This window comes from Python bivittatus, unplaced genomic scaffold, assembly GCF_059951505.1.
Source record: "Python bivittatus isolate LINGU-HERP-01145 unplaced genomic scaffold, Pbiv_v1 ctg000070_np1212, whole genome shotgun sequence".
Classification (NCBI taxonomy): Eukaryota; Metazoa; Chordata; class Lepidosauria; order Squamata; family Pythonidae; genus Python; species Python bivittatus.
The window spans coordinates 54867330-55155687 of record NW_028277034.1 but is presented as its reverse complement, the minus strand read 5'-3'; the positions used below and the strand labels follow the sequence as shown (position 1 = coordinate 55155687).

The 288358-nt window shown below is 42.9% G+C and overlaps 9 protein-coding genes across 19 annotated transcripts; 7 read left to right on the top strand and 2 right to left on the bottom strand.

Annotated features, from left to right (window-relative positions):
- The first annotated feature begins 6756 nt into the window (after positions 1-6756).
- UBOX5 (U-box domain containing 5) lies at positions 6757-28105 on the top strand. 3 transcript variants are annotated; one of them, XM_088133203.1, is made up of 6 exons: positions 6845-6878; positions 7248-7350; positions 21172-21272; positions 22609-23794; positions 26050-26208; positions 27065-28105. In XM_088133203.1, the coding sequence occupies exons 3-6, from the start codon at positions 21219-21221 to the stop codon at positions 27271-27273; spliced, it is 1608 nt and encodes a 535-aa protein (XP_087989329.1). In that variant the 5' UTR covers positions 6845-6878; positions 7248-7350; positions 21172-21218; the 3' UTR covers positions 27274-28105. The 3 variants fall into 3 exon arrangements, with proteins under 3 accessions (XP_025025259.1, XP_007432827.1, XP_087989329.1); XM_025169491.2 differs by lacking the exon at positions 7248-7350 and having other exon boundaries at positions 6757-6878; positions 26053-26208; XM_007432765.4 differs by lacking the exon at positions 7248-7350 and having other exon boundaries at positions 6757-6878.
- FASTKD5 (FASTK mitochondrial RNA regulator 5) lies at positions 6771-17246 on the top strand. Of its 2 annotated transcripts, none has more exons than XM_007432763.4 (2): positions 6771-6878; positions 13464-17245. In XM_007432763.4, the coding sequence occupies exon 2, from the start codon at positions 13499-13501 to the stop codon at positions 15938-15940; it is 2442 nt and encodes an 813-aa protein (XP_007432825.2). In that variant the 5' UTR covers positions 6771-6878; positions 13464-13498; the 3' UTR covers positions 15941-17245. The 2 variants fall into 2 exon arrangements, with proteins under 2 accessions (XP_007432825.2, XP_007432824.2); XM_007432762.4 differs by lacking the exon at positions 6771-6878 and adding an exon at positions 7249-7350 and having other exon boundaries at positions 13464-17246.
- A 14658-nt stretch (positions 28106-42763) lies between the features above and the next one.
- LOC103065657 (vasotocin-neurophysin VT-like) lies at positions 42764-47101 on the top strand. Its single transcript, XM_007432761.1, has 3 exons — positions 42764-42883; positions 45440-45641; positions 46938-47101. Exons 1-3 carry the CDS (start codon positions 42764-42766, stop codon positions 47099-47101), a joined length of 486 nt encoding a protein of 161 aa, XP_007432823.1.
- Positions 47102-60685: 13584 nt separating this feature from the next.
- LOC103065411 (neurophysin 1-like) lies at positions 60686-66149 on the top strand. The gene is made up of 3 exons (XM_007432760.4): positions 60686-60805; positions 61786-61990; positions 65986-66149. Exons 1-3 carry the CDS (start codon positions 60686-60688, stop codon positions 66021-66023), a joined length of 363 nt encoding a protein of 120 aa, XP_007432822.1. The 3' UTR covers positions 66024-66149.
- Positions 66150-67920: 1771 nt separating this feature from the next.
- Positions 67921-71792, top strand: MRPS26 (mitochondrial ribosomal protein S26). Its single transcript, XM_088133202.1, has 4 exons — positions 67921-68264; positions 70325-70471; positions 70617-70740; positions 71268-71792. The coding sequence occupies exons 1-4, from the start codon at positions 68047-68049 to the stop codon at positions 71397-71399; spliced, it is 621 nt and encodes a 206-aa protein (XP_087989328.1). The 5' UTR covers positions 67921-68046; the 3' UTR covers positions 71400-71792.
- A 2401-nt stretch (positions 71793-74193) lies between these two features.
- Positions 74194-80062, bottom strand: LOC112541182 (progonadoliberin-2). Its single transcript, XM_025169490.2, has 3 exons — positions 79733-80062; positions 79448-79531; positions 74194-77063 (listed from the first exon to the last, which is right to left on the bottom strand). The coding sequence occupies exons 1-3, from the start codon at positions 79868-79870 to the stop codon at positions 77022-77024; spliced, it is 264 nt and encodes an 87-aa protein (XP_025025258.1). The 5' UTR covers positions 79871-80062; the 3' UTR covers positions 74194-77021.
- Positions 80063-88586: 8524 nt separating this feature from the next.
- Positions 88587-231301, bottom strand: PTPRA (protein tyrosine phosphatase receptor type A). Of its 3 annotated transcripts, XM_088133200.1 has the most exons (25): positions 230866-231301; positions 185707-185774; positions 138487-138592; positions 129870-129948; positions 128728-129093; positions 125517-125537; positions 122994-123014; positions 118578-118662; positions 116037-116110; positions 114990-115126; positions 111330-111420; positions 108894-108970; positions 107427-107463; positions 106032-106129; positions 104703-104822; positions 104055-104221; positions 103444-103579; positions 101903-102052; positions 101118-101211; positions 100615-100691; positions 98421-98555; positions 96372-96497; positions 95041-95192; positions 94124-94259; positions 88588-92612 (listed from the first exon to the last, which is right to left on the bottom strand). In XM_088133200.1, the coding sequence occupies exons 4-25, from the start codon at positions 129940-129942 to the stop codon at positions 92538-92540; spliced, it is 2448 nt and encodes an 815-aa protein (XP_087989326.1). In that variant the 5' UTR covers positions 129943-129948; positions 138487-138592; positions 185707-185774; positions 230866-231301; the 3' UTR covers positions 88588-92537. The 3 variants fall into 3 exon arrangements, with proteins under 3 accessions (XP_087989327.1, XP_087989326.1, XP_087989325.1); XM_088133199.1 differs by lacking the exon at positions 138487-138592 and having other exon boundaries at positions 230866-231300; XM_088133201.1 differs by lacking the exons at positions 125517-125537; positions 138487-138592 and having other exon boundaries at positions 88587-92612.
- An 8425-nt stretch (positions 231302-239726) lies between these two features.
- MAVS (mitochondrial antiviral signaling protein) lies at positions 239727-259535 on the top strand. Of its 6 annotated transcripts, XM_088133198.1 has the most exons (8): positions 240271-240429; positions 246583-246724; positions 247773-247947; positions 250044-250294; positions 252207-252774; positions 254262-254596; positions 256625-256819; positions 256916-259535. In XM_088133198.1, the coding sequence occupies exons 2-8, from the start codon at positions 246596-246598 to the stop codon at positions 257234-257236; spliced, it is 1974 nt and encodes a 657-aa protein (XP_087989324.1). In that variant the 5' UTR covers positions 240271-240429; positions 246583-246595; the 3' UTR covers positions 257237-259535. The 6 variants fall into 6 exon arrangements, with proteins under 6 accessions (XP_087989320.1, XP_087989321.1, XP_087989324.1 ...); XM_088133194.1 differs by lacking the exon at positions 240271-240429 and adding an exon at positions 239727-239867 and having other exon boundaries at positions 256625-259535; XM_088133195.1 differs by lacking the exon at positions 240271-240429 and adding an exon at positions 239766-239882 and having other exon boundaries at positions 256625-259535.
- A 6920-nt stretch (positions 259536-266455) lies between these two features.
- On the top strand, positions 266456-281736 carry PANK2 (pantothenate kinase 2). The gene is made up of 7 exons (XM_088133187.1): positions 266456-266746; positions 274661-275013; positions 277042-277295; positions 277751-277927; positions 279311-279434; positions 280796-280921; positions 281217-281736. The coding sequence occupies exons 1-7, from the start codon at positions 266506-266508 to the stop codon at positions 281265-281267; spliced, it is 1326 nt and encodes a 441-aa protein (XP_087989313.1). The 5' UTR covers positions 266456-266505; the 3' UTR covers positions 281268-281736.
- The last annotated feature ends 6622 nt before the right edge of the window (positions 281737-288358 follow it).

The window sequence follows — 288358 nt, the reverse complement described above, 5'->3', positions numbered from 1 at the left end:
CGTTGTTTGATCAACTTTGCCTTTCTGATTGTTGTATTGAATAAAACCACGTCGTCGTCTTTTTGTATAACAAAGACAGAACCATTTTTTTAAATGGTTGCTTCAACTTGGGGCACATTTCGGCCTCCTCACCCATCTTTGGATTCTAAAGACGAGAAGGCTATGTTGCCTTCCAAGTTTTTTTGATAATGTAAATAAATATAGAGACATATATGTGTGCGTGTGTGTAAGTTTGTACATATATAAATATATATATATATAAATACATCATGTGTGTATCGATCTGTCTTAATCTCCCTCTGAGTGTGAAGAGTTTTTGTTCAAGGAAAAATTTAAAAATGGAGAAAGTCCCCCTTTAAAAATTTTAAAGCTGTGGCAGCCTTTTTATTGATAAAAATCAGAATAAGGCTTTATGTAACTGGCCCAAATCTCCACTATACATAAGCGAGTGGATGGCCCGCTTGGAGAAGATACTGTGAATGAAATGCATCTTCAGGGAGCGATAACATATTTTAATTCTCGGTAGAAGGAAAGAGATGGCAAGAACGGGAAGATCGTGGTTCTATCCAGACCTGAGGTTGTGCCTAGGCGGTGAATGCGCGTGCATAGATCGGGGTGGGGGGAGAGATTCCTATGCAGCTCCTAATAGGAGAATTTATCCCCCCCGCTCTGTTCTGCTTTCCCCACAACTATCCTCCCGAAACTGATTTTCAGCAGGGGTGGGGGGAAACAGTAGGGACAGACCCAGGGCCAGCCCACACAGCCATGCCAGGGAAAATGCCAGGGCATGAGTGTGGGAGGGCCTGCTGGGTCAAACACAGTCCCCTCCTGACTGAGCACCCCTCGAAGCAGCTGCGAGCCACACAAATGCACCACGAGAAGACCCAGAAGTAACAAAGGTGATATATGAAGAGAATAAGGATGTATGACATGCCCTATTTTACTGTAATTTTTTAATAGGGATTTATGAGGCATATTAATGAGGCCCCTCATAAAGGAACTCCCAGGTAAAAATGGAGATTGGTGTATTGTTTGCTCTCAAGGTTTGCTCTGGTCCACGCAAGAGTGGGTCTCTATTCCAGGGTTTCTCAACCTTGGCAACTTGAAGATTGCTGGCTGGGGAATTCTGGGAGTTGAAGTCCACCCATCTTCAAGTTGCCAAGGTTGAGAAACACTGCTGTATTCTGTTCAGTTTTTCCCACCACTCTGGTTAGGGAAGCCTGGATGGCTTGCAATCTGCATAGGGTGGTAAGGTGAACAGTTGTTCAGATGGTGAAAGGAGAAGAAACAGCAAACACTTATAACATCCTGGTCAAACCAACATGGCTCAGCGTTGGATCTCTTCCCCAAGCAAGCATGGTCTTCGTGGCTCACTGAAAACTTAACAGGGAGGGAGCAGAGTGGAAGCGATCCCAAAGGGTAGGGGGCAATCATTAAGTCACAAGAATGGGACCTGAAGATGGCGTTCCTTCAACCAAGGGACCATCAACTTGCTTTTTCCTCCCAATCCCACTGGATGGGCAAATTCTACTCGGAGCAGGCAGTGGTGGAGGTAACACGGGCCTTATGCCCTGAAGGTGACCACCAGCATTTTGAATTTATTTATGGTATTTCTGTACTGCCAAATACACCAGTTTGAAAGCCGGTTTGGTGTCGTGGTTAAGGCACCAGCTAGAAACCAGGAGACCATGACTTCTAGTCTTACCTTGGGCACCAAGCCAGCTGGGTGACCTTGGGCCAGTCACTTGCTCTCAGCCCTAGGAAGGAGGCAATGGCAAACCACTTCCAAAAAACCTTGCCAAGAAGACTGCAGGGGCTAGACCAGGCAGTCGCCAGGGGTCAAAAACCTGAAGGTACACACACACACACAAATATAAGGGTGGGGACACAGCGGAAAGTAAGAACTCACAACTAGGAAAATGGACTGTCTTAAGCTCTGTATAGTTCCAGCATTGTGAATTGCAAACTGGAACTGCATTTCTGGAGCTACACCAGAGCCAGGCCAGAAGAAGACAAGTATGGCTGCCCAAAGAGAATAGTGTCATGGGAACATAGAAGCAATGATGCTGGAGCAGCCCGTCCCACGCCAGTGAGCGCTTAGCCTAGGCACAGCAACACTGCAGGCGAAGGACCTTGCTGATAATAGACGTTTATATCTGCAAGAATCACAGTCACTCAAACACACAGAGGAAGCCGGCATTAATAAGGACAGATGAGGAATCAACTCTCATGGCAGTTGTTTCAGGAAACTTGTCACAGATCAATTAAGGCCTTTGCTAAACAGCAGATTTAATTAATGGACCTGTCATCAATTTCCATGGCATTTTAGTCATGGCTCTGACAGGAGGCTTTTATGAAGCTCATCTGAGTGGACAACCTGACTGCTAGTTGTAAACTCAGGGGGGTTTCTAAAGTGAAAAAGGAGTGATATACATACCTACACATACATACATATATTTGTAAATTATTGAACTAAATTCAACAGTGGTCAGACTTCATATGCTCCAGGATAGCTTTCAGCCAGTTAGATGGTAATTAGAGTTTCTAAAATGCCGTTTAAATTTTCTAAAAGGCTTTTGTCCCACCAATCCAGGTGTCTCAGTGTAAAACTGGACTGGCCATGTGGAATATTTGCTCTGGAGAACACTAAAAATTGATTTCAATGAGTTATTTATTAGCTTGGTCTGTCTTTATTATCCTCTCAGGTGATAAGAATAGAAAACTTTTTAAAAGTCCATTGAAGAACAATTTTAAAGATGTGCTTTGATTTCCAAATGGAGGTCACATACCAGGAAGTTCAACAGGAAAAACCTTCCCCTATATTTCTAACGGGTTTTACCTGGTGAATTGCTCTCCTCATCAGGTAAATACTAAAGGCAGAAACATTCAGTTAGAAGTCTGTGTCGGCTGTGGGACACATCATTATATATGCACTGGGGGGATAACGGTTGGTCTAATGACCAATAATTTAGGATTTTAACTTGTGGGTGATGCTGAAATGCCCCAAAAGGCGAGAATCCATGCCAATTGTAAAAGAACCCCACAAAAATCTCTGTAACTGCAAGGAAAGATCACAATGCTCAAGTGAATAGAAAATCCCCAAAGGAGAAAAGCATGTGGGAGTTAAGGAAAAAAGCAGTGGAGGGAGATCTCTCAATGTCTAAACCAGTGTTTTTCAACCTTGGGCACTTGAAGATGGGTGGACTTCAACTCCCAGAATTCCCCAACCTTTTTACAAAGGTTGAGAGTTTAATGACAACCATGGAAGGCAGAATTTCATTTTATTCTGTATTAAAAAAAAAAAAAAAAACTGTACCTTTGAAGACAAGCTAGTCTACCCATGGTGTAAATATTTGTGGGCCCTGAACTTTATGTTGCAGTAAACAGTATAAAAGGTTTTATCAAAAAGCATACAATGATTTATTTTCAAAAACATCAATTGATGGATTGATTATGTGCCATCAAGTCAGTGTTGACTCTTAGCAACCACACAGATAGGTTTTCTCCATGACGATCTGTCCCCAACCTGGTCCTTCAGGACTTCCAACTGTGAAGAAAGGAAATCAATGATCATTAGAGCGCATATGTGTCAAAGAAACAGCAGAACATTTGCAACCTTGCTTTTAGGCACAGGGTGGGGAGCTAAGGCCAAGTTATGATAAACTTAGCCTTAAAACATGGAAAGCGCATTTACTTGACTGTTATGTGACCCCCTTAGAAGTGTCTTAGATTTACTCTCAAGCAAACATAGATCTACAGTATGGCACCAGAAACCTGTCAGATTTATTCAAACAAAAATGCCACTGAATTCAAGAGGGCTTCAGGCTAGGTTGCAGCTTTTGTACTTCTATGGCTATAAACTTAACCATGCATAGAAGAGATTAGACCCAATATGTGACTATCTTCTGAATTAACAAGTCTATGATTATACTCTAAGCCAGTGTTTTTCGAGCTTGGCAAGTTTAAGATGGGTGGACTTCAACTCCCAGAATTCCCCAGCCAGCATGCTTGGCTGGGGAATTCTGGGAGTTGAATCCAGCCATCTTAAACTTGCCAAGCTTGAAAAACACTGTTCTAAGCTGGTTCAACCCTTGCCCGTGCTGAAAATTACTGCGTAGCTACTGCCTTGCCAGAATTTCCCAGTTCAGAGTATCTGATTTATTGCATTTCTAGTTGGCCATTTATCTGAAAGCTCGGTGGAATGTAGGTGGGAGCGTCTCTACTTTGATCCACCAAACAACCTGAGAAGGATCAGGCAGAAAGAAATAATCAGTCTGACAAGACCACCTGAGCCTCCAAGTTTGAGAATGGACTTGAACCCAGTCCAACCTTTTAAGCTTTAAAAACGGTACTGCTGTTTCCTGGTTTCATTAGAAATTTGTTGCCGAAAGCAACAAGGAGGATCTTTGTATACCTCGTAAGTATCTGCAGAACAATCACGTGCAATAAGATGAAGACATCTTTTCATTCAACTAGGAATTCCTGTGAGAATCCCCAGGACACACTTACCATCAGTACTGGGATAAGGTGCTGCATCGAATTCAGGGTTTACCCAAGATATTACAGGTAGTCCTCACTTAACAACTGTAATTGGGACCAGGAACTCCATCAGTAAGCAACGCAGTTGTAAAGGTCGATGTCACATGACCACACCAACTTACAATGGCTGTTCTGGTTGCCATCATTAGGTGAACCTGCAGAGTCATTAAGCACGATGTCACGTAGATGGCCATTTGCAACCTCCTTCCGCCTTTCCCCTCGACTTTGTTTGTTGGAAGCCAGCAGGGAAGGTCGCAAATGGTAATCATGTGACTGCAGGATGCTGCACCGTCATAATTGTGAGCTGGTCGCCAAGCGCCCAAATCACAATCATGTGACCGTGGGGATGCTGTGATGGCTGCAACGAGGACTGGTCATAAGTCTCCTTCAGCGCCGTCATAACTTTGGTCACTGAATGAGTGGTTGTTAAGCAAGGACTACCTGTACAGCCTAAAATATAGACAAATTGCCACACCCCTTCCATTCCAAGTACAGATACCAGCTGGGCCAGAAGCTGAAGCTTATTTGAAAGTTCTGTTCTTCTAGAACCCTTAACCCAGTCTGCCCCTTACCCAGTCAAACATCCTAACTAGTGTTTCTGATCGTATACCATCGCACTAATTGGGTCAAATCTCAGTTTAGGGAACACAGTCCCTACTGTCAACCCTCCTTCCTCCCCAAGACACACACATACGCTTTTTTCTGGAAGTGCCTAGTATCGTACTTGAGCCCTTGCACAAGAGTACCGGGAAGGTTGCACGACATCACAAGCCCCAGAAGCAGGCACAGCTTGGCCTCCAGAGCAAATCCTCTATTTATAGACGTGTTCTGGACTATTAGGCCTTGACAGTGAGTTCTGTAACAAGGAGGGAGGGTTGCTTTTTCAGGCGGCTTCCTCTCCAGCTCTATTTCTGGGAACACCCGATAGGCAAAATGAGGCAGCCCACCGGATTCACAATTCCAGCGGCAGGATTAGGAAACGGCTGAACTCTCCAGATCTGTTCTGGACTCAACTGAGTCCTGCTGGATGCCGACTGGGACAGCAGATCCCTTTCTGGCATTCCCACAACACCCTGGCTCCCCCCAGCCCAGTTAAACACACTTATTTAACACGTTTATGTATCTCCAGAATCAAGACTCTCAGAGGGGTACACAGAATATGGTTTTTTACAACAGATTCGGTGCCATCGCGTTGCTGTCGACTCCGAGTGACCACACGGCTTTTCTCCGGGCAGTCCGTCATGGTCCTTCAGGCCTTCCATCGGCTTCAATCCAGGATCGCCGCAGTCCGAGGACCGCACGGTCCGCCCTGCATTTCCATGAAATTGGGGAAGTGCGTTGTTGTCAGTTCTACATCACTGCCAGCCAATGTTCCTGAACATAAAGATTCGTGGGGAAAGAATTTCCATCGGAGAACCAGTCTTTCGGGGCTGGAAAGACAGATTCGTATACTTGTGAGCCAGAGTTCCTTTTTTCGCAGTAGTTTTTGTCCCTTTTTTGGTAGTCTGTATCTTTTTTTTTTGGTAGCTTTTGTCCTCCTTTGGTAGTTTTTGTCCTTTTCGGGCCAAGGCAGTTGGAGAGCTGGTGGGCCCTCCTCGGCCCGCCCGGGGGCCCCAGCTTCGCCCGGCCGTCCGCGGCGCCCCCCGGTGCCTCCTGGGCCGCCCCGGCGCCAGCAGAGCAGCGGCGATGCCCGCGTGTGTGCGGGCGGGCGTGCACACGCGCGCGTGCCAGAAGGGCACGATGCCGGCAGCCGCAAGGCGAGCGCAGGGCCGTTCAGACGCGGCCGCCCGACGGCAGAGGCGTCGCTCGCAGCCGAAGCGCGCCCGCGTGCACGTGAGGACGGTGCCGAGCAAGCGTTGGCAAAGCAGGCTTCGCCACGGCGCCAGGAACGAGGCTTACCGGCAGGCGCCCATCCAAGGGACGGGGCACCTGGCAAACCGCACCCCACGCAAACAACCCTTATTTCGCCCTGCAAAGCCGGACTCCCTAACAAGGAACATTAACGAGCAGGTTCGGGAAGCCGAAACCTCCCGGCCACCCACGCCTCCGAGCGCCCTCTGGCGCCTGCGCAATGGCGTCGCCTTCTCCTCTTCCCCGGGCATGCGCACGCAGCAGGGACGAGCCGCCGCCGCTTCCCTTCCGCCAAAGCCACCTTTTCAACGGCGCCTGCGCGAGACTCTCTTCCGGCAAGGTTACCTTCGGCCCTTAGGCTCCCGCCGGAAGTGCGCGACGCCACGTGACCGGAAGTGCCCCTGCGGAGAGAAAGAGGAGCTGCGCTGACAGCCCCGCGAGCGGGTGGCCGTGGCAGAAGGGAACGGGCGGCAGGAGGGTAGCCCGCGGTGAGTGTGGGAAGGGAAAACAGGGTGGCCTCCGCTCTCAGCCGAGGGGTGAAGGGATGAAGACTGGCTCTCCCCACGTCCCTCACAGAGGGCGAAAGGTTGACGCATTCGCGGGGGAGGGGTGGCGCGTGAGCCCCGCCCTCCGCGTCTTACGTCACAGCCCGTCCTCCTTTGGCCCCGCCCCGGGCCGAGAATGTTGGTGGTCTGGAGGGCGCCGCGTTGGGGGAGGCTGCTGTGCGTCACCGCGACGTCATCCCCGAGAATGACGCAATCTGCGGGCAGGTTCGAGCGGGGTTCCGCCGCCGCCGCCGCCTCCGGCTTCCCCTGAATGCCATCGGGGTCTCTGTCTCTCCCCGTCCCTCTCCTCAGGTGCACCTGCCGTCATCCGAGACTGCTGGGGCTTGATGATAAATAGCGCTGGGTGGAGCCTGTTTTAGGAGGAGGAGGAGGAGGGCATTTGTGTCCAGCCTGGGTAAGTGCCAAGACCCTATGAACCCTGCGCATACAGCATGCATCTCTTACCTGAGCCTGCCTGCGCCCACCTAGGCAGCCACAGGTGGCCGCCCTAGATGCTCCTGAACTCCAGCTCCTGCTAGATGTTGCTTCCTAGCGACATAAGGCTGCTGATTGCTCCAGGTCCTCCTTTCATGAAGAAGATCGAGATCGCCCCTCGGATTGACAGCAGTTTCCCAGGCCTCAGGGACCCTTTTGGGTGTGGAAAGGCCCGTAGTGTGCATGCATACCTCCGTATGTGTACAAATACAGTATGAGATCTTTGTGTCGGGAGCCTAGGATATTATGCAGTGCAGCTTTCTCGTGCTGGTTGCCAGTTAAGGACTCGTATTGGATCTAGGTCGGAAATCTCTTTTCCCAGATAAAAAGAGATGTTAATGTTTAGGTATGTATCAGTTGTTAATTGAAAACAAGCGAATATCCTAGGAATTATCCAGGAGATAATTCCTTTTTCTTCTGTTAAATTCTGCAGTGTGACTCAGTGGAAAAAAACAAACAGGTCTTGTTTCCCACATACGGCATATGCGGGTTGATGCAGCCCCTCCCATCTTGGGCAGCGCGGCCTGCCTGTGCTTGCCAACAATGCAGTCTTGGTGAGCTTTCAAACCTTTTTTTGAAACGCGCAAGATGTTTACAGTATGGGGTTGACGGGGGCTGCAACAAGGCAGTCCAGATCCCTTCTGTCAGAGCTCGTGAGGAGGCTGGGTTGGAAGGCTTTGAAACAGTTCTGTTGCTGAAGCTAAGCTAGTTGGGCATTGCAGCTGCCTGGATAGGAGACCCTGTGAGGTGACCCTTGGATGTTTAGTACCTTTTTTACTTCCAGTGTTCTTACTCCTTGTTGTAGCACCCAGTTCATGCTCTGTTTTTCAGAGAAGTGCTGGTATCATTTTACTAGCAGTTCTTCTTACTCAGCACTAGATGGCAGTAACAAATTGTAGTTTCCCCCCCCCCTTTAATCCAAACTGAAGGCACCACTGTACACTGTGTGCAATTTCATGAATCGCCTTGCCTCTTCTGTGGGTTTATTTTTCTACAAAAGACTGGCAAGGGATTGATTACAGGGGTAAAAGCAGACGGAAGGGGAAGGATAACAGAATCCCTATCCTTTGCATCAATTTTGTTACAAACTGCAGTAGCCAGTAGTCTCATTTGCTGTTTGAAAAATAAAAACAAATGTCTATTTGAAAATCTTATACCAGCTGTAAACAAGTCCTACCTTTATATTATGCTTCTTTGGGATGGGCGGGAGATGAAAGAACCATACAACTCAGTATTAGAATATGCATTCTGCATATGGAAGGCCAAAGGTTTATTTGTGGGTCTCACCACTCTCAAAATATGGGAACCTTGTCTCCTTTCTGAAAGCCTAATAGACAGCTCTAAGTTAAATGGACCATTTATCAGTCCTGATATAAGCCAGCCTCTTATGTCCCATTATTCACTTTCCTGGGCTGGAGGGCAATTGTATTACCTCACCAAGTGTTTCCAAATTCACTTGTGACAGTCCTACAATTATTTTAAGGACAGTGTTTCTCAACCGTGGCTACTTTAAGATGTGCAGACTTCACCTCTTGACACGGATAGATTTCAATATGCTGGCTGGGGAATTCTGGGAGATGAAGTCCATCCATGCTTCATGGGAGGTTCTGGGAGATGAAGTCCGCACGTCTTAAAGTTGCAATGGTTGAGAAACACTGCTCTAAATGGCCATTCTTCAACCAGGTGCCCTCCAGATGTCTTGGATTTCAACTCCCCACCCCAGCTGCAAATGGAAGTTGCATTCTTAGAGTGTGTTGGAAGTTGCAGCTGTCTGTTGCAATTAGCATTTCAAATGAAGGATGCATAAAACAGATGGCAAGGCTGGGTGAGAGTAGATAGCAAGTAATTCCAGGAGAGGAATTGTGCATGTACAGTATATATACTTCATAGAAAAATCCACGTAGAAGTTCTCTGGTTGCAAGACAGGAAAGACCACAGCAAGCCCCTCTGCCAGTCAGACCACTGTGATTGACCGACAAATGAAGTGAGTTGATCTAAAACAGCTTCATGGATTGGTTAAATCCTAAACTTCTGAAAAAGTAGGTTGATCACAAATAAGACGAGGGAGGGGATTTCTGCCTTAGTATTGGCAATGAAACTGTTTTGGATCTTGGGAAAAGATTTCATAGGTTCTTCTTTAACACTCATCCCTTGCAGTCAAGGTGATTTCGGCAATGCAGCAGCATTTAGTTGAAGAAGCCCCATCCTAGATTATTTTCTTACGAACAGTGCCAGAGTCTTTTCTCCTTTTCCTTATCCAGACAAAGGAGTATTCTCGTTCTGACTTTCAAGCAAAACCCGTATTCATGAAGAAAAGATCAGACTGGTTTTCTTCCACAGAGCAACTTTCTTCTTCATTGATGACAGGGATACTCCTGACTACTTTGATGAATGCTTGAGTGGTGGTGCTGATACGCTAACAGCGTAACAAATAATTGAGGAGAAACCTGTAGGGCCAGTTTGGACTACTTTGAGGGGAGTTTTGAGGCTGTCATGCAACAAAATGTACTACTTTGTACACTTGTTCATTTGTTAGATCTACATCCTGCCTTTCTCAGGTGACTTATATGGGGAACTCTGGTTTATTTTCCGGAACAGCAACTTTGTGGGATATGCTGGGCTGATGGAGGAGGTCTGGCACAAACTCACCCAAGAGGATGGATTTGAACCTGGGTCTCCTTGATCCTGGTCAATCAACTTCACCCCTCCGCCATGTTGGTTCTCATCTGCCTTGGCATTGTCACTAGACAGATGCCTGATTAATCGTCCTTGCTCAGCCATGACATTCTCTGGATCACTCATCAACTTAATCTAACCTAAGTCCACAAAGTAGCTGTCAGAATTAAACGTGTGCCGTCTTGAGCCCATAAAGGGGATGATCTGTACTAAAGTCTTTGATTAGGATAGGTCCAGTGAGAGCACCTATACTTATGGCACCAGAGAAGCTAAAGATCTGGGCATCTCATCAGCACATCCATGGAATCCATTTAGGGCTTTTAAAGCCCCCCTCTTTTTCAGTTTCCTAGCTATGTGTATAGAGGATCTCACCCCAAAGAGAGTTACAGGCTGTTTTCCCCAAATAGGGAGGGCTTTTCCTAAGTGCACAGTAATAAAAGGGCTTCTAAACAACAAGGGATATATAGAGAAAGACTATGGTCTGAGTAGTGTGTTAGACTTAGTGCCAGAGAGACATGGGTCCAAATTGCTGATAAATCCTGAAATTCATGGTGGCTTAGAGTAAACCACCTGATTGGGCATTCCCCATTGTTGAGCATGGTGTGTGCGGAGATGTCAGTTGTGTGTCCATCTCCATGTATTATGTCTCTGACTAATTTCTAAGCTTAATCTGTGACTGTCAGGATGGTTGTGGGGAAAAAAATTAATAGAAAGAGCAAACATTTATTTACAGTGTTAGGTTTATATTTCACCTGTTATTCAAGACCTCAAGGAGTGACAGAGTGTTCCGCCTTTGTATTTACTACACAACAAACCCTCAAGGTTGGGTTGAGAGAGTGGGATGGGCCCAAAGTTGCCCAGTGAGTTTCCATAGCTGAGGATTAATGAGAACTTGATATGAATTCATTTTATATAGCATTAATGAAATACAGCTCTGTTATCCAGCTTGAGGAAATGTGCAGTTCTCAGGGCCGTGGGGTTAAAAATTACAGGAATTTTTATAGCAAAAATTTAACAGACAAAAGTTGAACTGGATGGAATAGTGATGAGAAGTAGCAGTGCATGGGGTATTACTCCTTTCAGAGACACAGGTTAGCGTGAGAAGAATTAAAACTTACTGGGTTTGGAAAGTGAATGGTAGGTCTTTGGTGAACGTCTCTTAATCTGTTCAGATTGTGCAATTCTCATGCTGGGCAGGAAACAAAGCAAAAAGTGGTTGTAATTGGAATCCCTTTTTTAACAAATAGCTGAGTTTGAGTGTATAATTTCTACAAAATGGTTTTGTGACCCAACATCAGTAAGAACTTAGGGCACATACCATTTGTCCTCCTGGTGCTTTCTCTTGACTTTCCCTGCTTCTTATGTCCTGCTATTTTTAACATTGCCAAGCCTGATAGAATCTTTTGCTTCCTGTTTACTTTTTGGAATTCTAATTCTTCTAAATAAACAAGTAATTATGTGTGTGACATTGGAGACCTGAAAAAAAAATCTTGTTCCTGAAGAGCCGTTCGAAGTCTTTTTAAACCCAAATCATCTGTTAAGAAATTCCTTATATTATGTTGCGTTACACTATAACCATGGCAAGCATTCATTTTGTGAGCACGCTAGTGAGAGCCATTCAGAATCTCTCCCAACTCCTATTTTTCCCACAACAACAACCCTGTGAGGTGGGTTGGGCTGAGAGAGGGGCTGCCCCAAAGTCACCCATCTGGCTTTCATGCCTAAGGCAGGACTAGAACTCAGAATCTTTTGGTTTCTAGCCCAGCACTTTAACCACTATACCAAACCATCTCCCATTTATTACCAGGATTGGCGACCCAGACTTCATTCTCTCCCAGTTCTGTCCAAATGTTCTTCCCTCCCTCCCTGCTGTACTTCATGACTGTGATGGTATAATAATAATAATAATAATAATAATAATAATAATAATAATAATAATGCTGTTGCAGGAGATAAAGTGAGAAACTAACCCCATGTGTGGACCCTGCAGTATTGAAGCTAGCCCGCCTGCCCGCCCGTCTGTCTGTCTGTCTGTCTTTCTTTCTTTCTTTCTTTCTTTCTTTCTTTCTTTCTTTCTTTCTTTCTTTCTTTCTTTCTTTCTTTCTTTCTTTCCATTTATATAGCCCCCCATCTCAGAATTAAGCAACTCTAGCCAGCTTACAATAGAAAAAATTATAAAATAAAAATATTAAAACAATTAAAAGACATCAACAATATTATTAATAACAAGACGGTGGAGAAAATTGATGTTAAAAACAATGGAACCATCTCATCAAATCACCATTTCCTTGAGATCCTCAGGCCTGCTGACACAGCCATGTTTTAAGGGGCTTCTGAAAGGATGTTCAGGGTGGGGTCAATATATTTATATGCTGCACCCTTTGATTTGGCTTCTGAGCTCCCGTTTGCCTGCTTGCATCCCTCTTCATCTCATCTGGCCTCCCAAGGCGGTTTTTGGGTGGCATTTAGAATTCATCAACAGCTGAAGGAGCTGGGAAATAGAAGAGGTATTCTGTTTCTTCTCTCCCAGCACCCCCTCCACATGTGAGTTCTGGAGAAGTGATAGAAGCATTTCCAGGGACCAAGATGGAAGTGCCTGTGCTTCCTGACATTTGAGAGTGTAGAAAATAGAATTTTTCCACTTTTGATCAAGTAAGGGGCATGCATTATTCAGTTTTCGTATTGTAGGGAAGTAGCACCTTAACTGTCATGTCATGCTTTAGTCTGAGAGTTGGGTGGAGCTGGTTGCAGCAAAATCAGGAGCCTCCATCATGGATGTCAAGGGAAGGGCAGAACTGACTGAAAGAGAAATCTTGGTGGGGTGGCGTGAGAGGAGGCTTTTTGGTGGAGACAGGAGAGACCGAAGAGATGGATGGTTGGAAAAGAGATGCGTGCTTAAAGATGAATATCCACATGTGTTTTGCATACTTGTGTGAGAGAGGAGGGAAGACACTGGAATTCTCAATAAATGGGGTGCATGCTTATGTATTTTTGTAAATAAAAGGGTGGTATTTGAGACAGATAAGAAATGAGCAATCAAAGTGGGGCGGGGGAGGAATTACTTAAGAAGTAACCATACAAACTGCATTATTATGTGTCTATGTCATAATATATGTTTCTAGGCCTGAAATAATTGAGCACTTAATGCCTGGGTGCCTTAGATCCAGTCTTCATTTATGTAAGAGTGAGAGGACATGTAGAGTTGTTTCTAGCTACTGAGTTGGTTTTCTTTGAGTGTACAGTGTGCTGTGATTCTTTGAAGTTCTGGGTAAATGTAGCCTTTCAGAATATATCTTGATAAAGCATTGGTTTCAAAAGAAATGGAAGCCACTTATTCTTCATCTGCCCTTTTTTCAGTACCTGGGACCAATTCTGGCCTGATAATTGTGACCATGTCTACGGGGATAATATGCCGAAGATTTTCAGGGCGATCTTGCAGGACAACTGCATTTTCCACTGCAACCAAGGCAGAGACAACAGAGATCTTCCCAAAAGGAGAAGAAGGCCACCGCACCAAAAGAGGAGGCAGAGATTTTAAACCTGCTGTTGCACCCAAACTTTGGAAGCCTCCAGGTTACCGGTTATGTTATTATCCCTCCGCTTCCCTGGAAACTAAGTGTCTGCTTCACAAGGATGCCCCCAAAGGTTTGACAGAAGGATCACTTGAATATGTTTGCTCCAGAACTAGTATTAAATGCACCCAGAATACACACAGTGTTCCCTGTCCCCCAATGCTTCCAAGAATAAAGAGCATGCTTCTGGATTTGGAAAACAGCAAGGCTTTCTGCACTCAAGCTTCCCTGAGGGAACCACTGTTACTGTCCCCCATAAAGAATGACAGGGAGGACGTCTATTTAGAGACTTATGGTAGTAAGGAAGCGGCTAGACAATTCCAGAAGCAAAGGCCTGAATACAAATCTCTGTGTTACATCCAAGATGAGTGCCTTCAGCCCCTTTCTGTAGAGGAATGTCATCTTATCCTACAGAAAGTCTCTGTATTGAAAGAACGCATGAAACCAGAGGCCGTTGCAAACTCTTTCTTCAGGTTGAGCCACTTGCCAGCAGAAAAACACCAAACCATAAAATCTAGTGCCAAATTTGCTGTGCTGTGTCAGAATGTAGTTAACAGCATCCATCTGTTTGAGAATTCTGAGCTGATTGTGCTTTTAAAAGCCTTTGTCTCCTTAGCCATTCCGCCCATCCATCAAATGTTGAAGGTTGTTGAAACCGAGTGTTGCCGACGGGTCGGGCACCTGAGCTTGGATCAACAATTGCTAGTAGCTGATCTGTGGCGTTGCTTGAATTGCAAGGTCCCTCAGTATTTAGATGTTATGTTGAATTATATTAACATGAACTGGAATGATCTGTCTTTGACCCAGTTGGTTCAGCTAGTCTACATTGTTGGTGAAGGCCGCAAGGCCCATGAAGACTTAATGAAGAAGCTAGAGGCTTCGGTGGCAAAGCATTTGGATTCCCTCAATCTAGAGGAAGTGGGCATCATTTGCTTAGGGTTCTTCAAGACACAAAGTCCTATCTCTGAACCCATCATGCGAAAAATTGGAGATAAAATTTGTGACTGCCTGGGAGACATGAGCAGTTTTGCCATAGTGAATGTCCTCAAAATGTTTCGTGGGGTTCACATTGATCATGTAGACTTTTTAAAGCAGCTTGGGCATGTTATTCCTCCCCGGATATCAACTATCAGCATTCAAGGGGTCATGCACATCGCATTTGCTTGCTCCTCCTTGCATTATTGCAATGAAAACATCATGAATGCTGTGGCTGCTGCTGTTCCTCCCAAGGCCGCTTCTTGCCGAACCAAAGACATTGCCAAATTATTGTGGTCTTTTGGAAACATGAACTATGAGCCTCCCAATGCAGAAGAATTCTATGCCAGCCTGAGGGAGCAGTTGGAGTCGAGATTGTTTGAATATAATAAATTCCCTGAGCATTTGATCACCTCCTTAATTGGTTTGGCCTTTGTAAAGCAGTTCCCATATGACTTGCTTGATTATGCTTTGAGTCCTGAGTTTATCAAATTAAGCAGCATATCTAAATATGACCTCTGGAAGGATTTTTTCACCCTCGATGGTACAGTGGAAATTGAGTGTCCGAGCTATACTGGCAGTCGTCTTTCAACGCAAAATAAGCAGGAGATGGCAGAAAAAATGCAGAACTATTCCCTGAAGCAGGAATTTGCTGTAGCTTGGTCTCTCCTAGAGGACATGCTGGGTGGCTCCCAGTATGTCAAGCTCCATGCCATCTTGCCTCATACCAGATCTGTTGATTTAGAAATTCGTTTAGATTCCAACCAAAAGCCGTTGCCATTTAATTCAAAAGGTGCAACGGCAGGACGCTCAGAACTGAAAAAGAATGGCACGTTCCTCACAGATAACATAATTAATCAGCTTTTGAAAGGGAAATCGGTCAGCCAGCCCATCCCAAGCGATGGCAAAAGCAAGAAAGACGTGCATATTCAGAAAAGGGCAGGATCTCGTGAACTACCTATTTGGAATAATTTGGAATTTTCTGACCGGATTTTGCTTGCTGGCCCCAGTTTGAACACTTCGGTCAATGCAAAAGCTGAAGGTTTACCCTCCATGATAGACCAGGAGCAGCAGAGATGTGTGAAATTAGCTCTTCAGGTAACCAACAGAAACCAATACAGGTATCACTCAAGAGAGCTGCTGGGGCTCCACTCTATGAAAAGGAGACAACTCCGTCAAATTGGATATATACCAGTAGAACTGCCTTTCTGGGAATGGTTTCCATTACTCAGATGTAGCCATGTGGAACAACTGACCTATTTATGCCAGAAAGTGTATGAAAGGTAGCAAAACATCAAATAGAACATTAAATAGAACCCGACATCTTGTGCTAATGACTTGAGTTTTAGCCCTGTTGCTTGAGATGACCTAGCTGGATGCCCTTCTGCTGGATAATACCTGGTGTTTCTGAGCTGTTTGATTTCTGTTCTCTCTTTGCAGGGTCATAATCAGTACTCTTAGAAGGGGCAATACCTGCTTTCAGCATGTTTCTTTTGGGGGGAAGGGGGCAAAAAGATTTCATGGTGATTCTTAAGGAAATAAAATACTACTTCTAATACAGTTTTATTTTACTTTTGCTTCACAACTTTGCCCCCAGAGGAGCAGCTGTCATAACTTGAAAGACCAAGGAACCAAAACTTTGTGAATATTCATAATATACACAGAGTCCAGCAGTCAGTTTACCCATAATTTGAGTGAACATATCTCACAGTGCTGGCTGATGATCTGTGAAATGGGAATTAAATGTGCTTGTATTTGGAGATATGTAAGAAAAGTTGTAAAATGCCTTGCGCTTGTGTATATATGTGTATGAGAGAGAGAGTTGCATATGTGCATGTATTACTCTGAGTGGATGGCACCATCTGTCCCACTCTGTCTGGTCTTGGAAGCTAAATAGGGTCAGGCCTTGTTATTATTTGTATGGGCAACCACCAGAAAATCCTTGGGGTAAGTCAGAAAACATCTCAGAGGAAGTCACTGGGAAACCATTTCTGTATTGCTGACAAAAAACCTACATGGAGATGTCTTTGAAGTTACCAGAAAGTGAGTTCAACTACTTTAGTATATATTTGTGTGCGTATATGACTCCAGTAGGCAAGAACAACCTGGTGTAAGAAATGCAGTTTGGCTAATGGGGAATAGGTGTGTGATATTTTCTCACACATTTCACTTTAATTTTTTGCTAAGAATTATTGGCACGCAAAAGGAAAATCTGGATGTTCCAATAAATGGCTAGAATATATTGCAACATTTAAAATATACTTTTATTGCTCTTGTTTATTTTTTATTTATTGTACTTATTCTGCTGTATAGTGTCGATCAATAAAGGCTTATGGCAGAACACAAAAGTGTTCAGAAACAGAACAGAAGCAGATGGCTTGGTTGAAATTGTTGCTAATAATTACATCAGAGTTAAAGAGGTAGGTGAGGATGACATTTGCATAGAATAGCAGGAACAGTACATGGAAGCATAAGGAACTTGTTTTGGATAATAGGGTCATGTGACCTGGAATAATGAATTTATTTTATTTTTAATAGTGAAATACAAAAAAATACAGGATCCACAGGAAAAAAGATAAAGGGTGGTTATAGAGTGAAGGGGAAAAAACCCTAAATATATTATAGTGGTTAAAATAAAATAAACATAACCAAAAAGGGGGAAAGGCTACTTTTTAAAAAAATCATATAGGATCGATGAGTATTTACATAAAATTATTCCAGTCCTTATGCTTATCGTTAAATGTAAAACCATATAGAAACATATTTTATCTTTTCATTTTTAGAACACAGAGACTTTTCAAAAATAGATGATCCATATCCTGAATCCATTCATTAAAATCAGGAGAAGTTTCTTTCCACTTACGTAAAATTATCTTTTTTGCCATGCCCTAGGCTCAACTGAGCCAAAGCTTTTCATGAGATGACAAATTCTGCATTTTAGGATTATAATTCACCATCACATTCAGGTCCCTAGCTTACAACTTCCAAAATTGAATTGACATGTAATAATCTGAAACTAAAGTGAGACTATAGTTGAGCAAGACCAAATTATATGAGTTAAAGAACCTTCAAATTTCTTTCAAAGCCAGAACAACCACCACCACAAAAGTCTAATGTCCAAGTCTTTTAAAATATTCTTTGAGGCATCCAATAAATACAAAATAATATTTTCTGATGAATTCATTTCATTTTAAAATCATAAGTATATTTTGCATTTCCTAATAGCTGGACCCATTGATTCTGCAAAATTTGACACTCCAATTATTCATTCCACAATTCAGATGTATAATTAATGCTTTCATTTTACTTACTTATGACATTGGAATGTTGGTTTCTATTCAAGCTCTGCATCTTTTAAGGATCCTTAAGTTGCAGATGCCTCAGAGACTGCTAAAGCATCCGGGAGATACCATAAAGTTAGTACAGTACATGTTTCAGTTGTATATATTGCCAAGGAGTAAGTCATATTCAAATGGCAATCCTTCAAACTCTTTAAAACAACCATTAGAAATTGACTGATTCAAAGTATTGTTCCCTTGTTTGGCCCAAGCATTCCAATAAAACATCTTTCCTCCTATTTTCAAAATTGGGTTATTCCAGAACATCAGTTTCTCACGATTCGGGATCAAAGTGTAACCGCTTACCCTTTCTATAACCAAATGTGCCTGGCAGCTTTCAAGTGTGGAAATAAAAATCTCTGTTTGATATACTTGGACCCCAAAACATGCCAAGATTTCAGAGGTATTACACACCCTCCAGGTAGAGAGAATATTCATAGGAGATCTCATTCCAACAGAATAAAGATGCTGAAATAAAAGGCCAATGATGCATTGAAAATCTGGTAAATTAAAGCCATCATTGTCATGAGGCAACCTCAGTTTGACCATGGTTATTTGAGGAATTTTAGCTTTCCATAAAGTTTTTGTCACTACTACCTGCGTGAAATGCCTAACAGGGTATCCTTATTAAAATATGCGTTAATCTTGACGTAATATTCCTTTTAATAACGATCTTACATCAGAGATCTAATTGAAGTTTTAACCCTTGAGTTATATCTACCTAAGCTGCGTTTATGCATTTAGGCATGCTTAATTCAAAATACTCTATTTTGAGAATGATATTAAGTATTTTACAGAGTCTGTACTCTGTAAATTGTAATCTTTTACAGTGGTCTACAAATACAACAGCAAATTGCGACTTTTTCCAGTTAATAGTATAACCAGAGTATAAACTATATTTCTGTACAACTTCAGTAAGTTTTGGTAATGACACTGCATACTCTTCCAGAATAGCCATATCAAAACAATTTGTATTCATTGCCAGGTGTCACCACACCCTTAATAGCTTGAGGCTATCTAATAGAAGAAGCCAGTGGTTTGAGAACCAAATTGAAGATTAAAAGAAACAAGGGGTATCCTTGACATATGCCACATTATAACTTAATAGGTTGAGAGACAAATTCACTTGTAAGAACTCGAGCCGGTGGGAAAGATATCAAAGTGAAATTTGGTGAACATAAGTTGGTGGAAACCTGTATCTCCTAAAGAATGCACTTCATAAATTCAGTGTGAACCGTATCAAAGGCCTTTTCAGCATTCTAGTTTGTCGCCATATCCGAAAATTCACCTGGCAGATTTTATCTGATTGATTTATCAATCCAGACTGAAATGAATGGATTATAGATGATATTACGAATGAGATTAATAGAAATGGCAAGATAAAATGGCCTTATACTTTTCCACCTTCTGGGCCAGTGTTTCTCAGCCTTGGTAACTTCAAGATATATGGACTTCAACTCCCAGAATTCCCTAGCCAGCATGTTACAAGAGCATCATTCCAAATTCCAAGCCTTGTATGGCTGCTGATTGACCAGAAGTTCTGGAAGGTCTCAGGTTGGAGGTAGCCAATAGCTTTCCAAGACCTTGGATAGAAATCCTGCCATAAGAATCAGGAATACTGTTCTGTCATCCCTTCTGTAATGCTGGCCACAGTGGAGAATGTGGAAAACTAATAACTTCTCTTACTTGCAGCTTGTCAACCTTGGTTGTGAATTCACAACTCTCCTACTTTTGCACCAGGTGGCTTTCTTTAGCTGAATCTAGTTTGTTTAGGAAAGCAAGGGATGTTTTGGGGCAAGTCCATTCTCATACATGTTAATCTGAGGAAGATTTTCCACATATTTTCCATGTATTTTGGTCATTATTCTCAGGCTACTGAACTCATTCATTCATTCATTCAGTTCTACTCTTGGTGGGTTGCAATCAGTAATTTGTAATAAAATGTCCACGGTATAATCAGTCAATGCAAACAGCCCACAGTTCAAAAGATACTGTCAGATAGTCAATCACATTAGTTTTTGAAGGTTTTTTCCCTTGAAATTTCTGCTTATTACCAGTGTCAACACCATATACAAAATTTATGGATTCCTCTGTGTTAGGGTGGGCTTGATGAGTCCTCCAAACACAACCGAGAGGCTAATGTTGAACCTCAACATGTCTTGCAAAAAAGGTTCCTTCTGTTTATTCCAAGTCAAATCAAGGCAGTTTGGTCTAGTGATTAAAGGCACCAGACTAGAAACCAGGAGATGGTGAATTCTAGTCCCGCCTTAGGCATGAAAGTTGGCTGGGTGGCTTTGGGCCAGTCCCTCTCCCTCACCCCAACTCACCTCACAAGGTGGTTGTGGGGAAAAGAGGAAGAGGAAGGAGTATTAGGTATGTTTGCCACCTTGAATTATTTATAAAAATAATAAGGGGATAAAAAATCTTTTTAAAAAAGTATCAGCTGTCTTGCAGATGTAATGAATTACAGTGTCTATTATATCTTGCCTACCTTGATGATTTGCAGTAATAACCAAAAACAAGACTTTTCAAAATAAACAGTAAAATGGCATTAATTAGAATTAAGGCATAAGACTAAAATACTGCAGGCTAGTAACTATAAGAAGATTATTACAGAGTGGTTTGTAAAACTTGAAGGATTCCAGAAAAGATGTGGATCAAAACAATCAAGAGACAGAGTAATTCCCCATCAAGAATAGTTAGAATCTTTGCGGGGGGACCTTAATAAATAAAAGTTTATACATAATGAAAGACTTGGAAGGAGAGCATACAGTTAGGCATGGTATGGATTGGAAGAATGCTCTTAGGATCATCTGGGAAAGCTCTCATTCTTCGCACAGCACCCAGTTAAACCCTGGAATTTGTTTCTGCAAGAAGGAGCGGTGCCTGTCCACTTCCATGATTAGAAAGAATTCATGTCAACAAGTCACTGTAATTGTATAGAAGGGAGCAGGTCTCTTAGTGGGAGTCATTGGGAAGTAGGAATGGAAGGCAGCTGGAGGGGAAGAACTCATGCGCTCAGCCGCCTTTGGGGCATCTCACGGACTTGCGTTTGGTTGTAGTGCAGAGAGTGCTGGACTAGCCAGGACTTCAGTGTGACCCAGCACAGGTCTTGCATTTTTATTATCCTACATTACCAGTCTGCTATGGCTTAAAAACAATTGTGTGTTTTTATTTTAGAGCCAGATTAAAGTTTGGGAAGCTGATTTCCATCCACAGCCATAAATATGGTGATCAATGTCTGCCTTCCTCAGTTCAAGCCACGAATTCACTGCAACAAGGTATTTTGTCTGGGGCAGAAAAAGTACAGTACAATACAATACAATACAATACAATACAATACAATACAATACAATACAATACAATAGACAGAGGACCTGGCTTGGAGCAGGAAATCTGTATCAGCGGAGTTAAGTTAACCATCACAGGGATCAAGGGACCCGGTGACTCAGCAGCTCATTGTAGGACTAAGTCAGCTGTGCTTAGGTACAGGGGCTCCCTGCTGCTTATGCATATCCTTTCTGAGAAATGCAAATAATGGCACCTGCAGAGCAGCATCCGGGGCAACTTCTCGAACAAATTGTTTGGATGGCTCAAATTGGCCCCCAAAACGAACAGGGATGGATTTGGTAGCCTTGATTGCAAAGATGTAGCGAGGAAAACCAGTTTTGCTAGCTGGCTAATTTTGACACTGGCATGTCTGCTTTTGATCTATACATTTAATTTGGCATTTTTTCCCAGACATCCTCCGGTTGTTCTGCAGGTATTTTCATCGATGGCAGAGTTAAACAGCACTGGCGTGCAAGTGCCTCAAAAAAACTACGTGACTAGCATAACAGACCAAAGTGTTAGTATTGAAGGGAGAACCCAAACCTCCCTACACGATCAGCAATTATTCAGACATTTAGGAACTAGCAATTTTCTTCCTAACAGGAGGGCCCACCAGATGCAGGGACTTCAACTCCCAGAATCCTCAAGAATGGCCATTTCTGTGTTGGCCAAGAAATGCTGGGTGTTGAAGTCTACATATCCAGAGAGTGCCCATTTGGCAACGGCTACCTCAGCTCTACAGTAAATGGCCTTGCTATTTCTAGTGGCTTTCCCTCCATTTAAGCCCATAAGCAGCATGGAGCTAATTCCCACAAAATAAACATTTGAAACAGGATTAAAGGACTGAAAGAGGGAAGGTTTCTCAGTGGCTATTGGCCATCCTTGAACTTTCCAAGTTTGTGGTTCCCAGTTGTTGGAAAATAGTGCTACGTATGGACAGTAGACGGTTTCTCTAGCCCTGTTCAGCCTCTGTCATAGTGCCTGCATCACTCTTCTAAGGGAAACTTTTGCTCAGTTTAAAATGCACACTTACTTTCATCCGGAGAAAGTAGAGGCTAAGTCAAACCGAAGGGAACTACTTAATTCCCAGCTGTTCCTATTAGAGAGTTTTGAACATGCATTGTAACTCTTCTTTTGAAACCCATCAGAGTTTAAGTATTTTAACAGGGGCTGAGTCACGCTCCTGATTTTTTTTTTTTGGTTACAGAACTCTACTTCCTCTGTTTGTTACAATGACAAAGGTAGTTGCATACATTCTCAATCATTTACAATTATTATTAATTGTAGATTTCTGCGGATGGGTATGAAGTAGAAAACCTGATCTCAGAAGACCTTGTTAAGAGACATCGTGGGTTCCGCTGTGAATATTTCATCAAGCCCCCAGTCCATGTGACAATTTCTTTCCCCTTCAATGTGGAAATTTGTCGGATTAATATAGATACTTCTTCAGGTAGCTGTCACAACATCACTGGCCTGGATATTTATACGTCTACCTCATCCAGTAAAGCCTGTGGGAACAACCCTGAGCCTCCCTTCTCCGCTCTGTCAAGTCAGCCTGCATTAGACAAAGAGACGTTCACGCTGGTGGGCAAAGCTGTACTAAAGAATCAAAGCAAAGTGACCTTCAGCCATCGTGGCTTCAGGTCAAGGCCTCCCTTCCATCATCAAATAGACACTCTCTTCTCCTTTTCCGGCTCTGCATCTTTGGACTTATGGAATAAAGGCCCAACCTCCTTAAGCAGCGTCTCACACCTGAAAATCTGTATCACTCACGTAGCAGGGAGTGGCCTCCCTTGCATTAAGAAAGTAGAGGTCTGGGGCCAGCCTGCCAAGTCCTGCTCTCACGAAGTGGTTGATGATGTGCTCCAGATCGCCACCGAATCCTTGGTGGAAGGCTTGGGAGGACAGCTCCCTACCCTTCCTCTGCCAATGGAGAGTGATATTGTGCCCTTTGGTAACTCAGACAGCCAGGAACAGAAGCTGATGGAGGTTCTTCAGGACATCCCTGAGGAGTTCTTGGACCCCATTACCCTGGAAATAATGACTCTCCCCATGCTGCTGCCCTCCGGGAAAGTGATTGACCAAGGCACCCTGGAGAAGTGCAACCGGAGCGAAGCTACCTGGGGCCGAGTGCCTAGTGATCCTTTCACGGGGGTGGCTTTCAGCCAGCATTCTCAGCCCCTTCCCCACCCGTCCCTCAAGGCAAGAATAGACCATTTCCTCCTCCAACATAACATCCCTGGCACGAATCTGCTTGGGAGAAGCCAGGCCTCGGGGACAGTCGTCACTTCTTCCCTGGCCATGTCTTCTCTCAAACGGAAAATAGATCTTGTGGATCAGAACCGGGATGGCAACCCGGAGTCTTGCCATTTTTCTACAGCAGATTTTGCAGTTGCGTCCACCTTGGGATCCCACGCTAAGAGGATGAAAATGGAATGTGATTTGAATTCTTCCCAAATGGATTGCTCAACAGGTACCGTAACCCTTTTGGTCTCTTAACTTGCAGCAGGACCCCTCCCATGGGGTCACCACCTGAATAGCTTTGGCTGATGTTTTCAGAGGTTTTACAAACCTTCTACAAATCATGGTTACTCAGGCATGGGTGAGCAGATTTACACAACCCATTTTATTAGGACCCTGAATTAACCTGCTTTCTGGGTTCAGAAAATACACCAAATTGTAAACTAACCAATTAGTTTACAATTACTGGAAAAAAGATAATTAAGATTAAAATTAAGCAAGCTTAACATGGTGTACAAGTGCGACTATTAGGTTTGTAACTCAGATAGTTAAGCATATTTATTTATTTATTTATTTATTATATTTATATAGCCACCCATCTCACACTAAGTGAGGTGCAAAGCTAGCATTTTGGTGACTACATATACCTCTGCCAGGGGCCCTTCAAGAAGCTTTGGATATAATTTGACGAAATCTTTATTTCTTTGGGCTGAATTCTTTCCTTCTTTGTTCTTATCATTTTGTTCTGTGTTGGTTAACATACATTCGGTTCACCAACAGTATTGGTTTTAGCCAGTCATGAATCCTTAGACATGCAGAACAATCATTCTGTATGTCTGCATCAAGCATCATGGAATTTGGACATTCAGTCTGATATTGGCATTCTGAGAACTTGAAGACAGTCTTTGGACCAAACTTGGTTCCCTCTACATATATTAGGACTGCAGTTCCCATAATCCCTCAGTCAGCATAGCCTTGCTTACTGAGAATTCTGGGAGCTTCAATCTCAAACTCTCTAGAGCAGTGTTTCTCAACCTTGGCAGCTTGAAAATGTGTGGACTTCAACTCCTAGAATTCCTGGCTGGGGAATGCTGGCTGGGGAATTCTGGGAGTTGAAGTCCACACACCTTCAGGCTGCCAAGGTTGAGAAACACTGCTCTAGAGAGATGCTAGTTAGAGAAAGTAACTCTCAATCTTATGGTGGCTGAGTAAAAAAGCAGCTGATGTGGCAATTGCTGGGCCCTCAAAGAATCAGGGTGTTTATTCCACCCACGGTTTCGGTCACTACACCCCATCTCTTTCAGCTGCCATGCATCAACTCATGCATACCCTCCTTCCTTATTCTTTGCCACCTCAGCTTTAGAGAGACCAAGATGTTCTTTTTTGTTCAGATTTCCTTTTAGTTTTTTAAAATACAAACCCAGAAATGTAAAGACCCCAAACACAGCCACAGCCATGAAGCTCGTTATAAGTAAGGACTTGCCAATCCTCCATCCATTCCAAGTTACAGCTCTTGGTGGTTTTGAGTTGCAGGGAGTCTTGCAATGGAATTACTCGTGTGCTGTGGCGTTGTGCACCTCCCTGTAGTGCTTTTCCCTGCGGGAGTTATTGTTAAGCCTATTTCCATCTCCTTTTTGCCCCAACCTTTGAGAAGAGCATGAACTCCGTTGTTCTTAAAGCAAACGAAGTGCTTCAAAGCGTCCTGTTAGGATCGTGAGGGAGAATGCTGGTGCCAAAGCTGCAGAGAGGAGGGAGAAAGGTGCAAGATCTTATTTTTCCACTGTGTGGTGCTTTATCTCCAGGTGCCTTGCAGAAATTCAATCCCCCTATGAAAGTAGTTGTTGTGTACCTGTCTGTCCCATATATCTTCCCAGCGGGGCATCGTATGAACTTTTATGAACTTTATATGAACTTCGGGTACCAGCACTATCTGGATGAATACAGTGCTAAAGTGCTAAAGTGAAATGAATCATATGAGCATACAAAACTGTCTTTTTTATCACTTTTCCGGGCAACAGACAAATTGGGTCCTTCCCAAATTTCCCACCTGAGGAGTTAGCTGAAGATGCATCTTCCTGCTAAGCTCCTCCCCGCTTCTTCCTGCACGCTATGGCTTACGACTGCCCCAGGGCACAGCACTGATAAACAGCGGATAGGTAGATGTGCATTCGCAACCATGTTATTGTAAAGTTGCAATCGTTTGCTTTGTAGGGGAGCCTGGCTACTCGTTGTTGGAAGCAGAATGTTAGATACTAAGGGCCTCGTTTGGATGGAGCAAGGCTGCCTTTCTATTCATGTGGCCATCAGTGCTAAACAGAAATGCAAAGTCCAAAAGTGGTATTCATTGGGTGGGTGTTAGATCCTTTCTTAAAAGTCTGCTATTCCAATATCCTCATAAAATTGGGTAGGTTGGTTCGCCGCGTGGTGGGGGTGGTATTTGACTCTTATACACCGACTCTTCCTAGATCTTTATCCCTCTCTTCACAGAAGTGGTTACTCACGAACAGAGGCTTTCGGAAAGCTTGGACAGCGCCTTGAACTCTGCGCTTAGCACAATGCCGTTCACGACGAGTGTGGCCAAAGGCGCACAGCAAGCGCACAGTGGCAGCAGCTCCAGTGACTTCTGTGCTGCAAGTGGTGCTCATGGTAAAGCAAGGAGAAGGTTGGCCAGCCCATCCTCCTCCCCCTCCTTCCTTTTGGAGACATTCCCTGCCCACCAGGCTCCTTGGGGATTTGAGTCTTTCCCTGTGAAAGAAGGGTTGACGGGATGGTCTGGTTCCCCCAACATACCGAATCACAGAGTAGCCACCCTATTTTAGTTTAGCGTAGCCTAAACCCAGTCAGTGGTTGCTGGTTTGAATCATGTCAGTACTGTTTGTGGGATAGATCCGAAGAACAGGCCATCCAAAAGGGGATAGACGCTATTCCTCCTCTCTGCGCACTGGCTTTGCAGCTCCACATACTGGGTGGTGCGTCGGTGAGCAAAGCTTCTCTCACAGCCTGCTGGATTTAGCTGAGGAGTAGCAGTGGCCAGCCAGATGCTTCTACAGGTCTGGTCAGATGGCCTGTTGTTTCTGCCAAACTGTCCACCCAACTCCAGTTGAGTTCATTCTCAGAACTCTGATCCTGAAAGATTATTTGAAGCCTTCTTTGATGGTGACATCCCTGCATCCTGCCGGGGCAACAGAGGTCATCAATAAACCCTTCCAAACTGCCTGGCCTCCAGTATGGGAATACAAGTCCTTTAGGCCTTGCAGCATGGGGGGTGGGTTTCTGGGGATTGCATTTCAAAAGAGGCATCAGATTAAGGAAGGTGGTTGTAAATAACATTGCAAGGGTTCTGCAATGTAGGAAGCACTGGAAGAGTCACCGTACCTTTCCTCGCTGAAGGTCTAATCAAGGATCTGATTAGATGCATCTGTATATTCTTTTAGCTTAGGTGGTGGTGCCTCCACAACCACGTTTTCATTTGTGTGTGCATTTTTTTTTTGTTTTTCTACAGAGCACAACAGGAGCATCAGCACACAAGGATGTTCTTCCTGTTCCCGGGCCTTTTCTTTGTACTTCAAAACGGAGGCTGTGTATCAGCTCCCTTGCAGGCATTTAGTGTGTCGCTCTTGCTTGGCTGACAAGCAGAAGTCTCTGTCCATATTGTGTATGAATTGCAAAAGGTTGGTTGCCACCCATGACATTTCGAGGGTCCATTTTTGAGAGGGGTATGCGGTGTGCTCTCTGGAATTGGGAGTTTAAGCCAAGGCAGGCTTAACCGGGGCAGCCAAGAGCAGGAGGCACGACTGTTCCCCCACCGCCACTGCCAAGTCACACGAGGATACAATCCTACACATGCTGTGCAAGAAGGAACTTGGTGAGGTTCTATAGGATAGATGGACTGTAGCATTTTAGAGCTAAAGTGATCAAAGGATAATAAAGCCATATGCTTCTCTATTTTTTTTCCAAAAAGTTCATTTATGTACAAAAGTTGCATCTGTATAACTTAGTTCTGTTATTTTGCCACTTTTCAAACTGCCCGTGCATCAGTGGCTTCCTGTTTGTGAAAGGAAGGAATTAGGAATTCACGTTTCATATGCTCTGTTCAGTGAGAGCTTTTTTGGTTAAAGTGGAGAGAGAACATAACTGAGGAACATATAATGGCCCTCCTTTATCTGCAGGGTCCCGTTTTGGTTTTGCTAGGTGTGCAAAAAAAAATAAAAAAAAATAGACCTCCTTTGAGTCTTACAAGGATGCAGTTATACCCACACCAGGCAAAAAAAAAAAAGAATTTGGTAAGATCCTAACCTGAAGAAACAAGAGGATAGGTAGCTGTTCTGAAGGCTTCAAGAAAACAGAGACAGGAGCAGTTTGAACAGTTTTGGTGGCAGATTTAATTAATTGTGCAGTTTGTTAAAAGAAAAAAAAAGTGTGTTTTATACACACCTATTTGTTGTAACTCTTGGTTTCTATTGTGCAGCTAGGGCTGAGGGGTGGTCAAGCCATCTGGCAGATAACAGTTTAAGCCTTAATAAAATTATGGTCAGAAATCACAGATGACTTTCACCACCAGTTGTATTCCTGTTGCTTGTGTAAGCTGGTGCAACATTAAGAAACACAGCGTTTCACTAAGGGGTTCCTGGTGAAACTCTCCAGAGTGGATTCACAGTTGACATTTCATAGACGTGCCCAACTGGGGTTGGAAATATATTCACGATTATGCGATGAGCGCACACCAGCTAATGCAATGCCTTTGCATACATGTAATATATTGTCCTTAAGTTCTTACCTGTTGTCTTATTTCTTTTGCCAATAAATTATTTCATACAAGCCTAGCACCCTCCCTCTCCAACCCAGATGACTTTCAGAGAAGGTTGTGATGGAGGAAAGCAGAAGCAGAGTTTCACCAGTAGCTTCAGTCCTACTTCGGAATAGGTTCAGTCTTCAGCCATAAAAAAGAAGCTTTTCCATACTTCATATCAGGTCTTGGTTATATTGAGCAGGTAGTCTTGAATGACTAAGATAAGCAGGTAGGATATGCAGAATAATGGGGTGGCAGGGCAGAGTGAGATATGACGTACCAGAAGAGAGAATGCAGAAGAAAACTTGTGGCTCTTGATCCCAGGAGAAGCCACAGTCTAATAATTAACAGAGTCGTGACTAGAAAGACCATGATGTTGGGAGCAACCATTAACAAGGGCCCAAAAGTAGTAGAGAGAATTGTGGGGAGGTTTAATGACATGTTGGATGTGGCTTAGGGATGAGTAAACTCATGAGAGTAAAAAGCAGTTGTGTGGTCTGAATTTCACAATGGTTTGAATCAACCAGGCATACAATGCTCTCCATAGAGCCCCACAGCTCTTACTAGGTTAGTCAGCCTCTCAGTAGCCATGCCAGTGGGAACCTCGATGTGCCCCTCTCTTAATTCGAGGTCTAGAAGGTGCCCAATAATGGATCAGGCGGCGGCTGTGTTAGGTGGCGAGCAGCAGCACTGACTAAACTCAGGGTATTGGGAGAAATTAGAGCTTCACATGGCAGAGAAAGCTTTGCATGTCCAAAAACCGGGATTAAGTCCCTGGTGCTGTCAGAAGGAAGGATCAGAAACCACTGGAAAGGGGCTGGTGAGCTGGGGATCCTGGAAAACCTCTGCCAGTTAAAAGAGCCAATATTTAGTTGGGCAAATAGTTCAGACCAGTGTTTTTCAAACTTGGCAACTTTAAGATGTGTGGACTTCAATTCCCAGAATTCCTCAGCCAGCCATGGGAGTTGAAGTCCACACATCTTAAAGTTGCCAAGTTTGAAAAACACTGGTCTGAACTGATCCAAGGAAGGGTTTTTTTTGGTGTTCACTTAACTCCAGTGGAGGTTTTATAGGAGCTACTTGGAACTAAAGGTATTTTCTATGAGTAGGGCAAAAATGAGTGCTCCATTCCTCCACGTCACGCATACAACTTCAGCTTCCATCATTAAAACCACCGTGTTTTTTCCGTCACTAGGCAGTGTTGCATCTAGGCGGTAACCTCCACACCATGCCCTCTGCCATTGTAGTTCAAGTAGATGCCGGGGATGGGCTGCTGGAGCGAATCCCCCAGGTAGAAGGCGAACTGCAAAAAGATTTGCCGCTGTAGCCTCCCTGTTGTTCTTTTTTGCATCCACTCGTCAATTAGTAGGGCAGGGTTTAATGATGTTTTTGCAACTTCCCTGCCTGTGCATGGGTGCTCCTGTTCTAACAGAATTCTGCCAGACTACTGGAGGGCTTGTGCAGCAGAAGCAACTGGGGTTGAACTTGGGACATGAGTGATGCTTCCTCCTCTGCTTTTTCTACTTAACTTCAGTTCGACAGCAAAAAACAGGCACCCACCACCAGTTTGTTCCTCCAGAAGAGCTGGAACTACAACTCCCAGAATTCTGGGAAGACAATTGGTGAATGGGAATTCTGGGAGTTGTAGTCCAAGCAACATCCGGGAGGCTTCAGGTGGCATCAGTAAGGGTTCCGTTGCAATTTAAGCCTTCATTCGTTCCACGAGCACATTGGTAGGCATCTCTCTCTCTCTATAGAGACCTGTCATTGGGTGTGCATTGAGCCATGCAGCTTTCCCAGAGCTTGGGGTATCTTCTGCCTCTGTATGCATCTGGATGGATTCAAGTGGCATAAGAGGGGGTGGAGTATATCTGGGGAAAGTGAGATCTGCCAAATGAGACCGCATCTCCCATCGAACACTGGTGCTATGCATGCAGGACCTTCATCCTGAGAAAGCGAAGGCGCCCTGGAGTTGGCTGGCATAAATAGTGTGGAGGCTACAAGGGAAGGGCAGAAGCATTCCTACCTCTCAGCAAGTGCCATCTTGAACTTTGTCTCAACAGGTAAACTGGGAAGAGGGGCACCGCAAAGTAAGATTGAGATGGGCTACCTTGCATTCACACGGAAGATACCTGGCCATTAGTCTGGGGACTGGGGGAAATAAACAATTCTAATACTGGCACAGCACTCTAAGTCCTAATATGGTTTCTCTGGCTCTAGTTTAGCATCTTGTGCCAACTCAGCCAGTTATGATTTATTTTTTATTTATTAAATTTGGACACCACCAAAAAGTGCTCAAGTTGGGCCTACATAGGGATACTTCAGAAACATGCTGCAGCTGCGATCAAAACAGATCCTTCAGAGATATTGCCCTTTTCACCTTTTCTCTTGTGCTAAATTAATTTTGCCAGTCGTCCCCTGAGTTTGGTACGTTGACTGATTTCATTAACCACTTTCAGGCTGTTGATGGGGGGGGGGAGGCGGTATGCAGATTTTCTTTAGCTTGGAAAACATTTCATTAACCTTCCTTGACTTTAAATAAGTATAATTGCATTTTAATCTTTTAGTCCTGCATTATCATTCAGGGCACAGAATCATTTGAGGATAGATAATTCCTGCTAATGTAATTTTATGATACAGTAATCTGGAGTCTGGCCTGATCTCCTAATGTTGTCATTCAGTCTAGAAATGACACTTGAGAAGAATAATGAAGTTCTCTGTTTCTGTGTCATAATTCTACTGACCTGTAGAGTTGAGTCAGTTTTGGAGACTGCCGAGAAACGCAGGGGGTGGAAAATTTGAGATGAGGATCATTACAGTCTCCAGTTTTGCTTATATTAATTTTTACCTGATCTAACCGAGAGATCAAATATATTAAAAACTCATATAATGGTAAACTTCATTAAACAGCTAGAAACAAAGAACTCAAAAGAATTTTAATTGAAACTTGTCTCAGTCTAATTACAGCTGGGGGTCTGTAATTCCAGTTCAGTGGGTCCCCAAAGAGGCGAACTGCCCTTTCCTTGACATCTAAGAAAACTATACTGAATTAGAACATCTTCTGAAAAGTTGAAGCAGAAACCAAATATACGAAACATATGAACTGAAGTAAACGTCAATATGGCTGTACCTCCCCTTGGAATAATTGTAAGAGCCAAAACTTGACTGGACTGTGACATCATGTTTCAAAGATCCAAGCTGTGGGTGATTTCCTAGAGATGTGGAAATACCAAGCCATTTGATGAGGCCATGAGAAAACATACTTTGGTCCTTAGGGTGCCAAATCTGTTTAAATCTCTGGAAGATTATGCATGTAATAACCTTATGACAGGTGAGTGATCCAATAGCCAGCTGTATTACCAAACCTTTCTAAATCCTAGGTTAAAAGGCTATGTCTTCTGTTCTTTTCCAAACTATGCCTAGCATACATTTTAACTTGATCACATCTGTTGCAGATTCTGCCCCGTAGTTTCATTGCACTAGCTCGACAATCCTAAAATTTCTTTTCAGGGAAATTCAGACACATCAAATCGATTATGGACTGCAGTCACATGACCCTCTTAGCTTAAATACAGTTCCCGGGTTAAGAACGTCTGGGTTACAGATGACCCATAGTTAAGAACAGAGCCTACTGTAGTATAATTTGAGTTAAATACACAGTGATTCAAGTTAAATACACAATGGTCCGAGTTCATTACACAATACTCCTTACCCAGTGTTATACAATGATACTATTCTGATTTATGTACAAATTCAACTTAAGGACAGACCTTGGAGACGGAACTTGTTCTTAAACTAGGGACTACCTATACTGATTTAGCCCTGTTTTCTGGATTTTCAGAATACACTCAATCACGAATGAGCCAAACAGGCTGTGTTCACACAATACACCAAGCCACCCTGAATAAACAAACCTAGTCAAGGTTAAAACTCCTGCAGGTTGTGCAAATTTGGGGGGGGGGCTGTAACTGACTTATTTGTGCTCAAAAAGCCCTCGGTTACTCGCCTGTCTTTTCACCATCTGGAATAGTTTTATCTACTCCACAAACATGGTCCTGCTACTGCTCACCCCTTCTTCCCAGAGGGCTTGTTAAGAGTCAGGTAATACTAACGCCGCTGCCGTTCTCATGAAGTTTCACAGTTTACTCCGTTCCAAGTTTTTAAGCAGAGCCTGTAATGCTTGTATAGACAGACTTGGACAATGCACTTCCGTGAGCTTATTAAGAGGCGCCATGGCAATCTAGGGCAGCTATACACCGAGCTGTATTTTTCAAACACCTGTCATCCAAATTAAAAAGGGAGATACGTGATATCCCATAATATTTACTAGGGATATGCATCTGCTGCCCAACTGGAATGGAGTTACCTGTGTAGAGGCATAGCAGCCAAAAAAGTACACCTTGCCGTCACAAGTACATGATCAGGCTCCCTCTTTCGGCAGCACTGTACGGTCCCGTGTGCAGGCTGGCAGGGAGGAAGGTGTGAGACGAGGCTGAAGCAGAGAGGACAAAAGCCAGGACTCTTGTCTATGAGATCCCTTCGGGGAGGTCGATAAGAAGGAAGCAGGTCGTTAAGGAAACAAAGAAGTGTCACCTGAACCAGACAAAGGAAGTTGGGCCTGAGCACCTGGAAACCCTCACCCCAGTCCCATCCACTTGTAAATCAACCCAGCAAGGACTTTTGGGGATAAAAGGGGTCCCAAAGCTGGACCACTCTGAGTCCTCTGAGCTGAGTCATCTGAGTCACCTTTGGATCCAGACTTGGCGGCTTCCGTCCCTCTAGCTAGTGCCTGGCAGCCTAGTTGGGAAGGACCTGGGTAAGTGTGGATGAGCGTGTGTGTGTGTGTGTTTGAGAAAGAGCAAATGTACCTTGCAACCAGTAAAGTTTTGCTGGTACTTTAAATTCACTGGGTCTCCGTGTATTACAAAGAACCTCTTGTGCCTCAGTGTTCGGTTGGAAGTGATTTGCGTGTGTCCCTAATTATTTACCGGCTGTTGACCAGGGCAGTGTGTCTGTCTGCTCCAGCCGCACCTATCTGGAAAACCCAGGTAGAGAGCAAGGGGGGCTGGCAAGATCCGCGTGCCTCAACAGGCTGTGAGTGTGTGACCATAAGCCGAACCTGGGAGCCGGGTGTGTAACAAAGGATGGCGAGAGCATGCACTCAGGCCAAGTTGCAGTGGGCAGTCTCATGCGGGAGCAGCTGGATCCCTTTAGCTACAGTATTTGTTCTTAGTGGGTTGATGGCAAATGACGGGTGCTAATTCCGGGTGCAATTCCTGGCGCAAGAGTCACATCATCCGTCCACCTGCCCTGGAGCATCTCTGATTGACAGGCTGACTCTGTCGCTTCTGGCTACCCAATTCTTCAACCGCAAGGCCAGCCTTGAAATGCAGCCCTGTGCCAGGCCAGGCTTGGCTCAACCATATAATGGATCACACCAAGGTTTGCTGGGCTCTGTTGTGGAGATCACGGTGATACAGATTTTGCCTTTCTTTAGCTTAAGGAAGAATTCACGCTGGGTCACTATGACACTGATTCACCTCTCACACAATCTCCAGCTGTCCTTGTGAATGTCAAATTCCTACCTGGGTGCGTACTGTAATACGGCTGTTTGCCCATCTTGCTGAGCGTCTATGTGTCGTTTTTACATGGGCAACTTCTCATCTTTGGATATAAATGGCAAAAAGTACAGCTTAAGTACAGTTTAAGGAGTAAATGTCTATTAACTTCCCCATTTTGTTATAACTGTTTCTGACATCAGCATCTTGGATGTGGTATTACTTAGCACTACCTGCCAAATGGACATACGGAAGTATAATTTTCTATAGCTTTGGCCACAGTAGAATGGGACACATTTCTGACAGCTGATGGGGTGAGACTGTACCTGGGAATCTGCCAAATTATTATCTTCTCTTCCCTACATTACAGTACTGTAAGGGAAGAGAAGTGGTTTTTCATATCAAGAGTCCCAATTGGTGATGTTTTACAGCTGAAAATTGGCCCTAATTGGGCTCCCACATCACACTAAGTCAGTGTGTCATGACTTAAACTGGGCTGGTTCCAGATCTTTGGACCAGCTTCCAGAATTCTTAGCAATGGCCCTGCTGGTTGGGGAATTTTGGGATATAAAGTCCACACTATTGGAAGCTGTCCAGAGTGGAGAAGACTACCAAGCCATCATATATTTGGCTATGATTTGAGCTTCATGCAATGTGGCTCGTGAATCATATTTAGGGCTGAGTGTATTCTACAAACTCAACCAATTATGGCCTATTCAAAGGACAGTTGAGCAAACTACGATAGCACAGTGGGTGAACCATGTCAGTAAGCTTTTAAAGAAGGCATACAGTTGTTTAGTTGTTGGTTGGTTAGGCAACCCTGGTCAAATGTATATTTCAATAACTCCATAAGGGAACAGAAGCTGATGCAACTTTTGGTTGACAGTGGCATGATGTCCACATAATGTGCAACCGTGATTGGGGGAAATGCTAGAAGGGAGCCTTTTTTCTGACTTCATCACCAAAGTCATTGTCAAAAGTAGGAGAAATAAAAGAATGATCAGGCTGAAATGTTTTGAAACACAGTGCTTTGGAGTGATAAACCCGGAACTCTTTGGCCATCTTGAGTTGCTTATTGATTTAGAGCTCACATTTATAGGCCACCCAGCTCAAGGTGGCTCTGGGCAGCATGCCATTCAAAACCCATCCAATCTGGTTTACAAACAATAGAAGGACATAAAATGGGGATTAAAGTAACGCATGCTTAAGCAAACATTTCCAGAGACGCCTGTTCCTAACCAAAGACCTGGAGAAAGAGCCAAATGTCAGCCATTTGAGGTAGACCAGACAAGGAAACCAAAGTTATGAATGCTAATACTACTTTTATTATAAGGTTACAGTAACAGAATCTGGCAAGTCTGAACGCGTTTCCTCCCTCACTGCCTTTACATTCAAGAGAACTACAGAGAATCCATTTTGAGATGCTTTCTCCACTCCCATTCCTTCTATGGGCTGAGATTTCTCTTATCTGACTGTTGTCTTGGTTGTGGCTCTTCTTCCTGTTCCTCAAGGTTACTCTCACAGCCCATTACCCTAAGGCTTATGAGCTCACTGGGAGAATGACAGGGTCAAATATTGACTGAAAGCCTAGCCAAGCTTCTGTACTTTCACTGCATTCTTACGTTGAATCTGTAAACAATTACAGATGAAGAATAAGTCTGCATTCAAATGTATAGAAAGATGTGCTTAACTGTGTAACGTAGAGAGGCTGCCTCAGTTTCTCTTCACTTAGGGATTCATTGAAACATACAGTTTCATCATGGGTGCCTAAAATTTGCATGCAACTACAGATCTTAAGGACCCTTAAGGCCCAGTGAGTCCAATCCATTGCCACCCTTCTTCCAGGAAACACTCAAACTGTTCTTTCTGTTCAGAAGTTTTTCCTAACGTTTAATTGGATTCTGATTTTTCTTGGATCAAATCCACCAGTTCATGTGCTTCACTCTGGGATGATGGAGAATAGGCCTTGACAGCTTTTGGGGTAGTTGAAAAGCACTATCACACCCATCTCCACAGAGTCTTCTCTTTTCAAGGCCAAATGTACCCACTTTTTTCAGTCTCTCCTCATTGGGTTAGATCAAGTTTCCTGATTCTCCTCGTTGCACTTTCTCACTCTTGTGGTGTCACTGAATTTTCCTGGAAGGCGGTGTTCAGATCCATCCCTTGGTCAGGTCTTGCGGTATTCCGGGTATGGTCTGACCAGTGCTGAAGTGGGGAAAAGAAAAAGTCTTCTCCTAATTGTGGATGGCTACAGAGAAGCAGAATGAGAAAGATCTCCGCCTAGGATGTTGGACAGCTCGCTGAGAGAGGTCTAAACATCTGGATTCAGGAAATTGTTTTGCTCCATACAAAGTTCAAGATCATCCTTTCCTGGCTTGGCTCTCTCCAGGTATGTTGAGTGCAATGGATATATTAAAAAAAGAGATGTGTTCTGCAAAGCATGGTTGTCAGCCTATGCCCTTGGCATCCAACACGGTTCCTACAGACAATACCAAGAATGCAATATATCCTGGGCAGGGTTAGGGATGCACAGAATGTTGCATTCTGGAGAATGTTCCATAATTTCCCTGCATTATGACAACAGGGCCTTCCAAAACTGGCTCAGTATTTTCCAGAAGTAAATCTTCCAGAACAAACAAGCGATTTGTGGGGTTCTATGTGTACTGGGGCAGGGCTCCAATCCTGCAGTTATGTCCACCATCTTGACTTCTTTGACCCCTCCCAGGATGCCCCTCCTACTCACGCCCAAGTTTTATTTTCTAAGAATACCCCATGGGCTATCATTTTGCTTTGCAAATAAAATAAAACGATCTTTACAAAAATCAGTCTGATGACTTCAGAAGCCTGGTGGCTTTGAGGACGCTCCACACCCAGACAATATTTGCAGCCACCCCTTTGTAAATACCGTTCCCCACTTGGCACCACTTCTCTCCCATTTCTGCATCCAAATCTTAGCCCCCTTTCCCTTAACTCCCTTTTGCTCTCTCGGCAACTCCCTCCGCACAGAGTCCTTTCAGCTTTGTAGATCGGCTGGGTCTCTTCTGCCAAGTTGTCATCCGCAGTTTTGCTCCCCTCCATTTCTCATCTGTGGTTTTCCTTCTAATTCATTAAACAATCACGGCCACCTTTCATAACTGCTTCTTCAAAAGGAACAAAGTCTGTTGTGCGGATCACCCCGGGCAGCCACCAGCCCTCCAAGGATGAGTTTGCTGACGTGTTTGTGATTTGCAAGATTCCTGCCTGCATATTCATGGCACGGTCCCGGGTCACTCCCTGCTGGCGTCGGGCCTGGAATGCCTTCTCCAGGGGGAGCCGCACTGCAGTCAAAGAGAACCGGGGCGGGAGGAAGGAGGGGAGTGCAGGTGGCCCGCAAGGGAAGTTACCAGAAGACAACCGACCTGAGTCCAACGCTAAGCCAACTCTGTTATCTTCCCAGAACTCAAAGTTAGAAGCCCCCAAGCCATCAGGTCCCTTCCCTCTGATCAGGGAAGGAGTCCAGGCTGAAGCATCTTGGATAGGTGGCTACTCAACCATCATTTAAAGACATCCCCCCAAGAGAGCTTACCGTTTCTGTTTCCGACCATTCAGCTGGAATGATGAGCTGCAGACTAGTGAAGGAGAAGTGAACTTCCCTTTTAGCTTGCTCACCCTTGTCTATCAGCTGTTCCTCTGATGGCTTGAGATGATGGGAAACATAGCCCAGCATCTCCAGAGGCTGACAGGCTGGGGACGGCTGAGCTACAAATGATGGGAGCTGATGGCCCCAAATTTTTCTGCTTAAAAGAGAAAAGTGGTGGCAAAGGATCTTTAACTTGCTGGTTTTTTGTTTTCTTTCCTCCTTTTAGGAACATAAAATAACCCTGCCCAGAAATTCTGAGATTTGTGCGTCTTGAAAATGCATTTTCTCATACAGGGAGGACCACTTTTCTGTCTCCAAAATGTGTGTTAGGTTGGGTCAAGAAGGCGGGTTGGAGCCATGCACCCAAATGAATACAGGTCGTCCTCACTGAGCAATCATAATTGGGACTAGCAACTCAGCTGCTAAGCAAAGTGGTCACTAAGTGAAACTGCGACTGTGCTTACGATTTTCCTTCAGCTTTCCTTTGCTTTACAGACTTGCGAAGGTCATCAATGCAAGGATTAGTCGCAAAGTGACTTTTTCATCACTGTCGTAACTGTGAATGGTTGCTAAATGAGGTAGTGCCTAAACAAGGATTACCTGTAGTAAGAAGAAGGCAGAAAGAAGGGAGTAATTGCAGGTGGCAGCTGAAGAGATTGCATTTCTGAATATCTTCTTTGGAAGAGAAACACTCCTCGCAATTTGCTGAGATGGCTAAATTGACTTCTTTGATCAGAGAAAAGACAATATCTCTGTTTGTTGCTGACTGGAAACCCCTTATAGACTTTTTGTGTGAAACAGAAAAAAATGAACTTACAATTTATGGTTTTGATGATTAGACAGGATAGATTATAGAAAGAAGAGAGTTATGTTGTAACCAGGTAAATTTATAATTGTACTTACAAGTGCTGTAAAGAAGATCGGACATTACTTCTTTGTCTCTTTTTTCTTCCTTTTCTATTTTTCTTTTACCTTTTTTTCCTTTCCTGCACTTTTAGCTTTCTCTTTGATCTCTTTCTTTTTCTTTTTCTTACTTACTTTTCTTAGTTTTCATCTTCCTTTTTAAAAAACCTTTAATAAAAAATTATATATATAAAAAGAGGAAGAGAAACACTCTGAGCAAGCCGAAAGCAAGCACCATGGTCACACCACCGTTCCTCAGCCCCTGCTGCTCAAGCCGACCATCTCACCCTGCAAGTTGGGACCCAAACAGCCTTGTGCAGACCAGGTCTCAAGTTGGGAAAAGTGAAGCTGGGCTCTTCCGGGTCAGTTTGTTTTTTGGGAACCAGAAGTAGAAAAAAGAGGAGGTCTGTAGATGGAAACTGACGCGGGGGAAGTTTTTGGCTGGAGAAGCTGGAGCCGAAGGGAACCTCGTGATGCTGAGTCAGACGCGTTGCCATCTGTAGCCTGGCAGAGCATCTCTTCAGCTATTTGGGCTGAAGGGGGGGGGGGGCATTTCAAATTTTGCAAGGAGCCCCCAGCCCCCCTCCCCATCTTTTGGGCCTGGCCACAAAGTGGGGAGTCAGAGATGTCCCTGACTGTGTCCACACAATGGCTCAGTTGACCCATGGTTTGGGTTCACACGATGTATTGAATCAGGAGCTAATCCAATAGCCTAAAACAGCCCAGTCCAACTGAGTATGCTGGCTGGTGCACTTGCTAGGACCTTCACCGACCTGGGTGACGTGTTGTGTGAACGCTGGCCCAGGGTAATTGATTCAAGCCTGCGGAGGGAGAAAAATGCTCTGCTCTTCTCTTTTTTCCAGCATTAAAAAGTGCGCTACTAAAGAATAACTGAGGGCTGGAGATGGATGGCAATAAATATTGGTAAGGAGCAAGATTATTCTTCCTGCCCCTTTGCCTCAAGGAAAACAAAATCTCTTTGCTTGTAAAATGGCTACCCCGCGTTTTCATTTGTTTTCATTTATATTCCTTAGTAAGCCCGTTTATTTCCCCTTCGATCCATGGCCACTTGCATTTCTGTCCTGAAAGCATTTGAATGCACTGAGGTCTGTCTGAATTTGTCGGCTCAGGACAGCGTTCTCCAAACCAGAGCAGGGCTGTGACTCCTAGTAACACAGATCCAGCACCAGGGGTTCTCTGGTGATGGTGGGAATTGTAGTCCCAGCTCATCTGAGCATGCCTGGTTGGAAAGTTTAAGGAATACTGAATGGCAGGGACCTGGGCTCAATTACCACAACTGGAAATGTGAATCTTTGCATTTTATGGATGAGGGAGCAAAAACCAAGATCGAGTTTGTCACGAAAAAGTGAGAGGAAAGCTTCCAAAGTCAAAAAATTGCCTTTAGATGCAGTGAAAAACTCTTGAAGACATCCAGCGTGTGACATTTGCCTGAATCATCCATTGGCAGCCCTGGAAAATGCCACATTTTGGCGAGGGCTGTTTGACTCCGCAATTCCCCAGCTGTTTCCAAGGTTATTATTTCGAACCTTATGCTAGAATTGGAGGGGACTCAAATGTCTTCTGCAAGGAGAAAGTGGGATTGCCGTCAAAGGCGCTCAGTTAAAGAACACCGACAAAATCCAGGATAAGGTACTCTTCCTGAACGGCTTGGCTGCAAAATTCTTTCATAGCTACCTGTTGGATCACTTTAACAATAAAATATGTGTGTCTGTTTTTAAAAAATTTCTTGATTATGGATGAACTGATTCTGTCAGAGATAAACAACCTCAGTGGTCATCTGTAACAGAAGACACTGGCATTTAGTGCGACTGTATATTTTACTGCTTTAAAGTAAAAACCTTTTCTTTTGATCCTGTCTTTTCAGAGGTAATTCTGGAAATTGTCTTATTTTTCTCCTTTTGCTTTCCCACATGGTGGCATGTATATTTTCCCCTTTTTTTGGTCTGCAGCCCCTGGAAAAAGGCTGAGCCTGGCCTTTAGCCAAAAACAGAGTTACTGAAATATTTTTCCATAAATCAGCCAGTTGTTGCACCAAACGGTAGAGCAACTTGATTTTGAAATAAGCCCTTATTTTGTGAAAAGACATAGCGGTCGATCAGAGATTTTGCATCCAGAAAGGATGAGGTTCTGTTTTGGCTTTTCTAGGAATTGCTGAAAAAAGCCCCTCTGAAACTTAAGAGCTGTTAAGCATTCGATATAAATGAGACACCGTAATGGATGGATCCACAAGCTCATGCCGTTCAGCCAAAACCTTCTCTTGAAGTGAAGGAAAAGAAAAAGAAATGCTTAAACTGAAAAGTCTTCTTTAGCATATTCTTTTCCATTTCCTGTGACAATCCCACACCGGAATCATGGTGTTCTTCTCTTCCAGAATTCAGGACAGTAGACAAATTCTTTCAGCACTCAGTGAATTTTAAAGTGCAGATAGAAAGGACCTATGCTTTAAACCCAGCTCCTTTCATGGTGTTCCTCTCTTCTGGTTGATCCAACCTGGTGACCTTAGATTGGTTGCGCAACATCTGGAGAACATCAGGCTGAGAAACCAATTCACCAATATGCAATTTTTTTTTTCTTCCTAGCGTTTTTCCTGCAGGTGCAGGGTCCAATTTTCTTTTCTTTTCTTTTCTTTTTTGGATCAACTGAATGTTGATCCATTGGTTGCAACAGGAATTGACCGACCAGCTTGTCATCCAAGCCTGATGTCATGGGCTGAGAGAGAGGGACTGGCCCAAAGTCACCCAGCTGGCTTTCATGCCTAAGGTAGAACTAGAACTCGCAGCCTCCTGCTTTCTCACCTGGAGCCTTAACCACTAGACCACTGTTTTTCAAACTTGGCAAGTTAAGATGTGTGGACTTCAACTCCCAGAATTCCCCAGCCAGCATGGCTGGCTAGGGAATTCTAGGAGTTGAAGTCCACACATCTTAAAGTCCCTGACGTTGAGAAACACTGGCCTAATCTGCGATGAATTCTGGGAGTTGAAGTCCACACATCTTAACATTCCCAAGTTTGAGAAACACTGCATTAGACCAAACTGGCTCTCTTAGTGCTGAAAATTTAAGAGAAATGTTGCAAAGAACATCGCTCCCTTATGAACTTGACGTTTGTCAGTTAAACTAATAAACTCGTGTGTTTTTTAAATTGGTGGGTAAAAACTTTGTTTGGGGGCTGCCTGGGTAGCACCACCTGAACACATTTACACACCCTTATTCATGGTTGCTCTCCCTCTGTCTCTCTCACACACCCAGATATTCATTCCTGGCTCCTCTTGAACAGAGCTGGTGGAGCGATGCTGCCAAAACGATCTCTCCTTCTCATCAACCTGCTTGCAACTCTGCTTTGCAAAATTTCCAGCAGGGCTGGGGAAATAAGGAACTGAATTCTCTTGGCTCTCAGCAATTCTGCTCAGGGATGGGTCTCCTGTTGCTGGCAATGGCAGAAGTTAGAGCTCTATTTCCACTGACCAGCCAATGGGGTTCATAAGCTGGTCCGTTGGCAAACAGAAGACACATCCAACATCTGCATCGACTGGACTTTTTGGACTGAAGGAATAGAGGTGGATTGCCTACTCGCATGTTCAATAGAGAATTAGCAATCTTTACATAACAGGTGGTGTGGCTGGAGAGGAGACCACCAGAAATTTCTAGATTGGAAAGTTAAAAAAAAAAAATCTATAAGGCAGTAGCAAACTGTATGGGTACATGTGGTCCCCAGGAGTTAGTAAGTCAAGCAAGCTTTTCAAAACATAAAACATATGACCACACCTTTATTGTTCTAGGAAAGCATCGTGCCAGATGTTACTTCAAAGTGTGGCATATGCTTTTAAAAGTGGGGGAGAATGTTGATGCTTTCTACAGCCAACCTAGCGATGCTTACGTAGTTTTAACAGAAAAACATCCCCACCGGAAAAATAGGTTTTGGACATCCAGCTAGAGGAAAATCACCCTGTTCTTAGTCTCATTGCTGCAAGCCAACTCCATCCCCGCATTTTCCAGTGGGGCAGGCCGTCCGACTCGCAATTTTTATGATGCCTTTATTAAAAATAATTAGGTGACAATAAAGCAGCAGCTTGGGAAAGATGAACTGGTCTCTGCACTGAATTGCTCAATTATTGCATCCGATCGGAGGTTAGCTTGCTGGTGGGAAGCGTGTGTAGGGAGGGGGGCACCCCTCCAGCAATGATGGGGGCAGCATTACGTGGCTCCAAATAATTGATCCAAACAGTATAAATAGGCAGGGGATCCAGGCAGGAATCAGATGCAAACGGCAAGAAGGCAAGCCAGTAGGATTGCCCGTTTGCCAAGCCTTCTAAAATGCCGGCTGGGGCTCTTGCTGTTTATCTCTTCTGCCTTCTCGCCATGTCTTCAGCCTGCTACATCCAGAACTGCCCCCGGGGAGGAAAGAGAGCACTGCCCGATGCAGAAATCCGACAGGTAAGGCAGAGAGTCCCAGGACTCACCCTTCCAGCCTTCATCCTCGAGGAAGAACAATTCCAAGCGGGGTCTTCTCCTCCTTCCCATTCTCCTTCCCTTCTCCCTACATTACCAAACTTTTAGTTTCAAGCAGGGTGGTGGCTCTGTCAGTGAGCCACACCTGTGACCTGAAAGGTAACCCCCCCCAAAGGTGAAAGAGCACAGGGGAGAATATAGGAGCAAAACTGAATCTTGAAATCTTGATAGATCTGTGCTGGTTGGAGATGGTGAGTTTGCAATTCACCAGAGGACACCAAGTTGGGGGTAAGGTGGCGCACCTATATGGGAACATGGCTAAAAAGTATGCAGGTTTACCGAGAGAGGCATTTTAATACCCAAATACTTCAAGTGCATAACTTTCTTTTAAAGTGCATTGGATGGTTTTCACCCTTTTCTTTACAAAACTGTGGCTCTGTAGGCATAAGATGCTGTATCAAGTTCGTTAAACATCTAGAAGACACAGAAGCAAAACTTGAAAAGCTTAGTTTGGTGCTAAGCTTGGTTTGTGTGTGTTGGGGGTGGGTAAGGGTTGTGAGAATCCTGCCTATTCGGTTAGGTAGCTAATGGTTCAGTGGTGCAAAACACGTAGCTGCACAATTAAGTTGGGTGTACTGTGCAAACCTAGGTATCTGTAAATTCATTTTTGTTATTTCATGTAATATCCAATAATGCCAGCCTATTGATGGTGATTTAATCCATAAGCCACCATTGCTTTTCCAACACAATTCTAAGCTTGTCTACACAGATGAAATCCAATGAATTCAGTATCTTTACTCCGTCATTTAATATAATTAATAAATGAAACATATTCCGCTAAAGTTTAGAGTCTTAATTTTTTTTTACCCTTTCTGTGTTTGGTATAAAGCTGTCAACAGATTGGGAAAAAATAGCCAACTCAATTCTTGACTTTTTTACAACATTTAGGTCTTTGGAAATCAACCTCAAAATAAATACAGAGGTTTGCTAATATCTTGCACACTGTGATTCTTCAAAGAGATGTTGCTAATATCGGTACACACAGTTGTCCTTAAAAGATACCTGTGTATACAAAATAGGTATGCCTCTAAAAATAAACTAAAGCCAGATGGAAGATTATGCGTATTTGAGGCAACCTTCTCAGCGTAAAACAAGTTAATCTATTTACACCACAACCATCCCATTGTAGTAAATATTGCTATTCTGATTTAAGCAGCTTGCTTGGAAGAGATAAAGCAATATAAATACAGTATTCTTTTAGGAGAAAATGATTCCTTTTCTTCCATGAAATCACACCAGTGGAAATTGTAGCTAAACGATTCAGTGCCATCAGCTTGTTAAATCTGATCACCTTTGCAGAATGACAGATTATTGTGAGAAAAGAAGAAAAGAAAAGAAAAAAGTCCGTGAACCTTGTGGCCAAGAAAAAGGACTTGCAGAGAGTCCCACCACTTTGTTCAGTGAAAGTGGCGAGGAATACTAAAGCAAGATATAAGAGTAAAGCTACGTTAGGTAAAGATACCCTAGAATTCAAATCCTGCACGGACACGACCATGTGGTTGTGGATTTTTTTGCCAGCTGTACCATTGCTTCATTCTGAGATGTTTTTTGACTACCCAATCTAGTTTACAGCCCTGGGATTTCCTTGTGATTTCCCATCCAAGCTCTAAATTCAAGTCTCCTTGGAACTGAACTCAGTTCCTGGGGATTACCTATTGTTTTCTTGGCAACCACGTGGAAGACACGCTATTTCCTTCTCCTAGGGTTATTTTTAGATTTCCCAGGCTAAGCGATAGCCCTGGGGTTTCCTTGTGGTCTCCCATCCAAGTCTTAACCAGGTTCGACCTTGTTCGGCTTTTTGAGATCAAGTGAAGTGAGCTAGGGGCGCCCACCTAGATGAGCAATGGCAAGCTAACACCGCAGGTTAACCGGCTTTATCCAACCCGCTTCACGCAGGCTATGATTACAGCTTTCAGAGTTCCCAGGCAGAAAGCTTCTGCCTTTTAGTAAAATTGGTTAGTCCGAAAATGTGCTGCCAGACTCCTCCTGATTTTTGGCTACCATAAACTAACACGGCTCTCCTGCAAGGTCCACAGGCAGAATCCAGAGATCCCGTCTTGGGAACAGCTGCCCGAAACTTTTTATGAGGGCTGGACGCGGCTAGGGAACAACGAACTCAGCATCAGGTTAAACTAACGAGGTCTGATCTCTCCCAACTTACTCACCGTGGTATTCCTGGGAGCTGTGTGGCTTTCAAAGTTTTATACCAGTCCTGGTCCCTTACATTTTTCATTTTACCACTTTGGCTTTCTCTGGCATACTCCTGGGTAAGCGTGCCTGGGATGAGAATGTCCCATGGCTTTTGAAAGAGGCTTGAAGGATTGGCCTCCTGTGATGGCCATTTAGGGAACCTCCAGGTTTAGCAGCAGTCTACCTCAATGTTTGGGGATTTAGCGGTGGGAAGGGGCTTCCGGAGCTTAGTGTGAACTTATGCCTCCAGATGTTAATCCTCTCCTTTTCACTTCTCCCCATCCCTTGTAGTGTATCCCTTGCGGTCCTGGAAACAAAGGGAACTGCTTTGGCCCCAGCATCTGTTGCGGGGAAGAGCTGGGTTGCTATTTTGGTACTTCTGAGACTCTGCGTTGCCTGGAGGAAAATTTTCTCCCTTCTCCTTGTGAGGCCGGTGGGAAGCCCTGCAGCGCGGGCGGGCGATGTGCTACCTCTGGCATTTGCTGCAATGACGGTATTTATTGGGGGAGAGCCAGGAGCGGGGTGGGGGAGGCGGAGAGAAAAAGAAAAACCGGATGAGATGCAAAACCCTAATTCCACTAATTCAGCCAGATTTTATTATGATCAGTGGTGTGCATTTTTTTTCTTAAGCCCTAAAACATTCTGTTCTCTACCCCAGTGTTTCTCAACCTTGGCCGCTTTAAGATGTGTGGACTTCAACTCCCAGAATTCCCCAGCCAGCCTTGCTGGCTGGGGAATTCTGGGAGTTGAAGTCCACACATCTTAAAGCGGCCAAGGTTGAGAAAATTGCTATAGACAGATGCCTTCCAGATGCATTGGGCCTCAACTCCCAGGATTCCTATTAGCCCCAGGAATTCTGGGAGTTAAAGTCTGAGGTATCTGCAAAGGTTCCAGCAGTGGAGATCATCTTCTCTTTCTTTCCTGCATGAATCAAGACAATACAGGGAGTCCTCGTTTAGCAACTGCCTTGGATAGCGACTGTTTGGAAATACAATGGTAATAAACGGTAGTAAAAAAGTAGTTTTCCAATCCACGCAGCCCTTTAGGACAACAAAAGCCTTCAGGGTGAAACTGATTAAGATCCGGTCAGTTTCAGGCAGCGGTTGCCAGCTGATGGGAGGGATCTAATCAACTCATTATGTGGTAGCCCTGAGTTTGTTGATTCACCTGAGCACTGTTTAGCCACGCTGCCTGGAGGAGAAAAGCAGATCAGGAAGAGAGAGCTTGTTTAAGCAACTCTCCGCCCTGTGAGGGGGCAAAAAAAAAAAAAGGAAAAAAAAACGGGTCAGGCACAGGAGACGGTAGGAGAGAACTTTATCTAAATGAGACCGCAGCAACCAGAGATCTTTGCAGTGTCTCTCTCAGTCACATATTTCGCTTGACCGCTGAGTCGTCAGAACCAATTGCAGTCACTAAACAGGACGACCCATATCGGCATTTTCCTCTCCCTCGCGGCCGGGTTTCTCAGCTCCATAGAGAAACCCTGCAATCCTATAAAGGTGCCCCCCCCTTAAACAAACTGTGTGTGCTGGAAAGAGCAGGCATCGTGGCCTGTCCATTGGCCAGAATGAAAAGTGGTCTGGCCTATTCCCAGGCCTTTAATTTGCAGAAATCAAAAGGACAATGCTTTCCACGGCTGGGGGGCAACCCTAACCCCAGGCAGAGCGCGTGGCTGCTAAAACCCCGGAAGTGAGGGCCAGGAAACCCCTCCCTGTGTGGGGCTGACCCCGGAGGCATCGCCTGCGGTGCAGAAACTCAACCCGTTCTTCTCCTTCCCCTCCTTTCAAAGAGAGCTGCGTCTCCGATGCCTCCTGCGGTGATGAGAACAACGACCGGGGCCGAACGTCCTCGGAAAGGAATCTGACCCTGCTGGATGGCTCAGCCGGAGACCTCCTGCTCAGACTGATGCATCTGGCCAACAAGCAACAACCAGGAAAGCAGCTATTTTATTAAGGCGCAGGAGCGATGGAGCTTCGTTGGCGTAACGGCCTTAGGACCAGAAGCAGCCCGAAGGCCTCTAACCCTTTGAGAATACGATGTAAATACTCTACCCCCCCCAAATTATAAATAAATAAAAGTCTTCTTGCATTGTGTGACAAATTTGGTTTGGGGTCATTTACGAAGAGAAGCCCCTTGCAACGTCAAGCGCCTCTGGAAGGTAAGGGGAGGAAATTCTCGAAAGCAGCAAACCCCTCTTCTTTCTGTAAAGTAGGGACCGGGGGTCCTTTTGGAGTTATATATAGTTTTAAAGATCTCTAAAGGACACAAAGACTGGTAATTTTTGGTCTATAATTCCAAGGAGGTGTTGTTAGGCTTTTTCCACAGCCTAATTCAGTGTTTCTCAACCTGAGGGACTTTAAGATGTGTGGACTTCAACTCCCAGAATTCTCCAGCCAGCCATGCTGGCTGGGGAATTCTGGGAGTTGAAGTCCACACATCTTAAAATCCCTCAGGTTGAGAAACACTGGCCTAATCTGAGATTTACTGAACAATTGTTTGTTCTGTTTGCAGAGCTTGCATGACACACCAAGTTATAAGCTCCTGCAGGAGTTGGTTTCACACAACCTGCAAACAATCCCTCATTGGTCAGTATGTTGTATGAATATGGGCTTTGAGTTCGATTTTGTGTTTGAACACCATGCACCACTGCATTCTCACCATAAATGGGTGAATTGGTGCAGAGAGACTGGAAAAATCCACAATTTATCCCACCCTCCTCCATTGTAAAGTGGTGAATAACTGTCTGGAAATACAAGAAGAACAAATTAAATTCTGGCATGATCTTACAAAGATGCCCGCTCCTCCCCCAATCGTATTTTGCTCTGGGAAAGAACACCTACTACCAAAATCGTTTAGGATTCATTCCACGTATATCCACGCTTCTGACTTAAACTTATTCAATATGAAACATGGAAGGAAATGAGATAGAACGGCTTAGACAGTCTGTAGAATAATCCTCAGTGGCTCATTCCCACAACACATTAAACAAAGTTATTAATGAACTCATGTTCAAGTTTGAACAATAACTTGAAACATCTGCTTGAAACAGGTTGGATCCTCACAACATCCTAAGCCAACCGCACACACAAAACTTAACTAAGGTTAAAACTAGCTAAGTTGGATGTTGTGTGAATGCAACTGCTTGACTTAATTAGGTGTGATCGTGTGAACACAGCCAGCATCACACCAGTTAAAATTCCCAGGATTCATTGTGGGATGCCAAAATAGTTAGAGTGGAAAATTATCATATATGTTTAGAGTATAGATTGAACCCCTGGTTTCATATGAAACATTTCCCATCCACGTATCCCAAGGTGTGTCATGGAAAGTGGGGAACAGTATCTTGGCTTACAAGGTTGTCTCTAAAACAGAGATCCTAGTTTGCATAGAAAATCTGGCCTTTGGTTGGGTTTGTGACAGGGTGGTCAAAAGGTCCCAAAACTGTATTTTCAGTTAGCCAGGAATCTTCTACATGGCATAGATACAAGTCTCAATCAGCAGCTGTGATGGAATGGAATTATGAAGGCCAGGCTCAGGGAGATAAGCATTTTCTTAGCTCGCCGGAGGAGCATGGGAACTACAAGAGGATGAGACTGGCACCTCCCCGAGGAATTCACATTGTTGTGGCTGGCTGACTTGGGACATGGAGTTTGAGTCTGGGAAGATTGATGTCAGGCCTAGCCCAAGGAACTCCAAGAGACAATGCAGATTCAGTTCAGCTATGTTTATTAGCTACAACCTCTAGCAAGAATCTTTCCAGACTGAAACCCCAGCTCCCAAGTCAGCCAGCCACAACAGTGTGAATTCCTCAGGGAGGTGCCAGTCTCATCCTTTTGTTGCGCCCACGCTTCTCCGGCGAGCTAAGAAAATGTTTATCTCCCTGAGCCTGGCTTTCATAATTCCATTCCATCACAGCAGCCTACTATACATCTCCTCTGTCTTACTAAAAGGCCTTAGTTGACCAAAGCCTTGATGGGTAGCAGAGGTCAATATCTAGGCACCATCTGATGATGTCCATGAAATATGGAAGATTGAGATTTGGAAAGGAAGAGGAGTAACTGGTGACAAAGATGAATTAATGAATGAAAGGAATGAATGAATGAATGAATGAATGAATGAATGAATGAATGAATGAATGAATGAAAGGGAAATATCTATCTAGGCTGCTTGTCTGTGAAACTCAAAGAAGGTCTGATCTCGTGTTGATGAATATGCGCATGAATGGGAAAATGTCAGTTTAATTATAAATGACAGGGCTAAAATATTTATAATGCTTATAGAGTGCTGTGGGTGCAAATGAAAGCAATAGTAGTAATCCATAAAAGAGAATATATGTAGCTCAGGGTTGAACTGTGGAGTTCTTGGTATTCTCTGAGCTTGGTTGCTTTCTTGCAAACATTTTGTTACCTGTCTAGGTAACTTCTTCAGTGCCACTGAGGTGCAGTGAAGATGTTATCTAGTCAGGTAATGAAACATCTGCCATAAAACAACCAAGCTCAGAGAACACCAAGAACTCCACAGTAATCCATAAGTTGGTGATAGCTGCATGTTATGCTCCTTGAATGGTGATGACCAAAGGACCAGAGATGAGGTAAAAAATGTACACTGCTAGGTAAAATGAATGGATGGGTGGAAACGGGAAAAGAGAGGGCAGAAAAAGTGACTGGGCCATTCAGATGACCAGGAATGAAGGAGAGTGCTGATTAGTGGGTATCTAATTAGAAATAGGCTTGTTTTGAATATAAGATTTAAGCATAAGTCTGTCCATAAATACACATGGCAAGGGAATCAATACACATCTAAAAGAATGATTGGTCTGATTAGTCGGTTATGATGAAAGAAGAATATTAGCAAAGGTTGTAAATTTCTGATGGTGCACAGACTGTTTTTTGGTAATGAAAGGAGGGAATCTTGGGGAAAAGAAGATATGGAAGAAAAGGAAAGAAGTAAAAGAAGCCAGATTGAAAAGAGGAAGACTCCAGGTAGAGAAAATGAACCATAAATGAAAAGGTATGGAAAGAGTGATTCGTCTCCCAACAGAAAAATGGAATGTGAATGTAAGGAAGAGGATGTGAAATCTGTCTCAAATAGAATTATGTTACAGAATGCCACACAATTGTGTAGAGTTACACTAATGCGAAGTAGGGAAAAGGAGGCTTGGAGGAATGATGAAGTGAAAGAGGCTGTGGATGAGAGACAAGGAGGATGAGAGAAAGATATAGTTGGCGAGAGAAACAGTTGCAAAGCATATAGGTCAGAGCAAAACACAGGCAGAAAAAAATCCTGAACTATTTTGATGGAAACCAAAACAAATTTTGGAAATGGGTCAAAAAGGGTTAAACAAGGAGCCTCCAGCAAGTGCAAAAGGAATTTAGAAAGAATTCTTTTCGAGAGAATGAATGAGGACCCCTTTTGTATTTAATCCATATTCATTCAGCACATACTTATTCTTGATCCTCTTGCTTGCTTTTCCTACCCACACTCTTCCCTATCCACTCTCCCTGCATCCAATAAGAATGTGGTACTTCCAACACTGATTGTTCTTCAGCAACTAACCAACATTGTTGATTGATTGATTGAATGACTGATTATATGCCATCAAGTTGCTTTTGACTCCTGGCAACCACACAGATAGATTTTCTCCATGAAACCAACTCTCTACTCATGCAAATATGGCATAATTCAGGCCTATTTACTTTATCATATCCTTTTTGTAAATCAACTTTCTCACGTTCATACTGTATCTCAGTTACCAGCTGAAGAGCAAAACTTTCCTCTCCACAAATCCTGTCCAGTACAAACCACACCACACTTCCCAAATTAGCTTTGATGCCACATGTTGTACCTTTTCAATCAGAATTCAAAATGAACAAACTCATCCCACAATGTTTTTCATTCATTCTTGCTCTCTTTCCTTTTAGGAAGGGAAACAAGAGCATCATTCTTCCATTCATTCAGCCCAGAGGCAGCCTTCACGCACACTTGAACCAAGTCACACAGATACTTCATAAGCAAAGTACATCCAGATGTAAACATCTCTCCAGTTACACCATCTACACCTGAAGCCTTACCATTTTCCAATATTTTCGCAGCATTTATGACATTCTTTTCATCATTTTTTCCTTGGGACCTAAAAAACATTCATTTCAGTTCTCCTTTTTGATGTATTATTATAATTCCTGTACAAATTTTTCTTTCCAAGGTTCCCTAACACATTTCATCATTTTTATTTTAATTTCATTCTTCTTGCTTATAGTAATTTTATTAAAGATTATAATTACAACAGTAAAAACTAATACAAACTCAAAAAAATAGAAGTATAAAAAGAAAGAGTAGAAGGTGCAGGAAAAAAAAGGAAAAAGGAAAAAGAGAAAAAGAAATAGAAATAGAAATAGAAAAGAAAAAAATAAAAATAAAAATATAGTAAAGAAAAAGAAAAGAAATATATAGAGAAGTGATTTCCCACCTTCATCACAATAAGTATAAACAATTTTAGTAACTGATTACCTTCTCTTAAAATACAACAAATGATCTCTTCCTCCCATAGCTGATCTCTTATCTATAATCAAAACCATAAAACCTCATCATTTCAGTCCTGATGTCAGCAAAAGTCCATTAAGGGTTACCAGAGATAACAACATATCTATTTTAACCTTGATCAAATAAACCAACTTTATATTCCTTCCTTTTACTTCTAACAATATTAATCTTTAGTCCCTTCAAATAATGTCATAGAACTTGATTTCTTTTTATTTTTTCCTTGTTCCTTTTCACAAAATTCTTCAAAACTTTAACAAGTCTCTTTTGTAAATCCAATATAAGAACATTATCCAGGCCATTCTCATGGTTTGTTATTTGTATATATCTTTTCATTATTAAGACATCAATCAGTTTCTTTTGTATGTCCTGTGTAACATCTTTTTCCATGTCAGTCTTGATCTTGTCAGGTAGAACTTGTGGCTCTTCCATAACATCTTTTAGACATAGTCTATCTATGGAGGCAGACACTATTAACTTCTGGATCCATGTTAAAAGATTTTACTTCATTCTATAATTGTAAGTTGAGTTTAAGTGTTCTTCTCCTTTAAGTGTAGTCTTTTATACCCTCTAGTTCCCTCTAGTGTCTAATTTTTAAATCTTTTTTTTTTAATTAAAACAAAAGTATTTTCTCTTGAGGAAGATTCTTTATAATTACTTCCAAAACCTTATTCCAAGTTTATCTGGACCTTTAGTCCATTTGTAGCTTTCCAAAATCAAAATCAACGTTTTAATCACCCTTTTGCTGTTTATTAAAAAAAAAAATCTTAAATTTGTAGTTAAAACTTCTTTCACTAAGGATTAAAGGAAACTCACCTGGTGCTGTCAAACATGTCAATCCAGAGGTTCCTAATAGCTGAAAAGTGGTTAACAAGCAATTTCTGAAGTGGTTAGAAAAAGGAACTATGCAAACTTAGTGTCCTTTTGAAGGCACCAACTGTGGTTTGAGCAAGATGACTATTCCCTCGTCTCCCAGATCTCTAAACCCGCCAGAGACTATTTTGTGGTCTCCTCATGAGAAGCAGCTGTCTGGAGCACTTGTAGGTGATCTCAAGTCCTCTCCTTTTCTGGAGAGGAATTATCAAAGAGCCTGCCTATTCCCCGGCTCTTCATTCCACTGCAATCATTAGCTCCACTTTTCGCAGAGCCGTCTTCAGTCTGCCATTTCTTCTCTGGGAATCCTCGTTAATTTCATTCTTCCTGAAGCTCCTTGTTGAATCTCTCTTTCACCCACTTCCAAAACATTTTTAAAAATTTCCATTGGAATCACTAGGCATTTTTTCTGCCTCATTTAATCTTAACTGTTCCTCACTCTCTTTGACAATATTCTTTGCAATTCCCAATTTCCCTATAAATACATTCAACAATCACTTTCTTTCATTCTCATTTTTGCAGCATTCTCTTATATGCATTTTTCTCATCCACAGTCCCTTTCACTGTCATCAACTGTCCTTTTTCCATACTTCCTATTACTTAACTCCATATATGTCTGTAACTTAATTCTGTTCCAAGCAGCTTCAATATTTCCTTTCCTTACACCCACTTTCCATTCATTCTGCTGCCGGATTAGATCTATGGAGTCCTTGGGGTTCTCTGAGCTTGATTGTTTTCTTGCAGATGTTTTGTTACCTGGCTAGGGAACATCTTCAGGCACTGGAGGCACAGGTAACACAATGTCTGCAAGAAAACACCAAGCTCAGAGAACCCCAAGGACTCCACAGTTCAGTCGTGAGCTACATATATTCTCTTCTATTGCTTAGATCTGTCTTCTAATAGTTCTTCACACAGCCCTTGTACTTTCTCCTTCTGCAATTGTTCTTCTTTATCACTAATTTATTTCACTTCTTTCCTTTTCTTCCATGTCCACTTTTCCCCATGATTCACTCTTGACACTACCAAAAAGTGGTCCCTCCTACATTCAGAACCTTTCATCATTCTTGCATCCTTCACTGATTTTATTGATTTTCCATCCTATGCTATTAGTTATGCTTTCCAATTCATTCCTTTTTCCTGCACATCCAAAAATAGGCTGTTGCTTCAAACAGACCTTTTCTAAGAAATACTCACCAAACAGTCATCATTCTTATTCATTTGTGAGACTCTGAATGGCCAATCACTTTCATCGTGCTCCCACTCATCCATTCACGTCACCTAACAAAATTATTCTTTTCCCTTGATCACATTTGTTCAGATTGTTGCATACATTTTCTCATAACTCATCTCTGGTTCTTCCATTAACACCATTCACTGGAGCAAAATGTGCAAATATTATCTTCAATCAGTTCTGCTCTACAAGAACAGATCGCCATTTAAATCTACTGCACCCTTCCCTTTCTTTTAGTTTCAGAAACACACAAGTTATCTTTCATTTTATTCATTATCCATTTACATCTCTTACATTCCAAGTTACAGTCTTCCAAATACCGAGGCCATCACCAGGTGGACCCACAGATATTGAGTTCTGCTGCTCATCTTGGCTGTGGTTAATTGAGGGTTTCTCCTAACATTTTTAATAAGACTCTCATCCTTTAAAATAGACAAAAACTCATTTTATTAAATTCAGCTGTCCTAATAAAGTGCATTTGCTGAGGACCTATAATCAAATCCAGCCCAGCAGTAACCATGTTGGAATCAGACGTTAGTCATATCCAGGATTGATGTTCCTGCACACTTACATAAGCATATGTCTCACTGATATCAGTTGATATCAATGATCACGTTGAGGGCAGCCAGCAGGAGATTCTTTTGGGTTGACCTGAAGGAAAAGTTCTAGAAAATTCAAACAATCGTTTATGATTTCTGTGATGTTTCAGTTGACCCTCATGCATTTCTCAACTGTGGATACTTTCTGAGAAACCTACCTTAGTTCCTCTGCTCCTATATCTTGCTTGCTTCCATTAGTATCATCACAGCTAACATTTGCTGGAGCATCCCTTTTTTGTTTCTGCCCGCTGATGCCCACAGCTGGATCAACCCATTCAGACATATGTTTATAACAGATTAAAGTGAAATTATTTATCCATCCCACATTTTGACCATACCCAAAGGCAGCTTAGATAATCCATAAAGACAACGAAACATAAATTGCATGTATGCCTTCAGAAATTATATCTTTCTTAAGTATCCTTCAACTTTCCCCCCAAAATCATGACATCTTGGTCTCAATGGATCCAGCACTTACCTGTCCCAACATAACCATTGGTATGTTCTCTGCTCTTTTTATAGATTAAGATACTGACCAGAGTGTCCAATGTAGCATCCTCCTTTCATGTTTGCAAAGCTGGTGAGAAAAGTCCTCAATTCAGCCCACATATGCAGCGATCTCAACTTTACAAGGAAGACACCAAGTGTGGGGAAAACTGTTAGGAAACCAAACTCTGCTATATAAAGTCCCCTTGCTCAACAAGCCCAGGTAAATCAGCTCCACCACCCTGTTCCCCCTTTAGAAAAAGCTGCACGGCTGACGAGATTCAAGAAAAATTGGTTCACAAATTGTGAACCAGGAAGAAAAGGGGCTGGCTTGCCCATCCACCCCTCAATTTCCAAAGTTTCAAATTTGCCTTGACCAAGCGTCTCCTTTGCTGAAGGAAGGTTGCAGTTCAGACAAAGCCCCTTTTATGCATTCTAAGGGAGGAGGCGGGGCAGAAGGGAGGGTGGAGCCAAGGGGTGGGCAGAGCTTTAAGCTGCCCTTTTCCACTTTTCCCACCCAGGAGATAGTGATGCTGACAAGCAAATCACAAGCATTTCAACATGTGTTGCTTCCCAACATTCTTCCACGAAGGAAGCCAGAGGTGAAGTCTTGCTCACAGAAGCTGGTGGGATCACTGGGGGCACAGGAACTGCCCCCATTGCATCTCTGTCATGCAGCATTTGCTCCCCGGGAGCAAGAATAGCCTCATCTTTGGAACTTTACAGGGATGGGTACGACCTGTCCAATTACTGGTTGAAGATGATAATAACAAGCTAAATCAGATGCCTCATCAGGGTGGTGGGTGTTTCTGAGAGGGTTTGGCAAGTCATTCCAGGAAGGGACACCAAGAGTGTTATTTATTTATTTATTTATTTATTTATTTATTTATTCATTCATTCATTCATTCATTCATTCATTCATTCGGTAAATTTATATAGCCGCCCATCTTGCCTATGCGATGCTGAGCAGTGTACAAAGTCCAAAACACAAAACCATACAACAAAATAAGCAAAAATGTAACCACAAAAATCATTTTAAAACAATAAAAGCCATTAAAAACCATTTTAAAAATCTGCAGGAAAACGCACTCAGTTTCCCTAGCAATACAGCCACTTTGGAGGCTCCATACTCCATACGTTACTGGATCCCCAGGCCAGATGGCCAAGACCTGTTTTTGGGCCCTTCTGGAAGGCCAGCAAGGTTGGGGCCAGTCTGTCCTCGAGGGGAATAATGTTCCAAAGGGTAGGTGATGTAGCAAAAAGGCTCTCCTCTTGGGCCCTGTCAGATGACACTCCTTTGTGGATGGGACCACAACATGCCATCCCTGTTCAGCTAAAGCAAACAGGCACTTCAGTCAAGCAACAGTCCATAATACAAGGACAGGTGGGAAGAGAAGATGAGGACAACCAACAGCAAGGTGGATGGGTTTGATTACAGCAGAGATTAGTGCACCATTGGAAGACCTGGAAGACCAGGCTGGGGATGGATCATCCTGAGAAGGTCTACCTATGTGGTTACTAAGAATTGATACCAATTTGATGGCACATCAATCAATCAGTCAATCAATCAATCAATGCAAGGCCCTGTTCCCTTGAGAAGTCTATAATGCCAGGAAAGGTGGAAAGAGAAGGAGAGGACAACCAGCAGCAATGGGGATAGATCCAGATACAGCGGCGGTGGGTGCACCATTGGAAGACCTGAAAGACCAGGTTGGGGACAGTTCATTATGGAGAAAATCTATCTACACGGTCGCTAACAAGCGACACCACCTTGTTGACTCTGGTTATTACTAAGGCCACCAATATATGGCTTGGGCTCTGGTTCTCTCTGAGAGGACCTCTCCAAGTGGCACCTGTTCATCCAGCAAGAATGAAGAGGGAGGGCAAGTTGCAGATGCTCCCTGGGAGTGTCCTTGCGAAGGGACCCAGAGACAAGCCTTCTCTGTCAGGCCCCCTCCTCTGGAACGTCTACCTGGGAAGACAAGGATGGTGATCCCTGTTGATCTTTCAGCAGATGGTCAAGACCTGCCTCTTCCAGAGGGCCGTTGGGAATGTCAGAAGTAAAAAAAAAAAGATGATGCCAGGATTTAGTTAGAGACAGCCGGGCTGATTGTGAATTTATCTTATTTGGCTTTGATGTTGCATTTTTAAAAACTAATTATTGCATTGGGGTTAGTTAGCTGCTTAGTGGCTCTGGATGGAAGCAGCAGATAAGCCAAGTAGATACTGGATAGATAGACAAGCCAGCAGACCAGGATGGCTTAGCATGTGTGAACAGATTCAAGCCCAGGGTCACACAAAACACTTAACTCAGATTGATTGATTGATTATGTGCTATCAAGTTGTTATTGACTCCTATTAACCACATAGATTTTCTCCATGATGATCTATCCCTAACCTGTTTTTTCAAGTATCCCAACAATGCCCCCCGCCTCTGCCATTGTGACTGAGTCCATCCCCTTTGCTGCTGGTCCTCCTCTTCTTCTCTTTCCTTCCACTTTTCCAAGCATCAGAGCCTTCTCCAGAGAGCTGGGTCTTCATATAACACTTCCAAAGTAGGATACTTCGGACAACTCAGATTAATAAAATGTCATTACTATATTCAACTAACATGCTGTGTCCAAAGTGACAAACCGTATCATCGCTTAGGGTGATGGCCTGGTTCACAAAACATGCTGAGTTCCCACCACGTACTTCTATTTAGCCTGCTTAGCATGGTGCAGGAACTTAGCCCCACAGCTTTGAACTCTGAACTTGAAGTGATGGTGGTAAACAGATGACCCTAACAAGGTTGGACTGGTTACAGGGGGGTCAAAAAAGTCAAGGTGATGGCCGTTAATTCCTTATTCTGCCCATGCACAGATCTATTGTAAAGCAGAGTTCTCTCTACAGTCCCGTATTCTCTCTTTCCACTTTCTAAAAAAAAATGTTATTTAAAGAGTACTGATAATTAGGACCACCCAGCTGATTGTCCTGGTTGCAATCCAGGGCTGAGAAGAAAATGTTCTTCGACCTTGCAGTTAGCGATTTGAGTCTTGCTTAAGTGCCCAATATTAATGCCAGAGAAAGCCAGGGCTAAAGGTTACTTCCCAAACAATTAGCCAAGCTGAAACGGGGTTGGATAGATTACTAATCCAATGCAGGGAATGCGGTTAAGTGTTTCAAAACCTTGTCCGTAGCTGAGGAGTTTGCAAAAAGGCCAACTGGCTCTGATGAAGGTCAAACGAGAAAAGAAAATCACGAATATGACCCCCGTTGAGATTCATTAAGAGTTGGGATTATTCATTTATATTCATCATGGTCACAGCAGCTTGGAGGAAGGAATGTTTATCGTCTCCCCAGACTCTTTAAACCTCCCTCACAAAGACAGATGCCACGGAGAAAATAATATGGGCATAGAAGCCACCGCTGTTTGGAAAGTTGGCTAGAAATGCAACCCTGAAACGGTGACTCGGAGACTGTTTTTCAGAAATTGGTGCCTCCAGACTGCAGATGAGACGTCAAGGTCTATGATCGGTTTGCTTGTTCATCTATCTGTCGTGGATTTATCGATTTCATCTGTGGCCTGCCTCTCTACCTGTACGATAAGGTGTTTGCAACAACCAGAAGCCCAAATGATAAAACAGTACAGTCAGAGATAGCATTAAAACTGGGATCAGTTCGCTGAATAATTGAAAGCCGGGTGGAAGAGATGGGTTCTTCTTGTTGTTTGCTATTTTTCTAAATATTATAAGAGTCAGGGCCAAGCTCCCTTCCTTGGGGAGCCCATTCCACAGCCTGGGGGCCATTCAGAAAAAGGCCTGGTCCTGATTACTAGAAGGCCAAGGGTATCTTTTGAAGGGCCTTTCCTGAAGATCTATGCCAGTGTTTCTCAACCTTGGCAACTTTAAGATGTGTGGACTTCAACTCCTAGAATTCTGGGAGTTGAAGTCCACACACCTTAAAGTTGCCATGGTTGAGAAACATTGATCTGTGCAATTGAGCACGTCTGCTGTACTCAAGGTGGGTCCCATCTAGGGCTTTGAAGGACAACACCAGACCCTTAAATTGTGCTCAGTAGCAACCAGCAATCCATACACGCTCTTCAGAAGTGGCATCATATGATCCCTGCACCGCTTTGCCTTTTGTACCAATTGTAGTTTTTGGAGACGTGATTCTCATCCAAAGTCACTGAAGCACGTCTGCAAAGTTTGTTAAAAGGGTCCCAAAACTCCTAGATTGCAGGGGCATGCATAGGGTGGGGATGGGGGGTAGGTTAAAAAGTCAAGATGGTAGCCGGGACCACACGATCAACATCCCGCCTGAGTTTTTCATCATGTAGAGACTATATCTCAACTTCACGGAAAATTAGATGTCTAGTATTGACCTAATTTGGACTAAGTCCTAGTTAGTGACTTATACTGTGTTATCAGGTATCCTTAGCTTAAAATGTAATAGGGACTCTCAGTTTCTTCTTCAAAAGTGCTATATTTTATAATTTGGTAAGTAATTAGTGATATATTGAAATTTGTAATTTTAGATCCCCCCCACACCCCCCCCCCAGATCTCTATAAATACCCACAGAAGGGTCACTTCACCCTGGGCACAGAGAGAACTGCTCCTGTCTGTGCTCCTGCACTCTGAAGATGCCGGTCACAGGTGCTGGTGAAACGTTAGGAAACAAAACTTCCAGAACACAGCCACACAGCCCGGAAGACCCACACCAGCCATCGTATGCCGGCCGTGAAAGCCTTCAACAATACATTTAGATCCCTTGTTTGCTTATTCTATTCCACTATCTTTACCCTGCTTTTTTATTTCTTCTACATGTGTTTTATTTCTTCTTGTACATATTCTTTCTTTAAAATGCCTAATTGGGGGGGGGGAAGATTAATTCAAATGTATATTTTCCTGGGATGGGTAGCTAAAATTGCACCTTCTTTGACAGGATGCAATGAGATCACCCATGTCCCTTGCAAAACACCTTTTCTCTTTGGAATTGAATTCCCAGGTGGGGATTTTTTCAAGGAGAAGACAACACAATAGGTTGGAACGTGCATCATGCACTCCATAAGGGAAGTAGTTGATACGTGGATAGGATCTGACACCCACGAATGTTTAGATCCAGAATTCCCAAGGAAAGTATATTTTACCATGAGATGTGGTGGTTGGCTTCAAAAATGGGTGGACCAATTCATGAAAGTCCTGAGATCAATAACTATTAGCCTTCATGGTAGCGGGGCTGCCCCTGAAGGCCATCTGCTGGGAGACTCATGGGTTTCCTTGTGTAGTTAGTTGGCCACTGGGAGAACAGACTGCTGGACCAGATGGGCCAGGGGTCCCATCCGACAGGACACTGCTCATGTTCTTATGTTACCTTGGTCCTGCTGGTTGAGCATTTGGGGAACCGAAATCCCAACTCCTCAAACTGAGGTCAAGCCAGAGTCTCATTAAGGAAGACACTAACTAGTCTTCTCCATTCAGAACTCTTGAAAGTACAAAGAAAAGTATCCACTTGCTCGTCCCCAATGACGTCCATGACTTCTTGAGACTTGGCCTTTGATATATCTTTCCCCTAGTTTAGAGGAAAAATGCGCAAAAGCAAATTGTCCATATTTTATTGACCTCACGCCTGCGACCTTGGCATATTAGATGAGACATCTGGCATGAAGAGCAATGTCTTGTGCTTTTTAAGAGAAATGAGTAACACGGCTGATGCCATGCCTACGCAGGCCTTTCATCAGTATAAATGCTGGTGGCGATCAAAGAAGAAATCCGGACGAGTTTTCCCTTGCAGTTCTATCAAAACGACAACCAGCAGCGGTTGCCAATATGTCTTACAATATGTTAACTTTCTGCTTACTTTCACTGCTCGCTTTTTCTTCGGCTTGCTACATCCAGAACTGTCCCATTGGAGGGAAGAGATCTGTACTGGAGATGGACGTCAGAAAGGTAGGTGTCCGGGGAATCTGACACGGAGGCATTAGTACAGAAGTAGCCATGCTTCAGAATTGACGGGCTGGTCTCTCACTTTTCTACCCCGACAGCTAAGAATAGTCCCAAGTGCTAGGCATATTGATAAAAGGGGCTTTATTTTTTTGTTGTGAATTTGAAGGTGAGCAACTTCTGTCTCCTTGCTGACCAGGCTTTGTCAGCACTCCTGGTAACTGGTGGGTGTCTCTGTAGATCCAGTGGAACTTAACATTTGCAACCTTTGTTTTTTGCACAACTCAGAGAAAGTTGATTGGTTCCACATATTTTGCTAAGCGGGGGGGGGGGGTAGTTGAACAAAACTTGCTTGAATGAGCCACGTTCCTGTTCATTTACAGGGGCACGTCTTTGAGTTTTACAGGAATAGATTGGAAGGGAACCAAAAAATGTATTATACTGCAGACTTATCAAACCTGCAGCCGGCTTTATCACCCGATGGAAGATCTTTACTCTAGAACATTGTTTCTCAACCTTGGTGACTTTAAGCTGTGTGGACTTCAACTTCCAGAATTCCCCAGCCAGCCTTGCTGGCTGGGGAATTCTGGGAGTTGAAGTCCACACAGCTTAAAGTCGCCAAGGTTGAGAAACGCTGCTCTAGAATAAGTCCAAGTGATATAGTAGGGCTCATTCTCCATTAAAAATTGGTAATCTAACTGGGAAGTCTGATTAAGGCCGCAGAGTCAGAGAAGGGAAGATACTTGCAAATCTACACTTCCGACTCTTTTAAGATATGATCTGCTGTTTTTAAAAGGACGGCATGTTTTCAGCTGTTGCTGCCTTTACGTCTTGGTTTTGTATTTAGCTTGTAGTGGGGTCGTTTCTAGGTTGTTTTCTGACCATACCGTGGTGGTTTCCTGAAGGCTGCTCTGTGCAGGATGATGATAATGATGACGACGATAAAAACACTTACTAAACGTTCGAATGCTTGTGTTTCTTGATAGTGCATTTCCTGCGGACCTAGAAACAGAGGCCACTGTTTCGGACCCAACATTTGTTGTGGAGAAGAGCTGGGCTGCTATTTCGGCACGGCGGAAACCCTGCGGTGCCAAGAAGAAAATTTTCTCCCCACCCCTTGCGAGTCTGGAAAGAAGCCGTGTGGCAGCAACGGAGGGACATGCGCTGCATCTGGCATCTGCTGCAACCACGGTGAGCATGTGCTAACCCTCTTCCTGAAAAAAAGATAATGGTGACCACACTGCTTCTAGGCTGTCGATGGTGACTCCTGGAAAGTTCACAAAACTCAGAACTGCATCGCAGTCTGGTTGTGGTGGATTACAACGCCCATCAACTCTTGGGGGTACTGGTTGAGGGATGAGGGGAGTTGGTTCCAACCATTTGGATGGCATCAGCTTGGGGAAGACAGACCGCATTTATCAAGCTTCACACACACATGGCTGTAAATCTCAGCTCTCTACAGCCTTATTCAGGCTTGGTGTTCTTGGCAAAAAGCTCATTAACATGTCTTGGCAAGCTTAATTTCTTCATTGCAGAAATTAATTAATGAAGCCCCACCCCCACCCCAAGAAGATTTATCCATTGCAATATTCAGGAAGCAAAACTCTTTTATAGGTCCTTGTTCCAAGGTTTAAATCCTAAGCTTTTTCCTCCTGCCTTTCTGAGTCAACAGATACTTGGCTGTTTGTTTGTTTTTTCCAATTGGCATCCAATCTGTGCTTAAATACCAGTTTCCCCTTGTCTAGGAATTGCTGATTTCTGCCTTAACCAGGTAATTCCTTACAACATATCCTTCCTTATTTTCTTCATCACTTCTCCTCTAGGTCTGGAAGTGTTAAGTGCTTCTCTCTCTCCCTTCTCCAGGTCAAGGGGGAGTTTGGGAAATGTTTGTAGGTGTTCCAAGTGTAATTGGTCCATTCAGCCAGCTATAGATATTCTATGCCTTTGGAGAGATGGTACCTTGGTGGTTACACATCTCCTTATCAAAAATTTCATTATTCTTTTCACCTGGAAGGATCTGTCTGGAAAGGAATATATGAGGGAGAAGGTGGCCTTCAAATGCTGGAGCAAATTGTAAAAGTTCAGTTCTTCAGGCAAAATCACCTGGGCAACTAAATTTGTTCATTTACTTATATGTATATGGTCGCTGTTCTCAATTTTGTGACTCTAGGACAGGGTTCTCCAAAGTGGTCAATACTGACCCCCAAGGGTCAATGGGACTATTGCTGTTATCATTAATGTTATTTGTAGTACTATTAGTTAAACTAATATTTATTAAATTATTTCAATACAAGAGAACATATGTAGCTCAGGGTTGAATTGTGGAGTCCTTGGTGTTCTCTGAGCTTGGTTACTTGCTTGCAGACATTTCATTACCCAACTAGGTAACATCATCATGTCACCTAGTCGGGTAATGAAATGTCTGCAAGCAAACAACCAAGCTCAGAGAGCACCAAGGACTCCACATTAAATTATTTTCATATAATAAATGTTTGGGGGTTGATGAACAATCTGAAGCTTCATGAAGCAGTTAATGAGTTGAAGAGTCTGGGGACCCCTGCTGTAAGAGGAAGACAACAATTAAAAGTATAACATAACAATAATATTACCATAAATACTCATTGATAGCCAGGTAAAAAATTACCATTATAATCACCACATCCATTCTATGGGCTTTGGGACAAATTCTGACCCCCATGCCCAGTGGCATAACCAGGTCTTTAAAGCAGTTCAAGAGGTCATCAGAATTGGGTAACGTTAATCTAAGCTCTGGGGGGATGATATTCCATAGGGCAGGCACCACAACAGAAAAGGCTCTGTTCTTGGGGTTCTCTGAGTTTGGTTCTTTTCTTGCAAACGTTTCCTTACCCGGCTAGGTAACATCTTCAGTGCTAACCCCATCCCATTTTAGCACTGAAGATGTTACCTAGCCGGGTAATGAAACGTTTGCAAGAAAATAACCAAGCTCAGAGAACCCCAAGGACTCCACAGTTGAACCCTGAGCTACACATATTCGCCTCTAAAGGTTCTGTTCCTGGATCCTGTCACATGGCAGTCTTTAATAGACTGGACCATAGCATGCCTCTCCTGCTGGATCTGATGGGATGGGTATATACAATAGGGGAGAGGCAATCCCTCAAATAACCCAGCCCCATGTCATGCACAGCTTTATGGGTAGTTACCAGCACCTTGAATTGAACCTGGAAGCACACTGGCAACCAATGGAGCTCACGGAGCAGAGGTGTAATAGGTGCTGACCAAGGAGTGCAGCATTTTGGACTGGCTGCAGCTTCCAGATCTCTTCAAGGGCAGCCCCATGTAAAATGCATTGCAGCAGTCCAGGCAGTATGTTGCATAACTGAGAATGGGCAGAGAAGTAAATACCTTTTGGTGTTGAAAAAATGCTTGGTAGGCATCAGAATCACAGGGAACTCCTTTTTGGGTGAGTCAAGTCAACTGATTGGTCAGTGTAGCAGAATTAGGAATAAATTTACAATAAAACTGGCCAAGTCAAGAGACCATTATGTGTCCCAGGTAGCACAAGGGGCTCCCAAGACAGAATGTATTCTACTTTAGATGGATTTAAGGAAATACAGTATCTGTAATAATCTAACATAGGTAGATCAAAAGAACGTTTCCCCAGTTTAAATACTGGCTGCAGTCACAGCCCTGAAAAACTGCTTAAACCTGGTCAGTGTGGAGGGCAGGATCCTCTAAGAAAACCTGCAAATCATCTAGATACACAGTCAAAAAAACTGTCTAAAAATCATGGAAAATATGCTCCATAAATCTTTGAAAAATCAAAGATCGGGCCAATCTGTTTAGTCAAATTTCCATAACAAGAAACAAAGGCAGTTAAATATCTGTGACCCTTTCAGGTAAATCAGATTGTAAGCCTCACCGAAAACTTATTAGGTAAAAACGTTGCCTTTTGCAGCCATTCCAAGAGCTTAGAAATGAGGGGAAGGCAGCAGCTATCCCTAATTATTACATACTTCAGGAGCCTCTTATTCATTTATTTATATCACCACAATCATTAACACTCTCAGCAATATACCCCCTCGCAAAAAAAAAAAAAATGGTTCTATGGTTCTTAATTAAGCCAGGACTTGTCTGAATGGAGACAAAGACGCCATTTCAAAAAACAGGAGCCAGGTGGCAGAAGCCACCTCAATGCTGTTTATGAGAGCACCCATTCTCCTCCACAGAACAAGTGATGCAATGTAAACCCAGCACAAAGAGAAGGTTGATAGCACCCAGATAAGCTCTTCAAATAGCATCAAATCACATGGCCAAAAAAAAGTAGCATCACAAGTGGGAGAGAAGGAGGAGAGGTGGATAAAGCTGATCTCTAAATTCTCATTGAGAAACCTTTCAGATGTGAAAACTCTGGATGTATTTGGGCAACCCTTGGAAAATCAACAGACAGTGCTATGTCTGCTACTTGAGTCTTATGCTTAGGAGCAGAACCGTGCATGAAATAGCCAAGAGTTGCCTTGCAGGCTGTTTTCTTCTTTTCCAGTTTTCATTTCCACTTCAGCTCTGAGTAGAAGATTAGGGTCATCACTAGTTGCTATACAGCCTCTGTATGCCTTCTCTAAAAAATATTGTCACTTTCCTTCAAGATAGTAATAGAGCTATGGGGTGAAAATGGCTGCTAGGTTTGCTTGGTTCAATATCTAACCTATCTTTGCTCTGGTCCAATATCCAAGGTCATCTTCCTTACTCTGGTCTATCTTTGTAGAAAGTAAGGAAGATGACCTTGATGGAGATAGGTTGTCTAGGCAAAGGAAAGGGGCTGAAGCATTTTTAAGTCTAGAATGAGATAATGAGAGAACATTTGGAAGTGGTTCAAGCAGATGTGTCTCTAATTCACTGAACTATAAAAAGAAGAAGATCCAGCACAATCAGACTTGCAAGCTTCTGTTATTAGAGCCAATCTGAATAAAAGTGGCTGTCGCCTTCCTGTGAAGTTAATTTCCTTGTCTGATCTACCCGGTGGGCTGAGAAAGCTATCTTTGCTGTGGTCCAATATCTAACCTGTCATTGCTGTGGTCCAATATCTAATCGAACTTCAACAATTCTACAGCTCCTAAAGATGCACTGGTCCTAAATCAAACATTTCCACTTGGATTATGTTGTTGATATTGGCTCCTTTACCATCATTTTCTTTTTTGCCTTTGCAGAGGGTTGCATGGTTGATTCTGTATGCGATCAAGAATGAGAAGAATCAAGGAAGAACAGTGCAAACACACCTTTAGATTATGAACTTGTAGACAACAATACCACACTGATGGGATATATCATTCAGTGTTCAGAAATGCTTGCTGGAAGCCTGAAGCTCATACGTTTGTGCAAAATAAAACTTGGACAATCATTAAAATCTACAATGTGTGTTCTCTTAACTTTCCAGTGAAGTCATTTATAGATGTCTGTAAATGCCCATTTGGTTTACAACTGGCGAGAAAATGTGCCCATTTGGTTTATGAGTGGTGAGAAAATGAAAATGAAATACTGGCTGTGTTTTGGCCCAAAAAACACACACAGGGAAAGCAGAAACATATATTAAAACAGTACAATTTTAGTGTTTCACGGGTATCCAATGTTGGATGTAATCAAAGCTCCTTAGCAAGTTCTTCAAAAGCTAAATTAGATGTTGCTTATCTCATTGCAAGAAGAAAGCATTCCACACCTTGAGCCTGTAAGATCCACCTTTTGTATAGGCTGGATTCTTTGCAGAAGCACATCGGATGCAGAATTTGGGCCAGAAATGGATCAGTTGCCCCATTTCTCTAAAACTCTCTTACACCAGCAGTGGCCTAGTTAGTTCCCTCTGTTGACTGACAAAACCTCTCCAGGGTGGCAACTCAAGAATTTGATGCGTTTCAGTTGTGAGGCTTCAGTTACGAGAATTTCTCAGTTTCTCGTCTCGCTGGCCGTTTTTGAGTTTTTTGGCCACCCCACAAAAGTTACACCAAAAGCAGTCAGGCTGACTCTTACAAAGGCAAATATCAATAGTTATAGAGTGATGGAGCCACGCAATGAAACACAAGGCATAAATCAGCTTCCCACACTGGTATTTCCAGACGTTAATCCTGAATCTGAGAAGACACGTTTACGCAAAGAGTTCACCTCACCAAATTTGTTTCCCTTCCTTTTTACGTTTTATTCTATAGGAATAAATTTAACGGGGAGAATTCTACCAGTTGAAGATGTTTCAGCGTGAGAGAGGAAAGATTTATATTTGATTTTCTCCTGATGTACTGCTGGTGGAAAGGTTGATAAACATTTCAGGATGTGGCAAGCACACACCGAAAATTAGTTACATTAAATACAAACCTCTAGGGCAGTGTTTCTCAACCTTGGCGGGTTTAAAGGGTGTGGACTGCAACTCCCAGAATTCCCCAGCCAGCCAGGCTGGCTGGGGAATTCTGGGAGTTGAAGTCCAGACACCTGAAAATTACCACAGTGGAGAAACACTGATTTACTTATTTATTTAACCATTCATTGGCATCTTTCTACTCTTAAAAGCCCCTAAAAATTAAGTCTGCTTACAGGAGCCTTTAGGATTTAGGCCGCGGCCTCTCTACTTCTACTGGCCTCCTGATTTGGGGACTTCATCTCCCAACAGCCCAGAGTGGCCGTGGCAAGGGATTGTGGGAGAGGCAGGCAAGGGGCTGTGGGAGATGTAGTCCAACGTCGTATCTGGGGGATCCATGGCAGAGTCGGAGGCCACATCCGAGCGGATCGGATAAAGACAAGGCAGGCGCCTTAAGCGGAGCGGGGTGGGCCTGGTGTCATGCCTATGTGGGGCTCAGTCTGGCACTTTCTTTGCTGGGGCATTGCAAGGAAAATAATAACACGGACTGGGCTCGACAGCCGCAGAGAAGCCTCCCAGAGAGAGTGGCGCAGAACCAACGTAAGAACACGAGCGTCGGTAACAAGCACGCGTGTACTGGCCAGAAATCCTCGAAGGGAACTACATTCCCCATCGCCCCCGGTGCTACTTCCGGTGTTGAGGTGACGCTCTTCCGCCGCTCGGCCGGAAGTTTGCCAAGGTCCCCTCGTCCCTAGCGTAACTTCCGGTCTAGAGGCCGCGCTCCCCCGCGGACACGGAAAGGGCAGGGGGCGGCCTCTCTCCTCGCGCTTCCTTTGGCGGTCGGCGGGACTACATTTCCCGGCGTCCCCGGCGCCACTGCCAGCTCCGGCTCCCTTTCCGGTCGCGCTGCGGCCGCGCTTCCCGTCCGATGCTGGCGGCGGGGCTGCGGGGCCTTCCCGGCCGGGCCTCCCTGCTGGGCCGCGGCCACCCGAGCCTAGTCCCCGCGCGCGGCCGCAAGACCCGCTTCGACCCGCCGGCCAAGTCCAAGGCGGACCGGATCAAGGTGCCGCCGCCCGTCGACCCGGCCGAGCTGCTGGTCGTCCTCGACCGCTACGAGCAGTACCGGCGGGTGGTGGGCGCCATCAGGTGAGGCCCCGCGCTCGTGACCCGCCCGGCCCCCCCCGGCTGCCCTCCGAGTCGTCTGGGCGCCGGCCCATCATCCCCCGCAAGGCAGCCCCGGAGCCTCTCCGCGGGGGACTCGCGGGAGGCGCCTCGGCAGGGCGGGAGAGGGTCTTGGGCGGCCCGGGGGGTCTCCGGGCCCGCAGAAGAGGCGCCTTTGTGGGTTACGGCGTTTCCGTTGCATGGCCGCCCATCTCGGGTTCGTGACTCTGGGCGGCTGAGGAAGAAGCGTAGAAGCGCCCAAAACGAAGAGGAGCAACGCAGCAGCCGGGCTAGAAGCGGACCCCTCGGCCGCCAGCTGACCCAGCCGGCGCAGCGCCCAGCGGAGACGGGGCTGCGGAGTCCTCGGGGGTCTCTGGGCTCGGTGGTTTCCTTGCCCGGCTGGGGAGCCCCTTCCGTGCTCCTGAAGTGAGGCGGCGCCTCAGGAGTTGGGGCCCCGGTGGGATCGTGCGCAGCTCTGCGTTTTTGCCCTCTGGCTTTGCGTCAGAGTCGGTCCTCCGGCGTCGGGGTCTGTAAGGTCGGGCCCAGATTTGGCTGGCGGGCGTCCCTGGATCTCCCGGGAGAAAGTCTGCTGGCAACTTAATGGGCATTTCCGTGTAACTTCCTCAGGAAGCGGTCTGCCTTCTTCAGGGCTGCGTTGCCAACTTGCCAATCTTGCCCCCGACCCTGAGATTCCGCGGAAGGTTTTCCCCAAGTACTAACCGGGCCCCACCCGGCTTAACCATCAAGTCCAGCTTATGTCAAGTGCTCTCATCCGCTGATGTGCGCCTCGCTACGCTCTGTTTAATGGGATTGCTGTAGGAGCAAGGGAGACCCGGCTATCCAAAGAAATTCATTCACCGGCCCATCACCTCCTTGTCTGTCCACAGCATTGAATGCTCACCTGTTTTGTCCTGGCAACGATCTTCTGAATGAGGTTAGGCTGAGAAAGGAGAGTCTGTGCTATTATCAGCTGTGGGCTTCTTGGGGGAATGGTGACATCAACCTAGACCAGGAATCCAGGACTTTATTGGCAGCATCTCACAGGTTTTCTTAATTCAGAGGATACTATAAGGAGCAGATCAGGACCTTTCAGAGCCAAAATGCTTGTGAACACAGTGGGGGAAGAGAAAGAATATGTTCCTGTCCTCTGAGTAATGAGATTTATGATCAATAAAAAGCTTATGATCAAAGAATATTTTAGCAGGGACCTATTGCAGTTCAGCCTTTACTGTTGTGGTTACATACAGGTGGTCCTCGTTTAGCAACCACAGTTGGGACAGGCAACTTTGTTGCTAAGTCAACCAGTTGCTAAGTGGGAAATCATGTGACCACAAGAGTGCTTTCCCACTCAAAATGAACAAGGCTAATCAGTTTCACGCTCCTGGCTTTTGTTGCCTCCTAACCACTCCCCAGCCTTTTGGAATGCTCACCCTGGTGCTGGGATAATTAGCAAGAAGGGAATTAATATTTGTATTTGCATTCATTGGAGAGGAAAGGATTACAAGAGAGTAAGCAGGCACAAAGTGGGAAATACACATTGAAAGGAATGCGCTGGCGCTGGCAGCTGTGACCGTGCTATGGAAACAGCTGGTGTATTCCCCATTGTGTGCCTGCTTACTCTCTTGTAATCCCTTCCTCTTCAGTCTCTCCACACTGTGAGGGTGGGGGAGAAAAAAAAACCAAGCAATTTCTGTAGGCAATCTCTCCTGTGCCTGATCTGTTCCTCTCTCCCGAGCCCCGCATAAGGAAAAAAAAAACCAGGTCAGGCACAGGACAATGAATACTGACTGTAATGGTCATTCCATGACTGAGGGATGCTGCGAAGGTCGTAAATGGTCGTAAGGTTATTTTTTCAGCACCATTGTAACTTCGAATGGTCACTGAACAAGGCAGTCGGTAAGTGAGGACTACTGTAGTTGGTTAATTTAGGTGGGAGAGAGCTAGAAATGAAAGTGCTTAGGGGTGCTGAAATGCTAGAGGTGTCTCGTAGCCTGGTGATGATATCTTGTGGGTCACTTAACATTCCCTCCTGTGCTCCCTGTTAGAACTGAGCTGAAGGAAGAGCTAAGGCAGAAAAACTATGATATCAAGTATGGGATCACGGCGAAGCTGAAGAAGAAAGCTGAGGAGGAGGAACACCAACTTCTAATGGCCTGGAATGATGCAGAAAACAAGCGTTTACTCGAGCGAAGGTAAATTCAGCATGCACCTGCCTCAGTCCACGTGTTAGCAGTATCTTTTTTCCTGGCCACTGGCGGGACAAGGAGAGGAGGCTATTTCTGTATTTGCCACGCTGAGAACAGCAAGCGCTCTCTTTCTTCCCTGTTCCTGCACTAGGATGGAGCGTCTCCAGAAGGAAGAATTAATGGCCAAAGCCCGGCAGCTGCAGTATGACCAAAGCCAGTCAGCCCTTCAGGAGGAATTGCTCAAGAAGAAAGAGAAGGAGGTGCTCCAGCTGCAGGTAAGGAAGCCCAAAGGCTCTGGACCGTCATCTTGACTGGAACTCTCCTTCAGGGCCAATCTCTTCCTGCCTCTACTGTTTAGATGTCAGAACTCCTGGTGATTTCATGGACACACCCATGTACCTTTCTTTTGGCAGGGAGTGGTTTCTGGTTGCCCTCATCCAGAATGCTTCCCCCCCAACTTCCCAATCTAGCCTACAGTTGTGGGATTCCCTAGTGGTCTCCTATCCACATACAGAGCAGTTCTGAGCCTGTTTAGCTTTTCAAGATCAACCAGGGATGGCCTGCTGTGTTCAATTCGATTGACCACAGATATTTCAGAGAGATTTCAGAAGGAAGCAGCTACTGGTTGAATTATCTGACGTTGTTAGCCACTGTTTTGCAACAATGGCTTAAAACTAGGAAGAGGGATTTATAAAGTCCTCTCTCAAATTCTCTCCACTCTGAGCATTACGGCTCAGAGTGAGCACACTCTGGCATTGGTTAGCTTCGATCTCATTCTTGCTTTCTCCTTTTGTTGCTACAGGAAGAATCCAAGAATTTCATCACCCTGGAAAACTTGGATCAGCGGATCGAGGAATGTTTGAACAATACGCACAATTATAATTTTGCCATTGATAAAGAAGGGAGAATAGTTAAGAGGACTGCCATGCCGTAGCCACCTCTCCGTCCATCTCCCCGGTTTGCTCCGAGGGACCAAGGAATCGCACGCGCCCCGCCCTCACAGGGTGGCTTTGAATGGTGGATAGTTCACGCTTTCCAAGCTGTGCAGCTCTGGTTCGGCAATTGCTCCAGCTGTTTTGCAGAAAGAAATGGATCTTCTTTGGGACCTAGTCCTCAGTTGTTTCTGTGTTTAAGGACTCAATTCAGCCTTTAAAAATGTGATCTCTGTCTCTGTATGTGTGCGACCTGTTTGTTCCTTCCTTTTTCACACATTGGTTTCTTTAGAAATGGGAACGGAGCACTTAACAAAGTCTTTTCTTTAAAAACACTGTAATTGACCTATACAACAGGTTCTCTGGATTGCTCAGAAATTAAATACGGTATTTTATTTCTGGCTCCCCAGGTATTGATTAGTGGTTGCTTTGTTTGCAGCAACAACTAGGTGGGTGGGTGGGTGGGTGGCGGGCGGAGGTGCAGCAGAGAAGTCGTAAGAACAAGAAACTTCCTTCAGAGTAACTTTGTTTGGGAGCCAGCGTGGAGAGGTGGGTAAGGACTTGAATAAGCTGCTGGGAGACTTGATTCTAGTCCATCCTCAGCCAAAGAAGTGCACTGGGGCACTTTGGGCCGGTCATTCTCTCTCAGCCCAACCTACCTTAAGGGGTGGTTGTGGGAAAAAATGAAGGAAGGAGGAATACATAAATTCATCTAAATCTAGATATGTATAGGCAGGAAGGCAAAAGATCTTGGAAAATCAGTGTGGTGTAGCGGTTGAAGTGTTGGATTGGGAGTGAGAAGACCCAGGTTCTGGTCACTCCTGGGTGATTCTGAGCCGGAAACGTTCTGTCAGCCCAGTCTTCCTCACAGGGTTGTTGTAAGGAAACACAGGAGGAGAGAACACTGAATGCTGCATTGAACTGCTGAAGGAAGAACAATATAAATCTAACATAATTGAAATCAGTAGAATATAGCCAAAGGTTTCATGACTTTTAAAACCCATTAATTTTATATTCCAACTTTGATCCTTGGAGCTGAAAGAAGCATGCGTGGCTTGTTCCCTTCTCACCCCTGTGCTGTCATTACAAAAATAATGACAAGTAGGCTACTGTAAGAGACCATGATTGTCCAGAGGCTGCATGACCCTATCCCTGAGAATGCAGCGAAATGTGCATGATGGAACTTGGAATTGTCAGGAGTGCCTTAAATCAAGTCCATCTTCTCCTGCTTCGTGTGACAGCTGTGCAGGAATCTTCATGATCCCAGAAAAAGAGGTCATTCCTACAAGGTGCCCCCAACAGTTTTTTTTTTTTCTTTTTGAGTCCAGATCTCTGATCCTAAGCAAGGGGTCCTACATTTGGACAAATGTTTTTCACTTCCTGTTGTTGGGGCTCCTGGGTGACCAGATAGGACTCAGTATCATGTTTAGCATGACTAATTTGAAAAAGGTGACACCAGTAGAGTTACCAAAGCCGTGGGTGTACAGACTGGGGATTTGCCAGAGGGACTCTGCAGGACAAATACTCAGGGTTTCATCCAGACTTCTCTGCTTCCAGGATATTCCACTTCCTTTCCCCTTGCTTTTCTAGCTTACAGCCATAAACACCAAGGTTAGGTTTTTGGAGCTGCAAAATGATTTTTCCCTTTCCTAAAACGTAACTTCTGTAAACGTTGGGGTTCTTCCAAACCATAGATGGGGATTTTGGCTACCTAAACTGCATTTTGAGATCCAAGCTCAGTGTGATAAGCCAAGATCATTACATACACTGGCATGCTGTAAAGCATTTTGTGGCAGAATGTCTGTATTAACAGCTGCACAGAACGTGAGCCTTTGAAACACTATTGGGGAAGGTAAGAAGACACAACTTTTTAAAATTAACTTCCAAGAACTAACAAAATGGCTATATAAGTTTTATGCGTTAAGCAGATCTAGTGAGCAACTAGCATTATCACTTAAAGCAAAATGCAGATGTTATCTACTACTTGAAGGGAGAGCTGGAGGTTTCATTTGAAACAAGATTTCCAGGGCTTTCAAAGACCTTTCAATTTTTCCATCATTTAGGATAAATTGCAGATTTTCACTAGGATTTGTAGGAAATAGTTCTCTGCAGATAGAAGAAACAGCAGAAGTACATTAAAAAAAATAAATTCACCTACTTGCATTTTTAGTACATTACTAGCTTTTCAAGGCTGCTGACAAAATTAAATACAATGAAAATAGCACAGTTTATTTACCCTCATAAGCACACCCACCCCTTGTACCAGTAAAAACACATCGTGATAAAATGATGGGTAAGATTGACCCCAGGAGGCTGATTGGAAAATCTATGCAACTTTTCCTTGTTTGCTGCTCCCAGTATTTTTGCCAGAAAACATTCAGAGAAGAGCCATTGCTAAAAGGAAACCAGAAGGACAGGAAGGGCACCAGGGAATGGCACACAGTTAAGGGTTTTGGAAGGAAGTAGAGGAATGAACAAGATTCTTCCCATTGCAAATTTTTCCTGATGATTGAAACCGTCCTGGTTTACTTAATTAATTTATTATTCAATTTGGATGCTGCCCAACTCCAACCAACTTTGGAATCTGCTGGGTGAGAAGCCCCCGTGAGTGTGGCTTTGCAAAGACTCTCTCCTTAGGATCCAGTTGGGTGAGTTTTAGAGATTACATCAGTGTTTCTCAACCTTGGCAACTTTAAGATGTGTGGACTTCAACTCCCAGAATTCCCCAGCCAGCATGAATTCTGGGAGTTGAAGTCCACACATCTTAAAAGTTGGCAAGGTTGAGAAACACCGAATTACACCATGAACCTTTTCTCTGGCAAATTAATCTTCAGCGTCTCAGGAAGATCCTGCATATATGCCACCAGTACTGCTGCTGTTACAACCAAGAAAACAAGTGGATCCTTGAACAAATCCACCCTAAGTTCTCACTCAAGACAGAAATGACCAGGCTCAAATTATCCTCCTTCAGATACCTTATGAGAAGACCCAGCTCTCTGGAGAAGGCTCTGATGTGGAAAGGTGGAAGGAAAGAGAAGAAGACGTCCAGCAGCAAGAAGGAGGGACTCAGTTACAGTAATGAGGGGGGCACCCTTGGAAGATCTGGGGGACAGATTCTCCTGGAGACAATCTATCTATCTGGTCACTAAGTCAGCACAGACTTGATGGCATCTCATCACTGCTGCTGTTGCTTTTTGGGTGGACTAGACGGGGAACTTGTATTAGTTGGCGAATGGTTTAAAGTCAGCTGTTCTATTGTTTGGATTTATTTTATTTATTTATTTATTAATCAATCAAATTCGTACAGCTGCCCATCTCACAGAAATTTATTTGCTTCTTACTGTTTTTATTACCAGGCCAGCTCTCATTCAGGAGCTCAGAGAATCTCCTCCTTCCTTTTTCTATTAGAACCCCAACCCTGTGAGGTGGGAGGGGCTGAGAATTAGTCAGTGTTTCTTTAATTCACTCGTTTTGTTGTTTCTTTAATTCACTTGTTTTGCCAGCCTTTCTGCTCTGCCTTCACGGGGGCTCAGGCACATTTAAAAATGGAAAACAGAATGTAAAACGTTCTTCAGGACAGGTTAAAAATAGCAATGAAAGAAATGCAAAACTCACTGAGCAACCAGGAAGCGTATTCCATAGCCTGGGACCGATGCTAGAGAAAGAGCTCTTCCATGGGCTAGAAAGTTTTTAGAGCTGTACAAATTAAAGGTGGGAGATGATGATGATGATGATGATGATGATGATGATGATGATGATGATAGGAGAATCTTCAGATGAGCCGCTCTTGCTGATCTTAACAATGGACAACAATGTCCACAACAGGAGAGGGTTTCTTGGATGGTCAGTTCCTAAGCCACTTTGGACAAGAAAGATCAAGACCAGCACATAAACATGTGCCTAACGGTTAACTCCTGCAGATTTTTCAGTGTAGGTGTGTAACAATCCACATATTTTCCCTGCGTTAGCAGTATGAAACTTCTCTAGCTGCAGATGGACTTAGAGCTCAGTCTCCAAGGAGGTCCATATGGTTCGGTCAAGACAGCTGACATACATGGCGCTTCAACCGCACCCTCATTTATTTATTTATTTATTTGTATTATTTATTTAAATTTATCAGCCACCCAACTCCAGGAGAATCATCTGGACCACTTTGACCACACCTTGCAGACACCCCCCTAAGTCTCCCTACGACACAAGCCACCAGAATATTTGAGGATCAAGTCAGTAAATGCAAGGATAAAAACAACAGTTCAATTAATTTGATTGGACACGAAGCTGGGTTTTTAATAAAAGAAGTAGCTGAAACAATCTGCAGAAAAAGATGACGTTTCCAGTTTATCCCAAGTTACACGTGGAATCTTGTCTTTGCTGTCGCATCCTATCCTGCGTATTTGTGTCTACCTTATGTCTTAAACGGTGTGATAGTTTCTGCCTGCCTTTTGACCACAATGGGTCAATACAGTTGATGTGAGCATAATTTTGAGTTTTGAAGGCAAAAACCAACTACAAAGGGGTTTCATTGATCCAGTCTCCCTATCCTTGCTTGCTGGGTGTGTGTGTGTGTGTGTGTGTGTCAAAAAAATCAAGATGGCCATGGTTCCCCTGTAGATGCCTTGTTTTTCTTCCTGGCCCCCTTCAAATGACTACTGTATTCTGGCACACTGCACTGAAACCGCATTCCTGTTCTTGCCAATTGACTAATTCCTAAACGTTCTGTATTTTCTGATATTTTATAAATCCCTTGTCTTCTTGCCCCAAGTTTGCAAGATGGCATCTGTGCACAATCTAATGAGGTTTTGGTATTGTTGTCTAAGATCTTTCCTACTGTTCTGAAATCGCTCAGTAGAATCATAATCCTGCTAGGATAAAATTCACACAGAAACTACCAACGATAAAAAGAGTTCTGCATAAAAGGCGTAGAAAGTAGCTTTGGGACAGGTGGGGAAGACATGTTGTACCATGTAAGTAAATTTCAGGGAAAAAAATGGTAGATTGGCACAGAAGCAGCCAGATTTTGCTCTGGGAGCCCCAGTTACTTCTACGAATTCAGTGACCTCTGTAGACCTTCTCCATATCTGCACATTGTCTAAAAAACATCTTTTCTGCTATATCTTTAGAAGGCCAGAGCAGGAACTGTCAAAGCTCTTTATTAAAGAATCTGAAGCTTCTCCAAAAGTCATGAGAATAAAATCTGGAATTTTGAAATGATCGTCCACACCACCATCTCCAAGGGAAAGAGGAACCGGTGCTGATTCAGAGTCACAAGCGTTGGAGGTACTTCTCTGGAACTTTAGGACCATGATTGCAAGGTAAAATCTGGAAACAATATTATGTGTTTGACTGCAAAAATGTCTCTCTATAGATACCTAGTAAAAATGAAGTATTTCATTCAATATATTGGTGTTTTCACATTCATAAAGGATTTTTCTGCAGGAGTTTATTCCACCTGATCATTCATCTACTTTTTCTTCAGCCATTTCTGTTATTTAGCGTTCACATGCTGGGAATCTGTAACGTTGGCTTCATGGTTCAGAAGATCTTCTCAAATGGACTGAGGATGTTCCTTCTACAAGGAGGTTATGTGATGCTGAAGGAAGGCATGCTACTGTTCCAAAAGCACACTATAATTTCTTTTTCTGGAGTTGTCCAGCCAGAATGCCAGCCTGTTAAAATTGAAAGCATGGTCTCGTGATCAATAAGTCTTATTGTACTACTGTATTTTTAGTTTTATACTACTCCTGAAAAAGAAGAATAAAAAATAAGTTTATTTTCCTGGGCTCATAAACTGCTGCAGTTGCAAACAAGGTTAAAATATGAAAGTAAATCAAAGCATATTGACCACAGTGTAGATCACACACCTATAATATTGGGCACTACTCATTCAGTCAAAGAAATTCTACTGTTAAGAGGGAACATCACAACATTCTGGTCCTCAGGAATAAAACCACTTATTTAAAACACACACACACACAAAAATGTGTGGAATGAAAACAAAGTTGGTTTTAAAAATCAGTCTCCTGGAGGATTATTCCAGCAAATGCCCAAGTGAACAGCCATGGCTTTGTCATTTAAAGAAAACACAGTATGGGACCCAATAATATTTCCCCATGGAAAAGTTTCATAATTTGAACTCTTCCACCAAGAAAGCCCTGCTGATGATCTGCAGCGTGAACTGAGAAGGTCCCAAGGAGAACTTCCCTGGTTGATCTTAGCACACAGATTGGGTGATGCTGTGCAAACTGATCTCTTACATACTTGGGGTTCTGAACTCTTAGGATTAGAACAGACAAGAGGATTTCCGCCAGCTTAAGCAGATGGAGAAGAAAGTAATACAGCATATTTGAATTGGGCCCAGGAGCAGTTCATACGCCTCCACCGCAGTGCTTTCAGGACCAATTTAGGTAGCCCTGTTAGCAATCTGACAGCTGTGTTCTGTACCAGCTATGTCTTGCAAACCCACTTTAACATAGCCTAACTGGAAAATGTTGCAGTAATTCTTTTCCAGCCCAAAGTGGGCCTCATACTCCACTCTGTTTCATGCCAAATGCAGTTAGACTTGATCAGGTCTCTGCTGGTAATAATGGAAGTGGTGGAAGATCTGAGGCATCATTTCAAAGGGAACTGCACATCCGGTGGAGAAAAATTAGCTTTTTCATCTCTACCCGCATCATCAGATGCTATTTTAAAGCCACCCAGCATGGAGGAGAGAGATCTTTCCAAAGGCAGCCTTTCCACGAATATGAAGGGACATGAATATGGGGAGGAGGATGCGACATGTGGTCCCTAGGCCAGAGGGTTCCCGGTGTTTGAAGTAGGATCTATTTCACTCCAGAACATTTCTTAGAAGAAAGAAGATAAGGAGTAATTCAACAGAGGCCTGAACTTGTTTAACTCTTTAGCTTTTGATGGTTTACAGTTCATGGCGTGAAGGATTCTACTGAAAATAATGGTATTCTAAGTAACATGAGAGAGTATGTTTCTGCAGGGTCCAATTGGTGATGGCTCTCTTCATACATGCAAGCCACTACTTGATGGTTTCATCAGTAAAACATTAGTAGAGCTAATCTAGGCTAGTTCACATCATATCCATGGGACCTGCCTCTTAAGAGCCCCCCATCTCTGAAGTGATGAGATGACAGGCCTTCTCTGTGGTGGCCCCCATACTTTGGAACTCTTTAACCCCCAGAAGTCTGTAAGGCTCCCTCCCTCATGGATTTTAGAAGATATTTAATGACAATTTTATTTCAATGGGCCTTCAATCCTAGCTAAGGCATTCATCTTGGTAGAAGGTTGGTGTATTATTACTGTTATTTTCTTTATGTTTTGATTTATTCCTATCATTACATTTACAACTTTAATGTGTTGTAACCTCCCCAGAGTATTTTGAGTTGGGTGGGCTATAAAACTTTTGAATCCATAGTTGATTAACTATGGGAGACTGTAATGAATCATGGCTTCAGTTTTTTGTATGTCTGTAAATATACATCTTTTTATTTAAAAAAATCTGTTGAATGAATGAATGAATGATTTCCTCTAATACATTTCCAGGAATCTCTGAACATCCCACAAATCTTCCTAGCTACTTTTTATATCAGTTGCTCTTTTCACATTCTTACCTTTAATAGCCTGTATTCTCAGATAAGTTCCAGAAATCACATATTTTAGTGATTGTGGCTGAGTCTTGGATTATTCTATTTAGGAAGACCGGAATCTGCTCTTGGTTTTACTCTGCAGAAATGTTGAGTTCTCCTCCAGTTCTCCCTTCCCAAGTCCCACCACAATTATCTTTCTGCTTGAGTTATCTTTTTGGAACATTGTTTATGTTGCTGTGATGCCTTGGTCCTTGGACAACCTACTTACTCAAAGAATGTAAGAATGCAAAGAGGGCTTTACTTGGTCTCACTGAAGGCCATCCTACAGCCCATCTTGCTTCTCACAAAAGCCACTGGTGATGTACCAAGAAGCTGTCCTGCAGTGGATCCTCTCATCAGCTAGCATGTTCTTCTCCAGAGGGGTTTGGAACCAGACCAAGAATCCAATTACTTACCAGTAAGTGCTTTACCATTTTATCTCTTGGGACTTTCAGGAATGGGCAGCCTCCCCCTTCACAAAGTTTGCTCTCTTCAGAGTCCTGAATACGAGAAGAGGGAAGAGAAAATAAAGCAGTAGATTTAGACCAATCTTCCCTGAGCTGGCAGCCACCCGATGTATTAGTCCACAGCTCCCATCCTCTTCAGCTTGCAGGCTGCCTGGGGATAGGAGTATCAGTTTAACACATCTGAAGTGACCGATGTGGACAGATGATCTAGGTTTAAAGGTAGCATTGATGTACCTCAAGGCTCGGGGGCAAAGCAATCTCTCGCTTCCCTCCAGGATACCAGCCGTGGGACCAGTGCTGCGCTGTTGCCAGTTGCATGCTGATGGAAAAAATGATGCAGAAGAAGAGCATGAGGGATCTTTGGCACACCATAGTGTGGTCTGCAGCCCTGCTATCCCTGTGGAATCTGGAAGGAGGGGAAAAAGGAAATTTGGAATCTTTCTCAGCAGGGTTACTGTCAGCACTCAAGTCTCATCTCAGTAATGCTAAGTGAAGCACAGTTACGGAGATAATGGCCAGGATCCTCTTCTGCCCATCAAGGTCATCTGGAGAAGTTCTCCTCCATGTGGCACTTTTCCCTGACATGCAATTTAAGGGTAGCTGTGACAAAGCCTCCTCCCAACTCCCACCAAATTCTGAAATTTATCTGGTGCCTTCCAGTTCTCAAAACTCTTTTGAATAAATATGGCTTTGATCTATATTTCTAATGTTCACATGTCTGTTTCTTTGGTTAGTTAGTAGAGGTTTATAGTTTTAAATCTAGTGTGTTTTGAGGTTGAAAGCTGACATGCTCAAATAAAGGCTACTAAGAAGAAGTATTTTGCTCATATAAATCTAGATAATGAGACTGGGGGTTTCTTTCACAGGATCAATGGCAAATCCTACAGCCTTCGTGCTTTCAGAAATGGGAGTGGAAACAGCATGTTTCTGTAATGGTATGTGAGAAAGACCTTTAGAAATGGGGCGAAGAGACGCTGCTGGGGGAACGGTCAGATAAGAGAGGGCATAGCCTGCAGCTGCATAACGGACAGAGAAAGAAACTCAGAAAGGATCCTCCCCAACTTCTCAGGCTGTGAAAGAGATAGCGGGAGATTTGTACTTTCAGACTTGCAAGATTCTGTTCATGCAGCCTTACAATAAAGTAGAATTCGCTCATCTGGTCATGTTTCCTGCCTGGTCTACCTGGGAAGGCTGACAGTTTCCAACCCTGTCCCTGATGTCCATCTTAAGACCAGCTTTAAACTGCAGATCTCATGGCTGAAGCATGGCCTGAAGTTTGGACTTCTGGCATCTTTCATCTGACATCTCACCTGCACAATTTAATGCGGTTGAGAACATTAGTGATTCAGATACAGCAAGCTGCCAAGAAGTGGCATTTGGCCAATGAAATCAAAGAGATCTGGCAACTCATTCAAGATAAAGCAATTTACATTCCTTCACCTCGTTTTTATTGGTCAGCTTACTGATTCATTGCAAAGGGCTTCGGTCACCCGATTCAAAGTGACAGTCCCAGTATTTGGTGACACAGAACCCATGAAATTCAGAGGAAGGAGATACCATAAAATGAGAGGTGCTAAAACTGTGCATTTCTTACTGAGGCTTTCGACTGAGCTCTGAAAAATTACGGAAGAGTTGTTAAAGAACACAACCCGGCACCACGACTGGAGGTAGGAATTTTAGGGGCCTGCAAAGTATTTGTGAAGTGTTTTGTAACAAAAGGGGGTATATATGAAGTACTTCTTTTTTAATGGTTACAGCTCACGCAGCAACTTCCCAAGGGGGTCCAAACTGTTTCCGCATATGGTTGCAAGCAGGAGTGTCTGCAGGGTATGGTCAAAAAAGTCAAGATGGTGGCCACAACACTGACCAAGGCATATAAAACACAGGCAGAGCTTTGATTGCATCATTGTGGCCACCATTTTGACTTTCTTTGATCATATCCTGTGGACAAGCCTAGTTGTAGTCGCACAAACAGCCAAGAATGTTTCCAAAATAGAGGCATGAGTTTTTCTTTGCATTCCTCTTTCAAATGCTTCGCAAAGCATTAATAATTTCACCTCCACAATTCTACCTTCAGAATGAATGAAGACGTACAAATATTTTACTATTGGGCAGAAACAATGGCGTTCGCCCAGGTTATCAGCACTTTTTATCAAACCTTGGACATGAACTTTTAACTGGGTTATGAAAAATATACATAGGAAACTTTTGCTGAAGTATTTCAACTATATGGACAGTTCAGGTCCTTCTTATCTTTGGATTAGAGCAGTGTTTTTCAAACTTGGCAGCTTTAAGATGTGTAGACTTCAACTCCAGAGTTCCCCAGCCAGCATTCTGGGTGTTGAAGTCCACACATCTTAAAAGTTGCCAAGGTTGAGAAACACTGCTCTATGGTGTGCAAGAAAACCAATTAAATCATCCTCCAGAGATGGCTGTCCAGTGTCCGCTTAAAAACTTTGGAGATGGAGAAGCCACAGCCTCCACAGGGAGACTGTCCCACTGTAGTACTTCATGGGCAGGAAATTACCTCTCATATTTATCCAAAATCTAGGTAGCAGCAATTTGAACCTGTTATTTCTGATCCTGGTTTCTGTGGCTATGGACAAGAGGTCCTGACCATCTTCCTGTAGCTTCCTTTCATGTACCTGAATGTGGCTATCGTGTCTCTCCTCTGTCTTCTTTTCTCCAGAGTCAACATCTCCAGGTCCTTCAGCCTGTCCTCCTAGGGCAAGTCCTCAAGTCCCTGGATCACCATAATTGCCCACTGTGGACCTGTCTACCCTATCAACCTCTTGGAAAGGTGGGGCCCAGAATCATGCCTAACCCTCCCAGTGTGTTCCCAAAAGGGCAGAATCAAGTTCTGGAGAGCTCATTTTCTCATACTTTCCTTTGTGCTATCGAGTTCATTCTAACAAAGGTGTTAGATTCCTAGAATCTTAGAGGTGGAAAGTGTCCCTTGAGGACATCAAGTCTAACCTTCTGCTCAGGACAGAAATCTAAATGAAACAACTGAAATTATGGATTTTGGGTTTGTCTCCTCCTTATGGACATTCTATTTCTGTAGAATGAGTGTGTATAAAATGCTCTCCATTTAGCAGAGACATTCCTAAGAAAACAGATATATATTGGACTTAAATTCTTGTAATTCTTAGGCACAATGGCCGAAGAAATATGAGTTGTAAACTTGGGAATATAGGCATTCTAGAGTGTTGCTCCCTTGTGGGGCACACACAGCACCCAACCCATCCTCTCTCTGCAAAAATGCATTGCATGTAAACATTCATTTTTAAGAAACCCTTTTTGTCTTCTGATCTTCCAGAGAACTGCCCCAATTCTTTTCCCCCTTACAAAAATGATCAATCAAAACCTGAAGAAGAAACAAGTAAATTGGTTGGGCGTCTAATTCAATCATATTCTGTTGGGGTTCTTGCTTTTTGATACCGATCTGCTGATGTTGCATTTGCTGTTTCTGAGTCCTATCCTTTCATGGTTCCTTCCACAGAGGAAAATCAGATCTCAGAAAGAGAGGACAGGTCTCTCAAGCAAGGATGGCTCTTTGGAGGTGGGACTGCAAATGGCCACACGGCAAACCACTGGGGGTGGGAGAAGTTGGAGTCTAAGTGCATCCGGAGGGTGATGGATTTTCCTTTCCCAATTGAAAGCAACTTGGGATTATCACCATCCTGGAGCATTGGCTCCTATGTAGTAAAATGATGCACTCACTCCATCACTTTTTTATAATAGTTCATACACAGTTTGGTTTTTTCCCCCTTTTCTGCATTATTTCTCCCTTTCCTCTCCCTTTAGAGTTCAGTAGGAAGGTTTGGAGGCAGCGATCTGTATGGATGGCACCACAACCCTCTTTTTGCTAACAGCATCTATTGCTCGCATCAGCTGCTTCTAGCACCCAGCTGCCTCTAAGAAGGGAAGTGACCTTTTTCCAAACCTTTTGCCACCCACTCCGATTGCTTTCCTGGAACTAGGCATCAGAGAGAGAACTTTAAACAGTGCTAAGCAAAGAATTAGCACCGAAACTGAGCACAGAATGACCAAGGAAAACAGGAACACCTGCCCCAACCCAACCCTCATTTAGCAGCAGATGCCAAATATCCTGGTTGCTCCAATATTGTGTGACCCACTCTTGCAAGGCAACATGTGCAATTTGTTTTGCCTGTGCAACCAGGTTCAGAGGCCACCCATTTCTCACTGACTGGGATGTGAAAAAAAGCATTGTAACACAGCCCAGGGAAACCTAGTAGCAAATGAAACAACTTTGCAATCATGCGTTCTCTCTAATTAAATATATCTGCCCATGTAGAAATCCAGTTCCATATCCCACACTTTGCCCAAGTTGCTAAGAAGATGCTAACGGTAGGAGAAGCTTAGCAAAAATCTGCTCACCCTCAGATGGTTTCTTAAGTCCTCCTCCTTTGTCCTGAAATCTGACCGATGCTCAAGCGCTATGCCCTGGATACTTATATTCCTCCACGTGTGCCGTGCAAGCAGTCGGTCACCCAATTGACGGGGCTGCAGGGTGACGTTTGCTGCATCGTCCATCAGTGAAAGGCTATGAGTGTTCAGGATGCTGTTGTGAGGCTACGCAATGCTAGTATTCTTGCAGCGGTCTGTCTTTTGACCCCTTGATCTTGGGAACACTTAATAAAAAGTTCTCATGACATTTTTAGCACCAGTGTGTCTCAGCAGGCAGCTGATCTAGGCTAAGCTTGCAAGCTAAACAGGATTGGCTTTGGTGAATATTTGGATGGGAGACCCCTAGGAAATTCTAGAGTTGTAGGCTAGACTAGAAAGAGCCTCCAGAAGAAAATAATGGCAAGCCATTTCCATTTTTCATCAAGGGAAGTGACCAGGAGTTGAGCTTGAGTCAAAAGGATATTTTAGTATCAACAGATAACATGAAGACTACAGAGATACAACCGGGTGTGATATATTGGCAGAAGGCTGTCCTCACTCTTAATCATCTCCATCCAAAGCTACCCCATAGCTTTTTTGACTTTTCCTCTTAGGAGTTAATCCCTAGAGAGCATCACATGAGAAACTAATTCCATTGTGAAGGATTCTGGAAGAAGGAGCTGAGCCAGTTTGCTAAAATACCACAGGTTGTGCTTGTAGGGGCCAAGAGCAAGAGTGGAAAACACAGGGCAACTGACCCAAAATGAGCATTGAAGATCATGGTCCCCATCCAGTTTTCTTCCATCTGGGTCTCTTCAGGTGTATGGAACTATCAACCTCTCCTGATGCCCAGCTGATGAGGCCTACCCATCTCCAATAACCTGGAAGGATGGCTTGGGCATCTTTATTGGCAGCACTGGACTGGGTGAATCATTTCCACAGTTGTGGCATTTCAAGGACAAAGGTCTGGATGGATGGATGATAGATAGATAGATAGATGACTAAAAACAGCTAAACGTCTCATCAAATCTTGAATTCTTGCCTAAAACGTGCAACATTTCCTCTGAGAACACCGAGATTAGGTGATCTTGTGAGACTCCAGCTGTTTTTAAAGCAAATATATATATATAAAAAAACATGGGCAGGATGAGTGGACATGCCAGGTAAGGCTGTTTTAGTTCAAGCTCTAGAGTCACCTGGGAAAGCTAAAATATGATGAAACAGGACAGGGCAACTGATTCTCTTTAGATGTTGGGACTCTAGCTCCCATCATCCAACCAACAGTCCACATCAAAGTTGGTAACAATTGGACTCAGCAACATCTGGATTGTCTGAAGTTCCCCAACCTTGTGCTAGAAGACCCTGGAAGAGAAGGAACTTTGTGAACTGAAATACCACATCAGCCTCTCAGCTGTTTACTCCATTCATAAGATGCAGCAAAAGCTCAGAGAAATGGAAACAGTGCCATTCATTAACAGCTGGAAGGTGCTGGCTGAGATCTCCCTGGAAGCAAAAGTGATCAGGGATATTTCTGAATGCAAAGCAGCTGCTTAGGATAACAGCGGCAGATTAGAGCGAACAGCATTTCCTGATGTTTTAATTATGATCAAAGGGGAGGAAAAAAAAGTTTCCAAAACAGGAAATGAGCTCATCTTCCCCCTCTTTGGAAAACTTGCAAGTAAGGCCACCGCTAATTTTACCCCTGCCCATCTCTTCTGGAAATGTGTATTAAAAAAAGCAAACAAAGCCACCCAAACAAATGATATCAGGGGTCTGGTGCCAAGAAGCACGTCATTTCTCCTGTGTCACTGCCACTGTCTCATCAGCCAGGCACTTGATTAGATGCTAAGCAAACAGGAGCTAGGCAAACATTGACCATTTCAGCTCGCAAAGGTAACCATCGCTGAGAGTCATAATTCAGGAGAAGTGTTGTGTTGCGTTAAATCTGTCGCCGAGGCTTTTGCCTTACAACAGATACAACTTATTCCTGCACCCCAACCAAATTCACGATAAACCACCATCTGAGGAGCCACAGGCCAGTCCTATCAGAGCAGCATTCCAATCTAACACTAAGCCAGGATTCTTTGTAGTGATCGTTTGTTGAACAAACTGAAGTCAGGCTCGCAAACAAGCCACTTGGCGCCCTTAGCCTGTTCTTGCCACCACCGAGAATGAATGTGTTAAATACCAAGACATAGGACTGTGTGTTCAGACATAAGAGCGAGCAATAATTAAAGCAAGCCGGGATTAGAAATCAGTAACAGTGGCTTCAAATTCTGGTTGTGCCAAAAAATAAAAAACATTTCTTCTTTTGGCTGGGTTGCACATCATGTTAAATCTGAAAAACAAACCATCTTACTGACTAACATGATGTGTAAAACCTGCCAATCCATGTGGGGGTGTGCTGGCCAGTTGAAGCTTTTCTTCTGTCTTTTAACCTTTTTCCAGTTATACCATCTACACTCCAATCTGTTACAATCTCCAGCATTCTCACAGCATTTATGATTTCCTTTTCATCATTCTTTGTTCACGAATGCTAATACTTATCACTAGAAATAATAACTCTGATATCTGTGTATATTAGAATTTTTCAGTTCAATAAAAATGAAGAAAAAAGGTAGTAAGAAGAAAAGAAGAGAGAAAGGAATAATAAAAAAGAAAACGTAGAATTATGCCTTCTGCCCTTCTATTGAATAATTATCATCTTAACCTTTCCCCCATCCTCTTTATTACATTCATTTCAGTTCCATTCTTAACATACCACTATAAGTCCCCTGCAAAACTCTTAAAGTATTCCCACTGTCTTTTGTACTCGCCGCCCTTGTACCCTTCCCTAATTCTTTCAATCCTTCATCATAATCAAATCAATCTGTTTTTCAATTCATTTCTTTTCAGCGCCTATGCACGAACGCCCTCGCACTCAGTTGCAATGGGAGCAGTGTTTTTCCTAACCTGATACCCTCCGTTCTGCGTTCTCATTCGTTCTTGGATCTCCAAATTGTTGAGTTACTTTTTCTGCTCATTTTTCTTGTTTCCACCCATCCATTCATGTCAGAGTAATCCCCCCCCCCAGACTATATTCATTCAGAATGTTGGAAGAATAATCAACCAATTCACAGGAGTGTGATTCAGGTATCCCTGTTCTATAGATTCCTACCTTGTTGCACATCCACCAATTCAAGGTGACACTGATCCATACTTTTTGATGTACCTTTCCCAATGAAACCAATAGCTTCCCTTCCCTGCAGATACTCATGATCAGCTCTGCTCCAAGAGATCCAACCATCATCATTGGTGGAGGAACCACTCCTCCCTCTTTCTCTTAGCTAGGATCTATAATCTAAAGACAAACATGTCCACATCCAATCTATTAGGAGGCACATGAATTACACCCACTCAGAAGCCAAATAACCAGCCAATCTTCTTTCACCCCCAACTTGCAAGAACAAGAATTCACAGAGACTTGGGGCATATTTTTCTTCTGAATGAGCACATTTATTGAATGTAGCTTACAGTTTGGCCAGAGTCCCGAAATTAAGGATTCAAAGTTTATTTGCAATATTAAAAGCAATTACTGATACACAGGTTCAAGAAGTTGGTCTGGTTTGGGAATCTTTTCCCCAAGGAAGACCTCTGTAAGCAGCCATGTTGCAAAAGAGGTTTTGAGTTGAAGGCCATGTTGCATGACCTGAACCAGCCGTTTGTTTCAAAGCAATGAATGACTTCGGCCAACCTGCAGAGTCCCGAATGTTTCGTTTTCCATCATTCTTTCTTAGGTACAAACTCAATGGGTTCTCTCTGTCTCACAGCTCTCAATCTGAATACCCCCAGTACCCCAATCGGTCTAAAGTGAGAAGTTATGAGGGCTTCCCTGCTTCTCCTCATGCCAGTAGTTCTCCTTGGCAAGACTATGCTTGTCAAGTTCATGGTGGCAAGATTAGACCATGTATTAGGTGAGGACAAAAACAATCCCAGAACATATTACAAAGAGGATCCCAGTGATGTAGCTTCCAGTTCTCTATATTTGAAGACAACTAAGCTCACATATAAAGCTGACTCAAATTTAGGACAGTTAGGATAGGCAAAGCACAGGGGCTCTGCATCCTCATCTTGAAAAAATACCTCCCAACACAAACACAACTTTAGTCTGAGTTTAACATGGTTGGAGTAGAAGTATCTACTAGGACACCAAACCTTGTGTGGGTGGTTAATCCACTGGCTTTGAAGAGAACTTGCAAGGGTTTGGTCATAGATTCCTTCCTCTTCTTCACTCTCACGAATTGTGCCCTCGCTCTGAGGCTAGTAGACACCAACTGGGTTTAATAGGCCCCAAAAGCCAACATAAAACTTACCTCGGACCTCATCTGTGTGTCTTCAAAGATATCAACACGTGCTTGTTAAGATGGATGGTTTGGCCATGTCTCTGTCCAGGAAGCAGTGCAAAAGCTCCTTTACCAACTGACTGGCAATAACCAAACTACTCCTAGGTGGAAACCACACACTGGTAATGGATCATCTCAAGGGCTTCCAAATTAATATCCATCTATTAATTAAATGCACTGATTGGAAGATGGACATGACAAGGTGGCACTAAGAGCATCCAAGTGTTATCTACAGTTTCTTCCCTCCCCCCACACGCATGTTTGACTCCTCCATCTAACATGATCTCAGCTGTATTGTGGTAGAAGAAAGAACCAGGCCAGTTAAAAAATAAAAAGAAAAGCATTTACTTGGTCAACAAAAATAAATACAAGTTATTAAGACATTTGGAATGAGGCAGAACGGAATTACAATTACAGAGATAAACAGAAGGGAGACGTAGTTTGCTTGGTCTGCCTTGGCGTATTCGTGGGGCGGATCTGCAGGGGACAAGAGACTCAGTTTTGGCACAAAGCTTGACCCCTCTGGTTAAGGCAGCTATGATGCCCCCTCTAACTGCAAGCCAAATCAGAGTACAAAAGTGAGAGAGACAACAGTTGCTATTTATGAGCATACTGACACCACAATCTGTTTATAAATGTAGCTTTATTATGGAGAGATGCTTATATAGGGTATCAAGGATTCCAACAACAATTTGCTCTGGGTTTCAGCAAGAGTGTAAGGCTCTGCAAGTTGAGATGTACCAGCACAGAGGGGGGACTCCCTGAACCAAGATTTCTTCATCCATGTCCCATACCTTTCTTGGAGTATGATGGACCATGAGAATTGGTTTTATACTAAGCCAGTTCTGTGGTCCATTAAGATCAGCCCTGGTTCTCTGGGCTGGCATTAACTTCCCAGATGGTTCATACAAGGTGCTTTTGCTAGCAAATAGCAAGGAGAGACTCTAGGATGTCCCAGACATCATCTCATGCAGGGATTCTTCCGTATCTCAGATGCAAAGCAACCTTCCCCAGCTGGAGTCTTCCCAATGCATTGGACTTCACGCCGGCTAGCAAATCTGACAGTTGAGATGCACCACAACTGGAAGGCACAAGGCCAAGGAAGGCTGATGAGTAGAAGGGTTTCCCCATCAGCCATCGTAGCACCTAAGGACTGATGCTTCTCTGCTTGAAAGGCACCCTGCCTGCATCATGAATGCTCTGCTGGAAGAACCACATGGAAGAAAGATCTGTATCCCATAGGGGTGACTCGTAGCCATGTATAGCCCTTGCGGGGGGTGGGGGGCGGGGAGTCTGAGCGCTAGCTGTCTCTCACCATCCTTCCCTTGGCTGATCTGACCCTCATATTTCCTGCCATAAAAAGACTGGGGATGGGGAAAGGGGGAAGCAGAAGCAAAAATCTTCCATCTTGATGCTGATCAAGGCTGCTGGCATTTTCCCCAGGCATAAGCTAGCTGGACTGGAGAAATACAAATCGCCACCCGAGGGCTGTCCAGAGATTCAAGCCAACTCATTCTTGGCGCCTCTGCTGGCCTCTTGTTGCAGCACAGATGTGGCACGCCTATTTTGACTGTCCACCTTGCCGAATGCAAACGGCATGCCGTGCACGGAGGCCTCTTAAAAAGTATTGAGATGCAGCTGTTGCCAGGGGAGAGCAAAATTCAGACAATAAAAAAAGCCTTTGGATGCATTTTTGTTTTGAAGGGGGGTGCAATGAAGGGAGAGAACCAGAGGAAATATGGGGAAGCTGGTACAAACCCAACCCTCTTTTCATCATCTACGTGCTGTGCTTGAAAGTGAAGGATGAAACGGCAGATGGAGGAATGCAGAAACAGGGACTGCTCAATTCTGAATGGATGCTTGTACATGAAGACAAGGAATGGAATGCATGAAAAAGAAAATGAAGGAAGAATGAATGAATGAATGAATGAATGAATGAATGGGGAGAAACAGGCTCTTTTGGCAGGCACTTCACTGCTGCTCTTGGACAAATCCTAGTAGGAGCTGTAATTGATGTATGCTTCTAACAGAGGGGAAAAGGAAAAAGAAGGAAAAGGAAAAGCATCTAACTCTAGGTTGGGGTGAGTGGGAAGAATCACAACCAACATGTACTAGGGAATGTACTTCCTGCACCACCACTCACATGAAGGAACAAATCACATTATAGTCCACAAATGAAGATACCTAGGTCTCCACGTAAGGCTGAGGCCAATGCTTCCTACTTTGTTATCATGCAGTGCTGTGATCCTGGCGTTTTGCTCTCTGGTCCAGTCACATCTCTCAGTAGATGACAGACATAACTCATCCTCTGTGCATAGTTCATGAGTAGACCCAAGGCTGACTGCATATTTCTTCAGCCTCAGAAGATCCTTGCCAGCCATTTAGGTCCACAGTAGAAGCAACCCTAATGTAGGCCAATGAGAAAGACAAGGGATCACCTCCCTCTCTTTATACCCAGAGACCCCGAGGCAAGGACTTTCTTAGCACATCTCTATCCCCTAAAAGAGAGAAAGCATTTCTCATCCATGGAGAAGAGGAGGAAATTCCACACTTGACCTGGAAAGTGGGGGCTGACATATGTGGCTCTGCCAGTGTTCAAAGGAGGGTATTTATTTCGGATAAAGGAGTGCCGAAGGGCATTTTCAAACCATCTGATCACATTTTTGGATTTTTTTTGTGTGTGTGGGGGGATTTTTGGTGATAAGATACATTTTGAGGGCTTCCCTTCATCTCACCTCTCTTGGCAAATTTCAGTGTTACGCTACAGTATTTGGTTAGCTGTTTTATGTATGTATTTGTATGTATGCAATTTTTAAATGAAGCTTTTTTTTGTTATTTTCGGTGAACTTTTAAAAAAAACGAGTGTACCCTTGTAAACACAGAAAGCTGTTCTCCTAAAGAAACAAATTGGGAGTATTAAGATGACAGGGGTTGGAAAGGAAAGTCTGTTTCACAAAGAGACCCCTGGGTTCTCCTTCCATGTCCCTTCTTCATTTTTCCAAAAATGGGAACACGTTCTGATCCAACAGGACCCTGTACATTTTTCATTTTACCTTAGCGAAAAAAATCCAGGTTTACAGCATGACTCACTTGTGCAAAGTAGCGAGAGGGAGGATGTGAGCCCAAATATTGGGGGGGGGGGTAAAACCCAACTCTTTCCATGATGTTTAGGGAGTCATAATTTTGGGTGTGTTTCTGCTCTGCTTTATCAGCCCGCGTTGCAAAGGCAGGGAATGGCTGAGAAGATGGCGGTCAACCACCGGCACATCTGCCTAAAACCACAGGAAGGGTGGAGATGGCAGGGGTGCATTACGCATCACACACAGTTCCACTTCCAAGTTGCCAAAAAGTGAAACGAGCCCCACAAACCGAAGCTGCAATATAGGCAATTCCATTATAGGCAGTGATGCCAGTGAAAAATGCAAGAAGATACAAAGGGGAAACAGGTCAGACTGAAGCATGTCAGCATCCAGGGGTGCGGCTGGAGAACTTGCTAGTCAGGAGAAAGAAAGACTGTTACGAAGTCCAGGTCTGCCATACCCCAAATATTCAGAAGCACCTTTGCAGATGATCAACCAATGGAGCACCTTCTCCATTCCAGGTGGGATCCCCCATTTTCCAAAGACAGCTGTTTAGAACATCAGTCGGGAGCATCCAGTTTGAATTCAAGGTGCAGGGAAGGTCCCGTAAGCGGAGGGGAACCGCCTATCCTCAAGAGCTTTGAGAAGAAATGCAAAAGGGACAACCTTCTTCCTCTTCCACAGAAATCTCTGCTAAATATTCTTTCAAAAAGCCCTTGAAAAGAATGAAATTGCCTTCCAAGGGAATGGGGACAGAAGGAAAAGCTTTTAAAAAAATGGTATTTCTGTGCCACCCTTTTTCCTCTGAAAAGAAACAGCTGATAGGAAGAATCTCATTTGGTTTTTAAAAAGCTTTACTCCCTCAAGGGAAAAAAAAAAAGATTTACAAAACAAAAACAGCCTGCATCAACTCTCCAGGAGAGAGTTTTCACAATATTAATCCAAATATCACACTATTTAATTCCCCAATAAAACATTGGAAAAAAAGTGCCTACAATCTCTTTCTAACACTTTTGCTACATATAAAATCTCAAGCTAATAGCAATCTTATGGTACCAACCCTCTAGAACAGTTAAGATATATACACATTTGGGGACAGGGATATTAACAAACAGAATATTACAAAGTATTAAAGAAGGCAACTCTTTTCTTCTGTCACGTTCAGGTTCACTTGAAGTTGGCATAATCTGAAAAGGCGTCAATATATTCCTGAACCACCTTGTAGCAGAATTCGTACTGTTCCTAGGGATCAGGCAGAAAAGAAAAGGCTGTGAGTAACAGAGCAAGCCACTGTTCCCCAAACATCTTTGATCAACCCTGGCAATTCCCAGAATTCTTAACAAAGGCCATGCTGGCTAGGGAATTCTGGGAGTTGAAGTTCATGCATGGAGCCAGTGCCTTACAGCATCCTGCCAGGGACAGCCATCAAAACTATTTATGCAATTATTTATGGAAACATTTATATCTCACCATTTTAGCCCTCCTGCTGGACATCCTGAAACACCCACAGCTGTTTTATACCGAGTCAGTTCCCTTACCTCGGACTGTGGCACTAACTGGCAGCAGCTCTTTTGATCTGGGGCAGGATTTCTTTCCTGCCTTAGTTGCAGTCCCCAAGGACTGTAGCTGGGATTTTTCAAGTGTGTTAAATGCCCAACCCGAGGCATGATCTAAGACAGGTCTGGAAGTTTGGGGACTGGGAGTTGGCACTGAGACTGTATCACACCATATGCCCAGGGTAGCGTAGCTCGGGAGTGCATGCCCAAGTATCTCTAAGAGCTTGAGATGTTCTGCAGAGGTCTTGTTTCAGGTCCCACACCAATGGAAGCAAAATGGGTGAAATCAGGAAGGTGGTACGAGTGGGGGAGAGCTCCAGAGTTCAGATCCTACTCATGGCCTTCAAAGAACATACCTGGCTGGCCACTGTAGGAAATAAACCAGGTAGATCTTGGGTATATTCTGTGATCTTGATCGATGTGTATCGATTATATGAAGTCTATCCATGAAAAGCTGCTTTCGGTCTTCCAAATTAATTCTGTATTTTAGTGTTGTGAATCACTGCAAATGTTGTTAGTCATCTGCTTTTCTCTTTACTAAAAGCATTCATGCTGGAAATCATTATTAAATTGTATTTTATAAGCCAACCAGGGAACAACATTATTAGCTTGCATAAATATGGAAAACTGAAAAAGGTATGGGCTCTGTCACTGGATTACATCTGACAAAACTGATAAGCTTCTCAGGAATACAAGGGCCCCTAGCAGCCTTTTGGAAGTCAACCAGCATCTGGATGGTGAGTGGGCCAGATCCTGCCCTTGGTGTATGAAAGGCTGATGATTTGGGTCATCTCATGGCTCCTTGGATCTCCACAACCAGAAACAGCTGCTGAACATAAGCATGTAGCTGAGAAAAGTTATTTGGGGTAGGCAAGGAGGTGGCCAGAAAGGGGTTCATCTTGAAATGGACTGAGGTGGCAAGGTGGGGACAAATATTCTTATTCTAAGATCACAGATGAGGGCCTGCTGCTACCCATATTAGAACAGAACTAGGCAAATTAGTGATGTAACTCACACAAAGCATTTTCCCATATTTGTGTTTCAGTCATCCATTTCTTCAAAGAGGCATATCTCAAAGAAAGAAATGCATGAAGAAGAAATACCAGCTCATGGAGGACCAGTTAGCAGATGCAGATGAGAACTCTTTGCTCCATTATGAAGCTTCACCATCATTTCCCTATAGAAGTTGATGCTTACCAGTGTTTGCACCATGTGTGGCCTCTGTAACCTCAAACTCTTCACTGTCTGAAAGACATCCAGAATTCCTTCAGCCTTGACCCTTTCCAGGACAGTGCCCAACGCGCAAAAAGTCCCTGTTCGTCCAGCTCCAGCACTATGAAAAAGACAATGAGATGAATGGTGCACTTGTGTTTCTAGAGACCCAACTTACAGATAACAAGAGCTAGGAAGTTCCACTCAGTAGCAGTGGGAGGAACATGAAGGTTTCCCGAGCTTCAAAGGGATGCTAGAGAAAATTAGGTTCTGCTGAAGGACAAAGGGTTGGGTCAAACGGTATTCTGAAGTCACCATCTACCGCCAGGACTGCACAGGCATGGAGATCTTGAAGAAATCTTGCTCCCACCACACGGGGCAGGGCTAGAGGAAAAGCAGCTTTCTCTAAGTTCCAGAGAGGTTTTTTTTCCAGTGTTCATACTGATGTTTTGTGGGAAGGCCTCTCTATCCTCCGATCCTTTAACATTTTTCATGCTTTCACTACTGCTGGCTTTTGCTTATCTTACTTTACAGCTGTGTTTTTATGCTTTTAAATGGTTATTGTTAATGAAAGGGTATCAACGATTTGGCTTCAGGATTCAAGTTATAAAATAGATGGAATCAATCAATAAGCAAAGTAGAGTTTTTATTTAACTAGAATCTTGGGGGGTGCGTGCATTGCTTGAGTATGTCTAAGCACAACCTCTCTTGCCTCGGTGGCTATCTTCTAGATCTGGAAACGGACATGTGGGTCACCCACATTCTGGCACTCCCCAGGCATGGTGGGGGATGTAATTGGAAGGAAAGGTTTCTTGGATCAACTGAATCAGTCTATGCTCGAAAACCTCGGGGCTGTGAGCCAATCACTGAGAACGGGGTGCACTCATAACCCATCTGGTTACCTGCAATGCACAGTGATGGGGTGATTCCCAGACTGCTGTTGCTGCTTCTGTACTGCTGCAATGATATTGATCATGCCTTTCCCATCCGTGGGGATTCCAACCTCTGGCCAACCATGGAAGTGGAACTGTCGGATTTGCCGGCTTTTGTTTTCCTGCCCGGGAAAAGTGAAGAAACGTTGAAGAAAGCTTGATCCTCAATCCAGGGCAGGGTGTGCGTGGGGGTGTGAGGAAGGCACGGTGAGGCTCGGGGGGTGGGTTGTGGGTGGGGGAGTCTTACCCCTGCAGCTTGCAACCTTCCCTGCTGGCTTTCCCACTGGCTTTCTGGGGAGGTCAGCAGGGAAGGTCACAAATGGCGATCACGTGATCATGGGGCACTGCAACTGGTCGCAAGTGTGAGCCATTTGCCAAGAGTCCAGATTGCAATCATGTGACCACAGGGTGCTGGGACAATTGGAACTCTGAGGATCGGTTATAACCACTGTTCATTCAGCGCTGTCGTAACTTCGAACAGTTGCTGAATGAATGGTCGTAAGTCAAGGACTACCCATACAGCAGAGGTATTCAAGTTGTGGCAAGTGATCCCCTAGGGCTTGAATACGCAGGAAAGATGCTGCCAAACTTATTCCATTTTGCCTGGACAGGTGCTTGTCTGGGCAGGGCAGGAGTGTGGTCTGGCAGAGGTCTGACTTGGTCTTGCAGGCATCCAAATCCAAGCTACATTTGATGTGTGCACCTGTTCCTAGACTTGTTGGGACAGAACTGGGGGGATGGCCCAGCATATGATCCTGCAGGGATTCAGCTTTGGCACCCACAGTGGGTGTACCCAGGCTGGATCACTCCCTGATGGAGCAGGACCCACAGCATGTTCTTGCAGTTCAGCCCTATATGCTGTGGAGCATATCCTATTGCTGGATTGCTGTCAAAGCAGTATAGAGGGGAAGGCCCCTGTCAAGCCCCTTCATGCCTTCTCTCCCTCCTTGTCTAGAAGCAGTTCACCCCGTGTTTACAGCTGTGGCTGGACTGCTATCATGGTTCTCTCCTATTCTGTCTGGGGTTGTGTAGAAAACCATGGAAATGGCCTTGGAAAAGGAATGTGGCAATTAGCAAAACATGGATTCAGCCCAGGGAAAGGAAGAAGGCATTAGAAAGAAACTTACAGTAGTTCAACCTTGACCTTCTTGGGTATAAGGAGGAGGGAAAGAGAAACACTGCCAGGCTTTCAAGATTCTGTTATTATAGCCTGTATCAGCTCTACATCCTCTTCCAGAGGCCAGAACTCTGTAATCAGTGGTGGGTCCCTGTAGATTTAGGTGGGGTTTCCCAACACATACCCTGTTATTGGTCACCAGCAGGTCCCGCACCGTGTAGCTCTCACACTCCTCTTCCTTCTTCAGCTCCACAGTGATATCTCCATAAGACACAGAGCCATCTGAAGGCCAGTACTGAGCGCACTTCTCCTAGTGAGTCAGGAAACAGTAAAGACAGGATCATGGGAATGCTAATCTAGAAGAGGAATTTGTCCTCTTTCGTTCTGTCCTTGAAGGCTATGTACGGTGAGGGTGCACTGAGCCCTAACAGTGGCTCCTTGGGCTTTCACAGAGGGGTTCCTTGGAATCAGGAGTGTTCTCCAGCTGGTTTGGTTTGTGGGAACTGGTTGTGAAAGTGACCCCCTGAAAGGAGGCTGGTTTTCTCTCCAGCCAGAGGGGGCCCTGCCTGGTTCCCCTGATGAGACAACTTATTTTGCTTGTGGAGGACTCCTTGCCAAGCTTGCGCCTCTGGGGCTACTAGGACTTCCATGGAGCAGCCTGGCTCCAGGACCTTCAGGAGGCACCTACACTGGCTGCAGGTGAGAGCAGGAGCAGAGGGGAGTGGCAGTGGTGGTCCCACTTTACTTGGGAGTTCAAAAGGTGCAGTTGTGGAAGTTTTCTGCATGTTGGGCCTCCTCCCCACGAACATCTGAACTGGTGGTTGCTTAATTTCGCTAAGACTCTTTTGGGGGGTTCTATTGAGAAAAGCTTCTGGACATGAACTCAAGAGGTTTTGCATTTCAAGCTGGAACTCTGCTCCTCAACATTACATTTTCTCCAGTGACCACTATTCAGGCGGGCAGGGGGAAACCCTGCAATGGCCCCTCCCTGGTAACCAAACCATACAGAATGACTGGCCTGTTATTTATCCTGCTCCCTGCCACATCCTGTGGTGGCCATTTTCCTTTGTGCAGGTGAAGGCTTCTCCCCACTTTTTTCTGCATGGAGGACGATACCTCATTCTCTACCCGGTGAAAGAAAGGGGACAATCTCTCCCCACTCTTCCTGCATCAGGAAGGAAGAGTGTTCCTTCTCTGTTATGGCCCCTGCCTCCGGAGATTTGGATGGTCCCAACCCTGTTGGCCTTCCAGAAGGTTGGGCACACCTAGCTTTTTTCCTATGCACTGGGGCTGGGATGTCAATGGAGTCTGGTGTGTGTGCATGGAATATGCTGATAAGGTGTTTTTTGTTTGTAAACCACAGCCTCAACTTGATTTTTTGATTCCTACATTATGTTTTTATTTTTTGTTCATGGCCCAGATGGGAGATGGGTGGCTGTATACTTTTGCTAAATAAATAAACAAAGGCAGGTTCCACCCAGGACATGATGTGAAACCATCCTTTATTGTCTCTTCTTGCACTTTCTTGCAAAAGGAAGGGGGAAATGTTGACTCCTTTCCTCCTTCTGCACAGACACACTCAAGGGGGTGGGGCTCCAGATGGGGGAGGAGCTTCTGGGAAGCCAGGGGTTCTCCTCCCCAAAGTCCCACCTCCTAGTATCAGCTGGTCCAGCAGGAGCTAGAGTGGGGGAATCTGGCCCTTCAGATGGATTGCCCATTCCAAATTAAAAAATGCTGGTGTACTTGTAGTCAGACCTGGGCATATAATGCAATGCTGACTGTTCTGCCAAGTTATTCATCCTGTTATTACTCTTCTGAGGAGCTCACAGGACCTTCCATATTGTTTGCATCCAGACAGCTCCCACAGCCAGCACCCTTAAGCTTAGCCCAATTCACTTGTGCAGCTCATTCCCACAAGACATGATGATGGCCACTATCTAGGATGGCTTTAAAAGGGGACTGGATTAAATTACTGGAGGTCTGTTGGGCCTTGAGAAGTCAATGTGACCTCCGGATTGTTGGGCAGCACACCTCCTGGTGCTCAATTGCAGGAAAACAGTGGCAAAAGAGGGGTATATCTCCACCTCTCCTTTGTGAGAATCCCAGAGGTATCTGGTTGGCCATTACAAGAAAGAAGATGTTGGACTTTGCTTGATCCAGGATGACTCTTAGTGCCACTTCAGTAAGACCTCAATACCATTTGCTCATCTGGCTGTTCTCCATGGAAGCTCACCTGGCCCCTCTCTTCCAGCTCGGTCAACATCACAATGGAGCATGACTTCCACTCCCAGATCATCCGCCAGAAATCCTCAATGGTGTGCTGGAGGGGCCCTTGGCTGGCAATGTAGGAATCCTTTTGACGGTAACCCTGGAATGTCAAGATGGGGTCAGAAAGAAGTGGGATGCAGATGTGAACACTGGAATGGCTTGATTTAACGAACACCCCCCCACAATCTTCTCATGGAGAAGGTCTGGGTGGTTTGGAGCAGGATGATCTTAAAAAATTGCTTCCATTTAAAGAGGGCACAAAGGCAGGACAGTTCATGCAGAATGAAGTTAGCAAGGACACTAAACCGAATTCTCTAGAAGTCCTCAAAGTCCTTTTGACTAAACTGGGAACCAGACGGCCAAAAACTGATGCTGGACTTACAAATATGTAATACATATTTGGCTATACATGGGAAAAACACATGAGTTGGAGGGAAATGAGGTCCCTTAAGAAGCAATAAAATCTAAATATATAATTTGGTGCTATAATCTGCTTCCAGCTTAGCATGTGTGATTCCCCCTATCATCCCTTAGTCTGACCATGGTTAAAGGGTATGAATGGGGTCCTTAATCAGGAGCAAAGTGGACATCTCCAGCATCTACCTTCTGGAAAATCTGAAAACTGAACTTTTCCAGATGATGCCAGATGTTATATTGTTGAGGGGTGGGGGTGGGGTAGTGTATCTTCTTATATATATATTTTATTATTCTTAGCTTTGTTGTTACTGCAAATGGATGAGAGCATGTTTATACCTGTTGTAAGATCTAAATCTAAATCAATCAATCAATCAATCAATCAATCAATCAATCATGTCATCCCCATAGTGGGGGTGAAATAATTCAGCCTCTAGGTTGGGCAGGCTGAAATTGACTAGGAAGCCACTGGGAAGGAAAGAATCGGGAGCAAGTCAAGTTCTGCTGAAGATCAAGCCATCAGCTGGTGGAACAGGCTGCCACATGATGCGGTGAGTTCTCTTTGCTGGAGGCCTTCAAATGGAGCATGGGTGGCAGGGAGCCCATACAACAGCTCTCACTGTATTTCTGGCACCAGGTCACCATTTTCACAAAGCCCACTGAAGTGAATGAGCCACAACATGAGTGGATCATCCCATTTATCAGCCTGCCAGAAGAGCTCATGTCTTCCCCAAAATTATGCCTTTATTTCTTTCTTATTTGTTACTCTGGGCCTTTTTATTGCTAAAAGACCAATCCTGCAATGCGGGAAAGGGAAGTTTATGGGATTAAAGCTCTGATGTCACTTCTGACTTCTGAGTTGTCTACAGACACAGATGGATGGATGAGTGATCACAATGAAATACTGAAACTCGTGTCTAAAACTCCATCCATTCATCTATGAGAAGCCTAACCACACACATACATTATTGTATTGTGGGTTCCCCCTTCTTGCTATTGTTTTATTTTTTTCTTATTTTATTCTTATTATTTTTTATTTTTCTCTTTGTTCTCTTTTATTAAATAGACCCTCCCGAAAACCCTAATTGGCCACATGTACATACACATTTAAGCCCAGCTTTTGAAACAGTAACCAAAAAGATCTTTCCAAAGGATGTGGCTGCTTTAATTCTTTCCAAAGGATATGGCTGCTTTAATATGCTTTGCCCACCATTCCTTCTGAATGCTTTGCCAACTCCATCATTTTATACATTCAGCAGAATTAAGTGATTTGGCCCCCCGGCTCAACTTCAGGCCTGCATGTTGGAATAAAGCAGTGTAAAAAATTCTCTCTGCTCACAGAGAAGGAGCATATTAGCATGTGTCTTCCTGAGATGCTGCTTTTCTAAATGCAGGGCGATCCTCACTCACCATCTTTAGGGACCTGGTTCAGGAAAATGTTAATTCTACTGAATGCTACCTCTTGCTAGGAGACACAAAACGGAGGATCCAGCTGGTTTGATTAACATTATACAGAGCTCTGTTGCTGGCCATGGATTCTCTGCTATCCTGCATGACTCTTAAAGGCGCCAGGCAAGTGGGAAAAACAGCGAGGCATCAGGAGAAGAAAATCTGGTTTCTATTTGGCAATAAATGGAAGCTACATGTAAAAAACAAACCTATTCAAGACTTTTATTCTATGGACTAATTTGCTCAGCTCATGTTAGAAGATTTATTAAGGTCAAAGAACAGAAAGGAACACTCACGTCAATAAAGGAAGCATTTACGTAATCTGTGTTTTCTTCACCCCTCTTCACTGGAATGATCACCCGGTTGAACTCATCTACAGGGAGAAAAGGGGGCAAGCATTTTAGAAATGGTTGGCAATATGCATTTAGGGGAAGATTCTGGATTGGCATGATATGGCTCAGAAGAGATGGGTTTCCATAGCAACACCCCAAAAAGGCGACGTCTGTCAGCAAGCACTCTCTGCATAAGCCGTTCCAAAACAGCAGTGATGTCCACTTTGCAAAATTGAAATGTAGAAATACTTTGAAAGCAAACGCTGGTAAAATGTAAATAACCCGGTTTGCTTCTCCGTAACAGCAAGCCACAATTCACTGATGAAACAAGTGAAGCTCTTCATTCCCCTCCCCCTTCCATCCCAGCTGTTGTGAAGCAGAAATACAAAGGTCAGGTCCTCCAATGGTTCCCCACACCCTAAAAAATGCATTGCAAGCTTTTCTCAGCTGGGCACGTAATTCCTTACATGGAATTATCTGCAGCACCCTGTTTTTCTTCATGTTGGCTGGCAAATTGCCCGTTCTCATTTTGTCATTTTGAATTTTGATGGAGGTAAGTTTCTGCAGAAAGAGAGAAACAGGACATGAGCTTCAACGACAGATCTGCATAGCCCAAAGAGGTCGCTGTACCATGTACTCAGCGTGGAACCAGACGTAAATGTATCGTAGCTACCCAAACTTTTCATCTACCAGAAAGGGATGGAAGGACGGTGGGCACAAATTCTTCCCATCTTCTTTCCCTTTCTAGGATTATAGAAACAGGAAACCCAAAATTACTCTTCCAAACTCTTTCTGTAGAGCAGGTCATCTTGCTGACTGACTGCTATGAAGAACGACTGTGCTACGGAAGTGTACTGACAAAGAAAAATTCTCAAGGTAACTGATTGAGAAGTGTGGGGTCCGAGTTTCAGATTTGCATGGCAGATGGCTGGGTGGGAAGGCCACAGATCTGATGGGCTATCCTTGACTGAGGCCAACAACCCCAGACCCATTAATATCATTCCAGCCTTACGGTCTCTCTGCCCCCGAGCCTTCAAGCAGTTGCAAGATTGGCTTTGCACATAACGCCAGTCATTAATGTTATGTTTGTGAATTCATGAGGATTCCACCCACATCTAAAGTGCAAACGAGGCTGTGTGTTCACAGTGAAAGAAAAATCATTTGGCTTAATTGGCCCAGTTCAGCAGACCTGATCTGGATGCCTTAGATTTCCCTGGGAATGTGGCTCCAACCGGTCAGAGTTGCTCCCTACCTTAAACTCTTCCTCTAATCCGTTGCTGCTGCTCCCCAGAATTTTGTTGTAAATCTTCTGAAGGTGGATCTCCAGTGAGGTCACCTCCAATTCTGTGTCTCCATATAAGTAATGCTCTAGAAGAGCTTGATAGATGAATACATACTGCATCTAACGGGAGACAACGTTCTTATTCAGCTCTTCATTTTATTTTATTTGTTTCACTTTTTTGCCCACTACATTCAAGAGACCCTTGACATTTCCAATCTCCAAACAAAAGAGACTCTCCATAGCTCAGGGCTGAACTGTGGAGTCCTTGGTGCTCTCTGAGTTGGGTTGTTTGCTTGCAGACGTTTTGTTACCCAACTAGGCAACATTGTCAGTATTCTGGACTCTATCAGGACTCTGTCAGGACTCTGACTTTGAGTCCCAATCTCAAAGAAAAGACATCCCTCCAATTTCATAATTTCAGTCCCCCCCTTCCAAATTAAACCACAGATGCAATAAAAAAACAACAACCAATCAAAAAGCAATAACAAAGGACAAAAATTCAAAGGCCCTCTTAAACAATTCTGTTTTTAATAATTTTCTAAAGTTTAACAGGATAGGAACTGATCCGATTTCAAGAGGCAGGGAGATCCATAACATCAGAGCCATCACAAAAAAAAATATGTTTGTGAATCTCCATACGCCTGATTTCATGGAAATGGGAAGCTACTACCAGATTCTTCAAGGAGTTCTGTACTGGGTGGATCAAATTGACTGAAAGAGATGGTCCTGGAGATGCTTCAGTTAAGGAATCTATTGGAATGCAGAAGAATCTCTGTATGGTTATTTAAAAGCCATATTTTAGGACACAGGTGGAGACATCCCTGCTTACTTCAGAGAGCCTGTGATGATTGGGTATTAGAACTGTCAATCAAAGACAGGGTACCTCCTTCTAGTTAAAATTCTGGATGGAAGTGGGGGCAGAAGAAGAACTGAAGGGGTTGAGGTGGAAGGGTAGGCCTAAGAGAAATTTGGGGTCCCAGCCAAGCAAATCATCCAACTGCCAAAGACAGGTTTAAGAATGTCAATTTAATGCTAGGGAAGGCAAGGACTAGTAGCCTATCCTGGAGAAAGTCTATCTTTGTGGTCCCTAAGAGTTGACATGCACATAGTCAATCATAAACGACATCTGCAGAGCCCCCAAAGTAAATTAAACACTTGCACACACTTTGCAGGATAGTCAAATCTCATGAAAATGTGATGGTCCCACCCAAAATCTTATGAGATTTTGGACAGGAACCCCACAACTTGTTGAGACTTGGCAACTCCAGAAATTTTGGCCACATATACAAGCTCCTGCTCACTCACTCTCACACACACACACACATCAATAATTTTTATGCCAGTACTTGTACTTAAGGACCTCTTGCTATGGCTGTGATCGTAGGCTGGGAACTATTGTAACCCCAACAGGACTACAAGTAGAGTAAGAACTACTGGAGAAGAGCCAGGCCAGTGATACAATCTGGGAAAATGGATCCTGTTAGAGATTTGTCTTCCAGGAAAAGACTTACATCAGTCTGTACCATCTGGCAGCGTTGGGCCCGGATTCGGCTCACAAACCCATAAACATCCACCTTCTTCTCTGCATGCATCATGTCCAGCATGGCATCGATCACAATGAATGTTCCTGTTCGTCCCACACCAGCACTAAAGGACAGGATGGTGAGAAGGGAGAAAATAAGGAAAACAACCCCTTTGGTATTTCAATTTCAGATGTTTTGAATCATAGCCTGCAGCTGGTAGACAATAAGGAAGACTCCTGTGCACTCTGGTGGGAATTTGCTGGACCCAAACTTTCCTGCATCCAGGGCTGAGATTATCTAGAGCAATGTTGTGCAAACTTGGCCACTTTGAGTGGACTTCAACTCCCAGAATTGCCCAGCCAGCCATGCTGGCTGGGGAATTCTGGGAGTTGAAGTCCACTCATCTTAAAGTGGCCAAGTTTGGACAACACTGATCTAGAGAGCTTCCTCTTTGACTAGAGCCAGCTCTGTGCGTGTGTGTATGTGAGAAGACTATGGACTTGAAGAAGCATTCAGCAACCTATAAATGGTGCCTCCAGATATCCTGGCTAGTAAAAAGGCTGGGAGTGCCTCTTTTCCTCTACCAAACCAGCACTGACCTGCAGTGGACAACAATGGGGCCAGCATATTGGGGGTTACATGTCTTCACTTTCTTCAGGAACTTCAGCATTCCAATAGGAGTGAAAGGGACCCCAAAGTCGGGCCAGCTGGTGAAGTGGAATTGCGTCACGAGGCGCTGAGGTTTCTTATTGGTGACGTCGCCCACCTAGGAGGAAAGGTGGCAAACAGAGCCCAGGGTTATTCCTCAGTCATCTGGAATCCTGGCTGACCTCCTGGTCTTGCAAAATGCCCATGGCAGAAATTAAGAGGGACAGGTCAGATTAAGGGAGGGCAGGAATAGGGAAGCTATCAAGAAGATGGAGAGGAGAAACTTAGAAATAGGGCTGGTGCTCCCTTCCTTATGTTTCTCAGCAAGCTTTTCTTTTTTTAAAAAAAAATCACACCTTGGCAACAGGCTTGTCAATACTCCCATTTCCCTCTGCGGTGGGTGATGCCTTTTCACTGGGTGGACGGGTGGGGGGAGAAAGGTGTTGACTTTTGCTCTGGCTAGGACAACTCTAATGACAGCAAGCATTATATATCAATTTGCTCAGCAATTTATGTATAAGTCAGCAAGCAAGCAGAATTTGGGGGTAGATAGTCATGCATCTAAAAAGGCCAGGCCACTCAAACGCCAGTTGGCATACCTGTTGAATGCAGAATTTCCGCACCGTGTAGTCAACCAGGACTGTCACATCTTCTACAGACACTCGGATATTTCCGTACGTCCAACAGCCCTGATCTGGCCAATACTGGGCACATTTACACTGAAGAGAGACCACACAACACACCAAGATGCAATGCAGAAGAGCAGGCTGAAGAGATGTCCAACCAAGACCTCCTCAGCAGGACAGCATCTGCTGTACATGAAAAGCTTTTCCAAATTTGGTTGGGCAGCCTCACGGGCAGATTTGGCTTTGCCAAGTCTGCTGGCACAACCTGACCGGAAACTGCCTGAGTCTCTTCACCCAGCATGCCAGGGAGTGGCACGGCAGCAGAACAGGGACCACTCAGTTCGCCAACTGTGCAATGGGAGGCACGTCAAGGGCGGACAATGCATTCAAATTGAGTGAGATTCCCTCCCCCCTAGCAGTCCAAAGGTCTGGCAAGCACCAAAGAGTTTTGCCTTCACCCTTCTTCCAAGTCACACACTGTGATGGTGAAAACACCAGGACTGTAGTGAAGTAGTGATTGTGGCTATTACATAGTCACAAAGGACCTGTCAGAGGCATCATAGGGGTGGGGAAGAACACGGGACTCACCAACTCAGAGAGGCTATAAAAATGAATTGTTTGTTTGAAATACTTTTGTGGCTTGGAAATGGATGTTTTTCATAAATGGTTGGTTTACTTAGGGTGGCTGTCATCCACTCAGTCTGCTTTGAAAGAGGGTTCAGTCTCTCAGTTTAAAGTAGAAAACGTGAGCCCAGAGCAGTCCTTTTTTAAATACGTCTGTTCTTCCTTTTGAAAATGCTTTTATTTCTTTCCACTTTCAAAATGGGCTTGGTTTCCAAAGCTATGCAATACATATCATAACTTTAAACGGTTTATTTTTCTGTGATATTTTAATTACCGTTGAATATCTGCAAGACACCTGAACCAAGGACAGGGAAGATCGTCCTACGGGCTACGACTACGACTATAAGAGGGCTGAACTGGAGACAGAAATAAAGGTTTTCCAGGAAACCAGATTCTGCAGAAGAAGGTGTGACTTGTGTCTCTCACATCCGCCTCAACCCAGGCCGGCAGAACAGCTTCCTTTGCAAAATCCATTTTTCCACTTCTGCCACTACAGGTCTCATCAGTGGGGAAAACACAAGCCTTTCTCAGAGCCTCTTGGTTCTTTGCTAGATCACAACAGTGATAGTGTCACAAGCAAGCTCCACAGTCCTTCTACATGCCTCCTGCTAAGTCATCATCTATGTGTCTTCACTCTACCTTCTTTTCTGTTGCTATGCTGTTTCTAACATCATTTACCTCTTTCCTCTCCTTCAGATTGGTCACCATGACAATTGTGGCTGTGTTTTGCTCCCAAATCATTCTCCAGAAGTCATTCACAGTTTCTTCTTTTGGTCCTGCCAAGACAAAATAGGTAGGGAGTACCACCAGAGAACATTATTTATAAGAAAGACACAGGCAAGCTTCCTCCCGCTTTATGAAGCTGCTGGAAACAGAATCAGGCTTATACAATTTAACCCTGATCTGATAAATCCACTTGAAATTCCTTTCTCTTCTTTTTAAAAGGCTCAATCTTCAATCTCTTCTTCAAATAAAATCCCAGATAGTAATCTCTTACCATTCTCTCCCTGTCTATTTTCAGAAAAGGTTTCAGAGATTTAGCATTTCCCTTCTGTGGGTCCAAAGTAGGATATCTCTCAAAGATACTCTTCTGATCCATTACAACTTCCTTCTCTATGTCATTCTCATAATCAAGTGACTTTAAGTCCACCTTCAGATCTCCAGCATCTTTTCCCAAATCTCCCGTCTCTCTTATAGTCTAGCACAGTGATGGCAAACCTTTTGGGCTTGGCATGTCAAAAATTTGGAAAATGCCTAAATTGACTCTGCTGGTGTGTCATCCCCCCGAGCAAAAGAGAAACAATTCTTTACATATTCATTTATTTTAAAAAAATACAGTCCAATCATGTGTGTTGCTATGTATTAGATCAAGAAACACCAAACAATTACAAAAATGAAATAACAAACTCAGTTTCTCTGGTAACAAACAGGGAGAATAGTTGTTGTCGGGTGTTGGTGAACTCTGGTGTGTCGCCCAAAACATCATGGCATGTCAACTCTGACACGTGTTATACGTTTCTCATCACTGGTCTAGCATTTCTTTAAAGTCCATTTCAGAATCCTTATTCATATCGTCCTCAGCTTCTGTTTTATCGAATGAAATATTTTCCTCTTCTATAACCTCTGTTAGACCTAATTTTAGAAATATTTTGTGTAATTATAGAAACTATAATTGAACAAAAGAATCTCTTCTTTTCCCAAAAGATGGAACCAAAGGTACTCTTTCAGCCTCTCAAACATCTACAGTGTCAAACAGACCCGCTATTTCACTATGATTCACCTTCACCTTTCAACTCAAAATGCCACTGAGGTTTGATCGGGTATCAAATAAGTGGTTGGCCAACTCAAAAGGCAAAACCTTCATGGAGCTGTAGGAAGTTGGTGAGTTTGTTTTTTCCCCCAAATCACAAAGAAATGAGCAACATTTATCTAAGCCTTTTTCCCCCCACTTTAGATTAGGTGCTGCTGCATCAATGCCAGCTTGGAAAAACTCTGTAGGAAGAGATGTTCCATCCAAATACACATTGCTAGTCCTTGCAGTACAGAAATCCAAAGGAAATAAGTATTATCTACCTTGTGCAGCAATGAACCTGTTCTTCTCCTGATACCCCTGCAGGAACAGAAGCAACACAGAAATGAAAACGGTAATCTTTTTCTCTGGCATTGGTCAAATTCCAAAACACTGGCATCTTCTCACACATGGTAAGCTCTTTACTTTGCAAATATTGTCACTGTATACAAGATAAGAACCAACACAGATAAATCTATGCCAGGGCATCTGTGGATGCCCTGGATCTAGGGGTTACAACAGCTGAAGTTGACATGAGTACCAACTGCTACTGTTTCTTCTCTTCTGCTTGAAGAGAAAGAATATGTAAATCTCCCAGATATTCTCCTTGGAAGTATCTAAGGTGGATACATGGAAACGTGCATGTGCTTATGACCCACCCCAGAGGCAGACAGACATATCCTGCAACTCAGCTCATTGCATTTGATCTTCTCTCAAATTTTATGCAGGACCACCGATTTCCGTAGAGTCCATCCCACACACAGAGACCTCCAAGGGGGCATTTCTGCAGGTCCCACCATCGATAAGTCTAATATCAACCTACTTTCCCTGGTGGGGCCTATATTATAGTGGAACTAATGTTGTAACTGAAGTTAGATCCCTTCCTTATAGTTAAGGGGCTTTTACCTAGCTAAAACGTTTTTAATGATCTTGTTATATACCAACATTTAAATTGAATCTTAGAGACACTGTGCTCCTAGACCATAAAATGGGTGTGGGTGACATACACCTTTTTTTATGTCTCCCTACTTTGGCTAAGACAGGGAGAATGAGAAACACAAGCAATAATTCTAATTGATTCCAGTTCTGTAATCTCTTGATGCATTTAACCCATAGATGATGTATTTGCATTGACATATGCAACATGCCGGCAAGTGGCCAGAGGCAAGGAAAGAAACAAAGCAGATTATCGAACTGGATCCAAATTTGCAATTTTTGTTTTTTTAAATTGCACCTCTACAGGAGGTTCCAGTGGAAGCAGCTAAGAGAATTTCTTTAGCATTGCATCTGATCTGAGATCCCTAGCTCGTTCCTCTTTTTGAGAAACTGAACTGCAAAGAAAAGTATGTCTTGCTAATCAAGAAACAGGTATCCAACCTATGAACGTTCTTTCCTCCAAACAATGAAAGGTTAAAATAAACCTCCCGGGTTCAGGTGCTAAGACAACAGGCTCAAGCAAGCACCAACACTACATACTGGCATTTCAATGGAGAGATCTGTTCAATCCCCAACAGCTCTGAAGTTGCAGGATCTAGTGAATCAGAACTACTTGTGTAGTTCAGATTCCTGAGAACTGAAGTCTTGCTACCCAGAGATAATAGTGATTCCCAGAGCTCCGAACAACCTATCCAATTTTGGCAACAATAATATTTTTAGGCCATTTGGGTCACTGGTGCTGCACAAAGTTGGAATTCATTCTCCGAACAGCAAGGAAGTCCTATCCTGCTTCCCAACCTTTAGCAGATACTTACATTGATGAATGAGGCATTGATATAATCAGAGTCTGGAACCCCTTCAATAGGTGTCAGATGAACTCTGGAATGATCATCTAGGAGAGAAGGAGACGGTTAATGGCAAAAGCGTCAAGGCAACTTTTAAATGGAAGAAGTTCAGGGAAGTCAAATACACCTCCAAGAAGCTCAATCTTCACAAGGTCTGGCTTCAGTGCAGAGGAAAACGAGAGAAGTGATAACCCATTATAACCTATTACTGTCTTCTTTAGCCTGTTTTGTCGTGAGCATAGTCAAAGACTGTCTAGCCTTGGGAATCTTTTGTTAGAAAAATTATTACTACTTATGAAGTCCCAACTCAGTATTATTGTCTAGATTTCCCACACATTTATTTGCCTTGGGATTGACTTGAGGTTCTGCATGGGTTCTTGTGACCCTGGAGGACACCAACCTGTAGAACATCTACAACTATTATTAACTGAGTTACTGTGTCTCACCTTGGTAGCTCCATAAAAACAACCCAGTGAGCTAAGAGGCAGTGATTGAACCAAAATGGCCCATTAAAGTCCATGTTCCCAGCCAGACACCACAACACTGGTTCTTTAGTGTATGTAAGAGAATCCTTTGTTAGACCAGGTGCTTTATAAATGCCTCAAAGGAAGCAAGATATCACTGTGACATTTATACCTACAGCCAATGTGGTATAGTGGTTAAGGTGCTAGGCTAGGAACTGGGAGACCCAGGTTTAAGTCTACCTTCAGCCACAAAAAAAGACAAAAAATCATTTGGGTTGAGTGTGAATTAAAACACCAGTGATCACAAAGGTGTGGAGGGATGGGGAAACTGGATTAGAGAAGGGATGTAGTTTTTGCAGAAAAACAGTTGCTGATAGACAGTTATTTTACTATTGGTGTGTTTGTTCAATTTATATCCCACCTTTAGTTCAGGAGCTCAAGGCAACATACAGTACAACCCAAATTATTTTTTGTCTTCATCTTCCAAAACGAAGCCATTTTACCAAGTCCTGGAATTAGAATCGTTATTCCTATGCTACAAGAAGATCTGCTTTCCTGCATCTTGCTATCCCTTAAGGACATATCTCCTAGGCAACCCCGTTCTCCTCGTTGCATCACAATTTGGCACCACAAAAGCAAGATGGCCAAAAATCAATAATTCTCAAACCTCCGTTCAGCACCTTCACAATAACAGGACCTCCTCACTGAGTGAGAACTGTCTCTTTTTCAAAGGAGATCAATATCTGGAGCTTTGGATATTTAAGCAGTCAAAGGGTAATGTAAAATAGCTTTGCAGAAGGAGCAGAGAACTGTAGATGGCCTTTAGAAGCACAGCAGAGAAGACTATGGGTCACCTTGGATGCAAGGACTTCTTCTGGTCAGCACCAGCCAAGATTCAAAGCTATCACCCCCTGGCCACAATCCTGTAAGTGTGATCCACTTCACTTAGTGGGGAAATAAAAAGGGATTAACTCCTATTAGATCATCCATTTCCTGATCTGGCTTCCAGGAAGGATCTCTGTCTGGAACGCTCAACAAATTCTCTGACCTCTCCTAACTCTCTTGGTACCTGAATCTCTACTTTTGGGCCCTTCCTGACATCATCCACCCTGCTTGTTATAAATTCATATGTTTCCCATCTATGGCAATTTCCAGATGTGGGGACTTCAACTCTCAGAATTCCCTCGATGGTATAAACTTTGTTGAGAATTCTGGGATTTGGGCCACTCGCCTGGAAGCTGCCAAGGCTGGGGTACAGGGACCTCAAATACTTCGTTCTCCTGTACTTTCCTGAGCAAAAATTGAAACTTTGCCCTTTTGTGTAGAGAGAATTCATTGCTTGGCTTCCCATGTTGTAGGAGAGGAGGGTAACTAAGATGACCCAGGGCTGGAGCAGCTTCCCTATGAGGAAAGGTTGTGACATTTGGGGCTTTTTAGCCTAGAAAGGAGGAAAATGAGAGAGGACATGATTGAGGTGCACAAAATTATGCATGGCGTGGATGAAGTGGACAAGAGAAAGCTCCTTTCCCCTTCCGAAAATACTAGAACCAGAGGTCACCTGATGAAATCGACTACTGGAAGACTCAGGACAGACAAAAGGAAATATTTTGTTTACATCACACGTAATTAAACTTTGCAATTCACTACCACAAGATATGTTACTGGCTAACAGCTTGGCTGGCTTCAAAAACAATTTGGACCAATTCATGGAATTCCTGGGGATCAACGGCTCTTAGCCTTGATGGCAGCGGGGCTGCCTCTGAAGGCCACCTGCTTGGAGACTGGTGGGCTTCCTTGTGCAGTTGGTCGGCCACTGTGAGAACAGACTGCTGGACCAGATGGGCCAGGGGTCCAGTCCAGCAGGACACTGCTTATGTTCTTACAACTGTAGCCACAGTCACTAGAAATCAATCAGCAGAAACCAGTGAGTATCAGTACATACAAGGCAAAATGTTGACGTATCTGTTCTTCTCCTTGTTTTCTTCTTTAGAGGCAGCTTCACAGGTAGCCTGGATGGGACATGCTGGAAGTGCCTGGAAGAACAGAGTGAACATAAAGAGCTTGACTGTTATATCTCTGCTAATCATGAGAGCCAAACATTCAACAACTTTTACTGCTGTTTAGCACTGCTTGTTTTGTAGGAGCCAAAGTTCATGGGGACCTTTGCTTCAAGGGCATGGATAGAAAGTCCCAGGGAAGACACCGAGTTGCCAATTCTGCAATCTTTGAGCATCAAAATCTATGTTGGGCTGTAATTCCCCATCATCCCAGTCAGCATGACAAGAACTCTCTAGATATGTTTGCAAAAGAGATGGGCCATTCTTGGTTGGCATAAGATCATGGAACGCCTCCAGCCCCTATCCTTGGAGCAGTATGGCATTCCTGATCGAAGAGTAAAAATGCAGTAAGGGGCACAGAGGGTCTACAAACTGGTCCAGAAATGAGCAACAACTCTCTTATTACCAGTACAACCTACCACACCTGAGGGGATACTAAAGAATACAAATGAGAACCTGGTTTAGTTTAGAAGTCCTCAACACACATTTGCAATTTTGAGAGCATGTGCTCTGTAGCATGTTAGCCTCCTGTTCATTTCTCAAAATCATAGGTTGGAGGCTGCACCACCACTGTGCACCAATTAAGGAGAGGGCCTCTGGCAAAAGTTTAGGTCTTGGCTCTGGAAGATTCCACTTCAAAGTAGGGATGTGTATTCCCTATTCAGATCCAAGGTGCTTCCAAGGAGTTTCATGAACATTCCAGAATTTGGCCTATCCAAGCTTCTTCATGAAACTTGTTCATCTTTTAACTTGGCTGTGTTGACAGGCGATTCCCCTAAACACAAGTCAACTACTATCCTAGATTTAGGAATATTTATTACAGTGCAAAGACCATCATGCAAGGACCGCGTGGCATAGTGGTCAGAGGATCGTGCTAGGAATGGGGAGAATCATGTTCCAAACCCCATTAATTTGGGGCCAATCGCTGACTCTCAACCAATTATATCACAGGGTTGTTGGGAGAGAGGAAAGCAGCATAAAGGATGTAACGTGTCTGAGGCATTCCTCACACAAGCGTCCAATTACAGGGCAAAGAAAGTGTTTAAAGGGGTAAAAATAATGGGGAGGGGACAAAATATCAGGAATCTGGTAACACCTTTTCCAAATGACACATTTTATTAAAAGGCATCAACTTTTGTCAGCTGCAGCTCCCTTCAGCAGCTCCCTTCGGCAGCTCCCTAACAGGGTGGGATGGGGGCACACTAATCTTTTAAACAAAGATTCTGAACTAACCCTATCAACTTTGCAAAGAGATTTCAGCGAAACAAGGATGTTGGTGCTGACGTGCACCACAAGGTGGCACCGAAACTTCCTTCAGTCCAACCTTCAACCTGAGGAGCAGAACCTGAAAACGGGCACATCTCAAAACAAGGGGTGGCCAAAAGACCATAAGTGTAACTTTTCAAAAGGAAAACTAAGCTGGATCAACAACTCCCTCTCCACCAAAAGGAGGGGAGGTAAAGGAATGAGGAATAAAGTCTCATCACTCTTCCAGTGTCAGCTTCCTCTCAAAGTTAGCTGGATCCAGACATTCAAAACCAGTTGCCCAGCAGATGTTAAGTTGCAAACAGCAGTGAGAGAACCATGACACAACGTGAACTTCTAATTTCCTTCAGAGTTGTTCTCACTAGACAGAACACAGAAATGGAGGGAGGGAGGAGGGGAAGAAAGGGAGATGTTGGCCAAAGCACCCTCACCGTGTACCTTCCAGCAGATCCCTGACTTAGCTTAACCTATCTAACTGCATTTAGGTTTTGTGCGGTGATCAGAGAGAGAACAGAGATCTATTCATATTAGTAATCGACGTCTTAATTATCCCAAACAAAACAGATACTGCTATTGTCATTTCAAAGGGGCTTAAAAAGGAGTGGAGAAGGGTTGGCGTTCCCATGCTTGAATCCAAGAGTAACGATTCTGGTTGAGGTTGAGAGTTAGTGACTGCCCCCAAAGTAGTGGGGGTTGAATTAAGTTCTCCCCATTCCCAGCATGATCCCCTGGCCACTCTGCCACCCTTTCCATGATGGGCTTTGCATTGTAATAAATATGACTAAAGCTAGGATAACAGTTGAGGTGTTCAGGGGAATCACAAGTCAAAACAGCCAAGCTAAAAGATGAACAGGCTTCAGAAAGAAGCTCAGATAAACCAAGGACTCCAGAAGGCAGGGAAGCAACACATGAATGGAAATTCATTCTTCTCCATTTTGGAAGAGCTCTCAAGTTTCAAATACCTCTTTAGGTCTCAACACGTGAGGAATTGTGCCCCCAGTGTTTAATCCTAACTCTGCAGGCTGTCCATCTTGACACTAATCATCCCCCCACGCTTGACTTCAATAGTGAAATGCCTGGGGCTCTCTTCCTCATGGTGTGGTGACAAAACAGCAAAACATGCTTAAGAGTCTGCTATGGTGCAACCAACATCAAAGCGTAGGATTCAGTGGAAGATGGCTGCATCTTAGCAGAGTCACAATTAGCTTTCAAGAGCTTGGGTGGGTTTAGATCAATACCCCATAAAACCAATTTCCATTAGGAGAATAGGAAAAGAAGGTGAGGGTGTTTGGAGCGGGGCCCAAGCAACAGGGTCAACTGAGGACAATCCTGTAGGACTCTTGAACTAGAAAGTCTGGACGGCAGGGAGGGGCCATGCAGCACATCTCAGAAGCTTCTGAAGCCTCAGACAAGGCAATAGCCATTCCTGGGACCTTCCAGGTTCAATGCAAACCAGAAGCAGCAAAACTCAAAGTGTGCTCTGTGACCGACAAAGTCATTAGCAGGTAGAGAAACAGCTCCTTCCGCTTTGTCTTCCCTTTGCCTCTCTATCCCTCTCTTTTTAAATTGCCTTTATTTAATAAAACTGAACAAAGGGGAATAACAAAACCGCAAAAGAAACAAAAAAGACGAGGATAAAAGAACGCAATGCAACGAAAGCAAAATGCCATTGATCTATCCATCGATCAAGCAAGCAAACAGCTTCTCCTATGTGCTATATGAAATGTGACACAATAAAGGATAACTATATTCCACTGCAGTTGTCCGTATAGAACCTAATTGGTTACAGATGTAGATTATGCCTGTTTCTAAGATGTAAGAAGCAACCTTCAGAGCTTCTGAATGCCAAAAATGTTGCATACACCCATTCCCAGTGTGCGTTTCTTATTGGCTTTGACAACTAATGTGTGAAGAACAATTAATGTTTACGGGTACTCTGTAGTCACCAAGGTGTGGTTTATATTAGAACAATGTTTCTCAACCTTGGCAACTTTAAGATGTTGGCTGGCTGGGGAATTCTGGGAGTTGAAGTCCACACATCTTAAAGTTGTCAAGGTTGAGAAACACCATATTAGAGGAATGATGATTTCTACATAGACAAGGTTCCTCCAGGTTGGACTGCCATAAGCTTGACTTCCATCATGATAGCAAATCTTCAGTTAAAAATACAAAACAGAACACAAAGACACACACACGATCTCAAAACACCGAAGGAATGAACAAGGGGTTGGGGAGGGGGGAGAAAAGAAAGCGACGTCAAAGGCGAGCCAAGTACCCACACTGAATTCCTCCCGGAAGAGCTTGTTGTCATCTGCCATTCGCCGGTTAATGTCCTCCTCCAGTTTATCCACAGGCAACGGTGGGTATTTCCTGTTGGTACTGGGAGATCTGGCCAGCAGCGGCATGCTCTGGGGTTCTGCATTACCGACACACAGAAGAGAAATGGGTTTTTTTTGTTTTGCTGGGGACACTGGCCACCGGGCCCCTGAAGTCGATGGAAAGGAAAAGGAGCAATGCTCTTCTTGAAAAAGCAAGAGCAGATCAACCCACCCCCACAAAGGCAAATTGAGCGTGCAGAGAGGGCGCACAAAGGCCTTGTAGCTTCTACAAGAAAAGCAGCAAAATGCAGAGGTGAATACCTCTGTTGAATTGTTGAATACCCCAAGGATCCACCCTCTTTCTTCTTTTCTTCTAGAGAAAACAAATCCATTTCCTTCACAGACGTGATCAAGTGAAGCCCAGCAACCTTTTCAAACCTCCCGTTTGTCTTCTTAGTTCTGGGGCTGGCAACCTGTTCAGGCCCCTGGCCCCATATGAGGGCTTCCTTCGCCACTCCGCTGTGATGCGTTAGCTCAGGGAAGCATTATGCAAGGAGCGAGGTGCCCCCCCCAGCCCTAAAGCATAGATAAGGCGGCAACGGGCAACCTGTGTCCCTCAGCCTGGTTTCACAAGCTCTCTGCAAGGTACCAATTTAGCTTTTGGGCAAGAACCTCCCTTCTGAGCAGCATGCCAGGGAGGGAAGCAGAAGGAAGAAAACGGAAATGCCCCTGGCTCACTTCTGACTTCAACAGATTATCTTCACTGGTGGCAGTGGTGACAGTGACACTTGCCTAACCCTATTATAAGGGGAAGCTGTGTTCTGGGGTGGGGTGGCAGTACAACAACCAGCTGTGCAACAGCCTTCTCCCCACGGCACAGCTGCAGGTGTCAGAAGATGGAGGAACCAGCCAGTCTTAGAACATAATGCAGGAACGGATCGAGGAGGGTGAAGAGCGAGGCTTAGGGATTCTAGCTCCCGACTCAAGAGAAGAGATTGCAAGACTCACCGACGTCATCTGCCCGGCCGTTGGACAAGTGAAAGGAGTTGGAGTGACTCCCTGCCTGCTTGTGTTTTTTGAACCTATAAGCAATAAATAAATAAATAAATAAATAAACAAACAAACAAACAAACAAACAGGGAATCAGCAGAGCTCATAGCCCAGGGGCCTAACATGCTGCAAAAGAATATCCAGTAGATTATACATTCCAACAAAAAATAATATCCTAATGCAGTTGGATTCTGCACACGCACACCCCCAGAAACTCTAGGCAGCATGTGATATAAGAACAAGCTTACATCGAAAGGATGGTTGGTGCAAATGGACAGAGAGAAATTAAAATTACATGAAGGAAACAAGACACCTTTAATTGTTGTACGCCACACAGAGTCACTTTGTGAGAGATGGGAGACTATATAAACGTGATAAATAAATAATAAATAAATAAATAAACGTTCTGAATATTTAAGGAAGAGACAAAGTAATTTCCTTATAAGCTCGTCTTCAAAGCAAGAGATTTTCAGGGAAGCATGGCACATAGCCTCTAATGATTACATACTATTAAAATGCAAAAATTAGCATATCCTCATTTAAATAGGCGCGACCACAACCACACGCACACACACACACTCACTATGCAGCTAGAGATCAGACAAAACTCTGACTGAACTTGCAGAACTCTGAAACAGCACATCTTTCCAGATCCAAAAAATATTCTAAAAATTAGGGCACTTGGTGCTCAAACAACTTTGCAATAGATCAACAGAGATATAATACCTACAATATTTGAATATATATTACATTCACTGAGCTCTGACTCAGAGGAGGGGACACATCCATTTCTTTCCCCCAACTGCGTTTGTGTCTTGCTATGCCTCCTTTTCTAAAAACCCACTCTTTAAAAAGAACTGCTCCCCCTCCAAGCTTAGCATAAAAGTTCTTGCTGTGAAATTCTTCTTTTCCTGCTTAGCTGTTCTGAACAAAGAGTCAGGGAGTCAGTTGCATACAATATTCCCCATCACGGTTGATCCATGTTTGCCTCTGCATGAGTATTCGGGGTTAAGCAAAATTGGTAACTGCACAGACTATTCCACAGCACAGCATTATACCCTCCTCTCAGCCCATGGCTGAAACATGCCAAGAAGCCTAAACTGTGTCCCTGTCAATCCAAGCACAAGAAAGTTTGCATACGACTTTGGGAAGTCATCAGCAGATATACTGAGAAGTCGATAAAGCCTTCTCTGCACCATGAAGCTAAACCAGCAGGCCTTTTCTGAGGCTCGATTCACTGGAATTTATCTGGCCAATGAGGAAGAAAGCATCTTCCAGTGCAGGATGACCTCCCTTGCATGCTAGTTTCATCCACGCGGAATCAGCGGAGGAGATTTGCAAGGAGATGTGTTTCTGGGGTACGGTGCATCACTCTGCAATGTAATATGATGGCTGAGGCCATGTTCAAGAGCACACAGAGACAGCAGGGTCTGTGTAGTAGGTTTTGTTTCTAACAAATGAAGCCTCAAATCAAACCTGCCCGTTCCATACCGATTTATAAAACCTTCCCCACCCTTCCTGTCATTGGGAGAGGTTTCTTGTTTTTCGATTCGGGCAGCCAGTTTTTAAACAGTACTTTTGGGCGCCCAGGTGATTTCAGATAACAGCAAACCATCTACAAGATGTTTCCCACAAACAGTGACATGATTGCTTCCCTGTTCAATGAGAGCCTTTCTATTCACTTATTCTTGTGTAATTGAAAGTTATTTCCATCTCTTCCTCCCCTCCCATCACACACCTCTTCGGATGGACCATTACTTTTCACATACAGATGGTTGGGGACCTTTGTCACTTATGAGTTCAACATTATTTCTGGAGCTAAAGAGTGTGTGAGAGAGCGAATCTAGCCTTCACCTCTCAGTCACCCGTTATACGCTTCTTTGAGAGTAGCCCGGCATCTAGATAAGTAGGCATAGGGTTGCATTTCCAGAAAATGAACCCTAAATCTATCCATTCTAAGAATCGCAGGCAAGCAAAGGCTTGTTTGTATGAGCAGAACAAATACACAAATCCAATTCGTTCTCCCTGATTTCCCATCCTTTATCATCCCATTTGCTTTGTCGACAACAGGGCATACAGCTTGTGGACCTGTGCTTGCCTGCACGTTTTGGAAACCTGTGATAGGTGTTCTCCCACGCCAGAAAGTTTCCTGAAGACAACAAGAACTTCCTTCTTCCCTCTCCTCTTTGCTCTCAACATTTAACCCACTTTTCCCCCCGTGTGCTTGGCTGAAAATCAAGCCACTGCAGAGACTCTGTGCCTAGCCCTTTTGTAAGTCTCTAGGGTGCACAAGGGGAATAAAGGCCACCATTGGAAAGCTGGGGAATGTTATGGGGTACTGTGGGAGGTGTGGTGGCCCCAAAAGGTGGCAGAGGTACAAGGCAGCCAGAGCAACATTTTAGATTGATTGTTGCGTCTTTACAATAATCTCTTGCAACCCTATGAGAAACATATATCAATGCAGTGCAAGGATGAAATCAAGAGGACAAGATTGCTTACCTTAACATGTACAGGACAATAATAATAAATACTATGACTAGCAAGGAGGACAATGCCACCATTACAGCGATGATTGGTGTTTCATCTGGAAGAAAGAGAAAATGTATATACTTGGGGTGATTTATTTTGGCTTAGAAAATGGCAATGGCAATCATATCAAAGCTTCTGCATTCAATTCCCAAAGGGTGGGATGTTGGGAGGTGAAATGATTGAGATGAAAACCCAACTTTCTTCCACCCGTACAGGCATTCTGACAACCACAGACTCTGTCGTATGAATTTCCCAGCAACTATGGAAACAGTCTTCAGTATACAAATCCATGCATCCAAAGAATTGGCAAATTATCATCTTGGATTAAACATTTAAAACCTTGCTATCCCAACCAGCTTTGGAGACGGACACAGTATGAGATTTTTCCTCTTGCAATGGTGATGCCCTTGTTGCTAGTGGAGTATTATTGCCTCTTGTCTACTAAAATGGGTAGCTCTTGCAGCTATTTTTAAATTGTGTTTAACTGTATTCATGAAGGTAGGATATACAGTATAAGCCTGTCAGAGTTAGCAACAACATATCAACCCAGTAAATAAAGAAATAAAGGTATTTTCATCTTAGCCACACTGGAAATGGATTTGGCTGAGAAGTGACTGGCCACTCCATAGCCTTCACTGCTCAACCTGAATCTGGTCTGTAAATCTGCACATTTTACACAATCCAACATATTACAAGGAATGGTAGAGGAGCTGAAATCAGAAACAGAGACAGCTGCATAGGCATTAAAAAAGAAAAAGATACATCAACCATCAAGTGTGAGTTTGTTTCCTGATTTCTGTGTTGTCTAGTTTACTCTCTGATGAAATCCAGTGAGCTGTTCCAAGTTTGAAAGTTTGTGCCCGTCGGGAATTCAACTCTCCAAAGGTGTTTTTTACAGAGCATTTAAATTCCAGGCAAGCTAATGCTACGTGCTGACATTCTACAATAAAAGACTGTTCAGCGCATGCTTGGAGCAGCTGAGATTGTGTTTTTCTATATGTGTGTGGTTTGGGGTGTTGTTTTTTTTGCAGAAAGACACCCCTCCCTTAGCCCCCAAACAGAAAGAAAAGAAAAAGCGAGCAATAAATGATTCTTCTGCAAGTTCACAAGGGTGGCCTGGAAAGCTGATGGGTTTGGACCTTGCCCTCCAACCTCTGTCCTGGGAGGGGGAGGGCAGGGGAGGGGGGAAGGGACAGGACAGCACAACCAGTGAACACAAAAGAAAGCAGTTGCAAACTCTCCATTCTGCTTCCTGCCTGCGGTTGTAACAGCAACCGTGAAAGAAGAAAAAGAGAGAGAGAGAGAGAGAGAGAGAGAAGAAGAAACTCTGATTTGGAGCCAAATGTATTAGAAAGGGAAAGTACACAGCCTCCCCAAAACTTTACAGCCACCAAAGACGATCTCTTACAGATCTGCCTCAATAATTGGCTGTCCATAGATTAAACTATTTTAATTTCGGCACCAGAAGCAGTCAGTATGTCCATAGAAGTGATTCTTGCTCATTAGAGGGGTTTGCAATATTAAAGCAGGCATGATCCTACAGAAGAGGACAGTGGTTTGGGGGAAGAAGCGATCAGCCTTCCAGAATTCCCTGCTGAGAAAATTCTACGTACTTTTCAGTATCATAAAAAGGCTTCTGTGCTTAAGAACTAATCTTGGTTACAAAACAACGATGGCTGAAGTTTGTTTTTCTCTCGTCTTTCTTATTCGGTATACTGTGTTTCTAAGGTTAGTAAAAGTGCCCAAGAACTTGAGTTTGGGAGGATAAGACATTCACATGAGCAGAGGTGTGACTCCAATCATCCTTCTAGGTTCCCCAAAGGAATCTGGCTGACCAGCATGGGAATAAGATGCTCTAGTCCAGTGTTTCTCAAACTTGGCCACTTTAAGACGTGTGGACTTCAACTCCCAGAATTCCCCAGCCAGCCATGCTGGCTGGGGAATTCTGGGAGTTGAAGTCCACACGTTTTAAAGTGGTCAAGTTTGAGAAACACTGCTCTAGTCATAGCCAACAGAAGTCTCCTATTGTATCTTCTAAAATGACAACACGTGTTATAATCTCTATCAAGAAGGAGCATGCGTCCTCAAAGGATTGCCATTATAGGATATGAACCACTCATTTACAATGAGCAAATGTTAAGTACTTAGATTTGGTTATGATCAAGGCAACATAGAAGTCTTATTAACAAATGTGAAGCTATCAGCTGGTTCATGTGTGTTAAAGAAATGGCAGGTTTTTTTCCTGAACTGTAACAGAAAATATGAACAGACTTTCAATATCTGTGCAGGAGAACATGTGTGGACAGAAAGCATAAACTTTATTATTGTCAATACACAATAGTCCAAGGTTAATTTAAGAGGCACCAAGGACCTAGAAACTGCCCTAAGGGTTGGTTGGGCTGAGAGAGAGGACCTGGTCCAAAGATATCCAGAGAGCATCTGTGGCTTGGGGTGGACTTGATCTTGCATTTCCCTGGTCCAATAGCTTAATCTGTACGCCATACTGGTTCCCACACTGTACTGAAGTTAGTCCTCACCCTCACTCTGGAAACAGTTCTACTGAACAAAGAAGGAAAAGGGTTGTAGGCCTTCATACACATCTACCAGCACTTGTGACCTTCAAAAGATAGCCCAGCTGTTTCATAAAGTTTTTCTGAAACTTTATGAGTCTCCAAAATATTCATGGGGTGGTGGAACTGAATCCTGAAGGAGCCAGTGGAAGTGTCCTATCCCAGATACAAAACCTGCTACAAATTCAGTGGGGTGATGTTACTTGAGTCATCCTTCCCTGTTGTTCTCTTGAACTCCTTCTACCCTTGGCCTAGAAGACCTGAGAACCATTGTGCTCCTAGCTGACAAAGACTCCATGCTTTGCTTCCTCTGCAGAGTTACTCAGCACACAGACTACATTGTTGGGTGGAGTGTGGGAACCGGGAAGCCTACTACCCAGTGTATTCCGTTTGAACATTTCAGCTGGCTTTGGTCATTCGTGGGGGTCAGGCTGGGCCAAAACCAACAGCAACTCATCATTGTCAAGCACTCCTGGGTGAAAACAGAGGGCTGTAAGCTACTCTGCCTCTTTCTGGCAGCTGTTATGGGCCTACATATGAACAAAAAGCTTAGGGGAGTGACATTTTAGCAATACTACTAACAGTGGAATGCATTTTAACTACAAAGCGATGACACACATATGAAAAACTTGCGAACATCACCACCAGATTACCGTGAGCTATAAAATGAAGTGAAATAAAACAAAATAAAATAAGAAAGCAAACTCCTCAGGGTGTTTTGCTTTAATTGTGGCCTGAAATATTATGTTGGGAATCGAGCATCCAGAACTGGATCTTGACTTTCCTAAGATGTAAAGGTATGTCTTGTGCCCACAACGTCTTGACAGGGGTTGGAGAACTTAAACAGCTCTAGTGAGTCACCAAGGCAAGAAAGGGGAAAGTCAAGAGAAGGTACCATTGGCAGAATAAGAAAGAAATACCTAAAACCCTGGTTCTGCCCTCTAACTTTGAGCTAGCCAAAATAGGCCAACTTCTTCCTGCTTTATAGAGTCCAGTACAAAAAAGTATCCCTTCCATATTTATGAATGTCTTTCCCCCTAGACATCAGGCAAAGACTTTAATCTGATGAAAACACAGCGGGATGGTACTCATATGGTACTACTGCAAATAACCTTGAGCCCTGTGATGTAGGCAGTGTACAAACTTTGGTATCAATAAATTGGTACGCTGCCTCCACCCCAGGCCTTCAAGATGGGGTGGACCAGAACTCTTTCCATCAGCAAACAGCAGATCTCAATGACTGCTCTTATACAACAGAAGAACCTTGGTGAAAGACATGACTGTAGTATATGCTGGATTAAATTTGGGGAAGGGGGGTTAGGTTCAAATCCCTGCTATCCGTAGCAATAGCTGTGCAATCCTTGCCCTTCCATTCTCTCTTAATCAAACACTGACTGGATTAAATTACTGGCTATATTTGTCCCTTGTCTTTCTACCAACTGCTGCAGCCGACAATAAAAATACAATAAAGCAAAAAATACATTTGGGGGGTTATGGTTTTCGGTTTTAATGCTTTTATATTTTCCTTTTTGCCCTGTTAGCCACCCAGAGTCATCAATGTGAGATGCGTGGCCATATAAATTGAAATAAATGAAGTATATTACACTAGAACAGTGATAAAACATGTTTCTATTCCCTGACCTTTGAGAAAGGAACATCATGCAAAGTATCAAAAGAGCGCTGCAGAACGGAGAGTGGTGAAAATCTTATAGCCTAAGTAAAATGTAATATTCTAATGCAATGACAAAAATGTGAACTTTGACCAGGAGACAGACAATACATTTGCAAAAGTGGTGGTTTAAGAGGATCAACTTACCTCGTCGAGGATCCGAATCACCTGAATAAACGCAAAAAGAAAAGAAAAAGGGTAAGAACACAGACTTCTGGATGGAACCAAGACTCAGCATCCTACCTCCCAGGGTGGCTAATCAAACCTGGATTAACTTGGGTGGAAGCCCAGAAAAATAGCTCCCTGCTATTGTGGTTTCCCATGATTTGTACTGAGTCGAATGTTGCTTCTAGTGAGATCATAATTTATAGCCTCTCATAGCTATGCATTTCTGTATTTTTCCCAATCGCCTTTTAAAGTCATCTGAACATCTGGAAGTGAGAAGAACTTCAAAAGCAGATGTGGAGAAAGTGCTCCCATTTGCTCTTCCTGCCATTTCTCATCACCACTCAGCATCATTAGCAAAGAAGAATAAAACCTCCGTATCTGCTTTCATCAGATTAGGACAATTTCATTCACTTCCATCACGCCCCCCAGAAGCCTCTTTTGCCTCAAGTGAAAACCTCACGAGGAGCAAAACCAGCTCGTTAGCTATTCAGCTCATCCTTTTTGGAATCTTTTCCATTTTGACCTTTCCTGAAATGCAGCAACACGCCAAAGAATTCAGCCTTCTAAGAATGGTCATGTTGTACTTGAAACTAAAATACTGGCCACTGTTTTGAGATGTCTTCCCTGGTTCTCTTTTGCTCAGAATTTGCACTGCTCACAAGGGCTGCATAATCAGCTTCAACTGTCTGCAGGAACTCTTCAGATCTTTCTCCTGGCCAGCTACCACGATCTCAAACTGCAGTATATATGGAATTAAACTTCTCGCCCCAAGGTTAGATGGCACAGGATTATCTGCCCTGTTATTGCTTATTCCCAGAAAATATTATTTTGAAACTCTTGGAAACCCCTTGCTACTTTTCATTAGCCTGAATATTCGCCACAGTCAGCAAATGTGCATTATTCATCTAACTGAAGCGCCTTTATGTACTAATAAAGACACACCAGTCCTGGTACTCAGAAGATCTTAATTTCCTTCACATCTGTCCATGTGTTCCCTATCACCTGGGCTTAATACTTGAAATTTGCGGAGCAAGGGGAATATAAGCAGTCAAATGGGAGGTAATAATATCATCCTTGTTAGGGATCAACTGCACTTGGAATTCAAGTACAAAAAAGGTGCATTGGAGTGAGTATCCATGCTGTATCTGCTGGTGCCTCTTTAAAGCAATGGCAACTTCTCCTGGCCTTGCACAGTAGCCATGCAATCCCAGGCAAATATATAACTGGGTTAAGGAGGTACCAACAGGGTGTGGACAAGGCGCTTCAGAGCAAGAGTGAGTGCATCGTTGGCATCTCTTTAATTCGAATGTATTATTTTCCTGGGGTTGTGTGGTTACTGTGGGGGTCCAGGAAAAGATGCAGCTGCTTTAAGGAGATGTTGATAGGTATGGCACATGGACCTTTTTGGCTCTAGAGGCAAAGCACTCCTTCCTTCCTTCCTTCCTTCCTTCCTTCCTTCCTTCCTTCCTTCCTTCCTTCCTTCCTTCCTTCCTTCCTTCCTTCCTTCCTTCCTTCCTTCCTTCCTTCCTTCCTTCCTTCCCTCCCTCCCTCCCTCCCTCCCTCCCTCCCTCTTTCTTTCTTTCTTTCTTTCTTTCTTTCTTTCTTTCTTTCTTTCTTTCTTTCTTTCTTTCTTTCTTTCTTTCTTTCTTTCTTTTTTTATTTATTTCTTTCTTTCTTTCTTTCTTTCTTTCTTTCTTTCTTTCTTTCTTTCTTTCTTTCTTTCTTTCCCCAGTTGAACCTAATAAAATAAAGGAGATGACTTCACTGTAAAACATACCTTCCCACTTTATGTTAGGTGCAAAACACAGTACTGTACTCAATGGGAAATGAAGCCACCACTTCGGGTTTTGGGGTGGTCATTAAAGCATGCTCTATCAAATGAATCGGGATGCTGTAGGAATGGCCTATAAAGCAGCAAACTTTGGCATTATTTATTCCCTGAGCAGCCTTCATATAAGATGAGGCTCACTTTGCTACTGTCATGCAGTAAAGACTATTGTTAGTGTGATAAATTGATTCCAGCGACAACGATCTCTACTTTGAACACCAAAGAAATGTTGACCCTCTGCCATGAGGTTCTTCTCAAAACAGACAATAATGAAAATAGAACATGGTTAAAAAAATACAAATATAACCTCCCCTACCCTCTACAAATCTAATTATTCAGACTTCAAAGGTTCATCTGCATTTCCTTAGCTAATTCAAGGAGAACGCCTGAATTACCCCCTTCTGTGGTTTCTAGCAAAGTGTTCGCATATGGGTAAAACGTTTATTATTACGTAAGAACCTTAATACATATGGTGAGCCCATGTGGGTCTTTTCTTCCCTCTTCTCAATCTGTAGACAAGGCAGACATTTTTGGGCTTTTCCCCCTGGCCTTGCTGGCAGCTATCCAGGTGCCCCAAGGTCAAAAAGTTTAATCTTGGGTTTGGAAGTTCACAGTTACAATCTCTCACTCAAACAGTAAGACAAAAATAAGAAAATACAGCAAAATGTGCTTACCGGCATGTCCTGTCATCTTAGCTAAAAGTAGAAAGCACATAGATAGAGCATTTGCAAATGATCTTCAGAATGCAACATCATTTCTCAAATCTTCTATGGCTCCCTATAAATTTGCTATATTTCCTTTTCTATAAAAGGCTATGTCCATACTGTAACTTCTCCGCCTTCTTCCCCAGAAGTTTTCCTTCATTTTCTTTCTTTGTGTAGAATTTTATCCTCTTTCCAAATACCGTCTTGTCCTGTTTATGCTTCCTTTCACTGATGATATCCTGCTGAATATTGGAGTTCTTTCCATGACTTTAACTGCCTACACCTATATGCACAGAGACCCACAGCCAGGTTCTGGTCCCCCCTCAGCCATGGCAGTTCTGTTGGGGACTTTGGGCCAACCCTTCTTTTCAACCCCAAGAGCCAGGGTGGTCGGTGCTGCACTAGGAGTGAGGAGACCCAGGTTCTGGTCCTCCCTCAGCCACAGAAGCTTCCTGGGGGTGACTTTGCCCCAGGCCCCCTCTTACCCAACTCACATGGCTATGCTTGGGAGGGGCATGTAAGAAAAGAGTAATTTATAACTCAATAGATATATTGTTGTTGTTGTTGTTTAGTCGTTAAGTCGTGTCCGACTCTTCGTGACCCCATGAACCATATTGCGCCAGGCCTTCCTGTCCTTCACTGCCTCCCTGAGTTTGCTCAGTTTCATGCTCAATAGATATATATAGAGAAAGAGAAAGGAAAACTGATTATCTTGGAGAGCTAAGGTGATACAGTGGTGAAGATGTCAGAATATACAGGCATTCTGAGTTACAACAGCTCATTACGAGGCAAGCCAATAAATTCCAAAGCTGAATCAGCAATTTACCAGAATAATAACCACTGGTGTTGCACACCAGCCATCATTTTTATTTTCTTCCTGGGTGTGTTTGGCACGCAGGGGGTGCTGGTTACAGAAACATGAATGGCAGAAGGTTGTTTGGTAGCCCTCCCTGCCAATCTTCCAGGCAAGGAACCTGGTGGACATCAGGTAAGATCTCTGGTTTAAGCCCATCCACAGCCATGGAACCCTGTGTGACTTTGGGCCAACCCCTCTCTCTCAGTCCAGACTATCTCATAAGGTTGTTGTTGGAAAAAACAGGAGGAGGGAGGGCTGTGCACACAAGGCAGAATAGAAACCCAATAAACCTATCTACCTGCTTCTCCTTAACTATTTGCCAATCTGCCATTTTTTATGGCCAAGGTGCTATCAGCTTGGTACCAGGAGACAGAGAAGTTCCTCACAGAGATCTTACATGGTGTCCACCAGGTTCCTTGCCCCCTTGACTTTTTACATTGGTTTTTATTTAAAAATGGAAGATTGGGGGGTGGGGGCTACCAAACAACCTTTTGCCATTCATGTTGTTATGACCAGCCCTCCCTGCATGCCAAACACGCCCAGGAAGAAAATAAAAATGATGGCTGGTGTGCAACAGTGGTTATTATTTTGGTGAAGTGTTGATTCTGCTTTGGAATCTATCTCCTTGCCTTGTAATGAGCTGTTGGAACTCAAACCGTGTGCAGCCGGTGGAAACAAGTGGTGCAAATTCCTTGTGTGGATGGTTGCTTAGAGAAAGATGCTGGCAACAGTAGTTGTGCATGCTGCAGTGTGTGTGTGTGTGTGTGTGTGTGTGTGTGTCTGGAAGGGGAAAGATGCTTTGTGTCTCTGAGAGGTAAATGACCCTGTCAGGACCCTGAATTTATCTGTCAAATTTAGACTCTGCTACAGGAAGAACATGCCGGGACGTAGGAGGAAAGGAATTTGCTGTATCTGAATGAGAAAGGTTTCTACATGCGGGAAGCTCTTCTTATGGGAAGTGAACGAAGTTCTACTTCAGCCAGAGTGACTTAAAAGTAGTAGCTGAGGTTGGACTTGAACTCCAGTCTCCCCAGTTAAGTTCAACCACTTGCTTGCGGTTCGAACAAAGAGATCCCCAAACCAGCACAGTCCACCACACTGGAGGCATGCCCACACGCTCAGAAAAAGCAAACATAAATAGGGTAGAAGGAGCAACCTATGGAAGAGGGGGGACCATGAGTATCTGTTCCAGAATTTTGAGAATGGGTAAGCTCTCTGATGGTCATTTTGTAGAGATATCCACACCCCAAAAAGCTGACTTCACATGGAACCAGAGAGTTTAATGAACATGAATATTTTAAGATGATTTTACCAATGTGCTTTTGGCGAGCGGACATGCTACTCCATATTTTATGACCGTTGGGATGAGAATGAGAGGAGATCAATGCTCTGGAAGTTCCCTCTTCAAACAGATTTTCCCAAACTGGACATTTATTCATATAGAGCATGGGCAGGAAAGGACAAACCCTCTCTATACACTGTAGCAGGGATCGCTTCTCCAAAAGGACCCTGTCATTCCTGGCCTGTTGTCTAGAGAGGTCTGCTCAAGGTCCAGCCCCTTTGGGGGGTGGGTCTGATCAGAAGGCAGGTCTTCTCTGTGGTGGCCCCCAGGCTTTCAGAACACCTTCCTTGGAAAGAAGAGCCTAGCTCTTAGGACTGAAAATCAAAAGGAACTGTATTTAGGCAGGCTTCTGAAGCTTAGTAGTGACCAGTCCGCTGCGGCTTCTTCTTGTATATGTTTTGGGAGAATTATTTACTCTCTGTTTGGGGGGTGGGGAACTTATAATGTTTTGTTGCATGGATTATTTTTATGATTTTGTACCATGTCCATGTGTGGTTTGATGATTTGGGCGGTGTAAATGTTCTAAATGGATTAATAAATAAATGCCATGGAGAATGGTGTCTTCAAGTAATATCTAATCTGAACTAAAGGATCCAGAGTACAATGACAATTATGAAGCCAAAGCTTTAAAGTTGATGAAAAACAGTCCAAAACAAAAAATCTTCTTGATCAAGAAAATCTGGTATGCAAACTAGGGGTCATCCATTGAGGTGCACAGGTAAGAGAGCAGAACCAATCATCTAGGCTGATATTCTGAATTAGAACAAAATAACAACACCCCAATATTTGTTGTTTCTAGCCCACTGGAAGCAACGATTCTGAAAAAACACTAGATTTCAGGATAGAAACACTTTAGTACAAGACAGCCTTATTGTTGAGCTGGTTCAGCCATTACTAACAGACACAGCTGCTAACTGCTAATTCATAACTGCTAACTGTAATATCCTGATGGAAGAAAATTAAATATAGCAGTTATTCCATACTTGCGGTGTTAAAGGCTTGTGAAGTAGCTAGTGCAGTTGTGACGTTGGTCTCCACAGTCATCAAGGTTTTATTTGTAGTTGTGACACTGGGAGGTGATTCTGTGGCATTGAGTGGAATGGCGGTGGGCCCAGAAGTGGGCAGAGTTTTGTGTGAGGTTGTGGCCACTCCCACGCTGGGCAACGTGATGGTTGTGGTGGTTGTGAATTCTGGCTCTTTCAGAGGGGTGTGGCTTTGTATCACCACCGGAGACACGGTTGGTGATGTGGCGTGCCTCTTCATTGAGCTTGTGGGCTTCGCACTACTTGACTGTGTACTGACAGTTTTCACTAAACTGGTGGACGAGGGACTCTCAGTCGACGGTTGTACTAGGAACAAAAGAATAAAATAAAAAAGGGCATTTCCAAGATATGCTGCTTTTATGAAAAGCTCCTCATTCTCCTTGCAAAGCCCCATTTAAAGGACAGATTTCCCAGGAAATCAACAGTCATTAAGCCAAAGAAGTAAGCAATGGAACATATCTTCAGTATTATGGTATTCACAATGTAGGACGCAAGATTAACTTGTGCAACCTTCCCAGAATTAGTGTCCTAATATTTATTACAGGTACTTAACTGCCTTCCAACCCATTCTCATCTTTCCTCAGAGTTTAGCTTGCTGCCCCAAATCTGGACACCATCCTAGTTTCCTGATGATGTCAAACTAAATGGCAGCTTTAAAATGTAAAGTGTGTGTAACCTTAAAATATAGTTAGTTTATAGCTTTTTGTGGCTATCCTATGATGCTCTTTTATTCCATTTATTGAAAGACAGTGATTCACATTCTGTGATACAAATAATTGACTTCTATTTCCGGCTTAGGTTTGCTCAGACAGCTCAGAGCATACACGCGTGTGTACATAAAACAGCAACTGTCTAATCCCCTTATCCTTAGAAGAACCAGGGCAAGAAGGAATTAAAACATCTGGCACTTCACATATTGTTTTAAAGATACAGACTTAAGTACATGCCTGCAAACACAGAGATATGGTAATGAAATCAAAGTATACCGATAGCCAAGAAGCTAGCCATACAGACATATGCCCAACAGGTCATGTTATATCTGCATTCAGCCAGCCTCCCAAAATGACACATGTATAACTCACCTGAAGTCATATTGGCAACACCTAGGTATGTTAAGCAGCTGCTGAATAGGATAACAAGGAAGCATATACCCATATTGGCCTGGGAGATAAAAAGAAAATCTTTGTTAGCAACCCAGGGAAAGTTACTCAGGAAGCACCAAATCATTAACACTGAACACAACATCTTAAAGGATATGGTTATAAAATGATCTTTAATATGAAAGGGACAGGAGAGCTGTTTTGCTGGAAACTTAGGACAGCCTGGAAGTCTATGGGTCGTCCTCGTTTAGGGACTGCAATTGGGACTGGCAACACAGTCATTAAGCAAAGTGGTTGCTAACTGAAAATCACATGATCGTGACTGTGCTTAAGGTTTTATTTCAGTTTTCCTTTACTTCTTGCTACTTCCTTCAGCTGAACTGGGGTTCTTTCTCTTTCTCTTTGAGGACAACTTGGTATGGGGTAAAGAAGCAAGTGAAAATAAGAGCAGAGGGATGCTGCGAAGGTCATAAATGTGAGAGCTGGTAGCTAAGTTTTTTTTTAGCACTGCCGTAACTTCAAATGGTCACAAAGTGAGGCAGTCACTAAACAAGGACAACCTGTATAGAGGCAGAGTTTAAGATTTCTACATGGGGTAACTTTAATTGTCCATCTGTGCTTGATATAAACTTACTGTGTGGCTTTAGGTATGTCTTGGGGCAATTGTCAAAGAGGTAAAGGGAGTGACAGCACAGCCATAACACGCATATGACATGGGCACACTTTGGGCTAATGAAGAGTTGTGACACAAGAACTGTAAAATCTTCCCTACTTTCCCTGTTTCTCAGCCTACCATTCAAAAGCTTTGTTCCTTCCTCAATAAGAGATGTTGTTCAACCACATTTTCTATCTAACCCAGACATGATATAGGTTTATAGCAGCTTCGTATGGATGTAGCATAAAATATATTGGCAATATGCAGACTGGTGCCCTCCAGTTATATTGCAACAGGTATTTCCAAAATTCCCAGCCAAGGTGGCCTACAAAGCAGGAATGTACCACCTCCTCTAGGAGCCCCATTTAACTTTTTGGAAGAGCAAGGGCCACAGTCCAGGCAGGTGATAACTAAGAGATACATATCGCGAAGCCAGAATTCCAGTGACAATCTGAGAAGGAACAATACTTTTAAGTCCATCATAAAATTATACATGTTTTTCTCACTGAGGAAACTCGGAGGGAGTACAGGGGTATAAAGCCAAGGTGTGGAAATCAATATCATTTATATATTTATTTGATTTACAGGCCACCCAACTTGTAAATGACTCTGGATGATTTACAACTAAAAAACAACAACATATAATACATGTAAGCTCTACTCCTGCCGTATGAGATTATGTTTTTTCTGCCTCATTGTAAATGTCATAAAAGATTTACCAGCTTGTTTCTTTAGAGAATGACCTGCCAGAATTTGCCAAAATGGCTGATTGTGATTAGATCTCCTGTGACGGCTGCTGGCACTCTACTTAGTTCGTACTTTGCTTCAGCTCCAACTTTGCTCAACTCTGGATATACAGTCAAGAATGAAATAATAAAGTCCTGGGCACATCACTCAACTTAAAAGCTCTACCAACTCAGAAGTAAAACTGTTTACAAGAGCAAAACTAGATGAATTTGAAATGTGTCTTTCAGAAGCAGATTACAGGGTTTGAAACAACCACTATGATCTGCTTCTGAAAGACACATTTCAAATACATCTAGTTTTGCTCTTGTAAATCTGTCTGTAGGTCTGGTTTTTGGGGTGTGTGGGATGTGTGTGGACCAACAGAGGAAATTTGGGATCTTTACAACACCAATTTCTCAGTTTATGCAGAATTAGCCTTCAATACTTTGATGCCTATTTTTTCCCCTACATCTAAGTTGACTTAGAAACATCACTTCTATGATTGACAGCATGACCAGATCTACTATCAAATTTCAGGAACATGAACTGCATTCATAGGTCTTCCAAAAAGCAAACAGATGTACAAACTTGCTTCAAGTCAATTCTCTAGCATCAATTCAGCGTCATTCCACAGCATAGTGGAAGAGCTCAGTTCATCATTCAGAAAAGACCTACAACCATTTGCTGCTCACGTTACAATCATTTATGTTTCCTTGCTCCTCTGGTGGATCTTCCTATCAGGAAACTCCTCAAACGGGATGATATCCAAAACTTTACTCTTAGACAGGCTCAAACACTCGAACCTTCCCAATACAATTTTGGAGGATTTTCTTACAACGTGTTACAAACTGCCTTTGAAACTTCTCAGGCCTGAAATGGGATGTGGGTGGAAGCTGTTTGAGACATTAAAAAAGTCCCTTGTTGCCATGCTTCTTTCAATCCAGGCCTTTTGTATACCAGAAACAAATACAATGCAGTCAACATACAGACAATCAGAGTTTTTTCAACTACAGAGGATTTGATACACTTTTCCTTACTTCTGTAGCTAATACCCATTTACTTGCCTTCATCTGAATGAATGGGGTGGTAGCAGTTTTATTGAAGTGAACTGGGGCAACTTAGCCATCCTTCTAGAAGGATTTTTCTTTGCATCTTTAGCAATCACTTTGCTACTCCACACTCATAGTAACACCTGGCAAAAATGATCAAATAGCTGAGTGCAATAAATGCAATGATGTGGGAAAGGAAGGGTACAGTGATATAATGGTCTTTGCCTATAAACAACAAGCAGAGTTACATCTCTGTGAAGGTCTGTTGTGCAATAAGCAAAACAGAAATAGGAGCTGCCCTTTAAACTGCTAAATTCTAGGTGAGGTGTTAATGTGTACCTATTTTAGACTGCAGAAACTACAAACCAAATATTATGGGTATACTATCCATTGGGTACCTAAATCTAGGTCTCTCCCCATGTCCTTACAAACATGTTTTCTTTTGAAAACTGTTCTTAATGGCCCTTTCCATAACACTTCTCATCAGAGACTTGATGCATTAATTGAAAAATAAACCAACTGGTGAACACTAGGGTGATATGTTATCACAGTATGTCTTGAATTTCAGCTAGCTGCAACAGCCAAAGTAAGAGAAAGGAAAATGAGCAATGTTCCTTTGAACATTGTGCAGTTTTTGGTGCTCTCTGAGCTTGGTTGTTTGCTTGGAGACATTTCATTACTCAACTAGGTAACATCATCATTGCAGTGCTGATGTTACCTAGTTGGGTTATCAACTGTCTGCAAGCAAACAGCCAAGCTCAGAGAGCACCAAGAACTCCACAGCTCAATCCTAAACTACAGATATTCTCTTCTACTGGAAACTTTAAAAACTGTGTACCTTAAGTCATGCAAATGTGCTTGATTCATGCAACGTATCTTGTCCTCCAGTGCTGGCTCCCCTTGTAGGTGAATGTTTTTCTTAAGTAACATTAATTCAAAGGTAGTTGTCCAAGTGAGTAATTAAGGGAACACCGAGCTCTTCATTTGCGTAGAAGCAAATGTTCTTCATGGTAGCATCTAAAATCCATTGCCTCAAGGTTGTTCTTTCCCAGTTCTTGCATAAGCAGCAATTTCTAGCATTAGCTGCCAAAATTACCTTCACTACTCACTAAAAAAAAATCTCACTATTATAGGTGGAGAATGAGGGAAATCGTATTATATTAAAAAAACAGGAACTTTATGGTTACACATTTCATTTAGAGTTATTTCTAAAGTCAGAGCTCTAGAAAGGAAGAGAAGCATGACTGCAGACAAAATGGGGGCCTGGATAAAAATTAGACACATGATTGCCATAAACCAAAGAGACACATGTCTGACATAACATGATAACTTGGTACAACTGAGATTTCTTCAAGAAGCTGTTGAGGTACTCCATTTTAAAAACCGAACCATTTAAATCTCACCCTAGAGCTATCTTTCCAGTTCCAAACAAACCCAAATCAAAATTAAGAGGTAACTAGAGTCATGCAATGTCCCTATTTAACATTTTACCAAGTTTTAAATATTTTCCTAGCCTCCACATCCGCTATATTCAAGAAGGTTCTTTCACTGGGACTTTGGAAGATAAATTGGGAACCAAGAACAGATAACTTCTCTCTCCTGTAGTTAAATACTATAACACAAGCCAAGTCCTCTGCCTCTGTCCAGCTCAGTGACTAATGGCCCAATGTGGTTTAACATTACATCAGTTTTCAACCTCAACAGCAGCATTTAAAGTATCCTCCTTGGTTTGAAAGCACACAAGGTGGGTATCATTCAGATGACCTGGGTGGAGGAAGATTGTACAGTCTAATAGAAGCCAACGTACTTTTTCAGATGTTCCTGCTGAGATTATAGGATTGATACAGAAATTTAGAACAGTGGCTGGGAAAATATATTCCAAATTTCAGAAGACTTGTTGCAAAGCTGCTGACAGAATGGGAATGAACATCTGTCAGAACCACCTAGTTTCTTGAACACTCTGAACAGCTTATTAATACAAAACTCTAGAGACCTCAGTCAAAAGTGGGACTACCCTTTCAACAGTGAAGGGCATAGTGGTGAAATCTCTTTGAAAGAATAAATGTTTTTGCTAGGTGAAGCTTCTTTCTCCCTGTATAATAGAGGGCAGCCATAACTGAAGGCTAACTTTTAATATGAAGGATTCAAAACATGACAGTAAACACATTGTATTTATAGTCACAGACTAGTCGCCTGCATCACATTATAGAAAAGCAAGAAAAAGCAAGAATTCTCAAACAGTATTGCACTACAGGGATATTTTCCTAACAAAAACAAAAACAAATATTACAGTTGTTCATTATACTTCTATATCGTTAAATCAGTAGAGACTATAAAACACTTGACCAAAAAATCTGAACTGGTAAGACAACCACAATAAATATAAACAAATTAAAACAACCCACAACTAATCAAAGTTACCACAATACAAGGATAAATCATAATGATAATGTAGGTGTAGGTGTATTGATCAAGCAGCACCATACCAATTGTTTTTAAGCAGTCACACTTCGCCACCTGCTAGAATTATCTGATGACCGAACGCAACTCAGCATGAACACATTCCCTCTTGATGCTCTCTTCCATTTTAGCAATTCAGAAACCGAGGGGAAATGTTTGTGATACTAACATACACACAGCTGTTGGGCGACTGCTGTATCCTGCAAACTCCCTAGAACATAGCTGACATCATGCCTCTTTATTACAAGCGGGAAAGGGCAAGGAGGAAAAACACAATCAATCTATTCCACAAGAAAGTCTTGGGGTTTTCTGGCTGGGTGACAATTACCAAGTTTGATCTGGAAATACCTTTATCTGGTTCCAGTTGCTAGAGGTGGAAATCAGTGCTTTTTACTAATGTTCCCTGGAACTCCAAGGTGGTGCCATGTTTGTTTGCCTGTCCGTCCATCCATCCATCCATCCATCCATCCATCCATCCATCCATCCATCCATCCATCATATTTATATGGCCACCCATCTCACAAAACATGACTCTTGGTGGTGTACAATAAAGTTTCTGTTCCAAAGAATTCTGAAATATCTCACCATCTTCTAAGAGAAGCTGGCATTATTTTTAACTGCAAATGGAAAAGGGGGAAGTGGGGCAGAGTGTGGTGTGGCTAAGGCCATTTACTCAGAATAGGTTACTATTACATTAATCTGCTTAAAGTCACCCAGAAAGCTTCATAGCTAGCTCTAGTCTGGAGAGCAATCAATGTATTATGGACCAGATTCACAGATTAAAAGCAAGTCAAGTCTCCTTTACTTTTTCAATTGTGTTTTTTTTTTCTGTGAGCTATTTTTGGGTGCCTCCATTTCCACCTATATGATGTGGATAAATATATGAGGATCTCCCTTTGCTCGGTCCTGCTGTCAGAACTAAATCAATGGATCTCTTCTTGATCCAAATATTTGGGGAGATTTCTGCTAACCCTGTCATGCACTCCTGTGTGCTGAAATAGACTGATGTAAATTCTCCACTTGAGTCTCTGTAGGTTAGAAATTAGCTTTGAGAAGTTGCCAGAAACCCATCCTTTTCCTCCCCCACCCTTCTTTCTGTAGTTAAAGCAGATAGGAATGACTCATCACTACTCTGGTTGGCGCTTTGAAAAAAGGAAAACCAGCATGTTTTTCTTTGGACATACAATAGTCTGACATTTCCAGATCATTTGCCTTTGTACCTAGGTTTATAACCTCATGCTGACTTCTACGCTTAATTTTAAAGCAAAGAGTGTTCTATCTAGGCCATTGATGACTGCAAACCTTTGCACTTGTAACCAGGTTTGCTCTAGATGGCAAGATCTAGTTACCATTCCTTTCTCTGCAGCACAATCGCCTGCGCCTGCCTCTACCTGAAAGGCTTAAAGGATTATGAACCTTAGGGTAAGAAATGGCTGAATGTTCCCAATAAACTGAATAGCAGGAGGCCTTGTGTGGCTGGCAAAAAATGCGTTTTGTCCTAAAGCATTCTGCCCCTTGAGACTCCCATCCCTGTATGACGATTGGTGCAAATGATGCGTAATGACTTTGAAAGCCACCCAAAGTTTGCAAACTTCACAGCCATCTGAGAAGGAAAAAGCCAAGCACAAGATAATATCTTCAGATAAAAGAACAGATATTCCTAGAAGTACATCAGAAAAAAAGGGAGGAATCTCCCTCTCTACAATTTGTGAAGTTTCAGCTACCTAGATTTCATTGAAATAGAAAGAAAAGCCTTTTGATGGTAAGATCTGAACATCAGTGGAAGGGTCCGCCTAGTTCTCCATCTCGGGAGGTTTCTGAGAAGAGGCTGAACCACTACCTTTCATGGATGACTTAAATGGTTTTCCTGCAAACTGCAGAAGGTTGGATTAAATGATCCTTGTGGCTCCTTCCAACCCTACCTTTCTATGTTTCTGACACACTTCAATCCACCTGAATCAACGGTTCCTAATACATTAAAGTATCACAAAAGAGAGTGCAAACTTCTGAGCAAGCCAAGATTCATAATCAAGCTAAATAAAAAACCAGTGAAAGGGGTGGATGGGGGAAAATAAAAAAGCTGGCCAGTATTCAAACCATAGAATCTAATTTAGTTTGATGACACAGAGATTCCATAGCTTCAGCCACAGACAGCTTTCCCTTCATCTGCACTTTCTCTATCTTCTGGCCTACTGAAAAGTTCTGGAAAATCTGACACACATTATTTATGACTTCTGAGATGCGCCAATAAAGATAGGGCCCTAAAATGAAGGACGACTTACGTGTTAGAAGAGAGGTGGAGTATGACCTTCAGCCCATATACTAAATCTGGCCTACTAGGTTATCTCATCTGGCACAGGCAACCTTGACAAGGTTCCTCACTGGTGCAAATTGTGTTTTCTCTGTACTTTGTCCACCCCTTTTCTCTTTGAGATAATGCAGAGCTGATGATGGAAGGGAGAACTGTTCACTCTTCCCAGGGAGAAACTGTAGCTTCACACTTTGGGGAAAGTTCAGGGAGAAAATGGCCTTGGGTAACTAGTGTTTGAAGGCAGTCCCAACCAGTGCTTTGGGAGACATCATGAGATAAATAAAGCTCATGGCTGGGGAAGAGATCCTTCCAAAGATTTCTGATGACTGGTGGATTGAGGCTGTAGAGAAATTGCATAAATAAAAATAACTAATATAAATATGTGGGTAAGATCTAGATCTAGAGAAGGTTCCAACTCTAAGTCTTGCTGTAAAAGAAGCTTTTACAACAAAGCTATGGTGTTCATCTGATATATGTTTCTACTGGATGACAACTACAGGTAGTCCTTTCTTATCAACCACAATAGGGATCAGAAAATTGGTTGTTAAGCAGGGCGGTCATTACGCAAGTCATCACATGACCAGACCCAATTTTACGACCATTTTCATAATGGTCATTTTCACAATGGCCATTAAGTGAATCCAGCTTCCCCAATGGACATTTTTTGCCAGAATTCACTTAATGACTACAGTGATTCGCTTAACGACCATTGTAAAAAAGGTCACAAATTGCAATCATGTGACCATGGGGGTGGTGCGACAGTTTGCTATGGTTTTAAGTGCAAGTACAGGTTGTAAAGCAGTTTTTCCAAGGCTGTTGTAACTTCAAACCCTCCTTAAACGAACAATCATTACCTGTACTCTTAGGTGAAAAGATGCTTCATTGCAATTTTAAAGACCTAACCTGAAGATGTCTTCACATCTGCAAACCATCAATCCTTCTCAGCACCATCCAGAAAAACAGAAATAACCATTTTTTTAGCAAAGAGTTGCACTCCGTACAGAATCCCAGTTATGCTGCTATAGTAACTGTTCAAAAATGGTGGACTCCTCATCGTGGTGCAGGAAAACTGCAAGTCAGTGCTGAGGTGCAATCATCATAGATATATGCAACCACTAAGCCAAATCTCAGGAGAAGGGTTCTGCTTGTGCCCAACTTCTAAAGGCAATTGGAATCAGGCCCGAGCACCACCAAATGCCTCACATTCAGCAACGTAAAAAGTTACACTCAGAACTGTGAAGTACAATCAACTCCGGCTGTAAGAATTTGGACGCACTCATGGCTGTAGTGCATTACATTTGTGCAACAGCACAAATAGCCGCGGAGGAGGAGATACGTCCAAAATATTATAATCTCCCTCCCTGGGTTCTCATCCAGCATTGGACACCACATGCTCACTTTTTGCAAGAATAAAGCCACCAGGATTGTTGTAAGTGTAGTGCAGGACAGGAGTGTTCCGTGCTGCAATGCTGAAATTGATGATCTGAAGATCTGTTCTGAGCCACTGTTGAAAAGCAAAGAAATAAATGTGGAGTTGGCTGGGTTCAATTATAGCATTGAATCTAATACTCTATGCAGTGCAAGAATCTAAATTAAAATTTTGAATTTTATTCTGGCTTCTGGGATATTACTTATCTCAACTCTATGTTAACTATGAATTTGATAAGCATTCCTTCCTCCAACCATTCACAGAAAATACTGAAGAACTGATGATCTAGAATTAATCCTTGTGGTACTCTGCTGAATATTTGTAATGGTGAATTCCCAGACTGATAAAGACTGGGGAGGAAGCTATTTAAATAGCTAGCTGCAAGTTCTCAGTTATCAATGAAAAGATCCACCTCCTTTCCATATTATAGGAGGACTGTTAGAAAGATACTCTGACAAAACTGGTTCTAAATGGGAACTAGTTCAGTTGCCAAAATTCTTGTAACCTCATTCTTTTCATCTCAATAAATCCTGCTAAAGAAGACTCTGAGAATCTTGCTTGGAAAAAAATTAATTTTGCTTTGAGGCAGCTGCCAAAAAGTCAGTTTATATCTCTCTCCAGTTTACTGGGGAACCACTGATCGCTTTCAGTATGATGTTTCAAGCCAACGATAGCCACGTAATTGTTATGCCCTCCAGTCGGTGATTAATAAATTTGCTAATCAAAATGTCACTCCATTGATCTGCAAATGCTTGGAAAACCATCGTTTTATGATCTGCTCCAGAATCTTCCCAGGTGTCAGTGTTCACACTGTTTTCTGGATCCTCTTTTTTGAAGACAGAGACAACAATGAATCTGCTCCAGTCCAGATTTCCAAAACCACACAGTAAGGTTCAGCCTATCCATCTGCAACTTCTTTTGGTCCTCTGGCCTGGGGGATCTAAACTCAAACAAAGTAAGTATTCTCTGATGGATTTGAATAGTCTGAAGCTTCAGTTTGGCCCTTCGCAACTGCTTTAATGTCCCTTGGTTCCTGCTTTTCAAATTGTCAAGGTACATGTATCATCTTTTCAGAGAAGACTGAAGGACTATGAATGGAATAGTTCTGCTTTTTCTTTCTCACCCATTAGTATTTTGCCATCTTCATATTATTGGAATATTATTTTCTCTTTTTATTGTGTACCTACCCAAAGATTCCCCCCCCCCACACACACATATTGCCAATTACCATTTATTCTGAGCTTTATCTTTTCTGACATCATCTTGTACTACTGTACATGGGTGTATTCTCACTGGTGACTTGTCTCTTTTTCTACTACCTACAAGCGTCCCTTTTCATTTTCAGATCTTCACTAAAGTTTTCTGTACAGCCCCTGTTGGCTCCTTCTCCAGACTTCCATTTTTTCATCACAGGAACTGTTTGCAAACTTTAAGCATCTTTTCCCCATCTACAGCAGCTCTTCCCATTAGTTTTCTGCCACAGAACACCACTTATCACCACTCTGAATTTATTCAAATCTGCTTTCTTGAAGTTCAGCCTATGTCCTTGATCTACTCAGCCTCAGTTTCCCTTAAAATCAGCAATTCCAATATCATAGGTCACTTTTCCCCCCATGTTCTTGCTACTTCCACTTCCCCAGCTAATTCCTCTCAATTAGGATCAAGTCAAGAGCAATTGATCCCTTTGGGCCATCCTCCTCCCCTCTGAAGAACCATCAGCAAGACAAGTCAATAATTTCCAGGAAGGACCATGCTTGCCAGAGTTTGTCTCTCAACGGATGCTGACATATTTAAAATCCCCCATCTCTTATTTCACGCACCTTTGAACAAAATGAAATTAGCTGCTGAGAAGAATCTTCTACATCTTCTCCTAGGTTGGACAGGCAATTGTAAGCAACACAATAATGCTTTTATTCATTCCTCTACTTACTTTAACCCAGATGTGTTCTACACTATCACCAAGTTCATTCATTTGAATTTCTGAGTTGGAGTGGATATTTTTAACATCCTGTCCAATTCCTTTTCCACTGCTTATGTGCCTTTCGAACAAATGGTATTCTTCAAATCCAGCCCTGGAAGCCATCCAAGCAAGGCTCTGTAACATCTCTTAAATCATATTTGCCTTCCTGGGCTAAGAATTCAAGAATATTTCCCATACGGTGAACATTATGTATAGTCAACAATGGCCATGAATTTCATGGGCCAATGGAATTACAGAATTATACTGTAAGATAAATTAGAATACACTGACAAATGGAAGAGGTTAGAAGCGGCCATATTAAAAGGAAGGGTATGGAATACTGAGTATTTCCTCCAAACTTAATCCTGATTTAGGAGGAACTGAATGGCAAGAGTTTAAATACTCCACCCTAACAATGAAGAGTTGTAGGTCCCTTCCCCAACAATTGCAAAATTGGGAAGGCAGGAGACCAAGTTCAGAGCAGGGGGCCATCAGTTCCTAGTTGCCACCAGTTGGACATCTGATATCATAGCGATGACAAGCAAGTGGGGGGAATAATTTCTGACTGTGGAATATTCTCTGGTCTTTGGGCTGTGTACATTTGGGGTGGGGGGTGGGGATTAAATGCCCTAGAATCAGATGTTGCAGAGTAAGAATGCATCTTATTATTCAGTGACAGTGTGTAAGGTTTGGGTCAGAATTATAAGAAGCTCTACCTTCATTCAGATCAAAATGTAGCATTCGGCTCTGGACATTTCATCATCCATCCATCCATCCATCCATCCATCCATCCATCCATCCATCCATCCATCCATCCATCCATCCTTTCCCAGCAACTGTTCAAACATCCCATAGCATGTGAGTAGCACATTCCCGGTACTCATCTCTATTCTCTTCCCCTGATTCAAAACTTCACTATTTTTCAATGGACCAGGTAATGCAGATGTTGTTGGAACAGCAGCAAAAACAGAGAGGAAAAGCAAAAGAAGACACAGCAAGGTTAACAGATCACCTGAGCACTAAAGATATGCCTTGGGGATTCAAAAACTCACCTGCTTATCCCAATCAAGCCTGTTCAAATTAATAAGTTCTAAGTTGGCCTGTAACGGCCCCAGGTCTCACAGCTGATGTGTATCAAATGTTCAGGGCCAAATGTGGTGAATGTTTCTATACGTGGCTTAAAGTTAACTACTCAGCTAATTTGTCTATCCTGCTGGATAATGCAGTGATGTTGACCCGTTGTCTTCAAATGGGTCTTTTTAATTAGATAAGGGATAATCTAATTTAAAATTTAATGAGACAATCAAATGAGCAATCTGCAGTCCTGCTCCATTTAACTGACATGGAAATGAGACCATCGTGCATAGCACCTGCTTTGCACAAAGTTCAGTTGTCAGCTTCCTACAATATTTGGGTAGGAAGGGAGGGAAAGGAATGGGGAACAGCTAATGAAATGTCCCTTCTTTATCCAAGACCCCAGAGAGATGCTGCCAGTCAGAGTCAACAATATTAAACTAGACACCTGTACAGCAGGACCCCGTATCAGCCAGCTTCCTTTGTTCTTGTAGTCTGACAGGCCGTAAGTGTTAGAGATGCGAGGGGCCAGCAGAGTCTGTTACACTAGGATAGAACAGAGGGAGGTCACCATCCTCTCAGGGATAATCAATTAAAGTTCTTATTGATTATCTTGAGAGGATGGTGACCCACTTATTCCAGTGTAACAGACTCTGTTGGCATCTTGCTTATCTAGACTCGTGGCCCGCCAGACTGTAAGGAGAACATTCGTAAAAATGAAGAAACAAATCATTCTGCATTATACCAACTATGCTTTTCATTCTTGTTTCATATTTTACGCTTCACTACATGAACGGATCTCTCCAAGCACAGCACACTCTCTACAGTTACTGCTTAAATAAAACACTATTTTTGCCACAATAATATAGTTCTCATTCAGGTTTTTTTTTTTTTTTGAGCCCAAGACTGTATGTACAAAAATGGATGCTCTCTAAAAAGAGACAGAAGGTATTAGGGTGAATATAAAGCTGAATATAAAGCCTCTGAGAGAAAACTACAGGAGGCTACCTCAGGCATGTAAAAGTTGAGTCAAGAAATGAATTTTCCTGCAGGGAGTGCTTTGAAGATTAAGACGGGTTTCAGAATTCAAAAGTGGTATCTGCCACTGCGAGATAAAACTTGAGGTTTGTTTCCACTCACCATTGCAGTTTATGACGTGATACGACACTGGGTAAATCTCCCACGCTAGGGTAGCCATTAATTTAAAACTTTCACTACAATTTATCATAACAAATAGTCTTTGTATCCTATATTACCAGTTGGAAACTGAAAAATGTCTGCTAGGACCTTTGCATGTTGTGAAGGATTGAGCAGGCAGGAAAAAGGTTAAGCAGGAGAAAGGCGTCGAGCAATTGACATGGGTTTCGTGGGAGATAAGGTTATTCTGTGGAGTCCTTGGCGCGCTCTGAGCTTGGTGGTTTGGCTGCAGATGTTTCATTACCCGACTCGGTAATATCATCAGTGCAGAAACTGGGCAGAAGCTGCCAGAGGCTGTTTCTGATAACAACATCTGCGCACTGGGCAGTGCAGAAACTGCCCAGTGCACTGATAATGTTACTTGGTCGGGTAATGAAACGTCTGCAAGCAAACCACCAAGCTCAGAGAGCACCAAGGACTCCACAGTTCAACCCTGAGCTACGTATATTCCCTTCTATTGGGATAAGGTTATTTGCTACCCTCTCAGGCTCAAGAGCAATCTGTCCTCCATTCCAGCGTGATGTGCAACTCCCTTACGTCTTCTTTTTGGGTTTCCATGGACATTTGACTACATCAAGGGAGAGATCTACAAAGATTCTTAGAAAGATTTTGTACTGGTCCAGAGCCCCTGTTGCGTGAGCTGCACTGGCTCCCAGTTTCCTTCTGGGTGCAATTCAAGGTGCTGGTTATTCTTTTTAAAGCCCTACATGGCACAGGGCCAGGTTACTTGTGGGACCACCTCTCCCTGAAAGTATCTGCCATTCCCACTAGATCAGATAGAGTGGGTGTGCTCCAGGTTCCTTCCTTGAAATCTTGCCATCTAGGGGGACCTCAGAAGCATGCTTTTTCCATGGCTGCCCCTATCTTATGGAACACCCTCCCCCACTGATCTGCTAGGCCTCACCCTGTTATCCTTCCAGCAGGCCATCAAAACCAGGCTCTTTAAAGGGCACTGGGGGAGTCTGCAGAGTTATTGGGGCATCCTGTATAATGGTATGTGGGAATGACCTTGAGAGACGGGGGAAGAGATGCTGCCTAGGAACGAGGGCATAGCCCTACATTAAGATTCTGTTAATGTAGCTTTTCCATAAAGTAGAATTAGCTCATCTGGTCATGTTTCCTGTCTGATCTACCTGGGAAGGCTGACATCTATCTTGCAAGTCTGATAGTACAAATCTCCTGCCGTCTCTTTTAGAGCCTGAGAAGTTAGGGAGGATCCTTTCTGAGTTTCTTTCTCTTTCCATTATGCAGCTGTGGGCTATGTCCTCTCTTATCTGTTTGTTCCCTAGGCAGCATCTCTTCCCCCCACCCCAATTTCCAAAGGTCATTCCCACATACCATTACGCCCTGTGAAGCAGATTGAGGCACTGGGTTTTCAGTTTTTGTCATATGGTTTTTATGTTTTTCTTTTTTGGTAGTTATCCTGTTGTTGTGAGCCACCCAGAGATGGACTCAAGATGGACGGCCACACAAATCTTTTAAAATAAATAAAAAAATAAAACAAGACCCTTAGTTTGCTGTAGGCTTGGTAGGAGGACAACCATGTTTGTCTCTACAAATTTCATTGAAAAGCAGAAGCTTTTTTCAGTCTGGTCTAGGAGAGATTTCCTGATGTTCTGACTTGTATTTTATCTTTCTTTCATTCTTGGATTTATTACATGCATGTAAAGCTGATTCTGTAGGTGTCATGTAAAGTAATGCAAGAGTATAAAACTAACATCTAAAAACACCCCACCCAAGCAGCATGATAAAACGCCCAAGTGAAAGGCTAATAAGATTAAAAGAATGATACAAAGGCAGCTTGATAAACGCAGCAAATGGAGGAAATGAAAGAAGCAAGTGATAAAACAAAAGATACACCAACACAGATACTAGTGTTGGAAAATCACTGTAATTTCCAGGTTTGTTTGCAGCTAGCACGCTCCCAGTCAATCTGCATATCGAGATGAGAGCAAGTACACATTCCAGCTAACAAAAGTAATACAGCTTGATCATTACTTATTAAACATCAGCAAATATAAAAAAAAAAATAAGTGGCAAAAATGGGATAAAAGACAGACAAAAAACAGAAAGAAAGATATGAACAACAAGCAACAAGAAATCCATCCATCCATCCATCCATCCATCCATCCATCCATCCATCCATCCATCCATCGAACAGAGAACTTTCTAGAGCCATCCAAATCAGTGCTGTGAGTAATTAGCATGGACAATCCTAAAGGGAGTTTTTCGTTATTCCACATTTAACCCATTTATGCACATAACAGCAGCTGAACAGAAATGGTAGGACACCAGGTGACCCCCTCCTCTCATTCTGCACCGTGAACGAAACAATTCAATGGATTAATTTACTGTAATTTATTCAGCTTCCGCACTGCCTGACTCCAAAATGATTCTAGGCAGTACACAATAAAACCAAACAAAATCAAAAATACAATATAATACAAAGAAATAAGAGAAATAAAGAACAAGAACAGATGGCGGGTCCAGCTACCAGCACCCACTGGATGAGGATGATGTATCCAACAATCAGAGACATTTGTTTTGAATTCTGGGCAGGGCAGCCACATTGCTGCATTTGCTTTTTAACCTATTTTAATACTCAGCTTCCAAAATAAGTGAGAAATTTGTTCCCTCATTGAATTTGGGTTGTTCTTAGTTCCTTCCCTGCCACAACCCTTGTCATGTCATTGCGCAAATGATGTTACTATGTACTGGTCTCCTGATATCGGAGATTAAAATATGTCAGTCGCAGGATCTGAAAGATGTTATCCGCCCATATTATCAGCTGCACCCCCCCAAAAAATGCCCATGTTTGTTAAGCGATTAAGTGAGGGCAGGAGTTGGCTAAGGTCATCTCCAAAAATCACCACGGAGCTTTGTAACCTAGGTTTCGTATTTAAACCTAAGCTGAAAACTCTTTTAAATCCAATGGCCCCGATGCAGAATGGGAACAGGAATGCCTGTTAAAATACTTAACAAGCTGAAAAGGAGAACCATGTTTAATTAATGTTGGCTAAATGCTTTGTGCAGCAAAGGCAGGGGCATCATCTTTCTGGAACTACTGGTTGTTCCTAAGATGACAAAGGCACATTCAAAAGCACCACCTTTTGGGGACTGGAAATGCATAGTAGCACTGGTGGGGGGAGAGAAGAGGAGGAGGAGAAAGCAGCAGAAATGGAAAACAAGGCAGGTTTGGACAAAGCTGCTTATTCAAAGGCTGAAGGAAGGAGGGGATGGGGAAAAAATCATATGATGAGAAAGAGGTTAAAATGGCCAGCACCACTTTAAGCAGCCGGTCCTTTAGATAGCTTGGAAGAAATAATGTCCTAAACCCAGGGGAACAAACCATTAACCAAAGTAACTCTCCAGATGATCTTCTGATAATCTGCGATTAATGTCAAGCCAGCCGATTCCCACGCTGACAATTGGAAAAAAACGGTATTCAAGATTAAGGTTCATAATCATAGCACCCCACTTTTCTGTTTTAGGAAACACATCTGAAAGGCACGGCTCCCTGCGGTCTCCACTGGGGTCCCCCCTGTATTTTCACAATCAGAAGCTGAGCAGGAATTCCTCCAGCAAAGTGACAGTGGGCCACCTTCTGTCCTCTACCCTGGGCTTTTACAACAGGACATGTAATCAGCATGCACCTCCTTTGCACGTCCATTGAAGCTGGTTTCAGAAGTCTCTGCAAGAGGCTGGAGCTCATCCATGGATGCAGAAGAGAATCACCTGCCACTGACCATCCATTTTTCTGTTGCCCTATACTTCCCACATATGTATCTCTTTCGCCTTTGTTAAATTAAACCTAGTCACACCTATTCTTTGTTCCTGCTCCTCCACTGTAAATCCTCCCTGGTAACTCTTGATTCTTCCAGTAATTCTAATGACCATCAACCACCCATTTGTTGGGCATCTCTAACCCAAAGTAAACAATCTGGGAGTATAACGTAGGGTGAAATTTTATTTATTATGCTACCATTGATTTTGTGCTGGATGGTCTAGGTCACAAGACATGACCAACAAGGAAGTTGCGTTGATCGCTTCTGTGCCCTGCTTGTAGTGAGGGACTTTAGAGTCAATACAGGAGTTGTATGAAGTCCAGAATGTTAAGGCAACCAATACTGCATCTTGCACAACATCTTCTTAACAAAAATGCCTATGCTGGGTCCAGGAGAGAAGGAATCTTCTATAGATGAAGGGAAGGAAACTACAAAGAAATGGCACATTTTTTTTTTCATCTCAGTCCTCCAGAAAAGGAAATGGCATTGAAGCACAAGGGACTCGCTGCTCCCGTCCCTTATTCTCAAGGATAAATATAGTCCGCAATTAGGTCATGTTAAAATAGGGCAGGCATATGAAAGGAACGCTTCCTTACAAAGGTTTGGCACATACGACAAGGAAAGTAGATTGTCTCTCTGATCCTGAGGAAGGACAAGAAGGAGCATGAAACCAAGTGGCATCTGCAGGAGGGGTCAGAAAGTCACAGGGTGGAGTTTCAGTAGTGCTCCATGACTGCATCTTGACTTTTTTTTGACCCACGCTATCTTTGACTTTCTCATGCTATTGCAAGAGATGGTGGGAGGTTAGAAAAGGATCCGAAGAGAGAGGAGATTCAAGCAATCAAGAGAAAGAGCTTATCTCATGAATGGCGACTCAGCCCAGGTGGCGAGAAATCCTCAAAAAAGCATCCCAAAGTATCAATTTCACCTTAATAAAATCATTATAAATGAGAGTGGGAAATTCCTCTTGCAGTGACCAAGATTCTGTATTTACTCCAGACCAGTGTTTCTCAACCTCGGCAACTTGAAGACGTGTGGACTTCAACTCCCAGAATTCCCCAGCCAGCATAGCTGGAATTCTGGGAGTTGAAGTCCACACGTCTTCAAGTTGCTGAGGTTGAGAAACCCTGGTCTGGAGAAAGGCATCTTCCTGAAATCTGTGTTGTCCTTGCTTTCTTCATCTTGCTCAACTACGTAGGCCATGACCAATACAGAGCAGGAGAAGATCAAGCCACAGGTGGAAGAACAGGTAAGCATAGGAAGATGGATCAACCCTGATCAAGAAATTCCATTCTCATCACCTGGAATGGAACTGGACTTTTCTTTTTTACCCTGTAGATTTTGGGAGGCGGGGCAGAGGGGTTCCTTCAAGTCAGTCTGGATTGACAAGACCCTGAAGTTTTCTTGGCAGCATTTTCAGAAGGGGTTTGCCCTGTCCTTCTTCTTCCTAGGGGTGAGAAAGAGGGGCCAGCCCAAAATCACCCAGCCAGCTTCATGCCCCAGGCAGGATCAGAACTCAAGGTCTCCCAGTTTCTACTCCATCACCTAAGCAATTACACCAAAATGGTTCTCACAGATATAACATCACTCTCTATTCCAGAATGTTTATCAGTCCTAATTCTTAATAGTCATAATTATTTTAAGACATTGCCCTTCCATGCAATTATTATATTCCTTGCATTTCCTTCCTTCTGGCCTTGTTAATCTATTTTTCTCCCTATGTGTACAACAGGAAATAGTTTCTAACCAGCCTCTGCAAGAAGCTGTTCACCTCTTACGACCTACAGAAACAGCACCTCATCTCCTCAAAATGTTTGATGGGGGCCAGAAAATCTGCTAGTGCCTTGTGGGGGGGTTCAGAAGAGCTGTACCTTATCTTTTCCTTTTCATCTTCAAAGAGCTTAAATTTTTCTGGAAAAAATTCAAAATTGGTAGAAGCAGTATGTTGATTAGCCTGAGTGGAGGTCTATAAAATAGTTGCAGGATTCTGAGTTTCTGAAACCATGTCAACAATTGAGATATTTGGGAATAAAAGAAAGAAAAGCAGGTGGGAGGAGGGGAGGAAAAATGTGGATGTTGGAGAGCTCATTATCTGTACCAGGTTATATTATTATATAAAAGTGACAATCTCCAAACATGTAATATGGAGAAGTGATGCTGGGTTGTGCCAGGAGCATTCTTCAAATTTTTCAGGGAAGAGAATCAAGTATATGCCATTAAGGTCCCCCTTTCTGGATAAATTCCACGTATTTAAGGACTGCATTTAGATGCTAAAATCAGCTAATGAGGCTGGGTCATTGAATGTTTTCATAAAAAACCAAGCTTTCTTCTTCTTATATTGTGAAGAATACAAACTGTAATTTTATCATTTGGACAAGAAACTTTCAAAGCTTCCTTTTAAGACAGCATTTGCTTGTACAGACAATCACCCGCATAACTTTTTGCCCACTGGAGTGTCTCTCTTTACCAGAAACTTCTAAATTATTTTTTTCCTTGCTGTCCAACTGGATTGATTGAAAGAATACTTGACTTCCCAGGAGATGAAACTATGGGGATGTGTGAATGGGGTAAGGCTTAACAAAGACCTAATTCCAGTTTACTATGAGCAGAGCATAGAATGGTAGGATTGTATCTGATTGGCTTACATAATTCTTCTTAATGGGATCTGACAGAGATTGGCTCATTTCCCAAGTGGGCGGATCCCTCCCACGTTTTGTCCCTCAAAAGACCAAACTGAGAGATTGAATGGAAAGGACTTGGCCAAACAACTTCTATGGACCTCAAACTGATCAGGCACTTCCTTTTCTTCCTTTGTCCTTAAATAATATTTTACTATCAAAAATCTTTGTCAGGATTCATTTTTACTTGCTTTCCTTCACTTTCTTGACTGAAGCTCCTGCCTGTTTTCAACTACCCCATCGTGATTCTTATGCAGAACATTGTTTATATCTATGGCACGGTAGAAAACTGCAAATGAAATTGAGTCAGCTGTGTGATAATGGCCGTTAAAAAGCCAAATGCAATTTTAGCTCCCATCCACAAAAGGATATTTTCCAAGCGACGGGAAGCAGTTGTTCCACTTTGGAGAAAGATCCAGTTTGGGGCAACATATTTCAAGAAGGAGTCAGCAAAATTGGAAGCGATGCAGAAAAACAGAACAGGAATGATTAAAGAACTAGAAGCTAAGTCCCATAAAGACTGAGGACATGATATGTTTGGCCTTGAAAAGGACAGTGGAAAGAGGTGAAATGATAGCCCTCTTCAAATAATTGAAGGAGGTCAGCTTGTTCTCCATTGTTTCAGAGTGCTGGACACGGAATAAGAGGTTTAAATTACAAGGAGGCAGATTCTGACTCAATATTAGAAAAAACATTAATAGTGAGAGCAGTTCAACAGGGAAATCAGCAACCTAGAAAGGTGGTGACCTCCCCTTTGTACGATGTGTCCAAGCAGAGACCAGTTCTTAATTTGGATTCTGGTACTGCTTAACCATCAATTCGTTACAGTTCTGCAGGAGTTAAGATAAAGCCCATTATTTTTGTACGTTTCAATCAAACACAGTTTGCGAGCATGAAACAGGGATTGTTTAAAGGAGGCCATTGTTTTAAAGAGAGCATTGAAAAATCTGAAGACGGTGACTAGCAAGAATCTGCAAGATGCTACAATGACCTCATTTAGCTTTCAAGAGATTGAATAAATGTGTTTAATAAAATAAATTGTGAGATTAGGAAAGGAATGGAATGAGGTTGGAATGTGGCTGACGGGCCATTTACTTTTATTAAGACAAATTCTGCAAATGGAAACAGAAGCCGCATTTTAGCCAGCTAAATTGTGTTTAGCTGCTGCAATCAGGTTTGGGGGAGAGAATTAACTTCCATAAAGGATGCTGTCTGCCAATGAATTCTGCAAAATGATGGGTTTGAACATTAACGAAAGACAACCATCTTTGGATACTAACGTCCCTAATCCATAACCACAGTGCTTCCTCCAAGCATATGCTCCCTATGTTCTTCACAGCCAGGATTTTTGACTTTGAACTATTCAAAGAGCAGAACTGAATAGACATCTTGCTGCAGATACAAAGGAAGGATCTGGATCCAAGCTGCTCAGATTCCTGTTGGAAAAACCAGAATCTAACCCAGCTTGACAGCAACATAACCCACTATGCAAAAGAAAGGCATGAATAGACATGCATAGTGTTGCGGCATTTAATATTAGGGGATTAATCTCACGTGACTGCAGAAGATTTATTATTAAGACAGACACCTGGAGTAAGCTGCCATTTCCAGAAGAGCTTTGGATACACAAGGGAGCAGTTCCGAGGTGATTGTCAAAAAAACCCAGATGTTGAACTCTCAACAAGTCAGCAATTTCAAAAAGAAAGGCAGGATAAAAATCAGCAGGGTTAGAAGTTCAGAATGTTTTCAGATGTAAGGCATGGCCGTTAGTTGGTGGAGATTAATAATAACAACAATTTATTAAACTTGTATGCCACGATGTTAAAGTTCTCTTTATTAACCCAGTCCAACAGTTTTGGTTTTTTTAAGCGAAGAGCTAAAGATCTTACAACTCAAAATCCAGTGCAGCTAATTCTAACAAGTTTCTTATACATATATACCACATTCCCTCCTCTCATTTTCCCCCATAACAACCTTGTGAACTAGGCTGGGTTGAGGGAGAGTGACTGGATCTTAGCTATTCAGTGAGTTCCCATGGCTGAGGACAGACTTGAATCTGGGCCTCCCCACTCTTATTCCAATACCTTAACCGCTGCCCCACGCTATAAAACGTTTAAAGTTTTGTAAGAATATTAATAACGTGGACAGCCAAGAAAACAAGCAAATGGATCATCAAACAAATCAATCCAGAGTTCTCACCCAATGCACAAATGACCAAGCTCAAGTTATCCTCCTTCGGACACCTTATATGAAGACCCAGCTCTCTGGAGAAGGCTCTGATGCTGGGAAAGGTGGAAGGAAAGAGAAGATGATGATGACCAGCAGCAAGGAGGATGGACTCAGTTATGGTGGTGATGAGTGCACTGTTGGAAGACCTGAACAGGTTAGGGATTATGGAAGACCTGAACAGGTTAGGTCATCATGGAGAAAATCTTATCTATGTGGTTACTAGGAGTCAAAAACGACTTGATGGCACATAAAAAATGAAAGAATATGAATGTCTTCTATGCATGAAAAATGTTACACTGGTCAGACTTGAATTCCCTAGAAGCAAGTAGATGAGGATTTGAGCAATGTCAGGAATGAACAAGAAAAAAATATCCAGTACTACAAGAGTGCTTTGAGAATGACCACACTACTTCAAGGATCAGATTTTGGATTCTGGGGATGAGAAGACCCTACCTACTAAGGAAAGAAATCAAGTACTGTCTGGAAGTCTGGAGAATGGTTCGATTTCTTTTTTTCATTTCCTGTTACTCTTTCATTTTTGCCCGTGTTGTGAAAAGAAGATTGAACAATAACTGAAAACGTAGTGCCTCTAGGATCATCTTTAAACATGATCCCCAACAATTAATTGTTGCACCTGCAATCTCAAAGTATTCAGAGAGCTTTTGAACTTTGCTTTGGCAGACAAAAAGCTTATTTGACAATATCGATGAGAATGGGAGCCAAAACTATCATATATACCCCTCCCTCCAGTTCTCTAGGACTCAACTATCCTTTTAAAAAATAGTCTTGAAATGAGGTCATGTGAGAGATATCAAAGAGAATCCATTCTTTAGTTGAAGTTTTTCCTGCAGAAAAGTGATGGGATAAAAGACCACCTCTGCAAATTAGTTCTAATGACCTGCTATAATTTGAAATACTGCCAATATCTACTATTTTGTTATATCTGTTCTTCAAAAAGTTTGATAAAACAGCTTTTTATATACTGTTAGTTCTTTTAATGTATATTTTATGTTTATGTATTTTCTGTGACACACACACACGATTTAATTAAATGGTTACACACTAAATAAATAAATGTTGTAAAACTTGCTGCTTTTGTTACGGTTCAGTTCAGGTGGATTAACTTCAGTTATGGGTGGATTAAAGAACAATAAATAAGATACTGGGCAAAAAAAAAATCTCAAGAAATAAAAGGGATTGCAAGTATAGAAAGCTATCTTTCTTCTAAATTTATAACATCTCAAATGAGTGGGTTCTGAATTTCACAAAGAATCATAACTAACTCTTTGCAGGAGAGCATGAAGAACTCAGATAAGAATCCAAGGAATTTACAAAAACAGTGAATAAGCTGAAATTAAGAAAGTTAACTCTTGCTAGTTTGATCTATCTTGAAGTTTATTTTTACTCCTGAAAAAGAAATTAATTTCCAATCTATTGTTGTTTTGTAAGCCCCTGTTGTATCAACAGTCCAGACTATTGGTGTATGGTGTCTTCAGCAGCCACTTTGCCTTTAGTTGGTTGTGAAATTTGTTGTTTATATTGTGTGCGTATTGTATTTTTTAATCTTTGTCAGCTGCCCAGAGTTGCATTTGTGAGATGGGCAGCCGTATAAATCTATATAAATAAATAAATGCACTATTGTTATAAAGAGAGCCATAACTGTAGAATTTTTTTATATTTGTATTCCGCCACGTTCCATGAGGACTGTGGGGGTCATGGAGCTGCTGTGGAACTCACACAGATTGGCCATTTCCACCTTCTTTTTAAACAAAACCATCATGGTTGCAGACACTGAAATGTCCAAGATTTCTAATCACTGAGGCATATCTCAAGTCAAGTTCATGGAAAGGAGGAAAGCAATCAAGCTCATATTGGTCAAGAATCTTTTTTCTAGAAATAATGAAATGTAGGTGAAGAACTTAATATTGTCATGTCCTCAAACTAAATTCAGCTGATCAACCACCATGAAGAGTTCAATGTTCTTCTGTTGTCAAATTTCCACGGGTAAAAAGAGCCTGCCAAACTACTATCAGTCTGAGATCTCTAACAGGGAAGAACCGTGGAACGTAAACAGAATTACACAGTGGCTGAGGAAATATTTGCTAGAGCTACTGAAAACGAGATCATTTTAGAGTCATATATCAGACTCTAAATAGACTTAAAGTTCCCAAGAGAGACCTTAGGAGAAGCCTTCTCAGCAAAGAATTCTGGGGAATGGCCAGTCCAAATCTTCAAATCCCTCCGAAAATGAAACTGAAACTTACACATCTGGACAACTCTAGCTTTTACTCACTACTCTGAAGTTGCTACTCCAACTCAGTACTGCCTCTAGTCAAGATTAAACAGTCCCATCTATCTTTGGATGAGTGTCAAGAGTCAGTAGAAGGACTGAAAGGAAGGGACCCCTAAAGATTCAAGAATGTACTTCAGGCGACTGCAGGCAGAACAATTTCTAATGGCTTAGGAATATGAAAAGATCTAACATGACTTTGTACTTTTGTACAAAGTACAACTGGGGACTGAAACCAGACCCAAGGGATACATGTGTCAGGAGAAGGCCTTTATTCTCCACCAAAAGCAATCGGTAATGCTTGTGAAAGAGCCTTTTATGTCCCATTAAACATAGCAGGGTTTACATCTTATTCCAGATTAACTACTAAACTTTCAAAGGGTGCAAAGGATGTCTCCTTTGCTGGAACATTGCTGTTTGTGTCCAGTCATGACTAGCTGAGATTTTCAATGCACAGGAGACCTAAGATATCATATTCCAATATGCATGGGCACATCCACTTATGATCAGGCAGAGAGTCAATGAGAAGACATGGTCTTTCTCCAAAGTCCAAGAGCAGCTCCATGTTATGCAAAACATCGATGTAGCATGTACACTGCAAAATGATCAACATGAATCCTTACAGTCCAATCCATCAAGTATAGCATGGTTTAAATAATCTTCACTGGGAGTGGATCCTAGATTTTGCATATGTGAATTTTTAGAGCAATGGTATACTGCTTTGGAAAAAGGTTTATTTTTGCAAAGGCTCACTTCTATATCAGAGATGCAAATGGCTTTATTTTGTACACCATTTTCCCCCACATCCAGATCAGAGAAAATATTGGGCTTAAAAGAAGTTTATGAAAGAATCAGAAAGGAAGCAAAATGTTGAAGACTTCCAGGGAAGAATGGCGGACTGAAGTGCCTTAGCAAAAAGCGGAGCCAACGTTTACAGCCAAAAACAGGGAGCCAGTGGGTAGACTGGCTCCTTCAACCCTCTCTGGATAGAGGATGTGAGATCGCCCAAGCTTTTATCCATACAGTTGTTCCTCATGGGAGAGTGCAAAGCAGCGGTCCCTGGAGGGTGGGAGAACCGGAAGCCAAAGGAATTTGCCGTAATTGCTCCAGACGCAAACGGACCTTTTCAAATACACTAAGTTCGCGCCTCCCTTGCTAACCACTTTCGGAAATTGCCTATTAACTGCTTTAAAGAAGTTAGACATCTTCAGAATGACAAGCTGGAAACACCGGGTGCATGCCTTCAATCCTTAGTAGAAGAAAATGAAGATATATCTTTATAATCTTTATGAATTTAAAATAAACAGCAGAAAGCAAGGCAAGGTTTTGGCTATAGAAAATTTTAAACAGATGAGGGCTCAGAAAACGTTGGAATATTGGATTTTGACTATGAAGACTTTGAAATTAATTTTAAAGAATAAATGCATTTTTGTGGGAAAGAAAAACTGTTTTTGATATTGGAGATATACCAATAGAAGCGAATATGTGTAGCTCAGGGTTGAACTGTGGAGTCTTTGGGGTTCTCTGAGCTTGGTTGTTTTCTTGTAAATATTTCATTACCCGGGTAGGTAACATCTTCAGTGCTAGAATGGAAGATGTTACCTAGCTGGGTAATGAAACATTTGCAAGAAAACAACCAAGCTCAGAGAACCCCAAGGACTCCATTGGAGATATAACAAGGCAAATAACTTATAATGGGGTTCAGAGATATTTTTGAGGGACTCCACCAGGACCTTGAATCAATAATGTCAGCTATGTTGTGTCTTCTTGGGAACACTCTGTTCCCAGAAGAGGATGTTAACAGAAAAAGATACACAATAAAGTCTACCTAAGTTCTACATGAACAAGAATTTGTCACCAGAGATAGACAGACAGACAGACAGATATGGATGAGGCTTTAAAAATTAAGAAGAAAATAAAAATGACAATCCCAGAGAGCAACTGGAACAATTTCTTTTTGCTGGACTTACAAAAGAGGCTGTTTAAGCTATTGAAGAAATTTGAAACAAGGATCAACAATCATCTGAATGGATTAAAGAGCAAGATTGTTTTACATAAAAAGAAGGAACACGAAGTCGGTTTATTTGACCAGGGTTAAAATGGGACATGTTGCTATTTTGGGTGGTCCTTTTGGGATTTGCTAATATCTGGACTGGAAAAATGTTGTGTATCGGATTTGCTTACAGTTAACATTTTCCCCTATAGTTACTTTATGTATCCTAATCTGACAGTATTTAAACTGGCTTTGTATCTAGCTGTCTTTTTTACTTTAAGAAATTTTTGTGAGCGCGTTCTCTTTAAAGGAGAAATTATCCCTCTTTGTTGTGTTAAATTCCAGTCTTTTGTTTATACTAGAATACTGGGATTACTTTATGCCTTTTAAATGTGGATTTGTTTATAGTTAAGAGTTGAGATATGGAATGTTTATTTTAATGGGACATGTTATTTGGGGTGGTTCCCTTTGGTTTGCTGGCATCAGGAGTGGAAAAACATTGTGTATTGGGTTTGCTTACAGTTAATATCATGTTTAAGCCTTTTTCCCTACAGTTACTTTATGTATTCTAATCTGATAGCATTTAAATTGGCTTTTTAGCTAACTGCCTTTCACTTAAAGTAAGAGGTTGAGATGTAGAATGTTGAGTTTTATATATATATTACTTGATATTACTCTTTTAGGGCTCTGTTTGGACTTTTTGCTGATACCTGGATTGGAGAAGATGTTACTTATTGGATTTGCCTATAGTTAAGAGATGGGTTATGGGATAAGGAGTTTTAGATCTGTTAATTAAGAGGAGGTGAAGAGATTGTGAAATTGTCTATACTTGTTTAATGAGGGTGGGAAGTTGCTTTCTAAAGGTCTTCTTTCCTTTTTATGTTTCCTTTCTTTTTTTTGCTTTTTTGCCTTTTTGAACCTTTTCCTTTCTTTCCTTTTTTAGTTTGTACTGTCTTTTACCATTGTAATTAAAACTTGTAATAAAATTATTAAAAAAAAGAAAAGAAGCAAAATGTTGAGAAGGCAAAAAAACAATGCAGGTGGTCCTTGTTTAACGACCACTTGGTCAGTGACTGCTCAAACTTACAACAGTGCTGAATGAGTGGTACTTATGATGGGTCCTTGAAGTTCTGGCTGTCACAGCATCCCCATGGTCACGTGATCACCATCTGTGACCTTCTTTGCTGGCTTCTTACAAGCAAAGTCAATGGGGAAGCCAGCAGGAGGTCGCAAATGGTGACCACATGATGTCCTTGCTCAACAACCCATGGTGATTCGCTTAACAATGGCAACCGAAAGGGCTGGAATTTCCGTCACTAACTGGTGCAGTCATGTGACGTTGTGCTTTACGACCGTGTCACTTAGCGACGGAAATTCCAGTCCCAATTACCATTGTTAAGTGAGAACTACCTGTATAAGAACGTAAAAGACTCAAAGGGGTGAAATAAAGTTGCTCGTCATACTTGGGAACATCAAATATTTTTGAATTCCTATCAGCACGTGCAGGATTTTTCTAAATGTGAAGCAATTTTACAATGCAGGCTAGGACTGCATTTTGGCTTTGCTATCTGTAACTCTTCAACTGAAAAGTACTTTTTTTCCTATAGTAAGTTTGTAAGTGAAAGTACACTGAATGAATATTAAGAACTACTTAAGAGAAGTAATTATATTACTTAATATAAATGTATTAGAAATATACACATACTTGAATAATATTTGCATTAGGTAAGTATATACAGAATTGCAATTATTTACTGTTATAACGACATATTAACACGTCTTTTTCCTTTGTTGTATTTCTTTCACCTCTTTGTAAAAGCAATTTCTAGGTGCTTTTTCTTTCTTTCTTCTTCTCAATAATAAAAAACAAAACAAAAGAATTACTTAAGAGGGAAAAAAAGCAGGCAGGAAGTGAAATGAGATGCAGAAGAAAATTAAGTTCTTTGAGGATGCAAGGAATTAACCCTCAATCAGGAACAAGACACAATTCCCTTGTCAACATAAACTGGAAGATAAGCTCTTATATTAAGCCAGATTTCCCCCGCTGGAGGAACAAATACTGTTTGCTGCCCTAGCAGAAGAATTCTGACATTGTTCACGCTGCTTTATCATTTTCTAGCAGCCTCCTGCGACCCTTTTATAAATCTTGCAGACCACTCATGATCACAAAACTGGACAGACATTCCAGATGGGCCACACATATGGAATATCTCGTGCCCAGCCTCAATTTCAGGGAAATTGACTGCCAAGGTTTTTATCATCCTTTCCTTGTTAACTGCAGGCAAAGTTGCAGGATAAGACAAGATCGCCCAATCAGAAAACATCTTCCTTGGTGGCATTCATTGTGAATGAAAATATGAATGATGTTGCTTAGGAATAAGCAGCAAACGCCTTTACCGGGAATTCTGAACTCGCTGGTTTGTAATAGAGAAACTCTCTGCCTTTCCGTGAAATCACCCACGTGCTGCACTGAGAATTGTGCATGTATCAGTGTGTGTGTGTGGGTGTGTGTGTTGGGGACATAGCTAAGCTTATTGTAAAATATACTGCAAGTCTGCAATGTAACATACAGACATATACAGTAATACTTTGGTTCACGAACGCTTCTGTTCTTGAACAATTTGGTTCGCGAACAGCAGCATTTGCAAAATTTTGCTTCCATTCACGAACTCCGCATCGGGTGATGAACATGACCCGCGGCCACCTTCCCTGCTCTGACATGCGGTCGTGGCTTCCTCTAGGTGAGATCGCGGTCGCAGACAGACACTTGCTGTGAAGCTTTCTGGTGTGCTTTTTAGCACATACAGTACATCCAGCATGGCTCCAAAGAAAGTGCAGAGCAAGCATGGTGGTAAAAAGAAAGTGCAGAGCGGTAATGAAGGTGACAAGAACGTGCAGAGCAAGAATGGCAAGAAGAAGCTTTTGAAGAAAATAACCACTGAACTGAAGAAGGAAATTGTAGAAAAGCACGGGCATGGTATTCGTCTGACTGATCTGGCCTCGGAGTACAAGATGGCGAAGTCGACAATCTCGACTATTTTGAAGAATAAAGATGATTAAAAAAAAATACATATGGTTCAGAATGGATTAACCTTATTTACATTGAACCTTATGGGGAAATTTGATTTGGTTCGCGACCAGAATCGTGGAATGAATTAAGTTCGTGAACCGAGGTACCACTGTATTAGACTTTTGCATCAAAAGCAATCTAGCTAACAGTAAAATATACGATTTAAGAAGAATCTCATAACAGTCTCAGAAGGGCCTAATATGCAGTAAGTATTTGTATTAGCCACATATTTATTCAGAATAATGTAGTGCAGTGTTTCTCAACCATGGCAACTTTAAGATGGGTGGACTTCAACTCCCAGAATTCCCCAGCCAGCCATGCTGGCTGGGGAATTCTGGGAGTTGAAATCCAGACGCCTTAAAGTGGCCACGGTTGAGAAACACTGACGTAGAGGACTGGAAACCTCTTACGGACCTTTTGTGTAAACACACACACACACACACAAATGAACTTGTGATTGATGGTTTTGATTAGACAGGATAGATTATAGAAAGAAGAGCATCATGATGGAACTTGACAGAGAGAGGTTAAAATATAATTGCACTTATAACCACTGTGAAGAATATCGGAAGCCACTTCTTTGTATCTTTCTTCTCTTCTATTTTTCTTTAACTTCTTTTTCTTTTCTTGAACTTTTTGCTTTCTCTTTGCTTTCTCTCTTTTTCTCTTGTCTTCTTTCCTTTCCTTTATATTAGCTTGTATTTGTTTTTATCTTTATCTTTTTTTTAAAAAAAGTTTTAATAAAAGTCGTGTGTGTGTGGGGGGGGGAGAGAGAGAGAGAAACACTGATGCAGAGGACTGTATTCCAACTATAGTTAAGATTTACAACACTTCCTACTGCAGGGTTTTTCAAACTGAGTTGTGCAGATCCCTGCAATTCCATAAAAAGTCGATGAGGTCCCATGAGATTAAGGGGGGGGGGAGAAACCCTCAAACGCAGCCAATTTTCTATCACTAGAGCTTTGCTTCTTGATCAGGGATTCCAAGATTTTTTTCTTTCCTTTCAACTAACCAGTTTTGTGCCCTGAAAAAGTTTGAAAACCCCAAATCTTCTAGTTGACCTTAATTCCCCTTTTAAGATTTGGAATCAGCGCAGTCGCTTTCACAACATCACTCGCATATTCAGGATGGGAGGGCCATTCTTAACAGGTCCTCTCTTCCTGGAGCTGGTTTGGGGAGCTCTCAGCCTGGGCTGGGGCATGCAGATTCTGGTCAGGCTGTTCTCCTCCTTGGTCACTCAGCTGGCCTTGCAGCTCCAAGAGTTGGCGTTTTCTTTCACTGTCTGAAGACGGCTGCCGAGATGCATACCTCTTTCCTGCTTCCCTGCTGTTTTCCTGGCTTGACCCCTTTCCTGACACACCCACCACATCCAGGCTTGGTTTCTGTTCCATTTTGTGGGACAAACTCTCCCAGGAAGGAGAGGGTGGGGCGGTTTGAACCCTCCCTTCCTGGCAGTACCAAAACTCTGGATCCCAGGACAGACAGAAATGCCTGCTCACTCGGGGTGGGGAGTTCACTCTTCCACATTTCACGTATTGCTTGCCCCATTAATTCACTGCTTTCGCTTTTGTCTTGCTATTGTTTTATGCTGGTCATTGCCTAAAATAAAGAAATGAATGAATGAATGAATGAATGAATGAATGAATGAATTCATTCATTCATTCATTCATTCATTCATTCATTCATTCATTCCATCCAACTGAAATGGCATCAACATGCAATCCCAAGACATCCTCAGCCTTGGGGGACAATATTTCTTTCAGCCATATTACCACAGATAAGGAAGCTTTCCATAGTTGGAGTGGTTTAACATTTACACAAAGCCACAGATCACTTGGAGTGAACACTTTTCACCATTTATTGTTGTTTTCTTCATCCAGTAATTCACTGGCTCTGTTTCCACAAAGTACTTGTGTTGGTCTCTTGCAGCAGTAATAAACAGAAGTCTTGCGGAACCTCAGAAACTAAGAAAGATATTATTGCATCTGTTTCTGTAGCTCCAGAAGAGCTTATGCAACAACATTTTTCTTCTTTAAGGAGCCAGACATCTTGTTGCCAAAAGCCCATTTGGTTTTGAATAATTTGCATTTCTGGAAGAAGCTCTGAAGATCATTAAACATCTAGCCTCTTGTCTTGGGAACATCTTTAGGAGAAAAATGTCCTTCCTCAAAACGATCTCAGAGCGAGTACAATATGTATTGACCTATATGATTCAAAGGAATTGTAAACTGATCACTGCCAAATTTCAACGGAGGATCTTCAATGGCTCCACTTCAATATTTATATTAATATTGAATATTGATAAAAGGGCCCAATAGCAAGAGAATGTTCACCTGGCTCTGAAAGCGAAAAAGATCCCTGCTGGTCTAATTTTCAGGGGAATAACACCTCAGAGCTGAAGACTGCAAATTCCTAGGAGTCTGCTGAGGTAGGCAATACATAATTATGGTAAGAAATAAATAGTAATTAATTAAAATAAGTTATCACCTCCAAGAATTACAAATTCCAGAAGTCCTGACTTTGGATAATGATGGTACAGCTAAAAGAGCTTCTCCAGATGGGTTTCCATGGGGACTAAGAAAATTTTGAAGGTCCTGGTCTCTGACACTGTCCCTCTTGTTGGCTGTGTGTCACCAGGGTTTGTTGCCACCAGCGTTTGCACGTGGTCAGCACACAACCTGTCTGGTTGCCTTTTCCTCACCACCCCTCCAGCCTTCCGTCTTCTCAGATACACATGCGCAAAACCCAATTCCTGCGTGGACAGCTTGCAAATGAGTATGTCCTGTTGAGTTGCATGGGAATTAATAGAGAACATGGATTGATTGATTGATTGAATGATTGATTAAGAAAGAAGCACCATCCCACCTGAGATCAGACTGGCTCCCACCTTGCAGGCCTTTTGAAAAGCCTTCAAGACCTGGCTGTTCTCCCAGACAGGGGAGTCAGGAGGTTGGCTGAGCCTGGGAGGTATTATTCATTAATTGCTGGTGGATTTATCCTCAGTTGTCATTTTCTTTCTTTTTTGGCCTTGGTTTTATTTGTATCTTTGCTTTTTTTTCTTACGTTGATCTTTTTACCTGTGAAGACACCCTAGAGTTGCCTTGACAAGATGGACGGAAGAAAAGAGGAAGAGGAAGGAGAGAGGGAACTTGCGCGGATCAGCTGGTCAGTTGGCAACCCTGCTGATTGCTGCTTTTTTCAACATGACAGTGACACCTACAATCTCTTATCCTGTGAAGGTTCTTTATTTTGATAATCACCTAGAAGTTTTATACTTTGTCCTTGGCAGGATTCTTTTGCTCCTAATCACTGCCATAAATATGAGAGGTGACAATTTTCAGTTGGGATATTTCAATGGCAGAACAAAACAAACTGTTGATTGCTGTTTTCTACTGTACTTTTGTTCCATAACCTTTCCCCCCTCCCTGATAATAAATTCAGAACTTCCAAGCCCTTTTATCTATTTCCACATTCAGTTTTTTCTCCTTAAAATGTATTAATATAGCATAATTATATAGTATAAATTATAGTCAATCCCATTCGCTTGAATAATTGATTAGGATTAGATATTATTGTTTCATCATTCTAATGCATGATAAAGCTTTAATTTATTTATTAACAAAAAGTTAACATATTTTTACCTTCCTTTCAGATGAAAAAGCTCTCAGGGGTTTTCCACATCAATTGTCATAATCAACACCAATTTTCTTAAAGTAAAGAAAAATATGTGACGCAAAAGGAAACAGTGATGAGGAGGGAGTAAGAAAATAAACTCAGACATCAATTCTTAATTAATGGTACCATTTTTTAAAATAATTATTAGCTGGTATTGATGCAATGTGGGGGGGGGGGGAATCAAAGAAAGTTGATTTTCAGCATTGTTGAGGGGACAACCCAGCTTTCTATGTCTCAGTCTACTGCAACCGGGCAGAGACTGTTTTAAACCCAGCTTTATTCTCTGTGATATATTTATTGTGATGGCTGGTGTGGGTCTTCTGGGCTGTGTGGCCGCGTTCTGGAAGTTTTGTTTCCTAACGTTTCGCCAGCACCTGTGACTGGCATCTGCAGAGTGGGCACAGAGAGAACTGCTCCTGTCTGTGCTCCTGCTCTTTGAAGATGCCGGTCACAGATGCTGGCGAAACGTTAGGAAACAAAACTTCCAGAACACGGCCACACAGCCCGAAAGACCCACACCAGCCATCGTATGCCGGCCGTGAAAGCCTTCGACAATACAATGATATTTATTCTTTGTAGTAAATAGAAGTTTGCATTCCTGGCACCTGAATTTGCTATTTTGAAGTACAGTGGTACCTCTACTTACGAACTTAATCCGTTCCGTGACTCTGATCGCAAGTCGAGTTGGTTGCAAGTCGAAGTAAATTTTCCCATAAGGTTCAATGTAATTACCGTTAATCCATTCCGGCGTCCGCAGATCACGCATCAGGGGTGGAAAAACGGCCGCTGACCACGCGGCAGGGTGGAAAAATGGCCGAGGAGCACATGTCGGGGCGGAAAAATGGCTGCGGACCACGTGTCGGGTGGGAAAATGGCCACGGACCACGTGGAACGGGTGGAAAATGGCCAGGGACCACGTGGAACGGGTGGAAAAATGGCCAGGGACCACGTGGAACGGGCAGAAAATGGCCGCGGACCACGCGGCAGGGCGGAAAAACGGCCGCGGACCACGTGGCACGGGCAGAAAATGGCCACGGACCACATGGCACGGGCGGAAAATGGCCGCGGACCACGCGGCATGGGCAGAAAAATGGCCACGGACCACGTGGAACGGGCGGAAAATGGCCGCGGATCCGGTTCGTAAGTCGAGGCGAGTTCGTAAGTAGAGGTAAATTTTTGGGGCTGGAGCTGGTCATATCTCGAAAAATTCTTAAGTAGGGGCGTTCGTAAGTAGAGGTACCACTGTACATCTCCCATATTCCTTTGCTATTAATATGCAGTCTGGGGATGATGGAAATTGAAGTCCTAATTGTATAGAGCAGAGTTTTTTCAAACTGTGTTTAATGGAGTTTCGTGAAAGGTTAAGGAAAGAAAAAAATATCACACAGATGCAACCAATTTTCTATCACTAGAGCTTTTGCCTCTTGCTAAGTAGTTCCAAGAATCTCTTTTTTCACAGACAGGCTCCACAGCTGAAAAATGTTTGAAAATGTCTTCTCTAGAGGGTCTAAAGCAGTGTTTCTCAACCACAACAACTTCAAGATGTGTGGACTTCAACTCCCAGAGTTCCCCAGCCAGCCATGCTGATGGATGACCTCACCCAGCAGTTTCATGTAGATGTTAAACAAAGAGAGGAGGAAGTGGCAAGTCTTGCAGCACCCCACAAGTGAGGGGCTAGATATGGAAAGATGAAGAGAAGACATGGCATCTGAAAAGCACAGAAGGAGGATGGAACTGACTTGATCTCCATTTTTGAAGACAAGATTAGAACTAATAATTTGACTTTGCAAGAAAACAGATTGTGGTGCATTGGTAAATATCAATTATTTAACATTTAAATAATATTCCAAAGCAGATTTTGGTTAAATATACGGAAAGTTCTCCAACACAACAAGCTGTTCAACAGTGTGACAGATTTACTTTGGAGGTGCTCAGTGTTCCTTTACTGGAGACATTTAAAGAGGAACATAAAGAATGCTCTAGTGACAAAATTCATGCACTGAGCAGGGAAAAGCAATCTTGGAGGCCATTATTTCAAACCACTTCAAACCTGCTCAGTGGTTTGAAATAATGGCCTCCAAGATTGCTTTTCAATTATAAAATTCTATACTCTTATGAGAAATAAACCACTATAGAGTTTTAAGATGTATGGGTGTTGACATCCAAAATTCCCAGATCTCAGACTGGGTTTGGTTGATGATGATAAAACCATTACTGAATGAATGAATGAATGAATGAATGAATGAATGAATGAATGAATGAATGAATGAATGAATGAATGAGAAGACTATTTGCCTGCTAAGATGATACTCAAATGCATTGTGAATGAGCTCAGGTTCATATCTCTTGTTCATCTGAAAAGCATCAATGTGAACTGTTGTTCTTAGGAACATATGCTACATTTAAAAAAAATTTTTTACTAGGCATATATTATGTTTCTGCTTTTTATTTGCTACCTCTGAACTATATAAGCATAGCTCTGGAGCATGAAAAGTTCATCGTATTTCAAAAAGCTTGTCAGGCAAGGTTGTTAGTCTTGGCATAGTCAGCCTATTTTTTTGGACACTTGATAACTATTAAATATTATTACTTGGAATCCTATTTTTATTATACCTTGTACATGAATGGAAACAGACTACTGTTTGCTGTAACTGATCCTGCATTTTAGATTCTTAATTAGCAGGACAAGATAGTTTTTCAGTGGAAAAGTTGTCTAACATTCCGCATACAAATGTAAGCTGGGTTGGTTGTAGCCAGGATCAAAACCCTAAAGGAAAGCAGTTCAAACAACAACAGTGAGCAATTTTCTGGGTTCACAATAATTGGAGAAATGGACATGAACATCATAAAAATTACTGATGCCAAATTTCTTACTTGTATTACTAATATTATACACATACACTCTTTTTCTCTCTTTCTAAAGCTTTATCTTCATTAATTTTGGAGCTGGAGAAGACTCCTGAGAAGATCATGCACAGCCAAAACAAACAACAAACAAATCAATCATGGAACAAATTAACCCAAAGTTGATTTGGGGCACAAATGACCAGGGTCAAATTATCCTACTTTGGACACCCTATGCAAAGACTCAGCTATCTTGGGAAGTCTATGATGCTGGAAAGGTGGAAGGAAAGAGAAGAAGAGGATGATGGGCAGTAAGGTGGATGGACTCAATTACAAGGGTGAAGAGTACACCCTTAGAAGATGTGAAGGACCAGGCTGAGGACAGTTCTGGAGAAAATACATCTGTATGACCACTAAGAGTCGACACCAACTTGATGGCACATAATCGATCAATTACTCTCTATATAATTGCAGGCACAGATAAGGGTGAACATGAATCAACATGCCTTTATCTGAAGGCTAAAGTTTATCTAGTATTCCTAATATGTCCTAATATTCTTTAGGAAATTGCCACATTATGTGCATAAACAGGATAGTAACTGAACACTGTCAAACAAACTATATAGATAACAGGAAGAGCAGCATAGCCCAAGATGGCTAAAGGAATTTCAGCATCATTTTGATCCATGTCATTTAGAAGGATATACGGATCGTTAAAACTAACTAGCCCACAAAGTTTTTAATATTACTTTTGTCTGATAGGAAAAAAATATGTATGCATTTTAACAGGCTGCTCAACTGATTGTATCAACACAATCAGGTAACAAACTTCCATTTCTAATTTCGGAGTCAAATTAAAGCAGAGAAATAGCACTGATCAAATTTCTTCCCAGTCTGCCTCATTTTTGATTTCCTGCTAGAAAGCTGAAAATGTATTTTCCCATGGAAAATGTTTCCTGTATATGGAAAACGAGTTTATTTTCCAGTCATTTGAGCTTTTCTGTGGTCTATCTGTGCCTTATATGAAATTTTGAAATGATTACTTCAAAAATTGTATAAATATAAATCAAAGCAATAGTTTAGGATTGCAAATTGATTATAATGAGACTGTGATTTCATTATAATGGTGAAAGGTGGTAACTTTCTATCCACTTTGCAATCTGTATATTCCCTCACAAGAGGAAGTTATTTTCCTGACTAAAGCTTGAATAAAAAAGGGAAAAATCTTTGGCTTCACAATTCCACCAAGTTTTCGGAGGATCCACACGTTGTCCAGATACCTGTTCTAGCACTTATATTTTGATGCTTCTAGGGTTAAAATGATGGAGGCCATATAAAAGCATTTGTAACAAATGAATAAATAAAATTTGAAAATGAATTTTCCAAAAAAGAATCCTCCCTATCAGAGAACAGTTGGGCAGCTTTTCCCAAGATCTCCGAATGAGGCCATGTCAGCTTGAAGGGGGAAATTGTCAAAAGCAACCCCTTCTTCTCATGAACTTATTAAAAATATCCTTCGTAACGTTAAGGGGTAGAGCACTTATGGTAAGAGTCAGCTCCTTGTCTGAATGGAGCGTAAGAGCTTCTCGAGAGTCATTATGGTCAATTTAGAAACAGAACAACCTGTCATAAATATTCACTGACTGACAGGTATACCTAACTCTTTCATCTATAAAATATTGCCTAGATCAATTTCTTTTTCATTTTTTTTTCTAACTAAACCAAGCCAAAGAGAATGGGCAACCTGTTTTGAGAAGGCCCCTCAATTAACCAGAAGTCTTATCTATGCATGTATCGCAAGCATTGTGTTCAATTAAAAACAGAAAAGGCAACGAGAGCTGAACTTGACGCTTAGTGGCTGCATCATCTGTGCAGTTTTCTTGGCCGCGTTACCGGAGGGGTTTGCCAATAACTATTCCCAGAGCTTTTTTTCCCTTTAATTTCTCAGTCTAGCCAACAACCTTGGAATTCCCAGGCTGTCCCCCATCCAAGTCTTAACCAGAGCCAACCCTGTTTAACCTCTGAGATCAGCCAAGGTCAACTAGATGTTGCCAACTGCTGAGTTGTGGCCCTTTTTACTGGGTCTCAGAAGAACTGCAAGAGTTTTGTGACTCAACTATTTCCAAAAGGCCTCTGGTTGATGTGCCAACCAATGATTGATTTGCAGTCCAAGCTAATTTCTTAAAACATTATGGAAACTGAAGTGCTCCAAATTGGTTTCCCTCATTTCACTGGTCTAGGATATGCTAGCTGTCACTTAGATCTTTTAGACTACAAATGTATAACTTTGAAAAGGAAGGAGAATCTTCTTTTACTTCAAAAGATCTGGAAGATATCTGGTCCCTACTCTGCTTCCATTCATAGTATGGATGGATGGCTAGGACAATACTTCCTGCATCTGGGAATATTTCTACTCCATTCAGGTGGGCCAACTACAAATGTGAATGCAACTAAAATTTGACACATTGCATTGCTTTGACCCAGTACGTCAGAAATACACATCTGTATTTGACACCAGGGAAATTGTCTGAAGACATATAAAGTACTTCTAAATACTGCTGGAAATGTGAAAAACATGGACATTTCATCACGCATGGTGGACTTGTGAAAAAGCAAAAAGATACTGGACACAAATATATGTGGCGATGCGGAGAGTTTTAAAATCTTTTATTTGGATGAAACCAGAATTTTTCTTACTAGGACTTATGGATAGTCAACTAGAAAAGGCTCATGGACAATTGGTTTTATGGAGTCCTTGGGGTTCTCTGAGCTTGGCTGTTTTCTTGCAAACGTTTCGTTACCCGGCTAGATAACATCTGCAGTGCTAGAATGGAGTGGGGTTTGCTCTCTGTTTATATACTGTGGCATGCCCTGCCAGTGTTGGTAAGGGTGGGGGTTTTGTTTTATTTTTTCCCTCTGGTAGTTCCTTGATTAAGGTATTGTTTACTGCTTGATTGTACATCTGGTGATATTCTTGGTATAATCTCTGCTTATCTGGGTAATGATTGCTTGCAAGGAGATGTTCTGGTCTTTCGTTTTCCTTTCTTTTGTCTCTTTTGAACATTGTGTAGATGTTTATCTCTGTATGCCTGTTGATGGCTGCCTTGTCTGGATACCAAGCTTCCAGGAATTTCCCTCACATTTCATCTAAGATGCTGACAGTTTCCCAGTTGAAACTATGACTGAGTCTGTCCATCTGTTGTGAGATTAAGGAGTTTTCATCATGTCTTCTGACTGCTTGTTGGTGTTCATAGATGCGCTCTGCTAGCCTTCTGCCTGTCTGTCCTACATAGTGGCTGTTACAGTCCTTACACTGTATGTTGTTGTTGTTGTTCAGTCGTTAAGTCGCGTCCGACTCTTCGTGACCCCATGAACTATATCGCGCCAGGTCTTCCTGTCCTTCACTGCCTCCCTTAGTTGGCTCAGTTTCATGCTCATTGCTTCAGTGATGCTCTCTAACCATCTCATCCTCTGCCGTCCTCTTCTACTTTTGCCTTCAATCTTTCCCAGCATCAGGGTCTTTTCCAAAGAGTCCTCTCTTTGCATTAGGTGGCCAAAGTATCTGAGCTTGAGCTTCAGTATCAATCCTTCCAATGAGCAATCAGGGTTGATTTCCTTTAAGACTGACTGGTTTGACCTCCTAGCAGTCCAGGGGACTCTCAAGAGTCTTCTCCAGCACCACAGTTCAACTGTATGTTGTAAATGACTCCTATTTTTTCTTTTTGGGCTACTGGCTCTTTTGGTTTGCTTAAGATGTTTTGGAGGGCTTTAGTTGATCTGTGTGCTATGGAAATGCCAAGTGGTTGTAATAGTCTGTTGGTTGTTTCTGAGACATTTCTGATGTATGGCAGTGTGATCCTTTTCATAGCTTGTGTTGGCTGAGTTGTAGTAGGTTGAGTGGTCAGGCACTCTTTGATAAAGTTGCATGGATATCCATTTTGTTGGAAGATGTTGTATAGGTGGTCTGTTTCCTTTTTCTGCTGTTCTGAGTTGCTGCAGTGCATTTGTGCTCGCTTGAATAATGTTCTTACACAGCTCCTCTTGTGGGAGGTAGGGTTGTTACTTTGGTAATGGAGTATTTGATTAGCGTGGGTTGTCTTCCGATAAACTTGGGTTTCTAATTTACTGTTGTTTCCTCTGCTGATGACGATATCCAGGAAGGGTAGCGTATTGTTGTTTTCTTCCTCTCTGGTGAATTTTATTCCTTTGAAGATGTTGTTGCTGGTTTCATGTGTCTTCTCTAGTTGTTCCTTTTTTATTATAACAAAGGTGTCATCTACATACCAGATCCATACTTTTGGTTGTATGTGTGGAAGTGCTATAGTTTCTAGATGCTGCATTACAATCTCTGCTGAGTCCTGAGAGTGGTGATCCCATGGTATATATATGGTAACTTCAGCGAAGCTATTATATGCACAAAGATGGAAGACTACAGAAATACCATAATGGAGGAGCGGATGGTGAAGATGGCAGAGCTTGCAGAAATAGCTCAACTGACTTGTTTGATTAAGGAGGGAACAACAATTACTTTTATAAAAGACTGCAAACCCTTAATGAAGTTTTTGCTGAAAAGGGATAAAATGAATTGGTGATTTCAGGATTTATTGATGAAAAAGGCTTCTTTATGGGAAGAAGGGAACCATGGTATGGAATTTGGAAGGGTGGAGATGCTAACTGCTATGTCTGGAACTGCTGCAAAGAAGATCGGAAGTCGCTTCTTTAGATCTCTTTCTTCTTCTCTTTTTCTTTTGTTCTCTTTCACTTTTTCTTTTCTTCTTTCATAATTCTTTCTTTTTTCTACTTTTCCTTTTAGGTTTCCGTAGTTTTTTAATCTCGTGTAAAATTTTCTTTTAATAAAAATTATATTAAAAAAAGAGATCTGTATGGGCCCAATACAAATCACTCATAGTATCTAATTAATTTTTCTCTTCATTAACACTACAACATCATCTCTGAATAGATCAACCCCATAAAGATTCTTCAAGTTTTTGGTCCAGTAAAGTTTACTCACAAGAACATTTTTTCAGAAAAGAGATAACATTAACTAAACACCCAGCCTGGATAAGCCCACATTTTTTTGCTGTTGTTATCATGATGCTTCCTTGACACAGGCATACACAAACACACCCAGCTGCTTATGAATCTTTGCCTACTTTGGAAAGAAACGCATTCTTAGACTTACTTTCAGAGATCATATGTATATTCTGACACTTCTAAGAACGGTAACCCCCAAAATTACACTATTTTGTCATAACAACCCCATGATCGGAGGTTCCACTGAAATGGCAACTGATCTGAGATTGCCCAACGAATGTATACATAATTCATTATAACAGGGTCTGGCTCCAAAAACAGTGTACAATGGCAGGATGTAATACTGTTTACTGTAACACGAGTGAGCCACATAAACTAAGTTTGGCAACTTAGACTATTGCAATAATCTACACAAATAAACCTCTTTTGATGTGTCATCACCAGTATATCAGCAGAATAAATATGAGAGAGAGAATGCCTTCAACAAATATTCCGGGGTGCTTACAAAACTATGTTTAAAAACAAATGAAAAAACACAAGTAGAACGAAACGATGAAAAAATAAATCACAATGTAAGTCCAAGAGAGTTCAGTGTCCATTCTTCCTTCCATGAAGATGCGAAAGAATTGGGAGAATAAAGGTCAAAAGGAAAAGAAAAAAAGAGAATGTGCAAAAACAGCACTGTATACATTTCTCAGAATTATAAACACATCTGATAATAGATTTATTGGTCTCTGACATGCCATAGGGCTCTTAGTTTTTTTACTGTGCTAGATTGACATGAAAGCAAGAATGCCTGATTTTTATCTATGGTCACTCTTCTTTGTCATTTTTCTTCCTCATTTCACCTTCTTCATTCTCTCCGCCCTACAAAAAAACTATTTGTATTTAAAATGTTCTTCTCTTAGAACTCTACACCATACAGTTGATGGAGTTGATTATGATTCATGAAAATATACTTGATAAGCCACCGCAGGACTGCATTTTCTTAAATTTAAATGTCCTGACCTGTCATATGGCATCTGGAAATACATAGAACATACATGTTGTTGTCCCCCTGGCTCCACATTCCCAGCTGGAAGTGCCCAGCAACCAGTAAACTATTCCACAAGTCACTATTTTAGGAAAAACGATGGGAGTTATTGACTTTACCCAAGGCAAAACATAGCTATGTGTTATGATGGCTTCTAGTCCTACCTCCTCAACACATCACATTCTACAGAAGATTGTTTGGAAGGTTCATCTCACTGTTTCCTCTCTCTTTCTCCAGCCTGTTCCTCCTATCTTCTCCAGAACTATTCCACTTCTCCTCTTCTTTTAGTCTGTGAAGGAAATCCCACTGGCACATAATGTACAGAACCCACAAACATGCTCTGAACCAGTACATGATTTTCTGCCAGAGAGAATCAGGGCTGTTGGCTCCCGATAATTTTGGCTCTGATTTCCAAGCAAAACAAGGAGAGAGAATTGTGCATTAAAAATGTCATTACCTTGGGGTGGGCATTATCTTGAGACATAAAAATAAATAGGGGGAGAGAGACAAACCCAATATATTTTATTGCTTCTTTTCAGCATTCAGCTTTCTTTGATATTGTCACACTTCAGGTCAAGCACAACAATAAATCACTATTCTTCCATAACCCAAATCTCTCATTTAGGATAAGCTGATAAAGCAACTTATCTAGCATTATCAAGTCCTTGAAGTTCTTGCTGTTATCAAGAAAGTCAAGCACTTGAAAATGGTAGATAAGTTGTATTATTGAAGGCAATCATATAAAGATCCACCTACTGCAAATACAAAACCAAGCCCTATATGTATGTCAACCCAGGGTTTAAATTCTAAATTGTTTCTTCCCATCCTTCCAATTAATGGACTGTGGGTTCTATTACCAGCCATGCGATTGGAAGACATCTGCTCAGACTAGTTGGGGGGCACATAACCAAATTTAAAGTTCAGCCCTGTCTTTTTAAGATAAAGGCTAACTTTACAGCCATTAAACTCAACCACATCCAAGTCTGCAAAGGGGTAGGAAAAATGCACAACAGTATTGTCTTAAGTCAGTTTTACAAGTATCAAAACTTTTTAAACATAAATATTTGGTTTCCTGCCTTTTCCCTTAACAAATATATGTGGATAATGCCCAATGATTCTAAGAAAGACTGCAGGATTTTATGATGTGTCCATTACTGAGAAGCAAAAATATCACCTGTTTTATTCATTTTAGAACTTTTTTATGGTTTTCCAGCAGGAAAAGTAGCTCTTCACTCCATAATAGCAACAAAAATAAGGAAGAAGAAGAAGATCCCACCTCTAGATTACAGTCACATCTATTGTCAGGTCTAATTTGAGCCTTAGTAATCTTTTATTATTCCTCTAAACATTCTTTTTCTTCCTGACCAGAGTCTTTTTTTCAGGCTGTCTTGCTTGATTTTTCTCCAGAGATCTGTGCAAAACCCCCTAATCAGCCAGTTTCTATCACTGGTAGCCAAACACTTTTATTCTTCTAGTGAAGACATATTGGATGAATTATTTCAAAAATTCTTGTAAACAACATCTGCCGATGTCCATGTCAGGAAATATTACTGTAATCCAGTATAGTCATGGGCTCAAGTCCCAAGCACTTAAAATTTTTGAGGAGGTCAATCACTGTAAGCAAATCTGAGAATATGCTAAACTTCTTTAGGGCCCTGGGACCACTCATAATTACAATTCAGCTACAATTCAAGAAGAATTCAGCTTTTTGAGAGACTTCAGGATCTGCCATTACACAAGCTTTTCTGGTGATGGTTAAAAGCACGTAAGTAATGTTTGTTGTGATGTTTGTCGTCAGAGAGACAACTGAATGAGCTTTTCACTACTTGGAAAATTCTTGAAGCTGTTGCCTCTTCCATGACTAGAAAGCCAGATTATGGCAATGGGAGTGGAATTATGGAACAGAATTCAACTTTGTTTGGTAGAGAACTCAATCTATTTTGGTGGAGGTCCATACTGTGGTTGAGTCATCACTTAAGACTGACTTAAAACACAGCACAGGATCAGGATGCCTACATTTAATTTTCATATCCTAATCAGAATGGATCTGCATAGTCTCTAGCTGTGATTACTAGAAAAACAGGTGGGCCTAATTTCTGATCACTCTTCTAGTGCTAAGCTCTTAGATGGATTTTCTGGTTATTTGAAAGTTTCAGATAGCAAACACAAGTTCTTTGGACCCACCTAAACCTCTTAAAATAAATTGTCACATCCTAGGTTCTCCCAATGGAGAATGTACATTACTTGATAGAGAGTGTTCTTGTCTCTTTTATGTGTGTAGAGAATTAAAACCCTGATCAATTAACATTGCTTCTGAACTCTTTACAGCCTCTTCTCTTTATGAACTATCTGTGTCACAAAATAACTCTCAACAAAAGTAGGTCCTGAAAAGAGAAAACAGTTACAGGACAGGATAAAAAGCCTTTGGAACAAGATTCACAGGAATGTCACAGTTCTAGATAGAGTGTCAACATCTAGAGATCTGGGTTGAGCCAGGAGTCATGCACAATAAAGGAATGGAAATGGGGGCCATCCTCAAGCAAAGCTCCAGATGTTGCATCCAGCTGTGATTTCTCAGTTTCAATCACCATTGACCATGTCTGCACAATTACGTCTCCCAGGGGTTTTTCCACAGCGCACCCTCCTCATGACTGCAGACAGTCCTAATTTAAGCTTAAAGACAGGCCCATCTGTAACTGATGTTTCTGATCAGAGAAACAATTAACAAAAAATATTCCCTAACTTTCAAATTTTATCTTAAGCTCATCCACGTGTAAGGACAGCATTCTCTATGTAAACTAGTCACATACAACTAAATAAATGTACGATGTTCTCTCCCTCATATAAAGTCCTGTATAGGGGGGGCTTAATCAAATGTAAAGATATCATCTCTTCACTGATGATGTATAAGAATGGACACTAGCCACAGCCAGAAGCAAGAAACCTGAATCACAGACCTTGGTCTATGCAGAAGGGCTTCCAAGTCCATTTCACATTAACAAACTTTAAAAAAAACACATGGAAATCATAAGAATCATAGCTGGAGCTACCATTATGAACAAAGAGATGGGGAATCTACCTGGGGCTTGAACGCAAAGAGGTACAGAGATGGTGAAAGGAAGAAAGAGTATCTGCCCTGCACCTTTAGCTTGTTGTCATGTTGTCATTCACTCTAAGAATCATGAGCTGCTCTTGCTAAGGGCAAACATGGCTGTTATCAGGTGGTTTTCTGGCTTCATGGAATTTGCCTTCACGAAAAACAGCCACGTGACAAAGATGATAATGTGGCAAAGCTACAAGACACATCAATAACCTTTTTGAGCACAATGCCATGGGGACAGAATACCAGTCAGAACCAGAGATCACTATTACGGTATGCATATCCATACACCTCTTATTCATATATGCATTAAGGAGTTTCCTTACGGGGAGAAAAAGGGAGAGGTATCTCAACTGCCAATGAAATGCTTTGTAAGAGGAGAACAATGTTAGTCTGTTTAGTTTACTTAGCCAACAACGAGGAGGAGTCTGGTAGCACCTTCCCCAACAAATTGTATTAAAAGGCAGATGCTTCAGATGCACAGAGTAATTAGACTGATGAAGATTAAACAGGGCCTCATCCCAATTTAAATTCTCATCCTCACTCCAGTTTAAACCTTACGTCACTCTAGCCACTCGATACATCTGATGAAGGGAGTTGCAGCTTACAAAAGCTTATGCTTTTTAATAGAATCTGTTAGTTGGAAAAGGTGACACCAGACTCCTCCTGATTAGTGAAATGCTTTGCAATTCTCCAACTTGTTTAGATATATTTGTTTTCTTAATGGACTCCCTTTTGTTTGTTACAGGTTACTTTCCCGGAAAGTAGACACATTTTTTGTTCCACCTTAACTGTCTCACCGAGGCCAGCACCTTTACTGACTTTCTCAGACTCAGAAACTAACCATGTTAGGCCTGGTTAGGCCTTGGATGGAAGACTACCAATAAAGGAAGAAAGGTGACAGGAGTTTTCCGCTTGCCAATTAAGTATGAGGAGATAACCCCTTAAGCTTGCAGAGAACTTGGACTGCAAAGCTTTAAAGAAATCCTCCATCTACGGAGGGCCTCTTCTGCTCTCTCAGTGAGTATGAATACAAAAGGGGAACATTACCTATGAAAAAGAATATTTTTGAATAAACTTCAATTGTCTACACATGAGTTGCTTAATATTCTTTTCTAAGGATCCTACACTGAAGTAAGAGAACACCACCACGAACAACCAAAATCCAACCTCACTCTGAAAGAAGGAAATTGCAACCATTTCCAAGAAAATTTCAGAGTGTGTCCACAAAGTCACCAGGAGATGGCCTTGGAGATGTTACTGTTACCATCTTAATTACTGTAGTGCAAGAGACTATAATTTGTTATACGTATACTCCTTTGTAAAGACCCAAACACACACTCACTCACTCACTGAGAAATCCAGCACATTCCCGTATTTCTTCAAATGCCTTTACCACGTTCATACGCAAATGCTATTTTCTCCCTCTGCTTGGAGACGTATCTTAAGGAGAAATTACAGAGACAACCTTATTTTGTAGCAGCACAGAGAAGGAATATAATTCAGTTTGTCAAGTTCTAGCATTTTATGCCTCCAAAATGATGCCTGAAAGCATATGGCTTACTCAAGTTAAAATCTCAGAAACAGGTGATATGGCAAAAGATTCAGTTGATAAGGTGAAATGTCAATTTATTCAAACACCGTATTTTAAATGAAACCAAAACTAGGCACACGAAAGACAAAAATACAGAAGTTTATCCAATTTATTTGATGATGTTGACTACCTGGTATTTTCTTAGCACAGAATTTGAATTGTCTGGGTCCAGAACTTAGAGGAAAAAATCCTAAAATTACAAATGAGGCAGCAATGTGGAATGTGGTTGCCCAACAAACAGAGGCAATTTCCTCTCAAGCTGAAATGTCTTAGCTTGATACTAAAAGCTTGCCATGATTACCTTGAATAGATTGAGACTGCAGAAAAGATAATGTAGACCAGGGTGGCTGGGGAATTCTGGGAATTGAAGTCCACACATCTTCAAGTCGCCAAGGTTGAGAAATACTGGTCTATACTATCTTCTGCATAGAACTGAAACAGTTTTTAAAAATCAGGATGCCAGGAATGGTCTGATCATCCTCCATTCAAGATCCTTAGTCATCACACACTGTTTGGTGACCAAGGAGTACAAATAAATCAGCGGGCTGGAGGAAACAGGTGGACACCAACGCTGCCTGCGTACATTACTCACAGCCATTCAATCCTTTTCCTGCCTTCAAGGGTAAAATCCTTAATATTACACCAGGACTCTACAGCTTTATTGGCTTACTACAGTCTTCCAGACACAATCTGAGACCTTAGACTTGCCTTATTTAACCCATTCTTATATTCCATGGTAATCCCTGGACGCCACGACTACAATCACCATGTGTGATCCATGTAGTGCACTACATGTACTGGTGATGTTGTTGGACTTGGGCTGAGAAGACCCAGGTTTAAGTCTCCATTCAGCCACAGAGCTCCCTGGGTGACTTTGGGCCAGTCACTCCCTCTTTCACCCTATCCTTCCTCACAGGTTGTATTACAGGGTGTCCATCCTACGTGCTACTTTGAGTTCTTAGAAAAAAGGTACACTAGAAATGCAATAAAAGTAATAATGTCATCAGTCAAACTCCTCCTTAGTCCTCTGCTCTGAAGTTTCACAGCAGCCTCAAGCCTCTTTCTGTTATTCCAGACCCCATTTTGCTGCAACCGCTAAGAGCCATTAAAGAGGATTTGTTCACTGGATTTAGCTCTGCCTTTAAGGCTAGCAGCTATTTTATACTGCCAGAAATTGAAATAAATTACAGTGACATAAAATACAATAAAGAAAGAAAATACAATAAATAAAATAATGCATCAAACAGTTCCTTAAATTAGTTGCATCAACTCAAGTTAAGACCAGCTTTCCCCAAATTGATGTCCTTCAAATCCCTCAAAATCATCTCCAAGATCTCTCCCAAATAACTCCAAGAATTCCTAGTCAATATGATCAAAAGTCAGGCTGGGGTTCTGAGAACTAAAGTCCAAACTCATCTGGAAAAGCATTTTGACATTTGCTGATCTTCCCCCAAAAATCAAAAGCAAAAACAAGCTATACTAAGACTGAGAGGCACAAACAGGCTTTAAAATTCTCTGAAATCCATACTGACTTCAGAAACCTTAGCACCACATTCAAGAGTAAGAATTTTTCTTCTTCTAGCAAAGTCTATCTGCTCCCATGAATAAGTTAGCCCACAGTGATAAGCTACTATGCTGTTGCTTGTAGAGGCGGAAAAGAAGAGACCCACATTTCCCACTCGGCCCAACCACCTTTCAAAAACGTCCATTGTGTTGTGATAGGAAAAAAATAAAAATGAAAGATAAATGGTCTCTTCTCTATGACTCAAAAATTAGTCATGGTGGATGAAGAGAGCCTGGGAAGGTCATAACTCTCAAAAGAGAAGTTCCATTTAGTAAATAGTCACTTTCAGATTGCTAGGCCACAAAGTCTTCAGTGGCAAAATTAACTCGCTGCCTAGGAAGCCATTCTAGAAAGTCTCAAAAGAGAAATAACCAAGAACTAACGTGCAGTAGACGCTGGGACAAAATCAGACAAAGATAGATGGTATACCTGCTGAAAGAACTACAGAAGCTCATACCTAAGTGGGCACATGACACCTATTCATACTCGCTGGAATTGGGGTGTAGTTAAGCTAATTGTTTGGAGACCTAAATAACCATTTTTCTGTGTTGGTTTTCTATTCCCTCATCCCTGTTTCCCAAGTAGTTCTCCTCCTCATAACCCTTTGCAAGGAAGGCTGGAGAGAAATCAGGTGAACTTCACAAGGCCGAGTTGATTTCTATAAGGAGAGGAAGAAAGAAGATATAAATAAGGAAGAACACTGTGGAAAAAAATAAATGTGTGGGGGAGGGAGAAGAGTCCTGGGTGAAAAGATGGGCTCCACAAAAAAAATACCATTATATGGACATTTTTCTGACACTTTAGGGAAGACTTCTCCCAACTGGAAGGGATTATTTTAATTTTATGTTTTTGATACTACAATAATTATTTTTGACGTTCCCCCAAAAAGTTCATTCAATATGCATCGGGTTGGTTAGAAATGATTGACTTGGTGAGGTTCTTCCTTGGTCACTCTTGAAGGAGGAGGTGTGGATTTATTCTGTATAGCATCTGAGGGCAGAATAAGACCCAACAGGCTACCTTCACAGAGGGAGATCCAAATTTGAAATAAAAAGGAATTTCCTGACTATGAGAGCTATAAGGCAGTGGAATAGCCTGACTCATCACTGAAGGGTTCCAAGCAAAGCTTGGACAGCCTTCTGTCTGGGACCTTCTGAGGATTCCTGCCCTAGACTAGGATTTTCAAACTGTGTTCCTTGAAATCCTAGGGTTCTGCAAGAGATTAAGTGGTGGTGGGAGGAATCCACTCAAACAGAGCCAATTTTCTATCACTAGAGCTTTGCCTCTCGATCAGAGGTTCTGGGAATATATATATATATTAACTAACATGTTCTATAGCCTGAACAACTTTGAGAACTTCCAGATTAGAAGATCTCCAATGTTCCTTCCAACCTATGATTCTATGAGATCAAGTATGATACTAGATGCAGTTCTCTCTGATCTAGTAAGGCAACCTTTGGATTCTGCTACATCAGGCTGTTTCATACATTTCCTTTGAACTTTCCCAAACTGACTGCTGTCAAAGACAGGATGTTCGGCTGGAAGGATCATAGTTTTGACCCACGAGATCCAGTTCTATTTCTGACCTTGTTCCATTGTCTGGGAGCTACGCACTTCCCTTCTTATTCTTCCATTCCCCACCCCCAGATCTTCTCAAGTCCAGCCTGCTCAGAAGATTTGATCAGCAATTCTGACACACAGCGCAAGGGTGTCAGGAAGCTGAATCCGAAAGCGACAGTCCTTGAAGTTTCCACCGGATTTCCAAATTAAAGGATGAATTTTTATATTATAGCCACGGCATCAAGCTACACTCCAGCCCTATAAAATGAAATGACATTTTCACTTAAGACAGCTCTTAAAAACGTGCTTACTTTTTCCTAAGAAGTTAGCATTTTATAATCATCTGGAGGTTATCTACTATAAACCTTACAACTCAGAAACACCACATTTCACAAGACAATGTCTATGTTGCTGACAGGAAACTCCTTATAGACTTTTTTGCATGAAACAGAAATAAATGAACTTAAGATTTATGGCTTTGATGATTAGACAGAATAGATGATAGAAAGAAGAGAGATATACTGTAACCATAGAGTAAGAGGTAAATTTATAATTGTACTTGTAACCGCTACAAAAAAGATCAGAAGCTAATACTTTGTATTTTCTTTTTTTCTTTTACTTGTTTTCCTTTCTTGCACTTTTAGCTCTCTCTTTTATTTATTTTTTCTTCTTTTCTTCTCACTTTATATTAGTTTGTATTAGTTTTTATCTTCTTTCTTAAAATATTTAATTATACACACACACACACACACACGTGAAACATCACATTTTAAGAGTATTTCCCAAATGACTCCTGCCTTTAAGAATGGCATGAAGTAATTAAGTACTAAAACACTGTCACTGTACCCACATATTTTTAAAATTATATCTATTATGCGTAGCCTCCCATTGACATTCAACCGCGGTGTATGAAACTTAACTTTGGGCACATTCCCCATTGCAAAATGAAGAATCCTGATTGGCAGATCTTGAAATCAAGATCACTTCAGGAAAACTAGCTAACACTCTTAAGTCTTGCAAATCCCAAAGCTGAATAAAACTTGAGCTGGTTTTGATTCATTCAGAAAACATGTATTGCAGAAAGTATATCTTTTCCATATGGCAATTTTTGCATTCAAGTCCTGCATGATCTATACATCCAGTCTTCATCCTGTCATAATCTCTGAACAAACCATTCCCTTTTGAAAGGAACGCATCACTCAAATCCCAGACATTCACAGTGACCCTCCATGACAAACCTCTGTGTCACAAAGAAAACTATTCTTTTCCTGCCTGTCTGTAACTTTTGTTAGTGCCCCAGTTAAAATGAGTCAGTTTGCACACCAGAGGCCAGTCCTGATGACCCATTCTCTTTCAGTTTCCATACTCTTGCCTCTACAAACTATTTCTCTGTATGCTTCAGTGCACAAGGATCAGGAAAAGAAGTCTTATGAAAATGGATTTCCCGCAAATTCTATCCCATGATTTGTCTTCTTTAGTGAAATGAATTTTCCAGTTATGCCTGACCACCCTATTGAGTCTAGAGGGAGGGTGCCTAGATTAAGGACTGCTGCTTTGAGTTCAAGTCCCTTCCTGAATTTCATCCTTCTTTAAAGCAGGACTGAAATCATATACTAGATGGCCAGAATTTGCCCAAAGGAAGTGTGTGCGTGCTTTCTCTCTTTCTTGATCGATTGATTTTGGTTTAGGTGCCACCTAACTCCAAAACCATTCTAGATTTAAAATGATAAAAATAACCGTAGCCTAGGTTGTTAGCTATAATGTGCATTTTTCCTCCAGAACAATCACAGAATCATAGCATGATAGAGTTGGAAGGGATCACAAGGATCATCTAGTCCAACCCTCTGGAATGTCCAGGACAAACCATGTCAACTATCCATGGCTGTCCAGCCTATGCTTGTAAGCCTCCACCGGTAGAAGCCCACAAATTCCACAGTAGACTGTTCCACTCTTGTACAGATCTTACCATTAGAAACTTTGCTCTCATATTTCAACACAATCTAGGTAGCTATAACTTATACCTCTACTTTTCAGCCCTACTTTTGGTGGCCATGGAAAACAGTTCCTGAGTATCTTCCCTGTAGCTTCTCTTTATGTACCTGGACATGACTATCAGGTCTCTTCGTCAGACTGAAGAGCCAAAATCAACAATCTCACTACAGGGGGTAAGCATAGGCAGTTTACAATGGATTGGATACAGAGCTGGCCAGATGTGAAGTCCTGCTATTGGTGGAGAGAATGGCGAGCTACCAAAGGCTCCCTGTTGGAGGAAGCCACCTGGGAGGGAAAGCAACCTGCACCCACACTTTTATATTCCCTCAGACCCCACGGTGATTGTACACACTTTAAAGATGTCCACCAGCACTCCAGGACAGATTTTCAGGGATAGAGGTATAACCAGGGACATTCCATAAAAATGATCTGCCGTCTTTGTGCCTAAGCAATCATGTGATTCATGGAGTTCTACTCTGTGTAACTCCAAAGCCAGTCCAAAGCAAAGGCTTTCATGATTTCCCATAAGAGGAAGAAAACTTAGGAAATCCATAGCAATTCCATAATTACTGGGAGTTGCTGGGAGTTGGGTGGTATATACATTTAGATGATGATACGGATTTGGGGAAAGAGTATAGAGAGCATGAGGAAAACTCTTGCCTAACAACCTTCTAATAAAAATGCACAATTCTATTCAACCTTGTTACTGTATTTTCTGTCCCAAGCTTGCTGGATTTTATGATTTTTCTTGTTCCAGGCATTTATTTGTGGCATTTATACCCCACTGCAATCCAACAATGCTGGGTAGCTTGCATGATATACAATGTAGAATATTACAGGTAATGACTGTTTGTTAACCATGATTCAAAGTTCTGACGGCCTCGGAAAAAGCGGTTTACAACCTGTACTCACCACTGTTGCAAACCATCAAACCACCCCCACTGTCACAAGATTGCAATTTGTGACCTTTTTACGATAGTCGTTAAGCAAGTTGCATGGTCACCTTACCCAGGTTCCATTTCAGCCTGTTCTCTCCCTCCCACAGCTTAAAGCAACCAGGCATGGAGATAGGATGCCAACAGCATCTCTCCTACAGACTGGGTTGGGGATATAAAGGTGTCATCAACATACTGATGATCCCACATCCCAAATGGTCACATGACTCTCCTAAAGGTTTCATATAGATGCTAAAGAGTAGGGGAGAGACCCCTGTGGCACCCCACATTTCAGAGGCCATCAGGCTGACACCTTATTTATAACCACCATCTGGAAGGAGCAGGGCCACACTAAAACAGTACCTTTTATCCCAACCTGCCCATCAAGATCTGCCATCCAAGTCCTGAGATAGGTCATCCAAGAGAGCTCTCTTAGTCCCACACCTGGGACTGAACCTTAACCAAAAAGGATCCCAGATGATCTACACCTTCTAGGGTGCTGCAAAGTTAAACAGCCACCACTGTTTCAACAACCCCTCCCCCCTTCAAAAGAAGGAGGGTGTTGGACAATAATTACCTAAAATCACTGAATCTTGAAAAAAAGGCATGGACAACTTTGCAGATCTAGGTGGCTTCCTCTTCATGTGCTCCTTGCAAAAGCTAAACTGGGCAGGGGTTTTAAAGTGGCCAGCTTAGACTGGAGCCTCTCCACTTCCTCAGAGTTCACGATGAAAAGATGTCCCAGATGACATGGCAAGATGATGCTTTAGTCTCCACCAAAGACTCTGCCTATATGGGGTAAAGAGTTTGGTGAATCTCCAGACGACACAATGAGGGGTGTTCCTTAAAAACAAACATGGCGTCCCCTGCTCTGCTTCCTGCACCAATTTAAATCATCTTGGAAGAAGGCTAAAAGCCACATGCATGTGGCAATGTTCAGAAAGGCACAGCTATTTCATATTTGGTTCTCTTCCCAGTAAAAAGTTGGCTTGGATCCTCTTGTTGTCGCATAAATCTTGATTTAATTCATCAGCTTCATTGTCTCTCTCGCATGCTTAGTGCCCAATAATGGACATGCTATTCTGAAATGCCAGCCCTTTGGTACCTGAATCTCCCTTCCGAAAAGTGGCAGGCTGTGAAGCTCAAACTGCATGATAGTTATTAATTTAATATATTGTTATATTGTTAATTTAATACAATCCTCTAATACAGATTCTGCTGCTTCATAGGACTATAGCCAATGCGAGGTCACTGAAAAATAAAATTACTTGCATGTCTAGGGAGAGAGATGCAAAGCAACACACTTTTTTGCAAAAATCCCTCCAAGAATATAAAATTGCAGAGGGGGAGAAAGAAAGAACAATGCTCTGTTCCAGGATGGTAGTAACTTAGTTTAGCCTGGGATTATATGCACCCTTGTTTTTTCTTAAGAAAAAGGAAATGAAGATTGAGGTGGGGTCTGGAGGAGGAGAGAGAAGGAATAAAAGCAAACAGCAATGTAGATCCACTCTCTTGCTCATGCACTCACACACACGTACAGAGAGAGAGAGAGAGTGCGCATGCAAAGAAAAGTATCACAAGGGAGGTGAGGGACAAGCATCCATGCAACTAGCATTCCTGGGCACTTGGTCTGTCTTCAAGCATCAAACCCAGTTACTTATGGCGGGGCAGCTGCCTAACTTATATCTGCCTATACGGGCTCAATGCACTTTCTTGTCAATTAAAAATCTTGGGAGGTTGTACTGCCTGGTGAAACAGGGCCTATCTATTTAGGAAAAGGACACAAGGAAGGAGGCAGGAAAGCATGCAGGTTACAAATGGCTCCATTGGTGTTTTGCAACTGAACTAGGTTCCCAGGACAGCTACAGATAGTCCTCGCCTAACAACCACATTTGGGACTGGAACTTCCATCGCTAAGCAATGAGATTGTTAGGTGAAACATCACAGGACCGCATCGCTTAGCAACCACAATCCCGACAGTCCTGGTTGTCGTCGTTAAGTGAATGCCCCGGTCGTTAGTTGAGGCAACTTCCTGCTGGCTTCCCACAATCCGATCAGTGGGGAAGCTGGCAGGAAGTTGCAAGCCTCAAGTGCTGCCGGCTGGGGGAGGGTGCAAGGGGGTGCATGGGAGGGTCAGTGAGGGTGCGCAGGGGCGCAGTGCGGGTGCGCGAGGGCCTCAGAACCACTTGGACTTTCAGCCCCAGAGTGGAGCTCAAACCACATGAGACTAACCCCACACAGAGAAGCTAAGTGCTCCTGAGAGAAGCTGTGTTAAAACCATTTATTTGGAGCTACGACCATTTTTATCATAATGGATACAGAAGATCTACCCAATACAGTTGCTTCCTCTACACTGCTTTTGGAACAATTCTTAAAGGAGTTTGGAACAGTGAACATGCATTTAGACAACGTACAGCCTGCCAACATCTTTTGGAGCCACCAGAATGTATGAGGTCAAAGATTATTGTGGGGATTTCAGGAGCAAAACAGCACCTTATTCAACCCCTTAAAATCCCCAGCCTCCTTTAAACATGACAAATACGGACCCTTCCCATGCTTCGGATGTCAAGACTCTAAATCACTTGTGTGTCCAGGTCCACAGCCAGTCTACCATTTGGCAAGGCCACAAGTAACGGTAGTGAGCACCTTCAATCACCCCAGTGAGAGTTACGCTGTTCCCACATCTCTTGTAGGGGAACAGCGTTGGGAATCTATAATGCAACACATCATGGTAAACGGCTATTTAGGAAACTCTCATTTCCTCACAGAGGAAATGCAAAACAGCTGCATTCTTATGAACAAGTTTGCATTAAAAAAGCAAAAAAAGAAATTGTAATTACTAAATGGCATGTAATCTATTGGGGTTTTCATTTGGGCAGCAGGAGAATTTTTTGTACATGGAACACAGCCCCAAACTCTAGGTTCTGGTTAGAGTTTTTCAAAGTTGCAAAGTTATGACTTTTTGAAGCTCTGGCAGGTTCATCCTTATAAGCAGACAATGTTTGTATCTGTACTCACTTCCTTTTCTTAAAAGATGTTTATGCACTAATGTATTATATTACATCCTTGATCATTTCCTAGGGAAGAATATGGGATTAATATCTACTCACTTCCTGCCCAAATTGACTTCATTTAATTTGACCAAGAACAACAATAACGATCATGCAATTGTAATTTGGAGAACACAATTTAAAATCAAGAAGTATTACTGAAGGGAGTAGGAGGGGGGGAAACTTCTCCACCCTTTTCTTGTTTTTTAAATGTATTTAAAATATAATTATTTTATAATCATCATCATCATAACCTAATGTTTGTATTATTTGAATTGTTTTTAGTTTAAATTTTGTTCGCCGCCCAGAGTCACTCGGTGAGATGGGCAGCCATGCAAATTAAATAAATTAAATAAATAAAATAAATAATAATAATAATGAAAATCCACACGCTTGCTTTATTATCCATCCGCCATTACTGAATAACTAAACTTTTAAGCACTTGGGAAGTCACAGTTTTAGACAATGTTGTCTCTGAACCAGGCTGTAGAAAATCTTGGAGAATGATTCGTCTAACGTTTGATCTGCTTACCCCGTATTCTTGGCAAACCCTCTCTCTTGAGGATAATTCCGTGGAAGTCAAATCTTCAAACCAGTAGGCTGCAAATAAAACAGCAAAATTTATTTTTACTTTGATGGTTCTGTTGTAACAAGTCACAAAAAATTAGTGGCATCTTGATTCAATGGAGAATTGGTCAGAGGGCTGGATTTATTGTTAGTCACACTCTTAGCAGGTTCAGTGAAAGCAGTAGAGCAAATACTGTGAATTGTGGCACCTTGGGGGCTCATGAACAACTTACAAGGTGGATCACAATTTTTTTTTTTAAGCCTAAGCCCAACAGGGGGAAACGTCCAGAGTGCTAAAAGTAATACTGCTTTCCCTGCCCAGTCTTGCCAAAACGGGCTTCTGTTTTGCCTGGGCAGGAAAAATGGGGAGCAAAATTTGAAGTGAGTTTTGAGAGAGTGCTAAGCCCGTGGGTCTAGCCATCTGTCAAAACCCTTACCAAACTCAGTATGCTAAGAGTAGGGGTCCTCAACCGCTTCCTGCCAGGGATCCCTTGGTGTCTAGTGAAACCTACAGGCCCCTTCTCAGAAAAAGTATTTGAATGCATAAAATAAAATACATAGAGGCAGATTGAATTACAATATAAAGCACTGATGCTCAAACACAGTAATCAACAGATAGATAGATGTAGATGTAGAAAGACAGAGAGACAGACAGACAGATATGAGAGCCAGTTTGGTGTAGTGGTTAAGGCATTAGGCTAGAAACAGAGAGACCCTGAGTTCTAATCTCCCCTTACACACAAAGCCAGGTGGGTGACCTTGGGCCAGTCACTCTCTCTCAGCCCTAGGAAGGAGGAGGCAATGGCAAACCACTTCCCAAAAACCTTTGCAAGAAAATTGCAGGGACTTGTCCAGGCCGTCTCCAAGAATCAGACATGATTGAATGGATAGAACACAAACACCCAGAATATATACATGCATGCATTAAAAACACGATGCAATATAGTAATATGAATGCTTCTTTATTAATCCATTAAATCAATTACAAGACATCTTTTTTAGGATAAAATCTGCCCCTACTACACAAGAAACTTTTTCTTTCTTCTTTCTTGGCACCTATATAGCTCGTAATGCAAGTTCTTTTCTTGATTTTCTCCCTTCAGATAAGGAACCATTTATTACATACAACATAGCTAGATTTTGCCTGGCAGGAATTAAAATTTGCAAACAGATAATTAAGGATACTGGGCATGGATAAACTTACTGAGAATTCTTTTTTTTTTTAAATCTTCATTTGTTTTTACATTGTTTTTGCAGCCTTCAGAGGCCTCCCTATAGTGTATAGTTTTAGTATTGATATTAAGCGTTTTTATAGAGACATTAGCACTTTAATTTTATATATAAAATATATTTATTTTTATATTTTAAAATTATATTTTATATTTTAATGTTATATATTGCACTAGCAATTCTAGCTTTTAGTTATCATTTATAAGTTTTAGTGGAATCACTGAAATGGACATAATTTTCCTGGTTTCTATTTTATGCTGGTCTATGACTGAAATAAAGTTTTGTTGTTGTTTAGGATATAATAAATTTAGATAGCGAGATTTATTTAAGTTAACAAACATTTTGGGAATCTAGAGGCCACAAATTACTTTGTGGCTTATATACATTGTTGAATGAAAAACCAATTTCAATTAGAGGTCAGTGAAAATAAAATTCTGGGGCTTTTCCCCATCCAAGTTCATGGACCCCTGGAAATCTATCCACAAACCCCCTTGGAGGTCCTCAGGTTAAGAGACCCGGGCTTAGAGAAGTTTCCTGCTGGCTGATGACTTCTGGTGTGCCAATACGGTATACGTGTAACCTTTGGCTTGTCTGCAGAAGTGCACGTACTTGTGAAATTCAATATTTTTACCCATTATTTTATGTCTGCAGCCTTTCAAAATGGAAAAGGTTTTGCTGTGTGGTAAGGCAGAATCTAATGAGGAGCAATCTACAGGTAGGTCTGATAAAAGTCAAGAAAGGACAATGGAAGTTACACATCTTTTAATAAGTGCTGTATTAAATTCTTGTCCAACCCTAAACTCAAAGAAACCATCTCATTCATGAAGGCTGGGGGTCACCCAGATTCCTTTATCTCCTTAAGGGGGTTGCAGGATCACATAGTTTGAGAATTTTTGAGTTAAATTTATCTAAATTTATATCCAACTCAAAAAGCTAACTTCATGCAAATCATAGAAAGAGGCTAATATAAAATCTTCAATAATACACAGTCTTAACTTTAAAATCAATTATCTTTTAACCGATCCTTCAGTTTGAATAATTAAAGATCAGTTAGCTAACAGTTCTGTGTGTGTGCGCGTGTATACCCAATTTTTTAAAAGTAGTGTTTGCCTAGTACAAATCTGTACATTTCACACAATTCAGAAATCTCCTTCTTGATATATGAAATATGCCTAGAAGAGTATTATTATAAATTAAACAATAATTCATTTGATTCAGTGATATCAGGCAAGCAGGTCCAAGCTTAAAACTTTTAAACAATTCAATGATATCTGTTAAGAAATGTAGTAAATGTTATATTGTAGTAACTACTCAAACAAAGGGGGAGAGATATCAATGTTCACACCCTTTGAAACAAACAAACAAGAGAACTGGCTCCCAATTTTCCTCTGTACAAAATTCAACTTGTCAGGCAGGCAGGCAGGCAGGCAGGCAGGCAGGCAGGCAGGCAGATTTTTATAGACTAATTTTGTTTTGATCTTACACAGCCTCACCACAAATTTCCTGCAAGCTCCTATTTTCTTAACAGGCAACTCTAATATGAAGTGTGTTTAGACATTTCTGGTAATGAACAAATTGCAATTAATTAATATTTTTGCACAGCAATGGCAGGGATTTAGCATTAGAAGTACTTAGCACCCTCATTTATCTGAGAGACATCACCTTGAATTTAATTTGTGTATGCACTTAATTTTTAGAAAAATCATTGCAGCAATAAAAAGGCTTTAACTTTGAACAGACATAAGGCTGTGTCGCAGTCCTTCAGAAACAGGTAGGCAGCACAGATGTTGTTACGGAAAGGACATCTTGGGAAATTACTATGTTTCCCAAACAGAGATGCCTGGACTCTAATTTATTCATTTACTTACTACTTCAACTTATACGCTCTTTAATCCCTTTTCCCTGGATGGGACATATTGTTTTTGTCTTATTGGCACCCTGAGCATAATTTCATCCACAATAAAAAAGCTGTTTTCCATTAAAAAAAACAAACCACGACAAATCATTGGCTCGTGCTGGATTGCCCTCAAACACAATCTATACATTCTTGGAAGGGATTCCCTGAGCGGAACCTCTGTTGTTTTAAAAACTTTAAAAAACCAAAGTTGGAAAGGGAAACTTCTTATTCAAGATCCTGACACTGCTACGGGCTTCTCAGCAAAATTTAATAGGGGAAGTGGGATGCCCTAGAAAGGAGAAAGCTTTAAGAAAGGCTGATAAAGCCATAGGGATAGACACTCAAAATGGGAAATGGATTTAGGGCCCTTGCAAAAGAAAGCTAATAATGCCTCTGTCTTCTCCTAATAGTGAAATGACTGATCCAACCTTTCTCCTCTTCATATCCACTTGCCTAACCGAACAGAATTCTCTTTTTGCCAATTAAGCCTGTTGCAGCTAGACTTCCCGGCTAATTGAAGGTAGGAGACAGATGTGCAACTGCAAACATTTTCCTGCCAAAGGAAAAATGCACTAATTAGAACACAAAGGCCATTTCAGACACTTCGAGGAAAAGAAGGAACCCCTCCTCCTCCTCCAAAAAAATCAGGAATGGGAGCTGGGCAGGCCAGAGGAGAGAGAATTAGCAAGTCTCATTTTAGTGACTGATTGGGGTAGGACATCGATTCAATCTCATGACCCTTGGCGGTTGACCAGATACGCCAAGAAAATTATTAAAACATCCACACTATGATTAAAACAAAAATAAACTAAATCATAAAATGAACAACCTCAAAACATAAGAATGGAAAATAAAAAGAGGGCGCAGTGATCCATCCTTGGAACGCTCAGCAGAAAAGCTCGGTTTTCAACAACCTTTGAAAGGCCATCAAGGAGCCTTCAATCTTTCGGAACAATCTTAAGTTCTGGGCCTTACCCATCTCCAATTCTAATTTGCTAGGATCACAGACCTAAAGAACATATTCTGGTCCAGTCAAGGGAGGTTAGACTCAGTTCCAAAACCAGAAATGACTATCTGAGCTTTCTAGCTTCAGAATCATAAAATTGCTACGGGGCTTTCATAAATTATTAAGAGTCATATCAAACCCTCATTTTGGCAGGAAGTGGACCAGACCACTGACAATGGGAATAGGACTCTTTAACAAGCTAAGAAATGAATTTATTCAAAGGGAAGACAATCGTACCCAAGGAAGATTAAACAGAAAAACTCATCTGCCTCTGTTATGATATTCTCGGAGGGTAGAAGGTTTTTCTCTCCTTTTAAAGATAAATTACCTGAGGAAAACTAATCTTCCTTTCAGATAAATAGAGCACTTAGGTCTTGAAAATCAAATCAGTCTCTAGGAATCGACAATGAATTCATGGCACATAATCACTCAATCAAAGTCCAAACTTTGGGAATGCCTCTTGCACACTCTCTTGAACGGTTCCTATTAACTTCTATTGATTTTGCCTTTGTGACTCCCTTGGCAGTTCTCGCTTACACTTTTGTTCTTTTACCACCTGCATCCAACTAATTTTCACTTAACCAACCTAACAGCATAATCAAATGCAGGCAGCAGGAAGGAAGGGAGGCAGGCGTCCTGGGAATAATTTGAACAAGGTGATTATTCCCATCCAATCAGGACACGAGGCCTTTCAGGGTTCCTGATTACAGAACATTTCCGCTCCCCTATGGAAACTAGATTTTCATTCTGGCAACTTGCCCGTAGGTATCTGCCTTCAGCAAAGTGAGAGATGGGCAAGCAAAGTGCCCATTATTCTGGGATAGTGGAAGATGGTCACTCAGTAGAATTGCAAGGATGAACTTGAAGAGAAACAAAGTCGCATCCTTGCAATTCTTTGAAGCAACAGGAATTCCCAGTAGAGCTACAACGAAGACACAAGACCCTTCCTTGTAGCTGTACTGGGAACTCCTGTTGCTGCAAAGTACCTCTGAAGCTTGGTTCAAACAGGCCCCCTAAGTCCAAGCTGGACTGTTCTAGAAAACACTGAATTGGTATCCAGACCAAATCTTGTGGAAATGGATTCCCTACTGAAAATTAAGCTACCCTTTGATTTTAGGGACTTGAGGATTTTTGAAACTGCAACAATGGGGGATAAAGAATTTGTCATATGCATTAGACTGGTGGGGGGGGGGGGGACACCTTGCCACTAAACACTGAAGTACAGGCACAGGACTGGACTGCTGTCTTGTGACGCCTATCCAACACCACTGAGATCCTAAGGGCTAATTAAGTTTAACGCCGATATGCTAGTTTCTGTACAGATTGTATAAATGAAACAGTTTCTTATTGTTTTTAATTAATCGTTTCATCTAATGGTTTAATTATTAAATGGTTTATTAGATTGTATCATAATAAAGTTTATAATATGGTTGTTGCTCTAAGTCCTGTGTTCATAATTAATGTCAAAATATTTTAATTGTGTTTAATTTGTTATTGCTAGCCACACTGAGCACCATACTTTGACCAAAAACAAGCAGATTAAAAACCTAGTTTAAAAAAAATCTCAGTTTCCTTTGTTGCAATGATTTTCAGACACTTAATACTGACTGGAAAGTTATACACTGTTAGGCAAATATTCCTTTCTTTTTGAAGCCTCACTAAATTGGAGTTTCTTCCAAATCCTTTTCAGGGCATGACTTGCTTGTAGGAGAAAAAACGAAGCTTACTTTGCTAGCCTTGCACCTGAAACAATCTATGGAAGTCATCCAAGTCATTAAAATCATCAAGCTCTAAGAAAACAGGTTTCTTCTAAAAATGCCATGCGCTCTACAAGGCTACCAAAATGAGGATGAAGACAATTAATGAAGCTTAAGGACCCCAACTGACCTCTTTTGTTCATTCAAAAGTTAACGGGTGAAATAAAAGTGAAAGGGAATCCATCTCAAACTGTACAGAAATGCCAAAACTGTAGTAGATAGGTGTGGTTGCTAAATTGAGCCTCAGAAACACACTAATGTCCCTACAAACACACTGATGACATTATGTTAAAATATAATACCATGTTAAATCTCCCATAGCATCTGCCTGGCCAGTGCGATCCTGCAGGGTTGGCACGCTCCGGGTTCCTTCAATTAAACAATGCCATCTGTCCGGTCCCCAGAAGCATAGACTTCTCTGCTGTGGCATCTGCCCTCTGGAATGAGGTTACCCCTGAGATCCAGGTGGCCCCCACCCTGCTGGTGTTTCAGAGGGCCCTGAAGATCTGGGTCTTTGCCCAGGCCTTTGGCAACCCCCTTTGGGTGGCATGGGTCTTTGCTTTTTCTTCCTGCCTGGTTTTTGTCATCTCTGCCATTTTTTACTCCTTTATTCTTGTATTTCTTTTTTTCTTATTAACCAACCAGAACTGTTGGGAGTTGGGTGATTTACAGCAAACCCGTGAACACACATCAGTCACAAAATGAGTACAGCTGGAGCTAACCACACTAGGTTAACCCCATAATAGCCTACCTGCCCACTTGTGATGGAAGATACGTAGCATCCAACGGCTCTCACCATGGCTAATGTTTCGTTTATTAGGGAAGAAAGCAATCCTTTAGAAGTTTTTGCTCAATCCAACAAAGAGAAATTGTTGCCAAGATCTGGGAGCTACTGCAATGCAATTTTTTTCACCTAAATCTAGAAGTCCCATCATCCAAACTGTAGAAATTAATTTGGACTTGGCAACACCTGCTTGTGGAGGATTAACTTATATATACATACATAATGTTATATTGCAGTCCCAGTGTAGCTAGGCTAGGGAGCTTAGAGGGACAGATGTCACTTTTAGAGACAAAATACCTGCACACTCTAATCCATCTGCTCCAAGCAATTATTTTAGAAGCCAGGATCCTCTAGTCAAAAACACTGAAAATTTAATTATTTCATATTAAAATATTGTAAGCTACTTTTACATCCTTCTGGATACATAGCTTAAAATATGTGTAAATTACCGTTATCATATTAAAAAAGAAACCAAGAAGCCAAATGCATACAAATAATACAATACTTACACCAACACACACACATGCACAAATTAAAAGCTTGAAATGGAAGCAAATACAATAAAAAGATTCGAGAAGCATCATAACCTCCTTGCCATTATAAAACACCCCAGGAAAGAGATCACAGTCATAGGCGACGATAGAAGATGGAATATTTTACATGAGAATTGAGACTGAGAAAGGGGTGGTGGTGTCATTTTAGGATAAACCCTAACCCTGCAAATGTAAGTTGTGAGATGATCAACTTACTCTTGCCTCCTAAATCAGCACCCACGTTTATTAGCACCTTTCTTGATGAAGAAAAAATAAGATTGGAATCCAATTTGCTAGCTCATGGCTATGTTTGCAATTCCTTTTCTGAATGGCGACCTCTCAAACAGAAAACCAACAACCCGATTTTTACATTATTAATGTCACTACTAGAAGGCAATCAAAGAGAAGTGATTTCCTACTGAAATCCCAGCTGTTATTTACAGACTTGAAAGGCCCTGGAAAAGGAGGCAAAAATGTTTGGTGGTCTGATAAACTTCAATTCCACAACAGGAAGCAAACCATAAACTTTAGAGGGCTTAGCACATGTAGTACAAGATTACAGTCATAGTGGGTCTCATCCCTTCATTTAGCCAGAAGATCCAACAATGACGAAAAAGTTCTAATACAACAGGAGCAGAAATACTAATTTCCCTTGAATTAACAAGCTTTGTTCATGATCAATAAAAGCACTGGAATTTCAGAGTCGCTGCCATCCAAAGGCTCATAGGATCCTAACAAAGCAATTATCAACCCCACTGCTAACATGAAGCAAAGCCAACTATAGTAAAAATAAAATCACTTGGTTCTGAATTGTATTAAGGTCCTCAGTGTCCCCACCATACTGCCAATCTGGCTGCAAACAAGGGGACATATTCCATGAAACATGGGCAATGGTGTATTGGGTTGAAAACTCTTAAGAGATTAGAGATTCTAGCTTGCACAGAATAGCATGAAAATGCTTGGAGTAAAACTAGGGTTCAGGTACCTCTGTGGCCTATTGACTAAAATGTGCCCAAACTGATTGGTACAGGTTATCTAGGCTGCTGTGGCTGTGTATGAAAGTAGGGATCCAGAGGGAGATGTTAGTAAATGCTGATAACAGAAGAACCAGGGACGGGTTTTAGGAAAAACATATGCAACATTTTGAATGAATGTGATCTGAAGGGGGAAAAAATAACCCTGTTAGGGGACATGAATGCATGGCTAGGCAGTTAGGCTATTTAGAGACCCGAGAATGAATGGGAATAGTGACTGGTGAGCATTTGCTTATAAAAGAACTGTATACTTTGAATGCATGGCTTAAACAGAAGCCTACTGTTACATGCACATGACAAAAAATGTGCATAAATCTAAAAGCATGATTGAGTTGGGTTTTTATAATGAAAGATTAAGCATTAGTGAAGGATACAAGGTGATAAGACATTCTGGATGTGGGAAAGACCAAATTTTAGTTAGTGCCAAGAGTGGGTTTTAGAGAAAAAAATGAACATGCGATATTAAAGTAGCCTGAAAGTAGAAGGAAAACAGGAGGAGGGAGTATAAACCTTGTATTTAAAAGTTTTAGAAGACTAATCTTACAACAGAGTGAATGGAAAGCGGATATAAAGAAAGAGGATGGGGAAACTGCTTGAACAGAATGAAAAAAAATATATGTTCAAATGCCACAGAAGTTTTTGGAGTTATGCTAATGAGAAGTAGGGAAAGGAAGCTTGATGGAATGATGAAGTAAAATGGGACAAAAATATTGTGCAATGTGTACAGAGAACAAGGCACAGTTAAGATTAAATTGATTATATGCCATCAAGTTGTTGGCAACTCTTAGCAACCACATATATAGATTTCCTCCATGAGTTCAGATTAAAAGAGGTAGAGAAATTGCAGTGCAATTTGATGGAAGTGGGTAAAAAGGACTAAATAAGGAAAAGGGATGGAATTAACAATAACAGGAAAGGGTGAACATGAAACTAGAGTGAGGGAATCTTGGAAGAAGTATTTTAGAGAGTTACGCAGGAATGACAATGAGATTTCAAAGAAAAGAATTGAAATGAATGCTATATACATTAGGGGAAAACAACTGGGGAAAAGGAAGCAATACATATTATGAGCATGTGGAAATTGATAACGTTATCGACTTAGATGGCATAATTGGAGAAACATTACAATTATGGATGTGTCTTCCATGATGGAGGGGAGTTTGAATTGGGGTCCCCTGACCTTGGCCCCACGTTGCTTCATTTATTATTTATTAAAATTTTGCCCTGCCTTGCTTAGATAAGCATGCAAGGGGGGCTTAGAACAATAAAACAAAATCCAACAAAATAAAAACAAAACCCAAGCCATAATTTAGTTATGATTATAAAATGAACAAAACGAAATGGAAATCACATTAAGGTGTACATTCCAGATTAATCAGTGTTCAAGACCAAAGGGAAGCGGAGGGTCCCCCCGCTTTATTCGAACATGCTGTCCTTCTGTTCTGACGTAAAAGTTTGTACTTTGCTCAGCTAAATAAGTTTTCAGAAAGGTTTGAAAGTCTAAAACCTGCCAAAAGCATTAAATAACAGACTGTTGCTTGTAACGGAGGCACTGAGGCAGCTGGAAATTGTTTAGCTCTTACTGTGGTTGTTGAGGTTCAGAAGTTTCAAGATCTACCCATCTGTCCAACCCATTACTCTTCCTGCCTGCCTGCTGACACTTACACTTTGAATTTAGGTACAATAGTAGAAGATAATCAAAAAAGAGGAATTTTTCAAAAGTCATAAATAAAGTGCATTTTTCCACCATCAAGAAATCATAATTTAAGGGTCAAAGATCGTTAGGCCAAGAAACCCTCCAAACCAGAGTTTCTCAACCTTGGCAACGTTAAGCTATGTGGACTTTCTGGCTGGGGAATTCTGGGAGTGGAAGTCCACATATCTTAACGTTGCCAAGGTTGAGAAACATTGCCCTAAACGCTGAAAGGCATTTTCAACCACAATGGGGAAGACCATGGGCCTTTCCCCATCTCCCATTCTGCTTGCACGAATCTCAATCTTCTTTCCAATTCAGTGGACCCAGAATTAACTTACCCTCCACCAACAAATTAACACTGAACTTTATGAACTGGCTTATTTATTTATTTAGAAGGTTTATATGGCCACCCAACTCAAACAATGTGACTCTGGGTGGTGTACAAAAGTCGGCAAACAGACTCTAAGAGAACAATAATAAGTACCACTAAAGCAAACTGAAGCAACTAAACGGCAATCCAAATTTAAAATATGTTGGTTGAGAAATCAGAGTCATTCTAGAATCGGGCAGCCTTCTATATTTAAAGAAACAAATAGAAATAGAAACCAACTCGGAATTAACTCTAGCGATCACCACCTTTACATTTTGGTACCAAAAAGAGAGAGAGAGAACGAGAACAGGCACGCATTTGAAAAGCAGGCATCACGCTTACCAGTTGTGCAGTTCTGAATTCTTTGAGAGCCAGGCGCAAGGATTTTTTTTTCTCTTTCCCTGGAAAACTCTACTTCATGTCATTTGTACTTTAAATATTTATTCACTAAGATTGGATATCCATTTACCTTGAGACACTACTCTTTTAAACTGTGTAATTTTTTCAAAAGTTATCTCCTCATCTCTCTTCCTTGAATGAACACCCACGTGCTGTTCTTGTTGCCATAACCCATCGAGATGACTCAAGACGGGGAAACACTTTATGCTTCTCCTACACTACCTCAAGGAAGTGCTTTCTTGGTTAAACAAGCAAGTAAGACAGCATCTCTTTTAGGAAGCTCTACAAGTGGAAGAAAATCACACGTGACAAAAACAAGTATCTAGGCTTTAACTTAGCAAGAAAAATGGCTGAATATCACACTTAATTAAGGAGGCAAGTAGAAAGGAAAGGAAAGGAAAGGAAAGGTAGCAATTTTACACAAAACTGCATTTATAGTAAAGAAATTGGGCTGGTTCATACTCCAAGTCTAAAGGAAGGAAGGTCTGAATACTGCAATGAAGAGTCATAAATTAATCACCGCTTAAGTTCCTTAAGTTAGTTGTATATATAAAAAGGATACCTTTGCACTTAAAGGTTTTCCTGCAAGGGGCATAGCTGTGTGTCTTACATGAACTGAGATGTATTTTGGAGATAAACATAACTGAAGGGCATCAGGAACATGGATGGCCACTAATCATGAGTTCCTAGTGGTGACCTAGTGCTGAGGAACGTTTGTGGACGTGTTGCAGTTTCAACAGGATTCTGTAACAAGAGCACATCAGTTTTGCAAAGGGATTCTTGGGCCTTCTTTGGCTCTGCAACATTTATTCTGTTTGCATTAGTTTGGAAGGAAGTTGTGGAAGCACTAAGTTTCCATACTTAAGAACTACTAGCGATTATACGTTGGCCTCATTTCATCTAGTCCCTGAAGTCTGTTTCTGCAATTTTTCCAAGCCTTTCACATGTACCTTCAAGCTTCTCTTGGCAACTATAAATCTATTTGTTAGATGATGATGATGATGATGTCCCATCAAGTCAGTGTCTACTCTTAGCAACCACATAAATAAATTTTCTCCAGGATGATATATTTATTTATATAATTAAAATCAGAGATTCTCTAGGTCAGTGTTTCTCATCCTTAGCAACTTTAAGATAAATGGACTTCAATTCCCATGCTGGCTGGGGAATTCTGGGAGTTGAAGTCCACATATCTTAAAGTTGCCAAGGTTGAGAAACACTGATCTAGATATTGACTTCAATAACAACCTTTCTTCTGTTTGCGTTCTGTAACAACTAAGATTAAAAATAAATAAAACACCCTGCTCTGAGGGAAATCCTGTCCAACTTTGCATAGTAGATAAATTTTGTTCTCTCAGGTGATCTTAACTCTACAGGTTGTAATTGAGTTAGGACTTCATCATCAGTTTACAAATGGGACAAGAAGGAAATCCACCCACAGATTCTCTAAAGTTGTACTCATGTGTCAAGATAAGCAACTGTTTCTTTAATCATGGTTTATTAACTATGTCACAATTAGTTGGATTCACACCACATATTAAACCCAAATCGAACCAGATTACAGCTTAAAAGGATGCATGAACCAACTCTCAGGGTACTGAGTATTATCTATTAAAGACAGTATATTTCTCATCCTCCTCAAACTCTCAAGTGATAATATTTTGCTACACTGCTTTTATTCCTCTCAACATTCTTGAAGCGAGCAGGTCTTTGTCTAGCAGTATAAGAAATCCTCTTGCGATCAAGATGTGTAAGTTATTATAAATTTAATATTAGATGAGAAAACTGTTTCCAAATAAAAATAACTTACTCCAGTGGAACATTTGCTTGCTTTTTAATCCTAAGGTATCAGATCGCTCTACCTTCTATATTCCATCACATCTGGGCCAACAAATATACAATAGCGCATGAATGCTTCATAGATTTCCTGCTACCTACGGGAGACACATGTAGCATCAAACTGATCATCTGCCATACCGCTGCAGCCCATCTGCTCTTCGGTGAATCCCAAGGGCTTTCAATAAGTGCAAAATACTTTTAATTCTCAACCACAACAACTGTCATGTCCTCGTGGCCCTAGGAAAAGTATCCAGCAGAAAGTGCAAGGGGTCCAAGAGATGTAAGAACCAACATCCTATTCTCAAGAACAGCGTTACATGTGCACAAAAGGGCGTGTTGTGCAAGAGAAAAACTCTGAAGAGAAGGAACAGGATGGGAATGCTTCACAAGTACAGAACGAGCAGAGATGCCTTATTGCTCATCCTTTAATGAAAAGCACAGAGGGAAAGAAACATCAGGCACCGTGTCAGCTATGCAAACTTTCTGTGAACTGGAGTCTGGCCACATCCCAATTAGTGGAATTACATTTCAGCTCACCAGAAAATGCTCCCTGTTCCACCTTATTCCTTCTTCCAGAATGGCAATTCCAATCTTTGCAGAGTTTAAATGAAAACGAACTTTGCAGAGTTTAAATGAAAATAAGCCATTTCTGCATGTGTTTTTTCATGCTCTTTGAGTTGCATCAGGTTGTTTTCCCGGGCAATGAATGAATCCTGAAGGAAAGGCTGGGCTGGTCCTTCAAAGGCAAAAACAGAAATTCTACAATCTGGAAAAACTTGCTTTGCATAGTGCCCCCAAACAGAACAAGCTACCCGATTTGTTGTAATATTGTGATCTGGACTGAGAACTACTGGACACCACCCTGGATGCTTGGGCGTTAATTACTGAAATAAGCAAGGTCCTAATCCTTGTTAAAGCCCAAAATATAAAACTCTGGTGTCGTTTCCAGCCTGAAATGCAGTTTGGTTAAGCATGCCTTATACCCAGTGACTTCTCCTCCTCAGCACCTACTTCCTGTTAACGTTGCGAATCTCGACCTCCTCGATATATTGTACACAGATTCTCAATGCTTTCTGCAAACAGGGCCAAGAAAAACAAGAAATGTTTCTGCGTTTTGCTTTTTTTAATGAACTTCATTCCTCTTTCTCTCTGTGCGTGTGCTAAAGCTGCAGTCCCACAGCAAAATCCAATGGCCAATGAAATCCCTCCTGCTGGTTCCTCCTGCCCATTCATGCATTAGCCCCACAGTGACAATGCAGCACACTTTGGAGAGGAAAAACAAGTTGCCAGAAGAGCCGGTCACAAGGAAACACGCTGCCTTCAACTCTCAGAGAGTTGCCACAAGCAAATAACTGAAAGAAATTATTTGCGGAGGAAGGAAAGCTGCTGACTTCTGATAGAATGTGTCATCAATGAAGCAGAAATGGAACATAACCCAGATCATTCTCTGCTCCCACTTCCCATCTGCCTTTCCAGTCTGTTGAGCTATGAGCAAGCGATAGCTCAACGTTACGCAATGCACCTTCCACCAGGCGTGTCCCCTGTCCGAATGCCACATTTCTGAACACAGGAAGGGGAGGGGGAAGAGAGAGAATGTTGTGAAAATATATGTATATTTATTTAACCCTATCCTGCTCTCTAGGGTTTGATGTGTTCACCCAAACGACCAACTCAAATGAACACATGCCAAAGCAAATCATCATCGAATCACCATCACAGCAAGAGAACTGGCCTCAGTTGGTCTACATCAGTGTTCCTAACACTGGCAACTTTAAGACATAGGGACTTCCACTCCCAGAATTCTGGCTGGGGAATTCTGGGAGTGGAAGTCCACATTAGTAAAGTTGCCAAGTTTGAGAAACACTGGTCTACATATATATAACCCAGATGATATATAGAGAAAAGTTCAGGGTTTCTAGCGTTCCTACTATACCACCAGTGTAGCACGTTCAAGTCAAGGAGACGCACGTGCTCCTTTATAATCATTGTATCTTTTCCGTTCCCAAAAAAATGACAAGCCGTAGGTCACTTTGAGGAAAATGAGGTTGGGTAAATCAAGTTAAATCTGTACTGCAGGTATATTTTTAGATAATTTCTAGGTCCCTTCCATTTTGGGCCTTTGGAGGATTCTGAAGGCAATATCACTAAAGAAGAGAAGGTTATTCAAAAGATGTTGCTTCTAGGTGCAAGAATAACATCACAAAGTTACTTCTAATGCCTCAATGTTAGGATCAGTTAAGTTTTAAGTAAGTAATTAGTAGCAGTCATGGGACATATTCTGTTGGAGAAAAAAAATAACAATATTGATTCATCAGGCACACAACTGATGTCTCACCTACAGTTAAACCTATTTTCTCCAAACTACAATCTTGACATCTACTTAATCACAAAATAGCCAAGAAATGCACTGGAAATTTGCCTTTAAAAACCAACCTACTCCATACTCTGATGTAATATGTATGCATCAGACTAACACAATATGCTGCTATTAGCAACATTAGTTCAATAAAGCAAAGCTTCTTAAGTTTAAGAAGCTCAGCCAGCTGGAGCTGGTAACACGGCAAGATGTGCTGGAGAAGCCTTTGAGAGGTATCCCATGGTACAAGTAGTATGAGTTCCCATACTTTCAGGGTTAGGAGCAGCAACTCCAGGGAGGAAAATAAAACACAACCTTCCCAGTCCCAAGCATTCAAGCCCACAAAACCTTAGCCTATGAAAAATACAGGCTAAAATGTCCATTTAAAAACCCCCAGGAACATTACATCAAGCTCTTGGAAGAGATAACCCAGATCCCATATTAGAAAACTAAACATAGACATATCCATCTAACTATCTGGGGTAAGCAGAGATATGGACCTCAGCTGTCCATCACTGCCATGGTCAATTGAGACTCTTTAGAATAAAATAGAGAATGAGTAGATAATTAGGCAGTGTTGGGCTTTAGGGTTTAGTGACCGTGGTCTAGAGAACAGAGTTCCTGACATTTCACCAGCAACTGTGGCTAGCATCTTCAGAGGTAAGGCAGCCCACTACATAACCCACAGGCAACTGAGCATGGACTGGCTGGGCTCCTAGATTTATAGACAGGTGGCCGAACTCCTGATTGGCCTTTAGCCAAGCTGGTTCTGATTGGTGCAGGTTGGTGAGGGCTTGTCTCTGACTGGCTTTTTGTTTGTGCCCAATCCTGATTGGTCATTTGGGTGGTGTTGGTTCCTGACTGGTCCTTTGCTCATGCCAGCTTCTGATTGGTCATTTTTGGAGTGCTGGTTTTTGATTGGTTCTTTGTTTGTGCAGGGTTCTGATTGGTTAGTCTGAGCAGCTGATTGGTTCCTTGCCCAGACAAGTTTCTGATTTGCCCATTTTTGGGAGTAGATTCCTGGTTGGTCCTGCTTTGGGGCAGGATCTTGGTTTGGTGCAGGGCAGGTAACCAGGCTTTGTTAATCCTCATACTTTCTTCTTTCTTGCAGAAGCCAACACCAGTGTAATGAGTAGAAAAGGTTGCCAGCTTTAATCTCAAGCTTGTCACATGAACTTTCTCTTCTAGCCCAGCTGGGTTCCTTTTGGCCAGTGTACTACAATGTCTAGCTCTTTCTTTCTTTCTTTCTTTCTTTCTTTCTTTCTTTCTTTCTTTCTTTCTTTCTTTCTTTCTTTCTTTCTTTCTTTCTTTCTTTCTTTCTCTTTCTTTTCTTTCTCTCTCTCTCTTTCTCTTATCGAATCCATTCATTCATGGATTCATTACAAAAATGCATGTACTGCCTGATTTACCAGACTACCAAATTCCTAACATTGTACCTAAAATGGCACTGTCCAAAATTTTAAAGAATCTTCACCAAACACTCTACATAGAAGGACTGTTTTTACCACTCCAAGGAGAAGAGGGTGGCCAATTCCATAGGGAGAGGCTGCCTCAGGAAAGCCCTTCTCCTGAACACTGAGCCCTTATTTCTCAGGAAGGAGACCCCCAAATCCTCCCCCCTAACTAGGGAAAGCAGATTCTGCTTGGAAGAAAACAGTCCCACAAGTAACAAGGGCAGAGGTTGTATCTTCATAGGTAAAAATCAAGACCTTAAATTAGGTCCAGAAGCCTGCCAGCAGTGAAAGCAACTCCTAAAGGAACAGGCATTGTTTTATTGAACTGACTAACGCTGGTCATTAAACAGACAGCCAAATTCTGCATCATCAGCTGCAGCTTCCAAGTCAACTTCAGGGGCAGCCCTATGTAGAGTGAATTGCAGTAGTTTAACCCCATCATGACAGGATTTCTAATGCAGAGGCTATCTTGCAAGACAAGATACCGCTGTCAACATGTCACCATCTAGGAGGCACATGTAGGACACACATTTCTTTGAGGGGGCATACTCAAGAGGTTCCAGGTTGAAAAAGCACATTATTCAGTTCTAAGTCTCCCTCCCTCCTTTCTCCTTCCTTCTCTCCCTCCTTCCTTCCTTCCCTCCCTCCTTTCCCCTTCCTTCCTTCCTTCCTCCCTTCTCCTTTCTTCCTTCCCTCCCTCCCTCCTTCCTTTCTCCTTCTTCTTTCCTTCCCTCCCTTTCTCCTTCCTTCCTTCCTCCCTCCCTCCCTTCTCCTTTCTTCCTTCCTTCCCTCCCTCCCTCCCTTCTCCTTCCTTCCTCCCTCCCGCCTTTCTCTTTCCTTCCTTCCTTCCCTCCCTCCCTCCTTCCCTCCTTTCTCCTTCCTTCCCTCCCTCCTTCCTTTCTCCTTCCTTCCTTCCCTCTCTCCCTCCTTTCTCCTTCCCTCCCTCCTTTCTTCCTTCCCTCCGTCTCTCCCACCTTCCTTTCTCCTTCCTTCCTTCCTTCCTTCCTTCCTTCCATCCATCCTTCCTTCCTTCCTCCCTCCCTCCCTCCCTCCCTCCCTCCTTCCTTCCTTCCTTCCTTCCTTCCTTCCTTCCTTCCTTCCTTCCTTCCTTCCTTCCTTTTTAAAACAAATTCAGCTGTTTTTTCTCAGAAAAGTAACTTCCAAGGACAATTCAAATTTTAGCAGAAGTATAAATATCTTAAAAAGGGAATGATTTGTTCATGTCAATTCTCTTCCTTTCATCCTTCCCCTTTCCTCTCAGCTCCAAGTAAGTTCAGAATTGTATTTAACAATTCATTTTGGCTTCCAACCAGTTCCTTTTACAACTCTGTAACACTTTCCAAACATCTAACCGTTTCTAAAAAGATCCAGAGCCTCATTAAATTATTTTAACGAATGAAATACTTGGAAAATACTTAGGATACTTTACACTGTCATTGGGAAATAAGGACAAAACAATAAATGTTAAAAATAAAAATGACCAACAATAGGATAAACAGACAAGAAAGGCTCAGTTATCTGAACAGAGGAAAACAGCCTTGGATTTCAACTTCCAGAATAATCTCCCACAATATCATCATAACATAATTAAGAAATTCATTTATCATCCTGAAATGATTTTTTAGAAAAACATTCTGTATTCCTGCTAAAAGTGCTCTTATGGACTATCTCTGTCCAAAAAAGATACAAGAGGCTGTTCTATTAGAAAAATAAATTATTTTTCTGGTGTCATTAGAATGCAAGATCTCCTCCAAAACCCGTTGCCATGGAGATGCCAGAGATGACAGCTACAATTTTCTACTTAGAAACCAGGTACCTTTCACTGAATTATGGGCATACAATGAAGTAGAAGGTTTCAAATCCTTCTTGCTTTGGGGATAACCATGACAAAGTTTCTGGGAGAGTGGCTAGCCCATAATGGCTGAGGACACAGCAAAACAGAATCAACACAGAAAACCAGTATCCCCCAAGAACCAAATGTGGTAAACCTCAGGCTGAAGTCCACAATCAGCTACTGTACAGGCATGCACTGCTGTCTTGGGAAGAAGTCATTTCCTGCATCCTCAAGCAAACAACTTTTTCATTAGTCAGAACACAGGATGTGGTATCTACCCCCAAGAAATGCAAATCTACCCCAGCTTTCTGTCGGTGCAAGACGAGGCCCCCTGTGAAACTCAACTTATAAAGGGTCTGCGTCCATGTGTGCACGTGCGCTAATGAGCAAGGAACCATGGAGAAGAGGGAAAAGACAGGAACATATACCCTACGGTAGGTGGACACATACTGACTGGGCTTCATCATTTTCAAGAGCACCCCAAAAAGAACATTCACTGTTCTGGGGAAGGGACAATACACTCTCCTGTGGTGTTGGAGAAGTCTGCAATGGCAACATTCATACAAACAAGCAGTTGAATGGAGCGAAAGAAAATCTGCTTAGATGAACCCAAGGGAAAGGCTTGACACACTTAGTTGGGGTGCAATGAACCTATGATTAAGGTGGCTGAGTGCAACCATCTTCTGGGAACAAGGGGTTCAAGAAACTAAAGATACATAACAAAACAGTCAAATGCATGTTTGCGTCCATGCATACAGAGTTATGGCTCTGATTGATGCTGGCACCAACAAGGCCTCGAAGTGGAGGTGACACAAAGAAATATGTGTTCCTCCAAAAGGAACAAAAGAGACGGGGAAAGAAAGTTCATTATTAAGGGAAGATGAAGGAGGGGTTTAGGGAATGGCTGGGACAGTACGTATCTTTCTTAGCAGCCTTTTGTGTCCCACTTTCATATTTCAACTCTACCACAGCCAGCCACCATGATGAAGCATAGGATATTTGCCACTGGGGTATTAAGCCTTATTCCAAGATTATGCTCCTCACAAACACGTGTTCTTCTTTTTATTTCTATACCCTCTGTAGTTAAAGAGGCTCTCCAGATGATAGTGTCGCAACAGTTCTGTTGTGGTGCTGCATAACCAACTGAAAGCATCAGAAATTCCAAGAGAAAGGAAAACACAGTTGCGTGCAAAAGTTTAGGCGCCCCGAATGAATCCTTCAGTGGATAGAAGCTAAACCACCTCTACGCAAAGTTCAACCCAATACCTTTCAACAGCGTTCAAGTCTGGAGTCTGGGAAGTTCATTCCAAAACCTTTTTCTTTCCTGATTAACTGGGACGTCTGTCCCCTTATGGATTCACTGAAACACTTTGACCAGGAGCACCTCCACTTTTGCACAGAACGGTTCTTCGAACCCAAGTCTATTAGCACAGAGCTGCAAAACTATCACAACACACACACTGGTTGCGAGGCTCTCAAAAGAAGCAGAAAAGCTGATCTGTCAAGATTATTTACGCACACCCGCACGCCGTGAGATGACTTTGCCAATCCAAGATATAAGAATGAAACAAAGGTTACAACTTCTGGCTGTCCCATGCACCGAATGAATAAAACTCAGGAGGACTAACTAGCAAGGTGAGGGCATGGTAACCACGCTTTTCCAAGCAACTTTCTATTTGCATTCAAAGGTTCTTTTGTAACGCCTGACGACTGCGTGTTTCATAATGAGTCTGCTAAAGAACTAACTCAACCTCTTCATCTGGACTTGTTTTTTATATCGCTGTGTCATAGTTTTTACTGTATGCCGCCCAGAGTCACGCTTTTCGTGAGATGGGCAGTCGTATAAATACGATGAATAAATAAATAAATAAAATTGGCATAGGAGCACTTCTAATATATATTATGAATTCCCTGCAAAACTGCTAATGTGACCATCACACGAGAGAGCACTAAAAAATACAGGCCCGCATGAGGAATCAGGGAACGGATGCCATCTACCACCCGATTGGCTTCTCCAAGTTGTGGGGCCCACTGCTGGCCAAACTACAGATGAACAGGTCTTTCCTAGTATATTCTAGAAGCACTGAACACAAAAACCTATGGAGAAAGGGACCGGTGTGTAGATACTCGGTGACTCCTCCAGCTCAGAGTTCATGCGCACAAATGCAGGTGGAACAGGGAAAGCGTGAAGCCCGTGGGCTCTGTTATAAAACGTGGAGTCAGTGGGGATAAATTTAAAAGCAACTCACACAACATGCCTTATGATTTAAGGAGAAGAGCACTGACACCATGAGACAGTTTTCAGATAAGTGATGGTGAATCTAGTATCAAGAGAAGGCGCATGGTCCTGACACCCAGTTTCCATCACTTGCGTGCATCAGCGCCAATTTTGGAATCTCCTCTTTGTGTTTGTTAGTGGACTACACAAACAGCTACACACTTATCTCCAGGACAGGTGACAGGTGATGCTAGCAGAATGTCAGTTTTCCAGAGAAGGCAAACCCTCCCCATGGATGATCCCCACAGGCTAATCGGGAAGGGTCCCAAATTTCAAGGGGAAAGAAGGCATTACCTTTTGGTATTCTCTCCTTGCATCTGCTTTCCAGCCAAAAGGTACAAGCTTCCACCTTCCACCCTGTTTTGTCGCCAGGATAATTTGCAGGCCAGGAAGTTGCAATTAAAAGGAAAATGCATGTTTATTTGGAAGGAGCTGCCCCTTGGTTGGCTCAATGGGACGTACGTGCAATGAGTACGTAGGGACTGCAGCCTTAGGTCAAATCCGGCGCGAGAGAACGCGTCACAGTTGGGATCCACACTTTGCACAGCTGAAGGAAGATAATTATACAGCTGAGCAAGTTATAGGGAGAGGAGTGGGCTTAAAACCTGCTTCCTAGAAAAAAACCAATTTTTATCCCTAAAACGTCTTGCAGCAGAGGAGACCATCACGACATAAGTACTAAAACACACACACCCCAAACTAAAAGCAGATTAAAAATTCAGCAAATACAGACAATATAACCAATTTTATGCCAAGAGAAAAACAGCTCCTGTAAAAAGCCTAAAAACAATTACATGGGGACTTTTAAAGATGGACTAGGCTCCTACCAAGCATCTGAAAAAAACTGAACTGAAATGAAATAAATAAAGAGACAAATGTATTGACAATTAAAATGTACCTTCGGGGGGGGGGGGAGGGAAATTCCCCCAAACACTTCCATTAATGTGAGATCCAGTCGAGGCAATTAGCACTGATCCAAATCAAGCAAGAGGAACTGTAATATCTTAAGTATAAAATGAAAGAATACTTGCCGTTTGCAGGTAAACCATATGGGGAGTCTCCATTTTTTTTCTGGAAAAGTGACCAAAAGATTAAGCGCTCTGTTGGCCAGGCGCTAAAGAACCATGCCTTCCTTAATTTTTCACAGAAAAGTTCTTTTCAATTTCGTCTAACCCAGAACAGAATTGTGGCTGGGGAAGGCGGTGGTCCATTCCTGATTTCCAACTTCTCCCCAAGGTTGTCATGTGCCAGTGCTGGGGGGCGGAGAGGAAATGAAGAAAGACAATTTCAAGCAGGAAGGCTTCGGATGCAGTATAATTATCCAGGACAAGCAGCTTGTAAGTCTTAGCAGCGTCAGACCTACAATTTCTCTTACGCGTTCAACAGGGCTGTTTTCAAAACGAATAATTAGCCGGAATACTTCACAGATGGATGAATGGCTCCTTTGAAAATTCAGAACAGCTTGCAGAGACAGAAGGAATGCCGTCTCTTACCAGCTGTTAGGCTAAATTCACCTTCCAGTCCAAAAGCTCTCACTTCAGTCTGAGCTACGCAGGGCAAGCAAGGTGCTTGAGTGACTAGCCAAACGTGACTGCATCACGTATTTATAAAAGGACATCATTTATGAAAGGACAGGAATAGACTCCTTGAGTGTTGAAGAAAGAGACATCAGGGTTATCTGCAAAATCCTTGATGATCCGAAGAGTCCGTTTTGCTTTTCCTAAATCCAAGGTCTAGCCTCTCTTATTAATCATGCACTGCAATAGCAAATGTTTTAAGAAGAACGCAGAGACTAGAAGGATAGATGCCAAAGCAAAAATTATAACTAGAGTGGCACATGCCTAAAGTTTCTAGGGCTGAGACCACTGTCCCTGAAGTGGGCAGGAAGGATGCCCCCATGAAATGGGGTAGTGTTTTCTGTTTATAGCAGGGTTTCCCAAACTGTGAGGGGTACCTCCCTTGGGGAGGTGCAGACAGAGTCCAGAAGAGGTTTGCAGAACCTTTTAGTTGCACATTCTTACAATAGATCCACCTTTCTCAAAATATTAGGTTCAAGTGAATAACATGGTGATGGAGGAGGTCCAAACTTTGCTTTTTTTAAAATGTCTTTATTAAAAATAAAGTTTCATGGTATTGTTTTCATTGTACATTTGGGTTCATTTTGGTGTTTGGAATTTTAGGGGGAGGTGCATACATTAAGATTACACTAAAGGGTGGCGTGATGGCAAAAAATAGGAACCCCTGGTTCAAAATATCGGAATGGCTTAAAACAGGGTTCCTCAACCTCAGCAACTTTAAGATGGGTGGACTTCAACTCCCAGAATTCCCCAGCCAGCCATGTTCAATTCTGGGAGTTGAAGTCCACCCATCTCAAAGTTGCAGAGGTTGAGGAACCCTGGCCTAAAAGGCTGGATGTTGCTTTAGCAACCAAGCTGCTTCATTAATGGGATACAAAATAGGCAAGAAATCAAATATGAACACCAATCGCCCTTGGTCTCAAGTCCCTGAAAGGTGGGGAGATGGCACATTACAGACAGAAAGTTCTGACCATTCTGCACACCGTCATTTCAGAACTCCTAAGATTTATTGTAATAACAAAACTAAGCCCGGACGTAGTACTAATTCTTGCTAAAGCTTTAGGAACTGAGAAAGAGGCAGACCGAATGCTTCCTTCTCAACAATCTGGAATCTGCAGTGGAAATTTCTGAAACAAGTTTTGTCTAAATAAGGATTTCCTCCTTTTTTGTGTATGAATTAGAATAATATGCAGCTCTTTGCTAGAGTTATTGGCAAATGAAGTAATCTCTTTCTCTATTACGATGTCTCATCAAGACATCCTCTACGGCTGGTTACTTTTAAAATGACGTTGGAACCCCTGAACTTAGACAAATGGAGAACATTTTGGGTGTAACAGTGGCTGGAGTTGAACACAAATTCTTACGGTAATTTGATGATTTATTGTGGCTTATGGATAATCATATGTTTTTTATACCAACCTTTACTGAGATTATGCAACGGTCTGGTAATTTATCAGCTTATTCAATTAATTAGAATAAGTCTCATTTACTTCCTACAGGTTCTAATACCTCTCTGGAAATTTGCAATAATGGTTTGAATTTTTGCTTGAATTCTTTTAGATATTTGAAAACAGTGATTACAAAGGTTTTTTTTTTCAGTTGCAGATGCAAATCTATCAAATTTATCTCAGACGAAAAATGACACAAATAAATTATTAAAAATCCCACTGAATGTATGTTGTAAAAAATGAATACTATTTCAGGATTGATATAGATATTCCTATGTTAGCGTCTTTAAATTATTTTAAGCAGATTGATAATATGTTTTGATAGGAAAAATAAACATGCTAGTTTTTTAAAATATAAATTACAGTTATCATATGATGATGTGAGTTTTAAGTTTCCTTACTTTCAGGTCTGCCTCCGCACATATATTTTGACTTCATTTTTTTAAATGGAAAACAAGCGATCATGTCAAAACAGAGTAGAGGCACACCAGGAAAGTTATTATGTGGCTCCCCTCATATTGTGGCAGGAACTGGGCTCCTTTTTCATCCACGATCTTGCCTCTATTTCCAGCATTAAAGGCTGCAAGGTACGTTTGAAGATGTTAGGATGAAAGTATTTTGGCCCTTATTCACATGACAAGCTTACATTCTGGGATAATCTCACTTTGGAAATCACAAGTAACTTTTTAAAAAGTCATGGGCAAGTAAGGGTATTCATACTTTAGATCAGCCTATTGTCCTCTAAGATTTTAAGCCATATTAGTTATCGCAGGAGAAATTTGCATTGCCTACAATTGCTAAATGGCATTACATTCATGCAAGTAAAACACTCCTTAATTTCATTGTTTGGCTCCCGACACACTAGCAAAGTCTAAAACTCCCATGTTATCAACCCTGGAATGTGTTTTGAATTGTTTTAAGTTTACTATATTTTCTTTTTAAGTTTACTATAAGTTACCATAAGTTTACTGTTTTCAGTTTACTATATTTTCTTTCCATAAACAATTAAAGCAGGAGGGAACCGATACAAGTTTTCTTGCTCTAAATTGCCTATATATAGATGACTCATTTGAAAGGACAGGGAGTCCTCACTTAACTATGGTAGTTGGGACCAGAAATTCCCGTCGTTAAGTGATGCGGTCATAAAGCGCGACATCATACGACTGCATTGCTTGGCGACAGCAATCCCGGCAATCCCTGTTGCCGTCGTTAAGAGAGTCCAGGTGGCTCACAAGCGGGCCGGCAGGCAGGTAAGGCACAGCACAAGCACGGTGGAGCCAGGGGTGGCTTCTGCCAAGCAGGAGAGAACGCGAGTGACTTCCCAGAGCAACCTGCGACCTTCCCTGCTGGCTTCCCCATTGACTTTGCTTGTGGGAAGCTGGTAGGGAAGGTCACAAATGGTGATCACATGATTATGGGACACTGCAACCGTCGTAAGTGCAAGCCTATTGCCAAGCACCCAAATTGTGATCATGTGACTGCAGGGATGCTGTGACAGCCAGAACTTCAAGGACCTGTTATAAGTCTCCTTTTTCAGCGCCGTCATAACTTCAAACAGTTGCTGAATGAATGGTCGGTAAGCAAGGACTACCTGTAGGCTATTTGCTGGAATTCTTGTATTCGTTCCAATTTTAGTATATGTGCTGCCGAAGCGAGCACAATTCTTGTATTTGAAACATAACTTTTTAATTAATACTATAATCAGAGCTCTTCAATTCTTGTTCCTTGATATATCTGTTTCCAGTCTACACTGCAGGGAGGGTTGTCTGATGGGGGTGATCAAGGTTTAAGTATATTTGAAAATTAGGCTGAAGCATTTCCTATATGTAATGTGTGTTTTGCTGTGTCCTCTTTTTTTCCCTCTGTGTCTTCCCTCCCCTTAATATTTAAATTATGTAAATATATGTACACACACATAACATACTGTTATCTACGTTATATATAAAAAACATTTACAAATAAAACGCAGAGTGTCAAAAGCAAAGAATCAGGGAAGCATTGTCACATATATCAATTCCTCTACTCTGATTTAAGAAGAAAAATCTGTGCTGGGAAATTAAACACTGAGCAATACACAATGTATTCTTGAAGATAAATCAGAGCTAATCTTTCTCTGCCAACTGGTGAGTTACCTTCTCCAAAATAATTATACTTACCTAATTTATAGTTTAGCTAGGAATTACAGCAGTCTACATGAAGGATTTTGATATAAACTAGAGTACTGATATTCCTATACCAGTACTGTTGGTATTCCAAATCTTTAAAGCAGTAGAGAGCAGAAAAATAAATTCATGACTGAATTGCAAAAACAAGCTTGCAAGATGTAAAGAATTGGTTTTCAAATGGTGTTCTAATTAGTCCTTCAGTGACTTTTGGCTTGACATAAATATAGGTAACATAAGATTTTTCAAGACTTTTTTGCAATGCGTATAGTAAAATCATATGAATGCGCTAAAATAATATCTCCAGGGTCTTGACAGAACCGTCTTTGACTTAATCAGTCATTTAGGATATTTAAAATAAGACACACAACAGGTTGTTTTAGTCAGGGCTGCGCATTTAAGCAAGCCGTGAAACACACAGTTGAATATAAAACTCAGCTTGCTTGCTTGCCTGCCTTCCTTTCCCTCCCTCCCTCCCTTCGTTCTTTCTTTCCTTCCTTCCTTTTCCAAATGTCACACTCAGATATCTAGGGTTTTTTTTAAGGGTTTATCTCAGTCCTATAAAAAATAAGGTGACCTGATTTAAAGATGGTGGAGGTGGGGTGTAATCCTTGTGGAACACTTCTCACAGTTTAGCTTCCTCAAGATTACACTAGACATGAGCCCAACTTTTTTTTTTTAAATGCATTGTTAGAGAAGTGAAACAAAATAGTGGCAGATAAATAGCAAGGCTAAAATTTAAAAGAGTGTTTCTCAACCTTGGCTCCTTGAAGCTGCATGGACTTCAACTCCCTTTGCTGGCTGGGGAATTCTGGGAGTTGAAGTCCATGCAGCTTCAAGGAGCCAAGGTTGAGAAACACTCTTCTAAATTTTAGCCTTGCTATTTATCTGCCACTATTTTGTTTCACTTCTCTAACAATGCATTTAAAAAAAAAAAGTTGGGCTCATGTCTAGTGTAATCTTGAGGAAGCTAAACTGTGAGAAGTGTTCCACAAGGATTACACCCCACCTCCACCTGGCTTTGCTGGCTGGGGAATTCTGGGAGTTGAAGTCCATGCAGCTTCAAGGGACCAAGGTTGAGAAACACTGATTTAGAACCTCTTACAGCTGCAAAGATACGGCTGAAAGCTTGGGCATCAAAGGCCCACTTGAAGAAGACTCCAGCCACCAGAAAGTGGCCCCTGAAGGATCTGCACCTCTTTTTTCACAGAGGATACAGTGTAGGAAAGCTTTAACACTTCATCCTGCAAGACTTGTCACCTGGCCCAAGAATGACCCATCATGACAGAGACAGAATTTTAGACCGCTAGAATTGTGTCAGATGATGCTAGATGATCTCCAAGCTTCCTTCCCTTCTACGATCCAGGCCGGGCACGATGCTTCGCAACCACGTACAGCCTTCGCCTTGGAAAGTATTCAAGCCCCTCCTGACTTCCAGGGCTAAGAACATTCAGCTTGTGGAGAGCACCGCTCATAAGGACGGTCACACTCCAGACCAGGCAGGTTCATCTGTGCAGTTGGATGGAAAAGTATGGCAACGTTGCCATAAAGCCCATGCTTTGCATTCCAAAGGGGTTTGATCCCTGTCAGTGCAGGATGGGGCTGGGAATGAGCTGTGTCTGAACCTTGGAGAACTGTAGCCAGATCATTAAATTCTACCCTATCCAGCTCAGTGGACCAATGTTCTGCGGTGTGCCCCATGATCCTTTCTCGAGTTTTCAATAAAAACCTCCACAACAGACCGATACATATGCAAAAAAGGAAGAATGAGGGGGCATTGGCAGGGTGAAGGGAAAAAAGTTAGCTGTGCATGCCGGTATCACCGCGTTGTACAGATCGAGAACTTCAAAAGTTGCCTTTCACAGCATAACTGCTGGAAAATACCTATGCTTTATCAGCTGCACACCTGGCTGGAAAAGAACACGAGTGTTCATAATGGTTTGCATCTGCCCAGCTGTGGACATGTTGGATGCTATAAGCCATGCCAAGGAAAAGGCACAGCTCATTTTAGCCTGGGTTTTGTTTTGTTTTTTTACTAAAGACCCTGCGCATGTTTCATTCGTATTCCCATAAGGAAGGCTCAGTTACAGGAGGCATAGATTGAAAGCCATGAATGGTGTGATTTCATTCAAACCTATCGGGCAATCGGTACACAACACAGGTTGGCCCATCTCAAAACGTAAGTATCAGAGTCGGGATGGCAAGAGAAAAACGTAACCAAAGTAATCTGGTTGCGGGTGCAAACTCGCAAGGAGAAAAGGTTCCAGTGGGGGCACATTTTGATCTAGAAAAAGAGGCAGGTGGGGAATGTGGGGAAGGGGGAGAGAGGGATCAGAGGACGCACGTTGCAGAGAGGGGTCTTCTTCTGCCTCCCACATCGCACAGTCACCATAAGTGAAAGAAAATGACAGGAAATTCAGGATCAGAGAAATAGCAGAGTTGAAAGGGATCATTCAGGCCTCTGAATCCAACCCTGATTCCGTGCAGGAATCCAAATTAAAACCCCTTCGTTATATGGCCGTCCACAATCAGCCTGTCTGTGAGTTTCTCACTCAGCAAAAGAAGGTGAACCACCGCCCTCGGCTGCACTGACAAAGAGCTCTTCCTGTTAGGTTTTTCTTAAGATTCAACTGACCCGTTTCCCTTCCTTCTCTGTGACCTTCTCCTAGGATTTGAAAACTCCTATCCTATTTCCCCTCCTCTTCTTAAGGCTCAGTAGACCTCATTCCCCCAGACGATTAGATTCTAATCCTCGGATCATCCCTTGTTGCTTTTCTCCAAACGTTCTCGTTTCCTGAATCTTCTTTAAAAAATGCAGTCTCCCGAACTGGACACCCTAATCCAGCTGGGTTTGGGCAACACAGAATAAAATGAAGCACTTATTTCCCAGAATTTGGAAACAATACTTCTATTGACGCAAACTGAAATTGGATTTGCTTTTTTGCAAAACATATTTGGGGTGTGAGCAACTGCCAATCTGAGTTCCTTTTTACACATATTAATACAGCAACCCTTAATCTTTACCTGTGTGTTTAGTTTCTTTGGGATTACGTGAAAAAGCAGTCATGCAGGGATCCCTAATCTTTAGCATTTTTCAATCTCAGGATTTCGCTTCCACATAAATCAGAAAAAAACAGGGCTGTAACTTATTTCCACATGATGAATCACACAGCTGCTTTTCCTTTTTCTTTTTTTTTAACGGGACACGCAGGAGAATTTGCAAACTCCCCAGCAACTCCAGCTTGCTGATTGCAAAGCTATTCCTTTCACCCCTTTTGGCAAGCCTGAAACACAACTGAGCACCAAATTAAATACTGTAAGGCGGCAATAAAGCCACTGGGTTTTTCATCTCCCCATTCGAAGGGACCTAATTATCATCTTTGGACTCCGTGGAAAAATCTGAGTTTCAGAAGAGGGCTTGGAGGAACCGTTTTCTGTTGCTTTCTGACGGACTGACAAAGCTGAAGCAACAGGCTAAAACGTTGCTCTGAGGGCCTGTCGGGGAAAAGAGGAATGTAGTACTGTACGAGCCTCGAAAAAACCCAAAGCAGCTTAACTTCTGCTAACAAGCAAGCCCCACCCTTTGGGGGGGATGTCCCAGAGCTCCTGCAGCCTGTATAAACTTACATGTTTTTCCTCTTTCTGAAACACACTTTATCTTCCCCCTGGGCCACACACACCCTTCCCCAAGAGCAATTCCGCAGCAAAGTCCTCTAAGCTTAGGAGTCAGAAACAAAATGAATTAAATTAATTCATCGAAGCCATTATAAGCAAAAGCCTTCCACGGCTGCCGCCCTGAACGAGCCCACCACACACGGGCCGATGGACAGGTTCCTGGGGGGAGCGTAAGGCCAGTACCAGTTTAGGGAGCATGGATGCAAAATCCTAGGGAGAAATATATTTCTGTTTCTTCGTTAATTTATATCCCACCTGTTTGTTAGGGGCCCAAAGAGGGGATTTTCCTTCATTGTATCATCACAACAACCCTGTGAGGTAGGCTGGGCTGAGACACTATGACTCTGATAAGCATCCATGGCGAGGGGAGAATTTGAACCGAAGTCTCCCTGGTCCTAGTCCAGCACCACAATGCTACCTCGCATAGACCACTTGCATTGTCAAAATAACAGAGAGAGACAGTTTGGTCTAGCGGTGAAGGCCCCAGGCGAGAAAGCAGGAGGCTGCGAGTTCTAGTCCTGCCTTAGCCATGAAAGCCGGCTGAGTGACTTTGGGCCAGTCCCTCTCCCTTAGCACAGTTCACCTCACAGGGTTGTTGTTGTGGGGAAAATAGGTGGAGGAAGGAGTGTTAGGTATGTTTACCACCTTGAGATATTTATAAAAACAATAAAGGGATAAAAAACCAAAATACGGATATATATTTAAACCCCGCCCTTCCGTATGTGCGCTGCAACATTGCAGCGCTTTGCATAAGGGGCAGGATTTTCACGGCAATGCGCCTTTCATCCTTCATCCCCCGCGTCCCCTTTTTGGACCTTCCTGTGCCCTGAAAGAAGCCGGCAGTCCACCTCGGCTGCATTTCATTCTTTAAAAAAAACATGTATTTCTCCCAGATTAGATATAACTCAGTCACTGTCTCCCTCCACCGCCTGTTCCACTTACCAGTGAAGGAAACGTGTTCCTCCATACAGCTGTTTGCACTACACACAAAAAACCAGTATTTGGACATAGCTCTCGGTGTAGTTTCCCCTATTTATGTTGTGTTTTTTTTCCTTTTTTAATGTGCAGAAAATGGTTGTAAAAGTAACATTTCAGTTAGGTTAACCTCAAAAGATTCACCATTTAAGCCCGGATAAGTCACCTTGGTGAAATTCAGATTCACACCTAAGGGCACAGGACACCAGAGGGAAAGAGGGTGATACATTCTTGGGTTTAGGAACTGCCTACCTCTTTTGCAAAATAAAGGAATCATCCCCACCCCCCAATCATCTTCACCAACCTTTTGCTGCAGTGCACAAATTTGCATGCAAAACTGCAGGTGTGCGTGGCTGACGGCAAAAAAGGCAAAAAAGTCACTACGCTCGTTTGTCAAATAGAGGAGGTGTGCCAGATTGGCAGAGGAGGACAGAAATGAGGGACGGGGTTGCTTTCAAGCTGGCAAAACTGACAGTACATATACCCAATGGGCGTTTAAGCAAATTTAAGCAAGAATGGTTCCCATGCATACAATATATCACACAGCATGGCAACTATTCTCACTTACAGTCTGGCTTCCAAGGGGGCCTATCTACAAATATTGTAAATTAGCAGTCGGATAAAAAGGGGGAACTCAGAAACCCAATCTTTTTTTTTCCCCCCTTTTCCTTTCCCCCCTTACTTTTTGGAATTCTAATTCTTGTCAAATTTGCCTCATTCATTCATTTTTCCTTTTATAAACATGTAAATATATATAGAGAAGGGGGGGAGGTATTTTATTGTTGTTTTATAATTGTTTGACTTGATTGTTTTATTGTATGCTGCCCAGAGACATGTGTGTGAGATGGGAAGCTATATAAATTTAATAAATAAACAAATTTTATATAAATTATATGTGTCTGCATGTGTGTTGAGGAATAAAACAATGGAGACTTTAAATACTGAGTAATCAGCTTAAAATTGAACTCTTTATCATACAACAAATACTTGGATTGGAGTCACAAGAATTATTTTTTCAGTGTTATACTCTGGTTTGGATGAAAAAGCTAAATAACTTTATGCTTGTAATATTGACGTCTGAAACTGTAATTAATATTGATAGAGAAGAGGAAAAAAGTATTCTGTTTTCAGCTCTCAACCAGTGGCAACTTGAAGGCTGGCTGGGGAATTCTGGGAGTTGAAGTCCACACAGCTTCAAGTTGCCAAGGTTGAGAGACACTGCTCTAAGTTATCTAAATAATAGAATGTCAATACACTTTTATTAATATTGTATAACCATCACTGTATTGAAACGATACAATGCATCAAGATTTATAACAACGTAATAAAAAGGGGGGGAAAGGATAACTTTGCAAGCGTTGCCTTCATGCACAAACCCTGAACGTCTATTTGTATGCACATTTAAGATATACCCTACAAAACAGGCCCACAACGGTCACAGCTGTCTTTCGAACAAATTAGCAAGTCCGCTGATTTATTAAATACAGGATTCCACACGTAAAAGGCTTACAATTTACAAACAGTATTGTGATGCAAGCTCAAGAGACGTTCATTTACTGAACATGGTCAAAAGCAGCAGCCGTTCGTTCTGCGAGGAAGATCCCGTATCGCTGACATCAATCCGTTTGCTGCCCCTACAGCTATTGTGCTAAGCCAGAATTTGTAACCATGGCTTACTGAGCAAACCAGAGTGGTTTGGTTTTCATAAATGGTGCTAAGCCTAATAGATTTATACATCACACTATGTCAGAAATAAACAAAGTGTATGACAGGCTAACGTTAGCACGAAAGTGAAGAAAAAGCCATACCGGGATATGTTCCCACCCTATATTTAAAGATCATCTTGAATTAGCAGGAAGAGGGAAAAGTGCACACCATTTTGAGCAGCCAGCAAGCGAACTTGAGGCATTTGCTCACCAATACAGAGAGAAAACTTGCCACTACAGAGAACCTTCTGAATTCAATTTGTAATCAGAAACGAATCTTCTAAGTGCTAGTTCACTAGCACTTACTTTAATGCACGTACACACGTTTTGAAAACTGTAGTCTAAGAGCGCTCTTAGCCAAGAAAACCTGCAATGCAAAGCTTGTTGAATTCATCTACGCTACTAGATGTTGTATCTGTTGCGGGTCGTACCTTTGGGAAATGTAATGCGATAGAAGAGATGAAAATACATATTTTAAATACTGACCCCAGTGCTAGCTGGGTGTAATAACAAGGATTTTACTCATCCCTATCATAGTGGAGTACAGACAGTCCCCTACTTACGAACTTTCAGGTTATGAACTTTCACTGATATGAACAAGATGGACCTGGAAGTCAGCGGGAGGAGGAAAAGGGTTAGTTTCCAGAGCGCCACAGACTAACCCTTTCCTGCCTTCTCCCACCCTGTGGGAGGTTTGTGGTTTGCACTGGAGTTTACAGCGAGCTTTGGGAGGCTGCTATCTTCAGCCTTCCTCCTGCAAGGCCTTGTGAAGGGCCAGCAGTTTTGCCTCCCACACAGCCACCCCCTTCACCCAGGGAGCCACGGCTGCCTCCGCTGCCTTGCCTGGCAATGGAGCATGCCGCGCCCCACCAGCTCGTCCCACTGCGCTCTCCAGAGTCTGTGGGCTACCGCTTCTTGCATTGGCAGGAGAAGACAGGGCTTCTCTGCCCACACCGCTGCCGTGCCTCCTGCCTCCCCCTCCTCTTTTTTTTTTTTTTTTACTTTTGACTTGGTTGGACTTACGAACAAAACGGACTTACGAACAGCCTCTTGGAATCTAACCTGTTCGTAAGTAGAGGACTGTCTGTATAGGTAATTACCAGCTCTTTGCTTAACAATAAGCTTTAAATAGGATTACAAGAGAATTGTACATGCCATTCTAGGGGGAAAAACTAGTTAAAAGCATTCTAGAGTTCAGCCCTAGTGAAAAAATGAAGTTCACGAAGACTTCAAAGGGTTAGAACTACCACCGCCATCCACCCTTTTGTCTCAGGATACCCATTCAGAAATTAAGATTTTTGTTTCGCTACACAAGGAGGCCACCTGGTTTTTATGGGGGAAGGAGGTAGCTTCTCATACAACGCTGGACGTCTAGACCAGCCAAATCCAAGCTCTCCGTAGGGCTCTCTGAGGCAGAGGGAAAGATCATGACATAAAGGACAAATGTCACGGGAAGAGAGAAAATATCTTTCACAAACAGTGGGGCCCAAGTCAAATACTGGCAATTATGGAAACAACTGCATTCTTTTCACCCCGAAGAAGCTACCTTGATAGGCTAACGCTACACCCTTGGCTAAACACTGCTGATCCGTAATTGCAGGCCGACACGATTCTGGGGGTCTGACTCTCCGAGGGAAAGAAATAACTTCAGGTTGTTCCACAAAGTCCCCATCTTTTCTAAGTGGATCAACCCGACCAGAATCGAAGCTAAAAACGCAGCTCCTTTTCCTAGCTGCACTGCCTGCTGAAAACCAGACCTAAGCTACATTATGAATTAGAGCTGCCTGCTGCTTTAATTTTTAAACCGTTCTCTTTCGTCAGTTGTTAGAAAGGTGGCTGACATCCTAGTTCTGTGACCGAAGACAGTGTTTTTGCTAGCGAGTTGTTCCCTCTAGAAAGGTTCCCTCTACGCAAGCGAAAAAACACAGAGTCGAATTTGCTGGGTTGTTTTATCGCACTAAGCGTGGCGGCTTCCAGCGAGTCGTGTGGTCTGGGTGCTCACTTTGCATTATGCTTTCCTCTTCTAGAAACCCCTTGACGAAAAGGAAAGAGGAGAAAAGAGAAAAGAAAAGCCACAGGCATTTTCACAGCAATGAGCACGTGCTGAACAAACTTTCCCAAATGTCTGGGGGCAGGGGGGTGCACGGAATAGGTTGCAGGAGGAGAAATTTGCATGCAGCATCCCATTCAGCTTTAGTAACCTTACTCCCAGGTTACAACAAACCAGCACCTCCGTAAAAGAAAACAGTACGGAAAATCAGCAAAACACTAAATGAATATGGCGGTTCCCAAGTTATAATGGGGGGGGGAGAGAGAGAGAGAGGGAGAAAGAGAGAGAGAGAGAGAGAGAGAGAGAGAGAGAGAAAGAAAGAAAGAAAGAAAGAAAGAAAGAAAGAAAGAAAGAAAGAAAGAAAGAAAGAAAGAAAGAAAGAGAGAGAGAGAGAGAGAGAGAGAGAGAGAAAGACAGACCCACTTCCTGTTGTTTTTTCCATCCCTGGATGACAATCCAGAACATCAGAAATAAATCAGCTACATCTGAATATTACTTTTGCCTCCTACAGCCAAGTTTAGGCTGGAAGCAGTCAAAGGTTGTGAATGTTTAAAAGAAACACTGGCTTGGTGCACATGAACAAGTGTAGGTACATAAATAATAAAGTGGCTTAGGGTAATAAAGTAGCCTAAATATCAGATGCCTTTGAAACAGGTCCAAGCTTTAGCTCAAGTTTACTTTGTTAGAGTAAAAAGACTGAATGATTACAAATATTCAAGGAACACATCAATCACGGCGAGAGGCAAAGTAAACTGGTTACACTCAACACACTGAACTAATTTAGTTAACCAAGAATTGTTGAATAAACCCCCATTGGCTGAGTCTGCACAATCTACAATTCACACAACATATTAAACCAAAACCAAGCAGGCCCCAAGATTCTTTAGTACGATGAGTGAAACGGGTCAGTACTTAGGTTAGATTGCACAAAAATGCAACAACATGAAGCCATAACAAACAACATGCAACCTTTTCACATTCACTCAACTAGATTCTGATTTTACCCTTCTAACAGCCCTCCCTGTACAAAGCCACAAGGCAAAGATGGTTTATTTGACTGTGAACCAGGATAACTGATTCATGCTCTATTCACTAGTTTGTGTCCTTAGTCAAGAATAAGCCCTAGATTATGATTCTGGATTATGAGGAGAGGAATCATTTGGGAAAGACTAAAATTAATGTATACACAGTTGTGTGCAAAAGTTTAGACATCACTGGGCAAACTGAACGCTTTACTGAATCCTTAAGTGAATGGAAGCTGACCACATGGTACAAAGTTAAACACAACATCTTTTTGCAAATTTTAATGCATAATTTCTATTTATGTGCAGTTGTTTACAGATTCAGAATAAGAAAACAGGGAATATCGCAAGTACAAAAGTTTGAACACTCTTTCAATCAATACTTCCTAGCACTTGGCTTGGCAGAAACAACAGCTTCTTATCCTATTTTTTTTTTTTTTTGGCCTAGCTAAACATCTTTCTATTTTTGCTTTTGTCATTTTTTCCCACTCTTCCTTGCAGAACTCATCTAGCTTGAAAACATTCTTAACTCTCCTTGCACACATGGAATGTTGGAACGCTTCCCAGTCATGTTCAATAATATTCAAGTCTGGGGCTATGAAGGCCATTCCCAATCTTTTCATGATTGATTTGAAGATATATTTTAGATTGTTGTCTTGCCAAAATATCCAATATCTTTTCAGTTTTAATTTCTTCACTGACAGTGGGACATTAGCTTCTAGGCTATGATGATATTCAGTTGAATCTATTATTTCTTCCACCTGCACAGGTGGAATTTCCTGGTGCTACATTACCCTGAAATAAAACAGAGCCAACCTTGTTCTTACAGTTGACAAGATATTTTTTTCTTCAAAATTTTCACCTTCTTTTCCCTCTAAATTTATCCTATTCAATTGTGGCCAAACATTTCAGTATTTGTTTTATCACTCCAAACATTTTATTTAAAAATATTTCAGGCTTATCAAGGTTCTCTTCTACATATTTTTGCAATGAGTTCAGAGAAAAGATTTTCTTCCAACAATTCTCCTACACTGTAGGATACGCAACACTACACAAAAGACCTGCAGAAAATACTCCAGTGTCACCTAAATTTTTCAGCAGGTCATGTAGTTTCTGTTTTACAGAGTTGACCAGTTTCTGGGCAGTTGTAGCAGAATTTTTTGTGGGTCTTCAAGCTAAAATCCCACACTCAGTCAAGGAATTGAAGCTGAAAAGAGATTGGATATTACAACAAGTCAATAATCCAAAACATATCTCCAAATCAACCATGAAGTACCTATCAAAAAGAAGGAAAAACAGTTTTAGAATGGTCTTCACAGTCTCCAGGCTTCAAAACTGTTGAGTATCATTGCAGAGCTCACCAACATGCAGTGCTTGCAAGGAGTCCTAAGAATATTCTGAACTAGGAGAGTTCTGCAAGGAAGAGTGGGAAAAAGCAAGAATAAAGATTCTTAGCTGTCTACAGGAAATGTTTGAAGGTTGTTATTTCTGCCAAAGAAGATACCACAAAGTATTGATTACATGAGCATCCAAACTCTTGTACCTATAATATTCACAGTTTTCTTAATTTGAATCCGTAAGCAATTGCACGTAAGCTAGCAAACGTGTTCAAATTTATAGAACAATACTGTGTTTACCTTTGGCATGCAGACGCTGTGTCAGCTTCTGCTCACTTAGGACTCCCTGAAACATACAATTGGATGAGGAGTGCCCAAAGTTTTAGATATAACTGTAATTACACATTCTCATCTTTTCTTTTAGATTTTTTTTTTCTGGCTCTACATGAAGTCCAAACAGCTCCAGTTCTTCATGATGTATAAATTACAAAGCCTGTAGCATTTTACCATGGTAATTCTGGCATTTTTTCTTCTTTTTACATATGAGCCAGTCTCACATTTTCCCATGTAGCCATGACCACAACAATTATATTGTCAAAAAACCCAATTCCTCCACACATACACCAATCCAGAGGCTAGATGACAGCAGGGAGGGACTGCTGAATAGGATTCCCTAAAAGTGAAGTCCCTGCTTTGTCACCCCCCAATCTAGTCTCACCTGCTATCCAGTATAACAGCATATTTGCTGCCTGGAGCTCTGGATACGCTAGTTAAGAAAGGCAGAAAAGAAAGAGGGGAGAACTAAGACACAAAGCAAGACTTAAAAACCAACTCACTTAAGTAAATCTGAAATAGAAAGGATACCCTTTTTTCCCTCCAGGGCAAGGCTAGGTTAGAAGAATTGGCATTCACTTTGCAAGAAATATTAAATCAATGACAGCTTGATGTACCTTATTTTTTAAGCCACTCCATCATCACTGCACTCTGACACAGATAATTAAACCAGTATAAAAATGCAACTCCGTCATGCAAAAGCAAGACAAATGGGAAAGCAGACAGACCCTGGGCTCAGGAATAACAGAAACACAGCTTGTCAAGTCCAATAACCGAACACTTATAATGTAGGCCAGAACAGGGGGATTCGCACCCCTTAAAGCAGGGTTCCTCAACCTTGGCAACTTTAAGACGAGTGGACTTCAACTCCCAGAATTCCCCAGCCAGCAAGGCTGGCTGGGGAATTCTGGGAGTTGAAGTCCACCCATCTTAAAGTTGCCAAGGTTGAGGAACCCTGCCTTAAAGGACTTTTCAGTGGGTCAAGAATGCCATCTTCTCATTAACATCTGGTTCTCTTTCATCCTCTGCTAGCATCACATACCAGCGGTGAATTGAAGAGAAAACAGAGCCCGCTGCCATTCCAACGGTTTCCCCACCATAAAGCCGTTTCCCTTGTCACTCACGCAAGCAAAGAACTTCCCCATGTTCCAAGATTTGTGTCCTGCCCCGAAAAAAAAAAGCAAGAAGTCATTCTAGCTTTCCAAAGAGCTCTTACTTTTCTAAGAGCGTTAATCCAAACAGAGTGAGGGCTATGAAGCTTTCAGGAAGAACCAAAATGTAATGACTCGGAATTAGGAAGGAACACTAAAGAAAACAAAACCAGCCCCAGCCTTGGATCTGCAAAATGTCTCCAGGACCTGGATTTTTTTTTTTCCCCTGAACAGAAGTCTCTGGAGAAGCTAGGAACAATTTCATCCTGCTATCAACAACACCCTGACCCAAAGCCTATTTGCAAAGATCGGTGGGGGGTGAAGAGCTGAAGAAAGTTTTATTTTCTTACTCTAGTCCTCATTTCATAATGTTGATTTGAAGGAATCCATTTGAGATGAGAAAAGCAACTATAAGTTTATTATTCGTGTATTTATATGTCACATTTATGTAGTCACCCATCTCACACAAAGGGACTCTGGGCGGTGTACAACAATTTTACATCCACAAAGTGGAAACAGTGATATCTAATAAAACACTCTTTGAAAATTTTGTTCTCTTCCAGATATATAAACATGTTTTCTTCAAAGAGTTTTACTCACTGATTCCTAGAAGGCCAGTTGTGATTGACATAAAGACTTAGGTGAAAGGCTTATTCACACAGTATGCTAAGCCATAAGGAGATCTGTTTGGTTTAGCACACTGTAAGAATTCAGATGGACTCTGAAGAAGCTGGAGAGGAAGAGTATTGACTCTTTGAATTTTGGTGTTGGAGAAGACTCCTGAGAAGACCATGGACAGCCAAGAAAACAAACTGATGGATCATCGAACAAATCAACCCAGAGTTCTCATTCAAGGCCCAAATGAGCAGGCTCAAGTTATCTTATTTTGGACACATAACGTGAAGACCCAGCTCTCTGGAGAAGGCTCTGATGCTAGGAAAGGTGGAAGGAAAGAGAAGAGGACAACCAGCAGCAAGACATCACCCTGGTCCACACATCATAGCAAACCATGATTTCTAAGAAAACTAAATAGCTTATTAAATAGCTTCTAAATAAACTAAATAAACCATAGCTGGCCAGGTTCCTATGAGAGATTAAGTTCATAAACTGATAACTGGGTTCACTAGCATCAGAGCCTTCTCCAGAGAGCTGGGTCTTCACGTGATTTAATTGCACTATGGTTTAGCATGTCATGTGAGTGAACCCAATTATCTGCGGTTTGTAAAATATGCTTCATGGCTTTGTGCGTTGTCCAAACATATCCAATTGTGGTTTGTTCAGTAAATCATGGTTAAGCAACCACTAGATATGTGAATCTGACCAGCGCTACAGATACAAGCATATTGCATGCTGCAGTTCATTATTTCATCTCCTCCAACTCCCCTACGCCCTTTCCCAAACAGAAAAGTTACACAGAGTCCTGATTTAAGCAAATAAAGCTTGATACGCTTTTTGAGAGCTCTTGAGAAGTATGGCCCCTCTCTCCTATTCATGAAAGAAACCCAACCTTTTTTCAGGCTTCCTGAAAGGAATCTGCTCATTAAAGATAGAGCAGCTCCATCTTTTATTGACAAAACCCAGAAAAACTTTGGACTTCTTTAACAAACAAGAGGGAGATGCTGGTCTCCTGCAAAGTCCAAAAGACTACCCTTTGGGAGCCTTCAACATAAGCTAGACCACTGTTTCTCAACCTGGCTGGGGAATTCTGGGAGTTGAAGTCCACCCATCTTCCAGTCGCCAAGGTTGAGAAACCCTGACTTAGATTGTCACGCTGGGCAAAACCGTCAGGCTTCGAAGAAAAATAACCAGCTTGTGAAAGTTTTAATAAAAGGGATCTGATTGCTTATTTTCTACTAGCTATTTTATTTCTTAACTTCTCTACCACCCCAATTGTACAACACTGGTTTGAGAACCTGAAACAGCAATCTTGCAGTACACACAATAATGTAAGAAAACCATCAACATTAATGATAAAAGCTGTGCACGCTGCTCCCCCCTTCAGCTTCCATATCAAAGGCCTACTGAAAAAGGAAGATTTTCAAAATCTTCCTCAAGGCCAGGAGGGAAGTAGCCAGACGTATTGATCCTATTTATTCCACACAATCACTCTCTCTCTCAGCCCAACCTCACAGGGCTGTTGTTGTGGGGAAAAAGGGAAGAGAGAGATTACTATGCACACTGCCTTGAGTTGTACAAAATAAAGACAGGGTATAAACTTAATATATCAGTGAACCAACAAGGCAAATACTTCTTTCTCTTCTCTTTTTGCATCCCATTTGCTTTTCAGGACTGGAGTCCCAGATTCTCTTCCATCCCACCCCAGCTCTAAGCATCCTTGAGGTGGATTTAAGAAAGCTCTGAAAACTTAATTTTATAAATCCAACGGATAGATGGAAGGGGTGGGAAGCAGATGCTGAGAATGGCGATAGGGCTGTTTTGCTATAAGTCTCATCAGCAAAGTTATACCACGGGGTATCAGGTTTAGAGGTTTAGGGTTTTATAATCCTTTAGAGCAGTGTTCCTCAAGCTCAGCAACTTTAAGATGGGTGGACTTCAACTCCCAGAATTCCCCCAGCCAGCATGCTGGCTGGGGGAATTCTGGGCATTGAAGTCCACCCATCTTTAAGTTGCTGAGTTTGAAAAACACTGCTCTAGAGGATTATTTTACTATGTCATGGTATATACTGATTGTATTGCTTTCATGTAATCTTAACTCGTTAGTTTTTATGGGGGGGAGGTGCAACAGAAATAAAACTTTGCTTTGGGTTTGTTATCTCCAGGGGTACTGCATTCAGAGAGCTGGAGCTACAACCAAAAAAGCTTGTACTCTGATCCATGCCCCCCTCTTCTCACTTCACGTGGGGGCAGCATCTTGATGACCTAAACAAGATGAGCCGGCTCGTTTTGCATAACTCGATCCCTAAGGTAACCTTGGTTAGCTGGTAGGTGAGTCCCATCGTTAATCAGTAATCCATGCTTTTAAAATTAATGTTAGCAATCCACCCCCCCCCCAGTGTGGGCGAGCATCTCCTAGTTCAAAGAACATCCCTTTATTTCAGCAATTACTGTTGTAATAATGCTAACTTAATAATGCTGGAGAGGCAATTTGATGTAGTGGTTAAAGGCAAGGGGTTAGAAACCAGGAAACCATGAGTTCCAGACCTGCCTTGGGCCCAAAGCCAGTTGGGTGACTTTGGGCCAGTCCCCCTCTCTCTGCCCTAGGAAGAAGCAGCTGGCAAGGGCCAACCACTTCCAAAAATACTGCCAAGAAAACTGCAGAGACTCATCTAGGCAGTTGACAGCAGCCAAGACTGATTTGGAAAAGAAAAAAAAAATCAATAGCTACACAGGGAAGATGTTCTCCATATCCCACCAGTATCTGTGCAGCAAACAGTTCACCTTCCTCTCTGAGTGCCTAAATTGAAGGAATAGCAGAAAAGTTACCAGACTTTACCATTTTTACCTTTTAGTTCATAAATTAAGCCATGGTTTGCTTAACTACGGCCCACTGAACCAGAACCGTTCACACCTAGAGCCGCCCCATCAGCCCAGAAAATAAAAAATAACAATAAGCCACAATTAACTGTATACAGGAAATGTTTGAAGGTTGTTATTTCTGCCAAAGCCAGCCAGCCATGGGAATTCTGGGAGTTGAAGTCCACACATCTTCAAGTTCCCGAGGCTGAGAAACACTGAACTGCATTAAGCCATAACCCACAATCTAGTTCAATGTTTCTCAACCGTGGGAACTTGAAGATGTGTGGACTTCAACTCCCAGAATTCCCATGGCTGGCTGGGAATTCTGGGAGTTGAAGTCCACACACCTTCAAGTTCCCGAGGTTGAGAAACACTGATATAGTTTGTTTGGTTTGGGCCCAGCATGAACCTTAGTACAGGTGCTCGTTTTCCACTTCTTCCAAACAGGTTGAGAAGCCCAGAGCTAAAAAAAAAAAAGGGGGGCCAGTGAGAAACAGGACAACATCATTTCTGTGCTTCAATCAACCCACAAACACTAGGCACCAGTAAGAACTTAATGCAGTTAGTGGCCTTTTTTTATCGCAGAATATTGAAATTCAGCAGGGAAATGAAAACTGAAATGAGGCCAAAAAGGAAGAGACTTAATTGGCAAGCTCCAGCCCTTGAGAGTTAACTGCACCATGGAAAAGGGGTGCAGTTAAGGGGAGAAGCAGAACGGTGAGGATACCCCGTTTTGTTGTAGCGCCCTTCTGCTAAACTGAGGCTGGGCCCCACTAAGCCATGAGGACTAGCTGCATATACAAAGAGAGGAGGAATCTGCAAGCCTTGGGGAAGATTGCAGAGTTAGTTCTTCTCTGCATGTACTTTTTTCCCTACCCCACTAATGACTAGGCTAATTTAAAGTCTGCTCCGTTCTGTAATTGGTGTCTGGAAACTCCATGACTTTCTATGCAAAAGCTTCACCCTTGTGTTTAATTAATGTCCAAAAGTGGGGGGCCTTCCACTATTCATTTCACCAGTTTCTTGAGGGCAGGTATTATTCCAGTGTTGCTATTTAGTTTCACTTGCTGGGCAAGCAAGAACACCAGAAGGATATAGGTCAGTGTTACCATGTTTCATGAAAAATCTGCAAGGAAATGTTGAGTTTGATCCAACACTGTTGCTTGTTTAATAAGCTACACCAGGGTTTCTCAACCTTAGCAACTTTAAGATATGTGGACTTCAACTCCCAGAATTCCCCAGCCAGCATGGCTGGCTGGGGAATTCTGGGAGTTGAAGTCCACTTATCTTAAAGTTGCTAAGGTTGAGAAACACTGAGCTACACAAACACAGTCGCAATGCTATCTTTCCACAATAGAGCTAAACGTTTTGCAACAGTAACAGACTACAGTAAGTTAAAAAAAAAAAAAACTACTCAATTTCCCGTGCTATTTGAAAAGGTGGGAAAAATAAAACATTTTTAAAAATTGTCATAGTTTTTGTAGCCTGTCCCGATTCATAGACTTAGTCTTAAACTGTCAGATCAATGGTCCAATTTCCAAATTATCTATACATTCAAACAAGTTTTCCAGGCCTCTCCACCTAAATCTCTAATCAATAATTCTCCCTTTATTTGAATGTGTGTGTGTGTGTGTATGTGTATATATATATATATACACACACACACACACACACACAAACACACACAGGTATTATAATAATCAATAATTCAAAGAGGACTGCAACAGATAGAAAACATGGCTAAATAACAGAATTATTCTCTTTAAATACAAATATCAGGGAGCTAACCTCAATGAAGAAACCAAGCTACTCTTGAAAAGTAGCTAGATCAAAATCTGAGAACTACAGAGTTATAGTTAGAGACCACCCCCTGTAAGGATAATTGCATGAAGTCTACTGAAGACAGTAAGAGCATTCTTAAAAACAACAGCTTTTCTGCACCTTTCTCAGACTGTAAGAGGAAAGACAGAATTGCTATTACAAAGAGGTCTCCTTATACACAGAATTTTTTAAAAATGCATCATGGGGACATCTGAGACATCCCATTGCATAAGATGCTATAAAGATGAACTGGCGAAGGAAGAAGGTTGCACAAATTGTCAGTAAATAATTAGTTTAGAATCTGTGGGCCTTTGGAAAGAACATAAAGGTTTGCAGGGGTAAAATGCTATTTATTCTGCAGCTGCAATGGATTTAAAGGTTAGCCTCACAGAATCCTCCTGTTTGTTCCATGGATGGAGCCAAACCAAGGTCCATGGCAGATTCCTACTCAGCCCCTGTCAGAGGGACCAAGTTGCTGTTGTGAGAGCGTACAATAGTGGATTTCAAGAGACAAACGGTCTGGGTCTGACATATAAGGCACTTCCCGTGATGCTGACTGGAGATAAGGAAGGGCCAAGATATTCCCTGCACATTGACGTTTTGAGTCACTTCATATCGTAGCCTGAGAAGTGCAGGAGAAAAGTCTCCTCCAAGTAATATTTCAGAAAAGCAAGAAGAAAAGTCACAGTCACAGTAAAACTACTTTTTAAGCACCCATGAGGGAGAGAATGACCCGGGAGAAGAAGTTTGCATTAAGGGTTCTCTTCTACGAAAACCCGCCTTTAAATACTGATCGATATCGATCGATCGATTGAAGCCCCTGAAGACAAAGCGAGGAGGAAGAAGCCGTCGCGCAGGACACACAGAGGTACCAAAGTGCCCTAAAGAAGTTGAGGACCCTCCTTCCACCCCTATTCGTATCGTTCCCCATCCTTTTGCCCCGCTTGTGAAAATGCCCGCTTTGCCCACTCCGTACTCTGCCGCCCTTCGGAGGCCGAAGCTGCCAAGGGCCGCCCCACACAGGCAGTTAGTTCCTTCTCTAACTCCTTCCTGCGTCTTCGCTGGTCGGAGGGAGAGAAGGAAAACAGGGTGGAAAGCATCTGTCTGAATGCCAGCGTGCTGGCCGAGAGAGGCCTCCGCTGGCTTCCTCGCGGCCTGCCTTGCCGGAAGGGAAGAGAAGGCCCTTGTTGGCCACCGCTGGATCGGCTTCCCGTATCCCCAGAGGAACCGGGCAAGGCTGGGAGGGTCAGAAGGGCACCCGGAGAAAAACCTGCTCCTCTCCCCAAGTCCTGGGCAGAATTAAACTGGAAAAGGAGCAGAAGGTAGGAAAGACTTTCTGGCCAGATTCGCACAAGACGGGTAACCTGCCATCCGCCAGTAAAACATCCAGCAACAGGGTGCGAGAAAGGTTACGGCCCTGTTTGGTCGCTGGATGGATCAACGCCGGCGGTGGCTTAATTGCAGCCACTAGGTTCAATGTGTCGCTGGAGGGCAGCCGGGGAGGCGGCGAGGGGGCCCTCAGAGGCGGGCGGCTCTTTTTCACCTTCCCTAAAGAACGGGGGAATGTCCATCTGTGGGGTGGGGGGCAGAGGGGAAAGGGCAGGGAGAGAGGTTTGGGCCACCCCCACCCCACCCCACCCCACCCCAAAAGGGTCCAGGCGAAGCCAGAGCGGCGGGGGGAGTCTCGCCAAGCGCTGGGGCTGGCCCTGCCCTTCCCAAGCCCGGTGCCTGCGATGACGGGCGAGGGGGTCCCAGGCCCCGCCGGGCACCCAGCTGGCCAGGAGGAGCGCGTCCCGCGGGGAGCGGGGGCAGAGCGAGTCCGGCTTCTCTTGGCTCGCGCCAAAGGGGAGCCGGGGCCCCGGGGCGGGCGGGAGGTCCCCGCGGGCGCCGGGGCAGGCGGGCGCGGGGATGACTCAGACTTACAGCGGCTGCCGGGCGCGGCGGCGGCGGCGGCGGCGGGGGGCGTCCGGTCTCCGCTCACAGCCCCGACGGGCGGGGGCTCCTCCGGCCCCGGGCGCGACGGCGACGGCTCCTCCCCTTCCCGAGCGGCGGCTCCCGAGCCTGCCCGCCGCCCTCGCCGCCACCGCGGTGCCGCTCCATGCACGGGGACGGCGGCGACCCAGAGAGGAGCGAGGGCGGCGGCGGCGGCGGCGGCGGCGGCGACGCTTCCAGCAGCCCGAAAGGATCCGCAGCACCGGGCGAAGCCCCTGCCCGGCCAGGCGCGCGCGCGGCGCTCGGGCTCCGCTTCCCTCCGCTCAGCTCAGCTCAGCTCCGCTTCGCTTCGCTCCCGGGCGGCGGCGGCGGCGGCGGCAGCGACTCCCCTCCCCAGCGCCCCGGCCCACGCGCCCCTGGCGCATGGAAGCCGCCCGTGGATTGGCCGGCTGAGAGGGCGTCTCTGGTTGGCCGCGGCGCGCACGCCACTCCGCCCCGAAGGGCACCCCGCGCTGTGCCCGGCGCCGCTTGCGCCCCGGGAGCGGCCCTGCCCACGTCGGCGCGGGCGGGGAGGGCGCCCCTTCGCTGGCCGGACCGTGCGGGCGGCCGCTGGCAGGGCGGGCGCCGGGGTGGGGGGGGGAGCGTGCACGCGTCGGGGTCCTGCGCAACCGTGGATGGCAGGGGACGGGGGGGGGGGGGAACAGGGAAAGTGTTCTTTAAAACAAAAAAAAGGGGGGTCAGCAAATGCCCTGAGGCTTGACCTTAAGGGGCCCCTTCAAGTACGAACTTGGCATGCTTGAAATTGGAGGAAGAAACGCCCGCTGCGCCGGCGAGCCTACTTCGATGGAGCTGAAAACGCCAAGGGTCTGCAAGTGGAGCGGGGAGAGTCGAGGAGGGTGCAGGGAAAACGGGACGCCGAGACTGAAGAGAAAGGCGGGTAAATTGGCGTCAACGGGCGCAGCAACCAGCTTTAGAATTGATAGCGGAGACGCTGGAGCGGTGGACGCCTTTTGGGCTGTAGGCTCGACTACCCACGGTAAAGGAAAACGCTCAAAAAACGCACCCTAGATCAGCCATGCGGGCCTCGGAAAAGAGATTCAGATGCAGCCGTGTGTCTTCAGGTGCAAAGACCAGAATCGTGCAAGCCGTGGTGGTCCCTGCGACCCTCTACGGAGGCGAAAGTTGGACTCGGAAGAAGCAGGAGAGGAAGAGTATTGACGCTTTTGCACTTCGGTGTTGGAGAAGACTCCTGAGACTGCCGTGGACAGCCAAGAAAACAAAGCGATGGACCGTCGAGCGAATCCACCCAGAGCTCTCACTCGAGCCACAAATGAGCAAGCTCAGATTATCATACCTCAGACACATTATGTGAAGGTCCAGCTCTCTGGAGAAGGTTCGGAAGCTGGGAGAGGTGGAAGGAAAGAGAAGAAGAGGACGAGCAGCAGCAAGGGGGATGGACTCAGTTATAGTAATGATGGGAGTGCTGTTAGAAGACTTGAAAGACCAGATTGGAGACAGATTGTCATGGAGAAGGTCTCTGTTGTTGCTAAGATTTGACTCCAACTTGATGGTACGCAATCAAAGTGTAGTGAGCCCCCTATTTGTGGCTTTAAATCATCATTTGATATAATCTATTTTGTAAGCCCAGCCAATTGTGGTTTATTCAGTAAACTGTGATTGAACAAAATATGTTTTATGTACATAACTCATGTGTTCACCCACACCTTGGATCAAAATGTGGTTAAGGCAGACCATCTAAACTATACTTTGTGTCCAAGTTTATTACGGGTAATTTACCATAACTGCATTTCAGCCAGAACTGGATGAGAGAGTTTTTTGCAGCTTTACCATCTGTTCCAGCTTCAGGAAGTTAGAACAACTGCAAAATCAGGCTGTAGCATCTGCACAATCTCATTTTGGGAGGTTTTCCCCTCCCTGCCCCATGGCAAGCCTGTGAATAGAGACAGAAAGGGGAGGCAAATTTCCTTCACTTGAGTCCCTGCAGAATTTTTTAAATTATGGACAGCCACTTCACAAAGTTGTCTGGGTTGCAAAAAAATTACTTTTTCCAGTCAAACCAGGAGGGGCTCCTTTGGTTGAGTTGTGTGGCACCAATATGGTTTGGCCTTGTTATGCAAACACACCCAATGAAAAGCAATTAGCTAATTAATAGTTCCACTACCAACACCCTGTCACGGTTTCTATAAAAAAAGTTATAAATGGGCGCTGTATCCCTCAAAGTGTTTGTGACCTAATACATGACTTAGGCCTAAGTCAAATGTTGCTTGTGTCTTTTTACCCATAATTCATTGAATAAACCAAGTTGAGAAAGTCAAAGAGCCTGACTTAGGGCCAGTTTACCTAGAAATGTCCCACTGCATTCGGTGGTTCTTTCCTCCAAACACCAAACCAAGCATTCGCGCTGCTGCACTCTTTAATTTTTAGCCAACCAATTTTAGTCACAATGGAAGTTCTCAAGAACTTGGCCACTTGTAGTTCTGCAGGTTTTTCAATCATGCAGTCCTGGGTGACAAGGCCAACTTCAACATTAGTCCTCTTTCTCATACCCTACCGATGGAGACTTTGTTCTCCGACAGTACCTTTATCCCATTTTCCAGAGTATGGGTGACCTCAACTCTAGTGAGGATGGATTTCAGCAGCAGCCACACTGGGACAGAATGCCCAGTTATGAGGAAAACACCAGATCTCAGTAAAAGGCTGCAGGGTGTGCAAAATCTGTTTCCAGATTTTGAAACTAGCCTTTTGCATTTCATTGTGGAACCAGCATTAGAATTTCTAGAAGCTCAGTGAATTGCATGTTTTATCTCATTGTCTCATGCTCTCTATTTTTTTTTAAAACACTGACTGGGGTCACATATCATACTAAGGTTCATTTGTGTTAAACATATGATGCAAAAAACAAAGAAAAAAAGTGAAACACATAATGAGCCAGCAAGAGACAGCCATCTTTTCGGCTAAAAGCACCCTCAAAATGGATGGATTTATCTTGGTGAAATACTATCCAGGTAGAGGTCATCTGTACTTCCAGAAGGAGAATATTCAAAATAATGGGGGCCACCACGAGAAGACCCATCATCTGGTCCACACCCTTGAACCTCTCAAGGAAGGGGGACTTCAATTGGCCCTCTCTAGCTGTCCAGACTGGACATTGCTTAATATATCCCAGAGCTGCACCACATGAAGGTTGATTGCTGAATGTAATAAGACAGATATATGATGAAAATAAAGCCTATGTGAGAATAATTGCAAAAATCTTTCCAGAAAGAAATGTTGAAAAAGGATGATTAAAATCACTGTCTCACTCCTTAAGATTGGAAACATACATAATAGGTTTTTAAAATTGAACAAATCTCGTACGCACAAACCAACTAGCCTAGGTTGTCTAACTATAATAAGCCAAGATTGGGTTTGCACAGCACATGAAACCATAAACCATAATTTAGAAACCATACAGCCTGGGTTTGTAGTACACCCAAAGCCAACATCAAATAAATGAAATTATTCATGCAGGGCATAAATTTAGCCATATTTATACGTGGGATTGCTTTCGGTCTTTTGATCAAATTTCACATCTGTTCAGAGTGGTGACTGGGATTACATATTGTGCTCAAGTATGAGTTGATGAAGTACGTATTTTTGCATACACCACAAGTGGCTACACTCTTGTTCACAAAAACACATGAAGCCAAAACTAAAGAAACCACATGTTGCCTTTGCTAGAAATACCAGATCTGGGTTGCAAACGTCTCTCTGGCCACTAGAGGGCAGAAGAGAGACAGAAGATAAACCTGCCACCTACTGGATGTCCAAATTTTGCAGCCCAGATCTGGTAGCCCTAGCAGTCTGCAAATGACAACTATATCAGAGGTTTAATATTTATTTTATTTTATTTACAAAATAGAGCGGCAGCCCAACCCCAAAACCTCTCTGGGCTGCTTACATTAAAAGTAATACACCATAAAAAAGAATCAATCTATACCTAAAATCCTGGTTAGACATTTTTCAGGTGTAAACAAAATCAAAAACATTGCATTGATTTCTGACTTGTTTCAGATACTGTGCAAAATCAATGGATGCTGTTAGGATGCGGTGAGAGACCACAGACAAGGAAATGATTTCCGTCTGCAACTCAGAAGATTTCCCAACAGGTGATTCAGAGGGGCAAGCTTCTAAAATATATTATCAATCCAGCGTACTCCTCTTCTGATCTTTTATCAATTAAACTGTATCCAGAATATGGCATCATTCTTATATTGAGAATATATATTATATAAATAATTAGCAGCAGATCATAAATATGTTATATTAAGAATGGGATTAATATTATATTCATTATATAATGGGATATACAGAAACTGATATGAAAGAAAGGAATCCAGGAGTTGGCTCGGCAGGGTTATTCCACATCAAAGTCATTTAAACCCAATCGTCTTTGGCAGAGCAATGCTTGCCAATGCGGCTCGGATCTTTCCCACCTCCATTTTGTGATGCTCTAACATCGGTTGCCTGGATATGGTGCACCAGCTAGCATCTAACCAAAGACACCACAAGGAACTCACTTTCTGAAGACCGGAGACTCTTTCAAGTCAACTTGATGTTCTGTGCATATTTTCCTCCCTCCCCACTTTTTAATGTATGGAAGATTCATGTCCATCTGCTGGAGATAAATTTAAATGTTCTGACCCTTCGTGCCACCTAGTGCCACAGCAAAGAATTACAGGCACATATCCAGACCAGCATGGCTTTGAACAGCATTTCCTTAGCAGTTAAGGCCTCTAAGTTTCCTGGAGTTCATCTCACATCACTCTCGAGGACCTGCTGCAGATTTGGGTGCGTTTCCAAGTTCAACTGAGTCACAAGCCAAGGCTGGAGGGTAAAGGCAGTGATGTGGGAAAGGTGGAAGGAAAGAGAGGAAGAGGAAGGCCAGCAGTAAGGGGGACGGACTCAATTACCATGACAATGGGGGCGCCCTTGGAAGAGCTGAAGGATGGGTTGGGGACAGATCATCATGGAGAAAATCTATTGATATGGTCACTAAGAGTTGACAACGACTTGATGGCACATAATCAATCAATTGATCGATCGATCAATCAAAGCAAAAGAAAGTCAGAGTTTATTGAAGCTCAGAACAAAAGCCGGACAAAGCCCAAACACAGTTCCTTTGCTTGACTCTTGTATTCAGAAGGGTGGGGCTACTTTCAGAACTGGAAACTATGCAGTAGGATTTACGTCTGTGCCATTTTGGAATATGAAACAATGTTCCAAAATACAGGTAGTCCTCGGTTAATGACCACTTGTTGACAGAAGTTACAACAGTGCCGAATGAGTGGTGGTTATGATGTGACCTTGGAGTTCCAGCTGTCCCAGCACCTCCTCAGTCACAGGATTGCAACTTGGGTGCTTGGCAACCGGCATGCACTTACGATGGTTGCCGCATCCTGCGGTCACGTGATCACCATGTGACCTTCCCTGCAGGCTTCCCGCAACCAAAGCCAATGGGAAGCCGGCAGGGAAGGTGGCAAGTTGCTTGGGTAAGTCTCCTCCACCTGTGCACCCTCCCCAGCCCCTCTGCGCTTGCACTGCACTTCCCGGCCACCTGCGCACCCCCTCGCTCCCTCTTCCACCTGGCAGCAGCTACTTACCTGCCAGCCACTCTGCTTCTGAGCCACCTGGGACTTCCCCACTGAATTGGGGAACCAACATTGGTTGTTGGATGTTGCAAGGAGGTCCTCACTTGACAACCCACAATCCTTGCTTAACCACGGCAATGGGGACCGCAGGGATTGCAGTTGCTAAGCGATGCAGTCACACGATGTCTCACTTTACATTGCTTAGCAATAGAAATTCTGTGGGTTGTTAAGCGAGGACCCACCCCAATGCAAGTCATTCCAGGCTTGGTCCTTCCCAGCCCCGAGCCTCAGTAAGGGAAGGGACTGCCTCCAACTCCCCCCACTTACTGATCTCCCCCCATCTTTGCCCTTCTGGCCACCCTGCATCTTGCCCTGTGGGGCAGCAAGCAGCCCCAGAACTGCGTGGCTCTGGGGCTGCTTGCCATGCGCCGGGAAGCCGCAGCCATCCCAGCCGCAGCCGCCTTCGCCACCCTGCACTCCGAGACCTGCCCCAGCTGAACTTCGCCAGTTTTCTTGCTCCTGCTGCTGACAAGTCATGCCCAGCCTGGCTGCTGGGCCAGGCTGGGCTGGGCTTTGGCTGCAGGAAAAAAAAAAAGTCAAAAGCCCAGCCCGGTCCAGGAGTGTGGCGCAAAGTAACTTTGAATGGTCGCTGAATGAATGGTCATAAGTCGAGGACCACCTGTAGAGTCTCTTCAAAGTATGGGAGCATTTGTTTTCTTCTTCCCTTCCTCCTGTTCTTAATGGCAAGTATTCTTGATGGTAACTCTTCCCTTTAGAATTTAGATACTATTTCTACAACCAACCGATTCTTGGAGAAAAAAGTAGGTTTTGCTACTGTATACTGGCAAAAATTCTCTTTACTGGATCCAAAACATACAAACATGTTTTGGGAGCCCTTCAGATGCAACGGCATCTGAAAAGAGTTTGAGGCTTCCATCGATCTTGGGAAAGACTTCAGACTACAAGAATGCGCTTTTTCTTATTCTTGAAAACAACAATGTGTCATCAGTTCACCACCAACCGTTAACTCTGCCAAGATATTACAGTATGTCCTGCATAGCATCATCTTTTCTGTCCAAGCAGAACTGTCCCTATATGTATGGGAACTTTTGACTCTCAGATTGGGGGCTCGGGGGGGGGCTGTCATTTTCTGCCCCAAAACTGCTGCCATTGCACGATCCCTACATGGCATGTGTACCATGAAATAGCATTCCTGAGCATGTTCTTCCCCGTTGACATGGACTTCCTTCCAAGGTTAAATCAGAATAATTTGGCAACAAACCACAGAGGCATTATTGACTCTCTCCCCATCTCCAAAATAAGCATTTAAGCAGATAAACCCAAGCCTAATTTTACTGAACTTCACCACTGCTCTTCCTCCAGTGCCACTGTGTCACGGCTGCAACCCTCGGAGGCTTGGAAACACACACATCCACACACACATAGCGTGGCCCCATTGCGAAAAGGTCTTTGCCCCTTTTCTCGGCACTTGGGATTGCAACCTATTTTCTGGAAGCAGCAGCAGCAGCCGTCGGGGCTGGAGTTTAAACAGTCAGGATAGCAGCAATGAAGCAGTTGAAGTTTATTGCACTGGGAGCACCAGGCAGAGAGGTAGCATGTTGCGTGTATCGTGCGTGTGTTACACTAAACCCACTTTTCCCCAAGTCTCGTATTGTTTTCATTGTTCCTTGGTGTTCATTTTGGGGTTTGGAGTTTTAGGGGAGGCGTGTACATTACGATGACATTAAAGGGAGGTGCGATGGCCAAAAGATTAGGAACTCCTGGTTTATAGCTAAGTGAACGGCATGAATTTAGGCAAACCATGATTTAGCCCATCCCCACACCACTCTTGGGACACGTATCCAGCTGTGATTAGCCTCATTCACCTCCCAAGGTTGCTAAAAAGTCCTGCTTTCAGAGTCCCCGGGAAGAACTGAGTGAGTGAACTTGGAACGCTATAGCTACCTCCAGCCCATTCTTGAAGTTAGTGAGATCTGAGTAAACCCATTGGAAACAGACTCTGGGTAGGAATCTGGCCATTTTTGCACCAAGAACGATCTGCCCTTGCTTGATGCTAACCGTGATGGCTCATAGCAGGGACTGTGATATAACGATTCAAGTTCCTCTTATTAGCTTAACGGATTGTCAAAAAAGAGCGTCAGCATTTTTGATCTTCCTGAGGCAAGAAACACAACAAAACCAGTAATGTAGGTGGAGAATTAGGGTGGCCCCAAATCAGGAGGGGTCTGGGGGCACCTTTTCGGACAAACCCATTTTGTTAAAAAGCTGACGCTTTCCTGAGTTTCAGCTCGCTTCGGCAGATGCATTTCTGATGAAATGGCAGCTCAGGAAAGCGGGTGGCTTTTCATACATTTTCCCGGTCGATTTCAGACCGTAAAGCTTAAACAGGGCCTTCAGACATTCCAAAGGAGGATAAAATCGTTCCTCCCAGAGGGGAAAAAGGCCAGAAAAATGACAGCCGGATCCATTGATAGAATAAGTTGACTCTCTCCAAGGGGAATTTCAGAGGCTATAAAGGACAGCAAAATATTTTTTATGTGCAGATTTCTGAAGGACTGTCATACAGAAAAGGGAGTGGATTTACTCTTTATTGCCTTACAGCAGTGTTTCTCAACCTCGGCCCCTTTAAGACGCGTGGACTTCAACTCCCAGAATTCCCCAGCCAGCCTTGCTGGCTGGGGAATTCTGGGAGTTGAAGTCCACGCGTCTTAAAGGGGCCGAGGTTGAGAAACACCGCCTTACAGGGCAGGATCAGAACCAAAGGGGTTAAAACTCCATGGAAGAAAGTTCAGGACAGTCGTCAGGAAAAAACTTCCTGACTGACTGAACTATCAGCCAGCGGAACAGGCCGCCCCGTTTGGCGGATGCTCTGCTTTGCTGGAGGCCGGCAAGCTGCGGCTGAGCGGCCATCTGTTAGAGAGTCCGTAGCGGCTCCTATTCTGAGCAGAGGGTTGGGCTAGATGACCTCTAGGAGCGCACCCGGCTCTACGCGTACTATTTAAGTTCATGGCGCAGGACAGGGAGACGCGCTAACGCACCTTTCTTCCCCGGGCCTCCGAGACCTCGCCCGCCCGATCGCGCTCGCAGAACGGCTTCCCGGAGCCGCGCCCGTGTTTTCCCGGCCTTGGGCCATCTCACCCGCCCGTCCTTAAATGGGCACTTTGGCCGGCGAGAGGAGCCCAGCCCCAGCCGTGCTCCAAGGAAGCTCCCCGCCCAGACACGGCTGATCTCCAGCGGCTCTCGCCGGAAGCAGCTGCGGGCCCTACCGCTCCAGGGAAGGCGATCCGCCCGTGAGAAAAAGCGCAGGAAAAGACTTCTGAGGTTAGCAATAGGCGGGTAAGGCAGACAGGTTGACCGGTCCCCTTTAATTTCACTTGCTAGCGGAGAGCCGCGTCTGCGCTGCTTCCCGGCCCCGCAGAACCAGCGTTCTCACAACCCACTGAACTACCAACTAAGCAAGTCCTTACACGCCAGCGAGGCTTGCACGGCAGCCCGACTCTTGCAAGATCGTTGAGCCCAAGAAGGCGAGTCTAGAACCGCAGCCTCGGGTCTGATCGTGGCAAGACTTCGAGCTCGACGCAGCGCCCGCCGCGCGACCGACCCGCAGGTTGCAAAGCTGCGCCGCCGACTGGCCGTGGGAACGCGGCCGTCCCGCCCCGCGCCCCCTCCGCTCGCCCGCCTGGGCACTGGGGGACCCACCCTTGCCAACGGGCTTGCGGAAAGGCCCGAGCGGAAATGAAGCAGCCAATGGGAGGGGGCGGGGGGCGGGCAGAGAACGTTCCCCGGGAGAGGCAGAGTTCGACGTCTGCCCTTGCGAGAACGGCCGCCGTGCTGCGTCCTCGGCCTAATCCGAATTCTTCCGCCGCCAGGGCCTCGAGACCAGGTAAAGAAAAAAAGACCCGGGTCCAGGTGCCGCGGCCTCCTGCACGGCTTGCAAAAAGTTGCAGTCGTTTCGCCCGGAATAACCCTGCTTTTGTTTCATTGCCCCCCCCCTTCCGCCTTTCTTTCTCGCTGTCTCTGATTCCGTCTGCGGCCGCAGGCGCGTAGCGCTTTCGGTTTCATCGCTGCGCACTGAGTGTGAGAAAGGGAGACGGGGGTGGGGGGAGAAGAAAAGGGATTTCAGGGGGGCGCCTTTGCACGCGATCGGCGGCCGGGCCCGTCCCGGTGCGTTGGTGTAGCGCGCGCAGCGATGCCCGCAATCCACGACGTTTTAGGGATGGATCAACTGATGCAAAGGGATCGATCGATTGACTGAGCATTAATCCATTTGCAACTGCTGCAGATGGATTAATGCAAAGGGATCGGCCGTCCAGAGAAGCGCTGAAGTTGGGACAAACTCCTCATTTGGAAATCGCCACACATTTGCTGGCTGAACTTCCCGGCTTGAAAAGCCCCCCCCCCCCCCCCCGTTATTTCCCACAGATCTGTTTTTAGCTCCGAACAAATGCCTCCGTTGTCACGGGGAGGATTCGGTTTGCTGTGCTCCGAGTTGCGACGCTTCTCCGCTGGGCACACCAACCGGCGTGCTGCGGGAAGCCGCCTGACCCGTCTGGAGGGTGGCCTTGGAGCCAGCCCCCTTTGGCTGAAGGATCGGAGTTCAAGCTATGCGGGCCTTGGATGACCTGGAGGGAACTGATCTTTGCTTTGCTCCTGGAGGTTAGAACTCAAGGTCATCAGTGGAAAGGAAATGCGGGGCTTGCATCGCAGAGAGAAAAGAAGATTTTTTTTCTGCACAGCTCCGAGCTTTGAAATTTGCTGCCTGCAGTTCAGCGTCCCATCAAATTGGAATCTCCGTCTTTCTCAACCTTGGCACCTTTAAGAGGGGTGGACTTCAACTCCCAGAATTCCCCAGCCAGCTAGGCTGGCTGGGGAATTCTGGGAGTTGAAGTCCACCCCTCTTAAAGGTGCCAAGGTTGAGAAAGACTGGTTTGGATGGTTTTCAAAGAGGGCTCTCCCCAGCTACTAATAGCCAGTGATTTACTGCTTCCTGAATCAGACTTAAATCCTGGTGGGTGGGAAGTGACGATAGCAAAGCGTTCTTGCCAGGTTGGTCAAAAAAGTCAAGATGGTGCTGGCCACCACGCCATCTAAGCCCTGCTTCTTTTTAACAGTCCCAGGTGGCCATCATCTTGACTTTGCTGACCACACCTTGGGCAAGAGCAGTCCAGCCTACAACTTCTCAAATGCATTCACTCAGCTGCGGCGGGATCCAAGGGGGTTTTGCTGTGTTTTTTCATTCCAAAATGCTGTATTTTTCCTACCCATTTTATTTATTTCTTTCTTCACTCTTTTTTGGGGGGGCGGGTTCCTACTGCAGTTGAGAGACTCTGGGTGGATTACAGCCAGGCCATGAACCATGTTTGCTTAGGTGCAAGGGGTGTTTTGGGGGGGGGGTGGCTTTCAAATGAATGGAAAGGTGCACCACAAAGATTCACCCCTCTCCACCCGTCAGGTCAGCTACAAAGCACCACTGAGAAATTTCAGAGAAATCCTCAAGCATCCTGAGAATAAGGTAGAAAAACGGAAGCCTCTTCTGCTGCTCAGGTGGGGTTGGGGCTTTTCAGCTGCCAGATATGAAAAAAAAAATGATCCAAACTGCTCATTACATTTCCATCAATTATGAGAGAATTTTAACAAACAAGACTGGAGTAATATATCAGCGATAAAACAACTTGTGCCAGTTTTCTCTGATTATAATATTTGGAGTACAGGACATTTCATGTTCTTCTTTTGTTAGAATTCCCATTGTTGCATTTCTATTGCTGTATCATATTTCATCAACAGTTTATAAATAAGATGTTTGAAATCGTGTGTTACGAGATTTTTGAATCTAGTCGAGTCTCTCAGGAAGATAGAGAAACCAGTACAGGCAAGCCAAAAGTCTTGACGGATTTTATCTCTGTCTTGTTACAAATAAATCTTGCAATCTGTTAGTTATTAGCTTGCCACTGAGAGCATTTCCTCTTCATAGAAATAGACATTTAATAACGAGGCAGAGGGACAGAAATCTGCACTTAGTTTTCTCTGTAGTTGTCCCCGACATTCCGTACATTACACACGTATCATTTTATGACCTCTTATAAGCTGTTTATTTCTGTTTGCATCGACCCAAAGATCTCTCTGCAAATGTAGAAGTCCTGCCCCTTCGGTAAAAGTAACTGGGCCATAATGGGATTCAGTCCTCTCTTTGAGATCTGGGTTAACAGCTAGCAAATTTGAAATTTGGAGCTACTGATCCATCTCGTTCTCTCAAATAGAAAAGAAAGAAGAAATAAGAATATAGCAGAGAAAAAGAAAAGAAATATATAAAGAAATGAATTCCCCCTTCATCACAAGTATAAACAATTTTAGTAACTTACCACCTTCTCTTAAAATACAACAAATGATCTCTTCTTCCCATATCTCATATCTTATCTATAAATTTATATTTTTATATTATATTTATATTTTTTATTTTTTTATTATATTTAATTTATTTCGTATATATTTATATTTTTCTTTTCTATTTCTTTTTCTTCTATTTTTTTCTTTCTGCACTTTTTTTCCCTTTAGTTCATTTGTATTAGTTTTTACTATGTTTATTAAGAAATTAAATGTTTATAGTTTTAATCAAGGAAAAAAAGGTTTAATAAGATTATCGTTAAAAAAAAAAGAATCCACCTCTTTCGGATCTGGAAATTAATCCTTGGTGTTCTGTTGGTCTGTTTGGAAAAGTTTACCCACTTTTACGGAACCAACACGATGGGAGAGCTGCAGCCAGGTTTCTTGGGCAGGATACCCTGATTGCTGGGCTTCTAGCTAAGAAATACCATTCTGGTATCAATCTGCACACCAGGCTGTATAAAAAAGTGGATAATTCATTTCATGACCAAGAGTGGGAAGGGCCATTTTTCAGGGGACCAAATGACCCTTCGCCTTGAGAAGATGGCATCTTTGTAGGATGAGCCAACCGGCTACTTTTGTGTATCAGCAACACAACGGTGTAAACAGCCTGCACTGAATTGCTCTTTCACATAGCTGTAGAATGACCTTCAAACTTTCCCCCCAGGAAATGCCGAGTCTGCGTTTGGTTATCGTTTCCTTGGAGTAACTGGCGCGTTGTCATTGAACAGCTAGGATAATAACGTTGCTTAATATAAAGTCAGTGCTGCAAAGACTTATAACCAGAGGCAAAAGGGCACCTGGTTACTAAAGAAGCATTCCATATTTCAATTGCAATCTTTAAATATCCAGTTTTACACCAACTTTCGACTACATTTCTATTATATTTCCCTAGGGGTTCATATGTATTGCTTCACTTGTTTATCCCAGTCACTTAATGCCTTATTTTTCTATATATACTGGAACCATTTGAAAAAGAAAATTATTGATAGAACACTCATTTTAATGGCTGCAGCTCTTCCTAGCCTGGAGAGATTTAGGTTATTCCATCTAAACCAGTGTTTTTCAGCCTTGGCCACTTTAAGACATATGGACTTCAACTCCCAGAATTCCCCAGCCAGCCATGGCTGGCTGGGGAATTCTGGGAGTTGAAGTCCATATGTCTTAAAGTGGCCAAGGCTGAAAAACACTGTTGTAGAAGGAGAGTCATGTTAGTCTATGGCAGCCAAAAATCAGGAGGAGTCTGGTAGCAGCTTTTCCCACTACCAATTTTATTAAAAGCTTAATCTGATGCATAGCATGACTAGTTGGTAAAGGGCTCTGCAGCTCACAAAAGCTTATGGCTTTGAATAAAATTGGTTAGTCCGAAACGGTGCCGCCAGACACCTGAACTTTAGGTTGAGTAATTGCAAGTCCTCAAATGATTTCAGTTTATGTTCTTGCATTGCTAATTTAACTCTTGGGAAGGTTCCAGCGCCACTAAAAATAAAGGAGGAAAAAGGGGACAGCCTTGCTTTGTTCCCTTCAGTAGAGCGCATTGCTATGATAAAAAACCATTTACTATTATTTTTGCTTGTTATTCCTTATACATTTTCTGTATCCCTGTAAGAAACTCTGCACCCCAACCCACCTTTTTCAAAACTGCAAGCATTAAAGGACATTCCAGCTTGTCAAAGGTTTTTCCCTGCGTCCTGAAAAATCAGCCACTTCTTCATTTTTTACAATTGTCTGATCCGTAACATTCAAAAGGTGTCTTTGGGACAAATGCAATCTGATCAGGGTGTGTCATTTCAGTTGAAAAATCACGTATTCTCTTAGCAAAAATTGCCAAAGCCTTGTAACTACGCTGCATGCACAGTTATTAGGCAAGTTGTATTTTTGAGGATGAATTTCATTATTGAACAACTACTGTACAGTGCTCTCAGTCAATCCAAAATGTTAATAAACCTCAAACCTGAATATTTAAGAAAGTAAAAGTGAGGTTTTGGCTTTCTTAGGAGCATATCTATGTGTGCACAATTATGGGGCAACTGTTAGTGTGCAGAATTATTACGCAACTAAATGGAAAACGAAAATTCCCCCATCTCACTCGTTTATTTTATCTGTTCAAGTGAGAATAATGAACAAACAACTCAAAATTTACAAATAAACATTTCTGACATTTCAAACAAAAAATCAGTGACCCATATAGCCACCCTTCTTTGCAATAACAGTCGTAAGCCTTCCATTCATGGCGTCTGTCAGTTTCTTGATCTGTTCACGATCAACTTTTTGTGCAGCAGCAACCACAGCCTCCCAGACACCGTTCAGGGAGGGGTCCTGTTTTCCTTCACCGTAAATCTCCCGTTTGAGAAGGGCCCCAAGTTCTCAGTAGGGTTTAGGTCAGGTGAGGAAGGGGCCATGTCGTTATTCTTTCACCTTTGAGGCCTTTACTGGCTAGCCACGCAGTGGAGTACTTCGATGCACGCGATGGAGCATCGTCCTGCATAAACAGCATGGTCTTCTGGAAAGATGCAGACGTTTTCCTGTACCACTGCTTGAAGAAAGTGTCTTCTAAAAACTGGCAGTAGGTTTGGGAGTTGATTCTGAGTCCATCTTCAACCCGAAAAGGTCCAACTAGCTCATCTGTAATAATACCAGCCCATACCAGTACCCCACCTCCACCTTGCTGGCGTCTGAGTCAAAGTGGAGCTCTGTGCCCATTACTGATCCAGCCACGGGCCCATCCATCTGGTCCGTCAAGAGTCACTCTCATCTCATCAGTCCATAAAACCTTTGAAAAATCTGTCTTCAGATATTTCTTGGCCCAGTCTTGCCGTTTCAACTTACGTGTCTTGTTCAGTGGTGGTCGAGTTTCAGCCTTCCTTCCCTTGGGCATGTCTCTGAGCACTGAACACCTTGTACTTTGGGCACTCCAGGTAGGTTGCAGTTCTGGAACATGACAGCACTGGAGGATAATGGGTTCCTGGTAGCTTCACGTTTGATTCTTCTCAAATCTTGGGCAGTTAATCTGCGTCTTTTTTTCTCAACACGTTTCTTGTGACCCTATTTGCAACAAAACGTTTGATGGTGCTGTGGTCACGCCCCAATATCTTAGCAATTTCAAGAGTGCTGCATCCCTCGGAAAGACTTTACGATCTTTGACTTTTCAGAGTCCGTTAAATCTCTTTTTTGGCCCATTTTGCCTGAGGAAAAGAATCTGCCTAATAATTATGCACACTTTGATGTAGGGTGTTGATCTCCTTAGGCCACACCCTCCCTCATTATGCCAATACACATCACTTGATATGCTTATATCCAATAGGCATTCAGGCTTCTACAGCTTGGAGGTGGAAAATATGCATAAAAATGATGATATGGTCAAAATACTCACTTGCCTAATCATGGTGCACACAGTGTACGTTCAAGTAAGGAAATTGGTCTAGATGACTTAGGACAGTGTTGTCCAAACTTGGCCACTTTAAGATGAGTGGACTTCAACTCCCAGAATTCCCCAGCCAGCCATGCTGGCTGGGGAATTCTGGGAGTTGAAGTCCGCTCATCTTAAAGTGGCCAAGTTTGGACAGCACTGACTTAGGATGAGTGGAATCTTCTCCTTCTTTATTACACTTCTTGGTTATAGTGTGGATGAAGCCGTCACTGTTCTTTTTCCTAGTCACTAACTGAAGATGTCTGCCCGGGCCAATGTATTTGCTCAGAACAAAGTGAAGCAACATATTAACGACAACTTCTCCAGGTTTCAGCGCATCCAAGTGAAGCAATTGCTCCGCCTGCGGTGTTTCACCGACATAGACAAGGTAACGATGCAGGGTTCTTCCCTCTGCTCCCCCGTGTAAAACGGGGGGATCTGCTGGTAGAATGAAGACTCTTGGGCTTTTCAAGTCGATGGGTTATATGTGCCAGGATATAATCCAACTTGTTGGGGGCAGGAAGGCAGGGACACTAGTTTAAGGAAGTTTGCTCCAGGCCAGGGAATGGAGCATGCAACACCCTTGGCAGGTAGTGCAAAATTAGCCACGGGAGTTTGGAAATCATAGCTTCTGATTTAAGACGTTGACGGAAAGTTCCTGGGTTAGATATGAATGGTTTCTGTTTCCTTGGCTCAAGCAGGAGCTTTCAATCTTGGAAATCCCTTGATTGTTTTTGAATCCTTACCTTGAAAGGAAAGCTAATGGTCACATCCTTCTGCTTCATGTAAAAGAGTTACAGGAGTTGAAGCAGATAGGGCTTTCTGCACGATAGTCAGGTGCAGCGGTTAAGGCAGTGTTGTCCAAACTTGGCCACTTTAAGATGAGTGGACTTCAACTCCCAGAATTCCCCAGCCAGCCATGCTGGGAGTTGAAGTCCACTCATCTTAAAGTGGCCAAGTTTGGACAACACTGGGTTAAGGTGTTGGATCAGGACTGGGGAGACCCAAGTTCCGATTGACGCTCAGCTGTAGAAGACCACTGGATAGCTTCAGATAAGGTGGTGTCTCTCAGCCCAGCCTGCTCACAAGGGGGTTGTGGAGATAAACTGAAGGGGGATCCCTATATAAGCTGCTTTGAGTTCCCGTAGAAGAGGTGAGATATAAATGCAATAAATCCCCCTACTCTTCAATTGTATGTTCACCCTTAAATTTTCTGTAAGTCTTCTAGGGCAGAGGTGTCGTTGGTAACATCACAGATGCCAGCTTGTTGTTGCCCTGCCAAATTATTTTTCCCTGGTTAACTTTATTCGGATTAATTCTTTGATTCGAGTTTCCTGGATGAGATTTCCCAAACAATTTGGGGCTTTGCAAAGTGTTCTTCTCTTTCTCCCCCACTCCTTCCTGAAGCGTGCGTGGCCCTTCTCCCTTTTTTATAGCAAAAGATCAGCGCGACCTGTGACTGGGACGGAAACAACCAGGCAGTGTTCGTTTTCTTTCAACACCTGTGGGCCAGGGAAGGATGGGTGCTTCTGTTGATAGAAGCTCTCAGGGAAGATCACATGGGGGACCTTGCTGAGGAGCTCCAACAAGTTTATGACCGTTACCTGCCCCGTAAGCTGCTTTTTCTTCTTGTGCAAATCACATTGTGTTGGCTTCTTAGTGCCTTAGTTCTTCATCTCTGCAAGGTTGGCAGCCATGGCATCCTTGGGACCCCCTGCCCAAAGGTCTGGGAGGGCTTTGGGGGCCTCAGGTGAAGTACCAGAGCCTGGGTGGAGTGTAGATTGCTCATCCCTACCCAAAATACTGTCTTTTGCCTGGGGTAGCAAACACTGAGATAAGATGTTAAATCCCAGTCTCCCTGCAGAGAGACAGGCGATTCATCCTTAAGGAAAGATATAACTTCATGGCGATTCCATTGCAGTGGTAGTTGGTGGGAAACAGGTACATCTTGGGGGTCTTATCCTCCTGGAGCTGAAGATCAGTTCTTTACTTCCAAGAGTCCCTGGCTGCAGAAAAAGAAGCATTGTCTGGGGGAACATGTAGCCCTCTCCTTCTGGGGACCATGGAAATGACCTTGGAGAAGAGTTCTAAAGGCTGCTAGGTAAACACCAGGTGCAGAAGCATGGGTTAGGTCCAGAGAGGTAGGGGTAGTACAAAGAGACTCAGACTAATTTCTCCACCCTCCTAGGCTCCTCCCACCCTCCCGGGAGGGAAGACCCAGGCCAACTTGTAAGAATCTGTTACTAGAGCTCTAATCTTCTTGAGGACCCTGTTTTTCTGATCTGGCCTGCTTTGACGGACTGACATCCTGCACAAGTGAGACTTTATAACGGGAGGAGAGACTTTGCATTCAGACGGAGTACACTTTACACTCAGGAGGAGAGACTTTGCACTAAGCCCATGTGCCGCAGGCTGTGTTACCCTGTGGCCTAACTCCTGAACAGGCCAGCTCCCTTCTTCGGCTTGTCCCTCCCTTCGGCAGCTTCGGGCATCCCACACCGATGTTTAGCGTCTGTCTCCCCTCCAACCAGCCTCGTTGCCTCCAGTGCTGGAATTGCCATAGTGCTCATTGCAGTAAGGTGTCCTTGGGACCTGCAAAGCATTTGGAATTTGAAACACTCCGTCTGGAGCTTGAAATAGCTGTTCCTCCTGGAAGTGCTCCAAGCTTGCAGCAGCCCCACTTTGAGCATGGAAACATGAAATGAGGCAGTTTTGAGCATGGGGTGCTTCTTGAAGAGTGGGAACACTCCTCCCACGAGGGTGGGGGGAGGGTAGGAGGGTGGAGAAATTAGTCTGAGTCTTTTTGTAATACCTCTCTGGGCCTAACACGTGTTTCTTCTGCACCTGGTGTTTACCACACAGCCTTTAGTTTACCACATTCCTTCTCCAAGCTTCATCAGCTCTGAGCTCAAAATGTTTTGAAGTCAACATTTTGCATCCTGGAATTCTCATCGAACAGGGACTGGAATCCCTCTGGACAGTCTTTCCCCAGCATCTTCTTGGGTGAGATCTTTGACAAGAGGTTGGAATAAAGGTGTCCCTCTCTCGCCCTGCCCAGCAGCAAGGAGGCTGCAGAATCATCATAATTGGAGCTTGGCTTAAGTAGCATCCAGGATGGGAGAGATCCAGGAAGGGAAAGGCCTGCCTGGGGTTGCCAACTCTTCAGCCTTAGCAGGGCTGCTCTGCCTAAGACAGCGGCTCAACGCAGAGAAGAGGAAAGCGCCTCTAGCCTTGCGGAGCCAACTCTGTGCCTCTGCCTGTCTCTCTGACACTGAAGAGGGCAGAGGAGCCTGCTGGGCAAGGAGATTGGCAACTTCACCACCTCCTAGGAAGTTGCCTGCAGTGCCATCCCAAACATGGCTCTGGCCATGGAGGTCAAGTCACTTTGGTGAGGAAGGGAGAACAGTGTTCCTAAGTGCTCAGGAGCTGGGAGTTACTTACGCTGTAATCTCTTTGGGGTAGATAGTACCAGAGTTAACATGCTCTAGAAGACTGAGATGGTTCTCTACCAGTGGGGGTAGATGGGACTTACAGCCCCAGGACATCTGGATGTTGGCGAAGGTTGGCTTAGTGGCATCTGTGTGTGCTCCTTCCAACCCTTTTAATGACAAGCAGCCAGGTTTGCTCTGCCTGTACTCATCCTCACTGCATCATTTCTCTTTCTCCCACCCTTAACCTCTGCCTGCGTGCAACATCTTCCTCCCCAGCTTCGCCAAGGACCTCTCCAGCAGCTTCGTCACCCCCAGCTGCCCATATTCCTTCGGACGCATCTCTCCGGCCTCAAACCAATGAGCGGAGTTCTCATGGAGTTGCGTCTCCCTCGGCCGTTCCTGTGTCTCCCTTGGGATTTGCCACTCCAACCACCAACACGCCCACCCAGGATATGGGGGATTACCACACTCCCGTTCAAGAAAACCATCATCCTGCTGAAAAGAGCAAGTTAGTGGTAAAACCTCAGGTGGGTTGGTTTTTCTTGTGTTGGGGACTGTTTGCGTCACTACCAGGCAAGTGCTGGCTCCCTTGTTCAGTATCTGTCTTCTCCAGGGGATGAAGTTCCTGGTCACCATCAGGTACTCCAGAGCAGCCTTTTCCAAACTGGAGCCCCTCCAGATGCATCCCCTTTGAGTCCTCAAATTCAAAGAAGTTGATACACTCGATACACTTGGTTTGGATGCAATAGATGGCTTTTTTCCTGATAGGCCAGTTTATGTACATCTTGACATCAGATATTAGAGGTTCTCACATTGGTGATATTGCTAATCATCGTTAGGTAAATAATAATGATGATGATGATGATGATGATGATGATGATGATGATGATGATCTAATCATCGTTAAATACGGGCAGACTGGCCTGCATGTTTTGAAGAGATTGACATCCCCTCTGTCACGAAAAGTGAGGGGAGATGAAACCCAGAATCGAATGGCGTTGAATTGCTTATAAATTGGTTCCACGTTTGAAAGCAAAATTCCTCCCTGGAATTCTTAGATTCCTGCTTCTTAATATGAACTCAGAGGGCATCCTTTCCAGCTTATTTTGGCCATTCCTGGTTGCTGCGAGGGGGATCTGACCTTAGCTTTTATTCTTCCTCTGGGCTTTCAGGACGCATCCCAGCATTTATGTTATACTAAGCCACAAAACCTAGTTTGCAAAGTGGATGCTAAGCCAAGCAAATCGTGTTACATGGCTTAGCCTGATGGATGAATCTGGCATGTGTGTTCTGCAACGTTCCCCCCTCCCTCAGCAGTTTATGTCCAAACTTGAATCACGGAATTCCAGAGTTGGAAGGAGCCTGAAGGTCATCAAGCCCAACCCTTTGCTTAAAGCAGTGTTGTCCAAACTTGGCCACTTTAAGATGAGTGGACTTCAACTCCCAGAATTCTGGGAGTTGAAGTCCACTCATCTTAAAGTGGCCAAGTTTGGACAACACTGGCTTAAAGCATTGCTGATGGATGGCTGTCCAGCTTCTACTTCTATGCACCCAACCAAAAGGAGCCCACTGCTTCTCCAGGTCATTGGTTTCCCTATCTGACTGCTCTTCCTTTTCTCACCTTCAGTCAGAATCTGCCTTTCTGTAACTTAAGTCTGTTTCTCCATATCATGCAATCTGGGGGAATGGAGAACAGTGCTTGAATTCTTCACAGAATCGTGTTCTGAATTGGCTACCCTCCTTTGCCCTTCAAATATCCTGGTACTCGCAGGGGAATGGCTTTCCTCCTTTGCGGACCACGCACAAACAGATTAATTCCATCCAAAAGTTCTCCTGGGTGGCATGGAAACCAAGAAGCTGCCTTATATAGAGTCAAACCATACTGATGCACAGCTGCAAACCAGGGTTTTCCCTCAGCCCTTTCCCATTGATGGCCAGGACTGAATTTGGGGACTTCTTTATGCAAATGGTGGCATTTATTCTCCACTCCATCCAGGTGTAACTGAATACACTTTACTGAATCTGGCATAGGCACAGAGTTGATGGAATGCTATCGTTGATCCACTTCTGGCCCATTGCCCTCACTAAGCCTCTGAGTGAACAAGCACCAGAAGTCCCTTTTATGGTCTGCAAAGAAATAGTCAATTTAATCTGACAGGTACTTTAACAAGAGGTGTGCAGCCTGAGGATCCAAAGCAGGCAAGGGTGCTGTGTGGGCTCAGGAAAATATGCATTTGGATTAGATGGTAGTAATGTGCCCAGCAGGGACAGTGGGGTATGCGTTGGGGTTGCCCGCTTTGGATCTAAATAGTGCACATCTAACTTTAATACACCAGGATATTACATCCTCTGCCTGTTCTGGGCCTCCATCCAGGTTGCATGGGAGGCGGGTATCCTGTCGCCCCAGCCTGGTGGATTCACCCACTTCTTTCTTTGCAGGCCACAGACAAAGCCAGAGAGCCAGATTTTTCCCCGCCTTCCAACAGCAATGCAGCATCTAACATCAGAGCAGCGGTCCGAGGAGAGAAGGCAACTGACGCTCAAGTCGCGTTGCCTGAAAAAGAGTCTCCTTCAATCCCAGGCCCGGTGGAAGAGAGGCCACTTCTCCCACCAATGGCCTCAACCACAGGTGTGGGTAGTGTGGAGCAGAAGTGGGACAGACGCCAACACCACCCTGTGATGGTGAAAAATGAGAGTATGGGGAACGTGCATCGCCCAGAGGACAGCACGACAGTTTCAGCATTGCCCACTGACGCTTCTGGGAATCAGCCGGAAGAGGATTACTACTCAACTGATAGCTTTGTGTTGGCTCCAGGCAATCAAAGGGAATCTGAGGCAAAGGACTTGCTTAGAGAGCGAAGGGTTCATATCCTCCGGGTGGATCAAAACCAGGACTGGCTGGAAAATCAGGCCACAGAAAATCAGCCGGTTGTGGACAATCTGCAAAGTAGCCTGGATGCAAAGAAGAAAAGACTCCCAGGTGAAAAACTGGGAGTGAGCCCCAAAGGTGAAGTTTACGTAAGCCTTCCGAAAAAGAGGGAGGGTGTCCTGTCTTGACTCAAACATGCAGGTTGCCCCGATGGTCGTCAACTTGCTTCCAAGTTGCTTACAACTCCTCCATCCATTTGGTCAAGCTTACGTTGGCTTCAACCCAGTCTCATGGTGCTTGGAATGTAGGATTGGGACCTGAGTGATCCAGATTCATGTCCCCCTGAGTCCCCTGGGCAGTCTAGTCTACCTTCTAAGCTGGCAGTTATGAGGGTGAATGGGAGAAGTAAATCCAAGATGGAGGTGGCTTGCCAGTAGAGCTCCCCTGCCTATCTTGCATAGGATGGGAATGAGAATAAGAAGATCAGGAGCTGGTTTGTAACAGGCTGGAAAAACCCAGCTTTCAATTTGCAGGAACTCCTTTGAGGTCATAAGCAGAGAGATGCCTTTTCCCTCACCTTCTGTTTCATTTTTTGAACAGGAGAGGCCAAGAATTAAAACCTGGATTTTCAGCATGAAGAGCATCTCCTCTTCTCTTGACTTAGAGTCCCTCTGTGGGAAAAACTAATTAAGGCTCCTGTAGGCATGCCTTGAATATCATTAACATTGTGCAATCCATTTCTATAAGCTGTTATGGAATAAAAGAAGGCAGCTCTCTGTCCTGAGGACTTTACAATTTAACATTTGACATTGGAGGAATAGAGAAGGGCAAAACTGTGAGCTTAGTTAAGCCATAGACGTTTGGGCTGACGTAATTGGCCCCTTTTAATACTGTGATTCATCCTATCACAATATTTTTGAATAAGGTCTTTCGACTCCCTTATTTTTTGTGCTCATCACTTAGAAATTGAAGGAGGGCTTTCTGGGCTAAGGATCCTGGTTTGGAGGATAATTCTCTTCCAGGAGAACTGTTCAAGAGAGGTGACCCATCTCTTGAACAGCACAAATTGTGGTAGCAATCTCATATCACCCAAGAGCTAACAGATATTCAAAAAGAAGGTATATAGGCAATTTTTTATAACGGATTTTGAACTGGAAGAGAAAGCAGGCCTCAACTTGTGCAAGTATTAAATGTGGGGGGAGTCTTAGAATGTATGGCATGGAAAAGAAAATCACATTTTCCCTTGTTACACATGGGACGATCAAGAAAAGTTATGTTAGGAAATCTTACCAATAAGGTTGTGTGTTTTCACTGATCCTGCAGGCCAGGGTTCCTCAACCTTGCTGGCTGGGGAATTCTGGGAGTTGAAGTCCACCCATCTTAAAGTTGCCAAGGTTGAGGAACCCTGCTGAAGGCATTCTTCATTGGGGGAACAAGATGCAGTCAAAAGAAATACATACACATTAACAAACGGTTATGCTAAAAGTAGTTCTGTACGTCACGTTTGGTGTTTGGTGTTCAGTGTTACATTCCTGGAGGGGTGGCTGTTGAATGCCCAGAAGGTGCAGCATATGGAGTGTGTCATTGGTGTGCAAATAAATAGTGTCAGCATTGCTTCTGTGCAGCTTCCCACAGGTCAGCAGAGGACCCAACCCAGCTCCTGTCCACTGATCATTCAACTCGTAGCTCTTCTGCCAACAGTGCCCAGCTGTCTCTTAAGCAAACAGGAACTAAGCCTCCCTCTCAGGTCCCCAACACCACATCTGATCAACAGTTTCATCCTCCATCTTCTGACTTGGGTGGTTCCTCTCCCATTGACAAAATGCCACCAAACCCTTCTATGAAGTTTTCAGCTGCTAGAGGTGATACATACTCAGATGACTTTAAATATACTATCGAAGAGAAAAAGCCTTTGAGAGAACCAGACCGCATGGATACCTTGCCAGTGGGGCAAGAGCAGGTAAGCTGGGGGGGAAGAAATTGGGGAAGATTGAAGCCCCAGGAACAGTAATGGAACACCTGCAGAGACGTCAAGACAAGAATGTAGGAAGCTACTTAATTCTGGGTCAAACTTTTTCTCCATCTACAGTACCCCAGGGGTCGACAGTGCAATACGTATTGAACCCCCCCCCCCCAACATCCCCCAAATGAGGTAAAATAAAATGTTAAAATAGCCAGAATCTTGCATAGGAGGATGTAAGATGAGCGAGTCCTCAGCAACCAAGATGTCATGGCTTTCACAGCCATGGACTAGATTTCAGTGTTTTTTTGAAGCCTCTAGGGCAGTGTTTCTCAACCTTGACTACTTTAAGATGGGTGGATTTCAACTCCCAGAATTCCCCAGCCAGCATTTTCACTGGAGGAATTCTAGGTGTTGAAGTGCACATGTCTTAAAGTGGCCAAGGCTGAAAAACACTGTTCTACTCAGCCTTTACTGCTCTTAAAAATCCAAGAATGACTGGGTGACTTTGGGCCAGACTTTTTCTCACCCCAACCTATCCCACAGGGTTGTCGGGGGGCGGGGGGAATAGGACAAAGCACTATGTACATTGCCTTGAGCTCGTGTGCCAAAGGTGGGAGTTAAGTCAATAAGTAACACTATGCTTGACTGGTGGCAGCTATGTTGGGCCTCTGAGATCCTGGACATGTTCAGAGCATGTGCTCTAGGTCTGAGCTGTGGGAGGGAGGGAGAGAGAGAGAGAGAGAGAGAGAGAAGCATAAGAGAGATTGCCAATCAGTCACCCCTGTGAGGCTCCTGATTCTTGGTCACCAGTTGGAAGAAGGCTCCTAAGTAGCAGGTCTGATGACTTCCAGGATGGTTGCTCCATGCTGGGACCACCTTCACTTCCTGTATAACTATCTGCCATATATCTAAGAAGGGTACAGGAGCCTGCTAGAGCAAAGGAGTTGGGATTCCCCAACCAGGCATCTAGTGGGCTTCCATGTGGCCTTGGAAGAAAGCAATAAGGAGAAAGGATCTTGTTTCTATGGGAAAGCTTGCATTCATTAATATGCTAAAAAAATGAGTTAACGGATACATGTTGCTATTTCTCCTCTGATTCAATAAAGAAAAGAGGTAATATTTCAGCTGCTGGAAGCCTTGCTCTCCTGGTCATACAAGCGTGATCTCTGCTGCCCTCCTTCCAACTCCTTGCCTGTCTTTCCCTATGCAGTCCAACTTCCAAATGTGCTGAAAGCATTGCTCCTATGCGACTCTTGGTACCATGCTCTGTGGTTGGATGCTCCATGGGCTGGGCAACCTGAAACCTACCTACAGAGTATGGTGCCAGAGTGGCCTAGAAGTGATCTCCTAAGAAAGTGTGCTCTGTGGTTGGCGGCATGCAACCTAACTCACACAGCTGGGAGCAGTGTGGAAAGGACATTCTCAGTGCACCATTCTGTGATTGGGTGGCACATGCATCTGACTGAGGCCAGCTCCTCCTTCATTGCAGGCTTTCACGTGACAACCCAGTCATAGAGATGCAGCCTGTGTTGGAGAGATGGGTTACAGCTACTCCTGAATTTGGCTTTGCCACTGCTGATGCACACCCAACTGTGTCCCCAAATAGAACATGACTCAAAAAAAATGGGACCTATTTCTACTGTTAAGAAGTGAAACATGGATCCACCCCCACCACACAACACACACACACACAGAGATTTGGTTCCTTATGGCTGTTCCTGAGGTTTGCAGAACTTGGTGTGTTCTTGAGGCCAGCAGGTCCAGGTTAACATTGATGACCCGCTTTGGCTATTGTGCTGCTTAACACCTTCTCAGGTGCTTTTAGTACATCACGGATGTTTCCTCAGATAGCCTTACTTAGTTACTTATTTACCTACCTACTTACCTACTACACTTCTATCCCACTTTTTCTCTGGGAGCTTGATGGCAGGGAGAGGAGTCTCTCCTTATTTTATCGCAACAATCCTGTGAGGTGGATGAATTGCCAGGGGCATTTACTTTACCTCCTTGTTCTGTTTCCTGTAGGCGATGGAGACTCGGCCCTCAGCTGGGGTGGACTGTAAGAGAAAGAACCACATCTTTTACAGCAACCATACCGAGGACGATATGCCTTCCAAGCCGGGTGTTCTGTCTTCAGTCCCAGGTGAAACTGCAGAGTCCACCAAGGCATATTCTGGGACATCAGAAAGATTATGCATTAGCAACAGTGACCCCATATTGGTGAGTGATACCAGCTCAGTGGGTAATCCAACTGCAAACACCCTTTGGGGAAGAAAGGGGGTGAGCAGCCCAGGTGATGCTTCTCTTCCACCCAAGGATGAGAATGGTGAAGATGAGACATCCATCAGGACTCACAATCTGCAAGTGGTGGAGAATCCAAGTATGGATCTGATGGGAGCTCCTGAGATGGTTCCTTTGGGTGAGGCCTCCCCTCACCCTTCTTCAAGAGCCTTCCCAGATCCAACATCTGAATGTCAACCAGAGAAGAAGGCCAAGGACCTTTCTCGGGCTTCCCTCCCAGATGAGAAAGCTGAGGCTGGAACTGGGTGGACTGCAAACAACTCTGTGCTGCTCTTTGTGGGTTTTGCTCTGGCATCTGTGGCGGTTGTGGCTTTTGTGCTGTATAAGAAGAAATAGGCATTGGAGTCAAAAAGGAGCTGTTGACCAACTGAAATTCATGCCCAGCCACCTTCTCTTCCAACCAATGCTTGATATAACACTCTAGGGAAGGGAAGCAATAGGGAGTAATTGCTGCTTTCTTCAGATAGCTTTTCGCCACAGATGTGTGATGCTCCCAGCAGTGCTATACTCTGTCCTCACAACTTGCCTTGCCTATTTCCTTGAGTCTGCTTTTGGTCACCGGTGACTTCTTTTGATCAGTGGTACTGGGTATCTGTCAGTTCAGTTGCCCTATACCCCAAATAGCCAAGTGGGTGAGACCTAGGACTTGCCTGAGAAATCACCAGAAAAGCAAAGCCTGTAAGTCAGAGCAAAATCTTAGAAGAAGCCAGCGGCAGCTCGCTTCCACACAGCTGGCAAGAGAATAACAGGATCTTGACTTGGGTGGGCTTCATTTTTAAAAAGGCTACATCCAAAAGAATAATGCTGCAGTTGGTCCCACTGGCTGACATGGACAATCGATCAGCGTCCTGGTCCAGTGGGTAGATCTGTTTGGTATGGCTTAAAAAAAGGAAAAGAAAATAGCATGGTTCACTTTGAGAGTGATTGTGCAACATGCCTACTAATGCTGCAGAAGGTCTGTCGTTTAATGATGGCTTGTTCAGGATGGTGCCTTCCAGTGTGTATGGCAGTGTCTCCCAACCTCAGCAACTTTAAGATGCATGGACTTCAACTCCCAGAATTCTGCAGCCAAGTCCATGCATCTTAAAGTTGCCAAGGTTGGGAGACACTGAGGTACGATGTTGTCTTTCAACCTCTGGAGGATTCAGGGACAACAGAAGCTCTTTTAGATGCCTACCCATTGAATCGGTGGCATAACACACATGCAGTCTACTGAAGTTAAGGAAGAGATCTTGCACTGAGCTCGCAAATGTTCCAGTGACATTTAGTCCAACATGGCAAAGCCATTTCAGGTGGCCTCTCCATAGAAGTTATGTATTCTGCACTATATGAGTGATTTCTGATTAGGGAATCTCCTTTTCTTCTAAGGGTGGGTAGGTTTTCTAAGGAATTTTCATTTTTTCCCCCTCAGAACTAATAAAAATTCAGGCAGCTAGCTCCCCAGATGCCTGAATATGTTGTTGTTTGAATATGAAAAAGTTTATGCTGAATCCTTAGAAATTAACATCCTGTTCTCCCGCTCTGTTTTTCTGGAATCAGTGTCAGCTTATGTAATTTAGGGAAAGGCGGGTAGCAATGGACTTCATTGACATGTTTGTGAACCCTTGGTCTTCCTTTTCCACTTCTTGGAAATAAGAAGAGAATCGGGCATTGAAAATCAAAGGAGGAACAAGCTACCAGAAGTTCTTTCTCCTGTTATTACAGGAAAGGGCTCCAACTTGGACTGTCATTTTCTGGAAGTTATCCATGGATGTCAGTGGAAGTGGAATGTCTTCAGCCCATTCTTTCTGGATGTTTTTTGCAGCAAAACTTCTCAGACTTTGTCCAACCACCTTATTAACAGTGGCCATGCCAAGCCACTGTATTTTCTTTTGTCTAATGCAGTGTTTCTCAACCTTGGCAATTTTAAGGCATGTGGACGTCAACTCCCAGAATTCCCCAGCCAGCAAGGCTGGCTGGGGAATTCTGGGAGTTGAAGTCCACACAGCTTAAAGTTGCAGAGGGTGAAAAACACTGGTCTAATGTGTTGTGTATACCTATGTGTGCACTTCCTTCCCAGGCACTAATCAGGGTATATGCATTCACATTGCTTTTGTATATGTGTTGACTGATGCCAAATTAAGGTTCTGTTTTTAGAAAGTAGCCCAACTGACAGATGGACAGGCCAAGTTCCAACTCCCTTTACCTCATTTCTTTCCAACATTTCACAGGGTTGGGAAGAACTAAAACACTGCGAGCTCCTACGGACTTCCTTCCCACCTTTCTCCAGTACATCTGCTCCTCATACTGGTCTTTCACATGCTGATTAAAAGTTACTGGTTGAAACTCTGCTATTTCATTCATCCCGGTTTAATTTCCATACATTTCTTTTGCTCGCTACCACAAGCTGTGGCATAGATATATTTTGGGTGGGGGTGGGCAGTGAGAATCCCCAGTTGTGCCGAGTTATATTTGAATAGAAATTTTGGGAGAAAGAAATGCCTCTGTCTAAAAAACCTCAGGTTTTGTTTTGCCTTAGTGACTTAAATTCGCCCATAGTATTGACATGGAGACAGGCATTCATCCCATAGGTTCAGTCCATTTCTCTGGAGTTTTGATTGATTCCTAAAGAGGAATTCACCTGGATTTTTTTTTTCCCAAACAGAATTTTTTTTCATCAACAAACTCAGCTTGGATGCGTTGTGTCTTATTTCTTGAAATGTCAATGGGTGTGTTCCCATTCCAGTGGAAACTTTTAAAAATATAATGGACATTCGTTTGGTATTAGAAATATAAAATGTTGCCTTATATTGGTTGAATTCATGCGTCATGATAACCAGCATAATAATTTCAGCTACAATTTACTAATCCAGAACAGAGTAATTTCACACAACATGCTAACCCCAAAATCATAATACATAAACCACAGTGGAGAGTTATCTATAGACCACTATGCCAATTGAAATAAACTGTCTTATGACTTAGTGTGTTGTATGAACTGAGCTAGAGAGAACATTGGCTTGCATCCATAAATGTATTAAGAGGTCATGCCTTTCCCAATCTTTTCCCAGTGTTTAGCAGCAGATAGACTGTATGGATGATTGATTGATTGTATGCCATGTTGACTCTTAGTGACCACAAAGATAGACCTTCTCCAGGATGAAGAGCATATGAGTAAATTGCCATTAAACATCTTCAGCAAGCCACCTCCCAAATCAGTTTTTCCATTGTTGAACAGCTCTTACCATTAGGAAGTTCTTGACTGATGTCCAGCTGAAACCTTGCTTTTTTGAAATTTAAAGCCATTGTTTCTTGTCCTCTCTTCTGGAACATCTCTGAACAATTCTACCCTGTTTTCTGTGTGATAGTCCTTCAGAAACATGAAGATGGCTGCTATACATAAACTCTAATCTTCTCAAAGCAAAACATAGGTAACAAACTGAACTGTCCCTTATAGGCTTTTCCTTCCCATATCATTTTGTGGCTCTTCTCTGGACACCTTCTCTTCAGTCAGTGTGCTTCCTAAAATGCAATCCCCAGAGCAGATATTCTAGGTACAGTCTGACCAATGCAGAATAGAGAACAATGACTTTGTAGGACTGTGTTTACTTTTTTTGCAGCTATATCACACTGTTGGCTCATGTTCAGCTTGTGATCCACCAAGACCCCCAGATTTTTTTCACGTGCTATTATGCAATATGGTCTCCCTCCTCATATCCTCATTCCTTTGATTTTCCCTTCACACAGGGAGGATGTTCCATTTATCCCATTTGTGCTGCACATTCTTTTATGTTTCACTTTTATTAAGGTGCTCCCATTCATCTGAAGCCTCTAAAAATTTACTTTCTTCACCCAAAAAATGTATTTTCCCCACACTGTCAAACAACATGTTACCTTCCAAGTGTCATAAACTGACTCCTTAAGAATCTGTTCCGGAGTTTTGCCTGACATCAAGGTCAAACTGACCTGTCTGTTGATACCCAGGGCTCTTTCCCTGCCCTTTAAAAGGCAACAAGGTTTGCCACTTGCCAATCCTTTGGCACTACAGACAGTCCTTGTTTATTCACTGCCTCGCTCAGCGACTGTTCAAAGTTAACAACAGTGCTGTCCCTCAGCCATGTGATCACCATTATATTCAGTACATGTCCTGTGCCTGACCTGTTGTTTTTCTTACCCCCCCCCACCTTGCAGAGCGGAGAGATTGGAAAGGAAGGGATTACAAGAGAGTAAGCAGGTACAGAATGGGGAATACACATCAAAAGCAGTGTGTTGGCACAGGCAGCCTGGTGTATTCCCCGTTGTGTGCCTCCTTATTCTCCTGCAATCCTTTCCTCTCCAATCTTTCCGCTCGGGGGGGGTGGGAGTGTTCTTTATAGGCAATCTCTCCTGTATCTGACCCATTCCCACCCCCACCCCCCCATAACATTTGCAACTGGGACAGTAGGTAACAAGCACAGAGAGTCTTGAGGAATTCAGGATAAGACTGTCAGCAAAGCAGTGATTGGCATTTTTAACTCTCTATCCCAGAAAAGCAGCTTATACTCCTTGAATAACTGAGTCAAAACAGAAAACCAAGTACAAACTTTTTTTAATTAGATTCTCACAGCATGATGTATTTCTGTTAAACAATTTTACTAGGGGGTAAGCTTATTAGGTGGGATTTACTTAGGAGTATACAGGTAATCAAAATTCTTAATAAAAATTATATTTTAAAAACATACAGTAGTAGGACATAAAAAGAGCAGTTTGGCTGAGGCAAGGCAAGATGTGATAGAACATACACATGCAGAAGAGGACATATTTCCTTTCCCTAAATAACTGAGTTGAAAAATATTTAATTGATCCTAAATACATTTTTCAACTGCCCTTCAGTCTTAGCAAATCAAAGGTGTAGCTTATGTAAGTTATCTGCTGCAATTTCCTATTCACAATAATACAAGATAAAGGAAGGCTTGTAAGAAACAAAACTTTTTTTTAAATCCCCCACCTCTCCCATGAACCAGACACTGTTGTGAAAACCAATAATGAAGAAAGAAAAATCAGCAAAGACATTGCTAGCATGGAGGGAAATGGAAAAGATGTCCTTTCTACATTTTCAGGTCAAACTGTTGCTAAGGGCAAGGCACATAATTCATTAAAATTAGAGAGGGGGAGAATGAATGAATAGCTGATGCTGTAAACCGTATTGTAAATGTTCATGAGACATTGGTCTCCAGTCCTAGCAATCTCCTGTTTTTGGGTTTTTTTTTTTTTAAATAAGGCATTGTGCACAAACACTTTCCTCCTGTAGTTTTGTAAACCAGAGCTTCCCCTCCCCACATATTTACATTTTCTTTTGCCTGCAAGATTCATTTGCAAGTTTTTCAGGGCATTTTATCCAGTGAGAAGCAGCCAGGATGCATAGAAAGAAAATGATTTTCTCCAGATTGTTGGTAACTTCCCCCAAATAAGGATTTGAAAGTTACACACTCAGGAGGGGAAGTACTGTGAAGTAATGAATGTAAGAGTCACTTTGCTATCAGGTCGGGCTAACTTCTTCTAGCAGTTAACCTTAATATTTCAGAACTCTTGGAAAAGTCGAAAATCCTAGTCTGATGAATAAATTGCCAACTTTTAAATTGTTCAGTGTACTGGTGCATTTAAGAGAAAGAGGCATGTTTGCACCAAGGTAAGTAGCCCATTGTACTTGACATGTGAAAAACTTCACTTACCTGTACTTTGCAACTCCAGCTGCTGTTGAAAGGACACAAACCAGCATTTTTCTTTTGTCTATCCATTGTTAATCAGGATTGGAGTTCATATTTGAATGATCCAAGGCTGAAATCTTGGTGTGTTTTTTTTTTAATTACTTGCCTGCTTGAAATTGGCACATGTAAATTAATTTTCCAATTAGTTTGGCACATGTGCTCCATTATAGACATATCAATCTTATAGTGATGAATAAAACAGAAATCAAAGTCTAAATACAATGTACTTTGGCTTCAACTGCTCTGAGTTTTTAAATCACTTTACATATAAAATATAGATACACACACAAACACACAACAGGTCCTTGTTTAGTGACCACAATTGGGACCAGCAACTCTTATTAAGTGAAGTGGTCACTAAGTGAAACCATGACTGTACTTCCAATCTGACTTCAGTTTTACTTTGCTTTACAGACCTGTGAAGGTCATCAATGCGAGGATTGGTCACAAAGTTATTTTTCATCAACTGCAAATGGACGCTGTCCAAGACAGTTGCTAAGTGAGGACTACCTGTATAATGCCATATTTATTCTGATCTCAGGTCAAACTGGTCAGTTCTCTTTTATGATTGATAAATTAGTTTTATACAGAAGACATAAACACTTCAGATGCAGGTAGCCAGATGTTATTCTATAGGATTCAATTCTTGGTAGAGGGTTTGAACTACCTCTGTCTGAAGAGTCCCAATAAAGGATAAAACCAGGCACGTGATCTGGTAGTCAGTGTAACTGAACAATACCACACAGTACTGTACGGTATATTATGCAGTTTATGATGTGAGTAGATTAAAGCCTTCAGGATGTTTCATGGCTGATGTTGTCATGCCAGAAAAGAAGATCCAAAGCTGCAAAGACAGAACTACAGTGGGAACATGGAATGTAAGACACATGAACGTGGGAAAGCTCAACCCAGTGAAAGATGAAATGAATTGACTACACACTGACCTCTTAGGCATCAGCAAATTGAAATGGACTGGGACGCTTTCCATCAGAAGATCACACTTTTTACTACTCAGGACATGAAAAACAAAGAAGGAACAGGGTAGTAAAAAAAAAAAAAAAAAAGTAAAAAGAAGGAACAGGGTTGCTTTCATAGCCAGGAAGGATATAGTAAGGACAATTGTTCAGTCGTTAAGTCGTGTCCGACTCTCCGTGACCCCATGAACCATATTGCGCCAGGCCTTCCTGTCCTTCACGGCCTCCCTGAGTTGGCTCAGTTTCATAGTAAGGACAATACTTGGATGCAGTACAGTCAATGATTGAATAATATCAATTACACTTCATAGGCAATCGTTTAATGTGACAATTATCCAAGATTATGTTCTAACCCCTAATACAGAAGAAGAGAAGGCTGTCAAGTTTTATGATCAAGCTCAGTCTGAAACTGACAGAACGTGCCAGATGTGCTGCTTGTGGTTGGAGACTGGTATGCCAAAGTTGGAAATATTAAGGAGGAAAACATAATTTGACTCTATGGCCTAGAAAACAGAAATGAATCAGGACAACAATTTACCCGTTTCTGCCAATCTAATGATTTCTTCTTTGCTAGCAGAGTTTTCAAACACCAAAACAATACCTACATTCATGGACATCACCAGATGGAGCAAACAGAAATCACATTTACTGTACTATTGGTACACGGAGGTAGTAAAGATTGGTTCTAACAGCAGGGGGAGCTGACTGTGGAGCAGATCACAAACTGCTCATGAGCAAGTTCCAAATTAGGCTAAAAAAGAAGAAATCCACCAGTTCCATGGTACGATCTTAAGCATGTACCCACCATTTTCAAGGAGAACATCAGAAATTGATTTGAAGTCCTGTATCTCATTGACAGGAACCAGAGGAACTATGAAGTGAAAAAGAAGTTGTTGAAGATGAATGTGACAAGAGACCAAGACCAAGAAACAGAAGAAAACTAACTGGATGACAGAATAGATGGTGGAAATTGCCAAGAAGAGAAGAGAAGCCAAAATAAAAAAGGACAAAGATCTCAGGAAGAAACATAACAAAGAGATCTGTTAGAAGAAATAGGAAGCACTATTACAACAACATCTGTAAAGACACTGAAGATGAAAACAGGTGTGGAAAACAAGGAAAGTCTTCCAAAAGATCTCTGAATTCAGAAGTTCCAACCTCTAACTGGTATGCTAAAGGACACAATGGATACCTAGTACAGTAAGCGAAGATCAAACAAAAATAAAAGGAATATGCTGAAATTCTGTGCTGTAGAGATGTCAACATCCAGGATACCTTAGAAGATATTCTCTATTTACAAGAACTTCTAGTTCTTAATAAGTTAAGGTGAAGTTAGATCAGCATTCTGGTCATTATCAAGTCAGAAGGCTACAGGAACTGATGGAAGACCCACTGAAATATGGCAAGCAACAGAAGAAAAATCAGTCAAGGTTCTAACCAAGCTATGCCAGCAAATCTGGAGAAGGACAGAGTGGCTGACTGATTGGAAGAGGTCAATTTACATTCCGATACCTAAAAAGGGAGGCTTAACAGTGTGCAAACTATTGTACAATATCCTTAATTTCACATGCTAGCAAAATAATGCTTAGGGTCATCCAATGTAGATTAGAGCCCTACATGGAAAAAGAGGTACCAGATGTTCAAGGTGGCTTGAACAGAGGCTGAGGAACATGAGACATTATTGTTGATGCACACTGGAGAAGCCAAATACCACAGAGAAGTCCCTCTGTGCTTCATTGTTTATAGGAAAGCCTTTGATTGTGTCAATCATGTCAAGCTGTGGGAAATGCTCAGAAAAATGGGAATCCAAGAACATCTCCTGGTCCTCATGAGAAACTGATATACAGGTCAGGAAGCCACAGTCCAGAAAGAACATGGCAAAACAGACCGGCTCCAGGTTGGCAAAGGAGTGTGACAAGGCTGTACAGGTCGTCCTTGTTTAGTGACCACAACAGGGACTGGCCACTCGGTCATTAAAGAAAGCAGTCACTAAGGGAAACTGCAACTCTGCTTCTGATCTGACTGCAGCTTTCCTTTGCTTTACAGACCTGCAAATGTCGTCAATGTGAGGACTGGTCTCAAAGTTACTTCTTCATCACCACCATAACTATGAATGGTCACTGTCTGAGGCAGTCACTAAATGAGGACTACCTGCCTACTCTCCTATTTATTCAACCTATATGTGGAATATAGATTAAGGTAAGCTGGATTGGAAGAAGATGAGTGTGGTTTTAAAATTGGAGGAAGAAGCATCAATAACCTGCGCCACGCTGATGACACTACCCTGATAGCCAAAAAGCAAAGGATCTGCAAGGCCTAGTAATAAAAGTCAAGGATTACAGTGAAAAAAATGGGACTAAAATATAAAGTAGGCCAAACTAATGGCACACACAGAGAGGGGTATATATTTGTACTGTACATTTGTTTGCTTGCAGACATTTCTTGCAGCAAATTCTGTCCCTGCTAGGTAGCCATGGAGACCTGGCCTGGCCATCATCTCCTTAAGTCCAGCCTCTAGCACCATTCTTTCTTTTCACTGGACAGACTGAGTGTCAGTCTCCCCTGCGGAGCAGCGGGTTGGCTACAGCGATTCCGTTATTCACCCCAACCCTTGAGGCCTAACCCTCAATACTACGTACATCATTGCGCGCGCGGCCTTTTTTTTTTTTTTTTGGCTTTTGTCGATCAATTAAGGCAGACGGACGCTCATTGGAAGAATTCCCTTTTCTTCTCAACCCTGCACGCTTTGCTAAATCTTATTGGCTAGTTTATCTGTCGCCGCAAACGCGAAGGATCCTGATTGGTGGGTTTTTGAAGGACCCGTACTCTGAGGGAGGAAAGGGAAGGCGAGGAAAGGGCTTCGGCGCACGCGCAGTGCCCGCTTTGGCTGCTGTCGCCGCGGCGTATGGAGCCGCTGCAGAATGGAAGTGGCAGGCAGGAAGCTGACGAGGAGCCGTCGCCTGCCATGGAGACGAGAAGCGAAGCCGGAGTACCCCTGGAGGAACGGCGGCGGTGGACATCGGCCCCAGGCGGCCGTCGGCGCGGGAACGGGCCGAGCAGGGCGGAGGCCACCGCGGGCCGCGAGAAAGAGCGCGTTGGCCCCGCCCCCCGGCCGCGCCTCGATTCCCACCGCAAGAGCCGCCCCCGTGAGTGGCCGCTAGGGGGCGCGGGAGGGACCGCTCGGGGAGGGCGGGGTGGGAAGGGGCGGAGCCGCCGTGCACTTTTTAAAATCTTCCCTTAAAGCTGCAGCGCAATAATTTACTTATTTTATTTATTTATTCGACTTATCTCCGCCCATCTCCCCCTAACGGGGGACGCTGGGCGGCTCACGAGATCCGTTAAAACAATAAATATATAAAACATAGAAACTGTACAAAGCATTACCGGAAAGAAAAAGCCCAGGAGGGTTTTTTTTTAAATAATGGGGTTCAGTGTGGGATTCGGGCTCCCCTTCCTTCAAGGTGACCTCCAGTCTTCTGCAGCCTGAGGCGCAGAGCATCAGGTCGCAGAAGGCCGGGGTCTGATGGGCGACACGGTTCTTCCCCATTTGAACTCACATCAACCCTGAGAGGTAGGCACTCTCTCTTCTTTTCTAACCCTGACGCTGGTGAGTTTGATTTCAGAGTAAGGGATCCTCCTTTTTCTTACTTCATGCCTTCCTTTCATTTCTTTAGCTTATGGGTGCTTATGCCTTCTCTGTCATCTGCAAAGTGCTGTTTATCCCAGAAGGGAGTGAGGTGTTGGGCATGCATGTACGTGTATGTATGTGTGTACACACAAGGTTTGATCAGACGTCCTTTCTAGGCCTGGCTGGAGGATACTTGCTTTTTGGAGTTTTTTGTTCATGGAGTATTAACCGAGGGCCTCCTCCAGCCAACTAAAGGCACACCTTTCCAAAATGATAGCCAATCTGGTGAGCCATGCCTTTATTTATATCCTGCATCTTAATCAAATACCTGCAGAAGTTTAATAAGTTTCAAATATGTCATAAATATAGGGCTGCTCAAACATATCCCCAAACACTAAGAGCTCTCTAAATTGGACTGTCTACTCTGGGCTGCAGAAATCCAAATGGCCACCAGGGGGCAGGAGAGAAGTACATAACATTCTTTCCTCACTTCTCTGCCTGGATTTTCACAGCCCAGATCTTGTAGCCCAATTTCAAAAATACAAGAAATGAAGTCTTGCCCAAGGTGAGCTGAATGATGACCTGAAAAAAATGGTTGCGTTGAAATTGATAGCTTGCTTGGGCTACCAGTGAAGAAATAGGGGATCCAGAGTCTTGACTGTGTCTGTGAGCCCTTATTATTACAAAGGCATATCGATGATTGTGATTCATGAGTTAAGAGATGAGAATTAGTTTGGTTTGGAAGGGGGGTGGGCTTGATATTAGAAGGAATGCATGGAAATGCAGTGAGGATGAATAAGAGGTGCCAGGTGAGTAAACAAGGGGTGGCATTCTGGGTGGGCAAGACCATAATGAAAGGCTGATGTGGCACAGTTATGAACTGCTGCCATTTGCGGTTAAAGGAATGATACACATATTGAAACATGGGGTACTTATGTAAGTACTGGTTACAATGACTGTATTATGAGGAACACAGGAGGGATTTTTGATAGTCATATGCAGAGATTAGGCTTGGTTTGTCATGCTGGAAAGGCGGGGATTGTCAGCAGCTTCTTATTTTTTCATGCTGGAGATTTGAATATTGGATTGATGAAGCCGGGAATCATCTGCAATTCTCTTGTTGCAACTGATAATTTGCAAAGTAAGCAGAAGCATTGGTAGAGGGTTGAGCAAATTCACATCATAAATTGCTCCTTATTTGCATTATCTAATATATCCGTATTTTAATGCAAACAGATGTGATTGACACTAACATATCCCGAAACCTAGATGTTGGTTTTCACCTCTGATAATTCCCAGATATAGAGAACAATAGCCATTCTGGCTGGGAATTAGCAGAATTGCTCTGAGGCCTAGAAAGGCAACGTGTTGCATATGGCTAGCGTACAGCATCATACAGAAAGATAATACATACTGGGATATATCCAGAAAGCAGGCTGTAGTATTTGCTGTTTGGGAAACTGTAGAGGTTACTGTATCTCTGGAGGCCTGAGAGAGATCTGGAGATGTTTAAATAAAGCCAGCACTTTTCCTTTTCCTTCCTTGGTTTTGAGTATTTGCGGTGAAAGATTTCCAGACATCGTTGGAAACAAAGAAAGCCAAACAGGATGACTGTAAAGATCAGGCTATCCTAGAGATAAAAAACATATGGCAGGATCAAGACAGAGAGAGCAATGAAAATATATGTAAATCGAGCTAGCGCTTGTTTTACTACTTTAGCAAAATACAAACTTTGGGCGTATTTCTGTAATTCTATGAACGAATGTTAAGAAACAAGCCTAAAGCTATTCAGTGAGGCTTCTTCTGTAGAAAGTGCACATACAGTTTCACCTTCAAAGTATACAAGCTTCAGTTTTGTCTAACTGCAACTGCAAACCTGCCCTGTACTATAAAAATCTGCACACCGTGTACTACTAAATCATACCTATCTTCGCCTCAGCCATTTGAGAGCTGTGAGAAAAATAAAAATTGAAAGTTGGACTTGGCAGGATGTATCCCTTCTGTTTGCTTTAATCTGGCCTCCTGCACTTGGATTGATAACCTCAAGGTCCCTTTCAAACTCTAGGATTCTACAAAATTACCCATTTCATAGTTATAAAGGAAATATGGAAAAACCTTCCTATCTTTCTTAGTAAATCTGCCCTTAAACAGGTCATTTTTTTTTTAAAAAAAACCATATTATAGCAATGTGTCAGAAAATCTGTGCAGAAGCACAGAATGGGGGCGGGATGTAAAGAAGAAACATTCTTTGTGTCTGTCTGAGTCCTTGGAAGTCACTGTCCTTGTAACTATTGATGCACAGCTGTGATGGTGGTGCTGCTGACTTGAAAAGGCAGTTCCACTCATCATTAGACGAAACCAGAGGGGAAATGAACCCCATGGCCAGTAGGAGATGCTGTAGTTCAAAGCTGTGACACCATGACAGAGCCAAGGGCCTGGTACAGAGCATGTGAACACATTTTGCTCTGAAAATGAATTTGCCATTTAAACCCCCCTTCCCAGTAGCCACCCACATCTCTATCTGTGCAAGGCAAGACCAAAATAGCTAAAATGGGCACTGCAGTGGCTGAAAGCCATTATCCTGATCTGCTGCTAAGAGAGCACGTGAACATCCACATCGAGACATGTGCAGGAATGAGAATAGCATTTGTCTTCCTTGCCCTCCAAAAACAAACCTACAGAAGGACAGGAGTAAAGGGTGCTCCAGCTCGGAGGAGGTGGGGAAGAAGATCACACACAAAATTAAGGGGAGTTGGATGATGTGCAAATGTATCAGAACAGGGTACCCGTGACCACTCAGTGAGTCCATGTTGCATGCCGGACAGCGCTGGAAGTTCTCGGTGGTGGGAAAGGAGGAGATCAGTGGCATGTTTGCAGTGGCACAATAGTGTACACAGATTGGTGGGAAATGCACTTATACTCCAGTAGGTGAATTAGGGTCTAGAAATCCAACAATCAGATGCTGTTAATATGATAGTCTTAAAAAAGTCTTTGCTTTGTGGACCGCTGAAATAGCTACGTCAAAGTGTAGAGGTGATGTATGGTTTTAAATAGAATGTATATGTATACTTTTACCTAGTATATCAGCGGTAGGTCATTTTGCTGGGTCAGGGCACACTGGATTTTGAGAGCATGTGGTAGATGTCGCATAAGATGGCTACCATGTTCATAAAATGTGCACTGTGTTGGGCATGGCCAGTCATGAAGCACCCCTTTACCAGAAGATGAGCTGGCCCTCTGGATGGGCTCTACCCTCCCAGTATGGCCTTTGTAAGATCTATATGAGGCATATACACCTGGACTACAAAAATCCAGCCACTCACTAGATGGCAGTGGGGGTAGACTGCCATCTACTGACTGTCCAGATTTTTGCAGCAGCTACAGTATGCCTAATGTGGACCTCAGAAAGGTTTTAGTCTAGGATGATAAAGGTCGATGCCTTGCTTTGCAGCAAGCTGGCTTTACTTTTAATTTCTATTTTTAAAAATGTCTCTGTGATATGTTGACAGAGCAGAAAATCTTTTAACACTTCGAGCCTTCAATTTTCATATAACAAGAATGTGACAGAAAAAAAGCAGAATAATTTAGTTGATTTTAGACATTGGTTTTGCACAGTATGTGAAGAATAGGATATATGTATAGGATTGCACTGTTAAACGGAATGTTTTAGATTTATGGCAGCATTTTCTGAAACCTTCAGTTGTTGAAATAAGGAAAAGCATTTTGAGGGTGTGCTTCAATACACATAGAAATGAAAAACAGTTTTGAAGGGCATTATTCTAAAATCATTTTTTTCCCCCAAGTGTTTTTCTCACAGGTACAGGGTCTTTTTTTGGATCAACTGAATGTTGATCCGTTGGTTGCAACAGGAATTGACTGGCTGGCTTGTCGCCTGAGCCTGACGTCGTTGTGGGCTGAGAGAGGGACTGGCCCAAAGTCAGTCAGCCAGCCAGCTTTCATGCCCAAGGCAGGACTAGAACTCACCGTCTCCTGCTTTCTAGCCTGGAGCCTTCACCAGGACACCAAACTGGCTCTCTAAATTCTAAAATCATTAAGGCTAACAATTAAACAGTCTCTTCAGGTGTAGGGAAGCAGCTAGGGAGACAAGTGGACTATGGGATAACAAGGGAACTGAGAATACGCTATTTCAGGATAAGGATGTTACAGAGATAATGAATTAATCTTTGTCTGTGTCTTTGTGGTAACAAAAGTTTAAATTCTAGGCTCTAAAGTGGAAAATTAACAAATCGTCACACCTAGATAATGGCTACCCCCTTGCTTTTCACTCAGATGTGAAATTGTTGATCTTCTCACCAATATGTAATATACCCCAAAGCTCCGATTCTGAACCACAGGCGTGGGAAACAATCAAAGCATACTCATTTTTTAAAAAAGAGCCACAAAATTACAAGCCAGTTAGCCCACTGTTTGTTCCAAAATGAAAGTGAGTGTTATTAAAGATAAAATTTTCCAGCATGTAGAATAATAGGTTTTCCTAAAGAGAAATTAACATGGGATTTGCAAAACTATAATTTACTCATCCTTTAAAAAACCTGGAAGACTCAAAAGTTGTGGCTCTGTATAAAGGCTCCTGAGGAAAGGCTGTCTTGAGTAAAGAGAAAGATCTCTCAAGACATGTGAGTGTTGGAAGGACAGAAGAAACCCCAGGTTCTTATTTAAAGGACACACGAGGTGAATTGTAGAATCTGCAGGCACCAAGTTGAAGGCTGCCGATGTAGATGGCTTCAGAAGGCACTGGACAAATTAAGGTTAGGTTGCATTATCCATGGCAACTAGTAAATATAGTTCTAAATTAACTTCAGGATGTGGGTCTGATCCAATAACGTTCTAACAGCACTCAGTACCCCTAAGGACTTGAGAACAGTTCATGCATAGTACATGCAGCCAATTGCTTTTAGGGTTGTTACTTGTCATTCATAAACAGTCATTGCGAAGGATTAATATTATGTGTTTTGTAAGGGCATCAATTTTATCTTTCTGGAATGAGACTTCAAAAAACCTCCATCTTGGTATCTCCTGTTCATGACAGCAGACGATGTGGGAAAGAGGTATTTCTCATGCGAATGCACTTATATTGCTAGCTGTAGGTCAAGGTAGAACAGGAAAAATAGCTCAGTGCATTTCTTCACATGTGCTTGTGCTAGAGTGAAGTTGCACTGAGCGGGAGAGGGCAACGTGATTTTCTTTGATGGATTATCTTAGGATAACCTCTCCTGAACTCTCTTCAGCTTCTAATTGCCTTTATCTTTGGTAAGGGATCTTTCTGGTCAGGAAAGTTAAGTAAATAAATAATATACTTATCTTTAGCAATATTGTGTATTTCAGTGGAGTTCTCAGGAGGAAGAATTGATTCCATATACAGTGGGGCAAAAAAGTATTTAGTCAGCCACCAGTTGTGCAAGTTCTCCCACTTAAAAAGACGAGAGACGCCTGTAATTTTCATCATAGGTATACCTCAACTATGAGAGACAGAATGGGGAAACAAATCCAGAAAATCACTTTGTCTGATTTTTAAAGAATTTATTTGCAAATCATGGTGGAAAATAAGTATTTGGTCAATATCCAAAGTTCATCTCAATACTTTGTTATATATCCTTTGTTGGCAATGACAGAGGTCAAACGTTTTCTGTAAGTCTTCACAAGGTTTTCACACACTGTTGCTGGTATTTTGGCCCATTCCTCCATGCAGATCTCCTCTAGAGCAGTGATGTTTTGGGGCTGTCGCTGGGCAACACAGACTTTCAACTCCCTCCAAAGGTTTTCCATGAGGTTGAGATCTGGAGACTGGCTAGGCCACTCCAGGACCTTGAAATGCTTCTTACGAAGCCACTCCTTCGTTGCCTGGGCGGTGTGTTTGGGATCATTGTCATGCTGAAAGACCCAGCCACGTTTCATCTTCAATACCTTTGCTGATGGAAGGAGGTGTTCACTCAAAATCTCACGATACATGACCCCATTCATTCTTTCCTTTACACGGATCAGTCGTCCTGGTCCCTTTGCAGAAAAACAGCCCCAAAGCATGATGTTTCCACCCCCATGCTTCACAGTAGGTATGGTGTTCTTTGGATGCAACTCAGCATTCTCTCTCCTCCAAACACGACAAGTTGAGTTTAGACCAAAACGTTCTACTTTGGTTTCATCTGACCATATGACATTCTCCCAATGCTCTTCTGGATCATCCAAATGCTCTCTAGCAAACTTCAGACGGGCCCAGACATGTACTGGCTTAAGCAGGGGGACACGTCTGGCACTGCAGGATTTGAGTCCCTGGCAGCGTAGTGTGTTACTGATGGTAGCCTTTGTTACTTTGGTCCCAGCTCTCTGCAGGTCATTCACTAGGTCCCCCCGTGTGGTTCTGGGATTTTTGCTCCCAGTTCTTGTGATCATTTTGACCCCACGGGGTGAGATCTTGCATGGAGCCCCAGATCAAAGGAGATTATCAGTGGTCTTGTATGTCTTCCATTTTCTAATTATTGCTCCCACAGTTGATTTCTTCACACCAAGCTGCTTGCCTATTGCAGATTCAGTCTTCCCAGCCTGGTGCAGGTCTACAGTTTTGTTTCTGGTGTCCTTCGACAGCTCTTTGGTCTTGGCCATAGTGGAATTTGGAGTGTGACTGTTTGAGGTTGTGGACAGGTGTCTTTTATACTGATAACAAGGTCAAACAGGTGCCATTACTGCAGGTAACGAGTGGAGGACAGAGGAGCCTCTTAAAGGAGTAGTTACAGGTCTGTGAGAGCCAGACATCTTGCTTGTTTGTAGGTGACCAAATACTCATTTTCCACCATGATTTGCAAATAAATTCTTTAAAAATCAGACAATGTGATTTTCTGGATTTTCCCCCCCATTTTGTCTCTCATAGTTGAGGTATACCTATGATGAAAATTACAGGCCTCTCTCATCTTTTTAAGTGGGAGAACTTGCACAACTGGTGGCTGACTAAATACTTTTTTGCCCCACTGTATATATATTGATAAGGGCTATAAGATTGAAAATTTGGAAATACTTTTTTTTAAAAGTATGCTGTTTTCACTCAACACCCTTAAAACAGAAGCTTCATAGTTTTTTGTATGTTGCAGTGTGGTTGAATCAGATCTACCCTATTTCATACAGAATGACTAAAATTCATGGCATTTGTATTTGCTCTGTTTTATGACTTTTCCCTGACTACTAACCTCTTTTGGGGATATTTTCCTCTTGCTTTCCTGTTCCATAAAGTTCCTACTTTTTGATGTTTGTCTGCAGTTGTTTCCCTGATCAGACTGATGATTTACGTGCTTTGCTAAAGTTACATGGTTTGGGCCAGTCTAATAGCTGATGAGAACAAAGCTTTTATACCACCAGTATTTAGCCTATTTTTATAGGTACAATGTAATACCACCTTTTAAATCCATTTTTCTTGCTTCCTTAGCTTTTCCTTGGTTTGGCTTGGACATCGGAGGGACTTTGGTGAAGCTGGTTTATTTTGAACCCAAAGACATCACAATGGAGGAGGAGGAGGAAGAAGTGGAGAACCTGAAAAGCATTAGGAAATATCTGACCTCCAACACTGCCTATGGATCCACAGGCATTCGAGATGTCCACTTGGAGCTAAAGGACCTTACGCTGTGTGGACGTAAAGGCAATCTGCACTTTATTCGCTTTCCTACTTATGACATGCCTGCTTTTATTCAGATGGGCAGTGAAAAACATTTCTCGAGCCTCCACACTACTTTATGTGCCACTGGAGGTGGAGCGTATAAATTTGAGCAGGACTTTCGCACAGTATGCAATATTTTGGCTTATATCCCCTTAAGCTGCAAATAGGACCTTCTTAACTTTTTGAAAAGTAGATACTGAATGTGTATTAGTAACTGCGGATGGCAGCTTTCTTCGTAATCCCTTTAAGGAAGTCTAATCTGCTAATCTGAGTGCAAGAGCGGCAAGATGGTGGGCCACCCACCTTTTAAGGATACATTTGTTAGTTGTAAAACCTCAAATTTATCCTTCTCAAGAAAAGTTGGGATAATGAAGGAACTGTCAGGGTTCTGTCATTGCCATAATGTGGGATGGCTTCACTCTAGTTTTTCTTGTAATCGTTGTGGTGAATAGTGATGAAGTAGCTGTTTCTGTAGTTATTTTGGACTGGATGTTTGGTGTATCTGGCAATACCTTGCAAATCTCTACCCATTTTTTCCTTTTTAAAACCATATTTAGGCCCCCATAATAACCAGAGACTTTTAATCAAAATAGTCTGATTCTGGGTGTCTCAGAGATCCCACTTCCATGAATACTTTAGATCAGGGTTCCTCAACCTTGGCAACTTTAAGACGGGTGGACTTCAACTCCAAGAGTTCCCCAGCCAGCAAGGCTGGCTGGGGAATTCTTGGAGTTGAAGTCCACCCATCTTAAAGTTGCCAAGGTTGAGGAACCCTGCTTTAGATATTCTATAAAGAGGGGACAAAATATGTTTCAAGGAAGAGCCATAGATTAATATTCCATTGTGGGCCCATGTTGCAGGTCCATTTATTTCTAGGAAATGCTGTCTGAATCTCTAAAGATGGACTGATACATCTGGTGGGCATGAGATTGGGAAAGGCAATCCTGAATGTTCTTAGTTGGGCCAGTGGTTCCGTCTGATATAAAAATATTAGCATCTTCTTATATTTATTGCTGCTTTCCAACAACCCTTCCCTCCAACACATCTGCACTGAAGGCTTTGTGAATTTGAACGTAGGGGCACTGAATCCTTTCAGGGCAGAGTATTTGACAGAGAAGACTTTTCCCAGCTTCCTCTTTGCCATTTTTTCTTTTCTTTTCTTCTTTTTAAATGATGCCTGTCGAGGATTGAGTGTGGAATCATTTGTAACTACTCTACTGTTGGCCTCAACTTGTTTTCCTCATGTCAGACATTGATGGTTGCAGACCAAATTAATTTTTTCAAGGCCGTGTTACTGAGAGGGGTTGGGTTTCTCTGTGGGCTTTCTTTTGATGCATTCCCTGGTTTGGCTCATTCAGCTGAATGGATTTGCTCTCTGGGCTCTTCCTTTTGATGTGCATCCAAGTGGTCCTGTGTTTAGGCTAGCTAGTCCTTGGGTCTTTCTAGCCCTTCAGGTCCTCGTGGCTTTCTCATTTTTATCCTGAAAGCAGAATAGGTCTGTGGTTGTTTTAGGTAATTACTGCATCTCTTTCAATTCCCAAAGATGTAACCATCATGCAGTTAGAGTATACCACACAGCAGTGAAAGGGCAGTGCTGTTGTTAAACTTGAGGGCAGCTCTCAAATTTTTGATCCATGATGGCCATCCTGTTGCTTGTCTGCCATAAAATCCTAAATACCTCCTCCCAGAGCCTTACAATCTGCATCTTGGATTCTCTGCCTGCTCCATGAGAATGCCATTCCCTTGTTTGCCTTGGCTCTTCTGTTGAATTGGAAGACACTTATTTAATGTGGTTGTGTGTGTTTCCTTGCAAACCTTTCCAGAACAGCCTAGAATGACATGATACCACCTCTTTATCCCTGTTGAAACTCTCAGTCAAGTTGAAGTAAGCAAAAGCATTTGTCAACAGCCCAGATCATGATCACTGGTATCTGTAGTTCATACCGACGAAATGAATATAGATTGGTATAAACAGTTTCTACAACACAAATAATAGTGGGATTTGCAAGCTATGGCATTTGTAGAATTGGAATCTGTCTGGTTGATCTGTTCATCAGAGAAAGAGCCTTCCACCAACCGGTTGTTGCTCCTTCCCAGTTCCTCCTGGGAATGTTTTCTCTCTAGCTCTCTTCAAAGCTTGTCTCTCCAAACAGGTGGGTGACCTTCGGCTGTGCAAAATGGATGAACTTGACTGCCTTATAAAGGGAGTTCTCTACATTGATTCAGTGGGGTTCAATGGACACTCGGAGTGCTACTATTTTGAAAACCCCACAGATCCTGAAAAATGTCAGAAGGTCCCCTTCAACTTGGAGAATCCCTACCCTCTCCTTTTGGTGAACATCGGCTCAGGGGTCAGCATCTTAGCAGTCTATTCCAAAGACAATTACAAGCGAGTGACAGGGACCAGGTGAGGTTCGCAAAGGAAAGCATAATGCTTTTAAGTTGAATAAGCTAGTCATGTCCCTGAATTGTTGACGTTGGACTCAGGAATATCAGCAGTTTAATGGAAGAGCATTGATTTGGTGTAGATGGTAGACTGTATTGGTAACTTGTGCATTTGGGAATAAGCCAAATGCACAAGTTTATGTAATGGGGCTTCCTTCCAAGAAAATGGGCATGAAAAAAAAAATCAAACTGTTAGAGTGTGAATTACTCTCTGGGATTGTTTCGAGGAGATGAAATTGCTAAAACAGTTTGTCACATTGACATACTTCATGCAAAGCCTACCTAGGAGGATCTTTACCAATTAGCAGGATATCAGCTATTAGCTAATGAGGACTAAATTGCAAGATTCTTTTCCCCTCCCCACCCCTTGCAGTATTCACTGGACACCAGCCATGATTGGTATGTCTTCTTTGCTAGCCTTGGAGGAGGAACATTTTTTGGCCTCTGCTGTCTTCTGACCGGCTGCTCCACCTTTGAAGAGGCTCTTGAAATGGCATCCCTTGGAGACAGCACAAAAGTGGACAAACTAGTGCGGGATATTTATGGAGGGGACTATGAGCGCTTCGGGCTGCCAGGTTGGACCATAGCATCCAGGTAAGGCCTCCTGAGATGTTTTAGTTGGGAGCATAACACAATTGGAACACCCTTCTCTGTTGCTAGTTTGGGGTCCTCAGGGGAAAATGGTGTGTTGGTGGCTTAATGCACATGGGTGGCATAGAGGATTCTTAGAGACCTTGGACCTTTTGAGATGGAATGGGTTGAAAATAATGCCAATTTGCACAGTGTTAACTGTACAAAGAAAATGTCATGGCATCAGTTTTCTGCTTCAGACAAATAGCCTCGGTAAAGATTAGGGGATTTGGGAAGTTATGTCTGAGTCTAAGAACCATGTGGTTTTCATTTTATATCCATGTTTCTCTATATTGCAACAATTGTGAGTGAGTTGGCATTCCTGTGGTTTGAAGGAGTCCTGGGTCTAGGCTAGGGGAGAGACAAAGGATGAAGGATGATTGTAGCTCCGCTTGGAGTTCACTTCCAGAGTAACTCCTTTGAAGAGCTCTATTTTAGCTGCAGAAAGCATTGAAAGTGCACATTTAATCTCTGGGGTCTCGGATAACAAGGTATTGATCCAGATTTAGGGTTCTCTAGTAAAAGCAGATTTCTATTTTGCTCCCTTCCATGACAGGCCCTCTAAAAGGCTTCATAGTAAACGGAGGATCCTTCTGAATGTGGTGGGTGAGAAGGAGCAAAGATACGGGCCCTTCCAGTGGGTTTAGCCTGTGATTTGGAAAGAGGCATCCTTGAGAGATTCCTGGAAAGCTGAGCCTGTTTTTTTTTTTTTTTAATATTTATTTATTAGATTTATATGGCCAGCCATCTCATTGCCGTGACCTTGGGCAGCTTGTTACTTGTTTGTGGATTGGTTAAAATTTTAGGGTGGATCAATGAGCCATTGCTTGAACATAGTAGAGGCAATCAACTTCATGATTTTTTTTTTAAGCTGTTTCCTTTGTTTGGCCCAATAGTTCCATGGATAAATGTGTGTCCTCTGCATGAAAAGCTGATTGTGTGTGTAGACTCTTTCTGGCATGTTTTGGAGGCTTCAGCTCTGACCTCCTCCTCCTCCTCACATTCAGATTAGGAAGAGTCTCATGCTTTTTTATCTTTTTTCCCCTGAAGTTATTCTTTTTTGAGTTTGGTGATGGTGACATTTTGCCTATAGACCTTTGCAGCGAATGTTTTTGGTTGGTTTTGAGCAGAGGGAGATGTCTAGCGTTGCTCTACCCAGCATTATGGCTGAAATAGGTTCTTCTGATCTCTACCAGATTAATGGATCTATGAAAAGCTTCATCTGGAGTTCTGTCCTTGCTTTGGCACTGTGCCTGTGTTTGTGTGTGTGTGTGTGTATCTTGGAAATGGTGTGGCTCAACTCGCCTCCTTCTGTTAAAAACTGCCTGTGCCCCCTCTTCCATCCAGCTTTGGAAACATGATGAGCAAAGAGAAACGAGACGCAGCCAGTAAGGAGGACCTGGCGCGAGCAGCCTTGATCACCATCACCAACAACATTGGCTCCATCGCACGAATGTGCGCACTGAATGAGGTACAGGCTTAAGCCAACAGCCAGGGCTACACTTAGTTCCTCTTAGGGATGGGTGGGGAAGGGAAGCTTTCTGAGAGTAGCACGTGCAGAAATCCTTGGCTCTGATGAGCAGGAAGACTAGCTGGTGGAAAGGTCTCCCAGCCTCTCACAGCAGGCGTGATTCTATGTTTCATCTGTGAACAGTACCCAGATGTTTTTTTCTGAGATTGCTTGGAGACAGACAGGGGGGATGTAGCTTCACTACTGTTTTAAAAAAGTAAATAGCATCCTCCGTTCTGGAAGGGGACATGGCTGATATTCCAAGCGGAGGACAAGGTATGTATAGCAGGAAGTCACTGCACCTGTTTGCATCATGGGAATTAAGCTGGGCGCTTCCAGCTTCTTTACAGTGCTGCCTTGTTGCAACCATGTCAAGCAGCATTGTACAGGGCTATGAAAGAACCCAAGCGTGGCGTCGGCTTGCGGTCACTGCTTCCCTATGCAGTAGTAACCAGGCAAGGGAGTGTACTCCCTCATACCGCTGAAACCTCTTTCCTGATAGAGCAGCTCATATATCTTAGGCAGACTCACAAGGAGCTTGGAAAGAGCTGCCAGAAAATTGGAAGCAAAGATGGTTCTCTCCTAGAAAAGGTTTAGAAGTTGCCAGTAGATTAGAAGATGCCATTAGATTGAAACCAACTTTTCAGCTCTTTCCTAAACTTTTTTATTCCCTGCCTTAAGCCCCAGTCCTAAGGTAAGTAACTGAGTGTGTATTAAGTCTGATGCCTTCTGGATAGCTAATGAGTTCAGAAAAAAAAACTGGGAATTGCTTTACTCCTGGGAACCTTCTTCCGGGGATACCCAGCCCCAGCTTCAGATCTAACTGTCCAACCTATATATATGTCACTTTTCCTGAAACCATCCCAACATTGTCATTAACTTGAGACCAGCACCTTGCACCCATAAGAAACTCCTCCTCCATCTGGACAGCTTTAATAGTCAGGAGATGAAGAGCTGAGAAGGTGTATGCTTTGCTGGAAGGCACCTGTAGACTTTGGTGTCCTTTTAGAGACTGTGTCAATGAGCCTGGGGCTAACTTGGGTATTAAAAGTTACCTGAAAGGGAATAATAGAGTTCTATTGATTATGTGCATCAAGTCAATGTCAACTCTTAGTAACCACGTAGACAGACCTTCTGCAGGATGATCTGACCTCATCCAGGTGCTTCAGGTCTTCCAATGGTGCCCCCATCACCACTGTAATTGAGTCCATCCATCTTGCTGCTGCTTGTCCTCTTCTTTGACCTAAATGAACAATGCATCCCCGTTGTCTTGATTTATTCTTCATAAGCATCAGGTTCTAATATTTTTCCTCTTTTTTCAGAACATTAATAGAGTGGTTTTTGTGGGGAACTTCTTGCGAATCAATACCATCTCCATGAAGTTTCTGGCATATGCTTTGGACTACTGGTCAAAGGGACAACTGAAGGCGCTTTTCCTGGAACATGAGGTAAAGCCACACTGCAGTGCAGTCTTACTGTTCTTCCCTTTTCCCTTGAAAAGCCATGTTTCTTTCTGTCTTTGTGGTATGACGTGGACAACACAGTCATCTTGAAAACCGCATCCTAGTTCTTGTAATAATCAGTTGGATTTATGTCTTTCAACTGTTTCCTGAGAGCTTTGTAATTTAGTAAAAAGGGATCCCAAGAAAGAGAGAGAGGGGAGGAGAGTTGGGAGAAGATGGCATGAAATGCAGCATTTTTAAATCATGAACTTAATCATTAAGTTTCTTTGTTTTAAAACAGGGATATTTTGGAGCAGTGGGGGCTCTTCTGGAGCTTTTGGAATCAGCCTGAATCCACTGAGAGTCTGGACCCCAGATTCAACAGGGGATTTCTAACCAAGATGGAACATCTGTGTTCATTTAATTTTATTTGTAAAAACAACTACCTATTAATAGCTGCAGTGACTGTGAATGACGTCTTCAGTCTTTGCAGAGAAGGACAAATAGAGTTTTTTGTTCTTAAAGGTAACTGGATATAGGTTAGTTGGTCAGAATGCTTATCTGTACATGAAACTGTGTGAATTGTGTGGATCCAAAATGTTAAGATGTGCATTTGCTCAATCTTGTGTCAAGCAACATTTCTTCCATGGACTTTGAGGTGGCTGCAGCTGTCACTTCATGTCTTCTAGGAATTATTTTAAGTATTGTTCTATTTACTAATCTTGTATAAACTCTTGAAGGGCTGTGTGCATTTTCATAATGGCATCAAGATGTGCAGACTATGAAAACACACCTAAAATATTAAATCTGTTTTCTTAAAAGAGCAGTTTTTGTCCCTTGATTGCAAAGGAAATTGGTTTTCAAGTAATAAACCAGGGCAAAGGATTGGGAAGCAAGAGAGGAAAGAAAAGAAAAAATGAAGCCTGTGTGTTCATGACTTTGTTCACAACGCTACAATGAAGTATCAGCTTTCTCCTACAGAAAACCGAGTGGATGATCAAACATTTTTTTGACCAGTTTTGACCAGGCTATTTTCTTGACCAGTTTGCCATAGACCAAACCCAGAAGAGATCATAGAACCTCTGTAGCCAACAGGAAAGTCCCCAGGGTATGGTAAAAAAGTCAAGATGGTGGCCAGAACACTATGATCAAAGCTGTGGCTGTGCAGGGCGTGTAAAAAACAGGCAGAGTTTCAGTTGCACTGTTCTGGCCGCCATCTTGACTTATTTTACCATACCATGCAGTTGCTCCTGCTGGCCAACGCAGGTTGGAGAAAATGGTTTGGTAGCTCCAACACTCTAGGTCAGTCAGTGATGGCAAACCTTTTGTGTTCGGCATGTCAAAAATTCGGGAAATGCTAACTTGGCTCTGGTGTCATGTCACCCCCTCCCAAACAAAAGTGAAACAATTCTTTACATATTCATTTATTTTAAAAAATACAGTCCAATCATGTGTGATACCATGTATTATATAAAGAAACGTCAAATAATTACAAAAATGAAATACGAGTAGAACAAATTCAGTTTTTTTGGTAACTCAGACAGGGAGAATAGGTTGTTGTCAGGTGTTGGTGAATGCTGGTGTGTCACCCAAAATATGGTGTGTCACCTTTGACACGCATGGTCTTGCCTCAAAAGCTGCAGAGGAACAGAGCTGTAGGTTCACCACCAGCTTACCTAAAAGAACTACCATGCCTCCATACCAAATGCAAAATTTCAGAATTTTTTGGAGTTGGGGAGGAAGTCTGTGGTTCTGCTTAACAGATGCAACATCTATTTTGGACTCTGGCAATCGTTTCTTCTTTTTTCCACACTCCCCCCCCCCCCCCCCGAAACACTGAGATACAAGTGAACTCCTGAACCTCTGGTTTTGTTAATACAGTAAAGCATCTTGAACTGCAGACAGTGGCCTGTCTTGGTTCTCCAGCAAAAAAATGAGCAGACTCCTCTGTATGGCTGTACCTGTTTGATAGTCTTATGCAAGTATGGGAAACTTTTCCAATTGGGGCCCATCCTCAGCTTTCAGAGGACTGTCAAGGGCTGCACTTCAGGAAGTGGGTCGATGAGAAATAGGGTAGGCCTGGATGAAAAGTGGTCTGGGTAAAAATTGGTAACCATCAACTGCCGTGCTGCTTTCTCTTTGCTTCAGTGTCTCTCTTCTCTCTCTATAATGTTGGTCCCAACAGGTGGTTTTTCCAGTTCACATCCTTAAATTTGTCATGAGGATTCAAAGCCACTTTGAGCTTTGAATTCACTGCTATATGTTACAACAAAGGGCTGAGATAATGTTCTGTTAACGTGTCCCGATTTCCTTGGCTGCTGTGTACATTTCATAGAAACCCACCAGTTCATACTGTTGTAAACAGTTCTGAACTTAGCTTTTAAGCCTTTGCTATTTGATAGTGCCATGAGTTCAAGTCTAAGCTGCCTGGAGCGTTGAATAACATGACATCTAAAGGTATTATAAAAATGCCTTAAGGCCATCTCTCTGGCTTTTTAAACCCTGAAACTATTGAATAAATTCAAGCATACTCTGTTCGTTCTGGGGGTTGTACATTGTTTAAATAGCCTTCCTTTTCCCAGTTCAGTTTGCCACAATCTCTTTGAAAGCAATAATTTAGATTTACAGAACACTAAAAAGTTGTCTTGCCCTTGCTGTTTCCTGCTGTGCTTTGTTAGGGCTCTGTGTTGTCTACCCTGAATATCAATTCAGTGGCCATTGCCTTTTCCTCTGCTTCATTGAGACCGTCTCTCCATTTACAAATCACCTACAGAGCAGAGATGGGAACACAGATATCTGTTGGTGTGGATTAGAGCAAACCTACTTACTACATGTCACATCTGCACACAACCCAGTGTGCTTCTTTATAGTCCCCTGGGAAAGGGAATTTCTTTTAACCAAAAAGTAACATACAAGTAGATTGAATTAGGAACCCAGTTCCATACTTGTAAGCATCCACTGTTGGAAGAAGTTGTTGTGCATGGTCCTGTGGCGAGATGGTTGAAGAGGGATCCCTGATTTTTATATCTTTCTGAAGATGATCTTTTGTCTTACCTTTTACATGCTCAGACCATCTGAGTATCAAGGACCCAGTCTCATCTTTTCCAGCCCTCCCCAAGTGAGTGTCCTTCACACGTATTCACAGAAGGCACAGCATAAGATAAACTAGCACTCCCGTTTCTCAGCCAACCATAGCCATTTGAAATCCAGCACATCTCAAGGACATCCAGGCTACCCATAGAGGTTTTCCAGGTTCTGCTGCAGAGGCATCTGCCCTTACTGGAGTGGTGTGTTTCTCACTGAGTTTCAACCCATCCTTCGTCCTTCTGCAAGCTCACTTTGTACGTCAGAATACAAAGCCCAAGGCAGGGCTTGGGCAGGTACCAGAGTCCTTTGTGGCAGACAGTGGGGCGGATTTGCTTTTGCTATTCATGGAGCAGATGAAAGAAAGGGACTCTGTGTGCTTGTTCAAAAATACTTTCTGGCACTTTCAAAGGCTTCAGTCCCACTGTGACGTCGTGTGCTCACTGTTAAGGAAAAGTAGGTCAAGGGGAGCTGCGCGCTGAAAGAGAAAGTGGGTTTCTCACGTGGTTCCAGAAGGTGCATCGGATTCCAGAATAGGAGTGATAATAGAAATAGGGCAGGAATCAGAAAATTGAAATGGCGGAAAAAAGAGGGAATGGGTAATCTGTATGAAAAAGAAAGGTAGGGCCAGAAATCGGCTTTTGAACACTCATAACATTTATTTATTCGTTCAGATTTTGATGCCACTCTACTCCCGACGTGGGGCAGTAGTAACCTTCGCATGCACACACTTGTGCATGTGACCAGAGCCTTAGGAGAGAGGAGAGCCAAAATGCAGTCTTCCAGAGTGCTGTTAGGCTCAGACGTTAACCAAGGTTATCCCTTGGATGGGAGACCTCCAGGAAATCTTGGGCCCAAGTGCTAGTTTGAAAAGCTGGAAAAAGCACCCCCCAAGAACCGCTTCCGTGTTACCACCAAGAGGGCTGCTGGATGCATTAAGAACACTCTATTTAAAACAACAGTGGGAAAATAAATGGGCCAACTCGATCATGCTTCCACATATATCAAGCCCTGGTTTGTTCTCAGTTTATTAAACTGTAATTGATTGGTTCTCACAACATTTTTAATTCAGAAACCATGGCTTACAAACGACTGTTTGGGTGCATGGAACATGCTAAGCTTCAGACAAGCCATGCTTTGCTGTCACAGGAATCCCAGCTACGTTAATTCTCAAATAAAACAACACAGTCGTTTATTTGCTTCTCATATCCCGCCTTTCCTTCAGGGACTTGAGGCCAACATGGTGGTTCCGCCCCTTATCTTTCCCCACAGCAACCCTGTGAAGTTGTCTGGGCTGAGAGGGAGGAACTGGCCCAAAGTCAGTCCCAGATGAGGGGCTTCAACTTGGCCCTTTCTGTTCCAAGTCCAGCCCCTTCACCACTCCCCCACACTGACCCTCTGGAGCTTAACATTTTGTTAAAAAAGAAATGAATGGTGCTACCAACACTGACCCCTCCAGACCTACCTTTTTTGTAGGGTGGCCCTTGATCTGCTGTGCAGACTATAGTAGCCCTCATTTCTACGGAAATGGTGCATTTATGAAATGGAATGTGGCTTGCAGATCTTGGTAGCCATTGCACAACATGGTCAATCGAAGCCAAATGGTTTAGCTTGGTATTTAACCCCAACTTGTATTTTGAAACAGACATGGGGGGCTGGAACAGGCTGTCCTGCTAAAATTAACAGCAACGTGCTTACGTTGTGCATGTGTGTGGGTGTGCGCGCACATGTGTACACAGTCTGTTTAAAGCTACTCCATTACTACAGCTCTTTAGTAACTAGTAATTCCTACAGCTCTTTAGTAACTCCATTACTACAAGCTCAGCTCTTTTCACCCATGGTCTGTAGAGGGCAGGCTAGTTCTTTCCAAACAGCTTGGACGGAGCCATTCTTGGTTCCTGAATCCCCCACCCCTTTTTCAAAAAAATGTACAAATACTCATAGAAAGGTAGCTGGTAAGTATATGGTCTCTTGCAAGGAATGCTTGTCGAAAAAAAGCTAAATGGTTGGGCATAAGATGTACTTCTGCCCTCTTCATTGTATGGAAGTGAAAGTTGGGGATGTCAGGAAAAGGATAAGATAGTTGGATGGGAGCAGGGCAGCTAAGAAGTTGGCCTGCTAAACTGAGAAAGGCTCAGGAATGAATGGGTGGTGAATGAAGGTGGACTGAGTCCACAAGGGAATGAGCAGGACAAGAACGTTGAATGGTCCTACAGAACGTGGCATGTTCTACAGAAAGAAGACTGAATGGCAAAAAATACAGATCTATGAAGGGAGTGGGGATCTTGTAGACCAAAGTAATGGTTGGATGGAGTTGAGATCCTAAAAGAGAAAGAGGGGAGTCATTTCAAGAAACAAAGGGCCCTGCAGAGGTGTTTGGACTTGATGGAAGCACGGATGGTTTGTAAGGACAGAAAGGCGCAGAGAAGAATAGCGGTCTAACTAGGTCTCCCTTCATAGAGTGCATCAGTATAGGCTTCCTCTTTCACATCACACCCAGCAGGGGACGTTTAAAGGAGGCCATCAGCCATCTGGCTGCCAAGATTTGCATCTGTCATGGACAGATGCAGTCACCATTGAAACCCCAGAAGATAGGGGCCACACATCTACCTCCAGAAGCAGTAAATTCCATCGGTGAACTCTGCATGAAGAAGCTGGTTTCACTTTTCCATCTTGCCTTTGCAGATGAAGCCAACCATTGCTATCCCACCCTGGGGCAGAACAACTTGTGCATGTAGTATACAGAAAGTCAGCTTGGAATATTGATGTCTGCAAACAACACAGAAGCTCACTGTTCTGGAAAGAACAAAGCTGGCATCTCCTCGACCCTGTTTTCCCCAAAGAGTGCCACAACATTACAAAACCAGTTGCCCAAAGGCCGATTCTATCTGCGGGGAACTGTACGAGCAGTTTGCAGGAGGGCCCTTGGAGACTGAACCATTCCTCCACTTGACGCCTCCACTGTGGACAATAATAGATGGGCTTTCTACAGCACAGTGAGCCAGTGGTTTAGTCTGGGTATCGAGCTAAGCCACCATTGAACCACAGTCAGTTCAACCAGCTAAAGGGCCTTGGTTTGTGCAATTGCTAGGCATAAACTCTGCTTTCACAACCCAGAATTGGTGGGTGCGTGCACAGCATGATGCCAAAATCAGAGTGTGTCATAGCCTTGGGATAAGACTCGTTTGCAAGAAGCAGGTCACGGTCTGCAAAACCCTTAACCGAGAACTGCTTAAACCTCACGCATCAGCCGAAAAGGGTGCAAGAGCAGCTCTCCCAGATCAACCGCCGGGCGCCCCCCCCCCCAGCCGAGAGTCTGAAAGACATGAAAAGAAAAGGGATGGACCGGGAAAAGGGAAAAACAGAAGAAGCAATGAATACAAAAGCCGCGCCCTGGTTCTTAACTTTGCCAAATTCTTTCTGCCAGGGCTTCTCTGGCTCGGGCTACACATTTTCCAGGACAGTGTTTATTCCAGGAATTACCCTTGGCTGCACAGGGCAGGGATGTAGGAAACCACTTGTGTTTGCCTGAGCAAGCGGTTCTGCGCAAGATACGTGCACGGCAAATACAAGTGCTCAGCTCTCAAGGTGCCCCAGCAGTGGGAGGCCACGAACTGGGTCCGCCGCCTCCCTCCAGACCTGGAAGATTTCCAGATTCTTTCAACCGCCAGCCTAGGTTGCAGTTAGGTCTGCTTTCTGCCAGTGTTTGCAAACACATTTGCACACCCTTGTGCAAGGAATGGATAAGGAAAACCCAGCCGGGAAGGGAAGTGGAACAAAACCAAAGACGTCTGTTTTTGATGCTGCCTTTTGCAGGGCTCACACAATGTGCTTAACTTGGTTAATGAATTAAACCCATTTTCTGGGTTGGAACAATATATTAAATTGTAAACCAACCCAGCGGGTTTGGTTCACCCGATACACTGAACCCCGAAGCCTTGCCAATAGAGATGATGGGGATTGTCATCCAGTAACATCTGGAGTGTCTCAAGTGGCTGAACTTTGATCTGAAAGGGCCTCTTCTCAGGTGAAGACTCGTGAAGACAAGGGACCCTGAAAGAGGGAGATGGTTGCTGCTTGTTTCCCTACCCATCTTGCACTGCCCTGACCCGATCTACTTCCCCACACAAATTAAATCCCTTTCATGCTCTCATACCATTTAACATCTGTATGCCACTGGGCGAGGTCATCCATTGGTTTGAGTTGTCATTGGTGATGATACCCAACTATTCACGCCATGGAAACCCTGGAGATTGTCACATTTAGTTGGATCCTACTAAAATTGAGTTGCTTCTCATCAAAAGACATTGGGGCAATCTGGTAGGATTAAAATCCTGATTGTTTCTCTCGATGGGATCG

Excerpts from the sequence above, each read along its gene's own strand:
- LOC103065411 (XM_007432760.4), top strand. The coding sequence starts at position 60,686 with ATGTCTTACAATATGTTAACTTTCTGCTTACTTTCACTGCTCGCTTTT. Across the intron at positions 60,806-61,785 it reads TGGAGATGGACGTCAGAAAG|TGCATTTCCTGCGGACCTAG; the intron begins GTAGGTGTCCGG and ends GTTTCTTGATAG. Across the intron at positions 61,991-65,985 it reads TGGCATCTGCTGCAACCACG|AGGGTTGCATGGTTGATTCT; the intron begins GTGAGCATGTGC and ends TTGCCTTTGCAG.
- UBOX5 (XM_007432765.4), top strand. The coding sequence starts at position 21,219 with ATGGTGATCAATGTCTGCCTTCCTCAGTTCAAGCCACGAATTCACTGC. Across the intron at positions 23,795-26,049 it reads CCAAATGGATTGCTCAACAG|AAGTGGTTACTCACGAACAG; the intron begins GTACCGTAACCC and ends CTCTCTTCACAG. Across the intron at positions 26,209-27,064 it reads TGCTGCAAGTGGTGCTCATG|AGCACAACAGGAGCATCAGC; the intron begins GTAAAGCAAGGA and ends GTTTTTCTACAG.
- MAVS (XM_088133194.1), top strand. The coding sequence starts at position 246,596 with ATGTCTGCCCGGGCCAATGTATTTGCTCAGAACAAAGTGAAGCAACAT. Across the intron at positions 247,948-250,043 it reads TTATGACCGTTACCTGCCCC|CTTCGCCAAGGACCTCTCCA; the intron begins GTAAGCTGCTTT and ends CTTCCTCCCCAG. Across the intron at positions 250,295-252,206 it reads AGTTAGTGGTAAAACCTCAG|GCCACAGACAAAGCCAGAGA; the intron begins GTGGGTTGGTTT and ends CTTTCTTTGCAG.
- LOC112541182 (XM_025169490.2), bottom strand. The coding sequence starts at position 79,870 with ATGGTGTGCCAAAGATCCCTCATGCTCTTCTTCTGCATCATTTTTTCC. Across the intron at positions 79,532-79,732 it reads CTTTGCCCCCGAGCCTTGAG|GACTCTGAAGAGAGCAAACT; the intron begins GTACATCAATGC and ends TCTCGTATTCAG. Across the intron at positions 77,064-79,447 it reads AAATGGTAAAGCACTTACTG|GCTGGCATTCTGGCTGGACA; the intron begins GTAAGTAATTGG and ends CAATTTTAACAG.
- FASTKD5 (XM_007432762.4), top strand. The coding sequence starts at position 13,499 with ATGTCTACGGGGATAATATGCCGAAGATTTTCAGGGCGATCTTGCAGG.
- MRPS26 (XM_088133202.1), top strand. The coding sequence starts at position 68,047 with ATGCTGGCGGCGGGGCTGCGGGGCCTTCCCGGCCGGGCCTCCCTGCTG. Across the intron at positions 70,472-70,616 it reads AAGCGTTTACTCGAGCGAAG|GATGGAGCGTCTCCAGAAGG; the intron begins GTAAATTCAGCA and ends TTCCTGCACTAG. Across the intron at positions 70,741-71,267 it reads AGGAGGTGCTCCAGCTGCAG|GAAGAATCCAAGAATTTCAT; the intron begins GTAAGGAAGCCC and ends TTGTTGCTACAG.
- LOC103065657 (XM_007432761.1), top strand. The coding sequence starts at position 42,764 with ATGCCGGCTGGGGCTCTTGCTGTTTATCTCTTCTGCCTTCTCGCCATG. Across the intron at positions 42,884-45,439 it reads CCGATGCAGAAATCCGACAG|TGTATCCCTTGCGGTCCTGG; the intron begins GTAAGGCAGAGA and ends CATCCCTTGTAG. Across the intron at positions 45,642-46,937 it reads TGGCATTTGCTGCAATGACG|AGAGCTGCGTCTCCGATGCC; the intron begins GTATTTATTGGG and ends CTCCTTTCAAAG.
- PANK2 (XM_088133187.1), top strand. The coding sequence starts at position 266,506 with ATGGAGCCGCTGCAGAATGGAAGTGGCAGGCAGGAAGCTGACGAGGAG. Across the intron at positions 275,014-277,041 it reads TTGAGCAGGACTTTCGCACA|GTGGGTGACCTTCGGCTGTG; the intron begins GTATGCAATATT and ends CTCTCCAAACAG. Across the intron at positions 279,435-280,795 it reads GAATGTGCGCACTGAATGAG|AACATTAATAGAGTGGTTTT; the intron begins GTACAGGCTTAA and ends CTCTTTTTTCAG.
- PTPRA (XM_088133200.1), bottom strand. The coding sequence starts at position 129,942 with ATGGGTATATGCTTCCTTGTTATCCTATTCAGCAGCTGCTTAACATAC. Across the intron at positions 108,971-111,329 it reads ATACGTCAACATTTTGCCTT|ATGATCATTCCAGAGTTCAT; the intron begins GTATGTACTGAT and ends CTTCTCTCCTAG. Across the intron at positions 101,212-101,902 it reads GATTAGAGGAAGAGTTTAAG|AAACTTACCTCCATCAAAAT; the intron begins GTAGGGAGCAAC and ends CTCTTTCTGCAG.